The 276,592-nt window shown below is 39.6% G+C and overlaps 33 protein-coding genes, 3 long non-coding RNA genes, 3 other non-coding genes and 1 pseudogene across 59 annotated transcripts; 19 read left to right on the plus strand and 21 right to left on the minus strand.

Moving 5' to 3' along the window:
* Positions 1-7,380: 7,380 nt before the first annotated feature.
* LOC103986263 (peptidyl-prolyl cis-trans isomerase CYP38, chloroplastic) lies at positions 7,381-12,851 on the minus strand. The gene is made up of 7 exons (XM_009404218.3): positions 12,550-12,851; positions 11,784-12,074; positions 10,443-10,642; positions 8,619-8,854; positions 8,222-8,364; positions 7,875-7,946; positions 7,381-7,789 (listed from the first exon to the last, which is right to left on the minus strand). Exons 1-7 carry the CDS (start codon positions 12,709-12,711, stop codon positions 7,562-7,564), a joined length of 1,332 nt encoding a protein of 443 aa, XP_009402493.2. The 5' UTR covers positions 12,712-12,851; the 3' UTR covers positions 7,381-7,561.
* A 1,489-nt stretch (positions 12,852-14,340) lies between these two features.
* On the minus strand, positions 14,341-27,602 carry LOC135629078 (cyclin-A2-1-like). Of its 2 annotated transcripts, none has more exons than XM_065136242.1 (12): positions 27,460-27,602; positions 24,429-24,789; positions 23,882-24,164; positions 23,449-23,597; positions 23,051-23,143; positions 16,550-16,683; positions 15,690-15,765; positions 15,529-15,605; positions 15,388-15,421; positions 15,130-15,279; positions 14,913-15,047; positions 14,341-14,529 (listed from the first exon to the last, which is right to left on the minus strand). In XM_065136242.1, exons 2-12 carry the CDS (start codon positions 24,723-24,725, stop codon positions 14,473-14,475), a joined length of 1,485 nt encoding a protein of 494 aa, XP_064992314.1. In that variant the 5' UTR covers positions 24,726-24,789; positions 27,460-27,602; the 3' UTR covers positions 14,341-14,472. The 2 variants fall into 2 exon arrangements, with proteins under 2 accessions (XP_064992314.1, XP_064992313.1); XM_065136241.1 differs by having other exon boundaries at positions 15,529-15,611.
* Positions 27,603-31,538: 3,936 nt separating this feature from the next.
* On the plus strand, positions 31,539-52,760 carry LOC135628341 (uncharacterized). Its single transcript, XM_065134961.1, has 6 exons — positions 31,539-34,848; positions 43,376-43,556; positions 43,927-47,058; positions 48,426-48,567; positions 48,906-49,020; positions 52,727-52,760. Exons 1-6 carry the CDS (start codon positions 31,688-31,690, stop codon positions 52,758-52,760), a joined length of 6,765 nt encoding a protein of 2,254 aa, XP_064991033.1. The 5' UTR covers positions 31,539-31,687.
* Positions 52,761-53,311: 551 nt separating this feature from the next.
* On the plus strand, positions 53,312-56,285 carry LOC135628605 (uncharacterized). The gene is made up of 4 exons (XM_065135358.1): positions 53,312-53,565; positions 53,648-54,952; positions 55,046-55,250; positions 55,419-56,285. The coding sequence occupies exons 1-4, from the start codon at positions 53,413-53,415 to the stop codon at positions 56,015-56,017; spliced, it is 2,262 nt and encodes a 753-aa protein (XP_064991430.1). The 5' UTR covers positions 53,312-53,412; the 3' UTR covers positions 56,018-56,285.
* A 607-nt stretch (positions 56,286-56,892) lies between these two features.
* LOC103986218 (beta-carotene isomerase D27, chloroplastic-like) lies at positions 56,893-60,743 on the minus strand. Its single transcript, XM_009404156.3, has 7 exons — positions 60,406-60,743; positions 59,431-59,570; positions 58,957-59,049; positions 58,686-58,747; positions 58,428-58,534; positions 57,292-57,381; positions 56,893-57,221 (listed from the first exon to the last, which is right to left on the minus strand). The coding sequence occupies exons 1-7, from the start codon at positions 60,653-60,655 to the stop codon at positions 57,181-57,183; spliced, it is 783 nt and encodes a 260-aa protein (XP_009402431.2). The 5' UTR covers positions 60,656-60,743; the 3' UTR covers positions 56,893-57,180.
* A 1,616-nt stretch (positions 60,744-62,359) lies between these two features.
* Positions 62,360-67,582, plus strand: LOC103986209 (protein LIKE EARLY STARVATION, chloroplastic). Its single transcript, XM_009404145.3, has 4 exons — positions 62,360-62,827; positions 64,459-65,117; positions 65,742-65,938; positions 67,121-67,582. The coding sequence occupies exons 1-4, from the start codon at positions 62,416-62,418 to the stop codon at positions 67,473-67,475; spliced, it is 1,623 nt and encodes a 540-aa protein (XP_009402420.2). The 5' UTR covers positions 62,360-62,415; the 3' UTR covers positions 67,476-67,582.
* A 461-nt stretch (positions 67,583-68,043) lies between these two features.
* On the plus strand, positions 68,044-71,047 carry LOC103986194 (uncharacterized). Of its 2 annotated transcripts, none has more exons than XM_009404133.3 (4): positions 68,044-68,773; positions 69,911-70,068; positions 70,206-70,286; positions 70,778-71,047. In XM_009404133.3, exons 1-4 carry the CDS (start codon positions 68,767-68,769, stop codon positions 70,922-70,924), a joined length of 393 nt encoding a protein of 130 aa, XP_009402408.2. In that variant the 5' UTR covers positions 68,044-68,766; the 3' UTR covers positions 70,925-71,047. The 2 variants fall into 2 exon arrangements, with proteins under 2 accessions (XP_009402408.2, XP_009402401.2); XM_009404126.3 differs by lacking the exon at positions 68,044-68,773 and adding an exon at positions 68,921-69,061.
* A 331-nt stretch (positions 71,048-71,378) lies between these two features.
* On the minus strand, positions 71,379-73,347 carry LOC135628836 (uncharacterized). Its single transcript, XR_010493013.1, has 3 exons — positions 73,124-73,347; positions 72,966-73,033; positions 71,379-71,740 (listed from the first exon to the last, which is right to left on the minus strand). It is a non-coding gene; the product is annotated as an uncharacterized LOC135628836 (long non-coding RNA).
* Positions 73,348-74,139: 792 nt separating this feature from the next.
* Positions 74,140-79,977, minus strand: LOC135629496 (ATP sulfurylase 1, chloroplastic-like). The gene is made up of 5 exons (XM_065136935.1): positions 79,365-79,977; positions 76,234-76,639; positions 75,493-75,753; positions 74,651-74,737; positions 74,140-74,532 (listed from the first exon to the last, which is right to left on the minus strand). The coding sequence occupies exons 1-5, from the start codon at positions 79,952-79,954 to the stop codon at positions 74,395-74,397; spliced, it is 1,482 nt and encodes a 493-aa protein (XP_064993007.1). The 5' UTR covers positions 79,955-79,977; the 3' UTR covers positions 74,140-74,394.
* A 1,039-nt stretch (positions 79,978-81,016) lies between these two features.
* LOC108952914 (uncharacterized) lies at positions 81,017-83,220 on the minus strand. The gene is made up of 2 exons (XR_001978088.2): positions 81,496-83,220; positions 81,017-81,375 (listed from the first exon to the last, which is right to left on the minus strand). It is a non-coding gene; the product is annotated as an uncharacterized LOC108952914 (long non-coding RNA).
* Positions 83,221-84,314: 1,094 nt separating this feature from the next.
* LOC103986170 (uncharacterized) lies at positions 84,315-94,072 on the minus strand. Its single transcript, XM_009404096.3, has 11 exons — positions 93,365-94,072; positions 91,313-91,577; positions 90,311-90,473; positions 89,393-90,206; positions 88,880-89,303; positions 88,596-88,777; positions 86,554-86,713; positions 86,238-86,468; positions 85,802-86,149; positions 85,487-85,588; positions 84,315-84,866 (listed from the first exon to the last, which is right to left on the minus strand). Exons 1-11 carry the CDS (start codon positions 93,850-93,852, stop codon positions 84,615-84,617), a joined length of 3,429 nt encoding a protein of 1,142 aa, XP_009402371.2. The 5' UTR covers positions 93,853-94,072; the 3' UTR covers positions 84,315-84,614.
* Positions 94,073-96,666: 2,594 nt separating this feature from the next.
* Positions 96,667-99,587, minus strand: LOC103986160 (stem-specific protein TSJT1). The gene is made up of 4 exons (XM_009404083.3): positions 99,331-99,587; positions 98,472-98,712; positions 97,201-97,321; positions 96,667-97,114 (listed from the first exon to the last, which is right to left on the minus strand). The coding sequence occupies exons 1-4, from the start codon at positions 99,525-99,527 to the stop codon at positions 96,927-96,929; spliced, it is 747 nt and encodes a 248-aa protein (XP_009402358.2). The 5' UTR covers positions 99,528-99,587; the 3' UTR covers positions 96,667-96,926.
* Positions 99,588-100,710: 1,123 nt separating this feature from the next.
* On the minus strand, positions 100,711-104,665 carry LOC135628477 (acireductone dioxygenase 2). The gene is made up of 7 exons (XM_065135145.1): positions 104,511-104,665; positions 103,317-103,428; positions 103,126-103,220; positions 102,910-103,024; positions 102,685-102,809; positions 101,065-101,135; positions 100,711-100,978 (listed from the first exon to the last, which is right to left on the minus strand). The coding sequence occupies exons 1-7, from the start codon at positions 104,526-104,528 to the stop codon at positions 100,915-100,917; spliced, it is 600 nt and encodes a 199-aa protein (XP_064991217.1). The 5' UTR covers positions 104,529-104,665; the 3' UTR covers positions 100,711-100,914.
* A 660-nt stretch (positions 104,666-105,325) lies between these two features.
* LOC135629589 (protein LIFEGUARD 2-like) lies at positions 105,326-108,088 on the plus strand. The gene is made up of 4 exons (XM_065137164.1): positions 105,326-105,715; positions 105,846-105,959; positions 107,580-107,737; positions 107,830-108,088. The coding sequence occupies exons 1-4, from the start codon at positions 105,460-105,462 to the stop codon at positions 108,034-108,036; spliced, it is 735 nt and encodes a 244-aa protein (XP_064993236.1). The 5' UTR covers positions 105,326-105,459; the 3' UTR covers positions 108,037-108,088.
* Positions 108,089-109,680: 1,592 nt separating this feature from the next.
* LOC103986133 (FCS-Like Zinc finger 8) lies at positions 109,681-112,343 on the minus strand. 2 transcript variants are annotated; one of them, XM_009404038.3, is made up of 4 exons: positions 111,980-112,343; positions 111,677-111,878; positions 110,562-111,458; positions 109,681-110,075 (listed from the first exon to the last, which is right to left on the minus strand). In XM_009404038.3, the coding sequence occupies exons 3-4, from the start codon at positions 111,446-111,448 to the stop codon at positions 110,000-110,002; spliced, it is 963 nt and encodes a 320-aa protein (XP_009402313.2). In that variant the 5' UTR covers positions 111,449-111,458; positions 111,677-111,878; positions 111,980-112,343; the 3' UTR covers positions 109,681-109,999. The 2 variants fall into 2 exon arrangements, with proteins under 2 accessions (XP_009402313.2, XP_018676887.2); XM_018821342.2 differs by having other exon boundaries at positions 110,568-111,458; positions 111,677-112,343.
* A 7,904-nt stretch (positions 112,344-120,247) lies between these two features.
* On the plus strand, positions 120,248-120,625 carry LOC135628342 (uncharacterized). Its single transcript, XM_065134962.1, has one exon. The coding sequence runs from the start codon at positions 120,248-120,250 to the stop codon at positions 120,623-120,625; it is 378 nt and encodes a 125-aa protein (XP_064991034.1).
* Positions 120,626-121,271: 646 nt separating this feature from the next.
* LOC135629120 (serine/threonine-protein kinase EDR1-like) lies at positions 121,272-132,688 on the minus strand. The gene is made up of 13 exons (XM_065136295.1): positions 132,248-132,688; positions 131,432-131,854; positions 130,611-130,711; positions 128,539-129,773; positions 128,262-128,302; positions 127,170-127,238; positions 126,969-127,069; positions 125,080-125,158; positions 124,901-124,999; positions 124,320-124,388; positions 123,954-124,003; positions 122,113-122,289; positions 121,272-121,776 (listed from the first exon to the last, which is right to left on the minus strand). Exons 1-13 carry the CDS (start codon positions 132,644-132,646, stop codon positions 121,641-121,643), a joined length of 2,979 nt encoding a protein of 992 aa, XP_064992367.1. The 5' UTR covers positions 132,647-132,688; the 3' UTR covers positions 121,272-121,640.
* A 968-nt stretch (positions 132,689-133,656) lies between these two features.
* LOC135630085 (U5 spliceosomal RNA) lies at positions 133,657-133,771 on the plus strand. The gene has a single exon (XR_010493611.1). It is a non-coding gene; the product is annotated as a U5 spliceosomal RNA (small nuclear RNA).
* A 5,281-nt stretch (positions 133,772-139,052) lies between these two features.
* Positions 139,053-142,285, minus strand: LOC103986097 (probable NAD(P)H dehydrogenase (quinone) FQR1-like 2). Of its 3 annotated transcripts, none has more exons than XM_009404001.3 (3): positions 142,129-142,285; positions 140,984-141,611; positions 139,053-139,410 (listed from the first exon to the last, which is right to left on the minus strand). In XM_009404001.3, exons 2-3 carry the CDS (start codon positions 141,526-141,528, stop codon positions 139,182-139,184), a joined length of 774 nt encoding a protein of 257 aa, XP_009402276.2. In that variant the 5' UTR covers positions 141,529-141,611; positions 142,129-142,285; the 3' UTR covers positions 139,053-139,181. The 3 variants fall into 3 exon arrangements, with proteins under 3 accessions (XP_009402276.2, XP_009402260.2, XP_009402268.2); XM_009403985.3 differs by having other exon boundaries at positions 140,984-141,733; positions 142,129-142,278; XM_009403993.3 differs by having other exon boundaries at positions 140,984-141,730; positions 142,129-142,276.
* Positions 142,286-146,118: 3,833 nt separating this feature from the next.
* LOC135629532 (protein NUCLEAR FUSION DEFECTIVE 4-like) lies at positions 146,119-148,145 on the plus strand. Its single transcript, XM_065137039.1, has 2 exons — positions 146,119-146,471; positions 146,603-148,145. Exons 1-2 carry the CDS (start codon positions 146,136-146,138, stop codon positions 148,022-148,024), a joined length of 1,758 nt encoding a protein of 585 aa, XP_064993111.1. The 5' UTR covers positions 146,119-146,135; the 3' UTR covers positions 148,025-148,145.
* An 839-nt stretch (positions 148,146-148,984) lies between these two features.
* On the plus strand, positions 148,985-150,582 carry LOC135628343 (ammonium transporter 2 member 5-like). The gene is made up of 3 exons (XM_065134963.1): positions 148,985-149,625; positions 149,703-149,988; positions 150,059-150,582. Exons 1-3 carry the CDS (start codon positions 149,035-149,037, stop codon positions 150,580-150,582), a joined length of 1,401 nt encoding a protein of 466 aa, XP_064991035.1. The 5' UTR covers positions 148,985-149,034.
* A 1,474-nt stretch (positions 150,583-152,056) lies between these two features.
* LOC135629533 (myosin-binding protein 7-like) lies at positions 152,057-156,867 on the plus strand. Of its 2 annotated transcripts, none has more exons than XM_065137040.1 (3): positions 152,057-153,653; positions 156,452-156,498; positions 156,595-156,867. In XM_065137040.1, exons 1-3 carry the CDS (start codon positions 152,367-152,369, stop codon positions 156,692-156,694), a joined length of 1,434 nt encoding a protein of 477 aa, XP_064993112.1. In that variant the 5' UTR covers positions 152,057-152,366; the 3' UTR covers positions 156,695-156,867. The 2 variants fall into 2 exon arrangements, with proteins under 2 accessions (XP_064993112.1, XP_064993113.1); XM_065137041.1 differs by having other exon boundaries at positions 156,598-156,867.
* Positions 156,868-158,492: 1,625 nt separating this feature from the next.
* LOC135586476 (E3 ubiquitin-protein ligase RHF2A-like) lies at positions 158,493-164,022 on the plus strand. Of its 5 annotated transcripts, none has more exons than XM_065137446.1 (11): positions 158,493-158,671; positions 159,079-159,219; positions 159,326-159,372; positions 159,955-160,017; positions 160,109-160,217; positions 160,325-160,686; positions 160,802-160,906; positions 160,980-161,344; positions 161,507-161,558; positions 161,641-161,828; positions 163,772-164,022. In XM_065137446.1, the coding sequence occupies exons 2-8, from the start codon at positions 159,088-159,090 to the stop codon at positions 161,290-161,292; spliced, it is 1,131 nt and encodes a 376-aa protein (XP_064993518.1). In that variant the 5' UTR covers positions 158,493-158,671; positions 159,079-159,087; the 3' UTR covers positions 161,293-161,344; positions 161,507-161,558; positions 161,641-161,828; positions 163,772-164,022. The 5 variants fall into 5 exon arrangements, with proteins under 5 accessions (XP_064993518.1, XP_064993519.1, XP_064993516.1 ...); XM_065137447.1 differs by having other exon boundaries at positions 161,535-161,558; XM_065137444.1 differs by having other exon boundaries at positions 161,507-161,828.
* A 4,931-nt stretch (positions 164,023-168,953) lies between these two features.
* Positions 168,954-178,616, minus strand: LOC135583558 (uncharacterized). Of its 2 annotated transcripts, none has more exons than XM_065134756.1 (17): positions 178,176-178,616; positions 177,233-177,595; positions 176,997-177,137; positions 175,498-175,630; positions 175,307-175,420; positions 175,125-175,198; positions 174,979-175,053; positions 174,777-174,869; positions 174,581-174,641; positions 174,145-174,477; positions 172,498-172,624; positions 172,210-172,309; positions 171,262-171,331; positions 171,031-171,183; positions 170,229-170,324; positions 169,781-170,097; positions 168,954-169,451 (listed from the first exon to the last, which is right to left on the minus strand). In XM_065134756.1, the coding sequence occupies exons 1-17, from the start codon at positions 178,260-178,262 to the stop codon at positions 169,221-169,223; spliced, it is 2,568 nt and encodes an 855-aa protein (XP_064990828.1). In that variant the 5' UTR covers positions 178,263-178,616; the 3' UTR covers positions 168,954-169,220. The 2 variants fall into 2 exon arrangements, with proteins under 2 accessions (XP_064990828.1, XP_064990827.1); XM_065134755.1 differs by having other exon boundaries at positions 175,307-175,438.
* Positions 178,617-184,701: 6,085 nt separating this feature from the next.
* Positions 184,702-190,519, minus strand: LOC135628429 (glycosyltransferase BC10-like). Its single transcript, XM_065135064.1, has 3 exons — positions 190,442-190,519; positions 189,810-190,347; positions 184,702-185,547 (listed from the first exon to the last, which is right to left on the minus strand). Exons 2-3 carry the CDS (start codon positions 190,311-190,313, stop codon positions 184,903-184,905), a joined length of 1,149 nt encoding a protein of 382 aa, XP_064991136.1. The 5' UTR covers positions 190,314-190,347; positions 190,442-190,519; the 3' UTR covers positions 184,702-184,902.
* A 3,268-nt stretch (positions 190,520-193,787) lies between these two features.
* Positions 193,788-198,183, plus strand: LOC135628177 (uncharacterized). Its single transcript, XM_065134715.1, has 3 exons — positions 193,788-194,556; positions 196,327-196,514; positions 197,612-198,183. The coding sequence occupies exons 1-3, from the start codon at positions 193,923-193,925 to the stop codon at positions 198,062-198,064; spliced, it is 1,275 nt and encodes a 424-aa protein (XP_064990787.1). The 5' UTR covers positions 193,788-193,922; the 3' UTR covers positions 198,065-198,183.
* Positions 198,184-199,243: 1,060 nt separating this feature from the next.
* LOC135629469 (thioredoxin-like protein AAED1, chloroplastic) lies at positions 199,244-202,720 on the plus strand. Its single transcript, XM_065136872.1, has 9 exons — positions 199,244-199,613; positions 200,421-200,467; positions 200,553-200,667; positions 201,350-201,394; positions 201,470-201,529; positions 201,606-201,701; positions 201,784-201,939; positions 202,299-202,400; positions 202,504-202,720. The coding sequence occupies exons 1-7, from the start codon at positions 199,335-199,337 to the stop codon at positions 201,901-201,903; spliced, it is 762 nt and encodes a 253-aa protein (XP_064992944.1). The 5' UTR covers positions 199,244-199,334; the 3' UTR covers positions 201,904-201,939; positions 202,299-202,400; positions 202,504-202,720.
* Positions 201,875-205,293, plus strand: LOC135583567 (receptor-like protein 44). 2 transcript variants are annotated; one of them, XM_065136871.1, is made up of 3 exons: positions 201,875-201,939; positions 202,504-202,567; positions 204,042-205,293. In XM_065136871.1, the coding sequence occupies exon 3, from the start codon at positions 204,244-204,246 to the stop codon at positions 205,084-205,086; it is 843 nt and encodes a 280-aa protein (XP_064992943.1). In that variant the 5' UTR covers positions 201,875-201,939; positions 202,504-202,567; positions 204,042-204,243; the 3' UTR covers positions 205,087-205,293. The 2 variants fall into 2 exon arrangements, with proteins under 2 accessions (XP_064992943.1, XP_064992942.1); XM_065136870.1 differs by lacking the exon at positions 201,875-201,939 and adding an exon at positions 202,325-202,400.
* Positions 205,294-210,589: 5,296 nt separating this feature from the next.
* MA-ACS3 (1-aminocyclopropane-1-carboxylate synthase 1) lies at positions 210,590-214,239 on the plus strand. The gene is made up of 5 exons (XM_009403808.3): positions 210,590-210,979; positions 212,358-212,501; positions 212,601-212,732; positions 212,829-212,989; positions 213,070-214,239. Exons 1-5 carry the CDS (start codon positions 210,935-210,937, stop codon positions 213,995-213,997), a joined length of 1,410 nt encoding a protein of 469 aa, XP_009402083.3. The 5' UTR covers positions 210,590-210,934; the 3' UTR covers positions 213,998-214,239.
* A 513-nt stretch (positions 214,240-214,752) lies between these two features.
* On the minus strand, positions 214,753-216,433 carry LOC135628670 (probable xyloglucan endotransglucosylase/hydrolase protein 10). The gene is made up of 4 exons (XM_065135481.1): positions 216,224-216,433; positions 215,663-215,763; positions 215,396-215,589; positions 214,753-215,315 (listed from the first exon to the last, which is right to left on the minus strand). Exons 1-4 carry the CDS (start codon positions 216,414-216,416, stop codon positions 214,913-214,915), a joined length of 891 nt encoding a protein of 296 aa, XP_064991553.1. The 5' UTR covers positions 216,417-216,433; the 3' UTR covers positions 214,753-214,912.
* A 3,686-nt stretch (positions 216,434-220,119) lies between these two features.
* Positions 220,120-223,136, minus strand: LOC103985926 (uncharacterized). Of its 2 annotated transcripts, none has more exons than XM_009403790.3 (2): positions 222,994-223,136; positions 220,120-221,713 (listed from the first exon to the last, which is right to left on the minus strand). In XM_009403790.3, exon 2 carries the CDS (start codon positions 221,619-221,621, stop codon positions 220,347-220,349), a length of 1,275 nt encoding a protein of 424 aa, XP_009402065.2. In that variant the 5' UTR covers positions 221,622-221,713; positions 222,994-223,136; the 3' UTR covers positions 220,120-220,346. The 2 variants fall into 2 exon arrangements, with proteins under 2 accessions (XP_009402065.2, XP_009402056.2); XM_009403781.3 differs by lacking the exon at positions 222,994-223,136 and adding an exon at positions 222,171-222,634.
* A 48-nt stretch (positions 223,137-223,184) lies between these two features.
* On the plus strand, positions 223,185-225,445 carry LOC135628121 (uncharacterized). Of its 2 annotated transcripts, none has more exons than XM_065134585.1 (3): positions 223,185-223,688; positions 223,769-224,034; positions 225,140-225,445. In XM_065134585.1, exons 1-3 carry the CDS (start codon positions 223,352-223,354, stop codon positions 225,251-225,253), a joined length of 717 nt encoding a protein of 238 aa, XP_064990657.1. In that variant the 5' UTR covers positions 223,185-223,351; the 3' UTR covers positions 225,254-225,445. The 2 variants fall into 2 exon arrangements, with proteins under 2 accessions (XP_064990657.1, XP_064990658.1); XM_065134586.1 differs by lacking the exon at positions 225,140-225,445 and adding an exon at positions 224,130-224,270.
* A 181-nt stretch (positions 225,446-225,626) lies between these two features.
* TRNAQ-CUG (transfer RNA glutamine (anticodon CUG)) lies at positions 225,627-225,698 on the minus strand. Its single transcript has one exon. It is a non-coding gene; the product is annotated as a tRNA-Gln (tRNA).
* A 2,359-nt stretch (positions 225,699-228,057) lies between these two features.
* On the minus strand, positions 228,058-230,549 carry LOC135629341 (uncharacterized). Its single transcript, XR_010493203.1, has 2 exons — positions 229,358-230,549; positions 228,058-228,482 (listed from the first exon to the last, which is right to left on the minus strand). It is a non-coding gene; the product is annotated as an uncharacterized LOC135629341 (long non-coding RNA).
* Positions 230,550-231,187: 638 nt separating this feature from the next.
* On the plus strand, positions 231,188-231,261 carry TRNAE-UUC (transfer RNA glutamic acid (anticodon UUC)). Its single transcript has one exon. It is a non-coding gene; the product is annotated as a tRNA-Glu (tRNA).
* A 349-nt stretch (positions 231,262-231,610) lies between these two features.
* LOC103985884 (uncharacterized) lies at positions 231,611-234,035 on the plus strand. Of its 2 annotated transcripts, XR_671764.3 has the most exons (4): positions 231,611-231,920; positions 231,998-232,213; positions 232,980-233,130; positions 233,821-234,035. XR_671764.3 is itself a non-coding variant. In XM_009403748.3 (3 exons), the coding sequence occupies exons 1-3, from the start codon at positions 231,666-231,668 to the stop codon at positions 233,064-233,066; spliced, it is 558 nt and encodes a 185-aa protein (XP_009402023.1). In that variant the 5' UTR covers positions 231,611-231,665; the 3' UTR covers positions 233,067-233,281. The 2 variants fall into 2 exon arrangements, 1 of the variants encoding a protein (XP_009402023.1); XM_009403748.3 differs by lacking the exon at positions 233,821-234,035 and having other exon boundaries at positions 232,980-233,281.
* A 6,059-nt stretch (positions 234,036-240,094) lies between these two features.
* Positions 240,095-247,439, minus strand: LOC135628660 (small ribosomal subunit protein bS6c-like; annotated as a pseudogene).
* A 3,978-nt stretch (positions 247,440-251,417) lies between these two features.
* Positions 251,418-264,252, plus strand: LOC135628658 (uncharacterized). Of its 4 annotated transcripts, XM_065135464.1 has the most exons (11): positions 253,636-253,917; positions 254,120-254,502; positions 254,575-255,263; positions 255,622-255,774; positions 257,233-257,893; positions 258,018-258,150; positions 259,286-259,389; positions 260,607-260,778; positions 260,919-261,059; positions 261,148-261,283; positions 261,406-264,252. In XM_065135464.1, the coding sequence occupies exons 5-11, from the start codon at positions 257,835-257,837 to the stop codon at positions 264,027-264,029; spliced, it is 3,369 nt and encodes a 1,122-aa protein (XP_064991536.1). In that variant the 5' UTR covers positions 253,636-253,917; positions 254,120-254,502; positions 254,575-255,263; positions 255,622-255,774; positions 257,233-257,834; the 3' UTR covers positions 264,030-264,252. The 4 variants fall into 4 exon arrangements, 2 of the variants coding, with proteins under 2 accessions (XP_064991536.1, XP_064991535.1); XM_065135463.1 differs by having other exon boundaries at positions 254,120-255,263; XR_010492920.1 differs by lacking the exons at positions 257,233-257,893; positions 258,018-258,150; positions 259,286-259,389; ... (2 more) ...; positions 261,148-261,283; positions 261,406-264,252 and having other exon boundaries at positions 251,418-253,727; positions 253,828-253,917; positions 254,120-255,263; positions 255,622-255,968.
* A 2,230-nt stretch (positions 264,253-266,482) lies between these two features.
* On the minus strand, positions 266,483-272,444 carry LOC135629135 (protein HEADING DATE 3B-like). Its single transcript, XM_065136314.1, has 4 exons — positions 271,679-272,444; positions 268,672-269,597; positions 267,963-268,014; positions 266,483-267,850 (listed from the first exon to the last, which is right to left on the minus strand). The coding sequence occupies exons 1-4, from the start codon at positions 271,898-271,900 to the stop codon at positions 266,840-266,842; spliced, it is 2,211 nt and encodes a 736-aa protein (XP_064992386.1). The 5' UTR covers positions 271,901-272,444; the 3' UTR covers positions 266,483-266,839.
* Positions 272,445-273,377: 933 nt separating this feature from the next.
* LOC135629136 (transcription factor LATE FLOWERING-like) lies at positions 273,378-275,539 on the minus strand. 3 transcript variants are annotated; one of them, XM_065136318.1, is made up of 3 exons: positions 275,096-275,539; positions 273,702-274,992; positions 273,378-273,614 (listed from the first exon to the last, which is right to left on the minus strand). In XM_065136318.1, the coding sequence occupies exon 2, from the start codon at positions 274,986-274,988 to the stop codon at positions 274,083-274,085; it is 906 nt and encodes a 301-aa protein (XP_064992390.1). In that variant the 5' UTR covers positions 274,989-274,992; positions 275,096-275,539; the 3' UTR covers positions 273,378-273,614; positions 273,702-274,082. The 3 variants fall into 3 exon arrangements, with proteins under 3 accessions (XP_064992390.1, XP_064992389.1, XP_064992388.1); XM_065136317.1 differs by having other exon boundaries at positions 273,702-274,995; positions 275,096-275,537; XM_065136316.1 differs by having other exon boundaries at positions 273,687-275,536.
* Positions 275,540-276,592: the final 1,053 nt, after the last annotated feature.

Here is a 276,592-nt window from a genome sequence, read left to right on the forward strand (position 1 = left end):
GAGGAGTTTTTTTTCCTTCCCTTTTCCTTTCAATCCCTGATGGAGTTTTTATCTAACCTTTTTATCTTCCATTATTCCTTTGATTCCCAAAGCAATAGAATGGGTTTCCCTTTTTTTTCTCCCTTTGTCGCCTCACAAGTCAAAAGTTCATCTTTCAGCGACAGTTGTTTGGAAAATACGAGATCTTTTTAAAATCCACTAGGTGTGAGTATGTTGTATAGTCAGATAAAACCTTCCAAGTCTTGAATTCTAAGATTCGTCTGTAGATTCAATTTGAAAATATATCAAATTCGACATAAAATATCTATTACTAGAAATGCACGTGTTCATCATATTTGATTCTTTGTGGTTGGGAGATATTTCAGATAATCCCATTGGAAGTCAATCTATAAACCAAGAGAGAGAGAGAGATGGTAGCAAGCAAATCATTATTTTTTTTAATTTGTGGACTTTGATCTATATTTTTCATGATTGAACATAACTTTGATTCTAAAATATGATTGATAATCATAAAATAATAAAAATATTTATTCATGTAAACATGAGTTTATAGCAAGAAAGAGAAATAACCTACAACTAAAGGTGGGAGACGACAACGTGCGAGGAAACGAGGCATGATTAAGGGTGATTGAAGGTGGGAGGAGGCAAGATGCGACCAAGGGTGAGATGAGGCATCATGGAGGGCAAGAGGAGACGAGATGCAATCAAGGATGAGAGGAGGTGGGAAATGAGATATGACTAAATGTCAAAGGGGATGAGCCATGATCAAGGGTATCAATGGCGAGGGGTAGCTAAAGGAGGCAAGAGCAGGATGAGATGAGGCATGATGGTAGCTGGAGACAAGGTGTAGCCAAGGGTGAGCGGAGATGAGACATGACTAAGGATGGGAGGAGACAAAGCATAACTAAGGATGGCCGAAAGGCAAGCGTAGAGGGTAGGAGGAGGGAGGAGGGAGGAGATTAAGCATGATGGAGGGAGATGAGGTTACAATCAAGGATGTCAATGGCGAGGTGTAGCTGATGGAGTCAAGAGCAAGATGAGATTATGCATGATAGAGGGTGGTAAGAGACAATGTGCAACCAAGAGCGATAATATATAAGATATGACTAATGATAGGAGATAAGGCATGACCACTGAGACCTAAGTGAGGACAAGACGAAATGAGGCATGGGAGATGAGATACAATCGTGAGGTGAGGTGTGAGGGAGGGTGACAGGAGAGGTCATGATAAGAATGATTTCTTGACATTCTTTATATTCTCAATCAATCTATAATTTAAGGATCAATCACATATTTGAGTGATTGATTTGATTGAATAATTTGAGTGCATGAGGAAAATTCTTTCCTTAAAACTTATGTAAATATGCATCATAATAAAATCGCTCATCTTCGTTCTTTTATTCTACATGATATCAAAGTCATTTTGCTTCAAACAAGAAAGACTTCCCTTATCCCTTCCCCATCGAAGCTTGTTGATCTATCCAACGATAGCGATATCCTTCCCTTCATACGTTGCCACTACTATCCCTACAACAGCAAACCCTTTCCTCGATGATCCAGTATCTGAGTTCCTCAAGGATGCCCACTCCCTCGTCTACCTTAATGCCTTTTGTTCGGTTGTGGACATCATTGTTGCTTGTCCTTTGGTTGTTTTGTTCCCCGATTGTTAATTCCCCATCGGCCAGCCACATACACCTACTCTGTTCTGTTCCACAGCAATTGTCAGAGTCATTTTTCTTTTCTCGGTGCTGCCTTTCCTCAAATCAGACACCCCCCCTCCCATGTCTGTTATTCCGAAGTTGAAGCAAGAACCACAGCAACCCCCTCTCCCAACATTTTTCGTCGGCCACAAACTCACTGTCGATCATTGCTCCTCGAACACCTCCTTTGTCGTTCCTGGAGCCTACTCTTGGACCTTCCCGATGACTCACTCCCAGAGTCAAAGCAAGAGTCACTCCCCTTTTCTAACTGTTGCCTTTCTTTAGATTGAATGTTGCTCGAAGCAGGAGCTGTTAGAGTAAGAGCTCTCGGAGTTGCCTTTTCCTCTATTATCCCCTTTTCCCAAAGCAAGAGCTAAAGTCCTCCCCGATCGCTACTCCCAGAGCCCTCCCCATCTAATGCAATCGAAGAAACAAAGAACAAACAACGGTCGGTGCCACTGTTGCAATTCTTTCCACACCTTTCGATCTATCATCTATCATATCAGATCTTTTTCGTCTATCATTTGCCAGATCATCAATTGGTTCTAGACTTCTCTCAATGGATCATATCATATTCTCAACATGTCTTCTTCAGCTACATCTAATGCCCCAATTATTATTTTCTTAGGAAACAATAGTTCCGCTGGACTTATATTCATCAATACAGAAACTCCAATCCCCTTCAAATTATCTAAAGGCGACAACTATGTATCCTCATGAGCATAATTATCCAATCTCCTCTTTGAATATGATATATTTGGCTACATCAATGACTATCTCAGTTGTCCACTCAATAATAAATCATAATCAATAATAAATCATAATCACAAGTTATGGCTACGATAAGATCGTCTTATTCTATAAGTAATTCAAGCCTCAGTAACTGGCTCCATAGGACTACTAATCTCTTCGTACAACATTACAACGAAAGCATGGTCAAAGTTTCAAACAACCTTCGTCAATCACTATTGTACTTCCATGTCAAGTCTTTTATTTATTTTGATGAAAGCAACATAAGATGAAAGTACTATTATTGATTATATGCAAAATATAAAAAAAAATTATAGATTACTTGGCTTTAATAAGTTATCCAGTGGTGAAAAAGTTATTGTTCATACTCTCAATGGCTTAGGAGAATAATATAAGGAACTGATGATAGTAATTCGGGCATGAGACTCACCAATATTATTAAAGAACTGTATGACAAGTTGATTGATCATAAAACATATCTAAAATGAGAAGAGAGAATGACAAGACCGATAATCACAGTTCAATTCAATCAAAAATCTAAAAGAAATGACAATCAAAGCAACACGAGTCTTTATAAAGGACCGAATAAGATGTCTCTTGGTCACATGGGCAACACACAAAGCCATCATCCTTCATTACACTATCAACCCCCCAACCATGGTGGCAACTACAATCCAAACAACTCTAACTACAACAACCAACGGTTTTGGCATCCCAACAATAATTATCGATCTCGGCCCAAGCCTACTATCACACTCAATTAGCATCAAGAAAATATCATGACTATTCCAACTACTCATCCAAACAACTGGATTGTTGACTTCAATACTTTTAACCATATCACTTCTTCTAATTTCCACAATTATGGAGACAATGAAGACATCATCATTAGTGTCGGATAATCGAATCTTTATTACTCACATTAGTTCCACAACACTTAATTCACACACAAACACTTTCACACTTGATGATGTTTTGTGTGCACCTCACATATGAAGGAATTTTATCTGTCTCTTAATTTTGTAAATAAAATAATTTCTTTATTGAATTCTTTCTTGACTCGTTTCTTGTAAAGTATCTGAGCATAGGGCTATCCTTAGTCTAAGATCAAAATAAAGACATCTATGATGGCCATTAGTGTCATAAATCACCCAACCAATTGCTCTTACTTCGTTTACTGCTTCAATCGATGTGCGACATCGTCGCCTTAGTCATCTATCATTCTCTATTTAATAATAGCTAATATCTCATTGCTCCCTTTTAACTTTCAAATCAAGTAGAATTGGAATCTATTGTGATACTTGTTTTAGTAATAAAAGTCATATAGTACCTCTTGGAACATTTTTCATATCCTACTTTAAATCATTTGAAATTATTTACATTGATGTATGGGCCCTACCCTAACCACTTTCTTTGATAATTTTAAATTTTATATACTTTTTGTATACTTCACAAAATATACATGGCTATATCCTCTTAAACATAAATTTGAAGTCACTAGGATCTTTTCCCATTTTAGAATGGTGGTTGAGAACTTTTTTTAGTCTACCATTAAGACAGTTTACTCTGATAGAGAAGGTGAATATCAAACTCTAACAACTTATCTCTCATCATATGACATATAACATCTCAAGTCAACACCACATACACATCAACTAGTTGGCTCTATCGAACGAAAGCATCGTCATATAGTTGAAACTGGTCTCACCCTTTTACATCAAGCCTTTATGTCACTAACCTTTTGTTCGGTAACATTTCAAACTACAGTCTACCTCATTGACCACATGCTCATCCTAATCTTACAACACCAGTCACTATTTGAAAAATGATTTTATAAAATCTCAAACATTCAAAAACTCAAAGTATTTAGTTGTTTATATTTTCCCTGGCTATGCCCCTACGCTTCATGTAAGTTAAAACCAAAATCCAAGCCTTGCATCTTCATTGGTCTCTTGAACATAAGTCTTGCATCTCAAGTCTCCTGAATATAATGTTTTTTCGGTGCTATAAGCCTCAAACTTAAAAGGTCTTCGTATCACATCATGTTAATTTTATTGAGTCCTCCTTTCCCTTTCAAAATCTTGCTTATTCAGTAATACAAGCCATTACAATAATAATACATCATTGAGTTCATATGAGTACACCTAAAACACACCTCTCACCACATTAACCAATCACTCTCTCCACTAGACCTATACTCCCTTATCACTTTAGTTTAGTAGCATCTCACACCCTCTGCAACTTCACCAATTCACCCTACAATGTCCGATGAAAGAACACCCTTGACACAACAAATGATATCTTTATTCTTTTCTCATCCAAGTGATATCGAAGTGTATTAATCTGATTAGGTACATGTCACTAAATCTCCACCAGTTCTTATGCCTCCAACATAACTCAATAACACCACAGAGCCTGAACATTACATGACCACATGCTCTAAAAATAACATTTTCAAATCACGTTAAATCCTTAACCTTTATGACCACATGTTCTAAAAATAACATTTTCAAATCACGTTAAATCCTTAACCTTCATGCTACCATAAGCTCTCCATCTAGACCTACTGAACTCACAACTATCACCCAAGCTAAAAAAATCTCCACACTAGTACAAAGCCATGAATGGAGAATACGATGTCCTACTCCACAAAACCACATGGACCCTGGTACCATCTCATTACACATAAAATATCATCTAGTATAAATGAATCTTTTGATTTAAATGAAACCCAGATAGATCCATTTCCTGATACAAAACACGTCTAGTAGCCAAAGAGTTTCACCAATGATCAAGTGTTGATTTCACATAAATATTCAACTTGATTATTAAACCAATGATAATCTAACTCATCCTGAATTTGACTATCATTCAAGACTTGCATATACGCTAACTAGATTTTAATAATGCTTTCTTATATGAGACCTTAACTGAAGATGCCTTTATGCAACAGCCTCCTGACTTCATCCACCCTCAATATCCAAGTTATGTTTGTAGATTACGAAAAGTTATTTATGGACTTCGCTAAGCTCCAAGAGCTTAGCATACCAAACTTAACTCATTTCTAAGTTTTGTCAACTTCAAATATGATGCCTTTCTATTTCTACGATAATAAAAGGGAAGTATTATATATCTACTGATTTCTGTGGATGACATTATCATCACAGGCAATAATCCTATAAAGATCAAGCAATTTCTTAAGTAATTGGTTGATCGATTCTCCATCAAAGCTCTAGGAACATTAAGCTATTTTTTGAGAGTAGAAGTAACGTTCACATCTTTCGAACTTTTCTTAACTTAAAAGAAGTACATTCAAGATCTATTATCCAAGATGAATATGTAGAATGCTAAAGAAGTCGCTACTCCACTCTCCACCACTGATTTATTCAAATTATATGATAGCAGTCATACTATGAATCTCATACAGTACTGACAAGTACTTGGTTCCTTATAGTATTTATCTTTCACACATCCAAACATCTCATTCGCAGTTAACAAATTATAATAATTTATGCATCGGCCATCCACTACGTATTGGTCAACACTAAAACGTATCTTGCAGTATCTCAATAAGGCTCTTAATTATGAATTTTTTCTTCGTACTCATCACTTCATATTCATTCCTTTGTTAATGTTGATTGGGCAAGCAACACTGATGATAAAATATCTACGTCAGCTTACATTATCTTCCTTGTAACAAATTTAATCAGTTGGAATTCCAAGAAATATAATACAATCACAAGATCTACCACCGAAGCAGAATGCAAAGCCATCAAATTTAATCAGTTGGAATTCCAAGAAATATAATATAATCACAAGATCTACCACTGAAGCAGAATGCAAAGCCATCACCATTACCATTGCATATTTCAACTAGGTTACCAATCTACTATACGAATTTGGCATCATTTCCCAATTCACTCCTATAATATACTATGCTAATATCGGTGCCACATGCCAATGTACCAATCCAGTATTTCACTCACGCATGAAACATATTATCATTGACTTCCACTTAGAGATTAAGTTGTCAGACATCAACTATGTGTTTCTCACGTTCATACTTCTGACCAACTAGTAGACTCCCTCACAAAGCCTTTCACTCATAGGATATTTCAATTACATCATTTTAAAATTGACATCTTTGACAGAAACTCAATCTTGCAAGGGCATGATAGAAGATCATGATAGAAGAAAACATAAAATGATATCCTAACATTCCTTACATCATCAATCAATCTATGGTTTAAAGATCAATCACAGATTTGAGTAATTGTAATTTGAGTATATGATTCAAGAAAATTCTTTCTTCAAAACCTATATAAATATGCATAATCTCAATGAATAAAATCACTCCCCTTCACAACAAGTTCTTTTATTCCACATAGTCCAGGGTGGGAGGAGGAAGGAGATGAAGCATGTGCAAGGATGTGGATGGTGAGGTGTAATAACCAAGAGTACTTAGAGTATGATGAGAATAGACATATAGTGAATAGAACGACAAGATGAGAATAGACATATAGTGGATACGACGATAAGATGAGTGAGAGGAGGAAGGAGATAAAGCATGTGCAAGGATGTGACGAGTGAGAGGAGGAAGGAGATGAAGCATGTGCAAGGATGTAGATGGTGAGGTGTAATAACCAAGAGTACTTAGAGTATGATGAGAATAGATATATAGTGGATAGGACGACAAGATGAGAATAAACATATAATGGATACGATGATAAGATAGAACAAAGGGCACGAGAAGATGAGATATGACTAACGGCGAGAGAAAACAAAACACAACGAAGGAAAGCTCGTAGAAGATGAAGCTCGTAGAAGAAGAAGATATGTGATTCACAATCAATCTTATCTAGGTTAAATTGTCCAACAATCATCCTTGGGCACTTGAATCAATATAAATATTAGATATACAGCTAAAAAATTTCAGAAAAAATCATACTTCGTCAGTTTGTTTATTGACCATTTAATTTAAGATTCAGATCAACAGCCTGAAAAATTAAGTGGCAACTTCGAAAAAAAATAAGCTCCAAAGTTCATCGTTTATGTGCTCCGGGCTTTACAAATTCTAAAAATCACTGAAGAGGAAAAAAGGACCCTAAATACTATCCTACAATCTTGTAACTTGGGTTGACAAGGTTTTCAAGACCAGATACTACTTGGATTGACTCAATAACATCACCAACCTTGAGATCTGCCAAATAATCTTCATTCTCTGTAACATATCCGAAAACAGCATATCGTCCATCCAATATATTGGCATTACTTGGTGTTAGCTCACTTTCTTTCAAAAGCCAAAACACTTGGCTTGAACCAGAGTTGTTGTCAAACTCCTGTTTTCAGATTAAAATAAACAAACATAAGTCAGTAGCTGATAGATATAATCAACTGGTAGAAGAGGATTTGCGAATAAATTACATCTCTAGCCATTGCCATTGTTCCAAATGCATTAAATGGAAGGCGTGTTTGGGCTTTGTATCTGCCAAGTTCCTGATAAATTGGATGAAGAAAGCGCAGATTAGGCTGTGCACCATTGATTTAGTAAAGCATAAAACACCACGGAAATCATAAAGCAGAACTGCTCATGCTAAAAAAATCATTAAATTGAGGATAAAAGCAATGACTTGCTAATAAGTATTGCATAATGCGGACACCATGTTTTTAGAAGCTAGCACTTGAGGCATTTTTAATGTCGCTAAGCACTTTAATAAGGTACAAAATACGAGCTAATCATTCCACTAACTGAAACAATTTAACCAACTTACCTCTAATGTTTCACCATAAATGGGAGTCTTGTCACCAATAACCATGATTTCTAGAGGTATGGTACGAACTTTTTCTGTACTAGGATCAATGAAACCCTCTGCAGGCCCCTCAGGGTCACCAGTTTGGACAACAAAGCCATCAGCTGCAGCAGAGCCATGACAAATTTTAAAGGCAAACTCAATTCCACAAATGAGATCCTATACACATGCCAGAAAATGGCATGTCCTGTATACAGCATAAATTTGACATTCATGCAAGGAAAGTTTCAGTTCAACACAAAAAATTATTGTCATTATGCAGTAATCTGTATACGATGTGAATAGTTTGATATTCCAACTATGAATCAGATGTAATGTTCAGTTCCGTACAACTCGAAGACAAGATATAAGGAAATACCTCTTTGGATTGCCATGCCGTCATAGAAATGCCTTTCAACTAAATCTAAGAAGTTTCCAGCTGTAACTGGGGCATTGTACCCATCGAGCACAATGCGAAATACACAATCCTGGACATTTGGATTGTCCTTGACTTTAACCTTCATATCCACCGTTGCTCTCCCCTTCAATAGAGGCATATTGCTGTATTCCTCTGGCACCTCGTATGGGAAACCATCCACCATATCCTCTTCAACACTGCAGAAACGCAATGTCGCAGGAAGTCTCAGCTGCAGTAAATGACAAGGTTATATATGAGAATGATGCATTTAAGAAGGCTTTCTGCAAGCTTTTAATGCCAGATGTTGCTAACCATGGGAAGCTAGCAAACTTAAGCATCCACTGTATCATGTATGATCATGTAGAAACCCGAAGTCATCTTGGTGCATTTGAGAAACTATTTTTTTGTTTATTACTTGATAATACGTTCAATATACGCAAGAGGGGAGGTAATACCCATCAACATCAGTTAAAAGAGGGAAAATGCTTTTGGTTCCCAAGAATGGTGTGAATAACTCAGCATGTGAGAGAAGCATGATCCTTGAAAACCTTTTTCGTAATTGGGAGAGCAAAAGACACATTTACCATCCTAACACAAATTCTTGGGACTCTTCCCAGAGACCCAATGCGTCTTACTCAAGGAATCAGGAGATGTGAAATTCCTAGAGAAACAATTAGAAAATATTAATAGTAGATGAATCTATGGTCCTTAACAGCTAAATATATCTCGTTTTGCTTTGATTGCTCTCTTAAAACATTTCCTCAGCTACAGAAAATTAAATGCCTAAGTTTGTGGCGAGAAGACAACAATATTGTAAATAAAAATTTACTATAAGGAAAAAGTTAAAAGAGGAATATTGAGCTAAGCATTCACTTAGAACAAAATGAAATAGTGCTTATGTTTTTGCAGTTTGAAAGAGAAATTATGTTTATTATACACCATAGGCAGAGAAAGGAAGAAGTAATGGTAGATTTGTGGAGTGTTCAAGAGCAGAGAATCAGAATTTGCAGCAGCTAACATACATCTCCAGATGCATAAATAATTGTTTACTTGAGGGTATTTTTTCTATCCTCTTTTGACAAGTAGTTTGCTGCTAGCTTGCTGCATATTACCACAAAAGCCAAAGCTGTAGGCAACAGCTACAAAGGCCCACATCAGGCTTCACATTGAGGAAAAATAATAAGACTGTGTGCATATATAGAGCCAAGGTATTCTAGTTGCTGGTGATGGGTTTCAAAACCCTCTATTTATTTTGTTGTAAAACTAGTGAATTCACCACAAAAAAAGCAGATATTTAATAAACAAACCCCCAGGTTGCATATGAGACTGTATTTGAAAACAGAGACAGAAACCTATTCTCTAATTCCTTTTAGTCTTTAAATCTTAAGAACATGATAGAGATTACAGGTGACAAGAATGGACACCTGAAGAAAATATGCTTTCTACATGGATGATGAGCTTGAGCTATCATTGCATAAGGTAATATATTTATGATTTTCTGAACCCACCAAGCGGAAATTTCAACATTTAGCACTTGATTACTATATCACCAATGTATAGGTAATATATCAGAGCCAATAAATAGGAAAATACACAATAATGACATGCGATTTTTAAGAAAAATCATCACATGTAACCAACTTAAGTTTAATTTCTCTCTCTAAAAGAAATATAACAATAGAATGACTAATGAAAACTTATAACTAGGTGTTGGTCATTAATATTGCTATGTAAAAGAAAAAAAAGAATTGTTCACAATTATAAAAAGTTGAATATAGTTCTCACCCTCCGACATATTGTAAGAGTTCCTTCTGCTTCGGTGCCACTGCATCCCTATCTCTTTGCTCCACAATCTGCTGGAACTCTTGCATCCCAACGGCAAGCTTTTCAATCAATTCCTTTCCATGTTCTTTCTTTGATTCAGCTACACCATTAAGAATCAGAGTCTTCCCTTGTTCGAGAGCACGAGAAGCTTGCCTTATGTTCTACCAATAGAGTAGGGAAAAAACAAAAGGTTCAGCAAGAAATTCACAACAAATCAACAAAAAGATAAGGTGGCATAAGCATCGCCTCGATATTCCAAGTGGACCTTCTATTACGAGTATCATCCAATCTGAAAGGTACCAACTAACTTAACCATATCTTGCAGAATTTCTAAGACACAAGTACTACCAGTGCTGTCATACAATTGTGTTGACAACCTGATGATTCAATGGCAATATTTACATCGACCTGTGCTACTTATGGGATAATCGCCATATAGGTTTTTCTTTTTTTGTGTTTCCCCCTTCTGAGGGGAGTAGGTGGATAGGCACACCTAAGTTTATTAGAATACATCAGGGTTTTGCACCTAGTGGGAGATAAAACAATGACATAACAAAGGAATAGAAGAGAGTGTTGATGGCCTCAAACCAAAGTTTGCATGGACATCTATTGTCACATGAAAATTTAATCCCAGTGGTGGGATAAAAAAAAAACTAATAAGAGTTTCTTTGAAAGTGACATAACAAGGAAACGGAAGAGTGTTGATTGCCCCAAAATCAAGATTTGCATGCACATTTATTGTCCCATGAAAATTCAATCCCAGTGGGATGATAAATAGAAAACATGATAAGAATTTCTTTGAAAGTGTGCATACACACTGAACAGTACGTTGGTTCTCTCACTTCAGATGGATCATTTGCAACCAAAGATGCATGCACATCATAGAATTTCTCATTTGAAATCCACACATGATGGTTCCATCTCATGAAAACCACAAAAAAGCTAACAGGTATCCTAGGTAGAGCAAGGATCAGCCACCCAATCTCATGCCTAGATCAGATGCATGGCATTGGTTAAAAATATGGTGCATTCTGGTTCCTAAAAAGGAAGCACACAAGTGACAGACAGACACTATATTGTGGTTTATTTTCAGTGAGAATGCAGAATGGGTAGCATGCTTTTGTTTATCACACAAACCACAATCAGATGTATAACCCACTGACTACAGTTTATCCAAATATAACAAATTTGAGAAGCACAAATGAGGGTCATTTTTCTCCAGAAACCAGGCGCATGAACATATTAATTTGAAAGTAGCATATCCAACAGGACTAAAGATAAGACTGTGACAAGTCTACTTACTCGCTCAACCAAGTCCAACGCCCTGACTCCAGAAACCTTGAGACTCTCTGTGATATCCTCAAGTGGTCTTTGAACCTCCCTTATGGCTTTGTTATCAATAGGCAATGCATTTCGCAACAAGGCACCAGGATCTTTAATAGGTGGTCCAGAGATGAGCACCGACAAATCAGGCAGCACTAGACTTGCAGGAGATGCATGCACCGGTGAAGTTAATGCGGGCACACCAGTAAACAATCCAATTGCCAGTGCCAAAGATATTGCAGACTCTTTTAGGCCAAACGACTTGTCTTTCTGCATTAAAAAAATCCCAATAAAACGAGCATTATCTCAAATATCTTGCGACGAAACTGAAAAAGAAGAAATAGGCAATCGATTTCCTCTGAGGTAAGATGAAAAAGTAAATTGCCTAAATTGATCATTGATTTCCTCTGGAAAATTTAAAATAAGATGCTACCAGAATAGTAGGAACTCGGGGCATTTAAGAACGAGAAAAAGGGAAAATTAGCACGAATTAAAAGTCTCGACTTTTTTTTAGTAAACGATGCTATTTTGCACGAAATATCATCAAAGAAACATGAGCACATTGGTTTCATCATTCGATTATGACAGATATTACTCGAATCAAGCAACACATCGGACGAACGAAAATTTTCTCTTTCTCCATCACGAAAAAGAATCGAGCTTCCGTTCCAGTGAACCAACCAGATTGCAGCTTAGACAAGGTTGGACAACCATGTAAAGAGAGACTCGCAGAGAGTTGGGGTACCTGTTCGCTGCCTGGGTCAAAGCGGGGAGACCTGGAGGCGGAGCAGCGGAAGCCTAGGCGGAGGGGCCTTCGACGCGCGTCGAAGCAGCCGCCGCGCGAGGGGAGGGGAAATCTCGGGGTGGCGGGGGAAGGCCGGCAAAGGGAAGAGACGAGGGCGGCCATTTAGGGGAAGTGGGTGGGTTTGGGATTGGGAAACTAAGGGGCCTCCTACTACTAATGGCGGAGGAAGAGGAAGAAGTAGATAAACAGGATGATGTAGGGAGACTCGATTGGGCCACCGGAAGGACGACAGCCAGTTATAGCTCGACGTGTAAGATAAGGCTGGGGACGTAATGGTACTGCACGGGAGATAGAACACGAGGGAAGGCTTTTATTTGCCCTTTCGGGTTTTTTAGGGTAGTCAACATGAGTGAGTTTTTATTGGCGAATATTTGAAAAAACTTTTAGTTTTAAAAAAATTTAAATAAAACTATAATTATAAAAATTTTAATTTATCATTATTTTAATCCAACCCATTATTGTCCTATCTCCCCTCTCCTCTACCAAGAACAATGATAAGCTAAGGGGCCACGAGTAAATATAAGCCTCTAGTCATCTATACTTCCACGCGCAAGTTAGATTTTACACCTCTAATCACCTTTGCGGACGAGCTCACTCATGGCTCTCTCCAATCTTTCTCTAGCACTCACAACTCCCTCTTTTCTCGTTTACAATCCTCTCTTTCCTCGACTTTCTCCCTCCTCTCGCAAGCATGGCTAAACAAATAATGCATAGAACGATGAAGACAACTAAGATGAGCATAACTAGCTTACCGACGTGATTGGGTTAGCATGGCCAATGACACAAGTGACAAAAAGTAAAATCATCATTTATGAAAATAATTTTTTATGAAATTTTTTAAAAGTTGGATTACTGTACTGAAAATTTTCAAAACTAAGGTTTTTTTAAAAAACTCATCTTAATTTTAATTAAATATAAAAATATAAAAATATTAAATGCAAACGAGGTTAAGCTATAGTTTCAAACCAGACGCCAGAATTATACTTGGCTGCTTCTGAGTCAAACAGGTTCTGTCAGATTTTATAATATGCAATGTCAAGATGAAGTTTTCAAGATCTTACATGTTTTATTATTTCCAAGTATATTATTAATTTAAATTAACAGCCGATATACTTGAGCAAGGGTAGGGTAAATATGTTATGTTATATAGGGTAAAGATGACAAGGGAACCAGAACAATTATATGCTGTCGGTATGGGCCGGGCTGGGCCGTATCCTAGCCTGAGCTTATACACTATGCTAATCCGAGAAGCGTTAAGAGACTTCTCTACACAAGCTGATATAGAAGTCAAAACTTAAGAGACCCGTCAGACTAACCTTTGATACGCCAATGGCAGTTTCAAAGATGAGATGTTTGCTGGAGAACCTGCAAAGATAAAAACAACTGAAGGTCACATCTGATAGCCACAAACAAAAAAAGAATTTTAGCTATATGTGATTCCAGATCAACTAAATATAGTCAATAATACCCTTTTTTGCGGCGCAGGAAGGGTGAGCACATATGAACAGGTGATGAAGACATGAAACTGCAAACCCTTGGAAGTAACTTAGCTTCAATAGTTATCATCCTTACAATCAATCATTTTGAACACAGAAAATGGTTTTTCACAACGTCAAGCTGTATTGTGCCTACGGCTTTCACTCATCTTACGTAATTATGCTACAAAGATGGGCGTGGAAAGACCACAACAACATCAGTAAAATCACACACAGAAGTATCAATTAACAACTGACTACTTTTTTTTTTTCTCTTTTGGCTTTGCTTGGAAAGAATAAGGGACAAAGAAATAGATTGTTGTAATGTTAGTTCAAATCACCCTCTTTTGAAGTCCCATAAAAGTTGTCAGCAAGAGGCCACATTTCATCAGCTGAAGAGTGATTCTACCAGTGGCAGAGATGCAATGGCAGCCACGCACTCAAACTGTCAAAAGACAACACTGTCACTTTAAAATTTGCCTATAGAAGAATACCATAAGACCTTGACAAAAAACGAGTAGAAAAAAAGTAAATGAATTAAGTAATGTTTGGGAAATTACTCATTACTTAATGGTGGAATTACTAGAACATTTCCAATATTTCTACAGAAGATTATGAAAACCTATCAACTATGAATTTAAAGGGCATCCAGTCATTATTATGCATTTGGTAGTATGTTTTGATGTTTTGTGTTGCAGAAGATTATGAAGCTTGGAAGTGCCCTCTAGCCTCAGGACCAAGGCCAAATAACCTCTTGGCCTTATTTGACTTAATTGTCATAGATTAATTAACTAGGTTCTGATTTATCTGCACTACAAAACCATTTACCTTTTCTTGCCTATACTTCTCACGTATGGCATTGAGTGGACAGCTCTTGCTGTTCATCTGTAGCTCTTGCAATGCAAAAATTGTCACTTTTAGATCCGTTGCCTTGTATGAGGTGTAATATTCAAGAGTCGGATTCTGCATGTCAGATTAAAACATAGTAATCAGGACCTTCATATATTTAGATTTAAGTAAAATAGAGCATAATTTGCATTCATACCCATGGATGGCTTGATTGATCCAATGTCCACCTTGCAAGGAATACAGCAGATGCAGCTATGACTGAAGGAAGAAACTTTATAAAGCTATACTCTAACAAAGTCAACTCCGCCAAATAATTGGCCAAGTACCCCAAAGTTAATGTTGGAGCCTGCAATTCCGGAAAAGTAAAGGTTACAAAGAACTTTTCTGCTTATAAAATGTCAACTAAAAAGCGGATATTGTAATCCTTTGGATCAGATCATTGAACATGAAACACCTTATTAGAAGCATGAGCAGCACGCAAAAATCTCCTGCATATTATCGTCAGAGTTAATTTCATACTGAAGCCATTGCTATAATCAGTAAAAGATTTAAATTTTAAAAAAATCAAAAAAAAATTTACTTGAAGCTCTGCTACCTGAGAAATGTTTTAGTGGTGGGTACCGAAAGTTGAAATCCTAAATAACTGAGCACTTGACTCTCCATTTTGAGCACCTGTTCCTAAGAAATTAGTAAAAGTTGTGGCAAAAACATTTTCCCCTCCTAAATGCATGTACTCCTACTCAGATAATAAATTACCTCTGCCTTTGTGTATGTGTTGTCAGTTATTAAACAGAATTGTTCAACACGTGGAGTGCATATTTCTTCATATTTCCTGTGTACAAATCAAAGTTATGAAGATTTCTATTGACTAAAGAAGCAAAATCAGTATCATTTTCAAACTTCAGTCTTCACCAACTAATTATTCACTCAAATTGCTTTTGTATCAGCTTGACTTTAAAGCTCCAAAACTTGATACCAAGTCCATCGAAATGACAACCATGGAATGAGTAGATGCTACAATTCCAAGTCCAGTCGGTCAGTGCAGTTCATAATACCAGGACCAACAGTTCCCAAAGGAGAAATTATGGGAATGTAGAGAATAGTGGATAATCGTCTTGCATGGAGTGTATAAGGCCAATTGTGATATTATCGATCAGTCAACTTTTGTCCATTCCAAGTAATCAAAGCAACTTTCAGCAAATATAGATGCTAGGGTTTGATAACTTTAATCACTTGAAGCCTTTAACTACAAACGTACATCGGATATTCATGAAGATTAAATGATGCAAGAGTGATTTGCTAATCCTAGTCACTATAACGGCTAAATAACTTAAACTGGTCATGATAAAAATTTTGTAAAAAGTAAAAGTTCATCTACAAGAAAAAATCATAATATACAGTCAAACTTATAACAAAGCAATAGCAATAATTAATGAATACAATATCAACTTGCAAAAAAAATGACAATATAAATTTTAAAATGAAAAATCTCCTTGCAATATCTAAGATTTATTAAAAGGTGAAGAGAAAAGTGTAGTTTAATGTAAACTATACTGTGGACCCCATTCTCAAGTAGAAAAGAAGATATTAAGATGCTAGACTGAAAGCAAGCTTACGAGGCAATTAGCATGCACGTAATGCCAAGTAGCTGCAACCTCTGTCTTTCAATGTAGTTTTGTGAAAGAAACTGGTCAATCATATACACTGTAAGATAAAGCGTATCTGGGACAAGCTTATATTCCTCAGAAACCTGAAGCAGAAAACAATCATTAGCAACTGAATAATTTATGGTATAAAATATAAGTTATACACAATTATCAGGACCTACAATGATTTGATTATTCAAAATGCAAGTTATTAGTTATTACATACTAGTAATATGTTGTAGAACAGCAAAAACAAGATAGCAGTTCATTTATTTTTAAGGATAATGAAAATAATCAGTAACACAGAATCAGCCAAATGGATCTACAAAATGTGCAATGACAACTTCAACTGTGGCCATTTTTCTAATGTGAATTTGTTTATTAACTGCTCAACAGAGACTAAAGAATCTCAAGTTGACCACTTGTAATATATAACATAATTTTTCTCTGTCCTTTTAATTATTTTCCACTATAACAATCCAATAAAAAAGGACATACTCGGTGCACAAGGCTCCCGCCAATGCGAGGTCTAAGGAGAGTCAATGTACTATAAACAATCCAATGTCTCTTTTTTGCTTAAACATTATCAAGATAAATTAGCATAGCATCAAGTTCTAGACAAAGCTTAAAAAACAAGATTGTCTTAACTGACAACTATTTAACCAACTATGCTAGCCAGCCAAGCAATGACATGAAATGGTGTACATTTCTAGAATCTAACCTCAGCAGGCCATTTTACAATATTAAAGCCATAAGAAAAGAATGATATTGTTTCTAGGAGATTCATTCAAGGCTCAGTGTTTATATCCAAAAGAAATTTTAGACATAACCAATCTCTCTGACAACGGCATACACTAGCAATCGTTCCAATCAACCTCGATTATGCTAATTTAATATAATCTGAAAAACAATAATGCACTTCCATTAGGTGCACTTAAAAAGCTTGATAAGTAGCTAGCACCAAGCTAACAACAAGCCACTGTTAAGAGAGAAGAGAAGGGATGTGGGAATATAATGGAGAAGATAAGAAATAATCTTTAATAAGATGTCCTCACACAATTACTTTTTCTCCACACATAAAAAACCACGGATTTCTATCTATTTATAAGGATTGAGAAACACTTCCTAAAAGATCATATTCAATGTCGTGCATCAATTCAAAGGTTCATACATCTTTTCATGCTGTCCCTATTCAACTCAACTTGTGATTTTTTTATACACTTTTTCATGATGTCTATTTTCAATAGAAGATGAATAATTAAATTAAGTTTATTGTTTAACATCCCCTTGGACTTAATTTACTCTCAACATGCATTTTAAGCAAAATATTTAATTTAAAATATAATATTGAAATGAGGAGCTTGTAGAAAAATCAGCATCTTCATTTGATTTAAGGTACCTTGACATGATATAACTCATCTTAAAAATAATATCTTCTCTCATCTCTCTTTTTCTTTATATATCTTGTATTTCTTCAATTCTTTTTTTTCAACTTGACTATATCATCGCTCACATCTGTAATCTTATTTCATAAGATCTCAAAGTCTAGGCAGTCACAATTTTTTCAAAGTTAATTTAATCTAAATCTCCATAAAGAGGATAAATTTCTTCTTTTTCTTCTTCTTATATCTTTTGAGATGTCTCTTTGATATGCCACATAATCATCCTGAAGCTTTTTGTAGCCTTCTTCTACCACCTTAACATATATACAAGAGTTTTATAAAATATCCCATGGTTTTTCAGAAGTGTTAACAACCACAACCTAGTCAATATTAGGAACGAGTCAGCACTAAGAGACGGAGGTGAATTAGTGCAGCGGAAGAAATTACGTCAGTTCAAAAATCTCATTGCGATTAAACTCGTTTTGGAAGATGTTAACTTAAAAGCATAGGAAGAGTGTAGTAGATGTAAAGCAAGTAAAGAAGAACAGTTTGCAATAAATGTAAATTGTAAGAAGTAAATGCAAACCGAGTTATAGTGGTTCGATCATCGTGACCTACATCCACTCTATCGATTCCTCTTCCATCGAGGCCACCGGCATCCACTAATGATCTTCCTTTAATAAGAAAAGATTAACCTCCTTCTTACAACTTTATTCTCCTTTTGCAGGCTCAAGAGAGAACCTTTACACCCCCTTTTTACAAAGCTTCCCTCACACTCTCCCTTAGAATGATTTCTAAACTTTAGGAGGAGGGACTCTATACTTTACAAGAGTTTTCACTCTGGAAACATAAAGTTTTTGTTCACTTTTCTTGATGCTCCATGTAGGAATAACTAGGGTATTTATAGACCCCAAATGACTTCAAAACTTGGAGCCAAAATTCAAATCCCCGAGATTTCGGGGTACGGGTGATACCATCGCCTACAGCCTGACACGGGCGGTACCATCGCCCAATTTGACGGTACTACCACTTGGGAGATTGTGTCTGGGCGGTACCACCACCTGACAGTATCGGAGACCGAGTTTTTTGAGTTTTCCAACTCACAGGCAGTTCCACGGCCTGTTCTGGCGGTGCCACCATCTGACCCAACTTTTGGGTCACTGAATAGGCCTCCCAATGAGCCTAAATCAATCTCAACTAAGACCCAATTGGCTCCTAATTGAGTTAGCATGGTTACACCAAAAGCTAACTCAATTAGCCCCCTAAACTACTTCGATCTTAAATAAATGATTACAAATCAAACATCTTTTGTCCGGCATGTTATTGGTCTATCGCCGCTTTGTCCAATCCTTCGAGGCATCGCCCTCTTTTGTAGTCTTTTGCCCAATCAATATGTTGACCTCCATAACTCCGATCTTCTTGGTGCAATGTCTGCTCCTTCGGCCCGATGCCCGAATTCATGGCACGAAGCCTTCTGTCGACACGTCGATCGATCCTCCAGTTCGACGTCCAATCTTCTGACATGTTCACTCCGGCCGAACATCCGATTCCTCCTGCTTCAATCAATTTGCCTCTCCTTAATCGAAGCTAGTCCTGTGTCACTCAAAACACAAATTAGATCACAAACTCATCAATTGATTTCATCATCAAAATCCGAGATTTAACAATCAAAAGTATCATAATCTGAACCTTGAAAGATAAGGAAGATCTATCTTTTTGTTCTTTCTCAAATCCTTCAAGATATCACTTTAGCATGTCATTTCATCATCATCTTAAAACTCTTTCTTGGTCTCTCTTTATCGCCTCCCATATACCTTAAATCCAAATAAGTCTTTCATATGGATACTTTATTTTTCAAGATAGTCTTTGATGAGACACGAAACTTGAATTTAAACATCATTAATCATTTCAACAATGACTTTGATATGAATTTGATAGGAGAGAAAGATAAAAAAAAGATAGGAGATTGGTGGATGAACATAAAAACTTGAAGATAATGTGGCATGCTAGAGATCTTATATTAAGGGAAGAAAAATTAAAAGATAGTTTTCTTCATGTGTCAAGGTCTAAATGAAGATAATCTCAAAAAAGGTTACGACTGCCAACACTTTTGAACAAGTATAGGAGATCTTAGAAAACACTTATGCATTGGGGTTGTAGAAGAAGGCTATGAGAAATCTCAAGATGATAATGTGGCATGTCAAGGAAATATTTTGAAACATTTTAGCAGGAACAATTAGAAAACACTCTTCCATATCTATCAAGACTTAGATGAAGACAAAATTAAAAAGATTACGACTGTCAAAACCTCCAAACAACTACCAAAAATCATTAAAAACAAGATTATATATAAATTATTGATGACATGGTCAAGAAGAATGAGGTAAAATGACAAAATACAAGATGAACATAAAAGAATTGAGATAAGAAAAAATTTTATCTTAAATATAATGAGATCATATCAAGTTACATCAAATTTAGAATATCAAAATACAGAGAATTTTACAAGCCCCTCGATTCAAAATTATTTTTCAAATTAGGAGTTCACTGCAATTCTGCAAATGCAAGATGCAAGAAAATTAAATTTAAGAAGGGATGTTGGAAGGTAAACTTAATTTGTTTAACTTGATCTTATATTATGAAGAGACACCATGAAAAGCTATATGAAAATGGAGGATTATACTGAATAGGATCACTATGAAAACATGAACCTTTGAATAGGTACATGGCAATGAATGTGATATTTAAAATGTATCTCTTACAACAAATGGATTATACTGTTACTTTTGCTTTATCCTTAGCAGCAAAGCAGCCCCTCCCATTCACTGATTCCACCACCAAACTAAGCTACCATACTTAAGCGCTTGTTCATATTATACTGATATCATACGTACAAGCATATTTTTGGTTCATGGTCAACCCATGAGCGATCCCGTGAAAAACTTCTAAATTCTAGTTACTAAATTTAATCCATCACAAATCAACAAATGTAAGCATACTTATTTTAACTTTCAAATTTTAATGAAACAACAATTTTCTAAAAGCCTTTCTTAGTTACAATCACTTGTTACTCTTATTTTCTTCTTAACAAAACCGTGACAAAAACCTGCAGCCTTGCAACTCAATTAGCCTTATATTTTAGTACCAGTGTTGCAAGAGGCACTGTGGCACGTGCCTACTTGCTTAGGCGAGGCTGAGGACCTTGCACCTCAAGATGCCCAGGGCGAGGTGCCTAACCAATGCCTCGGTTGAGGCGCTAAACATCTCAGGTGCTTGTCTATTCTTTTTGCCTAGGTTGCAGACTGAAATAACCAAAATCCAACACAATAACCAACCCAAGATCTTCTACTTCCTTGCGTCATCAACATCCATGGACAACCCTGTACATGCATTTGCATAAGTGATTCAATGGAGCCATCACCGATTGCCTCGTCTATTCCGTCTCTTTTGCATAAGTGATTCAACGCCCCCGACTTTCTCTACTGTCCCTCTTCCATCCCACTTCTTTATGTCCTCTCAGTTGGTTCTTCGTCGCTGTCCTTTCTCCCTCTTCCACCGCCACGTTCTTCTTGTCTCCTTCTCGTGTCCTCTTTCTGTGGCCAACACCCGCTATTACTTCCCTCTCCTCCCATCTCTCCCTCTCCCTTTTTTCTGTCCGGAGTAACCAATAACCACTATCATCGTTGCCCTTTTCTCATTTCTCTTCCCTCTTTTCTCGTCTGCTCTTTCTGTTGCCCCTACTCCCTACACTGTCATCTTCTTTCTCTCCCGTCACTCCACACCCTCTTCTGATATGTCCTCTCTTCCCCTCTTTCCATGTCCAACCTAATCAATTTAGCATGACAATTTGAATTACAATTTAAGGACGATGGCAAGTTAAGGTACATCAATGAAATCATCATTAAGAAACACTGAAAAGGATCGTTGATATATATATATATATATATATATATATAACACTCTGTTCAGTGATTCATTAACAAATGATTAAGCACACGTAATTTGGTCTTTTGGTAATAATCATCTTGCATGTATAATGATATCAAATTATTTTGATAGAAGTTCTTGTTTTGATGATATCTTTATACTTAAATACATCCACATAATTTTTTTATGATAGCACCTTTGCTTGGACAAGCACCTAACATGCAAGGAGATTCAACCAATACTATGCAATATTATGAAAAGTTGACAATTGCATCAATTGTGACCTATGATAGAATGCCCTGATCAAACATGGGGGGGACACAGGTGATGATGCTGATTGGTACAGGAGAAAGAATTTACATACAAGTGTCACTTAATCTACCATGAATTAAAAATCCTCTCTCAGAAAGCAACAGATTAACAAACTGAAGCAGAGAAAATTACAATGAATGGAAGATTAAATATCACTAAGAACTCAATGAAGATTAAATTATTCTAAGGCTCTATGATGAATCAATTAGAAAGGCAAAGAGAATTATTGGTTGAGGAAACAAAATTCGAGAACACAATAAACATTATAGAAATTCAAGTTGAGTATGCAACTAAAGGTCTAGTATGCAATACAAGATTCATGTGCTAAGACAAACTTCAGTTGATACAAAAAAAGGTCAAATAACAAAAACCATAATTAAAGGTTTCAATAAGATATATTTCCTAAATTGCCATAAAATTTAATCAGACTGAGAAATTGTGGCTTAAGTTTAATTAAAACAATAAATGCTAATATGTTGAACTGCATCCACATTAAGAACTTTCTAGGTTTCTAGAAGACTTCAAAAATTGTTAACAATTTGCTAAAGTTTAGAACCCAGGAACATGATGCTTAGGTTTGAAGTTAAAGTTGCCAAAGGTAACATTAAAAAATTAGGATTTAAACTGCTAAAGTGCACAACATAAGGAAGTATTTCACTTTAAGCAAATTATTAACTTGACCAACTAGTTCAAATGGAGGTCAAAGTCCATAATAATGAAGCCATGAAATTCCTTCCAGATTTTTATATATTTATTAAAGAAAAAGGTATATAACAAACATGTAATTTATATAACAACATTAACAGTAAAGTTTAAAAGCAATCTGGTGGAAATGTTAAAGCTAGGAAACCTCCACAAGCCAATCTATTAGAATGCCCCGCATACTCTCAGTGACATCTCGCTGCAATGTTTCCATGAAATCGGACACTGGCCTCCGGATGAGCTGATAAGACAGTTTTCAGCATAAGTCACTATCAAGAGTACAAGTTAAAATTTCCAGAAATCAGTGCTGGATCAAAAGGCAAGAAAAACGGTAAATGCCATGGATAAGGAATAGAAAGGAAATTCATTTGTTTGCTTTGTAAACATAAGTCCTGTGTTTATGTATTAAAAATATAATATCTTATTCCAGGATCTCAAGGACAACAGCATAAAAAGAAGTTCTGTATGTAAAACCAACTTAAAATTAACAAGCAAAAGGACCCACAGGCCATAGGCTATAGTCGCTGTAAATTCATTAAGCGATACCTCTGCAGCAAGTAGATAGGTATAGATTTCCGGTGCATAAGTGCAACACATTTGAGGATTCCCAAGATCTGTATCAATATCTATGAAGTCCAAGCCATTGAACCCTCCTAAATCATCATCAAGCTTGAACTTCACATTATTGACAAAACCTAACAAGGAAATAATCATAAGCCCGCCAACATCAACTTCCTGATAAAATGAAAATGGCACTAACAAAGTTACAAATGCATGCATTACATACTCTAAAGTTCAATAGAAGAATTTCTTTCCTTAAATATACAAACAAAGTATTAATTCAATTTGTATTATGAGCAACATCAGTGTCATCTAATTCTGTTCTCAGTTGAGAAATTCTAAATGAAATTTCTGGCATAATATCATACTCATCTATCATTTTTTTGAAAAAAAAAAAAAAGGAGCAGAACTGGACTACCATTCTTTGTGTGATTTATATCTTCAAGGCTCTCTCTGAAGTTTTGTTCCTCACCATCCTTGATGCTATCCTTGGTCTGTAATTCTACTGAGTCTCCTATTTTTGCGGACAGTGAACAATCTTTTGGCTCCAGTATCCCCACCTCCTGCACTCCTTCAGAAATTATATTTTGCTCATTATCTTGAGTCAAAGCATTTACAGCTGGGGTCAAGTTTGGAGCTTTGGAGTTGGAACATCTTTTGGTTTTTGAAGGACCAAGTTTACCCCTTTGGACAGCAGACAACTGGAACAAAGAAAAATAACCAACAGATCAAGACATCTTCAGAACAGACCAACTGAAAGGACAGCAAAGTTTAAGAGCATATATTGCTAATAAAACATATGGCACTTACAGACAAATAAATGTTTAAAACTTTAAAGAAAATCAGTGTTCCACTTCTACACCGTCTATTTCTTTTTTTTACATATTAAAAATTGAGCATATCATCAATTAGTTACTTATAACTGTAAAGAAGGTTCTGAAAACACAAGAGGGACATCATCAGACCTGCAATTTCCCCCGTGGAATCCGTTGTCTAGAGGACTTCTGAGAGCATGCATTGGTAACATCCTTAAGCACTACACGCTTCTTGCAATGTGCAGCTGCCAAGTAAGGATCAACATTACTGTTCTCATCAAATGCTGCTCTCTTTGATTTGCCTCGGTGTGTCTGCTTCTTTAGATTTGCAAGTGACGGTATCAAGGGAAGAACTTTATTATTTACACGGCAAGCAGCAGCTCGCGCTCGTGTAATTCTACCACAAGGAACTTCAAAACTAGCTTTTAAAGAATCTTCCTTCTTCATAGGATGATACACGTTAAAAAAGAAAAAAAGCAAGATTCTCAGCAAAAAGAAGTGTTCATAGAACCTGCGAATACAGAAACAAACTAATGTGGTTATTCTGTGGATATTCAAAGGACAGAACATAAAGAAATCAATGGTTTGTTAACCTAGTCAACCTTTACCGAGTCATGTAAAATAACTTAAGCAGACAATTATAGGGCATGAGGGCTAAAATAACTATTTTTAAAGATTAAAAATATCAATGATGATCTTGAAAGACATAACTAGCAATATAATCACCAACATACATTTGAGCAATGGCAACAATTTGGTTTATAGAATGGGAGATATCATGCTTTGTCCATGTTTAGAATCATGGCATCTACTCTAATGGAGTAGCAACCTTAGGGACCATAACACCTGTATATACTCAATTAGTACAATATGTTTTGAATTGCAACATATGTCTCCATAACTTGTAGAGTTGTTGAGAATCTTATGGTGAAGACTTTTAGATTAATGTATAGGGTTGCCAAAAAAATTATTGAACAAGAAAAATGCTCTCATGACTCAAGAAGGTACCAACTGAGGAATAAGTGTTTAAGTTTCTATGGAGAAATCAAACAATACCTGTAAAGACAGTGATTAGGTCAGGGGCATTAATTCTAAATTAGTGGTGCAAGAGAGTTAAAATACCTAAGAAGATAATGCTGGAAAAATTGATGGTCCTTTGTCTAACAAGTAATAAGGTCCTCTGTAATACTAAATGGAAAAAAAGGATCCATGTTTCCATCTCCAAATATTTGGAAACTACTTCTTGAAGATAATAATAAGCAAATCGTGTCATTTTAAAAGATAATTTCAGATATCACATTCAGAAGGAAAACCATGGCATCACAATTAGACTAAGCCTTGTGCTTACACATAGATCTTATATTGCCATGTTTTTTATTTGTTTAGAAATAAAATTAGTTGGTTTCTGAAATATAAAGAATAATTTATAACAAGAATGCCTCAGAACAAGGTGCTTTGAGCATTGACATACTAACAGTATCTGCTTTAGTGTAATTAAACCAAGAAAATGCACCAATAACCAAGGATTAAATAGTCATGTGTATAATCAAGGGACATATTGTGTCATGACAAGTCAAATTGTGAAATGCTAAATTACAAATTTACAACACAAATAAAAAAGGGATACTGTAAGCTCAATGGGTGGCTAGTGTCACTATATAACACATGTTGGGTTAGTAGGCAACAGCATGCAACGAACAATTGCACATACCACACTTAAGGGCAAACAAGCATGTTCAGTTGCAACGTTTGGGGAGGGACAGAAACAAATTGTCCTACCCAACATGAACACAGAATATTTTTACAATCTACACCAACGAAACATGTGCAAGATCAAGCACCCAAACCACTATCCCAAGGCCCACATCAAGTACAGGACAGACCTTGGTAATTGCCTGTAGTTCAATAATGACATGAAGTATACACTCTAGTCAATAAATAAGTCATCCTTAAGGTTGAGTTTCTGTCTGAAAAGGTAACCTATCCGAAACCCAAACCACAATCATCAAAGGTCATATTACTTAAATATCTAGCAGACACACGTTTAGCCTAGCATAAGATCTCATCCTGGCAAACAAGCTTGGATGGAAGCAAATTTATCATAAATCTACTGAGATCATGACCGAAACCTTGAATTCATGTTTAGGTAATAACTAAAAATTAGATGTTGTAGTTAGAACATGTGAAGCAATTGATATTAGTGGTATGAGAAGCAGAGGTAAACCTGAAAGACTTTTTTAAAACTATTTAAATTTTTAAATGTTCTTAATTTAACTTAGGATATTGCATTAGATAAAGCTAAATGGTGAAAAATGATCCACATAACCCACACTAAACTGTAACTGACTAGGAATTCTGCTAGCTGCTATCGATATGTCCCTTCAATACTCCTATTTTCTAACTTTCAAATCAAATAAAAGGCAACTTCTGCATGTTCCTAGAATGCAGAATTTTGTTCTGTTGATCTATCCAAGCTACAAAAATATTAGCATCAGTAGCCTTTTATTATCCATAATCTGTATAAAACAGATCTTCTGTTTATGCAAGCGCCTGTATGAAGTCACAGACATGAGATATCCACAGTTGATGCACTAGTCACCTCTTGATTCATCTAATATTATAGCTGAAGTCATAGTCTATGGGATTCAAGTGAATTTTATGCTTAATTATGTTTCTGAACAGCTAAAACCATATCAAACAATCTTCCCTAGGTAAATATCCAAGCTGCCTCCATCAAACCCTTAAGATTCCAAGACATACTAATCTTTGAAATACACTAATCCAAAATTACAACTGTTGAGGGAAGGAAAAAAAGAAAACAAGAAAATAAAAGTATTGCACGTGCCGAGAAGACAGTAAAATTTATCCTAAAAGTCCAGATAAGAGAAAAAAAAAAGGACGAAGAGGGCAAAAAATCAGAAAATAGGTGTTTCTTGGGGAAACGAAGAATAAAAAACATGAAAAATAGAGTTTCCTCAAGACTCTTCTAGACCCATAAAATCCATGCGTCCCAACCCAAACCCGAGATATATTATCCAACAATTCATGATCACGTAAAGCCTTGATGGGGCACTAGAGAACATGAACCCCATACGATCGAAAAGACGTAGCCTGAGCAAGAAGCGTACGGGGAACGAGAGTAAAAAAGAAATCGCATTGAATCCAAAATAGGAAACCCCACCCAAACCCCAATGCTTATCCACGCAGACTCCCCCACAGGCGCCCGCGGCCTCAGAAACCCCGCTTGTGCCTTCGCATCAAAGGAGAGGGAGATCGAGGTCGAGATCGTGAGATAGCGGGAAGAAGAGAGGGGTCTCGTGAGGCAGCCGCACCACTCGACGACTCTCTCTCTCTCTCTCTCTCTCTGAGGCGGAGATGGAGAGAGGGCGAGCAAACGAGGAGGCGATGGCTCTTCCTTTTTGCGGTTCACTTCCCCTCCTCGAACATTGCCGCCCGAGTTCCATTTCAATTTCAAAGCGGTCGGGTCGGGTTCTCTTCGCGAACCCGTTAAGGTAGACCCCTTACAACCGTCGGATGCGGATCCAAGGGACAGCAGAGGGCCTCAGCTACTGTACTGCGACTTAGGATTAGGGATCGCAATTTCAAGTTGGACTCACGTGGATCAGATCAAGTTTGACCAGTTTTGATCGAATCGATAAAGATCGTGACTCTGTCCATTATTTATGTCCTAATCTATTCTGATTCATTAAATTATTTCGGGAACATAATTTATATTTGTAATATGCAGTTGAAGAAATAAATTTGAATAAATATATAATTGTAAAAAGTCTTGAGTACTTGATAAACATAATAGATGAAATTTATATTTCAAACATGTATTGATGTAAGTATTGTTTGATAAGATTATATTTCAAAAATTCATTGAATATTTATAATAATTTTACCATTCTAATATTTTTAATATTTATTCAAAAATAATATTTTACTTTATTTTATTTTATAAAAGATAAGTGAGAGATTCGAGACTACGAACATGTAATAATCTATTAAAGTGTTTACCAATTAAGCTAATTGAAAATTGATAATGGTTTAAAAATATTTAAAAAAATAAAAGTTAATTATGGTCTAATAAAAAGTTCTTAATGCACATTAGAATTAAACCCAATAACGTTAATGGTGTTAAATTTAATTAGAGGACAAACTAAGAACAAATACTAAAGAAAAAAAAATTTATACAGCAAAACCTCCTTTTATCAAGAAAAGATGGTAAATGATCAACAATGTCTTGATACCCAGTATAGAAATATGTACAAAATATGATAATATAAATTTTAATTTATTATTTCCTTAAATTTTGGTTTTTTTTTTTTACAAATAAGCTCAACTTGAATGAGAGTTATCAATAATAAGTTTACCAAGATTGATTTATATAGATAAAATGAAGAAAACATAAAATAGTTATAGAGAATTTGATAAAATTGATATTATTGATTTTAAAATAAAATAAGAAAATATATATTACATTATATCTTATTATTTTATTTGTTAAAATTGTCTCGACGAGGACAAAATGAGGTCATCCACCGTGAACACATTGTTGCATATGTCTCATGTGTGAACATTTAAATAAAAAAAGTGTTTGATAATTTAGTTAATAAACATTTTGATAGTTTATGAAAGGTCAAATCCTATTTTTTATCACTTAGTATTAAAAAACAAAAACAACTGTAGATTTAAGAAAGAAAATGGTTATAAGAAAACTACTAAGTCATTTCAAATCCATGGATTATAAGAAAAATGAATTCCAATCATAAGTCATTTCAAAAACTACTAAAGATTATGAGAAAAATGAAAGAGCCTTGCTTATTTAATTAATGGACATAACACCACAAAATGAATTCGTCGGAAGATGGAAAGTTGGTGGATTAGCAAGGGGTTAAGTTAAAGAATCCCAAGCAGCTGATCTATTAGACAGCAACTCGATATGATTAATCCAAACAATGATAAATTATACTCCATGGGTGCCGATGGGCTAAATTCGATGGATATAAATTGGCCATTCCATAGTTTAAGGAGCAGTGCATACATTTGATAGTCAACAGTTAGAAGTTTAAGTTTTTTTCGATTTGTTAATCAGCAAGTAGGGATGGTTCGACATGAGTGACGTTGTATTTGGGTGGTGAAGTTTAGTTTGAGGGTTGGACGGTCCCCTCTGATGGGTAGGCTCGTGGCCGCACCTCTAGGTTATATCGATGACTCTACACAACAAGCCTATTCCGAGGGTATTTCGATTTGATCTCTTCGATGCTTAAGTCAGAAAAACAAAGGAGATGAAGAAAACAATATTAGCAATGTAATCAAGAGTATAATGAGACTCTTTTTCTTACTTGCCTCGACTTGGTTCGAGGCTTGGCTTTTATACCTATGCATTAGGCGGAGCCAACGGACCTTAGAGGTGCTAGGATTATCCCTATCAAGTTTAAATAAATTGATATAATGATAGATATTACTTGCTAGAAGGTAAATTAGATTATAATATTTCTATCATGATCCAATTAAGATAACGATTGCTCAGCTAATGAAATGCCAATGGAAAAGAACTATGGAGGTATCTCTTCTAGGAGTAGAAGACATATGAGAGTTAATTATATATTATCATTGTAGTTAGCTACCTTTAATATTTTGATATCTATACTTTAAAAAGTTATATTGATATTACTATAATTATGAAAGTAAAATATCTAAGTCAATTTACTATAACCCTATCGGTTTTATTAATGAAAATATAAAAATAATAGGTAAAAAGATAATTTTAATATTTCAATTAGTGGTGACAGGCAATAACGTCACTAGGGGCAACAGATGATTGTTTGTTGTAGATGAAGATAGCGACGACAATAGGTGAGGGCCACTTTACATCTGTGTCGACGACACAATTGCCGAGTGACCCTTTCAACGCATGGCATCGACATCGACGTAGTTCTCGAACAATAAAAGGGTCGCACGGTATCTACATCGATATCGATGCAGAGGCAGAACGGTCGGTACCTTTCACCTTGCTTTCTTCATCGACAATATCCATGAATTCCAATGGCGTCGTCGTCTGTCATAATCCGTTAGTTATCTTTTTTACATTTCGTTTTCGTGTTTTCGTTAGTAAAACTGACAACATTATGATAAATAGATTTAGATATTTTACTTTTATAATTATATGGATACTAATATAATATTTAAAAATATAAAAAATAGATAATATGTAATTAGCCTGACTTACTCAAGCTTAACATCCAAATATCGTACTTTTGAAGGCACACATCACTGCAACATAGGCAGTCTCGCTCTGCAACCTTCATCAATGCTAGCTTGTTCAATTTGTGTTTTCCCTCGATCTACTTTGTTCTTATGGCTACATCCTCGTGGCTCAAATACTAATAGATAAACTCCTTTCAACTTTAAGAATAAGTTGAAATCATGATACATCATATGGTGGATCAGATGAAACATGTTCATCCCATAGTCTCTGGGCCAACGTGGGCCGGTTCCGATCGTCTTCCAAATGTTCCGGTCGAATCGTTCTCGTCGCTTCCCTCTTATACGATTTCCTTTTCCGCGAGCCTTCGCTTTACGCGTCATGTTTGACAGTGAGCCGCCGGCCATGTTTAGCAATTCTTCTCGGTTGACAAGTCTAAAGTGGAGGCGTTTCCTTGTCAGTGTCTTCAGGTTTGTGGCATCCAACAAGAATAGTGATCGTCACGTCAGTACAGGGGATCGGTTAACGTGTGTATGTGATGAGGATATAAACAGGAATAACCTTTGTATATGAACAAATACTAGAAGACCATACTACATAGCGGAATTAAATGGAATCATAATCAAATAAAACACCAAGATATACGTGAAAAACCCCTCCAATATGAAGAGTAAAAACTACAGGGTAAACTAGAGATAATCCACTATGAGAATAATGAATATACAAATCTCAATCTCTTGCCCTAAACCCTAACAACAATCACAAGAGAACAACTGGGATACAAGGATCACGTCACTGTCTACAATATCTAAAACTTCCCCAAGTAATCACAGCAAGAGTCTATTGTAGATTTGATCTAACATGAGATGAGAACACTGCTAGATGATTGAGAACAACCTCACTACGTTATTCTTGTCTTCTTCTCTTTTTTTCTCTTTATTTTCTATCCTTCTTTTCTTTGAAATCCCGTGACTTATTTTTCTGTCTCCAAAACGTAGCTATCGTATCCTCGTAATACGAGCTGAATTTGTGAGCTGCCAGCCCAACAGGATGCACACGAAAGACGACCAATCCAACCCTCGACGGGCACTCTCACGATGAGTGGCAGCTTGGTCTTCTCTTGAGCCCCCGGTCCTCCTCTCCCACTCACAAAAAGACCTAACAGCACCAGAAGAGCTTATCCACTGATTAAGGGGAAATGGCGATGGTTTTAGATGCTTTTGTGAACACTTTCATCGAGAAGCTGGCAGATCTCATCAAAGACAGGGTTGTGATGATGTCGGAGGTGGATGACGAGCTGCAGAAGCTCAAGGAAAGTCTAGAAACAATTATTTGCCTGCTGAAGGATGCGGAGAGGAAGAAGATCCAAGACTCGGCGATCAATAGGTGGGTGAGGAAGCTGAAAGATGTCATGTACGAAGCTGACGACATTATCGACCTCTGCAAAGCTGAGGATGGCAGACCCGCCGAGGAAGAACCACCGTCGACGTCGTTGGGTCAACGGGTACGCTGTGGCTCCCCTCTTCTCTCATGCTTTGGTAGTGTTCCCTTCCGTTATCAAATTGGTATCAGGATTAGGGACCTGAATGATCGACTCCAACACCTTTCTAATGATCACTTGAGCTTTAAGCTAGCTTCTATTAATCGACAAGCCTCAATAAGTGCCATTACCAGTAAAACTTCTCCGCTTCTGCCGCCGGACACCACCGGAAGTGTCATTTGTAATGCTACAGATAATCTCGTTGACTCGTTGAATGAGGGAAATGGACAATCGCGTCTCCTTTTTGCTATTACGGGCATGGGAGGAATAGGGAAGACCACACTTGCTCAGAATATATTCAATGATTCTAGGATTATCGACAAGTATCAAATCCGATTGTGGGTATGTGTTTCACAAAAATATTCCGAGATCGATCTGTTAAAACAGATGATAAGAGGAGCAGAGATAGATCATGGGCAAGCAACGGAGAGAGCAGAACTAGAACCGATGCTTAGAAGGGCTATTGAAGGAAAGAGCGTCTTTTTGGTGCTCGACGATGTATGGCGAGCGGATGTATGGGTAAACTTACTTCGTACTCCACTGAGCAGTGCAATGGCCATCAGAAGAATTTTGATCACCACCAGAGACAGAAAGATCGCAAACCAGATGGGAGCCGTGCATATCCATAATGTCAAATTGCTGCGTGAGGACGAAGGTTGGGAACTGCTGTGCAGGAGCGCATCGCTACAACGGAAGAAAGATACCCAAGACCTGCGAGATATAGGAATTGGGATTGTTCGGAAATGCCATGGTCTTCCTCTGGCAATCAAGACAATGGGAGGCATTCTAATCACAAAGGAGAAAAGCCGGAGAGAGTGGGAAAAGGTGCTCGACAATGATGCTTGGACTATGAGCAAGCTTCCTGAAGAACTCAAGGGAGCTCTGTATTTAAGTTACGAGGATTTACCGTCTCATCTCAAACAGTGCTTTCTTTACTTTGCTCTTTTCCCTGAGGACTATGAGTTTCTTCAAGAGGATCTTGTTAAGCTGTGGGTAGCAGAGGGATTCGTAGAAAATGAAGGTAGCAAATTCCTCGAAGAGACAGCCAAGGAGTACTTCACAGAGTTTACGAGGAGGAGCATTCTACAGCCAAATCCAGGGTTTGGAAGTACACGAATTAGTAAGGTGCATGATCTGCTGCGATCGCTTGCTCAATTTTTGGCAGAAGATGAATGTGCCTACGGAAATGCGCGTGAAATAAAATTCCCTACCAAGCAAAAGCTTCGTCGTCTATCGATGACAGAGGAAGGGAATGTGGCAACACTACCTGAAGTTGTATCGAGGCAAAACTGCTTGAGGACTGTGATGCTCTTCAGAAGCCCCACAACGGTCCTAAATGAATCCTTGGTAAGACTCCGGTGTCTCCGCTGCTTGTCTCTCAGAGGAACCGCAACCGGAAGCATCCCAAATTCCATCGGGAACTTAATTCACCTGCGATACTTAGATCTATGCTCTACCAGCGTGTCCAGACTGCCAGAAACAATCGGGCAACTAACCAACCTGCAAGTGTTAGACCTCCGCTTTTGCAAGCATCTGTGCACACTTCCTCGGGGCATTACCAGATTGTGCAATTTGAGGTGTCTCAATCTTTTTATGGCACCGCTAGAACATTTACCGGCAGGGATTATGAAACTGAAACAGCTGAATTTTCTTTCAGGATTTGTGATCGGTGAGCGAGACAACGTTGGTAATCGGACGCTGAGTGTTTGTGATTTGGAGGAGTTGAAGTATCTTGATCGGCTCAGACACCTCAGACTAGATAGGCTGGAAAGGTGCTTCTCTAATGGGACTTCTCTGCTGCTGAATAAATCCCTTCTTCAGAGATTACGTCTCTCCTGCACATCCGAACTACAATATTCCGAGGAGGAGACGAATCAGATACAACATGTCTTTGACAATCTAAAGCCTCCACCAGGATTGGATGATCTTATAATCGTTGGGTTTTTCGGCCGAAAAATTCCAAGCTGGATGCAGTCATCGTCTTTGGCAACTTGTTTTCCTTGCTTGACGTGCCTGACTCTGACAAATTTTGCATCGTGCTTGCAGCTTCCACCACTGGGTGAGTTGCTGCATCTGCAATATCTAAAAATTATCGGTGCAAACTCTGTAATAAGCATCGGGCTGGAATTTCTTGGAGACAACGCAGCAACATCAACTGTGTTTTTTCCTGAGCTTAAATCGTTGGTTATAGCAAAGATGCCAAACTGGGAAGAATGGTCTCTGCGCCGAGGAGGAGGAGGAGAAGCGGAAGAAGAAATAGCGGCAGCACCAGAGCGGCCACTCGTATTGCTGCCTAATCTCGAGACATTGATTCTTGGGAAATGCCCCAAGCTCAGATCTCTTCCACAAGGCCTGCTGGATCATGCTACCAAATTGAGGTCTTTGTTTATTGAGGGAGCCAACGAGCTGAAAGCCCTGGAGAACATGCCCTCCCTGAGTGGACTACTGCAAACCAAAGATTGTCCTTCTCTGGAGAGGATCTCAAACTTAGGGGCACTCGGGACTCTGGACATAATTGGCTGCCCGTCACTCGTGTGTGTGGAGAAGGTCGATGCACTGAAACGCCTGCAAATGAGAGATGCTCCCATGGAGCGCCTCCCCGAGTGGTTGCCGGGACTGGTGCATCAGCCCAACAGCAGTTTAGTTGTGGTGGTTGTATGCGACGTTCGTCTGCTGGAACGATGCATTAGAGGAGGCGAAGACTGGCACATCGTCCAGCAGATACCTGCCATCAGCTTATATGCAGACACTGACAGAGGAAGTCGATATGTACACTACAACAAGGAGCCCGTCAGCTACAACACCAACTTCAGCACAGAGTCATAAAATGGTGAATCAGCGAGCGGCCTGTCGTTGAAGAATGGCATTCTTCTGCAAAACAAGAATGCCTTGGAGGAGTCAATCTTTCATCGACCGCATGCTTTGCTTTTCCTACTTATATGCTGTTGTGCTTTGAGAAGAGAAATGACGATAAGATGGTATGAAGAAGTAATGGTCGGTGGTTTCGTGTCCATGGGACCTTATAGCATTTGCGTCACTTGTGCCTGTCTTGTTTCCTCCTGCCAACGTAAATTGAAATGTTTTCGTTTTCCTTTGGGATTGTATTTAATTTGCGTTTCGAATAACATGGTGTTCAAGTATGTTCTCTATGCCTGGCGAGTGTATGTATGTCCTATCATAGCTTTAGATTTTGTCACTTAATTATAACTGAGGGGTGTTTGGGCAATACATCATTTGGATGTCACTAAATTTATAAGAGTAAATTTTTTTTTGTTGCAAGGATAAATATACAACACTATCAAGAATATTAAGTACAAATATAAACGCTAAGTAGGTTACTTGAAGCCAGTATAAGTAATAAGAATATGATTTTTTTACGCATCAAATTTCATAACACAGTCATCCATCAGCTTCGTTGAGCATAATCTATTGACTCAAAATGATGACTCATATGAATATGAGATTCTAGGACTAGATTATTTGATGACCTAATTAATTTTTAAGATTTAAGATTTTTGGTTTATAGAGTAATCCTGTTGAAGCATTATTTTTAGTAATTATGATATATATATATATATATATATATATATATATATATATATTCTTGATGTCGAATATTATTTTTGAAGTCAGGGATTAGAATTGACCTGTATCCATTATATAATTTAAGTTATCATTCTTGACATTAATAATATATATGCTATTATTGTCAATGATATTATTTGTCCAATGCCATGAGATCTAATGAAGATTAAATATAATGTTAATTATTTTGGCACAAGTAATATATGAATTATTTTAGAATTATTAAAAATATGTATATTGAATAGTTTGATGGATTATCTTCTTTTCAACTGTTTGAGTTTGTTGAGTAGTATACATGTAGCTCCAAATTTTATCTTATGTCAACAAACAATATATTTTTGAATTTTAAAAATTATAATAATTTATTGAATATATATTTTATAAAAAATAATTAATTTTTTATATGCTTGTCAATCACCATTTTACTTGTGTTATCAAAATTCAAATTTATTGAATGAGTTTGTTCAAGTTATTTAGACATTATGTAACAAAAAGTGGGAAAAAAAAAACTTAACTAGAGGTAGATCTGCATCTAAATATTTTCTAACTTATTTTTGACTTAGTATTTCAACTATGAACTAAGTTGAATTCATATCATTTTCTTATCAAATTTTCTAGGAGGGGATGAATGCAATCAACGGGAAACTTCTCCCCTTACCATACATCAAATTCACATAGTTAATATTTTCCTTTATTTGAATTTTTATTTCCTTTTTTGTGCATTATAATTAAGGAAATAACTAAAAGTAGTTTCCTTAATAGTGTGGGAAACTAAAAAAGTTAGTCTATCAATTAAATAATTACATAATCTAAATATTATCTATAATCATAAATGATTTTTCTCCCTTAATAGAAATTATTATCATAAATAGTGTGTTACTTTATTTAAATTATTAATTTTCTTGTTTGTGTAGTATGGTTAGGAAAATATTTAAAATTGATTTTTTTAATCATGTGAATAAGTTAAGAATTTTATTAATTAATTTATTTGTTATCGAGTGATTTAATTTTGAAAATTAAATAATTTAAATTTCATTTTAGTGTATGAACCATAATAAATAAATATAATAATTATATATTTATATGTCAAAGTAAAATAAATAATAAAATAAATTATTGCTTACCTTTTGAGGAGAACTCATTTTCTTCTATATAAACGGGGCTCTTCCTCCCTCATTCCTCACCAGCGTAGTGGAAGAATTGAGAAAATGATTCTCCCAATAGAGGATCCTTGAGAAGTGGTATGATCATCTATTTCTTTTTTAATCATTTTTATTTTTTTTAATTTTTTTATATTAAATTTTTTATAATTTATTTGATGCATAATAATATTTAAATTTTATAATCTTATTATTAATAAATGATGATCATTGAATTATGATTTTAGAATAATTAGTCAATTTAATAATATTTTTAATTTATTTAATTAGACATATTTATGCTTTAAGAAATTACTGTGAATTTTTATGATTTAATTAGTTTTAAATTTAAAATTATGAATTTAAATTAATTATTTATGATAAATATATTTGAGATTAAATATTATTTTATAATATTTTAAAAATATTAAATTTTAATTTAATAAGATGTGTAAAATTAGGGTATGACCCAAGCTAAGTTAATTGATCAAAGCAGCAGCCATGTGGCCTAGTACAACCTAGCATATATGGTCATATATAATACAGCTCGTGTTGTTAAATATGATTTAACTCATATAGTTAGGCATGACCCAACCAATGTGATAAGGCATGACCTATCTCACATGGTCTAGCATGACTTAGCTAACATGACTAGATATAACTTAACTCATATGGTCAAACACAACTTAACTTGTAAGACAAAGTATGACCCGGTTTACTGGTAAGGCTCCACCAAACTTGTGAGTGATGCTTAGCCCAATTCGTGAAGCTAAGCCCATTGCACTATGTAACTAGCATTAGACACATTATCATCCCTCTAGTAAGCCTATTGTATATTAATATAACATATTATTTCAAACAAACATGTGTGACACACATGACTCATCTAATACTTGAATCGATTGGTTTGTTCTGGGTTAGTATCATGCGATATAGTCTAATTTTCTCTCCCTTCATTGGTTTGAGCCCGTTAGTTAACAAAATTAGATAGATTTAATTATTCCAAGCTAGTTTAAGGTAATTCTAAACTAACTCGACAAATTCAAGCCTATATAATCTAATTGAAATTAAACAAATCTAAATTAGATAAATCTATGATAATTTGAGGCTGGTTTCGATAGATCCTAATTGAATTATGTTTCGTTCAAGTTAATTGAGTTATTCCAGTTATGATATTAGTTGCATGAGGACTATTGAGAGATATGTCTTTTTTTTTATGATTACATAATCTTAAAATTTTTATCTAAAAGTATTATTTTGAAATAATTATTAATTTTATTTTTAAGATTAAATTCATGATATTATTGTGATTCTATCATATAATACTACATATAATTGTGTTGAGTAGTTTACATTACAAATATAACTTGTGAAAAAAATTACAGGTCATCATGATGCGAAGACACCAATAGAAATAGTCTAGTAAGTCATATATCAAACATAGTACCTTACAATATTTCATCATACTATTTATTGGATATATATATATATATATATACATGTATAAATAAATTATAATGATTGTTAAAAAATATTAATTGATTTATCTCTAATCAGTTATGTGACTTTATTTTGAAATCTATTTTTGTGTAAAAATAAAAAAATAAATTAAATTAAAAATAATTAAATTATTCTTATCTTTTAAGGGTGGACTCATCTTTTTCTTATCCCCTATTTCAGAGGGGTAGCGAGAGAATTAAGGAAAGAATCTCTATAAGGTGATAATATCTAAAGAGAGGTAGGATCCTATATTTTTTCCTTATAAATTTTAATTTATATTTTAAAATATTTAAAATTAGAATCATTATAATTTTATAATGCACAATAATAATTTTGATTTATGATTAGTAAATAATTATCATAGAATTTCATGTCAAGAATGCTTGACTTATAATAAATTTTTTAAGCTTAAATAAATTTTAAGATTGATTTAATTATTAAAAATGTTATTTTAAATAAAATAATAATTTTAATTTATTTAATTAGATATGATTTAATTAGTTTTAAATTTGGGATCATGAATTTATTAAATTATTTAATTCATTAAAAATAGATTTTTAAATTCAATTATTTAGAAGTATTTTTTGATTCTAAAATTCTAAAATTTTTAACGAAATGCTTATCTAGTAATTTGATCACGTTTAATTATTATTCTATAATATTTTAAAGTATTTCTCAAAAGATTAAATCTAATTTCAAGAGTCAAGCTTGAGTTTGGCCCGAGCGAAGTTGATCCGCCAGATCAAGTCGAACAATTTTGAATAGCATCAGGTCCTCAGGCAATTTTGCCTCAAAACAACTTCAGGTATTATTGCCACATTCCCTTCCTCCGTTATCGATAGACGACGAAGCTTTTGCTCGGTAGGAAATTTTATTTCACGAGCATCTCCGTAGGTGCATTAATCTTCTGCCAAAAATAGAGCAAGCGATCGCAGCTGATCATGCGTCTTACTAATTTTTATGCTTCCAAGCCCTGGATTTGGCTGTAGAATGCTCCTCCTTGTAGACTCTGTGTAGTAATCCTTGGCTGTCTCTCCGAGCAATTTGTTACCTTCATTTTCTACGAATCCCTCTGCTATCCACAACCTAACAGCATCCTCTTCACCAAACGCATAGTACTCAGGGAAAACAGCAAAGAAGAAAGCACTGTTTGAGATGAGAACTTCCTTGCTCATCGTCCAAGCATCATCGTGGAGCACCTTTTCCTGTTCTCCTGTGGCAGCAGTGATGCACTCCTGTCTGACAGTTGCCAACCTTCGCCCTCACGCAGTAATTTGACGCTATGGATCTGTTACTGCTACCATCCGACTTGCAATGTTTTGCTGTCTGGTCACAATCAAAATTCTTCTGACAGCAGCTGCTCTGCTTAGTGGAGTGGAGTCCCATGTATGCTTACCCACCCATACATCCGCCGCCACACCATCATCCACCACGAAAACCACACTCTTCCCGTGGATATAGCCCTTCCAAACAAAAATCAGTTTTTCAAGCCCCGGATTCGGCTGCAGAATGCTCCTTCTTACAAAACCCATGATCCTCGGGGAAAAGAGCAAAGGAAAGAAAGTAATGTTTGATGTTGCTGCGTCGTCTCCAAGAAATTCCGGCCCGATGCTTAGTACAGAGTTTGCACCGATAATTTTCACATATTGCAGATGCGGCAACTCGCTCAGTGGTGGAAGCTGCAAGCACGATGCAAGATTTTTCAGAGTCTGGCACGTCAAGCAAGGAAAACAAGTTGCCAAAGACGATGACTGCATCCAGCTTGGAATTTTCGGCCGAAAAACCCATCGATTATAAGATCATCCAATCCTGGTGGAGGCTTTACATTTGCCAAAGACATGTCGTATCTGATTCGCCTCCTCCTCCGAGTATCGTCGTTCGACAGCGGATGCGCAGGAGAGACGTAATCTGTGAGAAGTCCCACTAGAGGAGTACCTTTCCAGCCTATCTAGTCTGAGGTGTCTGAGCCGATCAAGACACTTCAACTCCTCCAAATCACAAACACTCAGCATCTGATGACCAACGTTGCCTCGCGATCACGGACCCTGAGAGAAAATTCAGCTGTTTCAGTTTCATAATCAATCCCTGCCGGTAAATGTTCTAGCGGTGCCATAAAAAGATCGAGACACCTCAAATTGCAAAAGCGGAGGTCTTACCAAGGATTCATTCAGGACGGCTGTAGGACTGTTGTAGGGCTTTTGCAAGCATCTGTGCACACTGCCTCAGGGCAGTACCGGATCGTGCAATCTGAGGTGTCTCGATCTTTTTATGGCACCGCTAGAACATTTACCGGCAGGGATTGACTATGAAACTGAAACAGCTGAATTTTCTCTCAGGGTTCGTGATCGGTGAGCGAGGCAACGTTGGTAATCAGATGATGAGTGTTTGTGATTTGGAGGAGTTGAGATCTCTTAATCGGCCCAGACACCTCAGACTAGATAGGCTGGAAAGGTACACTTCCAATGGGACTTCTCTGCTGCTGAATAATTCCCTTCTTCACAGATTACGTCTCTCCTGCACATCCGCTGTCGAACGACGATACTCGGAGGAGGAGACGACATGTCTTTGGGAATCTAAAGTCTCCACCACGATTGGATGATCTTATAATCGTTGGGGTTTTCGGCCGAAAAAATCCAAGCCGGATGCATTCATCGTCTTTGGCAACTTGTTTTCCTTGCTTGACGTGCCTGAAAAATCTTGCATCGTGCTTGCAGCTCCGACCTCCGGGTGAGTTGCCGCATCTGCAATATCTGAAAATTAGTGGTGCATGTTTAAAAGTTGAAGTATATTTCGGAAGATTATAAATTAATATTTTATTTTTAAAATAAAATTAGTTAGAGTTTTAGGGATAAAAAATTGTTAGTTTAAAAAGTTCAATTATATTTTGAAATATTTCAAATAGATATCTTATTTTTTAAAAAAGAAAATTAGATGGAGTTATAATGATTAGAGACTTGTATTTCATATCTATAAATAAATTACATCCATATGTGTAGATTAATTCAAGTCTCACACATAAAGTCAAAGAATTATTCAACATCATTAAGTCTTTTTCTCTTTAAGAAGTTCAATAAAGTTTTTTGTTTCTTATTGTTCTATTTGGTTTGATCATAGGTTAATAGTACCTTATTACTACTATTTGATAAAGGGTTGCACTTGCATGTGGTCCTCTCTTTTTTTACATGGTTTCATAGCCACAAAGATAATAATCCATATTTCAAAATCTTCTCGGTTAAGAAGATAATCTTTTTCCTGCAAACACAAATTGAAATCTTCTCGTTTTCCTTTGAGATTATGTTTAATTTACGTATACAATAACATTGTATTGAAGTATGTTCTTTTATGCCGTGGACATGTTATACCTAGCTGAGTGTATGTATGTCCCATCGAAGCTTTTGGATTTTTTCACTTAATAATAATTATGTTTGTGTTGAATCTCATATTTTGATGATGATGTCAATTGTAATTTGTTTGATCTAATCTGTATGTTGAGAAAAGTATGCAGGATTAACTACGATGACAGTAAGACTTGAAGCAGGTATTGTGCCGGAGTTAAGATCGAGATCACGTTGGGAATTCGAGAGTTCATCGGAAGTTCTGCGGGAACCAACCGAGAAGTCCAGAAGCTTGCCATAGAAGCTCGTCGGAACTCGCCAAGAAGATCGTTGCAAAGTCTAGGAGCTTGCCGGGAGTCCATCGGAGCATTGCCAAGAGTTCGTCGGATGTTCACTGGAAGTATGCCAGAAGCTCGCCGGAAGTGTGATTGATGCACCGGAACATAAATTACAGTAATCATGTCTTAGTTATCATAGTTAGAGTATAAATTAAGTTAGAATTGGGAGGTAATCCTACTAACTTAATTAGGGGCCAACCGTGCCCTTAATAGGTTGAATTGGGTCGTATTAAACAGCTCATTCAGTACCTAAAAGCTCAACCGACGATGGCACAGCCTGGGAGATCCAGTCTCCCAGGTGGTCTAGGCAGTGGTACCGCCCAGACTGGGCAGTGGTACTGCATAGTATCAGGATGTCAGGTGTTGGTACCGCCCGTACTTGGAAAACCCGGGATGAAATATTTTTAAGCTCCAAGTTTGAATCAACTTGAAGCCTATAAATAACCCTCTCATCCTTGGTTAAGACATAAGTATTGAGAGTAAAAAGGAAAGAAACGCTGCTGTAATCTTGTGTGAATCTTCTCTCAAAGTTCTACGTGTTAGAATAGTTTGAGAGAGGAGTGAGTGGAGGTGTAAGGGTTATCTCCTAAACCCGGTAAAAGGAGAATCGAGTTGTAAAAGGTGATTGGTCTTATCCTATTGAAGGAAGACCGATAATGGATGCCAGTGGCCTCAACAGAAGAGGAATCGGTAGAGTGGATGTAGGTCACGACGACCGAACCACTATTAACTCGGTTTGCATTTACTTTGAGCAATTTACTTTTATAGCAACTTGCATCTTCTCCTTACTATGCTTTTACTACGCCTACGCTCACATAAGCTTTCAAGCTATCTTTACGAAACAGTTTTCGTCGGAAATGATTTTATCGTACGAAGGTTTTTTGAACCAATGTAGTTTTTACCGTTGCACTAATTCACCCCACTTAGTGTCGACTCGTTCCTAACAGTAAGGTCAATACTGGTTTTTCACTTTATGATTCATCTAAAGAGAATTGGCTTGTAGACGTGTTGGAGGACTTGTACGCCATGGCCGATGAGTCAGCACAGCTTGGTCCATGGGTCGACGTCGAGAGTTTACGATATGTTGGAAGAAGTTCTGAAGCCGGCTATCTCAGAAAGTCGGGATGCTGACGCCGTCTAAGGGAAGGCTTCTCTCGGTCGGGGTGGTGACGTCGTTTAAGGGAAGGCGCCTCTAGGTCGGGACGCTGACTCCGTCTTCCAGGGAGGTGTCTCTCGATCGGGGCGATGACGTCATATAAGGGAAGGTGCCTCTAGGTCGGGACGTTGACTCCGTCTTTCAGAGAGATGTCTCTCGGTCAGGGCGGCCGCGCAACAGGGGTGGCCGAGCTCCAGCACAGAAGGCCCTCGTCGGGGGTTTCCCGACAGTGGCCCCTCGTCGATTAAGTTAGTCGTAGCCTTCTCTTCCTCATTTTTTCGTCCCCTGGCCAGATGCCGGTCAAGAGCTTTTATACTATTGCGCGAGGATCGGCTGTACATGGATTTGGCGCAGCGACCGATCCTCGAGTGGCGAGAGGGTACCTTCGTGTCGTCGTCGCCCGGAATGCATGGAACGGCATCATGCGGCGCCGTCCCAAGCTTTTCGGGATGGGACGTACCGAGGGGTGCCTCGGTATGGATTATTGCTTAGTGCGTGGAAGTACTCCTCACGCTAACTTGGCAAGGTTGTGTGTTGTGACGTAACTGGGGTCCCAAATATACCTTATCAAGACGTATATAGAATCGCATTCATCCTTTCGAGACTGAATTGGGCTAAAGTGAGAAACATGGATTTTTTCTTTTTATGGAAGCTGACTCGTCGTTTATTACGGATGAGAAACGTATATATGATTCCCCCCCTCGTAAGAAAAAGGCGTTCCGAAGGAAGAAAACAGCAACAGTGTTTGGCTTCCAGGTCGTCCGACAGAGATACGTCTCATCCACTAAGTTAAGGGGAAATGGCGATGGTTTTAGATGCTTTTGTGAACATTTTCATCGAGAAGCTGGCCGATCTCATCCAAGACAGGGTTGTGATGATGCTGGAGGTGGATGACGAGTTGCAGAAACTCAAGGAAAGTCTGGAAACAATTATTTGCCTGCTGAAGGTTGCGAAGAGGAAGAAGATCCAAGACTCGGCGATCGGTAGCTGGGTGAGCAAGCTGAAAGATGTCATGTACGAAGCTGACGACATTATCGACCTCTGCAAAGCGGAGGGTGGCATACTCGCGGAGGAAGAACCATCATCGGCGTCGTTGGGTCAACGGGTACGCCGTTGCTTCCCTCTTCTCTCATGCTTTGTTGGTGTTCCCTTTCGTTATCAAATTGGTATCAAGATTAGGGACCTGAATGATCGACTCCAGCATCTTTCTAATGATAACTTAAGCTTTAATAAGCTAGCTTCTATCAATCGGCAAGCCTCAATAAGTGTCATTACCATTAAAACTTCTCCGCTTGTGCCGCCGGACATTACCGGAAGTGACATTTATAAGGCTACAGATAATCTCATTGGGTTGTTGAACAAGGGAAATGAACGATCGTGTCGCCTTTTTGCTATTACGGGCATGGGAGGAATAGGGAAGACAACACTCGCACAGAAGATATTCAATGATTCTAGGATTATCGACAATTATGAAATCAGATTATGGGTGTGCGTTTCAAAAGTATATTCCGAGATCGATCTGTTAAAACAGATGATAAGAGGAGCAGAGATAGATTCTGGGCAAGCAACGGAGAGAGCAGAACTAGAACCGATGCTTAGAAGGGCTATTGACGGAAAGAGCGTCTTTTTGGTGCTCGATGATATCTGGCGAGCGGACGCATGGGTAAACTTACTTCGTACTCCACTGAGCAGTGCAACGGCTATCAGAAGAATCTTGGTTACCACCAGAGACGGAAAGATCGCAAACCAGATGGGAGCCGTACATATACATAATGTCAAATTGCTGCGTGAGGACGAAGGTTGGGAACTGCTGTGCACGAGCGCATCGCTACAACGGAAGAAAGATATCCTAAACCTGAGAGATATAGGAATTGGGATCGTTCGGAAATGCCATGGTCTTCCTCTGGCAATCAAGACAATGGGAGGCGTTCTAATGACAAAGGAGAAAAGCCGGGGAGAGTGGGAAAAGGTGCTCGACAATGGTGCTTGGACTATGAGCAAGCTTCCAAAAGAACTCAAGGGAGCCCTGTATTTAAGTTACGAGGATTTACCGTCTCATCTCAAACAGTGCTTTCTCTACTTTGCACTTTTCCCCGAGGACCATGAGTTTCATCAAGAGGATCTTGTTAGACTATGGGTAGCAGAAGAATACATAGAAAAAGAAGGTAGCAGGTTGCCGGAAGAGACAGCCGAGGAGTACTACACAGAGTTTATAAGGAGGAGCATTCTACAGCCAAATCCAGGGCTTGGAAATATAAAAACTACTAAGGTGCATGATCTGCTGCTTTCGCTTGCTCGATATTTGGCAGAAGATGAATGTAGCAACGTAAATGCTCGTGAAATAAAATTCCCAACCAAGCAAAAGATTCGTCGTCTATCGATAACAGAGGAAGGGAATGTGGCAATAATACCTGAAGTTTTTTCCAGGCACAACTGCCTGAGAACCTTGATGCTCTTCAGAAGCCCCACAACCGTCCTAAATGAATCCTTGGTAAGACTCCGGTGTCTCCGCTGCTTGTCTCTCAGAGGAACAGCAACCAGAAGCATCCCAAATTCCATCGGGGACTTAATTCACCTGCGATACTTAGATCTATGCTCTACCAGCGTGTCCAGACTACCGGAATCCATCGGGCAACTTACCAACCTGCAAGTGTTAGACCTCCGCTCTTGCAAGCATCTGTGCACACTGCCTCGGGGCATTACCAGATTGTACAATTTGAGGTGTCTCGATCTTTTTAAGGCACCACTGGAACATTTACCGGCGGGGATTATGAAGTTGAAACAGCTGAATTTTCTCTCAGGGTTTGTGATCGGTGAGCGAGGCAACGTTGGTAATCGGATGCTGAGTGTTTGTGATTTGGAGGAGTTGAGGTCTCTTGATCGGCTCAGACACCTCGGACTAGATAGGCTGGAAAGGTACTCCTCTAATGGGACTTCTCTGCTGCTGAATAAATCCCTTCTTCAGAGATTATGTCTCTCCTGCACATCCGCTGCCGAACGACAATATTCCGAGGAGGAGACGAATCAGATACAACATGTGTTTGACAATCTAAAGCCTCCACCAGGATTGGATGATCTTATAATCGTTGGGTTTTTCGGCCGAAAAAATCCAAGCTGGATGCAGTCATCGTCTTTGGTAACTTGTTTTCCTTGCTTGACGTGCCTGACGCTGAAAAATTTTGCATCGTGCTTGCTGCTTCCACCACTGGGTGAGTTGCCGCATCTGCAATATCTGAAAATTATCGGTGCGAACTCTGTACTAAGCATCGGGCCGGAATTTCTTGGGGACGACGCACCAACATCAACTGCGTTTTTTCCTGAGCTTAAATCGTTGATTATAGCAAAGATGCCAAACTGGGAAGAATGGTCTCTGCACCGAGGAGGAGGAGAAGCGGAAGAAGAAATAGCGGCAGCACCAGAGCGGCCACGCCTATTGCTGCCTAATCTCGAGACACTCATTCTTCGTAACTGCCCCAAGCTCAGATCTCTTCCACAAGGCCTGCTGGATCATGCTACCAAATTGAGCTCTTTGTTTATTGAGGGAGCCAACGAGCTGAAAGCCGTGGAGAACCTGCCATCCCCGAGTGGACTACTACAAACCAAAGATTGTCCTTCTCTGGAAAGGATCTCAAACTTGGGGGCACTCAGGAAGCTGGAGATAATTGGCTGCCCATCACTCGTGTGTGTGGAGAAGGTCGATGCACTGAAACGCCTGCAAATGAGCGATGCTGCCATGGAGCGCCTCCCCGAGTGGTTGTCGGGACTGGTGCAACCCCCCAACAGCAGTTTAGTTGTGGTGGTTGTATGCGACGTCCGTTTGCTGGAACGATGCATTAGAGGAGGAGAAGACTGGCACATCGTCCAGCAGATACCTGCCGTCAGCTTATACGCAGACACCGACAGAGGAAGTCGATATGTACACTACAACAAGGAGCCCGTCAGCTACGAAACCAACTCAGCACAGAGTCATAAAATGGTGAATCGGCGAGCGGCCTGTCGTTGAAGAATGGTATTCTTCTGCAAAACAAGAATGCCTTGGAAGAGTCCATCTTTCATCGAGCGCATGCTTTCCTTTTCCTACTTATATGCTGTGTTTTGGGAAGAGAAATGACGATAAGATGGTGTGAAGAAATAATGGTATTTGGTGTCGTGGCCATGACACCTTATGGCATTTGCGTCACTTGTGCCTAATCTTGTTTCCTGCAAACATATATTAAAAAGTTGCTAGTTTTCCTTTGGGATTATGTTTAATTTGCGTTTACAATAACATGGCGTTGAAGACTGTTCTACTATGCTGTGGACACATTATACATTGCAGTACATGTATGTCCCATCATAGCTTTGGATTTTATCACTTAATTATAACTGAAGCGTGTTTGGACATACATGATTTGAATGTCACTGAATCTATGTTACTAAGTCATGTATGCTAACATAAAATTTATAAGAGTAAGTATTTTTTTAAAAATTTTTGTAAGGATAAATATACAACACTTTCAAGAATATTAAGTACAAATATTCTTATAAATTAAGTACAAATATTTTTTACTTGAAGTTAGTATAAGTAATAAGAATATGATTTTGCCCGTTAGTCTTCAAGATACACATATCATTATTTTACGCATCAAATTTCATAACACAGAGTCATCCATTAGCTTTGTTGAGCATAACTTGCCGACTCAAAATGTTTAAATTAAAGCTAATAATAATATACTCATCAATCTTTTAGCCTACTTTCAAGACTAAACTCATGTGTCACAATTTGAGTGAATAGTGACTTGTATGAATATGAGATTCTAGGATTAGATTATTTGATGACATAATTAATTTCTAAGATTTTAGATTTTTGGTTTATAGAGTAATCCTGTTGAATCATTATTTAATTAGTTTTAAATTTAGAATTATGAATCTAAATTAGTTAATTCATGAAAAAAATAGATTTTATATTAATTATTATTTTTATAATATTTTAAAATATTAAAAATCTAATTTAATAAGATAGGTCAAATTAAAGTTTGACTAAAGCTAAATTGATTGACTAAATTAGCCCTGTATGGCGGGCGGGCTGATGCATGAAGAAACTTACTTCGCACTCCACTAGACAGCGCAGCGGCAACCAGAGACCAAAACTCCAAATTACTACGTGAGGGCTAAGGTTGGGAACTGCTGTGCAGGAGCGCGTCGTGCGGCGACAGGAAGATATGATAAGCTTAACCGCGGGAGGTGTTCTGATCACAAAGGCGAAAAGTTGGACTATGAGCAAGCTTTTTGAAGAACTTTAGTTACAAGAATATATCATCTCATCTCAAACATTACTTTCTTTCCTTTGCTCTTTTCCCCGAGGATCATGGGTTTTGTGAAGAGGATCTTGTTAGGTTCTGGGTGGCAAAGGGATTTGTAGAAAATGATGGTAACAACTTGCTTGAAGAGGTCACCAAAGAGTTTGAAAGAAGGAGCATTCTACAGCCGAATCCGGAGCTTGAAGGTATGAAAATTAGTAGGATGCATGCGATCGCTAGCTCAGTTATTGGAAGGAGATGAATGTACCTATGGAGAAATAAAATTCCCTACCCAGCAAAAGCTTCGTGCGTCGTCTATCGATAACAGAGGAAGGGACTGTGGCAATGATACCTGGAAGTTGTATCACGGCAAAACTGCTCGAGGACTTTGATGCTCTTCAAAGGCTCTACAACCGTCCTAAATGAATCCTTGGTAAGACCTCCGCTTTTGCAATTTGAGGTGTCTCGATCTTTTTATGGCACCGATAGAACATTTACCGGCAGGGATTGATTATGAAACTGAAACAGCTGAATTTTCTCTCAGGGTTCGTGATCGGTGAGCGAGGCAACGTTGGTCATCAGATGCTGTGTGTTTGTGATTTGGAGGAGTTTAAGTGTCTTGATCGGCGCAGACACCTCAGACTAGATAGGCTGGAAAGGTACTCCTCTAGTGGGACTTCTCACAGATTACGTCTCTCCTGCGCATCCGCTGTCGAACGACGATACTCGTAGGAGGAGGCGAATCAGATACGACATGTCTTTGGCAAATGTAAAGCCTCCACCAGGATTGGATGATCTTATAATCGTTGGGTTTTTCGGCCGAAAAAATCCAAGCTGGATGCAGTCATCGTCTTTGGCAACTTGTTTTCGTTGCTTGACGTGCATGACTCTGAAAAATCTTGCATCGTGCTTGCAGCTTCCACCGCTGGGTGAGTTGCCGCATCTGCAATGTCTGAAAATTAGTGGAAGATCATAAATCAATCTCTGTTCATCCAATCTTCTGAACTCTGCTACGGATCCCAACAATTATCAATACAAAGGCGTAAATATGCTACCACCAACTTGCCTTTCGAGTCGGAGTCTTGCAAGGTTAAGGGATTTGGTGGGAAAGGTGATATTGGATTATGGGAGGAAGATCCATCTTCATTAGCCAGAGATGAAGAGGCCATCTTACCACTGGGGAATCTGAGGAGCAAGTGTTAGGTTTCACCGAAAAAAGAATCTCCACAATAATTAGAATGGTTAAGGTGCACGTTGAAGAACTAGAATTGTCATTGATCATGTCGACTGTTGTTGTAGTTCTTATGCATATCTCCCACAACACTGTAGAAGCTATACATATTTGGCACATTACCTGAAAATTTGATTTAATTGTTAGAATTTTAGCAGGAGGGAATTGTTGGTGCTCAGCTGGTGAGGTGCTAATAACCAAAAGAACTCGAGATGTTACCTCTCCTGGGAGTAGGAGACTTCTGCGGCCATCGTGCTCAAGCTAACCTCCAAATCATGAGACTTTTGAAGGTACACATCACTGCAACACATGCAGCCTCGCTCTGCACTCTTCATCAATGCTTGTTCATTTGTGTTTCACCTTGAAGGCCGCAAATTGTCCTGCGTAAATGACTGGCACAACAATCTGAATCCGTCTGGAAAAGCCACTGAAGCCCTTTAAGTGCTGCCTGTGCTATCAATGCTCAGCTCCAATGTCAGCAAATCCAGAGCAAACAGTATCAATGAATTATTGGGAATGTGATGCCAATCGACAATGCCTTGTCAAATATTACCTCAAGAGTTTCAGGTTCTTGGGATCATCATCCCTATCTAGGATCCAATTCAGGGAACTTGAAAGGTCCTTCACCATCCTTCAATGCCCATGTTGGAGTCTGGCAAATGTCCTAATGTCTGTAAAATCGAATTAGTTTCATGAACAGAACAATCCAAGTCCTGATTGACTGCATAGTGGGATGCTAGTAAATCTTACTGAACGGTCAACAGGCTGACAAAAGTATGCAGAGGCTTTCTGATATCAGATCAAAAGTTGGTCCAGTTTAGTTTTGTGACATTGGAAGATTGTCGACTCATATATGAACCTAGCTCATGCTCTTGATGCAGAATCAATCCAATCAGCACAAACCTTGTCTAAACCAGTCAATGCCAGTAGGTACTGGATAGAACAGCTGATCTTGTGGCAGAGTCTTGTGAGCAGTGGCTGCTAGTTTGTCATTAATGCTGCCATCAAACAGAAACCAGTTCTGGCTGTTTGACTGATTGACCTGATGACCTCAATCCTGCTCTGAATCATTGCCCCCCCAGTCAGGCAGAGAGTGATTAATTCACCTGTTAGTTTCCAATTGGATGAATGGGAGAATCCATTCCCCATGCATATCATGACTCCCCATTTGACGGAATCCAAGACACTGGGTCCCGGTGGACAATATCCATTGCTAATGTCCTGCAAGAATAGACAAAAAGCTATGCATATGGGACATCCAGTTAGTTAATAACTGATATTTAGTTAGCTCTGTTACTTGCCTTTCAAAGTATCTATACCAGTGTGCATATCCCATGAATCTACTGAACATGGCACAGAAGGACATGAAATCATAGTGTGGATCTGATATGCTTACCAGAACATGAATCCTGCCTTCATTTGTTGCAGAGTTCATGTCTTACCTAAGAACTTACTCTCTTTGTTTTTTTAACTACAACTTGGGATCAACACTGCAGCATTGTAGAAAGACAGATTAGTTCACAAACAACAATCAAGTGTGTATTTGTATAAGCCACAGATTTAGATTATGCCATTACTGCCAAGACTTGAGCGTGTGCTTATAGTCGGCTTCATAGGCTTCTATTATTATCATCTTCTTACTTCCTCCCAATAAAATGGAACACTTTCCATAGCATCTGTGGGGAGAGTGAGAAGATCACCACTCGATGTCCATTCAATTGGATGACGCAATCATGGGACCTTTTGCTCTTCATATTTGACAAATCCTTTGTTCTCGTTGATCTTCCCAATACAAAAAGCCCTGTGATCACTGTCATCAGGAAAGAGACTGCAGGGTAAGGGGTACATGTCTTGGCCTTACTCCAATTCCAGTCATATGCTGTTGTTTCCTTCTATGCTGCTCTCAAAAGATTCCCTCATTGTAAACCAACAGTGTCACAGTGTGCATCTCTCCAACACATGGTCATCTCTTGAAATGATGGATGAATTCTCTAGCTAGGGTGCCGAGGATGATGCTCCAGGTTGTGCCAACACCAGGGACCGGCAAGTTTGGACTAGTTCAGATGTGACACAGAAAATGCTTTGTTGAGCCTGCAGGTGTTGAATCTGCAACTAATATCATACAAAGTAAGCATTCATGCATGGATATTTATTAACTGAATGAATTAATTGATCAGAGAAAGAATTCCATCAACAAAACTGATCAAACCATGCTAGTTATACAATTAATATTACAAAATAGTCATAGATTTGTGTTTTGCATAATCATAGGTTTGTGTTTTTTAATCCAAATTGCAATAGTCATACAATTGATATTAACCATTCATCAACAATGCAAGCAAGTATATTCATTAGTTACAACAGAAAGACAACTCTTCCTTGTCACTTCATATTATTAAATCTAGAAGCAGAACAAAATTCAAGTCCTAGCTCTGGTCCAATGGTCTCTGATTCTGCAGTATACAAATTGTACAAAACAAATCCATCCGACTTTGGTAGGAGAGATATTTCCTAGGTTTGTGTATCCCAACTACAAGCCCTCAAACCAATAAGAACCAGAGTTTCATGATCATCATGACTGATGCACAAATCTAGATGTCTATATCACATACAATGCCAAAAGACCTATCATAGACTATGGAAAGAGCCCCTTGTGCAAATATAAGTGAGAAACAAACAAATAAGACCACTTCTCTCGCAGAAGTGAAAATATATGCGAAACTTTTCCTGGTGTCGCATTAGTTTATCTCTGTGGTACAATGAAATGTGAGAGTGCAGTGAGAGAGATACAAAGAATGAAGGCAGAAAGGGAGAAAGAAATTGAGTGGGTTGAAATTTCATGGGAGTTGAGGTGGGTGTATCTGCCCTCAAGAGTTATTCTAATGTCCCCAAGACTCACCATTATTCTAGGGTCTGCATGAAGCAGGGATCAATGAAAAGCTGTCAAGCAAAAAGCCATGCATGCTTTCTGAAACCTTCCATGCATCTGGGACTTTTAAAGAGGAAGTGACAAGACAGATTACCAAGTGAGGAGAGGGAACAGAAGAGGAATGTCTGTATGAACAAAAATTAGATATAAAAAAGAAGTAGATTGGTGTTTTATGGTTCCTAAACCTTTTGGTTTGGTTGTGTAGGTGTTGGAACATGAAGGGAAATTGGGGTGGCTGACAGCTCCATGGGAGTTTGGGCTGATAAATGCAAAACCAAAATCTCCAACAAGCTGGACAAACAAGCCACTTGAATTTGATGTAGTCCTCAGCAGAATTTTTTTTTTAACTGTACTGAATTACGTTGCAAGTAGAATGATAGAAACACGAAGAAACATGATGTTGATTTTGGTCATGGGTTAAGAGGGAGTGAGGCTGGTTTTTGGTCACCAGACGAAGGCGCAATCTAGGTCTTTTCTTCGCCCATCGCGACGCTCGTCCTTAGTCCCGTCTCCTCCCCATGTGGTCAAAGTCGCCGCAGCTGGAAAGGGAATTCCGGGCGCTCCTCTCCCCACTCTCTCTGACGCCTTTACACTGCCAGCACAAAATCCTATGCTGCGCCCCAAACAGAACAAAAAGCAAACCAAGAACGGCGACGCGTCCGGCATTTAGGGAATCAGTAGGGGTAACAAAGTCATTTGATATCCCACCCCTGCTTTTAAAGGGTCTTGGCGGGAGCCGCGATGAATGCTGTGCACAGGCATCGCGTGCCCAAGTGAGAAGAACGAGCAGGCGAGTTAAGACGAGGGAGGAGTTGGAGGTAGGACGCGGGAAGGGCCTGATATCTGACCTGAGAGGAGCGGGGGGAGCGTCGACGGAGAGAGCGAAGGGAGATGATGCCCGGCGTTGTCGGCCACGCAGCAGTCGAGGAGCGGCGCATCGAGCGGCAGATGGGGTGCATGGCCGGGTTTCTCCAGCTGTTCGACTGCCACCACATTACCACCGGGAAGCGCCACTTCGCCACCCACCACCTCCATACTACTCCGGTAAAAATCTGAGAAGAAAGTGATGTTATTTTTGTGCGTGTTTTTAACCTGTTTTTTCTGATAATTGGATGGCAAATCTCAGCTTGCTGAATCGACGGCGCCGTCGGAGACATCGGATGCTTCGTCGCCGTCGTTCTTCAAGAAGAGCCATCCGCCCCTGTCGTCGCCGGAGCCTTGCCCTTCGTTGCTCGAGAGCCGCTTCCTGGTGGATACACCAGCGCGTTTGTCGCATCCTCTGCCACTCCCCGTCTTTGAGGTGAAGGACGGGGTGATGAGCTCCTGGAAGCTCCGGGACACTCCAAGGCTCTCTCTCGATAGCCGCGCAGTGGTCGACGCGAAGGGAAAGCTCGGCCTGGGCCCGTTGGAGATCCGGACTGCGGTCCGGGTGGCCTCTGTGAACCAATCTGACTCCTCCGAGGTGGCAGAGCATCGGCGTTCCCCGAGCGTCGTCGCGCGGCTAATTGGGGTTGAAACCCTGCCAAGCACCGGCAGCGTAGCTGAAGCGAAGCCTGAACGGGGTGAGCTCCGGCGATCGGCTTCCGATTCCGGGGTTCCCAGAGATGCACCGTACTACAGTTTTGTGGAGGCGTGCTCGTTCCGGGAGCCATCCCCACAGCCTCTCGAAGCCGTCCCGATCTCTGCCGAGGTGTTCTTTAAAACAGTTAATCTGGATCAGTTCAGGATCAGTGACGCGAAGAAGCTTGTGTCGCCGCCGAGACCTATTCCCCTCACACCGCTCCAGCGAAGGAGCTTCTTCGACTGGGAGGACTTGTTCCCGGAGCCGAAGCGGTCGGGAATGCTCTATGGCGAGATCGAGAAGCGGCTGAGAATGCGAGGGATCGACGAGCCGACGAAGGACTTGGAGACTCTGAAGCAAATCCTCGAGGCGCTCCAGCTGAAGGGGCTCCTCCACTCCAAGCCGTCGGCACATCGCACCAACGGCCGCATTAATCTCATCTACGACTTCCAGACCGGCGCCCCGGTCGTCATGATGAACACGGCCTCCAAGCCCCCGCGGTTTCCGTCGAGCGAGCCGCCGCCGTCCAAATCCAGCGCCGGTTGCCATAGCGCTTCGCCAGTCTGGCGCAAACCGGCGACGGTAAATCGGAGTATTATTATAGCAAACGAGCGGACGGTGCATCGAAGGCCGTTAAACGCAGCGGTCAAGAAGAACCCGCAGCCCCAGCGGTGGATCTCGACCGTTTGTTCACCAACGTCCACCCCGAAGAGGGCAGGGCCGGAACTTCTGGCCACCGGATCACCGAGGAGCCGAACGCCGAGGGTGACTGCGTCTCACAAGGAGCCGGTTCACCCACTGGCGAAGGACAATACCTCCACCACCATCTCCGAGAGCAGCATAAGCGCCTCCTCTCCATCAGGCTTCGAGGTACGCCAACGACTTGTTACTCGCAGTACATATTTTTCTTGATTACAATTTATGGAACTTTTAGTTAAATGGAGGGTGGGTGATACATTGCAGAGATCGAAGGCGGAGAACAGATCAGGCCGAAGTTTGTTGGAGCGATGCGATAAGCTGTTACACAGCATCACGGCGTTTGCGCGAGCGGATCAGGTCGCCGCCGTCGACCAGCAACCGAGCCCCGTATCCGTGCTTGACTCGTTGTCTTACCTCGGCGAGGACGTGTCGCCCTCGCCCCTCGCCAAGCGCTCCATCGATTTCAAAGGTAATAGAACAATATATATATATATATATATATATATATATATATATATATATTATATACCTCATAAAAATATTTTTTTGGATCAAAAGTGTTGATGCGTTAGGATCCAATAGAACACATCTGTCATAAATGAAGACGATTAAGGAGATGACGCGATATGTTCCGCAGATCAAACGGCGGACGAGCGGGAGCAGTGGTCCTTGGCAGCGTGGAGGAATCATGGGGACCGGATCGATGGGCCCGGTGAGGTGGATCACGACTACGCCTACGTGTGCGACGTGCTCCGCGTGTCCGACCGTAACGGGGACGCCTCCGACGCCGTGTACACGATCCTCGAGAGGCGTTGCTGCCGTCACCGCGGCGCCTCCCGTGCCGGCCGCCTTCACCGCCGGCTCCTCTTCGACACCGTGGCCGAGATCCTGGAACGAAGCCGCGGCGTGTGCCCCTGGGAGGCCTTCTCCTGCGCCGGACCTCCGCAGGCGGACGGCGGGGAGGAGGTGGTGCGGCAGGTGTGGACGGAGGTGCGGCGCATCCGGGAACAGGTGGCGGCCGATGGCCAGGACGGCGCCGCGTGCGGGGCCGTGCGGAAGGACATGGCCGCCAGGCACGCCGAAGGGTGGAGCCTGCCCGCTGTCGAGATCTCCGACGCTGTTCTCCTGATCGAGCGGCTGATATTTAAGGATCTCGTCGTCGAGATCATCCTCGCCCTGGCCGACGCCGCCAACGAGTCCCGCCCCCTTCTTTCCCGCCGCAAGCTCCTCTTCTAACAAGACGACCAACGGTTGTGATGTAACGAGTTCCAACGGTGTGTACACGTTTTCTACTTGAAAAGGCATCCTCGAGTGGTGGTGGATTATTTTGAGGTTTATTATGGGTCATTAAGAAGGTCAAAATACATCTATGCATTTTGTACTTGCTTGCATATGTCCAACATGAAAATATCATCCCAATAAAAAAAAAAACCAATCATATCCATTGTGTAAGATTAGAGTGTAAGATTTTGTGTCTCATCCCATTTATTTCAAATTTCATATGTTGAGCATAGGTAGTATGAAGAATATAAATAAATCATGTCTCTTAGCATACCTGAACAAAAGGTTTTGTGGTGCTTTGTCAATAGTTCCATGAAAGGCTTCAGACTTATTAGCATGACTCTTTTCCAATACATTACATAACAAGCTGCCTTAACTGTCAATTAATTGCAATTAATGGCATTAAATTATCATTGCCATTTGACATCACCACTGATCAGAATTTATCATTGCCTTCAGGATGACAGAAACTGCTAGGTGGATTTGCTTCTGTTCTTTTTCATTGGTTGGAGCAGTCAGTTCCAAGTGTAGCAGTGAGTGAGTCAGCACAGTAGGTGTTAACTTCTGCTTCATCCTAATGATTTAATTGTTGAATCCAAGAAATTCTTAATGGAGCAAGTCAGTCATTTTAGATCCCTACCACATGCTTAGTGGCTTCCAACTACACCTATGCCATTGATCCCATTGTGCATCACTAGTGTTCCTATTTCAAGAGATCTGGTACTGTTGTCAGTATGAATTGTTTAGGCTCTTTCAGAGTCCTTCATACTGATCTTGAAATCCCAGTCTGATGGTTCCATATAAATTGCATCAAGATACTTGTCATATCATTTAAATGTAGTTAGGGCAAGTAGAAAGGCATTAGAGATTTCAAGATAAGATAAGAGTGTACTGAAGATCTTTACATCCAAGCATCCAGACCAGGAAATATGTCACTGTTCTACATTTTTTTTAGTAACTGTGGTTAACATTGACAGTAAAATGTATGTAGTACAGTTTAAATCTTTTATTTTTAAGAAAACTTCATGAAATTAAGTTTATATTTGGTGCAATGCAATCTGTTCCCTCAAGGCTTTGACATTCCTTTCATCTGCAGGTTTATTCTCTTTTCCTTTTCATCAACTGGAGCACTTCATACTATGTCTCTGCTTTGCTATACCTGCAAAAATAAGAAAGAATAAGAAAGCAGCTACTTTGCCATATCTACATGCTTGGGTTGATGTCATTACAGGATTTGTGGTAGCATGGTTGCTTTAGTGCAGGATCATCAAGAGGTGGTTGCTGACCAAAGATCATCTCACAGCTCATGTCTTCAAAATCTGGAAGTCAGCATGCATCATAACCATTTGACATAGGTCATATCTGTTTTTGCAGAAATTCAGTAGATAATAATACAAGAATACAAACTATGTCTTCTCCATACAATGGGTGATTCTTTGACCTCCAATATCTTTTCTGTTCTTCCAACCATTTTATTTATTGAATTCGAACAAAGATTTCCTTCAGGAATAAACTAGATTTTTAGACTGTAAATCTTAGTTACTTCTTGCAGTTGTCCAAATCAATATGGTGGTATTTGCATTAACAAACTTTGTGATAATTTTCAAAGTACTTGCACAAGTATTGGAGCACAAAACTTGACTTTCTATTCCAGTGGTTGATACTAGTGTCCAGTTGAGGGGAAGTGATGAAACAAAGAGACATTTCTTCTCAAACACCTTGATGAATGGAAGAATGTGGAGCACAACAATGGCTGATGTGATCCATCTTTACTCATTGCATAAAGGACTGCAGACAGGGGAACTAATCTCCTAGAAAAATCTAATAAAGAAGACGATAAGAAGTGCTTTACACTCCCCTAATCTATGAAAAGATTAGTGTTGTGATATTTTCAATCACTTTCTGTGGAGAATTTTTACATATTTCATTGTCAGATGGAGATGAATTTAATTCTCCATTCTTTGGATGTTGTATTAGCAGTTTAGTATACCATTTGTTCTGGAAAATCCTCCTTTTGTAATTGTTAATTGACATGATGCTTATCCAAATATACAGGGAACCTTCCATCAAAAAAATATAACAAGTTTTGGTGCCAATTTCAATCCAGAAGTATAGTTGTTGAGTTTATAGATTGATGAGTTGGGATATCCTGGAGTATGGAAATATCAACCAGAGGTATTTCATATGGTTCAAATGTCCTACAAATTCTCAAGGAGATAATATCTAATGGTTACATATCTTTGAGCAATCATGTCAACAAGTTATAGGATACTACAAAATATTATCTGGTAAATTAGAATTGCAATATGATAGGCATATATAGGAGGAACAATTCTTTGAGAGTGATCATTTTTAAGGAGCATACTTGGAACCATATAGACAGGCATGCCAAGTGAATCCTGGATGAACTTCTGACTTGGAATCTTGCATAAGTTTGTGCACATCCCAACACAGTTGGTGTTCTCAAGAAACCTACATGGCAGAAAATTTTTCTTCTTGAAAAGATTCAGAATAACAAAATCTTGATTTGTGTCTTGACCAAAATTGACAAATGCTCAATATTGTCCCTAAAAAACCAAAGGATTTATATTTGTCTATGATATGAAAAGGGATTAGAGAGCACCTGCATTTGGGGATGTAAACCACATTTTTCTCTGATTTCCCCTTGATTTCAGATTTCTTGACCTTCCATGACAAGTTTCAGTATCATTTTAGATTTATGCATCCAAGAACTTCCAGTCTAACAGCAGTCAGCTATTAAAACAAGCTACTAAAAGCAGTCCGGGGGTATTTTCATACTCGGTTGTAATTTATATGATTTCCTTCCAAATGCTAGAGATGAAATCTTCATGCATAGACTATTGGCATAAATTATAGAGGATTAGGGTTTGTACCTCGCAGCGGCCAATCAGCCAAGGGAAGAACATGGTAGTGAAAGCTGCAAAGTACTCTCTTGAAAATGTTGAAGGTGGAAGTAAAATCTTTATCTGGAATTTCAGTGTCAAATTGCATTAGCAATCTAGTGCTTCCGAGGACAAACAAAAAACATCATCTATGTATGCTGTGTCGCAAACAATAAACTTGTAGGGAACATTAGATTTCTTCTTTATCCAATGTTTCTTGTCGGCATGTTGTAGCTGAAACTCTAAACTTTTACTGCAGTACAGACTTTTGCAGAATTGAGAATTTACTTGTGATCATACGACTGCAGAGTATGTGAAAGACATGGATCATTGATGAATGATAATCATAATCTAAACCAAATTGTGTGGATGTTGGCTAAGGATGATATGCTTAAAACACATTCAGGCACACTTTGGTTCTCCATATTTGGGATTGATTAATATGGCTATTGGAAGTCAACTTGCCATTGTTAGAATGGCTGATGGAAAGGCCTCCTGGAGAGATCTGATCACCAAGCCCTGCTGTGCTTTGGTATCAAATTTCTTAGAAATCATGATTGCTGCCGCAACTAAGCTCTCATATCCTTCCTTCTTGTTTGTCATGCCTGAGAATCAAATCAGCTGCTTTCAGGTTATTCTGCACAGAAAGTAATTCTGTAGAAGAAATCAGCATCATCATTCATCTCTTCTTTCTCTGTTTTAACTCAACTGTAATAAAATCTCTACCAATATAAGCATTTGCATTTTCTCAAAAAAAAAAAAACCATCTTAAGATGTCTGTGACACCATAACAAGCTTTTACAAGAGCCTAAAAGAATCCACTTATCAACAAATTGAATAATAAATGGTGTTCAAACCACTAGAAAAATTTAGCATATGAAAGAAAAAAGAGTGACACATGATATTTTATTTTTTCTTCCTCTATAAATTCTATTTTTAGTGATGAGAACTCTCCTGTTATCTTTTTCCATAACAGAAGGAGATATAAAGACATAGACAAACATCCTCTCTCATGGCAAGTTTAATTCATAGGGACAGTCCTCCCTTCAAGAAAAGCCACCTATGCTCGAGCAAAATTGACTAACAAGTCAGAGAATAAGTATTCTCGATAGATATGTTTGAACTTTATAATATGAGAAAAACAGCAAGCAGACCAAATATGTCTCTTTTCTTGCTAAAGGCAGGTTTTAGCGCAAAAATAGGCTCGAGACCAAAATAAGCACCATTATAACCTGTAACTCCATTGCTAAGTTTCTTTTGATTGTGTATTGACTCTATGATAAAGACTTGGATTTGGTGACCATTAATTTCAGAGGCACACAAAGAAGAGGTTACCAAAAGAAGAAGAATAGAAAGAAGAACGAAATGCATATCTTTGAATGAAACACGCTTGTGTTCTTCAGAACGATATACTTAAAGAGTAGAAAGCACATGAATAACCTGTGGTGGCTTCAATGGCGCTTGAAAGGTGGTGGATGGCGAGACGCTCGAACCAGTTGTCCTTGTACACAGTCTTGTCCCTCGGTGCCGCCGCCGCCACCACCCTCTCGTCGGTGGTCACCCTCATCACAACCACCGAACGCCGGAGATTTCTACTCGGCGGCCTCTGTTGACCCAACTCCATCCCTTGTGGTCTTCTGCTCCCTGGAAGACTTCGTAGCCCCCCATGATGATGAATAGTAGCTCTCATTATGTGTGTGCGGAAGTGTGCGTCTTTGTGAGTTTATATACTGATATTTCAAGGAAGAAGATTGAGAGAAGAAACAAAGAAACAAAAAGGTTTAAAGAGCATCTTCGGGAGGGATGTGAGAAGAATAATAGATCTTTTGTTGCGTAGAGAAAAGAAAGGGACATTCTTAAGGTGCGAAGCTCATTGGATTCTCTTAAAGATCCTTTAAGGTGTGAGAGGTATAAATGACAGTATCAAGCATGCATGTCTTTTGCTACTATGCTCAATGGAGTCAATCTTGAACTGTTAAGCTTATCATCACATCAATTGGTAGATGTATGACAAAAATAGATCTCCATCATTAACTATTTGGAAATATATATATAAGCTTAGTCATTTATTTCTGAAACAAATATTCAAGATCTGATCAAAATATGGACACATTGTTCTTGAGGTAGCCAAAGGTATCTTAGGAGGTATCGACAGAGATCAAAGAAGACAAGATGTCTCTTCCGATCGATACAAGAAAGGCCGGCAAGGATTTAGCTGAAGAAGATTCGCTACTGGAGAAATAAAATGTAATAAAATAAGATAAAAAAAAATTCTACCATTAACAGCAAATGTAATATCATTTGCTGTAATTGAGGAGTTAATCAAAGTAAATCAAAGCAGAATCCCGCCTGGGCTCGAAGGTGTTAGCTAATTAAATTAAAATAAGATGTCTATAATTGAGGAGTTAATGTTTCAAAGATTTCAACTAGTTTAACTTTGCAGTATATCACAAATTTCTTGAGGAGCCTTAAACTCCGAACAAACATAATTATCCAAAGCAGCTAATTAATTAGTTATTTTTAGTATTTCGGTCCTAACACTTTAAAAAGTTATATTGATATTTCATGAAATATATATATTTATTTACCCTAATGATATTAGTTTTATCGACAGAAATATAAAAATAAAAAATAAAAAAGGATAACTTTAACATTCTAATTGGTGGCGGTGGTGGATGACAGTGTGTCGACACCGACACAATTGTAAAGTTACATTTCCATTGTTCTACATCTGCATTGGCGTTCTGTCGTTGTAGAATCGAAGGTTCCTATCGAAGCCGTCGTGAAAATCCATCACCTATCAAAGTAGGACTTGAAGATGCGTACCCCTCTCGTTGATGCCAGCACCATGCCCCTCCTTATCTCTCATGTCTTCTCCGACGGGGGAGAGGAGGCGAAAGGCGACGACAAAGGCATCGAGGATGTCTAGGGTGCACATGAGCACCTCGCGAGCGGAGATAGAGAGGTTGAGGAAGGCAACGGTGTGATGTTGAGAGCAGTGGTGATGTTTTTTTCTTTGCCTTCGTCATGAACTGAGTGGTAGTGATAGTGGTTGAAAAGACGGGTGGCAAGAAGGGACATGATGTTGACGTCGGCAAGGGGGGCACGTATCTTTGGGTCCTATTTCAATAGGCGATTGATCTTCACAATAATTTCGGTAACGGAGTTCAATTCCACGACGACAGAGCACCAATGTGGGTGCAGAACGATATCACCGTATGTTGTTAGTGAATATAGATATTTTACTTTCGTAAACACAATCATACTAATATAATCTATACCAATATAATCTATAAAGTATATAGATCAAGTGAACTAATCAAATGAAATAATTTATAATTAGCGGAGGAGGGTGGAAAAAGATTTCACTTTTCTTGTTTTATGGTGGTTATCTGCGAGCAGGCGTTTCTATCTTCATTACCCCGCACTCCTCTCTCCCAATTCTTGAAGATGTCGGCGGCGCAGTTTAGCAGCTCGTGCGCATGCGCTGGCCTGCGCAGCCCCCTCCTCCCTCCGCCGCGACGCGGCGGCCGGAGGTCCCGGTGCTCCGCCGTGCCCAGCGGCGACTCGTACCTCGACATGTGGAAGAAGGCCATGGAGCGCAAGCGCCGGCCGCAGCAGTCCCGCGGGACCAGAGACGGCGGCGAGGGCGGGAAGTCACCGTCGCTGGCGGCCAAGACGGAGCGCTTCAATCAGCTCCTCCAGGTGCCCACGGAGGAGCGAGACAGGGTCCAGCGGCTTCAGGTCATCGACCGCGCGGCTGCAGCTTTCGCTGCCGCCCGTGCCATCCTCAACGAGTCTCCCGTGGCTCGCTCAACGCCGGATCTCTCTGACCGCCCGGAAATGTCTCGTGCTAAACTAGGTGCGTCTCCCGCTGCCCAATTTGCTTTATAGTGATTGTTCTGCTGGAAAGATTGGTTCTTGGCATCAAGTAATCTTTTCTTGAAATAATTGATATTCGAGCTACAATTCGTTGTCGAGGAGCTTTTGATTTCAAAAAGGGTATTTGCTTTTTGCCAAAATAGTCTTACTTTCTTTAGCACTGAAATGGTGTTGAAAACTTTAGGAAGCATGTCATCTTGTTCTCCATGTCGGAGTTGAAGACAACAAAACTGTATCAATGCAACTGTGCAGATTAGATGGGTGGATATTGTTCTAAGTGTCATTTAAACCCTGGGAAATTTTTCTGTACGGAGAAGTTGCATGTAAAGAGACATCTATCTCTCTCTACTTGCAATCTCCTGCAATGCCAGTGAAATGCTATTTTAACAGGTATAAAAGCAACACCTGGTTGTTTCTTTAAATCGTATCTCATTGTTCTTTATGCTTTATAAATGTCTTAAATATAATTTAGTCGTTTCGATAGTATGTACCGATGGTATGGCTTCTTTAGGTGTTGCTATAGCTGAGATACTCCTGGATATTTCTTCTACATGAGTCAGACTAGTTTGCGGTCTATGTTTATTTAAGATCAATCAGCCATCAGTCATTCTCTTACCATAGAGTATCTTTTAAAGAAGAAAAGAGAGCAGACAAAATCTTCAAGAAAATGCATGTGAATCCAAGCTAGAATCAACATACTGGGATAACTAGTGCAGATCATCCTGCTGGGTATTATGAACCTTTGGTATCACATAAGAAAGAATGGCATTTGGGAATGCCCAAGGCTAACTGCTGATGTAGCTTGGCCTAGCTTGCTGACTTGTGGGACCATTGCTCATGACATGCTGACATGAGGTTGAGCACAATGCTTTGCTTGGCATCCTCCCATGTCATGCCAATCTGTTGTTATCCAGACTTGTATATTTTGCTAGCGGGGTATTCTGAGTTCATACATTTTACTAATTATTTTTAACTGTGTTCCCAGTAATTCCAAAAACTTAAGCTATTAAAAAAGACTCAAATCTGTGTTAAATTTTAACATTTCCTTTGACATGCATGACAGATTATATTTGGTACATAAAACTAAAACAAAGTGTATGGTGCAAGCCAAGTAGAAAGAAAAATATTGCACAAATACTATGTTAAAGATTTTAATTGGGTTATCAGTAATCCCACAAGGGCTCAATCTATATTAAATTCTCACACATCCTTTGTATTTTTGGCATGTACATAAGTTGGAATCTGACCGAAGCTGATTGGCTACAAAACACTTGTTTTAGTCTTTATTTAAATCTTATGACATCTAGATGAGCTTTGTTGCTGTTGATATATATACTTTCTTAAACTTTATTACATGACTGTTATATCACCTACATTTGAGAAAATGATGACAAAATTTTCATGGTAATATATGTTTCTTAGTTGTTACCGCTAAGTTCTAGTCATAATAAGTACTTGATAATTAGACATTGATGTAGGCTTTTCCTCTTCCTGCCTGCAATAAAGATCATATCTTTTAACATTGTTCATTGTGTTCCACTTTGTCTATATCCAATATAGAGCAGAAACCTGGTAGGTGATTCTTTTTACTAGAATTCATCATTTGTTTAGGATTGCAGCATGAAGATTCATTCCTCTATCAATCAGTTACTCTGCAAAATGGACCTCCTGGCCCAGATTTTTGGTCATGGTCACCTCCTTCAGACACTAAGAGGGAACCAATTGAAACAAGCACTGGCCTGAGATCTGCACCAAAGTTGTTATCACAGACATATCCATCCAATTTGGTGATAGAAAAAGAAAAGACTATTGAGTTTTTAGCCATCCCTATGGAGAGCACACTATTTGGATGCAAACATAATCCTCCTCATCCACCTCTGCAATCTCTTGTAGAGGTTGATAAAGTGGGAAAAAAGACCACTTTAAATGCATCTATTGAAGCAGAGGGGAAAATGTGCGGTCAGCTTTTCTCAGGGCAAGCCGCTGAGGCTGCTGAAGCTCTTAGTAAAAGTAATGGAGCATCAGAATATGGCATGGATCTGGGTGGATCACAATGGTGGAGAGAGACAGGAATAGAGGAAAGACCTGATGGAGTGGTTTGCAAGTGGACATTGACTAGAGGTGTAAGCGCAGATGAAACTGTTGAGTGGGAAGATAAGTTCTGGGAGGCTGCTGATCAATATGATTATAAAGAGTTGGGTTCAGAGAAGTCTGGCCGCGATGCATCTGGAAATGTATGGCGTGAATATTGGAAGGAGTCAATGTGGCAGGTGAATCCTTTTTTTCTCCTTTTGCTCCTGTGGTTTTATTTTTATTGTCTTATAATGAAAACCAATATCCTGGATGTGATTTCAGAATTACCAGCTTGTGGACTTCCCTTTCCTTTTTAGAAATTTCATTTATTTTTAAACTGTTTGTAGACTGCAATTAGTTGTCCTCATGACTGTGGTTAAGAGAAATATAGTGCGTTTATATTTTAAGGTTGTACAAACAACAGTCTTTAAATATCTTTTTTTTTCTTTTTTTCACATTGACAACTTGCCAACTTGGTTCAACAAAACATCAAAAAATATTATGAAAATTAAATAAAGTCCTATTGTTGGACTTCTTACAGGGTGTAGAGTAGTGGCACAAATATAATCTTCCAGCAGTACTGTGTGGTCAATCCCTGACTGCAGTTAACATAGATAATAGCATGTTTACATGTTAAGACTGTACATCCAAGAAAATTTATGGAGCTGAATTTTTTGTATTGACAACTCTATTCAACATAATCTTGACAACCTACTAGTTCTGTTATACTACACAAAGGCTGCAAAATGTGTATATATATAAGATTCATTGAGTACTAAGTGAGGTCAAGCTTTTGACCTTCTTTGTGAATTCTTTCTTAGGACATGAGAAGGGGCATTATCCATATGGAGAATACTGCAGACAAGTGGGGGAAGAATGGCAAGGGTGATGAGTGGCAAGAGAAATGGTGGGAACATTATGATTCTTCTGGGTATGCTGAGAAATGGGCACACAAATGGTGCTCTATAGAACCAAAGACACCATTGGAAGCTGGCCATGCTCATGTTTGGCACGAGAGGTATGAATCAACTCATTGATATCTTGTGAAATTTTTATCTCATGGAAAACTTGGTTGGCTGATACAGTTAGCAAATAGTAATCATTTACAAACACGATCTTATTGTCTAGAGCCAGAATTCTTATTCACTAAGTTTTTTATTGAAAATTGTTTGTGACATGTAGAGCTAACTGTAATGCATCTTCTTTTGATGAGCTTATCTTCCTTTACTTCCATCATTTTTTTACTCCAAGAAGAAAGACAGAAGCCTAAACTTTAGTGTTGAAATAAGAAAATGGAACAAGACCTGCTTCGTTTTCTTGTCTTACCTCTGACTCTTAACTGAGCTGTTATACATCAAAATAACTGTTCTTCCTGGAGAGCATTGATATTTTCCTCTCAGCAAGGTTGAGCAAATTGATATGTAGTTTTTGATAATTTTACCATTCTAAGCCTTTGATGTAAGGTTTCTAGGACTCAGTATGTTGTAATATGAAAGTCTCTGTGGTTCATCATTTTCCATTGCTTTATTCTTGTGGCTTTTCTGTTATACTTGTTTAGTGTGGAATCAAGTTGGTTTCCTTTTCTTTTCAAGGAAACTATGAGGAGTATCCCCAGCTGTCAATTCAAAATTGATGCAATGATACAGAGAGAGGGCAAGTACAGTGGTTAGGATGTTTTCCTCTGCTCCTAATCGATTTTATGGAAGTTACGTGAAGATTAGCTGAAGAAGTGATACATATCTATCCTCTTAATGGATATGTTGAGAATCTCTTATTTACCTTATTCTTTAATTTGTATTCTGACGTTAGTTAACGATCATAGGACCGATCTGTGTGTCTATGACTTGGCAATTGCCCTGTGGAAAAGTGAACTGTCACTTCATGTGATTATACATATAATCTTGTATTTGTTAGGTTCTTGAAGGTATCAATGCACTGTGAAGGTTGCATCATGGTACACTTTCAGACACCATAAGGATATGCTTAAAAAAAAACATCAAGGAAAAAGAAAACCTCCAATTTGGTCTATTTAGCCTTTACAATTGTCAGTTAATTTCTGGTGCTATAGTCTATCAAGCTCCAGACATATAGATAAAGCCATTTTCCTAGTACCATTAAATTGTGATTTAAAAGCTTTTATAAATTGAAATCATCGAACAAGCATTCTTCTTGTTATATTCATCTATAATGTTTCTTACAGATGGGGGGAGAAGTACGATGGTAATGGTGGTAGCATGAAATACACCGACAAGTGGGCAGAGCGGTCAGAAGGTGATGGTTGGTCAAAATGGGGAGACAAGTGGGATGAACACTTTGATTCAAATGGCCATGGAGTAAAGCAGGGCGAAACATGGTGGGAAGGGCAGCATGAGGAACGATGGAATCGCACATGGGGGGAGTGGCACAATGGCTCCGGATGGGTGCACAAGTATGGCAAGAGCAGCAACGGGGAGCACTGGGACACACATGTGCAGCAAGAGACATGGTCCGAGAGGTTCCCGCACTATGGATTCGAGCATTGCTTTGAAAACTCTGTGCAACTCAGAGCAGTTTGAAAGCCACTTGACACATTGTAAGCCAGACCAGAACTTTCTATTCCTTGTGTGTAAACTATACATTTTATTGTATCTTTTCTGGTGATTAAATTGATGTGTGTTTTGGATATAGTGGTTTTAATCATGGCTTTGTCATTACAACTGGTTCCACTTGATTGTTCCAAAGTACTGAATACATGGAATAATAAGGAATGATGCGGGGGAAAAAGGTGTTGTTATAAAAATCAATTTGGTAATATCTTTTGGGTTGACTTACTGTGAAGTGTAATCAGATCTTGCTGATTCTTGTAGTTTTGACTCGTATCCATATCAATATCCAAGAGATTTCAGAATATGGATTTGACATTGTGGATTCTGTGTTCATCTGATTCTTTTATTATTCTTAGCTGAGCCTGCTTTTGTAACAGGAAATGCCAATGTTCTAACGGCTGCCATGCAGGTAGATATTGTTCTGACTGATCATGTTCAACAGCTGAATTATGAACAAAGTGATCATGTTGAGCTCAATAAATTTGGAAGATAATAGATTTTGAATGTTCAGTCACATCATATAAACAATTCTACCGGATTGTGAGGAACGCATTGCTGAATTCATGTGTATGACCAAAAATCTTGATGAAAGTCTACGGAATCATGTTGTCAGCAAAACACACAAGATCCGTTCATGGTGATCAACTCCTCTTCAGGTCATGGCCACAGAATCGAGTTCTGGGAAGACCATCGGCGCAACAACGGCAGGATTGCTTCAAGATTCCTTGGCCTGTTCGTCCAAATTATAATTAGTGGACGAGGAATCCCAGTTATACTGCTGATGCTGAGGGACTAATGGCTTTCTATGATCTACTTGATGCCGCAACCTTACCAAGCAGAGAGTTTACTGGGGATGGACATCTTATGTCAGATTCACCACCAAAACCAGGCTCTCCTCATGAAAGAACGATGAGCTTTCTGAAGTGAAACTTTCTGCAAGTTGTTTGTAGAGTGCGTGAAACAGTAGTGGAATCAGCTCAAGCACTGCATGATGTCTTATCAACTAAACCTCCAGTTTTTTAGCATCAAAACATTCATCAATGGAACTAATGTCTTTGAATCCTCAACCCAGCTGCCCCTCCTCGAAGATCCCATCCACCTTCACCGAAAAATCCAACCTCAGCCGCCCCAAATCCAACTAAAGAAACGGGTTGACTTTTTTGGGTCTCCTGCCAGTTGCTGATGTGGCCATGGTATATGTGGTGGACAGCTTGAAGTACAGAATTGAACTCGGGACGAAGCTCTATTGATCACTTGATAGATGCCAGGTAACTTCTTTTCGACCTCCAGAACCAAGAGATTTCTCCATGGGAGCAACATAACCTTTCTCCGAAGTTTTGCTGTGGCTAAAGAAGAGAGATACGAAAGTACCAAGAAACAAGGCCTTGTCAAAAAGTCATTACTGCTCCCTGAAACCATGTCCTCCCTTCTCTCTCCCGCATTTCTTAGCCTACAAAAGGAGAGTCCGCCTCCCTTTGTTTGCAGTAGTAACGGTTTCATGGACTTCACATCTGAGCTTCAAGAGGCTTTCTCCCTCTTTGACAAAGATGGAGATGGTGTTCTGTCATCAATCCTTTCTGCCCTTTGTCTTAGTTCTCTTATGCTGTTCTCAGATTTTGATAGGAGTTTTTTTTTTATTTTTTTTATCGTAGTTCTCATGTCTGTCAAACTTTTCTCTCTTGTTCCTTTAGGTTGCCCAGTGTTTGTCTTGTTTTGTGTCTTCTACTTAAATTTGCTTCCCTTTTGTTGATTCTAAGAAGATAATGGCTTCTGATAAATTCACTTGTTGGACTAGATATTAAGAAATCTTTTCACCAATTGCCTTTTGTTTTTCATGCTCATGAACTTCTGCAAAGACATCCATAAATTTAACATGTTGCATGATGGAACAATAAGATTATGCTTAATTTAGTCTGCTATTAGGCTTTTGAATTCTCATTTTGCTTGTGTTATCTTCAAATTTTGTCTGTTCATGGAGTTTGCCCTACTTGTTATGCTGAAACTACCAGCCAATTAATCCATTAAACCTTAGGACAAATTTGTCTGATGTGATCACTATATTAATTCCAGTACTCCAACAATTATGAAGCATATCCTGTGCTGCTTGTTACTTATTCTTGTAGAAAAAATATTTTAGGCTGTGCAGGTTTTGGGACATAACAAGTCACAGTTTTGGATCAAAAAGTTGTCCTTCTAATTCAAATTGTCCTGTTTGCTGAATTCTTCTGACAACCATAAAAACAAGTCCTTAGTTATTCTGAACTAATTTGCAGTTTTCTTTTTCTTGGAGCAAGAAGTAGTTTGTAGCTTATTTCTAGTCAGTGAGAATGATACTGCTTTGATGTTTCTCATGTAATTTTTTTCAAGACATAATTTGCTTCTCAGTTCCTGTTTTGACATGACAGGATGCATCACACTTGAAGAACTCGCCAGTGTCATCCGTCCATTAGGCCACAACCCAACAGAACAAGAGCTGCAGGATATGATCAGGGAGGTTGATGTCAATGGCAACGGGACTATTGAGTTCAATGAGTTCTTCAACATAATGGCTTGGAAAATGAAGGTGATCTGCTTGTGCTTCTTCTCCAAATAATTAACTTCAGCTGATGAACTTAAAAGTTCCAATATGAAATAATTAAGATTGAAGAGATTACAGTACATACTCAAAATCTTACAGTTGTGTTCTTCCTGGATTTGTAGGAGGCTGAAGCTGAAGAGGAAATGAGAGAAGCCTTTAAGGTTTTTGACAAAGACCAGGATGGATATATCTCATCTTATGAGGTAATTGTTGGGCAGTGCTATTTTTCTTTTTATACCTCTTTCAGCAAACATCTTTGTATATGATAAATGTTTCGAATGTGTGACCAAAAATCCCAATCAAAACATTTCTCATGGTATCAAATGTTCAAGACTAAACCGGTTTGCAAATGAGAGGGGATGTTAAGACTTAATAGCTTAAGCATTTGAAATTATTGATCATCCCAATCGAAACATTTATCATGGTATCGGAGCATGTGAAAATATATCGAGTCATTTCATAACAGCTTAAACCTTTTGGATTATTGATAACCCAATCAAAATCTTCATCAATATATACCAGTATGAAATGAAATCTACATTCACTGAGAGTAGATCAGGTAGCAGCCCTTTAAAATTTCTGAATACTAAATCTTGACTTTGTACTCTGCTGAATTGATGAATTCTGTCACACTAATATCATCAGTTGGTGCTAATTTATTTGTGTATGAATAGCATTCTTTTATTGGATGCAGCTGATGAGTGTAATGATTAATCTTGGAGAGGAAGTAACATATGATGAGGTTAAGGAGATGATTAGAGAGGCTGACATCAATGGTGATGGCCAAGTAGACTTTTATGAGTTCTCCAAGATGATGATGGCTGTCCAAACTAAGTTCTGAAGACACACCGAAGAATGTTGGATTTCCACTTTTATTTCTTCTAAATTGCAGATGAAATGATATAAGTACATGTTTCATATTTTTCATTTATGGTTGTTGTTTATAATATTTTATGGAGATTCAGTATTGGTGTCCCATGGTCAAAACATTTTAGTCCTTGCCTATGTCAACATATCTCTGTCTCTTGGTAGAGTTGCTTAATCATATTAATATGACGAATATTCTCAACCAATCGGGATTTGATACGCTGAAGTCTAATTAGCTCAAAAATGATAAAATAAGTCAGTGAGGATTGTAATCTGAAAATATTCCCCAACTCATTATTGATTCAATGTTTATTTACCCAATTGTTTATCATTATAATCTCTGAGATATTAATAGGGGCCTCTTAAGTACCATACAAACTCTTTGGACTGTTCGAATTTTGATAGATTATGATTTGAGTATCAAAGGGACCTCACAAGAAACACCCCCGCTACTAGGACTCCTCCAGAGCTGAATCATTCATCAAAATCAAAGGAGCATCCTGAGCGATCACCCCAAGGAGCTCAACTTGATATCCTTGAGCTCACAGCCCATCTTAGGAAGCTAAGTCAGATATCTCATATTGAGATTCATACAAACAAATTTGGGTTTACAACTTGACAAGACTTAGCGGACCAGGTCGGATCAATCTCAGTACATCATCATGCTGATGACCAAACAGTCTGCATGTCAAACCTTTCTTCTGAGAGTAGATGTCTGCATGCACTTGATTGTATCAAAGTAATCATCTTTCCATAGGTTGATGCTTTTTGCAAGCAAACTTTTAGTTAGCTACAAAGTTCAAATAATAAGCAGTAAAGTCAGAACTCTGCACCTGTAAACGTCACTGACCATATGGCCTACTTCAATTCAATCATTTGGATACAAACGTCAAATGACTTATATATTGTTAAAAAAAATACTAAATCAACTTGTATTAAAGAAGATTCCTGCATTATCAACTTGTATAAATTATAAATAAATGACAAGTACATTTCTATGATTCTATGATTATTTTTTAAGGAAAAGGTGATCCAGGAAAGTTTGAAATATTATTTTTGACTGATTACATATTACCCTCTCTAGTTAGATTTCTTTAGTATCTTGGTCTCTAGACTTCAAAAATTTATATTGGAATCTCTATAGTTACGAAAGCACGAAAATAATAGGCAAAAAGATAATTTTAACGTCTCAGTTATATTTTCAATGATTATGGATGGTAACATCACTGGGAGTCATGGGTGACTGTTGTGGATGAAGAGGGAGAGCGATGGCAAGAGATGAGGTGACCAAGTAGATGTTGATGCTCTGCATCTGCATCAATGCTACTCGACAACTATGTTGGCATCGACATAGATACAAAGCGACGAAAGGGTCGTTCAGCATGTGCATCGGCGTCGACGCAGATGCAAATGCAAAGTGCTGCTCAGTATCTACATCGGCGCCGACGCAGATGCAGAGCGATGTCACCCTTCCTCGCATCGTTGTCGGCACTGGCGCAGATGCAAAGCGGTGCCACTCTGCATTTGCATCTGCGTCGGTACCGATGCAAATGCCTAGTGACATTGCTTTGCATCTACGTCGGTATCGATGCAGATGCTAAGTGCCACTTTCGTCACTTGTGTCAGCGCTAATGCAGATACAAAGTATCGACATCCGCATCATCGCCTCACCTCTTACCGTCGCTCTCCCTTCTTATCCACAATGGTCATCCACGACCCCCAATAGTGTCATCGTTAGCCATCACTGAAAACATAATTAGGACGTTGAAATTATCTTTTTGCCTATCGTTTTCATGCTTCCGTTACTAAAACTAATGATGTTAGGATAAATAAAATCAGATATTTTACTTTCATAATTATAGGGATTCTAATATAAATTTTTGAAGCCTAAGAACCGAAATGCTAAAGAGATCTAATTACAGGGTTAATATGTAATTAGTACGTAATCAGATTACAGATTAGATGTTAAACAATTGAACATGTCCATTAAGGTTCAGAACATTTGGAGCACTAACCAGCAATAGCAAAATGATTCATCTGAAGCTTTCCTAGTTTTCAGCAGCAATCAGGTCCACTGTAACTTCTACACCAAATGTGAAAGTCCTGCTTAAGGGATGCAAGGATAGCACTTGAAACATCATAATCTATTATTGAAGATAGCAGCAATCCTCACCTTACACAAACAGCATCTCAAAGCCAAAAATAAAAACCACTGATCTATCATTGAGGATCACCAAACAAGCCAACTTCTGAGGACATGTTCAAGCACACAGATTCTGGGGGCTTTCTCAGTTCTATTTAATGTATATAGTAGTCATATCAGTGTTTTCCTCTTCAATAAGAAATATTATACAGAGCAGTCTCAAATGACATTATTAAACATGCAAGTGAGGGTGTAATGTCCACTAGCAAGTGGAGTAGGTATTTGAAGCACTAACACAACTTTATAACTTGGTGGAATCTGGCTACTATGACATGCTTCTCATGTTATTATTTAGAGCTCTCTAAATCTGTGTTCTAAATAGATAAGCCATGAATTTTTTTGTCATGGTTGTTGCATTAACACATGATGGAAGGTTTCTTTGTGCAGTTAAAGCATCGATTTTTCCAGGATGCTCTAGCAATAAGATTGCAGCAATAATACCACAGTTTCAACCATTCAACTTCTGCAAAACTCTTTATCATTGTTATATCATGGTTGTTGTTGATGTTGGAATCAATCTTCATCCTAATTTTAGGTTTTCTCTGGACTGGTTCAGTTCAGCTAAATGTGAAACTGGAATCACATCGGTTATAGAGGTTCTGATTCCAATTCGAGTTCTGATTAATAAGGAAGGAAACAAATTAAAATACTCTACTAAGATTTGAACACTTAATCATTAGACTTTAAATTTAAAGTGCTAAACACTGCATCATGGAATATATTTATAACTAGCATGGATCTTAAGCTTCAAACCTTGGAAGCAATCATTAATAGCACCTGATTTATTGAATTCTGATAACTCATTGCTTAAATTGGTACTCTTATTATAGACTGATCAATGATTCACATTCTCAATTATTACAATTTTGTTGAGACAGGATAGAAGTTCAAATCAAGGGTTTGTTTATGCTCACTGTCAATTTGAGTCACACAAATATATACCAAAGAGAAATAGTGGAGTTCGAACGAAAAAATACATTGATATGTGAATGTCACAACAGTGTTTGAATGCATTTTATTGCAGTGATTGCTTCAACATTACATGAATCATGCATACAAGTTTGTACAAACATTCTGAACAATTCCCAGTTTAATATAGTTTGTCATTGAAGAGAACCAAACTGCATCACATTTGCACACATAAACAAGTTTGTACACACGCAATGAGTAGTTCAGGTTTTCATCAAGTTTTCTGTCGTCCAAGGAGCCAATCTACTGCTTGATGAGCAATCTTACACAGTTTAAGCTGGAACAGCTTCACGGAATTTGTTGCCTTCCTGTGTTTCCTTGCTATCGTAGTACTCAACTAATACTTTCCATCCACCAGGGCACATGAAACCATCTGGTGGGTTCTCTCTGTTCTTTGCAAGAGTCCGCATCTATATGATGAAGATTATAAGTTAATAAGTACAAGTCCAAGAGTTTTAAGCATTTGAGTAACATTACAAGAGCATTCTATGTGATTTCAATTAGTACATTCGCTATAGAGAGGGTTACCTTTGTACCAGAGATGAACAGAAAATCCTGAGGTCTGGATGGATCAAAGAAAGCCATTTTCTTCTGCTTGGTGTCATAGGCAGCTACCTTTACTCATATTAAGAAAGAGAACACTTATAAGACACATCATGTGGACATATTTTATACATAAATCGCTTACATTGCATTGATTAATCGATAGAGTATGCATTGGAAAAAAAATAACAGCAAAGATGATCATAAAGCTTCAAATTTAGCAAAAGAATTGGGGCCCTCGTAAATATGTATATCCAATAATGGTATTAATTCTGAAAGGCTATACAGAATATTTGACTACAAAAATTCCTACCATGTGATCACTATATGACCTCTTATTGTTCCAAACTCCTATAAAGAAACAAACAATGACAAGCCATATAACATGCTAATATATAATCCATACATACATACACAATGCCACAATAGTTATTGAGAATTCATTTACCATCAAAAAGGAGATATTACATAAAATGAAGATAATGGTGATTGCAAAAGCTATAAATGCCAACAATATAAACAATTTGTAGTAAGATAAAATAATGGCATAATGATGTGAGCTTATTTGACAGCCAAAGCAAAAACTTCAAAAGTTTCTCATCTCTCAAAACATGTCATTTTTCACTATTCCAAATTTAACTACTGTTCCATATGGAGATTGAAACTATTTTTGTTTCACTGATATCCTTAAATCTGATCATTGGCAGGCAAGATGTGAATCTAATCTAGAAAAAAAAAAGTTTATTTAGGAAAAAATTTAAGCTATATAACTATTACATGCAAAGAATGACAGTCATTAACTAAAATTTCTGGAAATGTCACAGTACCTTGAATGGTAGGATATTAAGCCTCTCAAGACCAGGAGCCATGCTGAGCACCTTCTTCCCATGGTCAGCATCATAAAGGTCCCTTTTCTCTATCGGGTGACTCATACCTGCTGGGTCTCTGCCCACAATGTAGAAATTTGCACCAGCATTTATACGAGATTTTGCGTGCCACTGCACCTCAGTTGGGCCAGCATAATGCATGGGAGAGGGGAAGATTGCAACTACTGTGGTCTCTGGGTTAAGAACACCATCCTCAAGAACCTATATACATAGAAAACGTGAAGTTATAAGCATTCTTAGAGTGACGATTGGATTATTGTTAGTCTGATAAAATTCAACCAATCAAGTGACAAATTTAGAAAAGGAAATCAATCACTGGGGATTTAAGTCTATTATGTAAATGCAATGTAATGTTTGCATATATGACCTGGTAAGTACTTTACATGTATGCTTTCTACATATAATACTTTTACACATATAGATGCATACTAATCCATCCATCAACATTCACATGCACCAGCACACTCTGAAGTCCATGAAAGCAAGCCAATAAGAACACAGACAGGCTCGCTGTCAGTGTGTGGGTGTGTATATTTTGTGTCTGAACTTATAAATTTAAAATTATGCTACAGAATTCTAACAGCAATATAAAAATGAAGTTCAAAAGGGATATGTATGGAAAAAAAAAGTTATCAGCAGATTATCATAAGCAGGATTTTTAGTAGTTATATCAGTAATAACCTTCTCATGTTGCTTCATTCTCCAATAAAGTGGTACATCATCGGCTTTTGTGAAACCTCCCAAGGGATGAAGCAAAAGAACTGGGTTTTTATAGCCCATTTCTAGAAGACGCCTACGGGTGTCTGTCATAAGTAAGGCATGACCATTGTGTACGGGATTGCGTAGCTGAAAAGCAAATACCGCATCTGCGTTGCGTCTTGAAAATTCTTCACGAAGTTCAACAGGTGATAAACGATATTGATCAAGACCATCGTTGTACTTAATTCGTTCTATAACCTCTAAGTCTCCACCGATTAGCCAATTTCCAGCCTTTGTTATAGCTTCCTCAACATATGGAAGTCCAGGAGCAGTTGTTCCCCATGTTCTTGCAATTCGTTCTTCTTTGTTATGCTTGTAGATTTCAATGCTAAATTAAAAGACAAACAATAAGGTTTCTTAAAATTTCTAAAACAAAGTGAAATTTACAATAATGGAACTGACACAATAACACATTATAAAAAACTAGGACTGTGAAATGCAGCTTATTACAAGATCCAGAGAATATCAATTGATATGTTCTTTTACTACAGAAACCTTAAGTACAAAGTTTATAAGCAGTGAGTTAACTATGCCATTTTGGGAGTTTAGACTTAAATACACATATGTATTTATCAGCAAATTTCAATGTGCATAGTAAAGAGAAACCACAGTGTTTGATATGCACAACTCTGGAAAGGAGGAACAAGATCTTTAAATGGGTTATAATCTATCCAAAATGGTAAAATATTAACGGTGTTCTTATAACAAATTGATAAAAAATGGCATGCAGGCTTCAGAGTAGTACACTTTGTAGCTTGCAAGATGTGTATTTAAGTTCACTCCTTGTAACTGGTTGCAATGAAGACTTTAAAATGCATAACTTAATAGAATGTACTGTTCACTTTCAAATCAGATCATGTTACAGCAGGTACCAATTGCAAGTATTAGACATCTCAGGTAAATCAAAGATTAATTAAAAGTATAGAGAAAATAAACTGAGGTGAAGAATATGTAAAAGAGTCAGAGCAGACCACAAGCATTTGGAAGAACACGAGGGGAAAGAATCAGGCTATTTTCCATCAGAGTCATTTTAGCATACCCAAATTCTTATGATTTTAGTCACTATGAATTGAACAAAGATACACCTGGCAAAACAAAAAGAAATTTGCTCCCTAAAAGTACAGAGTTGTATAAATGAAAATCTAACTTTCTCAATGATAAAACAAAATGTTTGCTGTTTGCAAAGACAACTCAAGCAAGCATTAGAACCATGAGGAGAATTTTGGTTTATGACAGGAGAATCTCATGTATATTTCATATTTATACCTAAAAACCTTTCATAAAAACACTCAGATAGGCAGTCAAAGTTAACAAGAAAGACACCTCCTGCTGAATACATTTCTAGGATGATTCAAATTTGTTTCTGCTTGTAGAATAAAAAAGTAAGCAGCATCTTCAATATAAAGGAATCACTTCATTATGCGAAAATCAAGGTAACAGGGCAAAGAACGGAGCTAATGCTTCAACAAATGTATCACAACAAGCTACAAAAATATGTATGACAAAAAGAAGTATCTCACAGAAATTGAATTGCAGTCCAGTAAGTCAAACATATATAATCATACTGTTCTATCTTCAGGTTGCATACGTTTCTGGATGGCTATTATGTATGTTGTCTTGTATGAATACCTTCAATGTTCTCTCTAACTCTTCTTTTCATAATTTTGGTAACTTAGAATGCTCATCTTACATTTTGTATGAGATTTGTGGCTAATCATCAGCTTTAGTAATAGAAGTGGAGATCAAGCAAATCTTTCAGCACATCTAACTAAAACCCAACAATTTGATACAACACAAGTAATCCTCACATTCTGCATACCACACAGCTCAAGATGTACAAAGACGCATAATCCGAAGTCTGAATGAAATCTGACTTCAACGGAACTTACGAAGATTATGTTTGTATTCACATGTATTTTTGTATGCACCTTTTTCAATATACATATAAGCAATTTGATCACATTCATGAGTAGTAGCCATTTGGTACATATATATATATATATATATATATATATATATATATATATATATATATATATATATATATATATATATATATATATATATATATATATATATCATGTTGTGAACTGCTACCACGAGATAGGCTGTCATGATTAGCTGGCAATAAGGTCTATTATGCAGAACAGCATCATGTGGAACTTGGTAAGGAAGTTGTTGCATAGCAAGATCTACCTAACTTACCAAAGCTAAAGCTTATACAACTATTGTGGAACACTTGAATCCAACAAAAGTAAGGCAAGAGGAACATACACAACAAGCAAAATCCATCATTAGGCAACATATGCCATTAAGTCAACCTTCTTGATGAGTAGGCCTCCCCAAACATAAGCATGGGTCCAAACCAAGTGGAGTGGACCCATGTGAAAGACTAGGATAGATAGTTTATGTCACCAATTGATTGTGTGCTTCCAAGAGATTCATTAAAATAAAGTGGACCCATTTGAAGTAAAGCTTCGACAGATCTTAGATGTCATGAGATGTTTTAGCTTTGTCAAAAACAAATTTTGACTAACAGTAGAAGTTCAGAAACTTTCATGGAAGCATCCTTGCCCAGATACCAGATTGTGTATTTAACAAGTAATTATTTCTTTAGTCACAGACCGCTATCAACAGGATCTGTCGTTCGTCAACATATCAATATAATAATGACCACCGGCCCAAATAAAGGTAAATAAACGTAATAAACTTAGGCAACAAAACGTACCATATCAGCTAAATTAATGCTGCAAACAAATGGACATATTGTTTTCCCAGCATATCTGGATCTTGTGAAATGATAAAGGCATCAAATCCTTTATCATCATGAGGAATCAAAATTAGGTGCAAACAACATATCAACTTCCTAGTATATGCGATCACACGAAGAACAGGGAGAAGCGCCAATTTCAAAGGAAAAGGCAAACATCTTCATCAAAATTGATTATCTACTTTCAGAATAAAAAGGCTTAGGTTAATAGCGATCATAAAATCAATAAAAAGGAGGATTCTTTTTGCACATAGAAGGTAAAAGAAGCGAATTTTTCACTTACTCGCTCAAGATGGCGACAGGCTTGTCCTGGGCGTCAACAAGCGCGACCCTGCGGAGGTCGCCGATGGCCCGTTTCTGGGCGTCGTCGATCGCCAGAACAATCGGGACCGACATGTTGACGACGGACCCGTCCCCGAGGCGGAGACAGTTGAAATGAAGCGTTTGGAGGAACTCGGCTTCCCTCATGAAGCCGCCGAGCGGGCTTGCCCACCCCTCGCTCAGCACGTGCACCCACTCGAGATCGATCCTCGAGAGCTTGATCTGCGGGCACCCCGCCGCCTCCCGGCGCAAAGCCTCTCTGTCCGGCCCCTCGGGCGCGACGAGGTCGACCAGCCTCCCGCCATCGGGCTCGATCAGGCTGCAGGAGACGCCAGGGCGGCGCGGGGTAGGATTCCGGCCTTTGACGGCGCCTGCGGTAGCTGCGGAGGGGAGGCGGAGGGGCGAGACGAGGCGGAGGCGGGAGGGGAGCTGCGGCTTTAAGGTATTGAGAATCGGATGGGGAGTGCTGGGGGACTTGACGATGAAGGTGGCCATGGAAGCCATTGACGGAGGCAAATTCGGGTCTTTTTGCCCCCCTTCCTTGGCTTGCATCACATGATGCCGCAGCCTTTTAATAGATTTCGTGGTGCGTATTTGGTCTGCCGTGGCCAATTGGGAAGACATTGATGTTTCCATGGAGTGGAAGACGGGGTGGCTTGTGCGACCATGTGAAGAAACGCACCTGACTGGAAATATGGGCAGGTTCATTCAGCGGCAAAAAGGAAATGTTGAGGGGACGCATGCGGGCGGGGAGGCTTGTGTTGTTGTGGAGCCCCGTAGAAATTGGGTGCCACTTTGTGATCGATTTGGACTTGGGTGCTTGTTTTGATACCAGTCTTCGACGTCTTTGAACGAGAGAAAAGGGCGACGGTGGACCTGCTTGGGGACGTGGCATGGGTGGATGTAGTGAAATGTTCGCAAGAAAAGATTTCGATCATAAATAAGTTTGACTAAGTTGGAGACTTTGACGTATATTCTTATTTCTTTTCTTAATGAAAAACTAGAAAGATTATATACTATTAATGATGAGGGTTCTTATTAGCATGACACATTAGGTAGACAACTCGATAAACATATCAATCGATATATGACATTTGCAAGACCATCGAATATTTCAATTGTTTGATATCAAACTTAGATTCTCTGACATGTCATGGATCGAATTGATTAGATAATTAGTATATTAAATACTTAAATCTAAATTAACTATCATAAATTAATCTCAATCTTTATCCACTTACGATGTGTGATTGAATCAAAATATTATAATCTCCCAACTCAAGCACTTAATATCTTTGTTAAAATCAAAATAACTCCCAGTAACATAAGGTACATAGTAATGACTCTACACAATAATATCCTTTAGTTTTATCCATGGATAACTATTTCATACTCGAACCTCTCACTATTATCAAATACTAGATTGATTCTAATATCATTAGTCATGATAATATAATGGGATAACTAATCTATTAATTGTGTTGAACTTAAACAACTTACTCAAAATATTTGAGCTTAAGTTAATAATAACACACCAATCGAACTTTTATAATTCAATCATATTCCTTGCGAGTATTATTAGTTGTGTGGAATAATAAGAATTTAAAGTAACAATTACTTACCAAGGTAACAACTTAATTTAACTCAAAGAAAAATGCGAGGGAAGGAGGCTTATTTTGCATGTCGATGTTTCTCTCTCTCTCTCTCTCTCTCTCTCTCTCTCTCTCTCTCTCCGTGCAAAGTACATGCAACAATCAATCTACTATGGATAATGTGGCAGGTGTCAAAGACCCCACATTTTACAGTTTTGTCTTCAGTTCTTGCAGAGATATCTCTGTAGAATCCTTCAAACACATAGTCGATAAACTTTTCCATGCATTGTAATGTATTAATTGAAATGTGTAAATTCCACAGACGATCCATCTCAACAAATATGGCTTGTGAGGATGAGCAGCCCGACGTCCATAGAGTTTCTGCAATGATGTGGTCAGAACATAAGCATAAACATGAGTGGATGCGATCAGAATGCCAAAAACAAAATGTTAGAGTGAAGGAACCCTAAAGTCCCAAGTTTTCTTAGGGTAAAGTCTCACCTATGGAAATTAAGACTGGACAAAGTCTCGTTGTAGCTCTGAACACCAATATAGAACTCATGTAAAATGTACCAAAACTTTTGTTATTAGCCTCTTCTTCAGACAAAACTAAAACAAGCCATAACGAAGAAAAATGAAGTACTCATAACAGTCGTAAAGTTAAAGCACTTGTATCATATCGATAATTGATTGGTATATTAGTATGGATCGATAAAACGAATCATGCCTAATAATGAGCTTGAAAATATAGAGAATAAATCGGACCACATCATGTGAATAAGATCATCTATGTGCAGCTTAAAGAGAAATTGATGTAGTGTTTATGAGTGGTACAGATGCTATACCGCACATCAAGGATCACAAAAAGCACAGAGGTTAACCTGTTAAATCTCTCATCCAACAAATCACCTCAGGGTCAACTTTTGCCACTTCTGAAGGAAGGATTTCTATCTTGATGTTAAGGTCAGACCACAAGGTATGGGCTCAGGGATTCATGGGAAGAACCCTAAACTGAACAGAGACAAATATTGACAGGGACATGACAGTTCCCATGCGTCTCCTCCAACCATCAATGGCAAAGGGGTGTCAAGGGAGATCGAGATGGTTGATGTTCAAAGCTGATGTGGTTGGGTGGTAACAAGGGCCATATAGAGACTCTTAGACCTTTGGAATTTACACCAAGTCTGCAATGGTGAAACATCTGAGGTACACTAAAAGAGGACTACAGCTCTTACAGAGAGAGAGAGAGAGAGGTGTTGGAAGCTTTTGCATGTTCTTGAGCGAAAGAAACAAAGATGTGAGAGATTACCTTTTCCTGAAGCCTCAGAGTGACTGCTCACTGGCAATGACCACTGAGGCATGTTTGGGAATATTTAGAAACCAGCAAGCCAAATGGGCGAAAGGCTACAAAACAAAACGTAATCTAGTAGACATGATTCCGAATAGGGTTCTCTAAGGATATTCCAAAAGTGTGCCTTTGTTCAGAAGATTTCTTAAAAGGATAGCCCAGTGAGTGTGCCAAAGTAAGAGAGATGGATAAGGTCAAACATTCTGCAAAACAAGTATAGCTAGAGAAAGAATTAGTGACACCGAGCTGCAGTGGGTGTTTATTCTTTCAGGAGATGCAGCAAACTCAAGTCGGGGGTGAAGGAAGCAGTTTTAAAGATCAACAAATTGTTCTCAAAGAGAATTCATATTTTGCCCTAAAACATAAATTGGATTCACAAGCATGCAAGCATGAGTAGGTTATTTACCTGAAATCAGACTCACAGTCACAGATAAATGTTATTTTATTTAGCATGAACCCTAGCAATCCATATTTCTGATCTTACTCCTCTAATTGCACTCCACTTTGGCTAGGCTAAAATTGCTCATCGGATCATAAAACAAGTAAACAGAAGGAAAAGGGCAGCAGAGATAAATCCTGATTAGAAGGCTTCAAATTGCCAAACCTGACCCTTCTTGGCCTGCTCGATGAACCCGTTGTGAATTAGGGTTAGGGTTTTTCTTGTGCTCCCATCAGCAGATGAAGCGGCCACATGATCTGATTCGTTTAGACAGATCTGGGAGATGATCAGATCATGCTGGCAGCTTCAGCCACTTGTGGTGCACAAAGGAATAATCGCAGGAGTACCGAGACCGAAAGAACAATAGAACAGTGACCACATGAGCGAGGAAGAGAGAGAGAGAGAGAGAGAGAGAGAGAGGAGAAAGAGGAGAGAAGAAGGTATCGATGGTTAGCTCTATGGAAAGAGTCTGCGGGAGGAGAGATAAATAGGTGAGACAATGAAAGGAAAGGGATTATTATAATCCTCGTTATAATAATTAGTTTCCATGGACTAAGAGGAGTTAAAAAAAAAGAATAATCACAAGGGGAGTGAGTGGTCCCAAAGAAAAGGAAAGGCCAAATGCATAATAATAATAATGTCTTACTCGCAGGCCAAGCTTTGTATATGTTCCACCTTCTGAGCTTTTAATTGCTTTTTGGAGGTCCCTCTCGTGGATCAACTTCTCTCTTCTCGGGGACCACTCTCGCTACCATCTTTAAACCTAGCAACCTCTCTCGTGACTCTCTCTCTCTCTCTCTCATAGATTTCGTGAGTGATTTATGGAATGTTGAGGATTCCAAATCTCACCCAAAAACTTTTTTTTTTTTCATTGTAAAAAAAAAATTACTTAAGGTAACAGAGAAAACTAAGAAAATAAATCTCCCTCCCCTTCATACACAGTCTGATCTACCAAAGCTGGCATACTTAGCAAGCAAATTAGTACTTTTATTTTTCTCCTTCAAAACATAAGAAACTTTAATGTTTACAAATATATTTAGGAGATGAAATATGTTTCTAGTTGCATTCATGACTCTTTAGAAAGGCTTTCTCCCTATTTAGATTCCACTTGTAGAATTAGATTCTACTTGAATTCTCTCCGACCTCTTGTTAGAGTATCATCATCTTCAATCCTTGTTGGATCTCAAGTAGTGCTTCGCTCGCCCATCCACCACCCACATAATTTTCTCAGTACAACTCGCAACATCCGAACGCTTTCAAATTTTCTTTGCTGGCATACATGTGTATAGGATCACAAATATAATGAATGAATGAATGGGCAGTCACATGGAACGATGATGAGTGGATGATGCTGGAAAAAGAAAAAAAGTCACCAGATTTCATATCAAACTCTTTGCAAACTTTCTACATGGACATCATCTCCACACTCTAGCCTTGAATGATGGGCAATGATGGCTATATGCAAGTCTCATATAGCCCCTGTTCATGAATCTTTGTCGTAGCAATAAGATCATGGGCAAAAAAAAATGGATGTCTACTAATGGCTTTTTGGAGCATAAATTTAAATGTTTGTGAAAGACAAATCACTTCTTATCGGGGCTTGAATTGAACGCTACTACAATGATAATGTTACAAATACATGTATCCCCGGGTGTGAACAGTTAATGTTGCTTGATGCAGGACAAATCTGCGAGAACTGCCAGACCCAAAGGCGGATTAACATAGAACAGACAACAATACTGTGGTCAAGTAGCATTTTCTACTGGAGATCGACAGTTAATGCTTATATCCTCGAAGCAAAGCTACAAAATTTTGCTGTAGCCACGTATAAAATTAGTCGTTGTGTCCGGTGACATGGGCTGCTTCTACTCTGGGGGAAACTACTGAAAGAGAGTCGTAAATATGCTTAGCAGAAGGGCGGTCAGCAGGATTTCCCCTGGTACACTGGTAGAATAGGCCCACCAAAAGCTTCAATATTTCGGCATCTGCATCAGAAAAAATGTTGGCTTGTGATATTGCTGTCTTTTCATCTGGTGATGATGACAATGCTTCCAATTCTGGTGTAAGCCTTGGGCGTTGTTGCATCTGTTAAGCCAATTTTTCAATATTAGACTTCATGATGGAAATGCCGTGAGCCAAGTGATAGCCTGGCGGATGACAAGGATCATATGGATAATCTAATACGAATTATAATAGCGACATTTCCAGACAGTTAGAGCAAATTAATTCTAAGGGAAAAAGCATCAGATAGCCATTAACTTTTGATTAGGATATATCATCCTAAGAAAAGTTCTTTTTTTCTTTCACCATTAGCAAAGTCCATATTTAGCTGCGACAATAGATCTAGAAACAGATTGTTCTCCAGATGGATGCTACAATGTGAATGATCAACAAAAGCAAAAGCTTTGCAATCAGGATCCATGTTGCCAAACCAAAATTTCTGCCGCGCCAAGATTAATAAACAAGGGTTACAAAAATTTCAGTTAACAATGAGGACTATTGACAAAGGATTCCTTAAATTTATAAAAAAATGGAAATTCGAATAAAATAGAACATCATTCATATTAAAAATGCAAAACCTTTATGGTACTTATTTAGTTGAAGGTTAAAAGAAGCCATGTAGTCATGAAAGATGAAAGACAAGCATGGGTACATCATGAGAAAAATTTGAACGCCTATGCTAATCAAAGATTGAACAAACTTACTTGCAACAGATCATATAATTCTGATTCAGATCGTCCTTGGTAAGGTACTTGAAGGGTCAGAAGCTCCAACAAGAGACATCCATATGACCAAATATCCACCTCCTGCAGCCAAATGAAGATGGTTATTTCCATAACCAAGAAACATGCAATATCATGGAAACAACAAGAACCCTCGAAACAAAGTCAAACGTTTTGAAAAGAAACACACACCACAAAAACAAAGGTTACAAAATATGCAAGGATGGCTAGTAAAATTAATGACCAAATATTAGCAGGCAAATAGCACAAAACATGATGGAACAAAAAAGGTCTTACCAGCCCATATGGATTTTTCTTATGCATAGCTTGCACCACTTCAGGAGCCATCCACCGAGGAGTTCCTATACAAACATCAGGTGGATGTATGCCAAAATGAGCAATGCAGCAAGTATGTGCATAGCAGTGGAGAGGCACAGATATGTCGAAATCAGAGAGCTTGACAATAGGCCTTCCATCGGATCCGGTTTCCAAATCAAATAAGATGTTCTCACTTTTTATGTCCCGGTGAATTATTTGCTTAGAATGCACTTCTACCAGGGCATAGGCAACATCTCTAGCAATACATAAGGCAATATCAGCTGGAACATGTTTCTGACCCTCTTTTGTCAACTGGACCAAATAATTCTGTCATAAAGAAAAATAATCAAATAATTATAACAAATCTAGAAGCATATTAACTGTGACATGAGTAAGCATTCCAAAATTTATCTACCTTTAGTGAACCCCCATTCACATACTCCATAATGATCATAGATCGCAACAGCCTATACTCTTTTTTCCCCTCTGTCGCCGGAACCCACTTTCGAGAAAGCTGATGACCATATATTTCCACTATACAGCTGTGATTCCTCAAAGCATTTAGAATTCTAACTTCTCCTAAAAGCCTGTATTCAAAATTCCTAATATCCTCATCTGTTGTTTGATCTGCTTCCAAGTAACGAACCTGCAAAATTAAAGAGTAATAACTCAACATTAATGATTACAAACGATGTACCCAAGTAAAAGATGGACCATGTATGTGTGTTTACCTTTACAGCAGCATCACCAGTTCCAAATTTGCAACGCAAGAGAGAACTGCTTGTTCTACTATTGATGCCATGGTCAAGTGAAGGAGAACGAGATGAGCATGCCGGGATTGGAGAATTCTGGGTTCCAATAGGAGCACAGAGTCGACTAAGAGGAATGTACCTAAACAGAAGGCACCAACAAATAAAGCAGCAGAAAAGTAAGTTGATGGAACACAACATATATTTTCTCTGATCTTGGATTTTTCCATCTTTCATAAATTGAACTGATGATACAATAAATTGCAATTTCAATAAACAATATAGGATGCATGACCAAAAGCACCAAGTGGGTGAAAATACACATCTCAAAATAGAGAGATTCGGACGCCCATGACATGAAATTAAAATATCTAACTTCTTCCAAGAAACAGTTACACCTTGATAGTCCCACATTGCAGGTGGATGTTGTGATGGTTTATAGGGTTACATGAGTCTATAATTATTGATTAAAACATAAGCATTTTGTATTATATGGTCCTATGCTCATCAAATTATTAGCTGATTGGATCAGGACAACTAGATTAGGGTGGATTTAATATTAGATATGACCCAAGTAAAAAAGGACTAACTGCAGATGGGGCTAGAGTCACGTCATGGAGTGAAATCACTATTCGGTTAAGCCTTACAATGTTGCTCACTAGATTATGTGTGTTCCTACACTGAAAGACTATAACACCACAATCAGTCCTACACTGAAAATAGGATAACTTTATGATGGTTTAAAGGGTATATTATCATTAACTATCTTAAATATTTTAGGTCTTATTTATCTAAGCTCATCATGTTATTGAGTCGATGGTCCGTTAGGCTCAGTCATGACAGAAACAATCATCAACTGAAGACTATTACAAAGTATCCCACCAAATGATAACGACACCCAAGGAATGAGAACAAAGACATCTAGGAATACTAGCGAGAAGCAAATAACTCAGTGAGACTGGATCCCAAATGTGATGTGAGACAATTTTAGTTTATTTCTCATTCAAATAAAATTTATCATCTTTGTGGTAATTTACAACATAATTTGTTGAATGACAACATATTTCAACATTACTACTTGGATTTTCCTAAGACAAATCTCAGGTTTGACCTAAGATACTGAAAGGAAAAGGAAGGCTAAAAATTTTAAATTCCATTGAAAATTTAATCTGTATAGAGAAAATTCTTCTTGATTGAAAAATTTATAGAGAATGAAACATATTAATAAACTATTTTATCAAAAGAAAATTTATCTGCTAAAACAAATTTGGAAATATACCTACTCCAATAAACAAAAGATCACAATATTAATATGTCTAAATGTAAGGGATGTTATTGCATTTTTCCCCAATTTTGTATTTCTTTTCTTTTCTTGTAATTATGGTCTATAAAAAGAGAAAAGAAACTGTCACTGAAGATCAATTTATTTTATTAATTGATGGTGTGATTGCGAACATGTGAAGCCTAGGATTACTCCAGAGCTAAATAAGTTTCGTATTTATCATTTTATTTTTACATTTCAATTGATAACTTTTTTTATGTATTCCACAACTACAAATCCCAAAAGGAAAAATTTCCTTGTACCAAAAACCCTTTACATATCTTTTCCTCCACCAGATTTGGTATCAGCGCACCTTGTCCTACATTAAAATGGTTAACCATCTTCATTCTTGTTACTAAATGCTCCATATCTGATCTATAACATAATAGTGAGTAAAATGAGGATCATGGATAATTAAACATTTTATGCAAGAAGTGATTTTCCACAGTTATTAACAATACATAGGTTGATGTATGTCTTTGAGATATGATTTTACAGCAAAAATAATGATAACAGCCACCAGTCCTTTTTCTGCATGTAGTCTAAACTTACAAATTTCATTCTTTTTTAGAAGTTAAAAATTTTATTATGTATTTAAATAAATATAATGAGCAAGAAGAGTGGCTTTGCTCTTTCCCTTGCTTAATTTAAGAAAAAATTAGGATGATACTGACCACAAATAAAAGCAAGCAACAGCAATTACCTGCAAAAGTACTCTATATCTGTTTCTTCCCGAATGTCAGTCGGATAGCATGCATCGACAACCATTCGCATCAATGAATTGCCTCTTCTAACATGTACAACATTCCAAGCATGAGGCATGAAATCTAGATATCCCCTCACAAGCTCACAAGGAATTGGAGGATCTACCCGGTCACAGAGATACTACAGAAAACAAGTATTAATTAACAAATATGTAAATTAAGGACACAGGCAATTTGCAAGTTTACATTCAGAAAGGTATATCAAAGAAATGCTCAGAAGTACCTTCATTAACACAGCTCTGTGTCTACAAATACCAAAACGCAGTGTCCCTATAGGCACAACATTGGACTTTTGTGTTTGCTTGATCAACTGCAGAGAGTTTTCACAATGAAGAGTGAAATTAACATTGGCCACATTGTCATGCACCCTCTTAAATGCATTACTCTTCTCAAAGATGTCTCTAGAAGGACAAGTGCAGACAAAAGGCTGCTGCTTGTGTAAACCAAGAATAGATCTTCGCATCTTCATAACTGAAGCACTTCTTTCACTTCCTCCAAAACAATCTGAAACAAAGAGAGCAAGAACTGATGCCCTGAGGAAGTTGTCCACCAGATTCTCTTCCCTTCCATTTGAATATGATCTTTTAAAGCTAGACATGAGTAGTTGTGCAGAAAAAATAATTGCTTCCAACTCTTCATCTTTGTGTCTGAATGGGCAAAACAAGCCAGGTACCAGTTATTTTCATCCAGGATACAATAAGGTACAATCCAAATTCATCATAAATTGTTAACTTACCTATCCAAGAGAATAACTTCTCGTGAATCTAGGCAGAGGTTCTGTTCAAAATCTTGCAGTGACCTAAAGGGCTGATGACGCCCTGCATCATAGAAACCATCAGGTATGTGGTCATCAACGCTACAATGTGACTGAATGCTATACTTGCAGGAGAGATCTGAGAAGTCTTCAACAGGTTTCCGGAATTTGCTTGGCTTAGGATTGTCAAGATCCTTGTCAGAATGCCTTTTTGATTGTAAAATGAACTTAGACGCCTCGCAGGAGGAGTGTTCATTGGGTACATCTATTGCAGTGACAGGATTGAGCGAGCAATCATTGTCCTCACCCTCACTTTCAAAGTCATAGTCTTTGTTCAAGCTGCTAGAGTTGGAGGTAACAGATGAAGAGAGATCCTCAGATATATTCTTGTTTGAACCAACTTTGTTTCTCTCAGCGGAATCATGTAAAATTTGCGGTGCACTATCTTTGGCAAGGCAGCCTCCATCACTATCAATAACACTTGATAAATCATTATGCAGAACATCCAGTTGTGAGGAATCATCAAGTACACTTGTCCCCTCGACAGAGATCTGCAACCCAGATTGACTATTTTCAAGTTCAAGCAAAGAAGAATTTTCATCTTCTTCAACCATCTTTACAGTCATATTATGATCATGATCTCCTTTCCACTTCCTGCTATGGTTCAAACGCTCTTGACGAATTCTTTGTTGAAGATAAGTATAGCGCTTCCAACCCTTTCTTTTCATTTTGGTAGCATGACATCTAAAGCTTGGTGGGGCCTCAGAATGTAAACATGAAGATGCACCATGGTAACCTGACTTCAAGAAGACAAACAAAAGTCAACCCCCTTGGGATGCATCATAAACCTTGATATGGATTTTACTAACTAGGGAAACAAAAAATGTTGTAAGGCATTACCATTACAGGAATGAATCCAACGTGTCCTGTGAACTGCACCATCATGCATGTCAACAGCAACCGAAGACTTGGATATCTCATCTTTAGCATTGCTTTCCACATTTCCTTCTAAATTGCATTTTATCCAAGATGGAATTTGACAATCATTGGGAAGCTTATTGTACTTCAAAAACACCAAAAGAAGAAAAACAGACCCCAAGAAATCATAAGCACATAGCTAAAAATTTTGAACATACCAACTAAGAAATAATCAATCTTCTGATCACAGACTAAATTCCCAAATCCAAACAAACTGCAATAGATAAGCAATTTATCAGACTGCAAAGCAGCATATTATGCTCAAAACAGCAGCAACAGAAAGAATTAAAATAATACTAATTTCCAAATAAATACAACAACAAACATAAATTGCAAAGCTCATCTTTTAAAATTTAAAAAACAACATGCAAAATTTATTCCACTCATTTTAACATGAAAAGCTGACACAATTGCCTTAAAAGTGAAAATATGGAGTTCCCAACAAATAATAATTAGTATGAGTGACAAAAGAGGGTTCGAATAAGATTACTGATGCAAAAAGAATCAATAGTAAGAGCACCAGCAAGTGCGCTGACCCAAAAGAACCATCACGAAAACTAAAAATTGCTTTGCTTATTTAGAACTTTCTGAACCTATATCCATCTTTTCTTATGCAATTTTTTATTCAAGCTTGCACATGACTACAAAAAAGATATATATCGAAATAGATGGCCAAATTTATTGATTAAATATTGGAACACGCTATGATTTCTAGGCAAAATCAAGATGCATATGCCAAAAAAAGGTGTTATTCCACAAATTTGCAATTTCAAGAAATGAAATAAACAGTGCAATAATTTATAAGAGAACACAAAAATGCAAAATACTGCAGAACACCAAAATAGCATATATAATAAATTGGGAGCTGATCAGAAAAAATTAAGAGTATGATTAACAAAGTGCATTAGCAACACCGTCTAATACCTGAAGATCCAAATCTTGGAGTGCAACCATAGAAGCCAGTCTAAGAGGCGTCAATGAAGTTAGCCTATTATTTGACAGATCCAGCTTTTCCAGGCCACTCATGGAAGATATACGAGATGGAACATCAACCAACTTATTGTTAGCTACTTTCAGTGATTTAAGAGAACCCAGCTTGGCTATATCATCTGGTAAGTTCTTCAACTTATTAAATGAAAGATCCAGCTCCTCGAGCTTTTTGAGATTGCCAATCTCTGGAGGAAGATATCTGCAGAGAAAAAAAAAAGCATCAAAGGAGAGGAAGTTTACATTTAACAAGCATAAGTGATTTTAGATGTATCTAAAAATGCTCATTAATAACAATTCATATAACGATGCAGCGATTTATAAGCTGCTCATTGTAGAAAGAATTTTCTACAAAGGAAATATGATTATCTAGATAAATGCAAATGGTATGTGTAACATCCCTGATTAGTCTCACATCGAAAGTGGGCAAGACTAAGATTGACTTATAAGGGTCTGATGAGTGTACTACTATCAACTTCAGCTTAAGCATTTTTGTCAGTGGTTTAGATTAAACGAAGTTGATAGGTCAGTTAGCCCATCAGGCCCGAGTCATTATATTTGGTATCAGAGCCGACCTAGCATTTGGCATGGTGAGGGGGCTCGAGTAGGAAAGGGCTACCCGTAGACGGAGTCAGAGGACTCGTCACGGCGTGAAGTCACCACTGAGCTGCGCCTCACATGCACTATGCTAGGGCCTGATCTGGGTTATGTTGGGGCTTGACGAGGACATCAAGCCTTTGAGTAGAGGTGATTGTAACATCCCTGATTAGTCCCACATCGAAAGTGGGCAAGACTAAGATTGACTTATAAGGGTCTGATGAGTGTACTACTATCAACTTCAGCTTAAGCATTTTGGCCAGTGGTTTAGACTAAACGAAGTTGATAGGCCAGTTAGCTCATCGGGCCCGAGTCATTATAGTATGCCAAAAATTCAGCATGAATTACAAAGAGGTCAAAATTTTTGACAGAAAGAGAATTAAAGATCACCAATGCATAAACAGCTCAGAAACAACACAGAGAAAGCCACAACAACAATAGCAACAACTGTGGGATTCAATCCTTTTGGCCACTCATAAACTAGAAAAGACTTACGCAACTACTACTATGCTAAGACAAGTTCGAAAGAATAATCTGTATCGACCTACAAAATTCAAGTACACTTGGTACATCATTGTTGAATTTTGCACTATGTCGGGTTTTCTTCTAAATTACCATGTTCAATTTCACGTAACGAACCCATGCTGGCCCATACCAGGACCAATATAAGTACAGTCCGTTCCGGCATACTGACACAGACCGGAATGTACAAGAAGGAAGCACGAACAGAGTATGGAGGGAGAGGAAGGAAGAAGAAGAGGCAATGAAGGAAGAGGGAGAAAAATGAAGAGAAAGGAGGAATCGGAGATAAATTACATACCAAAAGCACTTACAGTCACATGACAGAATACAAGTTTAAGAACCAGTGTCAACAAGCAAGTGCCCATCAGGGATGGAATCGTGCACCCATATGCACTTGTAAGCTTCTTTGTACATTTGTTGTAAATATTTTGCTCATTCTACTCTGCTCGTAGATCTTTTATAGAGATATAGCCCCAACCATCTCAATATAACGGATTCAGAGTAAATGAACATACAGACAATTTGCCCTCTGTTGGAAGTCAAAATCTAACAGTTTCGAAAAAGCCGTTGATCAAACAAGTAGCCAACCTAGCTTTTACCATGGAAAATCAGTGATTGCACAAGAAGCATAAAAGAAGTTCAAGCTGCTCAGTCACTGAATTTTTTCAGTATCATTAAAAGTCTAGCAAGACAGCAAACAAAAAGATAATGATCAAGTAGTTCAAACCAATCTTTAGTGGCTACGTCGTAAAACGTAATAGACAAATGAGAACCTTGCGTAGCCCTTAAGACAGCTAATCACGGTTTCTTTAACCAATTTTGACAACAAAGTGTCCTAACAACAAGGGGAGACGGAGGAGTCCAATCTACCTGATGGAGAAATGGCAGATGGATAGCTTCGTTAGGCACCTAAGGCCAGCAATGTCAGACAGTATAGAGAAAGCCGCCAGCCTCGGAGGCACCTTGCAGAGCTCGAGTTCTCTCAAAGACTTGAGCTTTCGAAACGGGAGACCAGCGATCCCCGGGGAGGAGACCTTCACCTGCAACCGCTCGAGCTCCACCAAATCCCCGGCCTCCGGGGGCAGCACCTCGATCTCATTGGCGAAGAACTTTAGCGTCTTGAGCCTCCCCAGCCGCCCGATCTCCCTCGGGACGAGATGGAACATGTTGTGATACACGTACAAGCCATCAGCCGAGACGTCAGGCGGCCGCTGCTCGAACAGCGACACCTCCCACGTGTTCCCGGAGACGTCGGCCACCGCATCCTCACCTCTGTCTGATCCGGCGTCACTCTCGCCGCCGCGGGAGACTGCCTCCTCGACGGCCAAGAGCGATTCTGGCGATTGGGAGTCTACCATCGGTCCTTGATAGACCAAGAATCAAGCGAACAGAAAGAGACTCGAAGGCCGCGAGACGACAGAGAGGCTACTGGGTCGAGGAGGGATCATACGGAAAAGGAAATTTGAGGTTCTTGGCCGCTAGGGTTACGCACTCGTCGGAGGAAGGGAACGGAGGCGGCGGTCAAAACCCTAGGGCCGAAGGCGGACCAACATAAATAGGGACGGGAAACGAAGGGGTGCACCGAGAAGCAAGTCGGACTCTGAAAGAAATATCTCGTTCGAGAAGGGTATAAAGGTCATTTTATCCCTTCCACGATTCCGAGCCGATGTCGAACACCGATAACGAGAAGGACGGCAGTCGGAATTCTAACGGGAAACGGACTTTGCTGCGACAAACTAATTCTTTTAGTTACTTTAATAAAATTAATACTACGAATTTTCTTCTATTTTTTTAATATGCAGATTTTTATTGTTCATCGTATTATTGTGAATATTATTCTTTTTTACTTTTTTTATTCAAAAAGTTATATTATTTTTTTTTCTTATTGTTTGAATTTGGGTGTAAGCACAAATCAATTGCATAAATATAAAGCAATTTTCATGGAATAATCATAATTAGATTCCTGCTATCGAGTGATTTGCCACGTATTACCTCATTGTAAAAACCATAGAGGTGAGCTTCTTAGGTGTAGAAGCAATTAGAGTCTAGCGAATTGACTATCATAGTCTCGAATCAAGTCAGGTCCTCTTTAAGCCAAATTCAAACCCGTTTGTTAAGTCATTTTCATGCTGTTAGTGAACAAAAGTACGATGACCGATGAGTCAGCACGGTTAGGTCCGCGGCCCGGTGTCGAGAGCTTTTTATGGAGTGAGTAGAATGATGAGGTGGTTGCTCCCTCGGGAAGGAATGCTGGTTGGTATTGGTCGGGCTGGCGAGGTCGGTTGGGCCCTCGCGAGAGAATGTTGATCAGCGTTCCTCGGTCTGTCAACCCGAGTGTCGTTTGTGATGGGTCGCATCCCTCCGACTTCGAGGTGAATGGCAGCTCGTCCTCGCGCACTGGATGGCGATTCCCGGGTTGAGACGCTTGCCGCTCGGGAGTGATCGCCTTTCTACAAAAATGATCTTCGTCGGGTGTTCTCTAATTTCGGCCCCTCCGACGAGCAAGTCAGTAGAGTGTTTTATCTTTAATTTTTCTCCTCCCCTTGGCCGGATGTCGGTCGGGGATTTTTATACTATCGTGCGAGGATTGGTTGTGCCTCGGTTCGATGTGGCCGCTGACTTTTGTGGGATGGGACGACCTCTCTCACGAGGTGTCGTGCATTGCCTCGAGCTCTCGGGATAGTCATGTCGCATAGTGTCTTGGTACATAACCCGACGTGACATGCACCATGGGGTTCTGATAGTGTGCGACGTCGGATTCTGATATTGTTTGGGACGTGACGTGTGACGTGGGTGGTGACTCATCTAGGGGACCAAAATATCCCTTATCACATGCAAAGGTCAGTCGACGACTTAATGGATGCCTCGACGATGAGGAATGAGGGGGTGGAATGTAACATACAACTGTCTTAGGCTGCAACGGATGGCTCCTCAGAAATATAATAGACAAATGTTAAGAAAATATATTTTTTTTAATCATGTAGATAAGTTAAGAATTTTATCGATCAGTTGAATTATTAATTAATTTATTTTCTAATAAATGATATAATTTTAGAAAATAAATAATTTAAAATTTTATTTTTATGTATGAATCATAAAAATTAAATTATTATTTATTTTTCAACGAGAGTTTCGATATGATTATATGTTTTTGTATTATTTATCTCTCTCTCTCTCTCTCGTCTTACAAGAAGAGCCCAAGATTAAACTGGAACATCATCAAAGAATGAATCAGCAATCGAGCTCTTTTCTCGTAGTTATTCATATTTTCATACTTTTATTTCGTCTTCTCTCATTTTATCCTGCACCTTCACACTTACTTTATATAGCAAATAATTAGAGCTCATCCTCCATATAATTGATTGTATAAGAAGAGAAGAAAAAAAGTGTTAAAAGGATTCCATATCCTTGCTAATTTAAATCATACTAAGATAAATCAAGAATTTTGGACTATTTGCAAAATTATATTCTAAAAAATAATAATTTTAAAGATCACCCGTAACAATTTGAATACAAACCATGAAGAGCATACAATAAGATTTGAGTTCCATCATCACTTAGCACCACCGAGATACATGCATGGAAGTTAGGAAGGCTAACAATGATATCACTAAGATAGTCAAAATAAAATCATCTTTCTTCTCTTTGATAGTAAATTGGACCTGATTATGTCACATGATCACTGCTTCAGATGGTATGACATGTTAGGAGATTGTCGATTTACAAAAATAGAACTCATAATTCAAGACAAAATCTATTGGGCCAATATTGAAAGACACAATAAAATATTTTGACAAAATAAAAAAAATATCACAATCTTATAATGGATCAACTCACATATATATCTATAATGTTGCCGAGTTTGATAATTCGATAATCAAAATTTGACATTCTAGAGATTACTCATCAAACCTCCAACAAGTGTAGCTTGTGTTGTGTTGCAAGAGGTAGAAAAGATTAGTAAGTATGCAACAACCCTTTAATGTATAAAGATTTAATGCCATTCACTCCAATCACTACTTAATTTGTCAACAACAGAACACAACCATAGAAGGTCAGTAGAATTCCCTGAGTCCAGGAATATATCCTGCATGCCAATTTTGCAACATACAAAAGTATGCAATGATGCCATATAAAAGTTGAAGTAATCTTCCATCACTGACCAAAAGTAGTTAAAAGAAACCCTTTCTTTTCCACATACAAGTAGGACAATTTTAACTGCTACATAAAAGGTTCAGGGATCCATGCAGGTGGTGGATCCAAAACATCACTATGATGCTTTGTCACAACAAGTTATTTTGGTAAAAGCATATAAGCACTCTCATAAAGATGTGCATAATAACAAAGTGAAACATGCGACTTCCAATGGTAACAACACAGTCCAATATATCAATGCAAAGACAACAAAGGCAGCAAGCAGTTGTCTGCAGTGTCAAAATTGAGAAGACCAATCTGCGGCACTGCCAACTCTGGGCATCCCAGTATCCTTCTTAGACTTGTCGTCGACCTTGTACGTGGCACCACAGACCTGGCCTTGGCTGTCGACCCTTGGCACTGCCTTAAGCTCATTGAGAGGGTGCTCAAAACTCTGCAATCCCCCGGATGTGGTAAAGAAGCAGCCTGTGGAGGATACATGAGAGATCAAGGATGCTGATGCTTGAATTGTAGATAATAGAGTGATGGACGCCATTCTAACAATTTTATACCTTTAGGAAACGGTGCAAATGATTTCCCAGAACCCTTCTTTACACTGTCCACATCATCAGAAAGCACAAGATGATCTTCGGCATCAGCTCCCCAAAAGAAGGGGACACTCCCATCAGCATCCTTGGTCCAAGAAAGAGATACAGTTTCAGCAGATTATGAAAACTAAACCGACCAATGGATAAGACAATTACATCTTACAATTATAAGAATCCATATTTAATTGCATTGCCAATTTTAGTCATGTTCTCACATTTTATCAAGCAGTTGGCAACCAAATTTCTGGGTGCAATAAATGCTCATAACAGTCTTATAGGAAGCATCTTAGATCATACAACATTACCAACATCCAAAGGGCACACGCTATGCACCATACGTATTTCCAGTTAAGAGTTCAACTGCTCTTAACTATAATAACAACCCGACCGTACATCTTCCATGGGTCAAGATAGAACAAAACACAGCAAAATCATGAGCTTTGTTACAGAATATTATGATGAGTGTCAAACAGAAACCTATGAAGCATAACATACATTCCTGAAATACTGATGCACCAGAGTGAGGTACATGGTCTGTCTACACATATATAGAAAGACTGTGTTCTACACATATATAGAAAGACTGTGTCCTAACCTAGACAATGCATCTACAAAACCTTACTATTTGTTTTCGTTTTAGGCTCATATGAGCACAAAGGAATGCTGGTTTTCTGAATTCTTTGTCATTCACCTCATACACAGGAACTTTGTCAACATGAGAATTACTGGAAAATCATTTCACATATAAATGAAGCCCATCTAGCCCCTTTAGAGATTTTCTTGATGCAAGAGAAATAGCAAGCACTTAGAAGCTTAAAAATTACAATAGGTGCAAGTACCTAGTTAGGACATGCACAAAAATTAGAAAAGCATAGGTCAGCATGGAATGTTACTCTACACAACGTCAAAGTCTAGGAGACGCAGAGGAGACTGGATCCAAGAACCAAACAACCTTTTATTTGCTTGAGAAATAATATAACAACACAAGTATGAAAAAATAAAATTCAACCTAAAAAACCATAATTTCCGGAAAGGAAAAGATGAGGAAGTAACCAAAGACAAAGTTCTGGAGAAATTTAAAGCTTTCGAACCAGTTGAAGTTTCTTCGTTGAAATCTGTGCAAGAATCATGCACCTAATCAAAGGATCATGTTGTTTGACGACTATATGAGTTACATACTTGGAAAAACAACCAAATTGCAAAGTGAAAGTAGCCAATCATGATTTAATACTCACACCCGCAATGAAGGCAGTATTTGATGAGCAATCAAACAGAATAAAAGCAAATTTTCCACCAAGATCTCTCAGAACTTGACTTGCAGGAAATGGACCTCTATCTCTCAAAGTTTTATAGGCTTCAATGACAATGATTACTTCATTTGCAGTCTTGCCTAATCCATACTGTTGCTTCAGAGAAGTTATATTCTCGATATGCCCTTGAAATAAGCAAAATATATCATCCACCACAGCAAATAATCTGCAAAAGTACCAACAAAAAGATGACTTCATTCTGGTCAGATCCTGTTTCTTTGAGAACTAACGTAAACTGAATTTATTTTTCTTGACAGAAGAGGTTCTAGATGCAATCCAGGTAAGTGAACATATATTTAATCTGAGAGAAGGTACCATAGGAACAATGATTATTTGGTATCATAATAATGACAAAGACTACAGTACAAGGATTTAAGGAAGTAATATAAAGAAATTATGCTATTAGCATAATGACCACTACTCTTAATGACAGAATTATTAGCAAAAATAAAATCAAAATAGGAGATAATGAAGTTACAAGTGTTTTTTTTGTTTGTTTGACCTTTCTAATCAGAAGGAAAAGAACAAAGATTAACTATTAGCATGAGAAAAAAAAATTAAATTAAACAATTTATGTAGATCAAGTTAATGCTTTTGAGATACAACTTTAATTTGTACTCAGCAGTACTCTCCAAAAAGTAATCAGATTATCTAACGCGAACTAATATCCATATATCAAAGAAAGGAAAGGAATCAAACGACCACAAGGTGTTAGAATCGCAGGCTCGATACTTTTGTTCGAACCTACAGCTCACGAAACTTGGTTCCTCATCGTTCCACCCACCTCGGAAGCAGAGGGTTCTGCTTCTCCGACGCGTAAGCCAAGGCCCCGGCGGAGCCGAGGTTGATGACGACCGCCCCCTCCCGCGCTGCCGCGAAGTGATCAACCAGGCGTCGGCCAGCCGCGTCGCCGCCTCCCGCCTCCGGGTTCCTCAGCCCCTCGGGGCTCTTCGCGACCGTCCGATCGAACACCGCCAACATAACTGCCGTCGACACGATACGCCCCAAACCGATACCTTCAGACCTCTCTCGGTTTGTTCCCTTCACCGATCCATTTAAAGAGCCCGTATACCGAAACTGCCCTTCACCAAAGAAGGGCCACGAAATGTGGCGAATTGAAAAGCTCACGACGAAATCGCACTCACAAATTTAATTTCTCTCTCTAAAATATAAAAATAAAGCACCCACAGATTTGACGCGACGGTGACACCACGACACGTCTATGATGACGGTAACAATGGGTTAGCGATCTGACGTGGGAGAGCGACGGGCCGGGGCGAGACTGGGTAGGCCAAAAGGTGGGGATCACGTTTCGTCGAGATCTGGGAAGGGAGGGGTAGTTTGGTAAACTTGCCACCGCATAAATGTCCGCGCCTAATGTTAGATTAAGGGTGAAAAATAGAAGGGAGATGGTGGAAGGTGAAGATTTACTTGAGTCGTTGGATTGTGACGCTTCCTCGGATATCTACCGTTGAAATATTCACATATAATCTTCGCTTTTAAACAAAAAAAACAAAATAATGCATATTAGAATTGTCAAGTACTAAAAATTAATATACTAACCACAAAAAGGCACCGTCCACTTCATTGAATGGTGGAGATCTTTTAAGATTGGGTTGTACTGTAAGGAGTAAAAGCTCTCACATTGCTTTTGAGCGATTTTTTTATTTTAATTTTTTTTAACATTATGTCTCTTACTTTTATAACGTTGCAAGAGGTCCTCATGACCTTTTGAAATGACGTAATTATTCTTGCCGACATCGTGCCGTCTTTTTATATTCTTGTCGAAATCTAATCGTCCATTCTATTAACAAAAATATCTTCAATTTACCACTGAAATAAACACGAAAAATTAATATTAAATATTCTATTTTTATAAATATAAAAATATTAATATATCTTTTAAAAATATAAAAATTAAAATACTAAAAATAACTAATTAAAAATTTATAATTAACCTCGTACGATTTTATGTGATTGTTAATTATGCTAATTTTATGTGATTGTTAACTATGCTAATGACTATCCGCATGAAGCAATGAACCTGTTGAGTATAAAGAAAGGCTCCGTAAAGTACACTGACTCGAGTTAGATTTCTAAGGCTACAATAATTACTCTCCAGAGCAGATAGAAAACTCTGCTGTCCTAACTATGGCATAGTATATAGCATACAAACATCACCATTCCTTTAGCAAACCACTCCATAACATGAACTACATTAATGACCACAAGCAATTTTTAAATAGGTTGATATTTGCCATCAAATTCAACAACTTCATAGACATAAAAAACAAGTTGTTATTATTATTTAAGCACATTTTCTTCGGGCTTCACATTTAATGTTCCAGGATTTGGTCCTCCGTAGACATCAACGAGCTTCGACAGCCCGGTCACCAGCTTCATTGATAACAAAAGATTTAAGATATTCTTGCCTGCAAAGTGTGTCAATCCTGTAAGAGAGGAAGAATTGGAAGAAAACTGAAGTGCCAACCAGAAAAAGCAATTATATAGTGATAACCTGGCAGGGAGATGATCATGGGGACGGTTATAGGGTGTCCAAACTGGCTCACCGACAAAGAGCCGCATCGCCTGCAGATGCAAATTTAATTACCCCGACGATATTAGCATCAACACAAACAGTAAACTTTGATTTTTTAAATACACATTAAATCCATCATGTAAGAAAAACATTAGCAACACAAGGAAAACATAACATACACCAAAGCAAAGAACTCACATTGGAGATCCTGAGAATGTAAGCATCATCAATTACTAGAATAAAAGGTACTATATCCATTTTTTAGCACCATCATCAATTACTGGTATCAGCTGTAGGGACATAAATATTTTTCCTGTATATTATTCACCACTTCATAGCTTTGAGTACTAGATAACTAGAAACCTAATATATTCTTTCTGGAATTCACATCCAATCATGGTGCACAAAGCATGGTATCCATGATTCATATCCAATTCACGCAAGCAACTATTGTGACTTGGACACAATGAAAACTAGGATTCTTCAAATGCAATTTATAGACCAACTTGTACACAGAAATAAGAAAAAAAGTAATAATTTCTCTCTGACAACAATGATACAAAAAATAAGCAACAATGATAAAAAAATAAGCAACAGATTGGGCATAGAAATATGAGTTCAACTCTCACCCAAAGGCCAACCCTACACCGTTAACCAAAGACAAATATAATATTTCTTCTACTTTCCTCGTTCTTTTCTGCTTCCTGTCGTCTTATTCTTCCCCATGCAGGCACTGAACTCTATAGTTGCCACTGCCACATTGGCCAATGACCATAGTAATACTACCAGCAGTCTCCTTCCAGCAACTAACTGCCAGTTGCCACCAGATGATGCTGTCATGTCAGCCCTTGTGGATGAAAATATCAGCTAATATGGTGTGAAAATCCACTTCACCACCACTGTGGCGGCCTATTGGTCAGCAACTCTTGAAAGGACTACCAAAATGGTCATCCAGTGGTGGCCGCCACCATTCATGACATAGTTGGTAATGCTCAAAAGGTAGGCCCGTGAAGGTACCTCCTCTTTTCTCACCCTCTTAAAATACATCAGACAACACAATTCCACTATCGACCAATAGCAACTCATGGATCATGCAAGAAAGCAAAGGTAGTGGGAACAAGAAGAGGAAATTGGCAGGATTGTCCTGTTCAGAGGAATGTAAAACCCAAGAACCCTGTTCACTATGGTAATCTCAACCTCAACCTTGGACCGTGTCACCTCTCAACCTTCAAAGCTTGCCAATGGCCTTTCTCACAATCACCAGTATTAGTGCAACCATGTTCATGTTCATGTGGATGAACTCCTTTATAGGCTTTGTTTATATCAAATTATCTCTCAAGTTCCTTTTCCTATCTAGATTAGATCCTTTTATCATCTTCTCTGGATTAGAATTCTAACTAATCTGAGTCTCTTCTGATTATTGTAAAATTTCTATCATAATCATCACAGTAAAAAATTCCAAACTACCCAAGTCATTCTTTTCTTAATCCATTTCTTACAAGTCATCTGCCAGAGTAAAGGAGAAAACGAATACAGGTTTGCTTCACTAATGAAGCACAACAATTTAGCACCCAAGGTGAAAAGAACATTATATCATACCTTAATATAGTTGTTCGTATCAAGTGTGAAACGATGATAGATTCCAGCAGGTAAGACGATCATGCCTCCTTTTTTCACTGCTATCCTTATCCAGCATTCATTTTTGTCTCTCACATCAAAATAACCTGAATAATTACAAATAAGACAAACAACAATTTAGAATAAATAAAACAGTAAGGCATCATCTACCAAAATACAACAAAATGCCAGTATTAGTGTCCCTACCACTTCCTTCAAGGCAATAACGTATTTCTTCATCTGTATGCAGGTGCTCTTCAAAGAAACTCTTAAGCTTAGCCTCATAATTTGGCAACTTTTCTGGGCACACATCACATATATCCTGCAAAAGTTTTGTCAACCGCCAAATTCTTGAGGTCCTCATTGAAGAAGGAGATGCACAATTAATCAAAAAACAAAAAAAAAAAAGAGCTCATAACAAACCGTGTAAGAATATCCCCTGGCTTCACGGATCTTTTTCAAATCCTCATCATTCTCATAGTCATCAGGATTCAGGCGCCAGCTGACAATTCCCAGTTCTGTAAATGGAAAAAAGAAGGTGCAAGCTCATAAGTTGAGAGATCTCATCAGGAAAAAATTAATCTAAACAGATTAAAAAGAAGAGTAAAAAAAACCTGCAAGCTTGTCCAATGAAACAAATTCCTTGGGTTCACGGTGATGGGGAAGTCTCTGGTCTTCCTCACTGTCATCCATATACCAAGCTTGGATAACTTCCTCCTTGCCATCCTATAATGAATACAAGAGGGGGCAGTTATTTACATTCTACTGTGATTTGTATTCAGTAAGCAGTTTAAGATAGCAAAGCTACCATGGGGATCGGTTAAAATATATCTATTTTCTAGAGAGAAGTTAAACAAATTAGTCAATGTTTTACCTAATAGAAAAGAAAGTGCTTGTGCTTGGTATTCCTCTCACAAGAAAAGAAAAATAGTGAGAATTCTCGAAAAAAAAAGAAGATATTCGACCATAGTTGTCTAAACCTTAAGACAACATATAGAAGCTATTCTGTCCTGTTGCCTTCTTCTGTTGTGCTTGATCTTTTTTTTTCTCTCTTCATTCATCAATTCTTATTTTTCAATAATTCTATTTTAAATGATCTGGTGCAAGCAAAAAGTTCAATTTTTCTTGCAATAAAATGCTAATCAAGTTACATGACCAAATGCTACTGCTCAACATCCTCGGTGATCACAGCATAAAGAATTCCACAACAGCAAGTTTCTGAGCAGCAAGGACAACGGCTTCATGTCTTTACCTTTCCAGCCATCATATCCCTTAAAAACCTAGCAAAACCTCATAGTTTGATATCCAATCAGTAGTATATTTCTATGACAACCCCTGAATCAATGTCCATCGAGAAGCATTCGAAAACCTCAAACTTTACCTCGTCACCAGTAATAGCCAATTCACTGATGAATGAGAACTTTATCAAAGAAAGGAGCAGATTAACGACCACAACAACTCGGAAAATTCCAGAACTTATAATCATATACAATTTGGAAAACATTTGCACGGGAAAAAAATATCTACGATGAACCTCTTTCTATACAGGAATTGGCAGCAACTAAAAGGAGCCCTAACACCTTGAGAATCAAATACAGGACTTGATCTTGGCTTCCTCTTTCCCGTTCGATTAATCAAACAATAAGATTCCAAACCCGATGTAAAAATCCGCGTTCCATGTCGGGCTCCAAAAAATAATAAATCCACAAAATAAGAATCGGGGCACAAACAATAACAAACAGAGTCAGAGTACTAGAAAATAGAATCACTGGAGAGAAGGAAAACTAGGAAGAAGCATGACCGATTACCTGAAACGCCGTCTCCATCTCGCTTCCTTCCCAGCTTATCGGTTGCGTTTAGGGGACGCCGAGGACGTCGAACCACATAAGAAGTAGCCGGGCCACTCGATTCCGTTGTTCCGACGGATAGCGATAGTTAACGTGAAGCATACTCTTGTCGCCGGCAGATAGTGCCAAGTGGTAATTTTACACGAAGGGAACATGTTTGTTTGATGATCCTTATAATCTGATTCAAACCTTACGGTTGACACCGATGAATCTGTTGATGTATCGGCGGATGAAGGATGAGTTGCTTTTGTTATCGGATCAATTGATGGAGTTTGCACGCTAATTGAATGTTTCTTTCTCCCAAAAGTCAATAACTCTGATATGCTCAATTATATGATATGACACAGTTTTATATGAGTCAATTTATTGGTAAGTTTTATATGAGGAATGCCGTCTGCATAAAAATATCAAAGTCCTCAAAATAATAATTAATAATATTTGGCCAGATTACTTTAAATTAAGCAAATAAGCATCCAAACGAACATATTTCGTAACGTAGTTTACTTTCTTTTCGTATTAACTTAAACATTAATGGTTCGGGTTCAATAAAACAATAACTCTACGACCATTTATGCACATTCTGTCCTTAATTGAGAATCTGTACCCGATCCGATAAGTCATGAAATTGGACCGGGCGCGCTCCGGCCCACCACAGCAGCGTGTCGGTGGCCCGTTACTGGACGCCTCTAGAACATCCACTGCGCTCTTCCGCGCGACACGTGTCCTTCGGCACCAAATTGCCGGTTACCAGCGTCGTCTGGTTCCTTCTTCACGTCTCTCGCCCGCTTGCCTTCCTCTCTTCTTATTAGACACTCCTCTTCCCGCTGACGCCAAGGAACCGAGCGCAGAGTAGAAGATTTCGAATACCAATTGGTAAGTCTCGATCTGGTCCTCGAGGACGCCGGAGAAGATGTGGGCGCGGCCGCCGTATGCGAAGGGCGGGGACGTGGAGTCCGGAGCCCAGCCGCTGTACCCTGCCATGCTGGAGCGGCCGGAGCTACGGTGGGCGTTCATCAGGAAGATCTACTCCATCCTGGTCATTCAGATGCTGCTCACCGTCGCCGTGGCCTCCGTCGTCGTCGCCGTGCGCCCCGTGTCCCAGTTCTTCGTCTCCTCCGGCGCCGGCCTCGGCCTCTACATCTTCCTCATCATCCTCCCCTTCATCGGTAGCCCTTCCTCTTTTTCCCCCTCTTGCCTTCTATCGTCTTGTGGTTCTTGATCGGGATTCTTATGTGCGATTTGACGGTTAAGCTTCACAAGATTTCAATCTATTCTTTGGGTGTTCTTTTGTGACAGTGTTGTGCCCGCTTTACTACTATTACCAGTACCACCCGTGGAACTTTCTACTCCTCGGCGTCTTCACAGTCTCCATAAGCTTCGCAGTTGGATTGACATGTGCCTTCACGAGCGGTAATCTCTTTGAACTTTTCGAGAATATTTGATCCTTTTTCTAGTTTAAAGAGCCGTATTTACTGTCGCCTGTTCTGCAACTGTTGCTTTTATGGATAATGCTCATTCAATTGTTTGATGCGATCGGATTTTAGTGCCCTGCTTGGTCTTAGCAGATATCCCTGTTTTGGGAGAAATGGATAATCGTGGTATTACATTTGGTTCTCATACTTTGTGAGTCTGTATAATCACATGCAATTAAGTAAATGTGACATATCATGTGAAACTATGCCCTTATTTTGGGGAATTTCTTCGGATGATGGATGATATACTAGTTGTTGGTATTAGTGGAGGTGGAGAAGTGGCAAGTTAGATGAGAGTATACATTGTCGGCAGTAGTACGTTGGGCACCTATTGAGTAAGCCTAATCGACCAATCAATTTTGTTCGGTTTAAGTCACCGGTCAAAATATTTAAGCTAAAATTGATCAATGATGTTACAATATTTCCCACTTAAGGGTTTGATGTTCTCATCAAGGCCCAGCATGGCACAAATCAAACCCAAGCATGGTGCATGTGAGTCATAGCACAATGGTAGCCTCACGTCGTGATAAGTCGATTATAATACTATTTGTCATAATCACGACCCGAGCTTGATGGGTTAACTGATCTATGAAAATGTTTAAGCTGAAGTTGACAGTAATATATTCATTAGATCTTTATAAATTAATCTTAATCTTATCGATTTTCGATGTGAGATTAATTGGGGGTATTACAATCCAAGTAGGAAAGATCAGACGATTGGTATCAAAGTGGAGACCTTGTCACAAGCCCCATAGAGTTAATAAGATTAAATGAATCAAATATTAATAACTTGGGCTTACATATTCTTGGGCCACATGGTATTGGTTCGATAGATTTATTTGACTAGATTGTGAGCTTGTGACAGATGATGCTTGTCGGCAGATGTGGTAGCGACACTTGTTGGGTTTCGGAGTTAGAATTGAGGTTTCTCATGTTATTAGAGGGGGTAGAAGGAAAATTTTCCTTCTTTTTCTCTTATTCAAGACATTAAGTTCATGTTGCCTAATCAGTCGGTTGGTAGCATGAAATGATTAATATTTCAATCATGCTAGTGTTTCCTTGGAGGCAAGGTCTGAAATGCATACTCATTTAGCATTATCACTATCCTTTTCCTGTCATCTAACAATTGTTATACTTTATCTGTGTTTCTTACTAATCTAACCAGCTTATTTTATCAGATAATTCATGTTCTTGAGTTATTTACTCTTAAGAATTACAAACAAGCGAAGTATTTCTTTTGAATTCATCATGATCAGTATGCTCTTTTTAATATGACTTTTGCATTGGAACATACATGATTTCAGTCAGGCTTCAACTACACTTGAGTAGCGTGACAAGTGAGAAAATATACTTGTAAGGGCTGGGTATATGTGTGTTTTTGATCTGGAACTGGATAAAAGAGTATAGTTTGTTGTAGCTTTGTCTTATCCCATACATGGTTTCCATACGTCCTTCGTACTGTCTTGGTTACATTAACCTCTTGTGATCTGCTATAATTATTGATCTTTTCAGTAAATTCTATGATATAACTGTGATGAGCCTCTGCTATATGAAACAGGGAAGGTGATCCTTGAATCTGCTATTCTCACAACTGTGGTGGTGGTGAGCCTCACCCTCTATACCTTCTGGGCTGCTTCAAGAGGGCATGACTTCAACTTCCTTGGTCCTTTCCTCTTTTCTGCAATGTTAGCTCTAATGGTGTTTGCCTTCATCCAGGTAAACTAGATTGATTCATGTCATTGACACTAGTATGACCGTTTTCTGAATCTTTTAACCGTACCCTTATGTTCATGTTTCGCTGGTTTCAGCTCCTCTTTCCCATGGGAAGGATCTCTGTCATGATCTATGGGGTCTTGGCTGCAATCATTTTCTGTGGTTACATCATCTACGACACCGATAACCTGATAAAGCGTTATGCATACGATGAATATATCTGGGCTGCTGTGGCACTCTACTTGGATGTTATTAACCTTTTCCTCTCTTTGCTCACTGTCTTTAGAGCTTCAGATAGTTGAAATACTTGTAGTAGAGGATCGCACATGAAAGAAATGTGTTGCATTGCTTGAATATTGTTGTTTCTACTGTTAGGATGCTTTATCAGTCGCATACTGACTTCAGAAGAATGTTGAATTGGCTCTGTGGCTTATGTACCCCCTCCTCACTTTTGGTGGTTTAATTGCATGCTCAGGAAATCTCTCTCCAAATTCTCAAGAAAGAGGAGGAAAAGGAGTTGCAGTATTGAATGTAATGTGGCACTTCCTTTTGCAAGCACAGGACACCACTTTGCTTATATTAAAATATAAGATATATAATAAATATTATTAAAAAAATTAAGGATGAAAAAGTAGCAAATTTAGTAATAGAATTTTTAATCTATAAATAAAAAAATGTTAAATAACCTCGATAGCCAAAAAAGGGCTGAAACTATTTCAATCTTTTTCGAGGCTTAGCTCAAGTGAATTGTACCTGTCGAGGATCTAATTTTCATTGTTTTTATTCACTTGGTCGGTCCGATTTGGATTTTTTAACTGCACGAAAGCATTCCGGTTATGCTGAGATGCTGAAACAAGAAAAATGAACGGCTGAGATTGGAGAACCCCTCATCACCAATGTAGTATTCCAAGAAGTGGACGGTCGATATCTGTAATGACTGTATCTTACCTCTGCAAGCTTGTGTCTCTAACTACTCCCTCTCTCTTTGTCGCCTTCATCCTCTTCTTTTGTCATTTGGAAGGAACACTTCCAACTGTCTCCAAATGAAAACACCGAGGTCTCTCTCTCCTGCTATAAAAGCAACACCAAGAAAGGACATAATGGCATGACAAGAAACAATATCTAACTGTAATATTAAGCATGCACACATCTATCCATCACATACCATATAAGCCAATAAGGTTCTAAGTATTCTGAATATGTACAGCTGAAGAATGATGAAGGCCTTGACTGCTCCATTTTAGATACACATCCGGCAGAAGAAGATCAAAGGTGTTCGAATAGCTTAACAATTGATGTCTGGCTACCAATGTCAGTCACTTGTAACAGCAGCTTAACATAGAACAAAGCTATGGAGGATATGTAGAATAATGACATCACACAGGTTCACTTGTTATAGACAACTCACTATTCATTCTTCTTATGATCCTACATGAGCAGACGGCTACTACGCTCATATTTTTGCATGTAGAGCAGTTTCTATGTACCATCCATGAGATTTTCCTGGTCATATATAGCCTTTCAAAGGGTAATAAGCATGAAACAAACAAATATGATATGATGTAGTCTTGAAAACAGTAATTATTGTTATCTTTGTCATGAAAAAAATAAACTACAACAGTTTTTGTGGTTAGACAGATCTGTCAAGCACACTGTTCAAGTTGTCTATCATGGAAGATGCTCACACTGATGAACAGCTAAACTATCTCAGCATCATTTGATTCAACAACTCCATGCTCAACATCACCATAAAGATGCATGCGAATAGATGGATAACTCACCTTCTCATACAAAACAATAGGAAGGGACATAGGATTCACTGTTTATGACACCTCAGACAATGTTGACTGTGTCCATATGTTGATACCAAAAAATAATGCAGTGTGCAGTGTAGTTATCATTCCTCCATACACCCAAGTCTGCTGGCAGCATCATACCAACATGAGTGACCACAGGCAAACTCCTTAACTACATCTTTCCATCTTTAACATAGAGTGCAAATACAACATTAAAATGAAGTTTATACATCAGAGAGGATCGACAGCAATCTAAGAAATCAACTCTACAGAAAATCATCTTATCCTCCTTTAAGAAGGAGAAGGAAAAGAACAAGAAAATGATACTAGCGGTACATAAATAATCGCTTCTCGTGCTCGTGCAACCACTTTCATAACTCGCTCAATTTAGCAAACGATCACGACCGAGGAGTCAACCATGTAAGTATGCTTAGAGGACTTTTTTGTGATTCCAGCCTGAGATGTTTAGTCAGTGCTCCTCCTTTCCTTCATTACTCAACATCTCTTGGTCGCGACATTCGTGACTACAGAATGCTTTCTCTCCTCTGAAAGAAAAAAGAAGTAATTGTTTTAACTTGATTTTAATTCTTTACTTTTACTAGCCGAGACGAAAAATCTATCGACGAACCAGAAACTAAAATATTTCAATTGCAAAATCAAAAGCTACTTAACCCACAAACCTCTGTTGGATTTACAGATAAAAAGGATGAGCAATTGAACATAGAAAACAGGGTCAAAACAATCACAACACAAAAAAAGGAAAATTTTCTTGACAGTAAAAGCAATATAGAACCTAGTCAATTTCTACAACAAATTCAGTGAGACCGAGAATTGTGGGTCAATTCCCATTACATAGTAAGAGATCTAAGATAGATATATCATAACCCGACGATCGACCAAATCGAGGAAGCCATTAACATATCTTCTAAAAATAAAAACCCTCATGGTTTGCTTATTGATATAAAGACAACTAAATTTGAAGTCTGCAGCACAAAGTCAATGACTATGTAAAGCAAGATCAGGTAACAAACCTATACATGTAAATATCGTCCCCCGGGCCAATTTTCTTCTTGCAGCCATAGCAGAAGCTCAAGAAACCATCTGCCGTGTAGCCTGGCTGATCATGAGAAGCCCCTTTCTCGTTCCATCCATTACCGCAGCTCTCTATGATGCAGTTATCATAGATATGAGTGGTCCTGGGGTTTGGCCCATGTAAGATCACACGAGTATAGTCCTCCGACAGCTCCATCTCCGACTGTGGAAGGCACCCCGTGAAAACCCGAGGTGAAGAATTCAGCATATCAAAACCCACATAGCCAGTCTGGAGAGGAGATTTCTGGGGAGAGTACAAAGCCAACTTTGAATTCCTAGTTTTGATGCCGAATTCTATAGGTGAATGGAGAGACTCGGTAGAGCCTGTAGTCGAAATTGAGCTGAACTGGGTAGGAGCAGTGGGAGGAGGAGGTATTTGAATCTTAAGCCGAGACCCAAACACCACCATCCTCTTCTCCGGCTTGGAAGTGCTCTTAACCGAGTCCTCATTGTTGAGAACATCAAGAAGGCCAAGTCCGATGGCTCTTGGGTCCCCATTCTCCTGAGGGAGTGGTCTGCTCACGTTCGGGATGGTGGGAGTGACAGATGATGACAAGATGGCTCGTTTTGGGTTCCCATCGAAGAAGGAGGGATTCCTAATGGCAGAGAAGGGCCTGGTTTCCAGTATGGAAGTCGGGCTCGCACCTGCTTCAGGTTCTGCAGTGCCCTTCTGAGAGAAGCCACTAAAGGGTCTTGGAGAGGTGAAGAAGGACGCAGCGGTGGGAGATAAGAGGGAGGCAGTATCAGACATCAGGCCTTGCTTGTTGCTGACTGATCTGGTCCTCTTCCTCAACATAATATCTTGAATCTTTGATCTCAGAAACATGGAAAGGCAACTGCACATGGAAGGAGGGAGAAGATCTATCACTACCAGCAGAGCAGAAAAAGGCACAAGACAGAGAAAGAGAACAAGAGGGTGGTGCGTCTTTCCCCACTCCTTTTCTCTCTTCCCATCTCCAAGAGATGAATCGAGACGAGTACAACACGGATGACATTAAGAATAAGAAAGAAAGAATAGATGCTTGAAAGAGAGAGAATAAAACCGTCAACTTACCAATCCTGTTTCGATTGCTATTATCTGGTCATCTGAGGAACAACAACCAATTGACGAGAAACGAAAGTGCCCCAAAGGTCTCCCCCCTTTAGCTTCATTTACAGTGCTCTCATTGTTCGGAACTATATTCTTCTTGGAGAGCCATTTTTCCTTTCCAAACTCTTGTAATAAATCTTGTACTTCAAATCAAAAATCACTCTCCCTGTCGACAAGTGACATTGATGCAGGGAAGGAAGTACAAAAATAAACTCAAAGACAGATTTTTTCTTGTGCGTGTGTGTTGGAGATTAGCCAAAAATAAACCTTAAAGATCTCATCTTTCTCCCAATCCATCAACGCCAAACAAACAAAGTTATCATCTTTCATGCGGAAAACTTGCAATTCGTCACCGAAAACCCAAAGTCTCCTCCCTGCGTCTCCGTACGAATACGGCAACGCCAGAGTCCCGATCAAGATCGCTCCTTTGTTCCTCCTTCCTTCTCTTCTATCAATTATGTGCTGAGACACGGACACTCCGTCTCTCACTCACATTACTCGGCCCCGTCCTATTCGACTGGGCTCGCAGAGACAGAGGAGCTAATGCAACTAATTTAAAGAGCAGATCAGAGAGAGAGAGAGAAAGGAGATTGGGTGTCGTTCAAAGCGATTGGGCGTCGTTCAAAGCGGCCATTCCTCTCGGAACGGCCAGTTATAGTAGGAAAGCAGCATGATTCCGAGGATCCAGGTACTCTAGGTGAGATTACCCCGTTAAAATTGTAGGTCACAGTTCCCGAGGAGAGAGTGAAGAGGTGACGGAACGCGAGGTTGTTACTTCCAGGTCTGTACGGATCTCCACCGGTTACCAGTGAGCCAAATTAGAGGAACGGCGGCTCGGCTCGGAAGCCGGCTTTAAGGGCATGAATAGGAGTAGTAATTGGTAGGGAGATATTATTTATATGTTATCTGAACATTATCCTTATAATTTGGATTCTGACTTTTTTCCATGTCAATTGCCGATAAATTGGACGCCGATTTGGGAGCGAGCCACGAGAGTCGAAACCCAGCTCGGCTCGGCTCGGCTCGGCTCGGTTACTGCAAGCGTCACGGACTCCGTCATAGATTTCGTACTCCGCAAGAAGGGGCTACTCTTACTCATGTGACAGAACTACCCCTATCTTTTCAGATATTTGCACCACTCCCCTCTCCCCCAATCCGACCAGCTTTTTATCCTCTCGAGGCGTTCGACGTCGTTTAGTTTATGCGAGATTACGAATCTAACCCTATCCCCTCTGACTTAGCCCGTGCGCGTGCCAGCCGCTGCCCATCTCGCGACACGTGTTCTCATCCATGCACTCGAAAGAGGGGAAATGCTGCCCGTCTTTGAGACAGAGGACTAATTAAATGCTACCGCTGTCATTATTTTAAGTTCCACCTTTTGTTTCATCAATTATTGCGGACCCTAAACAAAGCTAAATCATGATTCTTAACACAGATCAAATCAAAATAGGGGCCATCGACTTATATATGTGGAGGTGGTGTGGAACAGGTCAATTTGGTGGCACTGTGAGTGTGAGACGGGCTAATTAGATTATGTAATTAGTTACTTCTATTATTTTTTTATTTTTTTATTTTAAAAAATTATATTAAGATTTTTATATTTATAAAAATTATATTAAGATTTTTATATTTATAAAAATAAAACATGTAATCTTGTTTCTCCTATCATCAATTTTATTTGTGTAAATATCGCACGTACTATCACGTGTCAAAAATAATGTTAAAATAAGATTAAAAAATAATTTTATAAAATTAAAAATGAGAAAAATAAAAAAGTTTTATTAACAAAAAAAAAATAAAAACAGTGTTATTCAATTATTTCACTTTTTCTCCTTGTATCTTTAAAGGTTTTATTAAAAAACGAAATGAGTTACAAAGAATCTCTCTTGATCCTATCTCCTCCTCATCCGTCAAAGTCTAAGGAGAGGACAGAGCTAAAGAAGGAAAGCGTTTTCACGAAAATTATAAAATTATAAAATAAGAAATTAATTTCGATGAGAATAGTACTATAATTTTTTTTAATTTTAATTTAATATTACTTTTTTACATGTGATTGCATGTGTAGTATTTTCATCAACAAATCAATGACGAGAAATAGGATTATATATTTTATTTTTGTAAGTACGAAGATTCTAATATAATTTTTGAAAGTTTAATGATCGAGATATTAAAAATAATTAATTGTAAACATCACATATAATTAGCAGCCCGTGTGAGACATATGATTGAATTCGAGCTGCATGTTATCAGGGAAGGCAGGCAGGCCAGAATCATTAGCTAGATTTCGAGTCAGCATGAAGCCCTTTTGGGACTCCATGGTGACTTCGATTCGAGTGCTCGGGTCAGTGAACTCTCATTGCAGTGGAGTGTGTTCGGAGCCTGCATGATCTCTTACGTCAATTATGATCCCCAATTAATCAGTGGGTCCGTTCATTATAATGAAGGAGGCCATCAATCACCGAGTGGACCACCCAATCGAATTATGATGGTTCACTGTGCGATGGAGAGTGTATCCATGCGCACTTCAGTAGTTCCTGTGATTAAAGAGAAGGAATCGCATAATCTACATATGGAAGATGCACAGTTTTAGATGAGTTGGAGATGAATATGGTAGTAGCAGAGAAGGCATATGCTGGCTGTGGCAAACTGTTCACGTAAAGGGCTTCAACAAGATGAGAAAGGCAAAGTTGTCACCTGTTGCTACTTTCTTTTTCTTTTTGTTCACTTCTGATGGGGGGGGGGGGTGGGGGGGCCAACGCTTTCTTGTGCAAAGTGGGTCAATAACTGGTTGGATTTGATGGTTCATATAAAACCAAATAGTGGTAAGAGATGAGAGATGAGAGAGAGAGAGAGAGATTATTACATTTGGTGTAGTCATTGGGTTCACCACAAATGTGTTTGATGAATGACAATACTGGGAGTAACAAGAAGAAGAAGAAGAAGAAGAAGAAGAAGAAGAAGAAGAGCACATGTTGCAGGAGAGTCTTCCAGTTTGGGTTCCCTCCTCACGGTGGTGTCCTTCGATAGGCTTTGTGCTTTCGAGGAGAGATGGGTGCAGTAGGTGGAGGGGCTTGTCGAGCATTCCCCAGGTGAGAGCCCCACTGCGGCACATACAACATCACTGTGATTGATGGATGGCCTTGGTGGGGTCCCGACATTGGTAGAGATCATATGAGAACGTTGGGTAGAAGGCAAATCTTGGAGATCAGCACCACAGCGAAAAGCTCACTCACCTCTGTGTGTGCTTGCCACAAGGAAAGCTTTGGACTCCCACCAATGGAGTTCCAGTGGGGAAATCTTCACCAGTTCTGTTTACTAATTCAAGTTGCTGCACATTGTGGTTCTCTTTGACTATCTGATATCCTATTCCAACTCACCTTATTGAATTAGTCGTAAGGATTTATGTAACATCCCTGATTAGTCCCACATCAAAATGGACAAGATTAAAATTGACTTATAAGGATCTGATGAGTATATTATTATTAACTTCAGCTTAAGTATTTTGATCAGTGGTTTAGATCAAACGAAATTGATAGACCAATTAACCCATCAGGCTCGGGTCATGATAATTTGCTTGCTATGTGAGAGTAGAATTGTTTTTTCAGCAAACAGTGAGATCTATTCTTAATATATCAATAGAGAGAGAGAGAGAGCTCGCAGCCAGTAAAGATCCAACTTGGATCACTGAAGAAGCAAAACCTCTGATGTGGTGTAAGATTTTGTCTGTTCCACACACACACACACTAAAGCTTATCCAATTGCATAAGCTTATGCACACACATAAAGATCAAATTGCCCAGTCTTACCCCACTTGTCTTGTTAGAAGAAAGAGAAGGCTTACCACCTCTTCCCCAATCTCTCCAAGGTCAGGGGGCAGATCAACATGCTGCAATGCATTGATGAACATTACTGCTCAGAGAATTCACTCAAGGGCAATGTGCACATTCCCTCACAGCAAAGTTGTTTCTTGTATGTGCTTTATCAATAGATTGGTGGATCCAACCATGATTCTTTGTCCCTAAAATCACACCAATTCCCTCTGAGCAGTGACTCCCCCAACCCTAAAGTCATCTTCATCAGAATCCTTTCCTTTTACTCTTTTTCAGTCATGTCCAAGCCACTTCAAAAATTACTCTCAACTTTATCCTGTTCAGATGGTTTGATACAAGTAGCTTAACCCTTGTTGCATGTTACTACTCAATGAATTTTTTTTTCTCCATTTTCTTGTCATAATATCTTGAAGGTTCTCCTTCTAATGCTGATATGATACGATCAAATTTGATCATCAATTCGACTTGATAAAAAAAAGATATCGTATCTCGTATCCGAGTTCTTGCGATCATGGTTTAATAAAAAAATATTTTTGTTAAATACTCTGTCGATACGATTAGTTCAGCATGTTATTTGTCATCTCTGGTATTTGACATAGCATATTTAGTATATACTGATTGGATTTTTTACATTTCTGAGTTTGATTGACCGAAAATAATAGCTATATCACTTATTAGCGAATTGACTGAGAATGTCATTGCCTTACAAAAGAGTCACTTACTGTATCTCCATCATTAGTTTGGTGGATCCAACCATGGCTCCTTGTCCTTCTTAATCAGCTTCTTCAGAGCCCCTCCCCTTCCCCTCATTCAGTCATGTCCAAGCCACTCCAAAACCTCTTTCAACTTCATCCTATTCAACCAGACCCCTTTTGATGTTTTGATGCAAGCCTTTTACTTAATTTGGTATGATGTTATGTGGGGTTAGGTTCACAGCTGCTCTCATCACCATTTGACCATGACAGCTCCTTCAATTATTATTCCATGTTTTGACCTAAAGGGTTCATAGGCACATATTCATTGCCAAAATGGATGTCTCTTTCAAAGTTGTGATGGTACATGTCATGACAATTGGTTAGGTTTCATCCTTATGATCTGTAGTCTTGTCAATGCCATTATTTCAGAATTCAATTAACTTAATAGAAGGCTCCAATGCAGCCACTTTCTCTACCTTTTTTTTCTTTCTGTAATTTGTTATAAAAAATAAATTTTGTCACAAACCATTTTGTTATAAAAATAATGAGTCTACTATCTAGGAAGGTATATTCATCCGAGAAGGCAAAGATAAGTCGAAAATAAAATTTCGATAGTCTTTGATGGATAATTATGAAGAGATAATAGTGAAATGAAAAAATTTTCGACAACTTCTTTAGCATCGTAAAGAAACAAAATATTTGAGAATAGCTCATCTCCGCAGATGAAATTCTAATAATTTGGACCAGGAATCAGATCAATTCAGCCATGCAGCTTACTATTGGCTAAAAAGACACAACAGCCACTCAACTGAAACTGATATTTAAGCTTTGATGTTTACTTGCTTGTTTGGATCAAAAGCATTGACAGTGACATGCACTTGAAGTTATTAGAATTCTTAAACATTGTCAACAATCACACACCTTTTGTGATGCTTAAGCTTGAATTATTGAATCTTTTTTAACTTGATGTAATTCATATGTCTACACTGAAATCAAACAATGATCATGTTCTGCACATAGATTAAACTATGGATGGAAGAACACTATGTGCAATTCAAGAAGGTGGACCATGGAACCAGTGGTGCCCCCATGATTAAGATAACCATCAGAGCAGAACAGCTCCACAGAGATGATGACACAGCACCAGGACAAGTGGATAAATGCAACCATTAGGTATAAGAACTTTACAAGGGTGTTTACAATATGCTGATCTTACTTTTCTATGACTTTAAGGCTTGACATGGAGCCCCTGTTATCCTCTTGTCAAGAAACAAGAGAGAGATGGTGATCACTGCAACATTACATGAAGGTGACAGGCACTTTCAACTCAGCAAAATGCCACCAGACTTTTGCCACTGTCAACCTGCCTCAATCAACCTCTGCATTCTCTTTTCTTAGGTGCATAGCAAATCTAGAATTGGCACTGCCTCCGATCATCCTTTAATGCACAAAAGATATTTTATATGGATTCTGTAATGAGTTGAATCACAAAAATATTGAGAGATTTGCACTTGCTATCAGAACTTCAACAAAATTTATTGCCTTGGTTCTATTGTATCAAACTCCAAATGAGCTTAGTAAAGAAATGAGAAACAGTATTCTGTATCAAATCCATGGATTTCATCCACAATCAGAAATTTAAGACCTTAAAAATTAAAACAAAAAAATCATCATAATATTGTCTCAAACCAATCATTCTTGGAGGTTCAACATCACATAAAAAAACAAGACATGGATGGAAGTCTGCCTGCAGAACCTATATGGATAAGAAAAGAATTACTCTGAAGACGATGGAAATCGAATCGATGATCATTTCGTCTGGTGCACTTTGAACTGATCTTTATCCTTCGATCTTCTGGCAGTAATAGTCAGGCATGATTGTAGTGCTGACAAATTTGTCTATTTCATATATATCATATAAGTATCGCTCCAGTTCTATAACTTTTTGGCTTGGAAACAGGTATTAGTACATATCTCATTAGATCAGTTTATGAGAAGCTGCAAAAGGATTAAGATCATATGTGGTCAAAACAGCTTCTTTTTTTTTTTGTGACTAGTAATCATGAAAAATCAAGGCCAAAATTATCAGACTAAATGGATAACATGATTGATACCCACTACCTATAGGATAGATGTAGTTCCAGATATTTATACATTCTTTTGACAGATAATGCATTTGCAAAAATTATAAATTGCCAAAATTCAAGCAAATAAAAGGTGATCATTGTGATAAGCAATATTTCAAAACCAGTAGTAGCCCTGAAAGCAATTATTCCGAGAGGGATCAGAGGAGAGGCCTACTGGTCATCGACAGTAATGAATAGGAGCTACGAAGGAAGAACTGACTGATAGGCTTCATTTCAACAACAGATAATACATGATCGATATGAATCTTCCTAAGTTTTTGCTTGCTTAAATGCCAGGGGAAAGTTACACATGATAATTTAGCATTGCAAGTCAACCAAAGTTCATGCACGCCATTGTTTCTGACAGAGCTAGTCACGTTGACTGCGGCGAGGTTGACCTCATCTTCCTCCTTACTCCTGGTCATACTAAAGGAGTGCCGAAAGAGCAAAGAAAAAGTAGTGTAAAGAAAGATTCGAGGGGGCACAGATATTGTACATTCACCTGGTTGTGTCTATCAAGTTCTGATAATAACATATTACACAATTACTTGAGGGGAAAGCTGCAAGAACACTTACCTGCAGTATAATTGATCCAAGAACAATTGGATACTGCAAACTGCAGCATCAATGAGCAGGCAAGACACTGCTTCTCAGCAAAAATATTCTCCAAGTTGAGATGATGCTTGCAAGTGCTTGGTAATAATGATGATAGTTAATTTTCTATCAACCGAGCTCTGATCATGGAGAGTGGGTGTCAGAAGACAGACAAATTTAGTGTCGTTCATGGCCACAAGGATATAGATGTGGTCAAATTGTAGTCCTGAAAAGATGAGATGCAGGGTGCTCGGTGCTCCTTTTGCATGATCAAGGGGATATGCCTGCAGAAAGCATCCAATTGTTGTAGTTTAGTATACGATGATGCGGTCAGCAATGTGGAATCATGCATTTAAAGAACAATCACCCAAGAAGGTTCGAACTGGAACATGTCATACTTGCTAGGGGGTCAACAGCATGTCATATTTCTCTGATAACAGTGATAAATATATGTTATGTTTTGTTTGTGCTGCTTTCATTTCCTTCTCTTGGAAATTTTAGTTATCAAATGAATAATGATATTGATCCAACTCAATTCAATTTTCGAGTTTTCATACATGAAAAAAGTAAAGAAATCTTTTAGTAGATGGGATTACAACTCGAGATAAGAATTTGTTTGTATTCTATTTCATGTAAAGATTGCGTTAGGATTGCATATGACAAAATCCTTCTAACAATCAAATTAATATATGTTAGTTTGTTGTAGGCATCAAAAGCTAATATGACATATCTATTAGACATTAATTGTACTTCATATGTTGAATCTCGATCGATAAAAAATAATGATCATATTATTAACCTCTTGTAGAAATCATCTCTGGACTTTTGTTCAGTGAATGCTCTTAAACTAATAAGGAACTAAATATTATCGTACCATCAACCGTGATCTTTAGACTTGGTAATCTTCCTAATGCTGAATCTTGGTACAGGAACCATTCTCTCTGGTAGCTTCATTTTGTGGTTGAGTTCAATCCAGAGTCATTGCGACTTTACTTGCAAGGTTGGTTCGAGGAGTCCTCAGTTGAGATGCAAATTTTCGTGGAATAGCTGAAGGTCCTGTCAAAGTACATTTATGTACAAAAGAATTTTATATTAGCAATGTGTTAGCTCCATATTTTGTAAGAAGATGAATGCATGAAAAGGCCAACAGGTCTTGTCTTGTTTCCACCTTCACTCACTGTGCCTAAGAACAAGGAGTAATTTAAGGCTGGTGGCTGTCATGGAGTCTCTCATCAGTATATAGCAGTTGTCTCCACCTCCATCGCTTCCACCAATCCAGTTCACATGATCATGGAAACGGAGTCTGCCAAGTGCGAGTGCTGCGGGCTGGAGGAGGACTGCACTGAGGAGTACATCAGCAGGGTGAAGGCCGACTTCGGTGGGAAGTGGCTGTGTGGGCTGTGTTCAGAGGCGGTGAGAGATGAGGCGGGGAAGGGGAATGGGAGGAGGAAGAAGGGTTATGGAGGATTGGAGGAGGCTGTGATGGCGCATGCGTCGTTCCGTAGGAGGCCTCACTCCAACCCAGCAATAGACGTAGTTGACGGGATGAGGCGGATGCTGTGGCGGCGGCGGAGGTCGGTGGACAAGCCATCGGCCTCGTCGCCTGGGAACCCGGTGAGCCCGTCGCAGGCGGCCGACGAAGCGACCAGAGTTGCAGTCCTCCGGTAGCCGACGGTCGAGGATTCTCTTCCCTGCACGGAAGATGTAGTCTGACCGAAGCTTTAGGATTTTGGTTTCAAATGATATCGGCAATTTCTCTATCTTTTCCTTAAGATTAGTTTCTTTTCCGTAAATTAGTCTCGACTCGAACTGAATCATTTCATGAGCTCAACGCAAGCGAAAACAGAAAAGTAATTGTTTTACAAAAAATCATCTACAAATTCTTCAGAGATGTACGAAAGTAATTCTACAAAATGATTCTGTAATACTATTCTCATCAAACAGTAAATGCCAATGAAACAAGAAAATTGGATCCGAGGTATAATGTGTAATCATCCGATAAAAAGAGAAGTAGTCGTTCATTTTCACGATTGGTGGAAAAGAACTCTTTGGCTAATCTTTTCTTGTTCAACATCATACATGATATGAACAATTTGTCTTTACATTGCTACACATCAACAAGTCTCACAAAAGCAAAATTCATTAAGCAGCGGAAACACAACATATTTCCTTCAGCATCGAATCATCACACTTTTACACTTGGTAATATGGAAACGGATTCCAAGTAAGAACTGAAAAGTATGATCTTTTTTCCTCTGTATGTGATGTCAACATACTTCAGTAGTCTGTTTAAAATCAATGCTAACTAATACAGTAAGCAATGCAAGAAAGCACAAAGTTTGCATTGTAAATGATGTCACAGTTTTATCGTAAAAAGAGTACGGATATGATTACATTCCAACCAAGGGCGCTATTGAATAAAGTATCCGTTGTTTGGTGTTTCCTTCTACGGCTGGCCGGTTTCCGGCTAGGCGGACATGGGAACAGAGGAAAAAAAAGAAAGAAAAATAGATGGTAGTTCCATTTACAAAACACAGGGTTTTCGACTTGGCATTGCTATAAACATGATCCACTTTACAATGATTGCCAAAAAAATGGAAAAGAAGCTTTGGACTGGCTGCCGATTATGGCCAAATCCAACTCTTGAGGTTACGCAATATACTTATGCACAGTTCTTAAGAGCTCAAGGTGTCAGGTTTACAGATATCTCTTGTGCCACCGGAGGGCTGTGTGTTTCCTGGTATGAGGGGATGACAAGCCGCTGTAAGGACCTCAGAGCAGTTGTCAGTTGCGCAAATGAAGGGCGCAGGTTTGGGTCCCTGGCAAGAGAAACCATTCAGACCAAGCTTGAAATTTATGTGGTTAAACTATATGGGACAGAAGGGTTAAATCCCTGGCAAGAAAAACCATTCAGTTTGCAGTGTTTTGAAGTAGCTAAGATAAATGGGACAGAATGGATTACAAAATCCATACCACAGCATTATGGATACATCTTATAATAGGATCATATCAATCCACTCAAAGAAAAATAGTTCTAGGCTACTGGTAGTAATATAAAGATAAGCATTAAAATTAACGCATGGTTTCATGATCTTCAAGAACATTAGTGGTCAACAAAATAAGGTTGGAATATGATTTTCAAGTTTGATGCTTACGTTTGGCAGCATTCCCAAATGATGCTTGCAACCAGGGGATCAACTTCTTTTGGAATGTCAAGTCGTCGTTCCTGAAACCCAACAGCACCAACCACTTGCATTGGGTTCATTCCACTCCATGGCATCCTCAACGTTGCAAGTTCCCATAGGATTACTCCAAAACTATAGACATCGCATCTACAAAATTCCACATTGATTACATGATTGAGGTGGATGGTTGGAGAACCAATACAAGAATCATTTCCTACAATATATCTGCTACACCAAAACTGACACAGAACTTGATTAAGTACCACATGGTTTATTTTATCATTAAGTCAAAAGAACTACATGCATCAATTAGAAGAGGCAAATTTTTTATATTAATTAAAGGTATAGAAAGCTTTATAAGAAACATTAAGTGATTTGATGGCTCTTAGTATGACTACTTTAATAGACCATCATGTATCCACTTAATACTTGGGATTTAGATTTAGGCTTATTCTGTGATTATGTCAACATATTTTATAAAAGTTGTTAAACTTTATGTCTCCACCTTTGAATTACACTAGGAACAGATTACTCTGAAAATCTTCCATAAGAAGAAAAGGAATATTCTCCATTCCCATATTTGCTGTAAGGGTTAAAGAACTACCACCTGAAAGAATGATCACCAATAGTCCACCATGGTAAGACTAGCATATACTCCAACAGCCTGCAGGCACCCACACCACCTATTTAAAGTTCAAAAGCTTCACACATACAGTGATGATCCATCAAGATGTTCAATCACCTACCATGACATTGCAACAATGTCACACTCAGGAACTGCAATTTTGGGTATTAGTCCATGGCCGAACCGAGATGAATCCTTATGCCAAAACGTACCACACCAATGTGCCAGAAAGGAGGAAGAAGGGGAGGAGACAAAGGAAGAAGAGGAGGCAAAGGAAGAGAAGTACTTGAAAAGAGGCAACAAGCACATGGCAAGTGGATGAGCAGTAGATAGCGGTGGTGGGGACGGCGATGGAATCATGGAGGAGGAGAGGGCTCGCAGGCTCATGAATAGAGGGCTTACATTCACGAGCCCTAAAGTATTAAGGGTTTATTAAGATTAAACAAAAAAAATAGACTTTTTAATCTAATCGAACTGGATTGCTCAAAATTGGTTGTCGATGTACCAACCAAATGAAAATTTCATGGTTATGCAAGAATTTGTAAATGAAAAAAAATATATATGTACCAACCGATATAGACATGAAATGATACACAGAGCCAACCAATTTCAAATGGTCCAATCGATCTCTCTGTCTCTCTCTCTGAGATCTACTTACCCTCAAGCTATGATTCCATGAATCATAATGGTCGTTTGATTGGAATATGTCCAAAATCTAATAAGAAGATGGATTACAACTTTGCTTGATCCCACACTTGTCATGGGATACATATATGTTGCTTTGTCATTGATTTAAGCTACTTTTGACAAAGCCTTGATACCACTTCCTTGGCAGATCTTGCATCTTGACCCAAGAGAATAGGTACTTTAGGTCAGGCTACAAACTAATTGTGTCCACATAATCATACTTGCCAAGAATTAAAAACGGGATCGTATGGCCAAAATTTAATTTCATCTCTTCTTTAGACCAGTGCAGATGGAATTGATCTATATGCATTTGCAATGCACTGGTTATTCAAGAGCAAATGATGAACTGGTTATTCAAAAGCAAAAGATCACTGAGTTGTGGCTCAAGATATGGGAAAGTAATTTTTATTACATAATGCTTCTTGCAGAATCTGTGATAAAGGTACCAACTAAAGCTGCAGCATGTATTAATTTGACAATATTAGACAAGGAAACTCACTTTTCATTGGAATTTTCATTGCGCAACACCTCTGGTGCCATCCACTCAGGCTATCAGATCAAAACAACAAAAAAGTAAGGAAACAGAGGTAATAATAGTAATTAATAACGAATTGTTAAGTAAAAGAGCATCTACAAGTGCCTCCTTAGTTACTTTTGCCTCTTATCATGATATGATATCCAACTGCTGTCAATCACAGGTATATCTCATTTGTTTCACAGAGAAATGCAGCACGTGGTGAACTGTGTCCTTCACTTATGCATATTTATCTTATGACATTCTACTGTTGGAGATTGTTTGGATATGATAATTCAAATATTAGTTTTAAAAGTCATAAGCAAAGCAACAAAGATAAAAGTTTCTTACAGTTCCAGCTGTGGATTTCGATGATAGAAATGTACTATGCTTCAAGCGTGACAGCCCAAAATCACAAACCTGAAATTTTGAGATTCAAATGCTGTTATTCCATGTCATGTGGCTGAACTAATTTCTACAAGCAACATATTTTTCACATGAGAAAGATACTCATTTAGCTATGGTATTTAAAGCCCCATCTGTGGTTTAAAGGTTCTTATTTATCTAATTTATTTAGAATTCTGTCTAGGATTTTGATGATATCTAAGCTTGCATTAAGGTGGACAAAGTTAATAACAAGATTTAAGGTGGACTAAGTTATGACAATAAATAATCTGCCAATGAAGGTAACAAATGCAACAAGCAATATTTCAGAATAAAAACATGGAAGAGTAAACATAACCACCACAGTTTGTGATGACCAAGTTGCTCATGAATATTTGTCGACAAAGAACATGAACAGAGCAACAGTTTTAGTTTTTTGAACCCATTCATTTGGTGATACACTTGAGCCATTTAAATTAGTGAAAATTAGCCACCATAATTTTGTAGATAATTACAAATGAGAATATGGTTATAAGACTATTGCATACCTTAACAGTCCAATTCTTGTCGACCAATAAATTAGGCGATTTAAGATCCCGGTGGACAATGGTAGGTACACTAGTGTGCAAGCAATTCATTCCCCTAGCCTAAGGGGCAAAAATCATTAAAAGAACTACAGAATTTATGCAAACAAGACAATTGAAATGCAAATATTCAGCAGTTGTACCACATCAAGGGCCATTTTTATCCTTCGTTTCTCGTCAATTTGACAATTAGGACGATGAAGAATCCTGTACAAGCTGCCTCTGAAATTTCAATTTCAAAAGTCATATTATTGTTTAAACAAAAAAATCAAGGAAAACATATGCAAGAGTAAATCTCAACTAAAGCTGATAAAGTGATGTTTTAAAGAAAATGAACTTCCAGCACCGAATTTGCTTTACCTGAAAAGAAATAATCTTAAAACTAACTAGAAGAAATATTAGCTGCACTGAGAATATGTAGCATTAAAAGAAACAAGCATGTACAATTTCAAAACAATTCATTTGTCAAGAAAATTGCTTCATCCAAACTCTCCTAACTGTCCTCATCTTTTCTAGCTTGGTGTTCACTCAATGAAACAGAGATGTCTCTACAAGAGTTTAGCAAGACATTTTTGAGATATTGATTTGTTTGATGCAAAGAATAAGAACATCTGAAATAATCAAAAAGGAAAATTTCACCAGAACAAGTTGCATATGACAATATTTAAGAATAGATCTAAGAAATAGTCAAAACAACAATTCTAAGCAGGATTTTGAGTTTTTGAGAATTTTGGCCATCTTGTGTAGATGTACCATGATGTTCTGGTACCAACATGAGATGGCTTGCCATGTTTATTTTCTGACAACACTTATGCACAATGTTGACTTATGCTAAGATCAGCACAGATACCATAACCAGTAGTGATAGCAATGTTGCTGTCAACTCAATACCCAGGATCCGATCCATTTGATATGACCGATGGGATGATGGCTTGGGTCCAATTTAAGAAACTTTCAGCTGCTGTCAGGTCAAGTCAGGTTCACATTAAGCATATGTTTTCTTCATAGAAAGGCTCAATAGTTTCCTTCATAGAAAGGAAACTCACAATGAATTTTTTCCAAAAAAGCGATTCACAACTTGGCTAGCCCAAGTTATTCCGAATGGAACCAACTTTGACCCATCAGTAAAACAACTTGGCCACATTAAAAAATCTTAGTTAGCTAGAATGCCAGTTTGAGTTTGTATTTCACAGATATAGTTGAGGGCATACATGTGCCAAGAAAAACTTAAACCATGGTGTGCCAAAATAAAATCACCAAACAATATGAAATAGTTGTGTTCGTGCCTAGCATAGCACCACATCTACATCACAAAGATTTTTCAACCCTCGCCGAGAAGATTTCAATCACTGAACCTATAAGCAAATAAATGAACAAAAGCACATGATAAAAAAAAGCATAGTTACTGGAGTCCTAAATAAATTGTGAAAATATTAAGTTGCCTATGGAGATCAAGCACACTAGTGTAGGATTAACATGAGTAAATAAGCGATAATAAAACCAACTGAACAACGCAAAAACAAAGGACAATTGCATCAAGTGCAAGGTGGCAAACTTAGCAACCAATTGAAATGACAAGCATTTTAGCAATTAAATTTGAAGACTAAGTATAACATAAATAGGAATTATATAATTGATCAGCAGAAGTAAAAAACACAGTATGATCACCACATGTCTTGTAAAATGCTTTCATTCAACATATGTAGAAAAGGAACATGTATAGTTCTACTATGCATCGCAGTCCACTTGCTTAAGATAAGCAAAGTGAACCAAATTGATCTTATATAACATCTAAAACAAAACAAGGTCATTCCAATTGGAGGGATCATCATAACATTCAAGCTACAGGCCAGATGTGTAACATTCACTTAATGAGCATTTCTCATTAAGAAAATAAAAAAAGAGATCAAACATTAAATGGATATCAGTTGTAAATTTCAATGACCAATCAAAACAATTTAGCCATATAAAGTTAAATTATTCAATACAAGTTCCTGTCCTACACATAAAAAAGAAAGAACCTATGTATTACCTTGGAAGAAACTCTGAAACAATAGACAGGTTAGGAGGACGAGTTACAGCACCCATGAAAAGGACAACGTTTGGATGACGCAACCTGCGCATTATCCGAACCTAGACAACAAATTAGTAAAGTTACCCATTTCCATTTTAGGTTCAAAATTCAGCAAGCAAGCATGAGAAACAATGAGTTTCAGAATTCTTTTTCACATACTTCACTTCGGAATTCATCCAAAGCATCCCCATAAAAGTCCTGGTCTAGGAACTTCTTCACAGCTACTTCCTGTATTAAAAACCAACCACATGCATGTTATTTAATACACCAAACTCAATAATCTAAGCAACATTTGCTTGTTTCTGTGCTTGGAGTATACACAACTAAACACAATAACAAATAAATGTCAACTGACACATTTATAAGCATGACTTAAGCCATAGTGTTCACATCCCTATTAAAAATCTCAACTAACTGTTCGCAAATGATAGACTGCTAAAAGGTACCAGTCTTTTCAAAACTTCTCTCTATCCCTATCTCATAAAAGCCTTATTTACCAACTAAACTAAATCTGACCATAACCCATATTGAATGCTTCCTATTTGAAGGAAAAGAGAACATGCTTTCACTAGTGAGTCTTCCCTGCCTGGGGTGTGAATGGGTTCCAGAAAAAAAATCTCTATCATATGTCCATTTTTTAGCAGGTTGCAGTGAAGCAACTCACCAATGTCCTAATTGTTCATCATAGCTCCAGCCCATCTCCTTCTTCCTCTCCCCCTTCCCCTTCCCCCTCCTTGTCTCCACTGAAACCTGACTCCCTCAGACTCCCAAAACTCCTGAATCTACTACAAAGAGACAACCAGGCTACTGGGCAGGTCTGTTTCGTCAGGCTCATGAATTAACTTTTTGAAAACTTAATGCAGCTTTGGAGGAGAAGATCCGCCTTATACAGGTTAATTCTCATCTTGCACATGAGTTGGATATTGATGAAGTTCGTGGTGCCAGAGAAGTTTGGATGCTTAGCCTTTATGATAAATTTTTTTTTGTAGAACACCTTATGCAGTGTTTGATTAGGTCCAGTTTTTGCCAATACTAAGAAAAAATTCTTCAAAAGCCCAGATTAACAATAGCAAAATTGATAAAAATAACAAAAATAAAGTAAAACAAACTGATTAACACAATGAAAGTTCCCATCTTTCCAAACAAAATTTGATATGATTGGTTTTTAGACTTCACTCGAAATTTTTTATCTGCTTTAAGCACAGGCTATTTGTGAAAATTAGTACTGTTGTGCCACAAAAAACAACTCACCGTTCCATTCCAATCTGCACGATATACTTCTCCGTATGAACCTATTCATGAGGGAGGAAAAAATCAAAAGTTACAAGTCATTAATTCTTAAAACATGAACTACGGAGAAAAGCTTTTACCAAAAGCTAAATTAGTAAGAAAACAAAATGTACATTGCTAAACCAACTGGAAAAGAGAGCCCACAAATGTTCTGTAGAAGCTTTCCATTTAAAAACTATGCATGAGTTTTTTTGAGAACAGAATAAGTTCAAATTTTTGCAAAAGGTTCAAGAAGTACCTAATCCAATCCTCTCTCCAATTACTAGGTCTTCCCATGGGATTTCGCATTCAGCCACATCATCTAGCATTGGATCAAACTGACTTGGCCTGGCTTGTGAACTTGAAGATCCTTGCTCAATTGAGCTTATACTTGTTTCCATATATCTATCACGAGAGCAATTTTTTGGATCATGTTTCTCCTTAAGATGTTTCCCATGTCCCTTCAGTTCATGTGACTGGCGGTTTTTCAAAACTAGTTGACACGCATGGTCATCTATTAGATATTTTTCGGAGACAAGTGAATGATCTTTTTGAACATCAAGACGGTGTCTGTGTACTTCATGATTAAGGTTCTTCCCTGAAGCGATACCTGATTTAATATAGTCCGAGGAAGAATGGCCCATATTTAGAGAAGCATCACTAGTTTGATTTTCAGAAGAAACTGCCCCGCTAGAGTTTGAAATAACAGAAGAACCAGAAATTAAACCTCCAGAATATACTTTTGCAGCTAAGTTGGGCATTTTTGGAGATGGTGACTTCAGTACAAAATTCCTCTGCGGAATTGACTCCTCCACAAAATTATTATGCTTCGTATTAGGAACTTCATTGCATGCAGAACGTCCTTTCCAAACCAATGGAACTTGCGACCTTCCAGGACCCAGAGCAACTTTTTCCCTGCACCTTTGATATCCACTATTTGTAATGTCGGTAGTTTTGAAATGTGGAGCACCTTTGTCAACTCCAATTACCTGGAAAGGATTCAGCTCAGCAAAAAGATTTGTTGAGCCTACAGAATCTTGTGGATTAAATGCTGTATTGACCTTTCCTTTTCCCATATTATCACCATCCGTTTCAGCAACAACAATCGCTTTTTGCTTTGAGCAAGTTGCACTGGTAGAAGATGTAAACTGATCAGCTTGGTCTTGCATACACAAACTCGTATTTCCCATAGAAGTACATCCACTAGTTGTAGATGATTCTCCATTATGATCACTTTGAACTGAAGGAATCACAATTGATTTTTCATATCTTAATCTTTTATCATGCACCTTATTCATATCCAAGAGTGGAATTTCATTTCCATTGTTATGCACCTCACGTAATCGCTCAACTTTGAAAAGGTCATCCTCTGGTTTGCTTGTCGAAGGGCTCACATTCCTACTTGCTTTTGGCTTGTAAGAAGTGTCCTTTAAACTAAGTACATCTGCTGGAATTAAAGTGCCCGGAGCAGCCATAAGATCAACCAAGAATTCCCTAATAAAGAAGATTAGCATTACAATTAGCACTGTAACACATCTATAAGTTAATGACTGAAATGGCAATTTTAATAGAAAATATATATAGACTACATGTAGCAGCCATATTTCCAGTCAATTCATTTAAGATTACCAGAATAAATCTAAGAAAGCAAAATAGTACCATTTAGATCCCTAATACATCAAGGAATGAAATGCCAAGGTGGAAAATATCCGTGCCGCAATGTGGTGGCTGTAGTTTACGACATACAGGCCTGTTTGGCCAATTATTTATAAAAATGGAAACAAGTAAAAGATTTTCTTATGATCAAGGACCAAAACTGCATCATCAGCAAAGTTTTTACAAAATGAAACCAAATAATATTATCATGTAGAAATTTTCAAACTGCAGCTTAAGTTTAAACTAGAACCAAGAAAAGGACTTCTTCCAGACCCAAGAGAATTCAGCTCTACTCTTATGTCCCTTAGTTATTGCCTCTGTTTATGAGCATATATGAAGTGTCTAGAAATGCATGGTCTGCTCCCATAGCTTCAAGACAAAAGATATGATTGTGTATGTAAACAACAATGCTAGCAATATAAACATGGGTATGAGTCTATGAGAAACAGGCACGAGCAGTGAAAAAGTTCAAGAAAAGTTTGCATGGGCCAAACAGAAAATCAAGTCAAAATTTAGATACTGTAAGCGAAAGGTTATACTTCTCAATAGCTTCATTCTTAAAGTAAATACCAATCTAGTTTTTCAAGTACAAAGATTATAGAAGTTATAGGCAATATATGCCTCCACCTTGTTACTTAATGAATAGAAAGATCAATAAATGTAAGTAATATAAACCTTGCATCAAACTTTATTATGTTGACAGCATCGTCATCCACACCAGTGTAGTGACTCCCTTTAACCAGCCTGCAAGGAATGCCAACATTATCTGCAAGAACCTGCATTGTGATGTTGTGGTAACCAGATAGGATTGAGGATCAATAAGGCAATAAGTCTTACCAATATATCCTAAAGCCAAAACGGGACTTTCTTTTTAGACACCATCCCATATGATTATTGAAAAAATATATATATAAATAGAGCGCCACTGACCACATCAGGAAAAAGTTCCCTTACTGACAAGTTCATCGAACAATAGTTTTTATACTCTAGTGCTACAATAATGCCTATCTAACAAAACTTAGCTCATTTTTTTTCTTGAAAATTGAAGGCATGACACACACCTTTTCTTCACAAGGTGATGCATCCATACAACTCTAGGAACCCAGCAAAAACAATCATCCATTAAGGAACCTTAAGATAACTTTCTCCTGAACTAAATTCCAGTTGCATGCTTACATGCTACAATGATTTTGGCATGCAATGGTATTTCTATCCAGTTCCAGAAACTCTTTTTAAGCTTACAAGTTACATGTCAATGTGCAGAAATCCACTAAGGTTATACCTTTGTTGGTAATTATGATATTGCCCATCTATAATACTGCCACAATAACATCAACTCCTTCAAAGGCCTTTGCCAATACAAAGCAATAATTTTTATGTGATGTATACTGGGTTCCAGAATGCACATTCATCCCAGAAGCAGCTATAAAGTAACTCATGACAGGGAAAAACAATACCACCAAGAGTTGCCAAAAGCGAAGAACAGATAAACTAACCTTAAACAGTAGAGCCCGATGCCGAGACAACCCTACTCTTATGCAACCAATTGGTAACAAACTTGTCTGTTGTGTGGTTCGTAAGTCGGTGCTTTTCTCCATCCATTTTGTTAGCATGTCGTTTGCATCCCTCACAGGACCGCCCATATGCTCCATAACCAATTCAGATATTCTTTGCACCAACAGCCCCATTTCAGCAGTAGGGCAGCCTAAACAAATGCATTGTGCGACTTGCTCCAACTCTACTAATGCAGGGTCAATTGGACGGTTGACTACAATAACCTCAAAACCTAAATCCCCAATGCTAGTTTGGAGTTCGATTAGTGATGGCATCCTTCCGTGATTTGCAGCATTGCCTGAGAGCCCATAAATGTCATAGAACCCATCCACAACTTTCTCATCATAGTCAAGCACGTTATAGTCCTGGATACGGCACACAGTCAATATCTCCAAAAGTGAACCAATGGAGGAAAAGAATAAAAAGGAATCCTAGAAGCCACGATGTCCCCTTCCCCCTTTCCATAAGGGAAGATACCACCGTTAGTTATATAGATTTAAGAACAAGACAACAAACGAAGATGGGCAGACGAATATGATGACATCGAAGAATTTGGAGTTTGCCCTTTACTAAAAATAGGATGATAAACCCTAATGTCTTTTAAGAACCAGAGTCCAAGTTCCATCCTCAATCTCCCAGCTCTCACTAGCTTAGGAGAAATCCTTGGTTGATGAACCACAAAAGTCAACCCTAATTCGAGATAATAAACTAAGGTTCGACCCCAAATCCAAAATCAAAATCAAAAGACAAGAACTCACCCAGTACCTCCGCGACAGCGACTCCGCCGTTCCCTCCTCCCGATCCTGGTCGATCCGGTCCCTCCCCAGGCTCAACAGCTTCGCGGCGCGGATCTGATCGCCATCCAGATCGCCCGTGAACTCCGTATTCGAAGCACTGATCGCAAGCGCCAGCTGCACCTGGAACTCCTCCTCGGACGAGAAGTAGTCCTGCCGGTCGTCCCCGGCGGCGGCCGACCGAGGGGGCTCGGCTGGGGAGGGTGGCGCGGGCGCCGCCGCGGCACGGTGGTCGGAGGCACAGGAGGGGGAGACGGCCGTGGCAGGGGGCGCCGATGTCGCCCCCGCACCGCCGGCGGGGGATGGGGAGGGGATCTCGTTGGATCGGTGAGGGTGCCGCTTGATCTTAAATATGTGCTTCATCGGGCTTTCTCTTCGCTCCCTTGGGGACGACGACAGGACTTCGGAAGACTGAGCACTTCCTCGCGTAATTATAGACCCAGACAAGTGTGCACATTAATTAAAGCGGCTCGGGTTTGGGCGTTAATTACAAGGACTACCACTATCATCCACATAATTTCGCACGTGCGGGATTACTTGCACTGATCATTTCGCTTTCTGCCTCCTCAGCGAACGGCAATTGTTGATGCCACCTCATTGAGTGACATCATCAAGTTGGAGATATCAGCCTCAGCCGAGCGCACTTAAACAGCACGCAGGTAAACGCCAATCCCCATTGGCCACGCAGGTGGGACCCACACTAAACACACCAATGGCTGAACGAGGGTACTGTGGATCGTCTGTCGAGGTCGTGGGCTCCAGGTGTCAGATCGGTGGGGGACGCGAGCAGCGTGGAATCTATTCGGGGGTTGATTCAGCCAGTCAAAGTAGCTTTGGGGTCTCCTCGGCATCCAATTAGAATAGAGATAAGGGTAGCTAATTAATTAGATTGGATTATGTGGTTCGGGTCCGGGTGTTAGTTGGGACGCACTTATCCGGGGGTTCGTCGAGACCGCGTGGTTGGATGAGTTTAACGTGGTGAGAAGGACACGCGTCAGTGCGCGATTGCTTGCGTCGCGTGTCGGGTGGGCGGTAATATCTTTATGTTGTTGGACGTGGATAATAGCAGGAAGGGGGTTCTCAACACCGTGCGTCATAATATGTTTCCAAGTGTTCGCGTCTTTTGCGACAACAAATAACATCATCTAAAGGCCAAATTGACACCACAGAGGGGTAATCCGAGTTTAGAGGCCGGTAGTGCTCCAAACACGGGTTCATGCAATACCATTGATCCATATTAATTGCAAATCCTACCGTATAACCAGTGAGAGACTTGGTGTAGTGGGAAGAATAGTCCCACATCGACTGATTGCCGGTGATTTCGCTTTCGCTAGTGGTTCATATGAGGGGCTTCGGGGAGTTGGAGATCACGCAGCTGCGTGGCGAGCACAGAGCGAACTATTCTTTCGCCTTTTACTAAAGAATACCGTGTGCCCGCCACTTATAGCAGCATACGCTAATTTTTGTAGGGTTTCCTTATCGTAAGAGGGGACCCACCAAATCTAATAAAGATATCTTTTACATCCAAGAAGTAAAAGATAAAATGTATGATTAAAAGTTCATTCATTTTGGATAAAATGTATAAAAGTGTAGGTATCATTATAGTTCTCAACATAAATTGTTCTACTAATAAAAGATGATATCGGTCAACTGTTACTCTGTTGACCATTGGCATGTTCTCTCAAACTTTCAGGTGGCATGATCACTACCACCTCTAGCAGCAGCTTGTTGCCAATTCCTTGCAATTACCAACTTCATGACTATGACAATTACTATACCAATTACTATACCAATAGGATGATTACTTTCATCGGATCAACAACTACTAGAACCATAGAGGATGAAATATATTAGGTGTTTATATTACATATATTTTAACATACCCTTTAGGATGCACAAATGATCCAACTAGGCTATGTCTGGCTTTGAATCATAAAAGAAATGAACAGTGAATCCCACCACAATATGGTTTAGTGTAATCTTCCAAGTCAAACAAAAAGTATCTATTAAGACCTGGATCTGATGAGCTAATTGACCTATTAACTTCGTTTGGTCTAAACCACTGACCAAAATGTTTAAGCTGAAGTTGATAATAGTACACTCATCAGACCTTTATAAGTCAATCTTAATCTTGCCCGCTTTCGATGTGGGACTAATCATGGGTGTTACAGTATCAGTCGACTTGTTTGGGAACATCAAGGTATCCAACAAATTTTATAGTCTTACGGATGTTGATTTTTCAAACACACTTGTATTATACCAAAAACGATAATTTGGATAAGATTAACAAATACAAACTTCTGTACATGTGCTATTACGCAATTACTAATAATGCATAACAACTACAAAGTGTAAAAACTCCGTATAGGAAGCTAATTGTCATCAGCAATGTCAAATTGCATAAGGAGCTACCTCGAGAATGCTGGCCCATCTTTGATCTCTAAACTCCTCATAGCAAATTTAAAAGTAGAGTCAATCACTATTCGACATAATGGTACCTATAAAATCGATAACAACACTGAAAAGAGAAACATATATATACGTCGACAAATTTCACACATACACTATTGCAACTATTACAAATCACTCAATCTACCTTCACACCACCGGTACCTAATGTCTGCATATATTTCCGAAATGATCTTTGTCCCCCAACCCATGATTTGATTCAATGCACTGGAGCCAGCGGCTTTGGATGTCTTGACAATTGCTATCTGATTCCTACTATCAGAGCAGAGCTGATAGTGATAGTCAAATAATAAATATGAGATTATATGAACAGAGCAGCTAGTGAAGTAATAAATATGATTATATGACCAGAGCTGATAGTGAAGTAATAAATATGATTATATGAACGAGCAACTCTATTACTAAGAAATTGGAAATAGAAGTACTAAACACTAAGTAGGTAAATGGGATGATCATCATCATTGGAAAGATCGGGGCGATTGGATAAATCACAAGCCTATTCCACTTACTGATGAGATTCCTTATGGATCTGTTCTGGATGAGAAGAGGAGTATCGTACAGTGTCGAGTGCTTGTACTGGCACTGGCTAGATCATTCGAGTCAACGCGACGACTCACCTTCCTGCTCCCAAAAGAAGGTCCGGCATCCTCTTCCTTTTCTTAAGCTAGACCGAATCAGGATGGGGCGAACATAAGAACCAAGTGAAGTTCCCTCATAAAACTTTCTTCAGTTTCTACTCATTTCAACGCCTCACCTCATTACTTGCAACTCTTTCTCAAACAGGAAACTTGTTCTGTAACTTTGTGTCTTTAAATGTGGATACAAGTCAAGAAACATTAGGTTTCTTCACAAAAGATCACTCGACACACCTGCACTCTCTTCACGGTGAACACATGGGGAAAAATCAAAGTGGTATATGAAAACAACAACAAAAAAATCACCTAACCGCCCTGATGACAGAAGGATGTCAGTCCAGCTAATTATGTAGGAAGGGAAGCATGCTTTGGCATGCTAAACAATAAAATAAAATTCAATGTTTAATTCATGAAATGCAGCATACCATGAAATCATTGCAACATTATCATGCTGAGATAACAAAGTGGTGGTCAGTAAGCAACAAAAGGAGAAAAGAGAAGAGTTGTCATACATTGGCTTTGGGAGAAAACGTGTCAATGGCAACAGCTTTGCAGAGTCGATATATAACTTGTCGCCGGGTAAGTACCAAGTCGCAATTATCCCCTCCAACATTTTGATCCAAAAATACTGAACAATAGAGAAGTGACTATCAAACTGAAGAAGCAAAATGCAGAACTAACAAAATGACCCGTCGAATTGCACAAAAGGGCTTACAGCTTCGTTTATGGGACCAAAGATCTCATCGACCTTCCCAATCTGAGTCTAGTTCTGCAAGTATATCGGGGCATTTAAGTAAGGTATCTTCCATTCGCGAGCTTCGTTCCCTTTGTTGAATCTCGGATTTTGATGATGAAACCAATTGATAAGTGTTTATGATTTGATCTGCGTATTTAGTGACGCGGGATGCTTCGATCAAGATGAGACAATTAAAGCAAGAAGAATCATGTTGGGCCAGAGGAACATGTCAGAAGATTGAACATCGGGCCGTAGGATCGGTCGACGTATCGACAGAAGGCTTCGGGCCATGGATTTAGGCATCGGGCCAAGAAGAGCGGATATTGTGCCAAGGATATCGGAGTTGCGGAGTCAACTGGCCGATTAGGCAATAGGCCGCAAGAGAGGACGATGCGTGGAAGAATCGGACGAAGCGTCGATGGACCAATGACATACCGAACAACATGATTCAAGCTTAGTAATAATTGTCTAGGTCGAAGTGTGTTTTACATGTGCATGATTAACTACGATAGCAAGACATAAAGCAAAATGAAGTCCCGGAGTCAAGAACGCGATTTTGTTGGGAGTTCGAGAGTTCGTCGGAAGTCCAGATGTTCATCGGAAGTTCTGCAGGAACCAGCCGAGAATTCTCGGAGCTTGCCAGAAAAGCTCGTCGGAACTCACCAAGAAGATCGTCATAAAGTCCAGGAGCTTGCCGGGAGTCCACTGGAACATTACCGAGAGATCGTCAGAAGTTCGCCGGAAGATCACGAGAAGAAACTAGGCTTACATACTTGTTTAGCTTAGGAAATGTCTTAGATTTCATAGTTAGCACGTAATTGGGATTGGAATTGGGCCAACCCAATTATGGGTCAGTTGGGCCCATGTAAGGATTGTGTTAGACCCAATGAAAGGCTCAAACAATGACCTAAGAAGTGGCACCGTCGTGACACAGTCTTCAAGACTGTGTCAGGCGATGGTACCGCCCAGTGGCCCAATGCCAAGCGATGGTACCGCCCAGTGCAGTATCAGTGTCAGACTGACACTGGCGGTGGTACCGCTTGAACCCAAGAAAGCCAGGATGAGATGTTTTTAGGCTCCAAGTTTGAATCAACTTGAGGCCTATAAATACTTCTCTCATCCCTAGTTAAGATACATAAGCACGGAGAATTTAAAAAGGAAAAAACGCTGTTGTAATCTCTTGTGAGAATCCTCCTCTTCAAAATTCTAAGTGTTAGAATAGTTTAAAAGAGGAGTGAGTGCTTGTCATAGTTGTCTCCTAAACCGGGTAAAAGGATAAAAGGGGTGTAAGAAGGAGGTTGATCTTCGTCTATTAAAGGAAGATCGATAGTGGATGCCAGTGGCCTCGACGGAAGAGGAATTGACGAAATGTATATAGGTCACAATAACCAAACCACTATAAAATTGGCATGTTCTCTGGTTTACATTTCTATTTGTGCAATTAATCTTTACTGTAAACCTCCTTACTTGTTTTACTATGTCTACTCTCTTCCCTACACTTTCAAAGTTATTATTTTTATGAAACGATTTTTTGTCGGAAACGGATTTAATCGAAACGAAGTTTTTGGAAGTTATTATTTTTATGAAACGATTTTTCGTTGGAAACGGATTTAATCGAAACGAAGTTTTTGGAACCGACGTAAGCTTTCCGCTGTAATAATTCACACCCCCCCCCCCCCCCCTTCTTAGTGCCGATTCTTTTCACAACCGTGCCTACAACTTCGACGGGAAAGCCTTCGTCGTAACCACCTCCCCGTTGCCTGCCACCGCTGCCACTCGGAGGCCGCATTCCCGCCGCTGAGGTACGCTGCCTGCGAACTGGGCGGAGATCCCTCTCTGCCGGCCATCGGGCTTTAGGGGATCGAACGCGGGAGTGCGAGCATAGGGTTTAAGAAAAATGTCTGCTGCATTCGCTGTGTGTTTGTAAGGGGGCTTTAGTCAATTGAGGCAAAAAAGTACAAAGATTCGATTGCGGGACACGGATCTGTTCGGTCGATCTGACCCGTCCATAGACCATATACATATCTCACTTTATACATGCAATTCAACTTATGACAATGTGTTAAAATGTAACATTTCTGTCGCACTTGCAAGCTAAATTGCAAATCACAATTAGATCATCGTATCCTTCCCATCCTAACTCGTCCCTCTCTCAGGCATTGCCTCCTCGCACGCTTCCCTCTTTCATCCTCTTCATTCATATAACACGCCTCCTTTTCCTTCTCCAAATTCTAATCCTCGTTTCCTGTCTTTACTACAATAAGGCATCTAAAAACTACACTTACTATCTCAATAAATATTGACTTAACTTGATTCCAAAATTCTAGAATGTTTTTGTATGACAGAGATGATTTGGAAATAGAAACACGACTATATTTCTCCAAATAACTAAATTATTGCGACAGAAGAAAATTGGCTTGTTTCAATAATTTGCCTACCAATTCCAACAAAACCTAATCAGAGAAAATTGGCAACATGTGGATCTGACACTCTCCTCAAATTATTACGAAAAAGAAAAGACTACAAATGAATGGAATGATCGAATTAATTCCATGATTCAACTACTTTTTCTGCATTCAAGACTCTCTCAATCAATACAATATGTGATGAGGATAATGACAGGCAAATAGGAAGCAAATGTTTTTTGCTACTCCAATTTTGACTTTAAGCTGTTTTAGCACTTGAGAACTACTTGCATAGCATATGAAATAATAACATGCCCCAAGAAAATAATATCTTGTGTCATGGGACATACTGGAGAACGTTAACATCTTAATATATTTCTTTTATTGCAAAAAAAACATGCCCCAAGAAAACATGCATATGGAAAGGAAAGATGTCAGAAGCTTATTATGTCAAATATATGACATTTTTTGGGACACAAACAATAATCGCATACAGAACAGAAGCAAACAATTGACACCAGAAGAAAAAACAAAGTAGCAGAGTTTATTTTATGAATAAAAAGAAATAGCAGAAAAATATAGCACAACAAAGGTCTTAGAATGGGACAATGAGGAAATATGCAATCAGGTAATAGAAACTATGAGCACATAAATCATGTATGCACCAGCTTCTTGACTATCGAAGCCATATATTTGCCCTGGTACTCAGCAAGAGAAAGCTCAGCTTCACTAGGCTGTCTCGTTCCGTCTCCAGCAAAAACACCAGCACCATATGGAGATCCACCTCTAATTTCATCCATCTTGAACATTCCAGCTCCAAAGGTATATCCGATAGGAACGAAGAGCATGCCATGATGGGTTAATTGGGTGAGTGCAGTCCAACTACAGAAGTAAAATAATAGACATTAATCTAACCAAGCTTCTAGAAAAGAGAAGAAAGTAGTAAGTTCATTTAAAAGCCGCTGTGAGGGCCAGAGCAGATTAAGCTTCTGCATTAAGTTCCTTGTCAATGAAGATTTAAACTGTATGTGATTTAAACTTTTGTCTTGTTGAAATATTAAGTTCCTTGTAACAATGAAGATATATAACATGTAGAAAAAAAGAGAAATCTTTTGGTTTACATCCTTCCTGGTCATTTGCATTATATATGTAAAGATGACAAGAACTTATTAACCATTGACACAAAATAATTTTCAAGATTAACTAGTGAAAGAAATCAGATAGAAATATCTAGTCGATACAACAAAGAATTTTAGGTGCAGGTACCAAAAGGAAAAATGACATCTAGAATCATATTGCCATATCAACCTTTTGTGCAGTAATTAAGAACTATTTATCACCAAAGCTTCCTGAAGCAAGTAAAAAAGCTGCACAAGACTGAAATTAATATACGAAAGGAATTGGGAAAATCCAGATACAAAGAATATTTCTCAGCATATCTCATTAAAGGAAAATATTGAGCATGCATAGTTAAAAAGAACATTTCTTGGTTACTGAAATCATGCTATTATTTGTTTAAATATATAGTTAGTTTCAACCAAAAAACAACTCTTTTAATTGTTAAATGGGCTCGCCAAATTCAATACTATCTTTTTCTAAGTCGGTCTTACCAAGTGTAGTGTATTTCTTTTCTTGGCAGTCTGCAACTACAAACAAAAATGTGACTGCTTTATCTGCTAGATGAAGCTTGACATTTTAAAATTTATAGAAACAGCTACCTACAACCACTAGTAAGTAGGTTGAACAGTCGAAAGCTCATGCACTCTTTTCTCCCTCTTTGTGGTGTCAGTGACGTAAGAGAATAATCTTGGATTTGAAGATAGTAGACAAAAAGAAGATTAAAAAAGTGACCCTATATACAACAAATCACAGGATAAAATACCTTCTTCATTCAACAGGTTATATAGCAATTCATAAACAGTGCATTGATGAACCTGAATGCACAAAAGATTAAGATGGTTAACTTTCAAATCACTATATTTCCTCATAGGTGAAGGTAGGCATTTCTAATAAAAATAAATAATTATGTATGAACAATGCCAGAAGAACAGAGATTGCAGTGATCTCACCAAGTAACAGTCCTAACCTACAACACCACCAACACAACCACAAAGAACCCTTGATCCAACTATTTCGGTGTAAAAGTACTTTCCCTCAAGTTAGTAAAAGTCCTATAATTCTCGAAATCGTATTTCTCCTGTTTATAGGGAATTCTTTGCTCCAGTCCTTTTCTCGCACCTCTACTTGAAAACATTTATCTTTCAGCCAATAACAGCAAATGAAAAAATAAAGAAAATAGATTCATGCTGAGTTATCCATCATAAAATACCAGCATAGAATTAATTCAACATAGGCCAAGTAAACTGCAAGCATCCATTCGATGAAGAAGATAGGTTATCACATATTGAATAACATTAAGGTGAAACAGAAAGAAAAATGGCAGAGATGGTCTTACGCGGTAGTTTCTTGCCCTCCACCTTGAGTCCCAGTGCTCACAAAGAACCCGGCAGGTTTCCCTGCAAGCTTCTGTTCTCTCCATAACTGCCCTGTAGAATCAAAGAATGCCTTCATCTGAGCCGCCATGCACCCATACCTCGTCGGAAACCCGAACAGTATCCCGTCCGCTTCAACCAGCTCCGCAGCCGATATCTCTGGAATTGACGGATCCTTCGGTGGAGCGTACATCTTCTCCAAGACGTCCGATGGGAGTGTCTCTGCAACACGATACAGGACACCCTCTACACCATCAGTGCCGTCGACGCCCTTCTTCATCTGCTTTGCTAGGGCCTCGACGTGGCCGTACATGGAGTAGAATACGATGAAGATCTTGACCTTGGTCTCGACCACCGGTGGCCCGGCAGGTTCCACGACCTCTTCGCTGCCTTCAATCTTCTCCTCGGTGGGAAGGGGAGCATTCCTCTCCGCAATGGTGACGGCCTGATCAGAGGCAACCGTTGGCTGCTTCTTCTTGCTCGGAAAGCAACCTCCTCCTTTCCCCATTTATTCCCAATCTCTTGTTAGTAGCAGCAGAACTCCACTTCCTTCGTACGATTACTTCTTCCGAACACCCAAATTAGTCCAAACTGGGGAGAAATCCTTCAAAGAATAAGAATTCTCTTCCTCGCCAAAGGTATTGATCAAAACCCTAACTTTCTAAAATGTTTTACGGATTTCGATCCGTAGCAATCAATTTGCTTCAGCACTGCTAAAAAAGGGTAATCTACAGATCAATAACCCAACAAAGAATCTCAAATCTTCACAGGAAAGGAAAAAAGCTCGCAAATCTTTCCGATTGAGACAAATATTCCGTGAATCAATTCAATTCAGCTCTCGACGGGGAAAGAGAACCCCACCTCGAGCGACAGCGGAAACCGATTCCTCCGAAATCTTCGTAAAAGGAGATTTTTTTTCTTAGGAGACCTTCAGCTTCGTGGAACCCAATCGAATCAAATCCTTCTTAATCGGGACGAGAAATAAATTGAGAAAAAGAGCATTCAAATCGTTCGAAAACGGCATCAAATCACACTGATACCGACCACAATTGATTTGGAAAACGACGAGAACAATAAAGATGGCACGGCGTCGTGGTAAGATTCTTACCCTAAGATTTCCATGGAGAGGAGTTCCCGCGATCTCCTGCGGCGTTCCGAGATCCGACTCGCGTTGGACTCCCGTCGGCCTTCGAACGGGGACAAGTAAAACTAGTAGGATGTTCGAGCTCCTCGCATCGCTGCGCTGTCATGTGGACCTTCCAGAAGATTCGACAACGAGATACTGTGCCACTTACCACCGTCGAAGGATCGCTACTACAAAACGCGTACGAAACAGGGTAATTGGCCACTTAATAGATGACACGTTAGCCTAATCTTCAATCTTTCCGGCTGCAGTAATTGCTGATCGCGTCGAATTCGGAATTTTTAGATTTTTTGTATAAATTAAAATTCTAAAAATCTTAGTTTTTACAGGTAATTATTATAAAATCTTAGATTCAAATCTCATCTTAATTATTTATCCTTTGCAATATATATTATTTACGGTAATACGCATAGCATAAATAGAAGAACCCTATACTTATCCTAAATCGTGTTTTCAACACTCAAATCGGGAAAATGACACAACATATTATGTTTTCTATAAGAATGCAAAGCCAAAACAAAAAAAAAATAATTTCCATAAAATAATTATTATATAAATCAATTCATAATTAATTTACATATATATTAATTCATAATCAACTCACATGACAAATATTACATATTCCAAACCATAATTATGACGTTCAATAAATTTAATAACTCCTTAAAAATTCATTATATTATAATTTAAATAATATACACAAAATAATATCAATATATAATAATCTTAATAGATTAATTATATAATTCAATCAATAATCAATCTTTCGTATTTTGGCTATGTAACTTTGAAATATTTAAATATAATCATATGAACAAAACATAACTCATATACTAGTAAAATTTATCATAAATAATTATTTGAAAAAAATTAACTGATTATTGGTCGGTCCAAATAATTAAGATAACTTAAGTTTTATTTCTGACAAATATAAGTTATCACAAAGCGAGCGATGAACTCATCAAATCAGCTTAACAAGAACTAAACAACATTGCAAATTAACATTCACATTCATGTTTAACCCAAAAAAAAAAAAAGTCTAAAAGCATACCAACTGATATTGCTAGTGATTTTCTACTAAGAAATATGATCTGAAACACATGAAACGGTGAGAATTATCATCGGACAAACTGACCTCGAATACACCAAGTTGAATAATATATATCCCTTGAAATCTTAGTATTTATACTCCTTTATAATTATGTTTTCTTGAATACCTTTTCATATAATCTTTACACAAATGCCTCTCCCTCTTATTTCTCATTCTAAAACATTAGAATTTGCATTTGTCGATGAATCTTTATGTCGTGGTCGAGATGTCAAGATAGTTTGGTCCACCCCAGATGTACAAGATTGCCCACATAAATGCTTGGGTGGTGAAAGCATGCGGTAGGAGGTCAAGTTGAGTTTGAGTCTCATCTCTCAAGCGCAATCTTCTCCCTTCGCATGTGACTTACTTCTTTGTCTCAAAGCTCCTACATACATTGAGGTCGAGAGAAAAAATTTTTGACTTAACCATTTTGAAACTTAAGTTAGTGTTGAGTGAAATAAGAAAAAATTGAGTACCTCTTGGTATCGGTTAAGGGGTCGGTTTTTTATACCTGCGAGCGAGGGTCGATCATACACGATCGACTTCTGGAGCGATCAACCTATGCTTCCCACATGAGCACCGATCGAGCAACATGGATTTGTGTCGCGCAACATAGCTCTAAGCTTTTTGAAGTGGTTCTGTGCTATACGACGCTATCTTGCATGACTCAGGTCAGCACGGGATAGGTGATCATCTTGTTTGACCCCGAGGTGGCACGTCGACGCTGTGTGCCGTGTCAACCTCGATCCTCCGTAGTCACGTCGGTGATGCCAGAATACTGCTCACATCCCACTGTGGACCTTTAATGCTCCAACCAATTAGATAACAGCTTTTAGTGTGGCACCCAATTAGTCTATAAGAGAAAAATAGACTCTTTTCCAACAAGGTGTAATAGCAACAGTGATCATTAGCAGAAGAACTATGTTTCATTAGACTCATCACACAATGATCATTAGAGCAGCAAACTCTCCATAGAATTTCATTTCTTGATACAGTATCTAAGAGTATCCACCATTCCACCTATGTTTCATTCTCTCTCTATAATTTCCACATAAAACCATAAAAAAATGGCCTTGATGGCATTGTTGTGCTAATGATGAAATGGAAGTATCTTGAAATTATCTAAAGAAGCAATTTTTTACAAACCCATGATTTAATAACCAAATTACTAAATTCACAAAAGAAAAGTAGAACTAGGTAATGAAAAATGTAAAAAAAAAAAACTGATTTTATCACCACAATTATTTGTACTTCAAAAAATTAAACTAATTTTTATAATTTCATATATCAGGTTTGTATTATCCTGACTAATACCGAGTTTGAGTCAAATTAGCATGCATCAGTATTTATCAAGTTTTCAAAAAAAAAAAATACAAGTCCGTATGCCATATTCCATGTATGCAAAGATTAAATATCGTCGGTATCGAATCGTATGTATTTCGAACCTTTGAATATCATGAATAAGTTTATGAAATTAAAATTGATAATAAAAAATAGGATAAGCTGCAGAAAATGTAGAGCAGCATCAATAATCTCATAAGATATTTCAAAAACAGGCTCTTGAATCATCTGAGGGCAGGCAAGTAAACATGAAGAAGAAACAATGCAAAAGAACATGTTAGAAGTAGACAAACTGTATCACTTGGACTTGTGCAAGTTCATCTGGACATTGGACCTTACATTGCTTTACCTATTCCAGTGTCAGTTCCTCTCTCTTTACAAATATTTCATTCCCATGTTTAACTACACTTGACACAAATGCCTTGGCAGTTTCATTAAAGGTAGCAGAAAACAAAAGAACCTAAAGAGAAGAAAGAAGCCATTAGAATTCACAGGAAACTTGAAGGTCAAACCTTATATAGACACAATGACAAATGCTAGCCATCGCAATTACTTTGTAAATATAAACGACTGACGAATGAGTCAAACATAAACATGGTAATTGAGCTTAGAGGTAAGCAAAAGGATGGCCATTGCCTAAAGGAGCTCACATGAGCTGAGCTTGGCATTTGTGTCCTTGACAAAGAACAACAAGAGAAATGCATATGAGGATGGGAAAACTATTTGTCTCGATTCTTCCTATCCATAAGCTTCCAAAGAATTACCCATTTCTATTCTTTCGAGCCTCAAAAAAAAACCATTAAGGGTAAGGATGACCCTACGGACACATAGATTTCCTGTTCTCCTACTCTTCAACCAACGTGAGACTAAATGTCCTAATCAATGTTCCACCTGTAGAAGAGTCAATAGCTCATGACTATCCTTATAGCATCATTAGTGCGACCTCGTAGGATAAGAGTGAATTGTCCATATGATAAGATTAAAAACCTTTGTTTAATCTTATTTTTTATGAATAAAAAAATTTGAGATTGACTATCATATGATAGAATTACTATGATAATTCATTTGTATACTATTCAATAACACAATAATACGTGACGATATCAAGAAATATTGTATCAAATCTAAATATTTATTACCATTTTCAGAATATACCAAGAATGATGATCATATCAATAATTTACCACCACCCTCAGAATGACATGTTAAGAAAGAACTAATATTTTTTTGAATTTTTGCAAATATAAAATGCAATTATAACTTGTAGAAATGTTATTGCCTCCTTCCTTGTATAAATGTGAGAGAATGACATCAACATCGAGCTTTTAAATTTCATTCATTTACCTTTTCATTCCACTTTTTGTTTTCTCAAAATCCGATTAAAATCGCGCCTATTTGGTGTTTTCTTTTGGTTTCTCGAATCAAGATTTCATCTTCTTCCGGCGTAAAGGAAGCACAAGAGGTCCTTAGATTTCATTCCTAGTGGAGCTCCCAAGAAGTTGGCAGAACCAGATAGAGGTCTTGACTCGGTCCGGAAGAGATGAGTGGGTTACGAGGGAGACTCCGGTCCTTGCTGCACAACAGATGGCTGGTTTTCGTGGCCGCAATGTGGGTGCAGGCGGTCGCAGGGACCGGGTACCTCTTCGGCAGCCTGTCGCCGGTCATCAAGAGTTCCTTGGGCTACAACCAGCGCCAGATCGCGAGGCTCGGAGTCGCCAAAGATCTGGGCGATAGCATCGGCTTCCTCGCCGGAACCCTCTGCGAGATCCTCCCGCTCTGGGCGGCGCTGTTGGTCGGAGTGCTGCAGAATTTCGTGGGATACGGCTGGGTTTGGCTCGTCGTGACGGGAAGAACCCCACGGATGCCGCTGTGGGTGGTGAGTGGACTTCCTATGGATCGATCGTTTGGAATTAGCCGTATGGTTTTAAGTTCGTGATATCAATTCTAATCACGACTTTTACTGTTCTACAAGTGACCTTCTTTGATCTTTCTCTGCCTCGTGCGCAGATGTGTGTTCTTATATTTGTGGCGACGAATGGAGAGACCTACTTCAACACAGCTGCGCTGGTTTCCTGCGTGCAGAACTTCCCCAAGAGCAGAGGCCCTGTCGTGGGCATCTTGAAAGGCTTTGCTGGTCTCAGTGGTGCGATCTTGACCCAGATCTTTGCAATGATACATACGCCCGACCATGCCGCTTTGCTCTTCGTGGTCGCCGTCGGGCCATCCATGGTGGTCATCGCCTTGTTGTTTATCGTCAGGCCCGTCGGCGGCCACCGGCAAGTGAGGCCCTCGGATCAATCCAGCTTCATGTTCGTCTACAGCGTTTGCTTGCTCCTGGCCGCGTACTTGATGGGCGTCATGCTCCTGGAAGACCTGGTTGACCTCGGCCACACCGTCATCGTCGTGCTCACGCTGCTGCTTCTATTGCTCTTGTTGGCTCCGGTCGTCCTTCCCTTGCTGCTCACCTTCCATCTCGATGTGGTTTCTCCTGTTCAAGAGCCTCTGTTGCCCGAACCTTCACAGGCAGAAGAGACGAGTCAATCTGCAGAACAGAGTGAGGTCATTCTCAGTGAGGTGGAGGATGAGAAGCCCACGGACGTTGACCTGCTCCCTGCATCAGAAAGGCAGAAGCGGATCGCTCACCTGCAAGCGAAGCTGCTCCAAGCCGCTGCAGACGGAGCAGTCAGGGTGAAGAAGAGGAGAGGCCCTCGCAGGGGGGAGGACTTCACCCTGATGCAGGCGCTGATAAAGGCAGACTTTTGGCTCATGTTCCTCTCTCTTCTCCTCGGATCGGGCTCTGGGTTGACGGTCATCGACAACCTTGGTCAGATGAGCGAGTCTTTGGGCTATGACGAGGCTCACATTTTTGTCTCCATGATCAGCATTTGGAACTTTCTTGGTCGAGTAGGCGGAGGCTATTTATCCGAGCTCATCGTGAGGGACCGTGCGTATCCAAGGCCGGTGGCGTTGGCTTGCTTCCAGGCTGTGATGGCGATCGGGCACCTGTTCTTCGCCATGGCCTGGCCTGGAACGATGTACGTTGGAACCTTGTTGATCGGACTTGGATATGGAGCTCACTGGGCCATAGTTCCTGCTGCTGCATCAGAGCTGTTCGGGTTGAAGAACTTTGGAGCCCTCTACAATTTCCTGACGGTGGCTAATCCTGCAGGTTCATTGATCTTCTCTGGCCTCATTACCAGCGTAATTTACGACGACGAAGCAGCGAAACAAGCTCAAGGAAACATCAACTCGTTGCGAGGTGCTCTGCTCGGCGTGGATGAACCATTAAAATGCACAGGGACCATCTGTTTCTTCCTCAGTTCACTGATCATGTCGGGGCTTTGCGTCATAGCAGTCATCTTGAGCCTCGTCCTCGTTTACAGGACCACAAGTGTGTACCTCAACCTTTACGGGCGCGCTCGCACATAGCCATCTCCCAGAAGAGAGATCGATGAAAGCCACTACTGTGGTTCTTCTTCCTACTTCTTCTGTGAAGTAAACATGATGTATCTTAATCCGAGATATGATCATGTTTGGGATCTTATGGTGATTCGATATGATCTTTACCGGTTAAGCTTAGCATCTTCTAATATTTTACTTAGCCTTTAATATATCTTTTTTTGATGGGGAATTATAGGAGGGTAGTAACATAACCGACTAGCTGGCAATTCATAATGTGACTACTAAAACTGGTCGGTTGTTTCCTTTTCAAGCCACATTAAAAGAACAAAAATATATCTCCAATTACGACGAATCGAATCTCGGAGGATTCCAAAAGGAATCTCCTCTAACGTCCTTCTCCGATTAGATACAGCCGACTCATACTCATCGTACTAACAGGAAAAGGAAATTTGACAGCATTGCAAGGTCAACGCTTGACTCAATGTTAAGTTTGCGAATCTCCCGTTCTGCAGCAGACCGATTCTTCAGAATTTCCAGTGAAGAATCTTAAGATTCGGTTTCTCTCATTGCAATTTTTCACTCTGTTAATTTTCAATAAAAATATTCGTAGAATTTTAATTAGATCTTTTCAAACAGACGATGGAGATCAGAAGTCACAGCTGATGAACGGCTAGAAACCCTCCTTATCATATATATATTCCGTGCTGCTTCTTCCTACGCCCACCCAAAAATTGCCGGTTCTCCTCGAATTCCGCGATACCGTATATAGGCTGGAGTTGCGGTTGCGAAACCAAATCACGTAGGATTCAATGTATTTTTAATTTCAAACTAATCATGCAATTGCCGTTATCACCCTTGATTCTTCGAATCATGCGTGTATCTGTGGACTTGATGCCGGGAGTTGTGGGCGGAGGATCCAACCCAGCATTGTATCTGATCCTATAAATGCTGATTCTGTGTGGTTTCGCCGTGGGGCTCGCTGCGGTTATCTCCTCTGTCGTCGTAAGGAAGAGCTTACAGAGGGAGGGGAGATCGAGATGTCGCTCCCATCGAGCCTTCTGCCGAGCGAGGGCGCGCCGGAGTGGCTCAACAAGGGGGACAACTCGTGGCAGCTGACCGCCGCCACGCTCGTCGGGCTTCAGAGCGTTCCGGGCCTGGTGATCCTCTATGGCAGCATCGTGAAGAAGAAGTGGGCGGTCAACTCGGCCTTCATGGCGCTCTACGCCTTCGCCGCCGTCTTAATCTGCTGGTGCATCTGGGGCTTCCGCATGGCCTTCGGGGAGCCGCTCCTCCCCTTCTGGGGCCGTCCCGACGCCAACGTCCTCGAGCAGAAGTTCCTCCTGGCCCAGGGCTTCGCCGGGCTCTACCCCAACGCCACGCTGGTCTACTTTCAGTTCGTCTTCGCCGCCATCACGCCCATACTGATCGCCGGCTCGCTGCTCGGCCGGATGAACTTTAAAGCGTGGATGCTGTTCGTGCCGCTGTGGCTCACCTTCTCGTACACGATCGGCGCGTTCAGCCTCTGGAGCCCGAACGGGTTCCTGTTCAAGGCCGGCGTCATGGACTTTGCCGGCGGCTACGTCATCCATCTCTCCTCCGGGATCGCCGGACTCACCGCCGCTTATTGGGTATGAACAGAGAGCATATCTAATTGATGTGCCGTCGTCGTTGTAGTATGTGCACCAACGTTCTTCATCTGTTGCAGGTCGGGCCGAGAGTGGCGAAGGACAGGGAGAGGTTTCCGCCCAACAACATCCTGCTAACGCTGACCGGAGCGGGACTGCTCTGGCTGGGGTGGACTGGTTTCAACGGTGGCGCTCCCTACGCGGCCAACCTCGCCGCATCTATCGCCATCGTCAACACTCATCTCTGCACCGCCACCAGCCTCCTCGTCTGGCTCTTCCTCGACATGTTCTACTTCTCGAAGCCGTCAGTCATCGGCGCCGTCCAGGGAATGATCACCGGCCTCGTTTGCATCACTCCTGCCGCAGGTAAATCCAGATTCATACCATCGAACTACAAACATTGTGCCTACCATCGACGTATTTGTTTGGAGAACAGGGCTGGTGCAGCCTTGGGCAGCCATCATCATGGGCGTCCTGTCAGGAAGCATTCCCTGGTTTACCATGATGGTGCTCCACAGGAAGATCCAATTCCTGAAGAAGGTCGACGACACGCTCGCCGTCTTCCACACCCACGGCATTGCCGGCAGCTTGGGCGGCATCCTCACCGGAATCTTGGCCGACCCAAGACTGAACCGCCTCTTCTTCGGCGACAATCCCAGTTACGTCGGCCTCGCCTACGCCATCAAAATGGGCCGCGCCACCGCAGGACTGCGTCAAATTGGCATGCAATTCGCCGGCATTGGATTCATCATTGCGCTCAACGTCGTCATCACCAGCGTCATATGCTTGCTGATCAAGGTGGTCGTCCCGCTTCGACTTAGCGAGGAGGAGTTGCAGGTGGGAGACGACGCCATCCACGGCGAGGACGCCTACGCGGTGTGGGGCGACGGCGAGACGTACGAGAAGTCGATTCATGGGTACGAGAACTTCGCCTCTGCGAAGGCAGAGGAGATGGCATGAGGAGCAAAACACGGTGCACGGCTCTACATATTGTACACATTATGTAATTGGAGCGATTCGATCAGGTTTAAGCACAGACCCATAATTGCCGTATGAATCTCCCTTAATAATTTTGCTTGGGGACTGTAACAGATTTTATATTTCTTCATGAATTATTTGATTCCTCTCATGCCATCAGTAAATTCTTCTTGTGAGAGAGTAAATAACAAGTTTTATTGTTTACTCTGACATGCCATTCTAAATTTTTTCCATATGGAATAAGATTTTTTGACCCACGAATAATCACGAGAATCAATAATAAAGGGTAGATTTATATTTATATTTTATAATTAAAAATATAGTTTATTATATGAAAATACAATAAATATAGGAAACAAAATTCTCTTTTTAATTAACTCAAATCCAGTTGCTTTAGATTTTCTCTAGTATGAAAAGTGTGTTTATTCAATCACTAAGATATTTACGGAGATTTATTAGATGAAATATATCCCCTAAAACATTTATTGGATTTCAATAGGTTTATTATAAATTATTCTATATAATTAGTTATTTTTAGTATTTTATTATCTATATTTTCAAAAAATATATTAGGATATTTATATTTATATTTATAAAAATATTTAATTTTATTTTTTCTCACATTATTGACTTTATTTTTGAAAATATCATAGGATTTATCACTAAGTATACACTCACTCTACTTCACTTCAATTTATCACTAAGTACATATAAACTTTTTATTAGTAGAGTTGACAGCGTGGAAAAACATAGTTAAATATTTCGTAAGTATAGAGATTCTTATAATTTTTTTTAAATTATATAAATTAAAAAATATTAATAATAATTAATTATAAAAAAAATAATTAGTCCGATTTTAATGAAACTTTATGGTCAATGTTATAGATAGGTATAACTTTATGACAATGAAAGAATAATTCTATATTGATAAATATCAAGAGAATCAATGATATATATTATAATTTATTAATTATTTTTTTAAAAAATTATATGAACAATAAATAAAGAAAAATAAAATATAAGGATTTTTTTTGAGAAATCGTTCATTTGTTTATAAAATATAAAGTATTATTGTGTAATCAAATTTCGTGATCCCAAACGAATGACGTCAGCGAGAAGGGTGTGTTGGGCCCACCAGTCAGAGCTCCTAATCATATTTGGCAATAATTTAACTAGATAAATTAATTAGACCAAACCAACGTTAAATGAGGCTGCCGCGTCAAGTTTGAAGACAAAAATCTCCCCTATCCCACCTACCCCTTTCACACCGTTCAATTTTGCTCGTGGGACCCACGGTTTTTGTCCCACTTCGATAGCACGTGCTGAGCGGGTGAGCGTTTGAGTAGATTCTTCGCAGATTAATTAGCCGAACGGGTTCGTCGGAATTGAGAAAGAAATTAATTGCAATTTAATTTATTATATATGATAAAATATACATCCTATAAAGAAGAAGAAGAAAGAAACGAAGGATTTGGCGATTTGTTTGGGGTCTCGAAAGCTTCTTCGAAGCCCCTCTTTTCTCATCTCGTCTGGCGCGGCGCTCAATTCGACAGCAAACCCTACCTTTCCGGACCGAGAAGCACTTCGATTCCGCATCCCCCGCTTGCATTCCTCACCTTTCGCCTCGTCTCCTCCCCGGCCGCCGCCGTAGCTGATCAGAATCGGAGGTGGGGAAGGAGGGGGGCGTTCGGTGGGGCCCGTGAATTCCAAGGGGAGGCGCGGGAGATACCCATTTGTGTGCTCGCCTCAATGGTCTGTCGGAATCCATGGATTCCGAGGAACCTACGGCATCGGCCTTCTCGTGCGGAGGCGGAGGAGGAGGCGAGGACACCGTGGGTGGAACATTCGCCTGCTCTTGCCTCTACTGCGGTCATGCTTCCGTTCGCTCCGCCTCCTGGCGCCGGTCTGTGAGGCGGAAGCTGGACAGCAGGGCAGCTGGGGCCCGCTCGATCTCGCGCGTCACGGAGGAGATTGGCGCCGTGGCCCGCGTCGCACGCGTGGAGATCGAGAACGAAGCGGCCGCCCTCCGCGAGACCCTCGTCAGCCACCAGCAGTCGATCCAGAAGCTCCAAGCGGAGCTGGAGGAGGAGCGGAGTGCCGCGGCCTCCGCTGCCACGGAGACCATGTCGATGATCCTCCGGCTCCAGCACGAGAAGGCCGAGGCCCAGATGGAGGTTCGCCAGTTCAAGCGCTTCGCGGAGGAGAAGATGACCCACGACCAGCAGGAAATCGCCGTCCTCGAGGACCTCCTCTTCAAGCGCGATCAGGCCGTGCAAGCCCTCTCCTTCGAGGTCCAGGCATATCGTCACCGTCTCCTCAGCTACGGCATTGACATCCACGGCGATGCACCCCCTTCCGAGCCGCAGACCCCTGATACCGCCACGACCGCCTGTGCCGTTCCCCATTTCGACCTCCTACCTGACGACTATCCCCCATTGAGGTGCCGTGGTGATGCTGGTGTTGAACTCGATAACTATCCTTCCGGGGAGACCCCACGCGAGCACCTGCAGAAGCTTGAGCAGCGCATCTTTCAGCTTGAGCGGATGCCAAGCAGCAGCTTTTCCAATGTCATGGATAAGGGAGTCGTGGTAGGGCAGTCACCACGCAGTGGTTCAAGGGATCTCAGGAGTTTCTCCTATGGCAGCTGCTGTTCAGGTCTGAATTTCAATAACGGGGAGGAGTTTCCAGCGGTGATGGATGGTGCATCGGATTATGGTGGAAGGGATGATATGTGTGACAGAATATACACTGTGGATGCAGTGCATGGGGCAAGCGAGGATTATGTTAGCACCCCAAGGGAACTTCAGAACAGGAGAAATTTGGGGGGTGAGGCTAGGGAAACAGAGATAAGGAAGCTTCATACAAGGCTACAAGCACTTGAGGCTGATAGGGAGTCAATGAGGCAGACATTAATTTCTGTGGGTACCGATAAGGCTCAGATGGTGCTGTTGAAAGAGATTGCTCAACAAATGCAGAAGGAAGCGACACAAGAAAGGAGCTTCATCAAGAAACCATCTCCTCCCAAGAGGATTTCAATCATGTCGATGATCAAGGTAAAGATTTATCTGCCAATTACTTCATGATGATAATTTTAGTCACTTGTATAACTTCAAGTCAATGATAAGTACCTGGTAGATAAGATTCTTGTGTTGTGCACTCGTCAGGCTTCGTTTAATGTGTGTTAATTTGCAGACACCCTATATGTGTAAGTTTGCAAAACCCTCAAGAGAGATGCATCTCAACATGCAAGTATTGAGCCACTAGTAGCATAAGTGATAAATTCTCCATCATTGATTTGATAAAATACTTTTGATCGGGAGAAGGTCTTTAAACCTACAAGGGTAGTTGCTTGTAGGAAGCTTTAATTTGTTTGTCTCTGTCCAGTTAGAGGTTCATTGAACAATGAAGCAATTTCAAAATTTTCTTGAAAATTGGAAGAAATCTAAACTTAAGTGGACTTACATGTTTTGTCATACAAAATTCTGAAGTTCAAGGGTTTGTTTTGTCCATAATGCAGCCCAATGCAGGTTTTGCAATACTCTTTAGTTAATTGTAAGTAGTTCGATCAGTTAGTTAATTTTGCATGATATTTGCATTCTTTGATAATGGGATGTTTACTTTGTGTTATTTTTCCTTCGTCAAGTGTAGTATATTTAAGAAATGAAAATTCATTTGATATCACTCTTCTTATGTAATACTGAAGCTATTGCTATCTGTCATTGACCTGAGAACAATTTGGAAAGTCATTGGAGTTTAATGCTATTTTTAGATTAGAAGAAGTAAATTTTGAAGTAATGGAGGAAAACAAAAATATAATAATGCTTTGTGTATCTTTCCTGAATGAATGTTACAATCACACTAATATATAGAATAGCCATGGAAATAATTGTAGTCTTATTTTGATTTGAACAGCTAAATGATATATGTTATTAAATCTTTGTTGATGATAACTGATAAGTTGTTTGCAATTAAGGGGTATAATAGTTCTTTGGAAGCATTTCTTGACTCCAGGTGCATTCATTATGTTTGACCTTCTTTTGTTTCAGTTATGTTCTATATATGAAGTGTCTAGTGTATCTGAAAGATCCAGAATCATGAAAGTGAACAAAGCTTTTGTAATGTTTCTAGGGACCTAATAGCTCCTCAAGCAAGTAGTTGTAGCATAAGCCTTCAGATAGCAAGTATGGTGAATCACCTAATAGAATTTTTTTCATTTTTCACTATTCTTTCTCTCTAAAATATCACTTAGTGGAAGTTCGTGTATGCTCAGAAATATATCAAATATATCATATCATTTGTACATGAGTCTTTTTGGTATGACAAGAATCGTTATATTTGTCTCTTCATCCAACTAGCTGAAGGCCCATTTCATAGCCAAAAGAATCTCTATCACTTCCAATGGTGATTATTGATGTGATTCTTCTAAGATTTTATGCCAAGTTTTTTGTATTATGACTCGACTTGATGGAATAATTGTCTCATTAATTTGATGAGCTTGAATGGTGGGCTTAAGTTGTTTATGCTCGAGTTAATAATAGTAAACCTATTTAGTTCTATAAACCAACTCAATCCTTCTCTCACTTCCAATGTAGGACTAAACTAGGATATCACAATTTCCTCCTCTTTTAAGGCTTAATGTTCTTGTCATGAATATAACATAACCCATAATCAAACTTTAGTATGATGCACATAGGGCCTGGTAGCTCTACCTGGTGGTTGTTTCATCTGCAGGTTGTCCATGTCCAATACTAAGTCTATTTTGGTATGTTTTGTTATGATATGATTTGATGTGATAATTTAATCCATTAACTTCATGAGCCCGAACTATAACTATTAGTTCAAAAACCTTAAGGCCAAGGTAGCAATAATAGACTCATCTAGTTCTGTAGACCAACTCAAGCATTCTTCCACTGTCAATGTGAAACTTAATTGGATACCACATGTATGGACTTTTTGGACTGTATGGTGCTATCACAAAATAGACTCATCTAGCTTAGGAGATTTGGTGCCAACCTTCTATTGTTGTTTTCTTTAACATGTTTTATAATCAACCTCTTTCATGAATCATGATGTACTGATGAACAAGCAAAGTTTTGATCTCTTTTTGTCTAGGCCAATTTGTTGTTTATGCTTCGAGTTGGAATATGAATATCTTGGGCATTATGTAGTACCAAAGGCGTACTTGATCAACTTTCACTGGCAATGGTGGACATTAATCCCCCACGTCGTCTTGTTATCTCTTTGTGTGATGAATGTCCACCTTTATCATCATTCACCGTGCAAATTGGCCCTCTGAATAGCCACTAATTTTGATGTAGCAAGGTTTCTTTTTTCTCTAATGTTGTCATTGTGGACCTCAAACTGTGCAACTATTTTATCTTTGTCCTAAGAAGGAAGGTAACACTATGACACTTTGCAGAATCTTCTCTCGTTACTGACTCTTTAATGGACATGCTATTTGACTAGGCGACTAGGTTGCATAGTGCTATCCTGAGGGCAATATCTCTTATGACATGATTGCTGTGTTTATGCCTTCTATTATTAAGCTAAGTCTCTTGTTAGCATTCACTGAAGAAGTCTGGAAATATATTTTTTTCAAATATGCATGTATGACCTTACTATTGGGGGACATTGTTTGTAAAGTTGATAATCTAATATTAGTTCCATATTCTAATTTCACATACTCTTTTTATTCAAAACCCTAGATGTCTCAATATGTGTAAGCCATCATTAAGGTAAAGGAAGTCACTGTATCACTGACTTATTTAATATTTACTATGCCATTTCTATCAATATAATCTACTGTTTCTTTTTTCTTATATTTTCTTCCTGATTTTTGTTTTTTCCCCAGAGTGTCGTCTCATTTGTTTTCTGGAGAAAGAAATCATCTCGGGTCAAGTAAGTCTTTACTTTTCAGTTTAATGTAGTGATTTTTTCCTTTTCTTTTTTATTTATGTAACATGTATCATGGCAAAGTGTTGCTTGTTATCTTAGCAGGTATACTTTTGGGTTGTCGGCAAGCAATGTTGGCTTGTTGTTGCTTCTGGACAAGTCGCCCCGTGTGAGGCACCGGAGGTTTCTCACAAGAACATAGGAGTCACATCATCTAATTCTGACGCCAAGCAGTTTTTCTAGAGCATAATGAGCTAAATGTGTGATTCCCATATGGATTTGGATCTTGGGTTTCTATTCCCAAATCTATTCTTTCATCTACTTTAATGTAATATTGGCTTAAAATCTCATTTTATTCTTTGTTGTTTTTCTGCATGTCTTCAGATTGTTTGCAGTTTTACTGGGTTAGTTGTGTGTCTTTGATTTAGTATTCTGTTGAGAGTGATATACTGAATTGTATATCCGCATTGTCTCTTAATTATTTGTCTGCTAATGCCCTCCTTTGTGGTTGAAACAATTAGACCCTGGTAATATAGCAATGCAGGAAGGCCGTAAAATGAGAATATTGTTATCCTCCACAACCCTGGCATGGTCGATTGTTCGCTTTGAATATTTCTTGAGGACTTGTTACAGAGTTAAGGAAGATGATGAAAGCCTAAAACAAGTATTTGGTGTCCAAATGAACTCTTTAAAGTTTCCTGTAAACTTCCTACTTCTATATGGATTGCTATAATCTTTCACGGGCAAATTGAGACTTGCTTTGTGTGCAAAATGCATGTTGGATTTATCTGGTTCTTATAAATTCGTTCAAGTATTTTTCTTTGTCAAATATTTGAGCATTGTTGTATTATTATCACTGTTCTTGTATTAGAAATACACCAAGTTCATGCTATAGCACTGGCTGGCTATAGAACAGTCTTAGTTCAAGGGAATCATGATAAATATGCCATGTTTCTTTTTTTCTTGTAGTACAATGGGTTGATGACACAGATCTTTAACAAGGCTATGCATCAGTTGGAATTCCATCTGTAATCATCAATGGTTTGCAAGTTTGAATGAAAGTTCTTGACTTGCTTGATTTATAACTCGTAATTTGGAAACATTATATTTTCTTATTTCTGTCTTGCTTTGGTTCTTCTTATCACACTCATGAATTCTGCCATCCATTGGATGTAACAATATGGTATATCCTCCAAGACTTTACTATTTAAGAGCTATCTTTAAATTACATGGTATTGTTTTGCATTCATTTGGAAGCATCAAAATCATGAAATATGGGTTTATCTCAACTCATATATAGGATTTAATAATAAAAAAAGAGGAGTTTACAATATGATCTCTCAGGACTAAATATGATGTGGGGAAGATCGTAACACTCTTGATTGTAACAATCTTAACTGGTTTAAGACTTAAATTGATTGATAAGATATGAATATACTACCACTAATTTAAATTTAAATATTTGAAAATTAATATTAATAATTTAGACATGACAAAGAAGTAAACTTACATGGGATAGACATATATAGTAACTCGTTCTCATTTGTGTATATTTCCTTTTTAACCAATAAAAATTCCTTTTTCAAATAATAAATTTATGATTCCACACAACTGATCCATTCAACTGTTGATCGGATTAATATCCGGTATAATGTTATGGTAACTATACTTTCAACTTGGCTTAGTAGTATCCACTGGATGGACCTACGATTCGGCCCTCTTCCTCTTGCTACCTTTCCTTGGTCAAAAGGTGGACCGCCTCCTCTGCGCCACATTCGTCCATAAGGCGAAAGATAAAACACACAAACGTTGAACTCACCCCTCGATAGTTTACCCGGACCCAAATCAAGCCAGTGGGTCGAACTGGCCCAGCCGCTAACTGCTCCGTCCCGTCACAATCGACCCAATTCCGAGGTGGTAAACCACCGGGTAAGTTATGGTCAGGGCGTGGCCAGTAAAGCTCAAATATAAAGCCCCTATCATCCCCGTCCCCTTCATTATCGCAAAAGAAATAGTAATAGCGAGCGAAAGAGGGAAAGGAATGACCGACACGCGGTTTCCTTCCACCCCTCCCTCTCTCTCTCTAGGGTTTCTTGATAAGCATCCAACGAATCGCATCGCGAGGTCCCGTAATCCGCAGTAGCGGGTTTCGATCGCTGTCACGGTCTCCAATATCGAGGTATTGGTCCGATCGCTTGTCTGTTTCTGATTCTATTCTTTTCTGGAGCCTCGTTCGTCTCGATTCCGCTTTTGATTTTACTCTACCGGGGCTAGATTCATTGCCTCGTGCTCGATCGATCTCTTGTTTGGCGTCATTTGTTTCCCTTGTTCCCTGGTTTCAGTTTAGGTATAATAACCATGGGGATTTGTCGGTATAATCTGTGGCGTCTCGTTGATTTGGATGGACCATCTGCATCGGTCGTAGTCGAATTTGGCGTATTCGGTTTTGGATAGAAGTTTCAGATATAACCGTTCTTGGGGATTCTTTTATCTGAGACTTTCATTAGGTTGTTACAAGTTTTCTGGCTTTTCTTGATTGATTCGTCGTCTTGGCTCTGTCTCTAATTAAATAAGGTACTGGTACAGGGCTCAACAATGGAAGATACCGCAAACATGGAGAGCCATTTATCATCAGCTGCGGCTTTCGTGGAAGGAGGTATTCAGGATGCTTGTGATGATGCATGCAGCATCTGTCTTGAAGTCTTCTGTGAAAGTGATCCTTCAACGGTATGTCGTCTTATGGATATATGTACTTATATGATTAGTGCTACTAACTTTTTTGCTCCCTTTGTTGCAAAGTAGACGTCTTCTTATATCCGTTGTTGTTCTTCAGGTTACTAGTTGCAAGCATGAGTTTCATCTACAATGTATTCTTGAATGGTACTGTCTTTCTTGCCTCTCTGTTATTTCTGTACTACCTGAGTCTGAAGATGTTAACCGTGTACTTCTAAGCGCATGGATAGTACTTGCATAAAGTTCTTAGTCAAATGAAACAACTTTTATACAATTCTTAAAAAGGGTAAACCCAGAGTATGAGGCTACCATTTATGCTGTCTCTGGAGTGATGATCAATTTATGTTATCTTGTCTAGCTAGGCTATTTTAGCGACTCAAATAGTCCAGGTTGTAAAGGAGCAACGTTACCATTGTACTAAGGTTCACCTACAACCTTCGTATATTACACTATTACATTATTCAAGGGAACTATTTCCCATCTTTGGGTTGTTGCTGTGATTGGTCAAACTTGTCTAGGGTGCATATTTCTGATAGTATTTAAATCAGTTTGGTTATTATTTTTTGCCTTTCTTAATTGGATATTGGTTCATGTTAGGTATCATTAATGCCGGAAGCTTGTTTATCTTTTCAGTATTCTATATTATTTATTTCCCCCCTTGAAATATATTCATTGTTTCAGGCACTTTCACTATAACTTCAAGTTACCATAATTTTTTTTCATTATTAGGTGCCAGAGGAGCTCTCAGTGTCCTATGTGCTGGCAGTCCATCAGTTTGAAGGATCCTACCAGGTTCATATGAATTAAAGTAAAATTGCAGTTTGTGCTTGGACTATTGTTACAGCTAGAAGCTTATGATTTTTTCTGCTGTTGGTTGTCTCAGCCAAGAATTATTGGATGGTGTAGAGCGCGAAAGGAACGTCAGACTTAACAATACACGGACTACCACAATTTTTCATCATCCTGCTCTTGGTGATTTCGAATTGCAGCATGTGGGTAGTTCTGTTATTTGGTTTTGATCTTTCTCATCGTTTGTTGGGTTTATGATGGGAAAAGTTCCATGAAAATAATGGTCATATCTTTCAACTATTGATCGTAGTTGCCAGTTGGTGGAAGTGATGCTGAACTCGAAGAGCGTATTATTCAGCACTTAGCTGCTGCTGCTGCCATGGGAAGAGCACACCATCTTGCTAGAAGAGAAGCACAGGGTAGATCAGGATCTCATGGCCACCCACAATATTTGGTTTTCTCTACAAATTCAAACACACCTTCTGTGGGATCCCTGTCTGCCTCCTCTGTCACAAGAGTAGAAAATGAGTCAGCTCCTGAAACAGTTGCTGCTAACCCATCGGCCTCTGTAACTACTCCAGTAGGAGAATCTGCTGAAGTAACAAGTGTTACCCCAACTCATGCTAGCCAGATTGCTTTGTTGACATCTGGGACCAGCAGTGATCGATTCAGGTACAGCATTTCAAGTCCCAGGTGCTCTTTAGGATATACTTATTACATGCTTATATACATATGTATTATTTCTCAATCACTCTGTTATAAAGTTGCTCTGATGACTTTTATTCAGGGCACCAGCCGGCCAATCCTCTCCGGTTAGCCATGAACCAGGACCATCAGACCTACAATCCTTCTCAGAATCTCTGAAATCTCGCTTGAATTCTGTCTCAATGAGGTATTTTGATGTTTATGTGCTGTTTTCAGTATCATTGTAGATGCTGATTGTGTCCTTTACATCTTGCAATTAGGTACAAGGAGTCCATCGTTAAGAGCACTCGAGGGTGGAGGGAACGGCTGTTTTCACGAAATAGTTCTGTGGCAGATATTGGTTCTGAAGTTAGGAGAGAAGTTAATGCTGGTATTGCCACTGTGTCACGGATGATGGAGCGCTTGGACACTAGAGATAGTAGAAGAACATCCAGTTCTTCTGCCTCGCCTAGTGCCGAAGTGCACTCAGTTATGGAACCGAGAAATGAGGGTGTTATTTCCAATCATGCCAGTACTCATCCAAACAATAGTACTACATCATCTTCTTGCATTGCAACTTCAGGTCTCGATTAAGTTACTCTACAAGTTCTAAAGGTTGAACATGCAGCAGTGTTCAACATTGAAGGTATTTTAATTTCTGCTACCCTGTTGCATTGATTATTTTTATTGTAAAAATCAGATAAATAAGTTTATACTTTGTACTTCCAATATTATGTTCCCTATTTTATTCAGATCAACAAGACTTAGCCCCTAAAGTTGCTAATGGCCTGAGTTGACTCTATATCAGGCTTAATTGTGGTCTTGCTTGCTTGAAGGTGGCCAGGCCTGATTTGACTGAGGTGACGAACATCCTTTAATCAGCTACTTTGGTTTGGTGACTCCCAAATTGGTGGATGATGTTCGATCTGTCTCATGTAATAGAGGTTAGCTGGTGCTTCGTGTGCTAATATAGCAAAAATGGAGAGATCAAGGACACGAGGTTGGGTGATAGGGATTGCTAAAGTTAGCAGATCTGACTGAGATGGAGTATTGGAGGTCAATGAAGGTGGATGGCTGGCCTTATCAAGGGCAGTAGTGGCTGTCAAGACCGTTGAGTGGAGAGGGAGAAGGTAGGGTGATAGATAATTAGATGACTAATTAATTAAAATTCAAGCAGATGAGGATGTTTTGCATTTTTGTCAAACCCAAAATCAATATTGGAAGAAAGCACTCACTAAAATCTGATCTGAAAAATTACATTATGAATCCATACCATTTTTCGTGATCTAAATCATGTTAGTTGCATGTGGACCAAATTCGCATGTCAACAAGTCTTCACATAAACAGCAATTTTGCATGAACGATATATCTGTGTGAATTTGATGCTGCCATCCAAAAGCTAGTAATTTTTTATGTGGAACAAATGTAGATTATTGTAATGTTTTCTATTTCCAGTTTAATGTTTTTTGTTATTTTCTATTCCATGCATAACTTGGCTTTTAGAAAATGATATCTTTTTGTTTCAGAATGTTGAAAAGTATTTCTAATGAAGATGAGCACTGTTTTAGAGTTCATGTGCGTGATTTTGAATCAGCAGCATTGATGTCTCAATCTTGTTGACAGGATCTTAGCCACAATCTCCTCTGTCTCTCTCTCACAGACACACATAGTCATGCTCATTCAGAGCAAAAGAGAAACAGAAAAGGATATTATTTCTTTCACTTGAGGAATAGAAGATTTATTCTTTTTTTTTTTTAATTTTCTCTTCTTTGCAGATCATCCTTTAAAGATGGATAAAATTGTGAAAATGATGAAAAATTTAGAAGATATATAAAATCTAAGAATAGAAGATAATTTTTATATAATATAAGGTTTATGATAATTTTTATAGTAAGTTGTGTACTAAGGGTAATAAAAGACAATATACTTTGAATTGCTAAAGTTAGAGAAATAAAAAAAAAGATTTGGATAGTACTTTCTATTGAAAGAGTTTAAGAAAATGTGGAAAATATTTATAAAAAATATGAAAATATGTAGGAGTTTGAGATATGATGGCATTCATATTTTGGTATGAAAAAGTTAAGGTGATCAAGGAATAAATAGTTTGATTAGTTTATTTACAAAATCTTGAGAATTAGAAGATGTCCGATGAATGAAGAGTTTTTTAGTATCAATTTATAAGAATAAATGGGATATCCAAAATTGTAGTAATTATAAAGGAATTAATATTATAGCTACACTATGAATAGTACAAATATACTTTAAAAGGAACTCATGAAATAGTAATTGAAAGTCAAATAAGTTGTGAAACAAAAACTTCCTAAAATCAATTTGGTCTATCAACTGTTCAAGATAATAGAAAATCAAAGGGAAAAGAAAGATTTCATATGTTTTTTATTTGATTTAGATAAAGTATATGATAAAATTCCTAGAGATATATTATGGTGGGTTTTAGAGAAGAAAGATGGATCCACTACTTATATTGATGTTATGAGAGATATCTATGGTAGTATTTTCACTAGTGTTTAGGGGTTACCTTTTATCTTTTTTATGCTTCTTTGTTTTATGTAGATGAATTCATGTACAAAAACTATTCTTCTCCATTTGTTGGAACACTAATTTGTAGTTTTGGAAGTTAAGGATTTTCACAATGCCATGCATTTTGTTATGCTTCTGAAAAGGAAAAGAAAAGGATGAATCGTGGGCCAGTTGAGTGAGTATATGCCTGAGCTCTGGAACTTGATAGATATCCTAGTGAAATACCACCCAAACTGTATATCAAAATTTTGCGGGCTTTGATTTTTATTCAGACAAACAGAGGTTCAGTTTTTTTTATGAAATCTCTGCTCCTACATTACATGCTCTGACTATCTAATTTCTGTCTTGTTTCTTGAATTGATAATACTACTTGTCAAGTTTATACCCCTTCAAAATTTTCCACAGATTGCTACGCTTGTGAACTATTCTCCCTTGTTTATCCATGAATATTGTTCTTATGTCATCGGTCGGTCAGTCATCGGTACATATTTGTGCAGAAATTTCTAACTTTGGTTTCTTTCGTATCGTCGGGCAGTGAAAATTACATGCCGCCAAGATTGTGAGGTGGAAGTTACAGTTGCTACGCGTGCTGCTTAGTATTTGTAACAAAGGAGGAAAATGCTTCAAGGGAACTACTTTGTTTTTTTTTTTTTTGGTTTAGATTTAATATGTTTGCTTTCAGGCGTTGATAGAGAAACTTGTTGGCAGTAATAACGGTTACAATCCTCTGGAACAAAGGTTATGATATGCTTTATGTTGATTATATGAAATGGCCTCGTTGCTTAATCGAATCATGCTGCATATCCATCTCCAAGCCTCTTGGATCATTTGCCCCCATTTGTCTTCTAATATTATTGTTTTGGATCATATGCATGTTTGATGGATTCATTGTGATCATAGATTGTCATCGTAACTCGATCAATCCTAACTCCATTAATCTATCTACGATGGACAATCTAAATCGGTGCTTACATGATACTAGATCGAGCACATTATTTTTCGAGTTAAAGCATTACGAATGGTAAGGCTTGTCAAACTAGTTTATCCATCAGCCGATTCGTGAGATGATTGTGATATCGACAGGGACCCATGCCTAGATTTGAGTTGAAGCCATTAAATACTATGCTGGTCCTTCACATGGAATCCATATGCTGTTGTTGTTCATGTGGTCGTCACAATGGTAAAATTTACGTCACACGGCATCGGCAGTTTCCGGCTGCGCCGATCCATCACAAGCAAAGCAAGCCTTGCGTGGTGTAATCTTCGATGGATAATAAAAGCTGATACTTTGTCAAATGAACAAGACAACTGACTTTGCGGTTTTGTCCCAACTTTCCATGTGATTTCGGATGGCGATACTTCTCCCATAAGTAGCCGGACGTACCCCAGCAATGATCGAGCCTCCGAAGTGACATTGGGTTGAATGTGGCTCGCAGGGCACATCAGGATCACATACAGCGAACTCATACAGTACGGGTAGCTGTAGATGTCAATGATGTATTTTTTTCAGATAGTTGATGAAAAATAATTCTTATTTTGATATTTTCGTTTTTTTTTTTTAATTTTTTTCTTTACCACTGTCCTCATATTTCCCGTTACCCCAAAATGTAAAAAAAAAAATCGTCCTTTGAATTGGAACAATTGAATTGATTCAAGTATATTATTTTTTATATAATAAAAGTGTTTCAATCTTTTTATAATATTATAATAATATATAAAAATATTGTAACCGAGGAACAAAGACTTACACTTAATATCTATTATAATATTTTTATTTAACCAAGGGATAGTTTTCTCATCTGTTAGTCATCGTAATATCTTGGTATATGTTAAGTCAACTTTCTCATTCATTAAGTAATCATGAAGTTGATTCAAAATCAATTGAGGTCTTCTTCGATATTTTGTCTACGTTTGATCTCGATCTATCATTAGTTCCTCTGTGTTTTAGGATGTCGAATCCTGCAAAATTGGTTTAGGGGTGTTCTTGACAAATATTTATTTGATATTTAAGTTAGTCCGAGATATTTAGAAAGAGCACTAAAGTAATGTTAACACATTTGGAGAGTTTTGAGTCGAGCCTAACAGTGCGATGACCCGTTCAGCTAATTCGACCACATAACGTCAAGATATCACCTTATGTGGCCCTAAGATATTTGATATACATCGTTCATGTTGATTTGAGATGAGGACATGCATCATCCATATGGCTCTAGGGTGTAAATACACATCTTCTATGTGGGTTCAAATTGTTGGTTATGTGGTGCTGTTATATTGGGCACGTGATATTGAGATCTTGACCATATCCTTTTACCCATATTGACTTCTTCGCTTGCCAAGTGCTGTGAAAGTCGAGAAGTGACTTAAGTTATTTTATCGACATTGTAGCAAATCATCAAAATTATCGATGGATGTGTATTCCGACGACAAACGACTAAATTGACAAAAAGATCATTCCCATGATGTATAATCGATTTGGCTCTATATTATCGAATGAGGACATGGGCGACACCTTAGAGTCACGTGCCAATATGACAGTAACATACGATTGACACCTCAGACCCATACGAATCATGTATGCCTAACATCCTAGGGCCATGTGGACAACGTACGTCCATCACTTTGGACCCATATGGACGATATATGTTTGAAACTTTAGGACCACCTACGATAATATCTCGATGTCACGTGATCGAATTAGCTGAATTATCACTATGCTATTGTGCTTGATATGAAACGACCACAATTGAGGTCGAGAGAAATATCTTATAGCTCTTTTTCAATTATTTGAAACTTGAATTAATTTAAATATTATAGGGGTATTTGTTAGGAATACTCTCGACCCAGTTTTATAGGTTTTAACATCTTCGTAATCGAACGAACTAATTACATATTAAAATTATACTGAGACAACTATGCAAGTGGACATTGAATTACTCCATGTTGATTTCCAATTCCAACAATCAAAATCGACATAATAATATCAATTTCCGATTGTATCTAGTAGATATCACTTTCAACCTTCTATACCTACTTAATTTGTTGGGAAATGGTCCCATAGAACGTAATTATGACGAGTATATATGGATTTACCAATTTTCTGTGCTTTATATCACGAATTTTAGTCTTCATTTACATTTATTTGGAACTTTAGTTATCCCAAGTGGAACATGTAATGCTGCCAAGAGATCATTTCATCTCTAGTCATATGATTTTCCATGACAAGAAGAAGATGACAGAGTTGATAGTATCTGAACAGATGATATGCCTATCTCCTCAAATAGATTGCCGACAGCACTCGTGGATTAAGACGTTAGAACGAGAGAACAAGACTCCGATATCAAAAAATAATAATTCATTAAATCAATAAGATAATGATAATACATTAAATGAAAAAAATAATTTGATATTCTTATTATCTTCTATATTATCTTCAAACTCAATTTATCGCTAGGAGTTATGATCTCGCTCGAAGAACTTGAGGTCGCTCGAGTTGGTACATACTTACATGAAGGCCAATATCATATGAGTTTTTTTTAATAAGGTTTGTTCTACTCAAGTGATTGAGAGAAAGAAATATCATATCTCAATATTTATACTTGTGATCATCGTTTATAGTATATATATATATCATTGTGAACTCTAAATTAGACTCTGCCAAGCACAGTTTTCCTAATTGAAATAGAAAGCCTAGTTCAGTATATCAAAGACTTCTATAAGCGTGTGAATAAAGCAATTGTGTCTCAACCTTTCTATGCAATCGATGGTTAACGCATTTGTCTCTTCCGGGTTAATTATATATTCTCCTATGTAGTTAAACCTCTTTAGTATTATGATTCTTATATTTAAAAAATTTATATTGAAAAATAAAATATCTAGTTCCATGTACTTTAATATCGTCGATTTATCGACCGAAGCATAAAACGATGGACAAAAAGATAATTTTAATATCTTAATTATATTTTTGGTAGTGGTGGATAATGGTGTCACTAGGGGCCATGTATGACTGCTGTGGATGAGGAAAGAAAGTAACGACGAGAAGTGAATTAAGAGAGAGGAGGAAGAAGATAATACATATGTCGACGATCTACTTCTGCGTTGGCATTGCTCGACAACTGTATCGGTGCAGATCTATGTTGGTGTTGACATAATTATTAAGCGATGCCGACGCAAAAGATGCAAAGCATCGACATCCGTATCAACATCTTTCTCCTCTTCCTTTATCTCATATCTCGTCATCACTCTTTTTCTTCAACCATAATAATCACTTATAACCCTCAGCAGTACCATCGTCTGTCACCATCGAAAATATAACTGAGATATTTAAATTATTATTTTTATTTATTATTTTTATGCTTTCAACGATAAAATCAACGATATTAGAATAAATAGAACTATATGTTTCACTGCTATAACTATATAATTATACATGGATATTTTAATATAAATTTTAAAATTTTAAAATTATGATGCTAAAAAGATTTAAGAGGTAATTTCGTCTCTTTCTCTCTTGATCTACTCCTCTCATAGTGTTTCCTCTCTCTCTCTCTCTCTCTCTCTCTATATATATATATATATATATATAGTTACCTGAGGTCGATATGGCCCCTGTCCAGTGACATGGGTATCTGCAAGTCGTGCGACGCGGCCGCGGTGGCGGAGCCGGCGACCGTCAAGCTGGTGCTGCAGGACGGGCAGCTATAGGAGTTCGCGAGGCCCGCGAAGGTGTCCCACCTGCTGCAGCAGGACCCGACGTGCTTCGTGTGCGACTCCGACGACATGGAGTTCGACGGTTTCGTGCACGCCGTAAGCGCCGACGACGAGCTGCGGCCCGGGCAGCTCTACTTCCTCCTGCCGATCTCCATGCTGCAGCGGCCGCTCAGTAAGGAGGAGGTGGCGGCCCTTGCCGTCAGAGCCAGCGCCGCCCTCGTCGTAGCCCGGCGTGGTGCCCGGGAGAGGTGCGTGCCGCCGCTGGTGTTCCACCCGGCACTGCGCACCGTGGCCGCCGCCGTTGGCGCAAGCGGTAGTTGGCGGATGATGGGAGGAGGGAAGAAAAGAGTTAATTCAAAGGGGAAGCGACAAAGGTCGGGAGCTTGCGTCCGAGTTTTCTGTGTGTGTGTGTGTGTGTATATATATATATATATATATATATATATATATATATATATATATATATATATATATATATATATATATATATATATATATATATATATAAAGGTTATTTCCTAATAGCTTGAATTTCTAGGATTATTTGTCATCTAATTGAACATATTTATAAAAAAAGAAAAAAAAAAGCTTAAGTTTAATTAATATTTGTATATAGCCCTCGTTTTTTAGTTGACTTGTATAGTACATTTGGATTCACTCGTACATTAAATTATATATTAGGTTCTTTACTAACAGCTTTAGTTTCTTGAATTATTTATTGGTCTCTTAATCAAGAATATTTATCATAAAGGAATCTGAGTTTAAATTTATACGTTTCTCTTTATTTTGTATAATTGATTAATGTCAAGCCTAATACGACATATTTTGTAACATATCTTCTCGTGGATATCATGTCATCGATGAAACATCAATCCAAAGTTATATGGACTCTCTCTCTCTCTCTCTCACACACACAAATTAACAACTCAGGCAAAATCTACATTGCTTAATATCACAATCCAGTAATGCTCAGGAGATGAAGGCAGATAGCCTGACACCCCCATCAAAGATGAGCAAAAGGCATCATTTGTAAAGGACAGGAATAGTGTGACATGGTAAGTACATTCAACAGATTCCTCCCATTTTCTCTATCCTCAATCACATTTTTACTATTGTTCAAGCTAATAATTCTCTAAAAAACCCATCCATCCTTCTTCAAGGATTCTCTTGGCCTGGGTGAAATCAAAACCTAACCTTTTGGCACACAAAATGCAGGCTTGAGGAGAGGAAAACAATGGCTAAAAGGAAATACAAACATAAAAATTAGAACTACAACTTTACAATTTCCGTTCGTATTGCGAGTAGAGATTCCCAAAGCATCTTAGCCACCACGGTCTCGTCTCACCGTAGCCCGTGCACTGCCCCTCCCCTTCCTCCTCGCTGCTGAAAAGGGTCTGGTCAGAGCAGTCAAGGCCTGCCCCACACGCTGCGTTGTAAGACCGGCATGCAGAGTGGCACACCCGAAGCCTATTGTCTCCATCCTTGTCGTCGCAACGTTGCATTGAGATCTGAGGCAAGAAAGAAGCAAATATTAGAACAGGTGCATGTCTTTTAACACACCTATGTGGCTGTTTAGTTGAAATATATCAGAGATCGATATTAAAGAGCAAAGTATGACACTAATTGCATCAAAATTTAAACCAAAGTGTTCATTTGAAATTGTAGTTTTGGTGATCACTTCTTATTTCTCATAGAAACAGTTCATATCTAACTCAACATTCAAGTAAAATCTGTTTATGAATCCAATGTTGGTTAAAATCCTTGTACCAAAGTGCTATAGAACTAACAGAAAGAATACCCATGAGAACTTTAAAGTCGATAGACATAAATAGCATACCCAGCAGGCAAGCCGCTTTGCTGCAGCTGCACAGTAGCCATTGTCAAGGATGCCAAACAACGTCCGCCCACCTGGTACTAATCGGTTGTAGTTAGGCATTACTACAGCTGCTTCAAGCTGCTGTAGTATGCTGGGTTCACTCGGTGCACAGTGCTGTCCAAGTAAATCCTGAGCTAGCACATCACCACAAATTGAGAGGCTAGCAAGCAACGATGAGCTGTTTTGACAAGCATAACCCGCATAGTCAGAACAGCGGAACTCACAAACACCATTGTCGCAGACTCCTCCATGCAAACTACACTGCTCATCGCATATAGCTGCAAAATATAAATCAATATATCAGTTCTTACACTTTCTTTGTCTAAAAGCATGAGCAACCAACGCTAATGTAATTTGCATCACAAAATGTGCAAGAAATACAGGTTCTAAACAGAATGGGGAACAGTACCAGTAGAGCAGTCGACACCTGTCCAACCAATTTGGCATTCACAGATACCGTTTGGATGGCATATGCCATGTCTGCTACAGTTTCCTGTACATGATCCTGCAAATGAAACATAATTTATAAACATGAAAAGTATGAACAAGAGCACTGAGCACCACAACCGAGTTGTAAATATTCAAAAGCAAAGAACCAGCTAGGTGGAAGAACATGATTTTATTGCCACCACAATATTTTATAATTAAAGGATCAGCAGGTACATTATCAGGCAGCATAATACATTTAGATTTTACTTTGTATCTGGATAGGAAGTCCAAAAGGGCATATGACTTCAATTATTCGATGGATCACTCCGATGCATGATACTGTAATATACGATTCTCGAGCCTACATTCTCCACAGGACAGTAATGCCAATGGTACGATTGGCATTCGCCAAAAAATTTTGAAGGGATGAAGAAGCAATAGCCACATATTTTGAAGTATCTTAGGAAGCCCTTTTATAGTTTGAAAATGAGAACCAACAACAGAAAGCACATAAAATGCACACAATTTTTATCAGTCATTCTGGCTCCTCCAGCTTAATTAAGAATTCGAAAATTCACTCTTTGCTTAGAGTATATGAAAAATATCCTCTGGCTGACATGGATAACAATTATCTTCAAAGAAAAGGAGGTTGGATTTTGCAATGTGGATTGTGGCTTTTACAAAGAATGTAAAAAACATGGAGAGCATCATCATTTGGTTGACATGGATGGAGTCAAAATGCAATAAACTATGCAATAGGTGTTGTAATCTTGTAAACTCACTTTTGCTGCAGTCATTGCCATGGAAGCTAAGAAAGCAACGGCACTTCCCATCAATGCAGTCACCATTGAAGCTACAAGAGCCAGGGCACTGGCCAGTGACAGACATAGGCACACTGCTGCACAACTCCTGATATGCTGGGCAGATCAGCTCACCTGCAACATCAAGGTCAATCATATTGATGAGTCTATGAAGCTCTCATATGACATGTTTTAGCACAATGAGAAACTCACCATGGAATCCACGAAACTGAACAGGACCACCAGCTTCCGGACACACTTTCCAGATACCATCCACGGCAACCTAGATGAATTAATCAGATCTACCACAGGTCATATGTGGGCATAAATCTACAGATATCATAAGCTGTATACATTTGTGAAGAAACCCATAAATCAAAGACCATTATAGGCTATACCCTGGTGCTAATAAAATAAAACAATAATGGGAACTGTTAGAGCCAGGTGCCATAAGAAATCAACTTATGCCATCCATGGAAATAACCATAACCATGCACTCAAAGTAGGGGTGTATGCCTTGTACACGAAATAAGAGACAAAAGGCTGGTAGCCAAAGCAAACTTCAAATAGCATGTAAAGAGAATTTTAGTTTCTTCAGGGATTGACAGATGGAATGAGCTTTCTAAGGGCTAGATGTTAAATTTCCAACAGAAATCTCAGCAGGTACTGATAGAGCTAAAGATACTTAAAGGTTTCAATAAGAGCAGAAATTTTATGGCAGAAAAGAAAAGAAAATTACATTACTCCAATGAGTTAGAAGAAATGACTACTATGATTTATCTTCAAGTTAAATAATGATTTCAATTTTGTCTGCATCAGACAGGAATTTCTGCAAAATTCAGAATAGTTTTTGCCTAGAGAAGCAAAATGGTTAAACATATGCATAACCAATTTGCATCAATCGGATCCATTTATATTTACTGAAAAGGCTTTCTTCCAAAAATTTAAGATAACATCAAATGCCAAAATATACTATAGTAAACCTCCTACTAACAACAAAGGCTAGATTGAGGTGCCAGACATATCAAGTTTATGTAGAGTGCAATAAGCTATTTTACATTCTCATCCACATATCTGGATAGTTGCAGTGCGATATGCTATCTTACAAAAAAATGTAGAAAGATAAACAGTAAGAATATGCAAAATAAAATAGTTCTCTACCTCTAATGTGTTGTTTCTACACCTATGTTGATAACATCCATTTCCCTGGGTCATAGAACCCCTAATAAAGCCTGTGCGCACCAATGATGAAGCCATACACCTGACAAGCATGTAGCACATTAGAAGGTGATCAAGAAAGAATTCAATTTTAGTATAAGTTCATCTTAGTGCTGGTATAAAATAAATAAATAAATTTCCCATTTTGTTTGACATTTTGTCATTAAGCCTCTTTCTTGTAAGCAAAGAATGTTATCCAATTAAAACAAATGTTAAAATTGATCATCTCACCTGGAGTTAATTCCTCGGGCCTCACCCAACATTCTGTCAGGTGATCGTGCACTTTTCGTGTCCATGCATGAACCATCAGAATAAGCAACAAAATATGTACAATAGTCTGCCAATGATGATTGCCCACCTGCATTGACAAAGTAGTTTTTAACATCTATAACAAATAAATGCATCATATTGAAAATTTTCTAATTTAAACTATAAGAGCTACCAAAGGTACAAATTCTTTTACAATGTTAAAATGAAAACTAACTTCATTCAAAGAGGGCAAATTGGACCAAACTGCACTTCACATTGGAACAAATAACAGGGTTGTCATGTTGTAACTTCTTTCAAAGTTACAGATTATGCAGGATGTCCTTAGGATTAGTGGATTACAAGGGAATATGTTGATGGTTCTCTATACTAAAATTTTAACAAAACAAAATTCATCCAACACAAAAATCACATTGCCACACCAGACTTTCAACAATAAACAAAAGAGGAAAAAAGGAAAGGACAGAATGATTAGACTTATAAATTTGAAAAACATTAGTATCAATACAAACACCAGTTTACTAAAATTAACTAAACAGCTTAGTTCAACTACTAAGAAGAACATCAACAACAAAAACAAAGAGAATCTTAGCTTGTGACACAACATACCTTGTCCTACACTTGCCAAGCTCAAGAAAAAATAATAATTTAATGAAAAATTATTATGATATGGTCAATCATTCTGATGATGGAACAACAAGAGGGCAACCAACACATACGGCTCACATCATTCAAATCTAGAGAGGATAATACACAACATTACACCACCACATGCAGCAATGTTCATTTTGAAATTTTGAACCCAAGAATGAGGGAATCATAGAGAGTGAGAACTTCAACATCCAAAGCTGTTTTATCACAAACTAGGCAGGCTAATAATTTCACTTGTTTTTGCTAGTGAGATTGAACCACCATCAAATAGTTTGTCTTTTTTTCTCCTTTAAATTGTTCACTATTGTCAATCACATATATGTATCGTAAACCCACTTTGTGGATCCCCAATCTGGCTTGGCTAGGTCTCGCTCACTTCATTTTCCTATAGTACCTATTCAGCTTCATCCATCACGGGACTTCTTATGACTTTGTGGATTTGAAATTCACTCAGTTATTTGCCTCGAAATTAAAAATAAAAAACAAACCAGAAAACTAGAAAAAGAGAGAAAAATGGTTCTGGCTCAAAAATGATATGCAGAATGGGGAACCTTTTTGGTGCCCCACCCTCTTAAAGACAAACTGAGACACAATGTGAGAGGTTTAAATACAATTTACAGTACCAATATGGATAATGCCTTGAACCACCTGAAGATGTTCAAAATGCCAAATGCAGCTGATCTTGGTAAAGTTTACCAATGAATGATAATGACCCATAAGTAGATAGAACAATTTTTTTACCATTTCTGACAGGTAATCATAATTTTTTTAGTACAAGTAGCTACAGGTTTTGCAATGGTTTGCAATGGTTTTCAACTACTTCAATACATAATGATTAAGGCCAAGATCCAGGTCACCGTGGAACAACTTTACTACAGTAAAAAAAGATGAACAGAAAACAGGAGATTAAAATTTCAATTAAAATTTCAATTTGAAATGCTAACTAGAATTGAGGCGTGCCTTTATTAGCCTGTGGAAAATATTGAGCCCATTGTGGCAAGTCCCCATTATAACTCACAATAGGGCAGTACCCTTCTGCCTCCCTGTTGTATGTACAACCTGACAACTGAGTAGTGTTGCAACGGTATGCCCCTTTCCAGTGATTGCAAGGAGACGTAACAAATTCTGTTCCTTGATTCCAACCCCAATCAAGGTGGTCTGCCATGCTATAATTAGCCTGGTACCATCCACTATCCTCTAATAAAGCCAAAGTCATTTTCGAAACTACAGATTTTGTATCCACAGATCCTGTCATGATTTCATTCATTAGAAGTCTTTTCTCCCAGTGAGAACCTGCCATAGATAGTACATCATTTAGAGATGACCAAATGGAATTCGATGGTGTATTTGATCAGGCATATTGGTTAAATACCACTTTTTATGCAAAAGAAAGTACCTGATGTACCACGACCTCCTCCATCTTCCAACTCTAAGCCAGTAAAATTTTCAGAATATGCCTGACAAAAAGAATAATTATCAAGATCAAATGACAGCATGATCTTAATTTCCAGAACAATTAAACTAATTTGTATGCTCCAACAACAGAATGAAGAAAGAATCTCCTTGTTCCTATATGACTGGCTCCAACTTACCCCATAGTGATATCTAGCATGCATAACAACTCGGGGTAGGACCACACGTGTGACCATACGTCCAAGCTTCTCATCCATAAGTTGCATAGTAACCTGAAAACATGGGTGGTTAATTCAAGATTATGTTTATAATGAATAGTGACTTGTTCAAAGAGCTCAGAGTAAAAAAAGAAAGTACTAAAGACAGACTGCAAACAGATACCTGGCTACGCCTTCTTTTTCTCTCATCACGGAAGTGTGCGAAGGCATGAGGATCAAAACCTAAAACATGTATGACCTACAAAGCGAATTCCCATCAATTACCGAAGCATAGTTGAGAGACCTCATTACAAAAAGAAATTGGCCAACCTCATGTATCAAAGTAGCCGAAAGCAGGGCTTCTGCCTCTGCTGTTAAATGACGAGGAGCGACATTTACATGTCCTACAATTTTTGTAAGGTAAAGGTTAACTAGAATAGACATCAAAGTCAAAAAAAAAATCACATACAAAGTTTGCCAATAATTGGCAACGATTATTATATCTAAAACACCTGCAATTGCACGACCCCATTGATCCCGCTCACATGCAACTGCCCATGCAAGAGTGTTGCCAGTTGTGGGTCTAGCGGTTACCAACAGAACAAGGTCAGCATCAGCCACTCCATCTGCATGGTATAAAGGCACTGAAGCTAAAGTACATTAGAAGAAACTGAGCCGCATCCAGAACATCTAGAGAAGGTACCTTCAACATATTCATGGGGAAGTTGCACCCCACCATCCTGCCCACACGCAGAATATCCACTTAACCGCAAGTTTCCCTTAACAGGTTCAATGGCTAAAGCCCTTCTAAACCACTCTGCTGTTTGCCCAAGTGCCTGCTCAAGAATATTTGATGAACAAAACTAGTTAAAGAGAGCTCTCATAAATACAAGTGACTAATCAAACCATCATTGTTTAAATAAGCTGATTTTGGAATCTCAGTGAGTTTCTAAAGGAGAACAACGACTAATTTTAGTTAGGTTTCAGTAGGTCTCACCAGTTTCATTGATTCATTCAGTATAAGGAAGTTTCAAATTGAAGTGAACAAAAAACATCGAAATTTGATCAATCCAGTTTTAGAAAGTGCTTCCATTCCTTAAGATTTACTCTCACCCCTTTCTCTCCAAATTTCAGCTTTTTCTTCGAATGCACTCAATCATACCTTCCTATAGCTAGAAATATCCAATTCAAACTATTAAGCTTTAAAAATAATCTCACTACAAAATTAAAGCATTTGGTAGTTTTTTTGTCATTTAAATTAGTTTTTAGTGGACTGCCTCCCAAATTTCTCTCAGAAGTTGAACTGATGTAGCGTAAACATTATAATTTTAAAACAAATTCCATTTTGTTCACATATGAAACCTGGTTGAAATATCAACAATCTAATTCAATATGGCTTGTCAATACTACCTCCATGGCAGCCACCATGGCGATGAAAGATAACAGCATCTAGAATGCATACTAAGTACATAGTAGTAAAGATTTCCCTCAAAAGAATGATAAGAAAGAAGTCGGCACTATGTCATATTGTGACTTGACTGTTTTAAGAGGATGGCCCTTGGTGTTGCTCCTTTATAACCTGATGACCAGAATTGTCATGAAAACCAATGAGGACGTATTAAGTGTAACTAGTCTAAAGTCTAAACATAAATGATATGGGTATTAATTGTTAGCATACCATGCCTCCCATAGAGTTTAATATGTTTTATATTGGCTTAGTAAATTAATCGTTAGAATGCTTCTTGAATTTTTAGATTACAACGCAACCATTATTATAACAAAATTTCATCTGAAAGCCACAAGTCATTGGGACTATCTAAATGACTATATTAAACAACACAAGGTATTAGTTTATAATAGCACCTAATATTCTCTTCTAATTTTTCTGAGGTGTTTCCAAAATCTTCTAGGATAGGACTTGAAGCATAACAGTAAAAAATGAGACTTCACAGACCAAACTGAAACTGAATGGTTGAACACATCATTTGTACTTTATTCAAAACATCACTTACAAACCAACAAGTTGGGAAATCAAAACTTGGGTAAGAAGCAACAGGCAGCTACACTAGTAACTCAAACTTTGCTCGTAAAATCTTGGTAAAAGACAGACTATATGGTAGACACATAACATGAACATAAACGATTATAATCCATGTGAAGTTAATTCCATTGCAGCTGAAGCAGCAATAGCTAAAATGATACCTTCCGAAGACGTTGCTTTTTATCCTCTCCTGAAATATCTTCCAGGGTGCACTCATACCAACAATCGGCAAAAACTGGTCGATCTCCGTGAGCATTGCACACAGGTGTTCTTGGTATTGATGTTGCAGGAGGTTCACCAAGCTGAAATATGAGCATAATAGAAGACCAATTCACAGTTACAGAATGCACGACTCCGAATGCATAGAGGGAGGAAATATCTACTTGCAACAAATTACCTTCACGAGATCTCCAACATTTTGACAATCTCTATCGGAAGTGTGCCCAACAGCATCATAATTTAGAAATATCCGTATAGGCTGCTTTGCATCAATTTGCAGTGGAAAAGCTGGAGACAATTCAAGCAAAGTTCTCCCTCCACGATGATGTGGCCTTGACAAACTAGACCCATGATAAACTTGAGGAGTGACGGAGTACTCTTTTCGGCCAGGGCGCCGCCTTTGATGGAGTATCTCATCATGGATGCACGAGTGCGTGAGATAAACATTTTTCTCCCCAGATTCAGTATTTTGCCAAAGCAGAGGCTTACTGTCTTGAGGTTTGGCACAAGTTGCTCCAAAACTCACAAAGAACAATGCAATCTACAAAGCAAAAGAATAAATATAATTGTCAAAGTCTGGCATTCGGCACAAGTTCTACTGAAGGGGCTTGAGATAAGAAAAACAAATCACCACGCATTAAGTCTGTAAAAGGAACGGTAGCAAAGAGCACAAAAATTGCCTACCTAACTTAAAATAGCGATCAGTCCGACACTAAAAGATCATTCTAAGGGCTAAAATTTCGAGGAACTCATAGTAATAGAAGAAGCCTTGTTCTACACAGGACAACAACCACCTCAAAGCTCTGAACAAAGACTCATGAACATCGAGAACCCCCATACGCAGAAAGAAAGATACCAGAACAACTGGAAAGACCAATCACCGACCCCAAAACCACAACCAGAACAGGAATAGTAAACCCTAAACCACAACCAACCTAGATTGGTCTACCCCCTTCCCCAGATCACAAGTAGACGCCACAATCCAATGCAAACTCAAACAACCAAACCCAAATCCGTCAAAGCCAACAAGTTCCATTCGATTCTTCCCACCCACGGCAAAAAGATGTCCTCCCCACCCCAAAAAAAATCACAAGCCAGATCGAGTGGCAAAACCGCCCTACCTCAAGCGCGACGACCGCGAGAAGAACCGACACGGGAAATGCTGCCCCCAATGACACCGCACGAGGAAGCGAGGGCTTCACCTCCATATATCGACCCGAAAGCCGCGGGAGCCGCTTCCATCAACCCACCGGGGGACCGATCATCCGCATCACCAACCAGGCCGGGCCCTGCTTCCCCGCCTTCGCTGCGAGGAGCTCGCTTTCTCCGCCCGACGACGCCTCCCTACGCATGCACAGTCGCCGGAATCGAGAGGTCCCGTCAAGTAGCCTTCCGCAGGCGGATCAGAGCGCCATTAGAGGTCGCGACGGTCGCCGAGAGTCGATGGGGGCCGAAGTGGAGATCTGCTGGGTCTCGTAATTCCCGGAAGTCGGAAGCAACGACGGAAGAAGGATCGGCGACCTCTAAGAGAGAGAGAGTGACGACGTAGCTCTGATATTTCTAAAGACAATAATAAAAGTAAAGATAATCCACTATATAACTAAACGTTACGTAAATGCTACTATTTTCTTGATTTATAACGAAAGTGCCATTACCCGCCTCGACGTATTCCTGCTATATAAAAGCTAAAACGGTTTGACCAACGAAAGCATTGAAAGAACCTTTTTGCCCTTCACAATCATAAATAAGACATATATGTCACTTCAAATTAATTAATACATCCTAACAAATAATATATCAACTATTTATTTTATGATCGATTACATTAATCCTTTTATAACTATCAAACTCTATTAAGGTTATATTACTATTTAAATTAAAAATGTTTTAATTTTTATTATGATCCTTCTAGATATATTTTCCTAAAAGTAATACATAGCATCTTCTAACAATGGTTTACTATTCAAGGTTAAATGTTCAAAAAATTTATTTATTAATAAATATACACCTAAAATACTAGTCTAGTGACAAACTTAGCTCACTTAATAAATTATTCTACTAAACTCATTAAGGGTTAAAGGTACATTGACCTTTGGTAAATTTTATATTAAAAACAATTAATTTGATGGTTGATGGACAAAATTTACTTATTTAAATGTTGGAAATCCAAAATGAATCTTGAACTATTGTAAGTGAATTCATTAAAATATATTATATGAGGTATCAATTTTTTAATATTTGATAAGTGAGCTTGATACATCATCATCAATCTAGTATTTTAGAAATGAAATATATTGGATGAGGTATCAAATTTGATAAGTGAATCTCATCTTCGCATCTCATGTTTATAAACAAAATAATGGATCATTTCATTATTCATAATTTACAGAAGATTTATTTTTATTCTTGAATTCAAATCTCTATCTTTAAAACATTAAATATCATATTAAGGCCAAGTAATGAAAAAGTTTCTCTACTCAAATCTCTTATCTATTAGAAATTAATAAGTTACTCTAAGAATAAATATATGATAAAAATACATAAACAACTACACATAAAACCTCCAAATATATATATAATTAATCTTAAATACTCATGAAACATATATAAATACCAACAACTTAATATAAAATGATAATATATCAATTTATTATGAAACTTATATGTTAGAAAAATAATAATAATTTTTATTCAATAAATAAAATCATATATTAGTTATATGCAACATATCTCGATCATATACATAATAGTCAAATAACAAATATATATATCACATACTTTCTAATAGTGGATGAAGAGTTTTATTTTTCAGATAGTGGATGGAAAAACTCATATTACACTTCTAATAGTAAATGAAGTGGTGTTCTTCATCTATCAAAATGGGGACATATTCTTTTTAATAATTTATGAAAGAATTATCTAATTGCCACGTTTGACAAATTACTAATTTCTAAAGGGAATCATCTTATTTGTCTTCTATTGTCCTCAGTACCATACGAATATAGTCATGATCATTCGTTTATTAATATATGCATCAATTAAGTAGTATATTAAAATACTATAAAAAATAATGCTTAATATAATAGATCCATAGCACATTTCATAAGTTTTACTTCAAATATGGACCATTCAACATAGTAACATATAATACATGATAATAATTATATTAATATAATCAATTTAATCTATAAAAAAAGGAGAAAATTAATAATTATTTTTAAATAACTCATCCTGATGAAATTATTAGTTTTATCAAATCATAAAAATGTGAGGCATCAATCTCTTAATAGTTCTTAATCAGGAATCCTAATTGAATAGTTTTACCTAGCTACATGGGTTGATTTACTCAATCAACTTAACTCAAGTTAGATATTAATTTGACACAATTAAATTATATTTTAATATTTTCAAAAGTGCTTTAAAATATTATAAAATAATAATTAATCTCAAATTTATTTTTGTTCATAAATTAACTAATTAGATTCATGATTCTAAATTTAAAACTAATTAAATCATAAAAAAATTACACATAATTTTTTGAAACATAAATATGTCTAATTAAATAAATTATAACTATTATTAAATTAACTAATCATTCTAATATCATATTTAATGATCGTTATTTATTAATCATAAAATTTTAAATTTTAAATATTATTATGCATCATATAAATTATAATAATTCTAATGTTAAAAACTTTAAAATATGAATTAAAAACTGATAACAAAAAAAAAAATCCAACCTCTCCTCAAGATCCTCTCTGCATGGAATTTTTTCCTCAATCTTCCAGGCTGAACGAGGAATAAGAGAGGAGTCCTTTACAAAGTAAAAGATTGAGCTCTCCCCTTTATATTTTAAATTTGCTTTATAATAAACTCTCAAAGATAGAATTATAATATTTATTTCTTATGGTTCACATATAAAAATAGAATTTTAATTATTTACCTTCTAAAAATAAAATCACTCATTAGAAAATAAATAAATTAATAATTTAGTTAATTTATTTTTTTTTAAATTTATGGACATGATTAAAAAATCAATTTTAATCATTTTCTTAGCCATACTATAGATAAAAGGGAGTTAATAATTTAAATAAAATAATACAATATTTATGTTAAGAAAAAAAATCATGATTACAACTTTCCAAAAAAACTGTGCAGATATATATATATATATATATATATATATATATCTGCAAATTTTGTTTTTGTGCATCTTTCAACACCTTTTCATTTCTCATCTCCATCTTGGAGGATTTGGGAATGAGAATCTACGATTTGAAGAGTGAATAAAATAGCATGAAATAAATGTAAGATTCCTGGAGTTCCAAAGCAAGATGAATTAAATGAAGAATATCTCCACTCCAGAAAACTGATGTTTAAGCAACTCAGGCACATTTTAATTTTATACTCTTTTTTCAGTTCCATGACTCTTAGATACATTTATCATCTCAGAATTCCAATGTATAGCACCCAACTTGAGAGAGAGAGAGAGAGAGAGAGAGAGAGAGAGAGAGAGAAGCTGAATTGATTTGAAAGAGACATTTTGATATAAATATTTTAGGGGAAGAAGAACTTCTAGTTGTTTGTGTGGCACAAGAAAGGAGTGGGTGGGGTTTGGTAGTATTGCTCCAAGCTCATCCCTCTTTTTTCTCTTTCCATGTCTTGAAATAATCATGTATTCATTGCCTACTAGTGTTTCCAAGGTCAGTTGGATTATAGTCATGTTGTCGAACAAATCTAACTTAAGGTCATGTATATTTGTTTTATTTTTAAGGCATGTTTGAGAGTAAAGAAGGTGCTTTTATAGATTCCAAGAAATCCCTTATATTATAGTCTTAAAGATAAATAACCAATGGAGAAGAATATTCAATACAAGTGTGAGGTGTGTAATGAGGGGAAATATTCCTCATCTGCAGATGCATTTAACTCATGACAATGCATATTAATGAACTGAGAACATTAAAAGAATGAGGTGGCCCAGCAAGATGGTCATGAATCTCCCAGATTGATGACAAGGAAGTCATTAATCAGTCCTTTCTCCAACTATGCTTAAGAAGTCCTAATTTCTTCACCTAAAAACTAAAAAAAAAAGGGGCAACACCAGTGGTTCTTCTTTCATTTATTTCTTCACCTAAAAGTCAGCACCAAACTTATGATTTCTTCCAGTTAATTTCCTATTGCTGGAAGTTATCTAAGTAAATCAAATTTTTTGCTTGGCTATGGAGTTTGTGAGATTTAAAAGCACTTGGTTGACTTATTGAAGAATGAGGACTAACTTTCCTTGAATTTGTACTTGCAACTAAAAATGTTCAATCCAAAATTCTGGTCTAAAATAGGAGTTAGGGTCAGTTATCAGAAATGAGAAAATGACAATTGTGATGCTATTTCTTTTGGATGCAAGTCCATTGAAGACAAGTGTATCCTTTTTTGTGAAGCTGATGCAGTGCTGCAGGGGTTACAAACCAAAAGGCAGCTGGAAATAGAGCTTGTGTGTAAGTGGAGAATGACAATAGAATTTTGCAGGAAATTATTCAGTGGAAGAGCTCTCCACCTGAAACATTTTGACTGCTTCTCTTGAACACACATGTAGAGAAGCTAATCAAGCTGTTAACCAGGTTTCTGGGAGGAGATTGTCCCTCTCAATTTATGGATGTATTGATTTTTTATGCCTCTGACATTTAGAGTTTGTGTTTCATTAAGTAATACAAGTTTCTTTTATTTGGAAAAAATAAAATATGGAGTTCAGATTTGAGTACCTGACCTTCTTGGAGATTAAAGGCTTCACATTTATTGCATAAGCTTTTTCTACAGAACATTGCATAAGGGTTTGACTATTTCAAGCCTTTGTAATTGCAAGAAACTGTGACAGGCATTAATGTCACATCCTTATCTTCAGGGACATGAGTTTCTCTACAAAGTTCTCCACATGGACACATACACAATACAGTACTCTGTGAAGGGCATTGTAGGATTGCTGAAACACCCAAGTGACCTTTTTGTCAGCAACACCAACTTTGCCAATATGGATATATCGACAGATGTCCCACTTCAGCTCTGAGATTGACAGAGGGCAGAGGAGATGAAAAATCAGGATGGTTCCAACTCAAGAAATCAGGCCACCTGAAGAAAATTTCAAGCAGAAAGCAGAGAGAATTGACACCTTTGGATCAGTCTGGTTGGTAGTAGCAGCAGGTGATATACTTTTTTATTTGAGCAGTTGATGATGAAGGACCACACTATGGACAAGGACAATCCAAAAGTCATAGCCACCATGTTCTTCCAATAGAAATAACATGATGTATCACTCATTCAAATCCAGCAAGATAGGAGATCACATGGTGGTGGAGGTCAATAATCTTTGTATAATAATATTACGTTTCCAAAGCCAGCATGAAAAATGACAGGTGAAGAAAATGACATGCTTTTATGAGGAGATGAACCTCCAACCCCATGCCTGCTTCCAGTCCAAGGTGGGATTTCCTTTGTGTGTTACTGAACATCACCACCACCTTGCCATTTGCTTGATTGCAAAGGAAGACTTCCTCAACTTGCTGTTTAAAATTAACCCTCTGTGATCTTGTGGCAACTCCACAACTGGGTGAATAATCCTTGTATGTTGGTGTCATGTTTCCAAAGCCATGAAATATGATGACAAGTGAAGAAAATGACATTCTTTTACGGGGAGATGTTACTGCCACCACCAACCGGCTATTTGCTTGAATGCAAAGAAAGACCTCCCTCTTGCTTCTTTCATCTCTCTTGGATCTTGTATGATGGCTAAGTGAAGAAAATGACATAGTATTAGAAGGTTATAAGCCCATGACTCCTTCCAGTCCAAGCTGCTGCTTTTATCCCTCTGTGACATCATTGGCAACTCACACAACCGGGATGGGAAAGTAGAGTGTTGAGAACAGTTACGGCTTGGGTTCCAACTCCACTGTGCAGACATATAATGCTTGTTTTATGAGCAGCGCAGTGAGTGGGGTGTGCATTGATGAGACTGCATGATGCTGTTTCTTCTTCGCCAAGGATCCTCTTTGACGGAATAGGGTGAAGCCAAATGGATACATGTCCTTGGCCAGCTTTTGCCCTAATAATTCGCCACTGAGGAGGAAGACGGGGGCAGGTGAGCAACGGAAGTGGGAGCTACGACAGTTCCACTCTATGGGGCACCTTTTTATTCTTTTCTATTCCAAAATAAATATGCTAATTAAAGATAATTAATTTGATAGTTCTTCAGTAATCTACCGAACAGTGACTAGCCTTATTCTTCCATATGTATACACATTAAATTGTATTGTAAGATCTCAGAAGAATAATGTTTTCCAATTGAATTGGACAGCAATAATTAAAAGTGAGAATAAGACAGCTGAGAGTACCAAATGTGTTGCAGCAGATGATCCCAATGGAGAAGGGTCTATGTTCATGAAATGACTCAGAAAAGCTGTAACACTCCTATGTTGTGAAGTATTGGTAGGTTACTCCAATAAAAGGATGATAAGCTGCAAAACTTTGACAGATAATTTTGGAGAGAATACAAATCACATTTGGAAAAATAAGATTTTAACTAAATAATTTGGACATCAAATAATAAGCTCAGAATGATAACGTGCTGCAGCAATAAATAGCACAGCAACCCAACTCTTTCATGCGAACCAAGACCGGTCACTTGTATAGAGTAATGAATAATTGTAAATTTGCTATACAGAAAATTTGTGAGGCTATGTTGAGAATAGGTTTACATAATTTGACTACTAAAACAGATTAGTTTTTAGTAGATCCCCTGAAATCCGAGAAAGCAACCATTAGTAGAACTTCAATGTGCTGTTACCTTCATATTCTCTGCTACGAACCAAAGCCAAGCAAAGTGGGTGCCAATTGTAAGAGAGGCTCCAGTGTGCTTGGAGCAAACTTCCTTGCGAAAAGGTGACAGAGAGATGAAGGTTGGTTATTGTATGAACAATTTTGGCCCCCAAGGATTTTCTTGAGAAATGCTTCTGTTACATCGACCCCGCCGAAGGTTGCTGGGTGAGCACCACCTCTTGACCAGTCTACCCATGTAATGCTTCTGTTGGCCAAAAGATTGGCTGATTCTATGAAGAGCATCGTAGGGAAGTAATGTTCATCCACATAACAATGTGGCTTGCAGAACCTTTCGAATTTTGGATAGTAAGTAGCATCTTTGACTATGCTAAGAGCCAGTTTCCTATTCACCTCAAACCACTGAGATGCCTTACGCCATTGGTCGATGTTCACTTCTGGTGCCATGTTCGGGTTATATCTTCCCCTTCCATATGGACCTGGATCATCAATCAGCCCGACAAAGCTATACCTTGATCTTATCAAGTATTGGTAGGTGATGTTGAAATTTGATAATGGAATGCACGACTCAGACAACAGCACGAACCGTTCATTCGACAGATCAAGTAATGCATTTGCAAGGAGCCGTCTTTCAGCATCACACATACTCATCTGCCCCCACTCAGACACCTATGCATTAGATGTTTAAATCAATTGAGAGTCCAATAAAACCATTTGTCTAATGAATTAGATATAAATAAAAGACAATGCAATTCCCAGTATTTTAAAAGTTCATACTGGCAACATTATCACAAATGAGTAATTAACAAAACTGCTCCCACCGTGTCATTTTGAGAAGACTAACCATAACAACATTCTATAAATTGATTACCCCATGATTCCTCGAGTCAAAAGATAAACAAACCAAACTAATTTATGACAAGAAAAGCATATTCTTAATCGAATCAATCTATGATATGAAAAAATACATCATGGTTGTCCTTGCACCATAAAATAATTCTCGAGTGTTGCTTGATCAGGTTCTGGAGGCTTGTTGACCTCAATGTTGCAGAAATCTGATGCCGCTGTAAAGTATAACATGTATTTATTGGGAAGTGTTGTAACTCCTAGGCTAGTTATCCTACAGCTGAACCAAGCACTCTTTTTGGTCCAACCTCTTCTAAACACTCATAAACTGATTATCATCTTCAAGAATCAACAGTATGCATTATATCTAAATAGGTCGCTCAAAAGCATGGTTTTACAATACCAATCAATGTTCGAATCAATCCCAGGATTTTTTGTCTAGACTAATTTGATTTTAGACCATACAACACTCAACCTTACCAAAAATTAAGAGTCAAATGCATTTGCACTAAATTCATCAAGCTCCTTTCATAAAAGTCGCCTATGATGATGTGATTGTGTCACGACCCGAGCTTATAAGCTAATTGGTCCATCAATTTCGTTTAACCTAAACCACGATCAAAATGCTTAAGCTGAAGTTGATAGTAGTACACTCATCATATCCTCATAAGTCAATCTTAATTTTGCCCCCTTCTAATGTAGGACTAATCGAGGTGTTACAATTTTTCCCACTCAAGGGCTTGTCGTCCTCGTCAAGGCTCAACGTAGCTCAAATTAAATCCTAACATTGTGTATGTAAAACGTAGCCTAGTAGTGGCTCTACGTCATGACGAGTCCTCTGACTCCATCCACAGGTAGTCATTTCATACTCGAGCCCCCCATCATACCCAAACACTAGGTCAACTCTAATATTAAATGTCACGACTCGGGCCTGATAAGCTAATTGGCTATCAACTTCCTTTGACCCAAACAACTGGCCAAAATGCTTAAGTTGAAGTTGATAATAGTACACTCATCAGACCCTTATAAGCCAATCTTAATTTTGCTCACTTTCGATGTAGGACTAATCAGAGTGTTACAATTTCTCCCACTCAAGACTAAAATTGGCTTATAGAGGTCTGATAAATATACTACTATCAACTTCAGCTTAAGCATTTTGACCAATAGTCTAGGTCAAACGAAGTTGATGTGCTAATTAGCCCATTAGGCCCAAGTCGTGACAATTGGTATTTAGGCATGGTGAGAGGGTTCAAATAAGAAAGGGCTACTCGTGGATGGAGTCAGATGAGTCGTCACGGTGTGGTACCACTACTGGGCTATGTCTTACATGCACCATACTAGGGTTTGATCTGGGCTATGCTGGGACTTAACAAGAACGCCAAGCCCTTAAGTGGGGAAAACTATAACACCTCGATTAGTCCCACATCAGAAATGAAAAAGACTAAGATTGACTTATAAAGGTCTGATGAGTATACTACTATCAACTTCAGCTTAAGCATTTTGATTAGTGGTTTAGATCAAATAAAGTTGATGGGCTAGTTAGCCCATCAAGCTTGAGTCGTGACAGATTGTCTTTATATCTTTGTTGTATCTCACACAATATATGAATCAACCTTTGTTCTATGAGGCATTTATATCATCAATCGAATATGCATATTAAGCACAATAAAAGTCCATTAAAGTTCATAATGGACCAACTTGAAAACTTATCAATTGCATCAATGTACATTACAATAGTAGTTTTGAATGCACAAAACAAGACAAGCAAACCCAAGGCACCTTGATTGCATCAAAATAAAACCAATCCATCAAAGTGCACCTCATTTGGACATAAGCACCAGGCATGAAAACTAAAATAATATTGATTAAACCTACACACGAATTTGTATATTGATTCTGATGCCAAATTCTAGAATTCCCTAACCTGCGGCAAGAAATGACTGGCAACAACATGTGCTACTGCAGTGTTGTGCACTGCTCTGTAGCTTGTGCCAAGTCCATGCTGGACCAGGGGCAGTGATTTCAATAGGTGCTTGGGCGAGACAAGACGAGGCCCAAACGCCTCGCTTCATTTCCAGGCGGCACACTTCAAAGAGGCGCCGCCTGGGCGCTCGCCCAAGCCCAGGCGCCTGGAGCTTCGGGCGAGCGCCCAGGTTAAACCAGGCGATCGAACCAACGTTTTAGGTCTGGTTCGGTCTCCAGTGCTTTAGTTGGTTCGATCGAACCAACTAAAGCACTGATATCAGCCTTCCTCTCGCGACTTCCCAACCCTAAAACCCTGCTCGTCGCTGCTGCTGCTCATTGCTCCCGCTGCTCGCTGCTACCACTGCCACTATCGCCGCTCTCGCTCCCGTTGTCGCTGCCATTGCTCACCGCTACCGTTGCCACTATCACCGCTCATCGCTCCTGCTCCCGCTACCGCTGTCACTGTCGTTGCTCGTCGCTTCCGCTCTCGCTACTAATTCTTCTCACATCGACTCGATAGTATACTGTTAACAGTATATTAACAATATACTAATAACAATATTTTTTTATTTATTAGATAAATAATATATTATTTTGATTTTAATACTATTAATTTATTTATTTAAAATTATTGTTATTGTTTTGAATTTTGAGATTTTTTGTTAATATGATATTGTGATTTTGTAAGATTTTTTCAATTTAATATCATATTTTTATTTAAATAATTATATTTATTAATTATATTATATATTTTTATATTTTAGCACCTTGCTTCGCTCAGGCGAGCACCTAGCGCCTCGGGCGTTTTTGGACCTTAGCGCTTTTTGACGGCTAGCGCTTTTTAAATCACGGACCAGGGATCAACAGGCTAAGACCAAGTTGGCATGGCATGATTGCAGGGATGTCTTGGCTCAAGCATGAACTGGCCTATCCTGACATATGGCTTGGCACATGGGCTGACCTATCCCGGCCTCACACTTAGTTTCCCCGTCTTGCAATATCATCTAGCTCGTTACCATCTTCTTCTACTCCAATCTTCCCCTAATCCTGACTTCCCCCTCCTCTGCAGCCCTTCCCTGTTCCTCCTTTCGATCTCCCTTACCTCCAGAAGGGGAGATCATGACAAGGCTCAATTTCTATTCCTCTCGAAGTTATCTGTAAGAGTCCTTAGTAATTGAGAAAAGAACTCTATCGCAAGTAAGATAGAGAAGGTGTGATATACTGCATATCGAATATCTACATTAGATTCTACAATAAACAAAATTTTCACCAATTTAATATCCCAAACATTACATTTTTTTCCTATCTCCTCTGAGACTTTTACTTTTCCTATCTTTGTTGCCATTGAGTCCTTCAGAAAATTCGATCAACAATAGGCTACTAACATGATCCAATTAAAATTAGCAACTTACAATAGAGTATGATACCACTCTTTTGGTAGCTGATGAAGCCACATGAACAAGGCCAGACCAACTGATTGCATACACTTCGAACGAAGGACGTTGATAGCCTGTGGCTAATCCTTCTTAACGTCTATCTAAGCAGTAACCTAACATAAGTACACCCTAAAATTAGTACAACCAACCCTGGATAACTTTTTATTAATTCAAGCGAAGAAGATAGCTATAAATTTAATATTTAAATTTGACAAGTTAGGATTCTCGGTTTCCATGGGAGAAGGAAGTTAATTTTGATTTAACATTATTCTTTACAAGACACTTTGTCATTTTTTTAACTGTCAATCCATAGATGCTCTGCAAAGCAAAGAATATTGACTTGTCATATAAATGGCACAAACTAATCACAAGTATGACAGTGTCAGAAACATCCATTCTCAGAAAATCTGCATTAGCACAGGGTTGGATAAACCACATGGACAACTCGGCCTCGAGTAACATCTAACCCAAGGCAGCCTTGTGCGCGATATCTCTGCTAAAAGCCAACTGACTGAAAGCTGAGACACTCAAGCAAACTTAAGAAATGTCCATCAGACATTTTATTTAAGCTATTCCCAAGATGCAATTTTATAGATTTGGTACGTTATCAAGGACGATCCACAATACAAAGCAGCAAAAATGTTAAAAGCTTCAGTTTTTTGAGTGGGATGATGGATAGAATACCTTACTAGGGATCTGCCTCTTGAAGAAAACGGAGTCCGAAGTGAAGTTAATCTTGTAAGACGGATGCGTATGGACGTAGATCGAGTAACGGCCTTCGTTCCCTCTGAAGAACCTCTCCCAGAGAGGGGAGAGCGGGAGAGGCCCCCTGGTCAAGAACATGAACGCGACTTTGGGAACCCACTTGAACGGGTACTTCTTCACCAGCGGCACCCAGGACGCCCGCCAGAAGAGCTCTTCGTCGCTCATCGAGTGCATCAAATCGGACGGCGGCTGGATCCATCGCTCCAGGTCGGCCGGCTTCTCGACGCAGGGCCGGAAGGCAGCGACAACAGGGGCGGCGACCTGCAGCCGCGTCAGGTACATGCCGAAGACCGAGAATCCGACGCCTAGGGCGAGGAGAGGCAGCAGGACCTTAAGCAGGAGCCGCCGGGAGGCGCGGGGCTGGGCGGCCCTCGCCTGAGCCGACTCCTTCACGTCCTCGTACGAGGAAACCCTCAACTGCATCCTCGCGAGATCAGGGTTTCACCATCTACCAAGACTACAGACGCAAGAAGTCTCCTACTTGATCAGCAACGGGAGAGGACAAGATCCAGATAGGAAATGGAAATCCCGGGAGATTTGGTAGGAGATACCAGTCTGTTTGGGCGTTGCCAGGGATGCAAGGTGCGGAGTCTTCGCGAACGGGACGGCGCGGCGGCTGAGGTTGTGAGCCCAAACGTATCAAGTGAGGGCTGATATGGGGCTGGGCCGAGATAATGTGGGCCGGGCTAAAACCACGCCACACTAATTAAGATGGGATAGGCATTAATTAATCAAATTAATGCGCATAACACACATTAAATATTAAATACTGATATAACCATAGTTTTCGATCAATGAGGGCACAACACGTGGAATCTTATACTGCACCTATAGGAGACTATAAACTTATTGGATATGTCGCATCAATAAAATATTTAAATGATATATTCTTTCATTGAATTATCTTACAAGATTAATGATATATAAAGTAATTTTTCATATATATTTTTATTTAAAATAAATTGAATTAGTATTTATAGTTTTAATGACTATGAATATGTACTAATTCGATCGTCAAAAGGATTTTATTGGATAAATCATCGATATAATCATTCACGTAAGTCACTCACTAAGCCGAATTATCTTTGTTTCGTTTTGTTTCGAAAAATTATTTTATCAAGTTATCAATTTTGTTAGATTTTGTTTCGTTTCGTTTCGAAAAATATATATTTTCTTCGTGCGTCAGTAAAAAAAAATATTTTTTTTTTAGAGAAAAACTGTTTTTCTATTTCAATAAGATCTAATCTTTTTTTTTTTTGAATAAACAGCCTAGATAGGACTAAGGTCTTCTATAGGTTCAAATCCTATTGGACGTAATTTATTTATCAATACATAAATGTATAACTCCTCGGGAATTTCAATTGCGCTTATATCCATCACTATAGGAATTAGGTTCGAGTTTTTCCCGGAAAGTTGGATAAGTTAGCCGTTGGCCCCTACTTAAGGACTAACGTAATTTACCAAAGTAATTTTATAAGGATAAGACGTTTACCACCAAGATAAAAAAAAAATATCATACAAAAGAATTACCTTTTTACTATATCCTTTGTTGACTTGGATATATATTGTTGGATATAGTTGATGCCTTGATGCATCTATCCAAAGGCATTGTGTCCAATAGAAGGTTCCAAATGACCTTTAATCGATTGGTCGACTTGGATGTATCTTTGACTTGTATCACTGCAAAGTGACTTTGGAAATGATTGACAAATAGAACCTTTGATCAATTTAAATAAGGATTTTTTTGCTCCAAAAGAAGGTTGATTGTGACTCTGACCTTTATCCCTTGAGAAAACAATTGCCCTTGGAAGAGATGAACTTGATACCACCATCCTAGTGATAGTTCGAAGTCCTTCATCACCAATTCACTTCTTAGATTGATCCCCATGCCGCCACTGAACTGAATGATACTTTTAAGGAGGATGTTACTCCTCATAGTTCTTAGGTCTTTTCCCTAGAGGTGCAATGTAGAGAGCACAAATGTATGTCATTTATGCACAATGAGTTTGTTTATCGAGGGCACAATAAAAAAATAATAAATCCATTTGTATATAATATATTTTCTCGTAAAAAAAATATATGTAAGGAGCTCGATGTATCAGTTTAGGATTATTAAACTTGTAAAATATTTGATGTTGATGAGGGTGATAATTACGATAAGACTTGCGTGACGGTCACTGACGCCCGACACCCATGTCGGATTGACAGCGCATAGCTGACACGGGTCGTAACGCCAACCGAGGCCCATTAACGATCGCTCAAGTTCGATCCCGCACGTCACGCCAACAATGATGTCAGACGTCATCAGAAGGTACGATCCTACCCCATGCGAGCAGGCACATCAGGTAACACCGAACTCCCCTATAAAGATCCTTGCATTCTAAACGGGAAAAGGGGGGGACTTCCACGATCATCGTCTAACTTAACCATCAAAGGGGTCGGGTCGAGCACCCCGACCCGACCTGCGCGTCGGCAAGGAGCCCCTTCCTGAAGGAAACGACGACCCGTCATTCAAACCCGACCTGCGTGCAGGGACGAAGGCGAAGCGCCCCTCTCCGAGCGCGTCGGCAAGGAGCCCCTTCCTGAAGGAAACAGCAACCCGTCATCCGGACCCGAACCGAGCCGCGTCGACTCCGAGGTCACGACTAAGAAGTTGTTTACACCAACAGATGTATCTCAAAATATATATCTCATTTATAACTAATATGTCTATCTAGTGTAAAGAAGCTATGAATCACCTGGCATAATCCAAAGCAATCCTTTTCTATCTGATGTATTCGTGAAAGACGAAATATTTGAAGAGCTTGATGTATCAGAAAAATTATCTTTGTTCATAATATATCCTTCGTTTATGATATGAAAATAACTAAAGTATAATTTAGTCATCGTCCAATAAAATTGAGAACAAGTAAAAAAGAAATATATAGGTGATAATGATTAAAGATAATATTTAATCTAAAGATCTAAACATTAACTTTCAAATACTTAATCCTTGATCAGTGAGTAAGTATCATACATTATTATAGCATATATAGACCAATACTATTCAATACAAATTTATTATTAGAAACCACTTTCACTGTTAATTAAAGCATGCTAACACAATAATCATCATCTTTTAGTGAATTTTTGGTGACACAATCGCTTCAATCTTTTTATTTTACTTACCTGATAACTGAATTAATTAATTTGATTAGTCTAAACCATGGCTTAAAGATATTTAAACCATAGTTAAAATTAGTGGATTCATTTAATTTTATAAATTAATCCATGCTTTTCCTATATGAGATGGTGTTGTATTTTTATCTTTCTTTTAGGAAATAATAATTGATTAACTAATTATGTAGTTAATTTATCTTAATAATTTGATTGCCACTAATATATGATGTATTGGATCGAAATATCATGATTACCTATGCGAGATTTCAATGGAGTCATTCAAATTTATATTTTTATTAATCCTAATGGCATTATCTTGAACAAATTAACATCAATTTAGTCATCATATAATAAATTTGATTCTTTCTTGTATCATTAATTTAAAAGTTAATTATATATTATCTTTTGTAATTAACTATTTTTAGTATCTCGATCTTTATATTTTAAAAAGTTACATTGAATATTTAATCCGTTGCTCCGATAAAATCTTTTTCTCTTGATTTTTAATCTTATAAAATTATTTTTATAATCTTATATAAGAATCTTAATATTTTTTTAATATAATTTTTAAAAATATAAAGATCAAAATATTAAAAATAATTAATTATAAGAGATAATGTATAATTAGAAGAAGCCTTTGGACCGATACCTTTCATGGGCTTCCATCTAAGCCCATAAAGCACCGGCCTGCTTACTTTATTCGGCTATGTAAGCCATATCTCTAACCATCCCGCAGCATTTGCATGATGACTGAATGCGATGCGGTGGGGGTCTTCGAAACCGAACCCCGTCGGCGCTGCAAATTGACCGCTTTGTTCCCATTGGAAGCAACACCATCAACACGGACGACGACGAAGAAGAATAACCACCGCCATGTCATGGCTGGCGAGGTCTCTGGCCGACTCCCTCATCCCCGATCACCGCAGCGATAGCGGAGCCGACGAGATCGCTGCCCGGGCTGCAACGGCCGAGTCCAGACCCCTCGGATCGGATGACGGAAGCGGCGAGGAGGAGGTCGATCCGAGCCGTGGCGTCAAGGAGGACCTCTCCGAGCTCTCCAAAACCCTAGCCCGCCAATTCTGGGGCGTTGCCTCCTTCCTCGCCCCTCCTTCCCAATCCTCCGACGGCGATTCCGGCCGCCGCCACGATCCCCCGTCCCCCAGCGACAACGGCCAGGCGGAGGCCTCCGATTCCGCGGCGATGACTGGGATCCGGCACGATTTCGCGGAGATCGGTGGGAGATTCAGGTCTGGGTTCTCCAAGATTTCTGGCAATATGGGCGTCTCGGAGATATCCAAGATTGCCTCCAATTTTCTTCCGCTTCAAGCCGAAGAAGAGGACGAAGAGGAGGAGCAGGAGGAGGAGGAGGAGGAAGAAGACGATGATAGCTTTAGTGGCGGCGCTATTGGCATCACGGAAGAGGTCATGGCGTTTGTCCGGAACATCTCGATGCATCCGGAGACATGGTTGGATTTCCCACTGCTATCAGATGACGAAGATTCTGATGGTAATCTGTCTTCTTCTGTTCACATTGATCTGATGTAGATATCTTCCGTTGTCTATTTGCCTAATACAAATAGGTTAGGAGGCATGGTAACTTCACTATATTGTTTGCTAAATTGATGTTAGTTGCATAATACTCATTCTCCTTTTTTTAGGTTTAATCCACGAGTAAATTGTTGGTGGAATGATGGAATGCCTGCAGTACTTCAATAATGATTACTCCTCAGAATTGATTTTTGGTCAATTTTGATACTTAATTATGATGGAATGCCTGCAGTACTTCACTAAAGCTTCCTTGGAAGTTTATCTTCCACAGAGTTAGGTTGGCGTGACATGGTTTTTGTTGCTATGCAGCTACATAATGTTTTCGGGAACTTGTCAGCAGTGTTAGTTTTGCTAAAAGGAGCTGTGTTCCTAGTCCATAGTTCTGAAGGCCAGTGTTGCCAGTCCATGTTCTACTAAATATCACTACTTCCACTCTTATTGAAATCAGAGCAATTTATTTGCTAGATTGTCATGCTGCCTGACCTTAAGTAAAGACATGCTACATATTTGTGTAAATTTTATAAGGTGATTTATTGTCAAAATTAGGACAAAATTATCAGATTATGTGTTGGGTGGTTGATTACTAATTTTATATAATGGATATACTTTAGGAGAAACATGGCATCAGAAGAAATTGAGGGGACCTTCTCTATCTCTAATGGCAACAATTTAATTGTTGTTGTTGAATTTGTAATACAAATATAGTCACAAGGGAAAACAAAATCAGGTTCCCCTGTCATCCTTTTGAGCATTGTTTCATGGTGTTGAATGTTGTGTGCAGCTCAAAGTTGAGGAGGTACAACGTTGATTTAGATAAAATTTCATGATTAACTCTAAACCTGATGTTAATCGTTTGAATCTGTAACAAGTTCTAATTCAAGAACTAGACCGATGAGGGACTATCATAAACTCCATTAGTAGTTGGTTTATACGTAAGTGTATCTTTGTGTTTCATTGATTTGTACGAAGATTTAACCTTTTCTGTTTGCAATTTTAGTATTAAAATGAAATCCTGACAAGGGACAAGATAACTTGAGAATGCCCCAAAATAATAAATCCTTTGTTTTGTTTCTCCTAAGAACAAACCTTGAGTTTTCAGTGAGAGGCAAAGTTCAAATCTGAATCTGCTCCGAAGATGGAAGTTATCGATTTGTTGTGAAGATCATGTTGTTTTATAAAGGATTTATTAACCCAACCTGAGTTAGTTTGAAATATTGTGGTTCATGGTGGTATTGTTTTCTGGAACAGATGGTACCTGATCATTGGTCTTGGAACATCTAGGATATGGAATACTGTTCAATTGTTGCTATTAGACTTCATAATACTATTTAAATTCTTATTTGTTCCAACAATGAGATCTTTCCTATCTTACAGATAACTGATAGATTATCACTATTTGTATATCTTACAGATATCTGATAAATTATCACTATCTTTCCTATCTTACAGATAACTGATAGATTATCACTATTTGTGTATCTTGCAGATTCATTTGTGTGCCAACTACTGTATACATTTTATTGCTGAAACAGGGAGAAGTTTTTTTGTGGTTGCTTCTCTTGATATATTTAAGCATGGATGCCTAACATATTTTAACTAGGTTCAAGAATTTTATTAATAGATTTTGTTTTCAATTTTTGTCTGTTCTTCAGAGTGCTGGATGTTTGTAGCTTATTTAAATACTTCTGTTTTCTTTTAACAACCGCTTTTTTCTTCTTTCATCTTTTAGATTTTGAAATGTCTGATGCGCAATTAGAACATGCACTGACCGTTGAACGCCTTTCGCCAAGATTGATTGCTTTAAGAATTGAACTTTGTCCAACCCACATGAGCGAAGGGTACTTTTGGAAAACCTATTTTGTGCTTTTGCATCCTAGACTCAATAAGCATGATGCCGAACTTCTCTCAACACCCCAGGTAGGTTGCTTATTCTTAACAAGATATTCTCTGGTATCTGAAATGCTTTGACTAATTTCTCTTTAGATATGACATATTGCTTGAAATTTCTTAATGAGAAAGCACCTTGACATATAAACTTCACTGGAAATGAGAAAATGGACTGTTCTGAAAGAAGTTTTAAAAGTCATTAATTTGGTGGAAAATCAATACTTACAATCATATAACATGGTGATGGCTATATAGACTTGGTTATAAATCTTAATAAAGGGTAGCACCATTATGTGCGGTTAACTATTTTGGGTGAAGTAACAAGCTTTTAGTACTCGAGCTTTACATTCTATGCTTAAGCTGATGGACATTAGGAAATGATGGCTACAGTAATAATGCTGGTGATATTGAAAAAGACCATGTGATCAAGGGGCTTGATGAAAGCCTAGTGGACATGGCAAATAAAAAGGAAGAAGAGAAAAAGGGTAAAAAAAAGTTAATTTTTAGCTGACTCAGATAACCAGTTCAGATATGATTTGATGGTCAGCTTTAGAGACTTAGCCATGGTGATATCTTTGGTTTTCAGCCACCCAGTGTTATAGAACTAAGATCATTTCCGAATTTCTAACAGCCAACTCGAGCTTATTTTCTTTGTCTCTTGGAATTTTAATCTTTAATATTGATCTAATTACTTTTAGAAATGTTTTGATAAAACAAATTCACATATTCCAGAAAATCTGGATGCATTTCTTTCAATTCAAAATTGTCCTGTGTCACTTATTGACATGCTTCCAACATATCATATAAGAAGATGCTATATGCTTCTGATTAGAATATAGCATAGGATAGGCTTTTCTGATAGGATGAAAGGCAAGAAAATTGATTCCAAGTGGTCTAGTATACTTTTATTTTAATTGGCATCTCAAAACATAGTATCTAGTGTTTTCAATGTCATGCATACCGTAAATTAAGATAACTGATAAGAGGAGTCTTCATTTTTCAAAATTTTGGATCTCATAAAATCTTATCTGAAACACATCTAGATCTCTGTATCTAAAGGCACATCTAAAATATTTTTTTTTCATTCTTTTAAAAATCGCTCATTTGAAGATTATCCATATCTGCAGGTCGTGGAAGCCAGAGCCTTGTTGCTACAGAAACTGCAGAATCAGAATAAATCGGATTCACAGAGGCTAGTTGATGTCTACAGGAAGTCGGAGGAAACCTCATTTCCACCTTTAAAGCAGGTCACAGCATCAACAGATGCTTATGAAACCTCATCAACCGAGAGTCAGCAAATCATTTACACTGAGAAGCACCCAGTTCAAGCAGCACATATAGAATTCATTGACAAATCCGTTGTTGAAGAAGGGCCACCAACATCACGCCTTGTGGAACTCAGCATTGTGTCTAACGCATCCATCGAAAGGTCGGATGATGATGATGATGACGACTGGCTGAAAGATGAAACAGGAGATATTGATTGTTCAGGGAGTCTCACCATTGCTATGTACAACGAGGACGTGTCTTTTAGTGATCTTGAGGAAGATGAACCTGATGCACCTAAAGCTCTGAAATGATTGTTCAGATGATCCCATAGTTTTGAGTCTTTTGACGTCACATGTATGGTATTGTTTTCTTCATATTGTGAACTGTTGCTTATCGAATGGGGAAGACCTTTGTGTATTATTCTTTTTCATTGGTAACTTGCTGTCTTGTATATATTGCCCACTGTTTAGATTGTTTTATTTGTAGATTCTGAATACCTCTCATCCTGTTTCGTTAGATGTGCTTTGTTATTAGAAGCAAAAGATTCTCTTGTGCCCTGTACATGCTTATGAAGTGATCAACCTGACTCAATTTCTATATGTAGTGCATCATAAATCCTGAGAAAATTTTGCTGAAATGCATTGAGATGTTGCTTCGTCAAATGAACTCGTTGAGCGGGAAAAAAATAATTGTGCTCTACGCCTCTTTAGTATTTTAATTTTTAAATATAAAAAAATGTACATTACAATCCCTAAAGTTGTGTGAGAGTCAAATAGTTTTGTTTATCATAATGTCGTCGGTCGTCTATTTTATTGATGGAAACATAAAAATAAAAAATATAAATATAATTTTAATGTTCTAGTTGATAGTGTTGGACGGTGTTGATGATAGCGGATGATGACACTACTGGGGGCCATGGGTGGCTTTATAAGAATAGTGACAAGAGATGAAGGTTGTTTTGTATTTATGTTGATACATTTATTACAATTATTTTTATTTTTATCTTATAAAATTGAATAAATAAAATATAGTTAGATGTTTCAATTTCATAATTTTAAAAAATTTAATATAATTTTTTAAATCTAAAAAATCGAAATGCTAAGGAGGTCCATCAAACATACTTTGTCATTTTATTACAAGAGGTGATTGACGGTCCTAAGTGTGTCCACTATCCACAAGTTAGTAACTCACAACTTTGTAATTTCAACTAAAACTTAGATTGATTCACTCATCATGTCGAATAACGTTATCAGTCAAGCTCCACTGCGATCCTTTAAAATCTGTGCAATGCTGATAGTTTTGATGGCTTATATTTGTGCTTAGAAAATACTTTCGGTTTTCATTACTAAATTGTCTCAAGTAAATAACAGAGAGCGAGGCGCGTTCACAGAGGTTCCGGGTGCAGCAGCTTTTGCCACGTGTGTAAGTTCATAGCCGTTAAGTAACGCCTTTCCGGTTGCTGGAAAGATTTGCTGAGGTGTCTTCCTCACCACCACTACAAAGCTGACAGCGGGCCGCGTGTGGTGCTCTCCGAATTAGGGCTTCTCCTTCTCCTCCACTTCCTCCTCGAGGTGATCAGTTATGGCGATCCTCTCGCCCCGATCGCTCGCGTTGTCTCTGCCTCGCTTATCGCCCCGCTCCTCGCCGCCGCTGCGGAGGCCCTCCGTCTCTTTGACCGATCTCTCCGCTCCGTCCCTCCCCCGTCGCCTGCCGCTTACGGTCCGCCGAGCTGCATCAGCGAATCCCTCTCCCTTGGCCGCCGCCAATGCGAGCACCTGGGAGGTTCTTGGCGGCGTCAGTGTCTTGGCGGCGTCCACCGGTGAGCCCGTGTTGTTTAAGGATCTGTGGGACCAAAACGAGGTGTGAGGTTGCTTCTGTTCTTTCTCTAATCTTATAGCAAATACGCAAAATTGATTGCTTGTTGCTCCTTCTAAATCGGGTAACCTGTTGTGGTTGAGCTCCTTTTTATATAAATCGGTAAGAATTAATTCCTCTTGGGGTAGTGTTAGGGTGAAGTCCGACCCTGCTTCTCGCAAAATTTGTACCTTTTTCTCGAAATCTATGTAAAGTATGTTCCGAATTTTAAGCTTCATGCCATAGACAGTATCTGCCAATAGAGCATCTCTAAGGGAAAGAGAGCAACTAGCTTCTTGTGGGTACTAATCGTCGTATAATCTATCAAGGAGATCTGTTGTTGGATGCATTATTGGTTGGGGTCGTGATTTAGTGGATAGTATTTCTATAAAACTAAAAATCCTCTCCTGTTCTCCTTAAGCATAAACTACGACACATCATATCCTGACTAATATCAAGATGAGATGAGAGGATATGCTTGTTCAGAGCTTCTTGTCTTAGCAGAATATTTAAATCATTTAAAATTCTAGAGTGGATATTGTGTTACAAGGTTTTAGCAAATGAGTCTGTTTGTGACTAATATTCTTGATTTTTAATTATGTGTATAAAACTTTCAAAGAGTTTTTCACCACAGTCTACTGAAATTTGTTAGATTTTTTTTGTTGTGTCTTTTGTAAGAAATAAATGTTGGTTCTAAGTTTGAGATTGTCTAAAACTTAATGTGAAGAAAAGAAAAGTCTAGGTTTCAAGTTTTGACAAGCATTTCTCTTGTGTCATCCCTGAATAATAGGAATTTTCTTTTTGTCTTATCAGGGAGTAGCTGTGGTTGCACTTTTAAGGCATTTTGGATGTATTTGCTGGTAAGAGAGAATCCTTTGAAGTCAACTAGTTGTAGGACACACAATTGGCTGATAATATATCTTCTTTCCTCTCTTCATCAATTAGTTGGGAACTTGCTTCAGTTTTGAAAGACTCAATGCCAAGACTTGATTCGGCTGGAGTTAAGCTAATTGCAGTTGGTGTTGGTACTCCTGACAGAGCTCGCATTCTTGCTGAACGGGTGATGATCTTACTGGTTTGGTATTTCTTTTTTAACAAATAGAATTTAATAAAGCATGGATTCTTTACTTGCATAAATATAATTACATGAATTGTCATGCAAGTGAAATCCTAGTTGTTGATTTCAGTTTAGTTGAAGTTACATTATTACTCATTGTTTATTCTTATAAATTAGACTGGTTTTCAACTAAATCTCCAGTTCTTGTTCAACATGCTGCAATTTTACTGCCGTCTAGTGACTCTAATCTAGTCTCAGTTACAAGCCTTGTCCAGAAGTTGAGTTGTTGGAAACATTTAATAAGTTTTGCAAGAAAGTGAAGTTACTAAATTTTAGTTCTTTTCCCTTTGATTGGAAAGCACTTTGGAATTGGTGAAATGGTTTTCTTGTTTTAGGGAACTTTCATCAACTGTGCAGTCAATGTTGGTAATTATTGGGAAAACTAAATAAATTATAGACATAGCTTGTATGTTGGAGAAGTTGCTTATGCGGCATGAAATGCTTATATGCATCGTCAATTACATTCAACATTCAAGAGACATGGTGCTTTTATCTTAAGTTCCTCAAAGTTCACATCCTAGTTTGCTTTTTGATATGTTCTGTAAAATATATCTAATTGTTATTGCTAATAAAATTGTTATGCCATCTTTAACCACTAAATTATGCTAATTTTGTTGTTGGACAGCTGCCCTTTCCCCTAGATTGCCTATATGCAGACCCAGATAGGAAGGTAATGGACCATGTGACATGTTCCTGTTTCACTTGCAATTCGCGAGAATAAATTCTCTTGATTTTATGTCTCCAGGCTTATGAAGTCTTGGGCTTGTATTACGGTTTGGGCCGCACTTTTTTCAATCCTGCCAGTGTATGTTCCTTGTTTGTTCTACAATAGTTAAAATTGGGTATCTGTCTACTTGAGTGAAGCTGCTAATTCTCAACAGGCAAAGGTGTTTTCAAGATGGGATTCTATCAAAAAGGTAGGCAAGAACTATACCATTGCAGCCACTCCAGATGATAAGGCCAGTGTCCTGCAGCAGGTTGTTCCTTTCTTCACTTACTCTATCCAGAGCTCAGATCACTTGCATCTGGACTTTCTTACAATATTTTATCTTCTTTCAGGGTGGTATGCTTGTATTCAGAGGGAAGCAGTTGTTGTATGCAAGAAAAGATGAAGGGACGGGTGATCATGCACCTTTAGATGAAATCTTTGACATATGCTGCAAAGTCCCAGTTGCATAAACTTGGACAACTGTCATGCATAATTAACTTAAATAGGTGAGTTCTATCATGAGCTCTATTTTAAACTTGTTTCAAGGTTAAGTGGTATCTTCTCATAGATTGCTGATAATGCTTTTATGCATCTTGTTTTAAATTGCACTTTTTAAGCTGTTACCAATTCCATTGGATTATAAGTAGTTTTTTAGCCAACACATTATACATGTTCTTTAATTTCAGCTACTGTATCTGCCCATGTAAATTTGTTTGTGTTCATATGATAATTCAATACTTTCCTTTTCTAGAATATTATCAATCTACAATTTAATATATGTTGTTAAAACATTTACTTCAACATTCAACATTCCCTTTTTAACCTTCTCATCTTTGATTACCCCAAACTTGATTAATTATGTAAGGTAAAGCAGTAACCTGATGATAAAGTTATGAGAAGATGCTAATACTGTCAAGACTTGCTCTTTTCTACCACCAACAAGTTATTACACTTTATATTATACAAGGTAGATCCGTTCATCTTTCTCCCGCAACTCTCTCTTTTGATAAAGTTAAATATTCAAGATCTTCGAACAAGGCTTAAAGTTTTATCTTGTATGTTCCATGCAGTTGCTCAAGTTTGTGTTGCAGAGGTGGTGATCTCGGACCTGTCCTGTTCGCTATGCTCAATAAGGTAATTATTATGGCATGTATTCATCAAGTGAAAATTAATTTAATAAGATAGATTATGTTTTTTAGTTGTGTTTTCAATTTCTCATCGCAGATAAAATGTCGTGTTTATCATCTTAACACTTGCCTACTGAATCTATCATGTTAGTCACCCTCACCAACATTCTTCTCTTGTGTGATTTGCTTTCAGAGGTCTTTTTTATATCTTTGCTTGTGCAATGGATTAATGGCATAGAACTCCATGAATGATGGAGTATTCTGACCTTTAGAATCATGATCTTAATGATAAATTCATTTTTAATAGAAAATAAAGATATTAGAAGCATGAAAAGGTCATAACATAACATGGTGTGTTCCCAACAACTCAAACAACTCATAACATGTTATGTCATAACATAAAATGCTACTTCCTCAATTATTCTTAGTTTATATTAATGTAATTATGTATAATTTGTTATATTAATTTGAAAATCATGTGTAATATTATAGACTGTCGATATCAAATAATTAGGATTTTCGACCTTTATTGTTGTCCTCGTGTCGTCGTCGTCATCCTCTAATAATGTAGATTAAGATAGGCCTGATGAAGACATGACATGAAGTAATTGTGATCACATATTAGTTCGGCAATGCAGACTTACATGTGTATGATAACACAGGGACTATGCAATCTAGTTTAATCTATCAAATTAATGTGTCATTTATCTCACTCCCAAAGCCCTTCGTCCCTGGGAGCCTTTTCTCAGTTGTGTTTGGTTTGTTGATCGATCAAATTATTGTGTCATTCATCCCACCCCCAAAGCCTTTCGTCCCCGGCGACAACCGAGCCTTTTCTCACCGGTGTTCAACTCTTGGTCAGTTGATCGAACTCTTTGAGGTGCAAAGAGACCTTTTACAACGTCCCCCGTCTCTTTCTCCTGTGGCGGTGGTGGTTTCCATAGCCAGCCTTCCGAGTCTGCTCCTGTTACGTATGCAAGCATCTAAGGTGGCAGTGGTAAGAGTGGACGCGACGCAAGAGCGGAGCAGCCGTAGAAAAAATGTGCCATCTGTGTGTCCTTGTTGTTATAGTGGGGCGGTCACCCACCTACGATTAGGACACTTTCCACTCCCAACTTAACACCCCCGCCAGAAGACGAAACACAAGTGACGATACCACTTGATTGTTTGTGGTATCAGAGAAGGGAGAAAAAGAGGTGTTTACAGTGGTAGTTATAAGAGTTGAAAGCAGTGGAATGGCCGAATGTGTTTTGAGTTTGACATGTTAGGCTCATTTCTGAACAAGACGTGTCACTATAGTTCATCGAACTTGTCAAGATTACGTCTGCTCATCGATCAAGAATTCACCGTATCTGATGTTTATTTGGTACTAACATAACTATTATGTTTCGATGGATTTGATTTAGGATCTACGTTTCATCCTACAATTGGTGCAGAAATATTCGCAATACCAAGGAACGAATAACATCATATCTTTGCAGTGACAAGGTGTCTTCGATTTGGCCAAATCCATCACCATCTAACGTTTTAGATATGGATCAGAATCCAGGTCGGAGTTGGGTCCTCGTTCGGTAAGATGATACCTTCAACAAAGATCCCCTCCTCTCTCTCCCTCGACCTCTCTCCCGCAAACGTCTCATTTTTGTCTCTTCCCACTCCGTTGCTTCTTCTTGCTTTGCTCTAATGGCGCCGCCGTCGCCTACGCTTTGGTGGGTGGGGATTCTCCTTCTTGTCGAGCTCCTCCTGCTTCCCCGGGGCCTCGCAAAGAACGACGACGAGGCGTGCCTCTCCGACCTCCGGCGGTCCCTGACGGACCCCAGCGGCAGTCTCCGGAACTGGACCCGGGCCAACTTCGCCGCCCCCTGCAACGGCTTCACCTCCTACCTCCACGGCGTCACCTGCAACAACGGGCGGATCTACAAGCTCTCCCTCGCCGGCCTCGCCCTCGGCGGCGCCATCTCCCCCTACGTCTCCAACTGCACCAACCTCCAGTCCCTCGACCTCTCCTCCAACCAGCTCGCCGGCCCCATCCCGCCGGAGCTCTCCGCCCTCCTCAACCTCGCCGTCCTCAACCTCTCCTCCAACCGCCTCAGCGGCCCCATCCCTCCGCAGCTCGCTCTCTGCGCCTACCTCAACGTCATCGACCTCCACTCCAACCTTCTCTCCGGCCCCATCCCCGACCAGCTTGGCCTCCTCGTCCGCCTCTCCACCTTCGACGTCTCCTACAACCGCCTCGAGGGCCCCATCCCTGTCCTGCTCGCCAACCGGTCGGGCATCTCGCCGGGGCTGCCGCGGTTCAACGCCAGCTCCTTCATCGGCAACCGGGACCTTTACGGGTATCCCCTGCCGCCCATAAAGGGGAGGGGTCTCTCGGTGCTCGCCATTGTCGGGATTGGTCTCGGGAGCGGGCTTCTCAGCTTGGTGCTCAGTTTCACCGCGGTTTGCATCTGGCTTCGGGTCACGGAGCAGGCAGCCATGATGGCCGCTGACGAGGGGAAGATCTCCCATCTCATGCCCGAGTACTGATTAATTCGTCTTCTTCGGGCCTCTTCCGCCATGAATTCAGCATCAAAGACCCATCTTGTAACTCTTCTCATTCTTCTAGGAGTAAAGTTTGATCCTTTTTCTCCTCTTCTTCTTTTTCTTCCCTTCTCTTTTGATTTTGCTTAACCGTTTGATAGGGAAGATGTATACCAAAGTGACCAAGAAACTAATTCACCACTGTTCTGTTCACTTCTGTTCCTTGTTTGATCCATAGATCCTCTGAATTGTTTCAAGCTTTGTGAAGCAAGACAGGATTTTTCCGACAAATAAACGTAATCTACACCTTCTTATAAGTTAATTTGTTTTGGAGTGCGTCAACAGTTCGATGGATGGAGAGGACACTCCAAATAGATCTTTTTCTGGTTCTGCTCAATCTCAATCTTGTGAGCTGGGAGGCTGCAGAGAAAATGGATCTGAGCTGATGATCTGTGAGGCATCAGGATTAGCCATAACAATGCCTGAGGTCTTGTGTCCTTAGCAGCTAAGTATCCTGTCTTGGCCTCATTACATATTTATATCTCCAAAAATCCTACCTCCATTCTTTATGGTTCTCTTCTTTGTCTGTGGAGTAAAGACGCATTTGTAATTGGATCTTTCAGGCTAAACTGCTCAAGTTGTAATATTAAACCATATGTTTGTCTGAGACAAGTTTAGCTGTAATAAATGCTGTCCCACTTTAAAGGCCTAACATGAGTACCATGAACTTGGCGCAGCTGCATCTCACAAAGCCAAGCCAGACAACACTGCAACAGCTGAGCATCATAGCATGAGCTCCACCATCTCTGTGAGGTATGGAAATGAAGGGGAAAGGGGACCATGAGTGGGTGGCAGAATTGCGGTTCATGTCTCGTGATCTTCCATCTTTGTCAGAAGCAAAGACTGTGCCCAAATCTGGTTCTGCAACCAGCAGCCTTTGGACTCGCACAGTTACGCATTGGGATGAGCAGAGATTTCAAACGCAAGATAATGAATGCTGTCTCGCAGATTGTTGTTCCAATATATAACGAATGTTGTTTGACCCCACTGAATATATAGGAGTAGAAACATATATTTATATCCAATTATTACTTATGTAAATTAGGATAGAATGAGATAGAGAAATGAAGGGTGAAGTTAGAGTAAGAAGAGTCCCAGCAGATCTCTGTTCATCATGTCTTTGTTGTGGTGGCTGCATGCCGAAAGCAAATTTTGCTCCTCAAGTTGCAAGGGATTGGAGCGAAGAGGCCATTCCAAAAGGCTTGGGACGAGGGGAGAGAGGAAACATGAAGTGTGCATCCACATGGAAGCTCGATGGATCATAGGAGGAGAAATGATGGTTGTCTGTGGTTTCTTCTATCATTACCAGGACTGTATACTCATCATCCTCCCACAGTATCAGCACCAAATTCTTGTGGGTTCTGTTGGACTCTGCTACAGGTATTTCGGTGGATCGAGATATTTAGACGGCAAAATTGATAAGTAAAAAATTTAAATAGAAGATAATTAAAAGGTATTTGCTGAATGAAAATAAAAGTTAATTATTTTTTTTTATTTTTTGAGTTTATATATTTTAAAAATTATAAAAATATTTTAATAAATAATAATAATAATAATAATAATAATGATAATAATAAATAATAATAAATATTTTTATTATAAGTCTCAACTATTTGAAGTTGATCAGTCATTGAGATTTTAAACAATTATATACTTAATTAAGTTTATAATAATAATAATAATAATATTATTATTATTATTATTTACCTTCTGCCCTGTTGTCATGCAAGCAACAAGTGTTAAATACTTGGAGAAGACGAGTGCAGATGATCTCCACCTCTTGTTGTTGCAGAAGGCTTGTGCTCATCAGGATAACGTCGCGTCCGCAAGTTACACTTCGCGCCCGCCGCCATCCGCGCCATGATCGCCGTTTCCGCCCCGTCGAGTAGAGTCCGCCAGGAGACCGCCGACGAATTTGTATGGCCGTTTGCGGCCGCTCGTATGGTCGCCAAGGCCTTCGAGGTGCTCGATGAAATGCCCGAGAACGGCTGTGAGCCCGACGAAAACTCCGTTCCCGCTAACGTTAACCACCTCACATATGTCCTCTACAGCTGGTGCAATCTGGGGAAAGCTCATGGACGCAAAATTTGTATTCTTGCCGATGAAAGGTGTCATATTTTTGCCTGATGTCGTTTTTAACACTTTGCTTGATGATTTTGCTGCTCCAAGGAAGATGGAGAATGGACATGGGCTCCTAAAAGAGATGCAGCAGAAGGGATGTGAACCTCATGCAGTTTTGTACACCGCTCTGATCCAGGCACTCTGTTCAAGGGAGAGAATGGACTAGGTTATGCAGGTGTTTCTGGAAATGAAGCATAATGTATCGCAGCTGATGCCATGACATACACGCCATTCTCATTAGTGGGTCTTGTAAGTCAGGGAAGACTCCTAGAGGGCATGAGTTCCTCGATGCAATGATGAAAGCAAGGATTGAGGCCAGACTCATGTGCTTACTTTTACATGTTAGCTGGTCACGTGATGAAGGAACAATTGGAGGAGTCGTTGGAGCTCATGAGTACGATATCCAAAGCTGGCTGTCTAATATTGGGGAGCTTCAACGGTCACTATATGGAATGAGATGGAAGGCTTAGTCTGAAACATGTTTGGATGTGCTCGATGCTTGGCTAATGACTCAGCCTGATACATTTGAAAGCTCATGAAGGGTTTGAATAAGCCGGATGACTGGCAAATTGCAGCTTAAATATTGGAGAAGATGAGGAAGATGGCATAGGAGAGGCACAGTGCTTTCAAAATGTATGAAAGGTGAAGGGTGACAGACCTTAGTGAAGGGTGACAGACCTTATTGAAGGCAAAAACAAAGGCCAGGACAAAGAGGAAGAGAAAGAAGGAAAAGCGTCATAGACAACAATGTTGCCTCCATCAGGGTTGGGATCCTTCTAATTAATTTGATGCTCATCCTGAAGGATCCTATATGACTTAATGTGAGAATTGTCCAAAATGTAGCAGTTTTGTGATCCCATTTTACTCATCTGACCACTTTCTTTTTCTTGCGGATTTGTGATGCTAGCTTCTCTTTTGACTCTCCACAATGATCCTTCTAGTTCCATTCCCATTGCCTCTTTCTTCGTGACAAGTTCAATACAATTCTCTACCTCATCTCTTCCACCATCACCAGAGCATGGTTCTTGTGGTCTTTCCTCAGAACAAGTACAAAATGACTGAGTTCAGGTTTCTCTTCAAAAACTGTCAGTGGCTTTATTACACTTCAAGTTTGCATTGTCGTTGCCAACCATGTGTTGTGGGTCATGAGTTCTTACTTTGAATAAACAATGAGACCCTCCAATGTGAAAATACCATATCATTTTTTGGTTTTGATTTGTCCAAGTGATAGTTCAGCTTTACATCTGATTTTGGCGTATCTCATTAGATGGTTTTGGTCACTTTGATGGAAGGCATTGGTTACTTGGAAGTCGGGTTTAATGCAAAAGAGCTTCTCAAAGGAGTTCCGTTTTGCATATTATTTTTTTCCAAACCAGTTGAGCAAATGGAATAGCTACAACTAAAGGACGATATTCTCAGGTAGCATTCTTGGTGAATGAGCACTACGAGGATTATGATTTTGGTCATGCTTACATCCACAACCTCTTCATCCCTATAAATTTGTTGATCCTCCAGCATGGTTGCCCACAAGTAAGAAACTGAGCACTTCTGAAAAGTATTAGGGATGATTTCACAGGATTTTGGTAGCTTGTCATTCTTTCCCATAATTCCTGCTTAGTGGAGCACTTTCTACATTGCATACTAACAGAAATTATTTATCTAATGCATATTTGTGGTATTATTCTTGTCCAAAACTATGTTGGTTTAGATTATATGCAGTTTACTGCACTTAGAGACCTCAGTCAAGGACTAATTATATACCAATCAAATAGATCCTGTGTGATTTATGTGTTTGATTCTGGATAGGATAAAGAGTTGATCTTGATTTGAATCACTTAAGAAGAAAATTAAAATATTAATTTATAAAATTATTGATTAGTAATCAATCTATTTGAGTTAGAATTAGATTCAAGTCTAGTCAAATTAGATCCGATTGATTGGGTATTGCATTATGTATCACACCACTCATGAGCACAACATTGGGCTCTTAGTGAGTGATGATTTATGAATATGGTGTTTTGCTTGATTTATCTTTGAGGCAAAGACAAAAAGGGAAGGGGCAAGGTGGAAATCAGTGCTGTGATACATGTCAAACATCATGAGTGGCCTCACCATTTATGTGCCATGCTGCCAGCTTGCTATGCTGTGCAAATTCTGTTATGAGTGCTTTAAGATCATGCCATGAGGGATGCTCGATGGAAGGCCTGTAAAAACAAGTGAATAGTGGGAAATAAGGGCAGTAGCATAGGTCAAAAGGAGAGAGAGATTGAGAGGAAAAAAATGTTATCCTCTCAGTAAGGAACTGGCAACGTGCAAATATGTGTTGCTTTTAAAGAGATCTTATGGTTTGCTGTATATCTTTAACTTATTCAATTTATCCATGTTTATAGTTCAATTGTAGAGAGAGTTAAGGGTTTGGACTCTTGGATAGGTTCCTCTTTGGTAAAGCAAATCTGCAATGGAAGTTGCAATAACATGATATTTTCATTGGCTTTTCTCTGTGCCTTCTGATCATCTTCAATCCTGGCTACTATCTTGGATCTAGTTCACAGATGAATCTTCGCAAACTCAATTTCTTTGTGAAGGAACTCATCATTTATTTCATGAATCTATAAAACCATGATCTGTCGAGAACATGTATTGGCTTCCAAAGATTGCACCAGTGAGGGTTAGGTTCTTGTGGGCACACGAGGATGTCGATTCAGTGCACTGGCTTGTGTAGCCTGTAGTGGGCACCCATGAGTTTTCAGACTCTGAATCAAGTCAGGTATGTGATTCAAAATGCTGAATAAACATCTGTCAGACATTTCAATTGGAGTATAATCTTTTCAATACCTATCTCATTGATGGTTTGGAATTTCTGATGTCGTCTCTTTTTAGTCAATGAGTTGGATTGGGCACATCATGATATATGATATAAATCAAGATTTTATTCTGTTCTATTAAACAAGTTAACTGGGAGGAAAAACTAAATCATGGATGCACTTTGATTTAGTTTTCAGGATTATCATTCTTTGTAATGAGAGAAACTTGCTGGATTCTCGTGTTCAGTTAAATGTAATTTGTTTGACTTTATGCAACCATGCATCTGTTTAATATGGATACTGCTTTGCAGTTGTATCCAATCAGTAGCTACATTACCTTATATCATTTGATGTCAAGCTTTCTGGCAATAAATTAGTAACAATCACTTCCATCTAAGTTGTTGTTAAGTTTGCCTCTGCTTTCAGTTCAAGTGGATGCCTTGTTCAAATTAATAGATGCCTTGATGTGTGAGATTTACTCATTATTACATGCATTTATATCCATAACCAAACAGACTGCTTCTTGATCTTCTTTCACATGATAGATTCACTTGAATTCTCTGCATATCTCTGCTGTGTGATTAAGTAATTGGTGATTAGAAAGGACCCAATTTATTGCCATGGCTTGAATCATGCTCATTTTGGTCACAAAATAATAATTCTACCATTTCCCAAGTTCTCTCTCTTATTATTACATGTGTTTTCCGCAACAAATTTAACAATACAATCAATTTGTTTGTTTCATATCAAATCATGGCAGGTCACATTGGATCCATCAGAAAAATACTTGTGTTGAGAAATTTGATCCGTTATTTTGGATTTGTTGATCTTTAAACATCCAAACATCTTCTTCCTGCACCTGCCGGCAAATGTTCTTCATGTCGAACAAGTTGGAACTTGGACAGGCCTCTGAGGTACGGTACCACAACACAATTTTGATTGATGGCTTACGTAATGCTTGAATTGTGTTTCAGGTTTAGTCTCAAAGTAAATTTTTCAGGAGTAGAATTAGTTTACTAATATTTATTTGGACTTTACTATTTTGAAGTATATCAAGTTAATGAGTCAATTATTTCATTGGCTGAATTATGACAAATTATATCTACTGATAGATAGATGAGACCAAGACACATCTTTGCATATAATCACTATTGGATTAGATCTCATATTACATTTGCGTATTCTGCTATTGGATTAGATCTCATGTACACCATAGTATGAGTTACAGACTCATCATAGTATGAGTTCACCGTCGAACTAAGGCTTCACTTGTCATGTGCACCGACTTGATTCTAGACCTTGATGAGGTCTATATCCATATGTCATCTTGGTACCTTGCCAACAATATATTACTGATATCTCTGCATCATGTCGCCGGGCAGATAGAGCTAATACTTGCTTGACATATAATAATTAATGTCAACTGCCTTGTAAACAATATAGAGGAGAGAAAGAAAGAAACTAAAACCATGAGCATTAGCCTTTCTGGCTCTGAGTTAATGCAGAAAAGGACCGCAGAGCAATAGGATGCCGTGTGGGGGAGCCAATGGCTACTGCTCAAGGCTGGTCACTTGGACTCACCTGGAGCAAGTCGAGGAACCAAAGGCCACAGGAAGTTGCCTGGGAAGAGCACTCTGATGGGTGATGCTTAGAAGAGTCAGACCCATCAGCTTCCGGACTTCATCACCATGATTATTGTATTGGTTATCCAGGCTATCCTCACCCACCTCCGACAACACCAGTCTCCTCAGCCTCTCTGCTTGACCACGCCATGGAGCACCGGACGAACACGGCCGGCCCATGTGTCGGCGCGAGCGGAGATGGGTGCTAACTCGGGTGGGTCTCATGTGCTTCACATCATCTGTGCAGGACAAAACCACAGAGAGATCGATCGCTGCATAGATTAATATATGTATGATCGACCTCATGCACACGGTTGGCTTCGATTGTGTGTCCTTGGTGACTGACTTCGCTGTATCCTCCGGGCGTGAAAGGGAGTGGGTGAGTCTAAGTGTTCATCCTTCTCTGTGCTGGGTGTTGGTCTTTCTTCCGACGCCAGGGTCCCAATAGATTCTGTCGGCAGCTTTATATTATCCACACTGATTCCGCAATTCTTCCGCATGTCGCAAACGATGTGGCATTAAGTTTATGCAAAGATTTCGCTATAAATAGCTGCTACTCTTCCAGATTCGGATCATCATCGCAGCTCTCTCCCTTTCTTTGCAATCTCTCTGTTGTGTTCTTTAGGTATAACTTCTCTTGATCTCTTCTTGGCATACCACGATGGAGCAGAAGCTGCTGTCGAGAAAGGCTGCATGCAACAGCCACGGGCAGGACTCGTCCTACTTCTTGGGGTGGCAGGAGTACGAGAGGAACCCCTACGATCCGATCGCCAACACAGGAGGGATCATTCAGATGGGTCTTGCAGAAAACCAGGTTGGTTCTCCCCTCTCATAGCTTCTCCTCATTCGTCATTCCTGAAACCCTAGTGTTTGATTGATCCCTTACCGTCTTGTTCATCGTGCATGCCTGCAGCTCTCATTCGATCTCATCGAGTCATGGCTTGAAGACCACCCTGACCTCACCGGATTCAAGAAAGATGGTGGTTTGGTGTTCCGGGAGCTTGCTCTGTTCCAGGACTATCATGGCTTGCCAGCTTTCAAGAATGTAAGCCCATATTATAGCCTCAGCTAATCGATCCAGGGGAAGATTCGCATCCATTCTTGATGTCTCTACTGACCTCTGCAACACATACATTTGCAGGCATTGGCTAGATATATGGGAGAAGTCAGAGGAAACAAAGTAAGTTTCGAGCCCAGCAAGCTCGTCCTCACGGCTGGTGCCACTTCTGCCAACGAGACTCTCATGTTCTGTCTTGCCGACCCTGGAGAAGCGTTCCTTCTCCCAACTCCGTACTATCCAGGGTACTGCACTGACCTCGTCGATACCTGAGCTATGTTGTTGGGTCGCCGTGGTGACACTCCTTTGGATGCGCGTGTGACAGGTTCGACAGGGACCTCAAATGGCGAACCGGCGTGGAGATCGTTCCCATCCACTGCTCGAGCTCGAATGGCTTCCGAATCACCCGAGCGGCACTGGAGGCGGCACTCCGACGTGCGCAGAAGCGTAGACTGAGAGTGAAAGGAGTGCTGGTGACCAACCCGTCCAACCCACTGGGGACGACGCTGACCCGACAAGAACTGGACACCCTCGTCGACTTCGCCGTCGCCAATGACATCCACCTCATCAGCGACGAGATCTACTCCGGCACCACCTTCGGCTCGCCGGGGTTCGTCAGCATCGCTGAGGCCACCAAGGGCAGGGACGACGTCTCCCATCGCATTCACATCGTGTGCAGTCTCTCCAAGGATCTCGGCCTCCCTGGCTTCCGCGTCGGCGCAATCTATTCGGACAACGAGGCCGTCGTGTCCGCCGCCACCAAGATGTCGAGCTTCGGGCTGATCTCTTCGCAGACGCAGTACCTCCTGGCGGCGCTGCTATCGGACAAGGAATTCACCGAGACGTACGTCCGCGAGAGCCAGAAGCGGCTCAAAGAACGCCACGACATGCTCGTGGAAGGGCTCCGGCGAATCGGGATCGGTTGCTTGGAGGGCAACGCAGGGTTGTTCTGCTGGGTGGACATGAGGCACCTGCTGAGGTCGAACACCTTCGAAGGGGAGATGGAACTGTGGAAGAAGATCGTGTATCGAGTAGGACTCAACATCTCGCCGGGTTCTTCCTGCCACTGCGACGAACCAGGGTGGTTTCGCGTCTGCTTCGCCAACATGTCCGAGGACACCCTGGAGCTCGCCATGAGGCGGCTCGAGAGCTTCGTGGATTCCTGCCATCGGCGCCGCCCAAGACGGCAATTCTTGGCCAAATGGGTGCTCGGCTCTGCCTCATCGTCTGCCGATCGCAAGTCCGAGCGATAACGCCTGCTAAGCTGCCAATGACTGCATGCATGATTACTCCTACTACGATTCTTTAAATTCGTTCATCGATCATACTGCATTCTTTTGTTTTTTCTTGATTCTTTTTTCCTCGAAGCCCTCGATCTGCTTGGGTTTTAAGGTGACCAATGTTTCATTCATTGCTACTATTCCTTTGTTTTTGAGTTCGCAATAATGTATCGTACTACTACTATTCATTGGATACGATTCGATGTAATACTCAATGGAAAGAAATTAGTAGAGAAAATATAGAATGGATCATGATTTATGTCCACCTGTTTTCTTGAAATAAATATTCCTCATGAAAAGATCCATTAGATCATTTAAATCAATTTAGGTCACTTATACATCATCATGAATGATATCTTATACATCACATCATAAGACTATAATCCAAAATCAGCATGACAAAGTGGACTTGAATGGGATGTAAACTTAACCAGATGTTGACATTGTGAGTAAACAAAGAGCTACTTGAACCTATGTTGAATATGACAACCATTAATTAATCTTAATGCTATCAAAAATTGCTGTGCAAGTTAGTCCGGACAATATCAACTTCTTTGTCCATGAAAAGGATGGGGAAGAAAAGGAGGCATTGATGAGATGAGGTCATCTGGTAGAATCATGTTTACCTCAGTTCTTATCTCTGCTTTTCCAAACTCATTTTGTCTGTAATGTGATGAGGAAGAAACTATTTCTATCAGTAAATAATTAGATGTAGTTTCAGGAAAAGATAAAATAATAATATATATTTAAATTAATATAAACTTATATGTAATATTTCGATTTAGTCTTACATCCAAAATGAAAGAAAACTGGAATAAACATATATGGATCGGACAGGTCTGCTATCATCAAATATTATCTTGGATGAGCCTATTAATTAGCTCCATCTCAGTACTTGGGTAGTGAGCACTCTGTTGGCAGCTGACCATGGAATCTCTTGGGGTCTTGGCAGTAGTCATAGATGAGGTGGTACTTCCTCACCCATTTCAGCAGCCTCCTCTGCCGCCCTGTGAGGCTCCTCAGCCTTGGCTTGTTCCACCAGTTGCTGTTGCTCCCTGCCCTGCAAAACCTGGGGTTGCCCTTCCAAACGCAGGCGTCGATCTTGTAGTCCCCCAGCGTGGCCACGAAGGGCCCCTTGGACCAATCCACCTTGTCCTCCCCTCCCCGTGTCGCCCAGCTGTCGCCGTTCCACAGGCTCGCCTTGAGAGTCATCGGCTGCCATCTTGGGAAGGCCACACCCTCGTCTGCGTGGTTCCTGTAAACCCTAACTGGCACCCAGTCCACCATCAGCCTGCACGAAAGCCAACACCACCTCAAGCTTAATCATCGGCTACCACTGCCATGCCTGCATGTCGCTATGCTTTGGCTTACACGATCTGGTACAGGTTCCAGAAGATGGAGTAGGTGTGGAAGTCTTTGGTGGGATCGAACCACAGATAGATCCTCTCCTCCCGGTTACCCGACCCGTCGGCGTAGATATTTGTCTGCAGAATGTAAGGTTGCCCGGTCACGTTTCCGAGGAACTCGAAGTCGATCTCGTCCCTGTTAGGTCGATCAGAAGTGAGCTGCAAGGCCGGCAAACAGTCACAGACCAGTTCATCATGCACGCAGAAAGACACAACAGGGAGGGATACGGACGTAATAGGCGAGCACTGTGCCAGCCGAGTACCCAGGTATCAGCTTGATCCTCATGTCGATCTCGCCGAACAAGAACATGTTGTTGGATGCAAAGGATGATCCTGCAACAAACTCCAAGCAAATTTATGTTAGAATATGGACGATTCAGGCGTAATGGACTAATTGGTCTATCAATTTTATTTGATCTAAAATTATTGATCAAAATATTTAAACTGAAATTGATAGTAATACATTAATCAGATCTTTATAAGTTAATCTTAATCTTATTCGTTTTCGATGTGAGACTAATCAAGATGTTTCACATTCTCTCCTATATAACGATAAGACTGTTGATTTCTTATGTTTGTACGGTAATACCTTTGAATAATTCCTACGAGGTTGGAAGTGGGGGGAGTAGGGTTGATCTTACGATGTCGGAGATAAGTGACTCGATAATATTTATTTTATTTTCGATCTATGATATTTTAGATTTTAATCCTTACTGATCCTATTTTTATATGATAGTTTAATCTAATAATTTAGGATTTCTAAGGTAGTTTGAAGAAGGTGATGGCTGCGTACCCGATTCCTGGTCCAGCATGAGGGTCCTTAAATGGCCATCGGCCGAGGTGTTGACATGGCTGGGAGACCAGGTGATGTGGAAATCTGTGTTGAAGTCCCCGGTGGAGACGACGGAGGCAAGTCCAGACCTGACAATGGAGATGGATAAAAGGCTGATTAATAGAGTGGCTTTGTTGCAGACGCAATAAACCATGGTGGCGTAGGCTTCTTGTGGATTGCAGGCTGTGAGAGAAAGAAGAGGAGCTCGATCGATATATAGTTCGTAGAATATGTGAGGGGAGAGAGAGCGAGAGAGAGAGAGAGAGAGAGAGAGTGGTTTCGATGTGAAGTAAGAATGCCTTGAGAGAAAAGCAAAGAGGACGACTCCCCACAAACAGTAGGCATCTGAAAGCCTATGAGCATTCTCTAATACCACTCGATCAGTCTTTTTAAGGTGCATTAATATTAATTAATAAATCTTGTGAATAGATAAAGATTAAAGAAAACGATTGAAGGACAAACATTTCTCTTTCTCGACCTGTTTGAGAGGACAACTCGGAACTTTTGTGCTACTTCAACTATAGATTCTTTTCTTCCATCGCTTGTTAGGCCAGCCATGTAAACTGATATCAAGATCTTGCGCTTTATGGTATTCCATGTAAAGTGATATCTAGATCTTACGCTTTATGGTATTTCCAGCATTTTTATGCTATTTGTTAGTGATAGTGATTTTGTAGGTGGTGTAGATTAGTTCGATTAGATTCCCCCTTTTATAGTGAGTTAACTAAGAAATATTCGACAATATAGGTGAAATATTTTTTGTATGTTGTTTTCGAAACATTTTTAGATCATTATTTTGAATTGATATCCAAGGGTCCTAACTGTTGATCGGCACCTATCTTCTCACGATTGACCTCATATTGTTATGGACAAAGTTAAAAATAGGATGTTCGAAATAATACTGGTGTATGCTCTTTTTTTTTTTTTTTTTGTTCATGTTTTATATATCATATAGAGAGTTTATAGTAGGCTTGATAGTGTTATTTTAGTTAGCTTTTATAGTTATTATAAGTTATGTATAGTCATCACATAAAAGTAAAACTATCTTGAAATAGACCATCTAAGTAATTATTTTAAGAGTTTTCTAGCTTTGTAAAATGGTGTAGAGTGTCAACCAACCCAATAGCTAGGAGCTACCCTTATGGCAAATGGTTAGATAGGGATTTAGGATAGTGTTTAGGGCTGATTTACTGTCTCGTTCTACATTATAATATGGGCATTTGTGAGAATTTTTAGTCATGTTAGACTACATTGGGCCTTTCGTCGTATGACCATTCAGAGCTTGCGAAATTTATGTTTATAATTTACATTATCTATTAAGTGTTAATTGAAATGACTACTTGTGATATCTTGAGTTAAACGCTTCTTCTAATTCGTATTCTATTTTGTAGGTCTTTAAGGGACCATAAGAGTTTTCAGGGAAGCTGACCCTTTGTAGACAGATATACAAGGGTATCGCACAAATTAGGTAAAATCAACTAAGTCCATAATAGATAGTATTAGAGCAGGGTAACACAGTTAGAAATATTTGGCATGCAAACGTATGGTACCTAGCATGGTTGCATTAAAGGCAACAAGCACGCGTGAGTATAAGGGAGAAACTAACATAGAAATATAAGAAACAGAGTCACTCAAAGAAGTAGGCATCCAAGATTAGCATTTAGATAAATGGTAAACCTTTCATGTAAGAAAAATCATGAGGACAAGCAAGTTACGAAGAACGTATAGCACACAAATGTTGAGATTGATGAGTTTGAGCTATGGCTTGACATTGGCAATCAAATTTGACGATGCTCAAGACAAACGGTGTGCTTCGCAAAGGATGAGATCGTGTAAGAAGAGATGGGTTGCTTGACGACTAAAAGAGTTATGCAAAGCTCATAGAGGTGAAGGGAATTGCTAACTCAAAGAATTTTATACTTATGCAAGGGATTATATGTGGACTTTGTGACCATCCTAAGGTGACCAAAATTCGATGTCATAAAGCATTGAAACTTTCTCTTCGGTATGAGAAGGATACGTTCATAGGAGGCTGAAGTGTGTAGCAAGTTTAGTATATTGCTAGGAAAGTTCAATATGTTACTAGACCTTGAGGGGCACAATAGGGGCTGTATTGGCGAAGAGTCATAGTAGTCACAATAGGGGCTGTATTGCTAGGAAAGTTAAATAATAATAAGAAGATGAATCATAGTAGTTAACTCAATACAAGGAGTGTAAATACTTTAGGTACTTTGGAAGTGTGAGTAAAAAATAATTGAAAATTACCGAGAGTGATTATCTACTTCATTTCTCAACAGAATGTTAATAAAAAATAAAAATGATATGAACCTACTTGGAGGTGACAACTAAGTAGAAGAGGAATCAATGAGTAAATCTTATGGAGAAAAGACCAAAAACTTCAAAGTCAACGAGACAATATTCATTAAGGCTCCAATATGCATCTACCTAGTATAACAACATGAGACATTTGAGGGATTAAGGCACAACAAAGAAGGTCTTTTCCTTCATTTAAAGGAATCACAAGAATCAACAAAAATCAGTATAACTTAATCAACCCCACACTAGAGTCAAAGTCATTCGAGTTGAAGTAGTATAGTGGATTTAAGTTCGACTACTCAACAATAGCAATGGAGAGCAGTTAGGAGCCAAGAGGTGCATTGCAACTGGAGTAGAAGATTGAAGATTCAGTAATGATGAGAAGATGCAGTGTCCACAAAGGCTTTGACAAGAAGGTCGAAGGAATAAATGAGAGAGAATGTCATATACAAAACTGTAAACAAGATATTCGATGTAATGCTCATGTATATTTGTGTCTTTCGATTTTATTTATGCTTTGCACAATATGTAGAAGGCTTATTGTAGGCTTGGTAACCCCATTTTAGTTGGCTTTTGTAGCTATTTCAAGCTTATAAATATAAGTTATGTGCAATCGTTGTATAGAGGCCAAATTGCTCAAAAAAATAAGTCATCCAAGCAATCATTTTAGAGGTTTTCTAACTTCATAGAGCGGTATGGAGTGTCAATCAACACAACACCCAAGAGCTACTCAGGTGGTATATGGTTAGATGAGCCTTTAGGTAGTGTTTAGGATTAGTTCACTACCTTGTTCCTCGATAGTATCATATGAGCACTTGCGGAGACTTTTGACCATAGTAGACCATCTTGGATTCTTTGTAGTACAACCGTTCAGAGTTTACAAAGTCTATATTTATAATTTATATTGTCTATCGAGTGTCTGCTGAAATGATTGCTTGTGAGATCCTGAGTCAAATACTTCCTTTAATCCATCTTCTTTTTGTAGGTCCTTAAGGGACCATAAAATATTTTGGAGAGATTGATCCTTTATAAATAGATACGTAAAAATATCGCATCACTTAGGCAAAACTAAGTTCATAACAATATATCAAGAAATATTTTACATAGCTAATAATTTATTAATTATAACAGGGAGATATCATCCGATGTCACCGGTGCCAACTATGAACTCTTGCATCTCTTATCGAGTCTACGTTGGATATAAAGTTTAATTTCATTTGTTTTCTAACCGGGAGACTGCCCAAGGAAAGAGATCGCTAGTCTCCTCTTGTTTCTACTGCTTGGAGAGCTGTTATTGCCATCGTTCTTTGGATGATCTGGAAAGGCAGCAATAAGGGGCTGTTTAGACACTTAAATCTACATAGATTTGTGTTGTTTCTAATTCCAATTCGATCTCTTTCCTCAACTGTTTGACATGTAAATCCGCATAGGTTTACCCTAATCAATTCAAAGACCCATAGGCATGCATTAGATGATTACCTCTAGCTTGATAAATCTGCATAGGTTTACCCTAATCAATTCAAAAACCCATAGGCATGCCATGACAGTATTTAACCACGGGAGATATTCATTCACCTCAATAATCAGATCATACATACATTAAAAATGAAGTAAAAGATGTAGCCCACACAAATCATTGTTGTGCTGCTAAGAATGTTGGCAGGTGTCACTAAACATGACTTATGCAAACCAAACTGTGATCATTCCCAAGCATTACCAATTAGCATTTACATACTGGCAAAATTTGCACCAACCTAAACCATATTATTTACGCTGCTGCATCCTGATTTCCACTCTTTGCCTTCTCTTGTTCCTGCATGATCATACCAAGCAATGTGTCAGCTGATTCTACTGAAACTGTTTTTGCCATGCCATCTGGAGTTGAGAATGTTTTAGAGCTCCTTTCTTGTTCCTCTGGTCCGTTGGTAGTCTTGGATTTCTCGGATTCGTTTGTCTGCCCATACTCAAAGCTGGATTTTTCCCATATGTTTCCTGTCTCAGTTGTAGCATTTTGGCCTTGAACTGAATGCAACCAGTTGGTAGCTCCATTCACCTCTTTCGGGTCAGCCTGAGTAAGATCACTTTTGTTGTGTGATACTGATGCAGATTTTGTGGTTGTTAAATTCATCTGATTATTCGAACTCGGTCTCAGTTCTGCTTGATCATCGATGGCACTTGCAGTTGTTAGAACAGGGTGCTGCCCGATGTGAGTACTGGGTTCCTCATCTCTCGTCGTATTTTCTTGAAACCTGTTCTCAGGTGTAGGAATTCTGACCTCTGATTCTAAAGGCCAAGTCTGATTTACATTTAGACTAGCATCTGGATTGTTTGCTTCAGAAAAATCCAGCTGTTCTGAAGCACCTGAATCAGAGCCTTCTAAATCTCGTTCAAGTGATTCACTAGCCTCATTTTTAGGCTCTTCATCCTTTTTCTTTACACTCTCCATAAGATTCTCATCCAAATTTCTGATACCAACATCTTCAGATTCGGTAACATGATCTACAGAGCTGGAGACAACATCATCTTTGAGACTTCCTTTTTCTGCCGCATGAGAAGCCACTTGGTTTTCTACTTCAGGGGTAGTGGGGACTACCTCACTGGACGCATCATCCCCTGTGAAACTCTTTTCTCGAGCCTTATGAGATGCATCTTCATACGTTTGGTTATCAACAACCCTCAGCTCTTCGATTCGACCATTCGTTTCATCTCCATTTCCAACTTGTTTGTGCTTCAATTCTTGAGTTATGTCTTCATCTCCATCTTTTGTACCACCCTCGATCTTGGTCTGAGTTACAGCATCAGAACTGCCCGTGTAAGGCAGCTCCTTCCTGTGAAAATTAGCATTGCTCTCTGGGTGTCTCATGTATGAGACCTTCGAGCCCCTCTCATCGTATCCCTTCTTCTTATCATGAGAATGCTTGATCTGGTAGAGAATCCAGGCACAAACAACGACCAGCAGGCACACTTGAAGAGCATTTTTCATGGTGAACCCTTTGGATCTCTGGTTCCTACTTGTTACCTGCCTCAACATGGTGATCCTCATATAAAAAAGCTAGTATCTTCCTCAGGGATTAACAATTGTCAATCCAATGTAGCCTTAAACTTCTTTTGCAAAAGAACTAGTAGCTTCGATGCCTGTCCATAAAGAAGAAGACATTTCAAAGAATCTCAAGATCAATAACACCACATCTATAATAATGAAAAGGGAGGTTGAATGATTAAAGGATGAGAAAGCAGATGCTCTTGTTAGGATTTGACCCTTGCTTTTGGCAAAAAAAAAAGAAGAAGAAAGAAAACAACTGATGATATTGCTAATATCATCTCAACATGGTTGGAGAAGGAAGGAATAATCAATATTAACCTAGACATATTCCTGCCTCAAAAAAGAAAGAAGATATGCTTTCAGGCAGGGACTGTGAAGTTTTCATAGCCAAGAAGTTGGCAAGATTATTAGTACAAGACAATGGGCTGCAAGTAGAAGAACCTGTTTCTACACCATTCACATTCCAAAATAAAATAAAATCTAAGGGCTGAGCATCAACTTATCAACAAAATTTTGAAACCGACGCAGAGAGCAAAACTGGAAACATACCTGAGGAAGCAGTGATCTCCTCCCTTTTTGCTAATGTTGAAGGAACAGTGAGAAGAGCAGGAAGAAAGAGGACAGGAGGGATTTAATGAGAACTTATCAAGTCCATAATTGGGGAAGCTACATTCAAATAAGAAACTGTGCAGGAAGCCTGTCCTATTACCCACATTACTGCATATATGATCTGAAGAAGGAAGATAGAAAAGGAATTCTCTTTTCTTTTTTTTTCTTTTTTTCGGTGGGGTGGAGTGTGGGGTGTTGGAAAAGGAAATCTAATTCAGATAAAACAATCTACATCTCATTCTAGTGCTAGCTAGCAAGAAATATGATTGAGATACGGATACCCTGCACTCTGGTTGCCAGCTCATAAGGTAGATAACCTTTTAATAGCATCATTTAAGCAGAGATAATCATAATTTATTTTCATTTTAAAAAGATATTAAGTTAAACAAATAGCCGCCACCAACAAATAAATTGTTGGATTCTAATATGAACTATTGACTGTGTGATTTTTAAATGAATATTCATCTATAAAACAAAAACCAATTTTTTAATAGGTTTATATGATGATTCTAAATAAAATGGATTGTATCCTCAGGTTATCTTTCTAACATAATTTTCTTTAGGAAAATGGTACCTCCAGAGGATGCCAAATTAACATCAAAGAGGAGGGACAGAAAGCAAAAGGACAACCCTTTGAGCAATGAGAGGGATGCGACAGGCTACCTCTCGATTGGGTGACGGGCGTTCAAGCTTTGGTGGAGACAGATTAGAGATGGGAGGTGAACAACGGGAAATAAACCAAAACCAGTTGAGAAAAATTTACCGAGTCACCAGAGAAGTAGGAAGGATAATACATCAATTTCTTCCCCATCGATATCGATAGTTGTTGGCCGTCGCTTGTGCGGTTGGATCATCCCGTCCCAACGCCCGTCGCTCAGTGCGGAGTTACATCGAGCACCTTACGGTCGAACACTCGAGCCATCACGCCTTCCATTCGCGACTCGGTGATCGATCTCCTCACACGACAACAACCACGTGTGAGATGGCGTTTTGAGAGCTATGGAATAGGAGAGACGCGGGTCCCACGTGGGTCCCGCCGCCTACTTCCGACGCGCAGCCGCAGCGCGAGCCTCAATTACCGGACCAAACTCCGGTACCCGATCTTCCTATACCCGCCGTCCATGGCAGCTTTATGCCCTCCATGGACGGTCGATCGTTTAGTTTGCACGCGCTGTACATCGCTTGAGGAGTACGATTATTATTGCTGTGTTCGCGGTCACCGTCACCACCGGCGGTGTCCTCTCCTCGCCTCCTCCCTCCTCTCTTGTCCCTCTCCTATCTCAAATCCCCGTGCCCCAAACTTGCCCCTTTTTGTGTGCCCTACACTAGCGAGTATGGCCGCTTTCCAACTCGCGAGATCCGGCTTCTCGCCGCCCGCCCTGCGGTGGCCCTCGGGTCTGCTTGGCCCCGTCCGCATACTCTGCCGCCTCCCGGAGGACAACGGCGGCGAACCCGACGGTAGATGCCCGCCTTCTTGAACTCGATTCGTTATGGTTTTCTCGTTTCTTGATTCTTCGTGTGGTTCTCGTGCGTGTTAGGTTCAGGGTGGGAGGAGCCGCCGGAGTCGCTGTTCATGAAGGAGCTGAGGCGGCGGGGGATGACCCCGACGTCCCTATTGGAGGACAGCGAAAGGGGGGCGCGTGGACGGGGCCAGAGGGAGATGGAAGCCAAGGAAGATAGCGGCAACGGCGGCGGTGGCCGCAGGGAGCGGGGGAGCAGGAACGGGGTGGCCTCGGTGGAGCTCGAGAAGGGGATGACGAGGCCGAAGGAGCTGTTCATGTCGGTGAACAGTGAGGGATTGGAGGTCGGTATCCGTCGTCACCTCTTCCTCTGCTCTGCAAATCCAAATTGCATTGTCATCAAACTGTTGCTATTTGATCGTTCTCTTGCAATCACCAGCTTTCACTTTGATCACTCTTTCGGATTCAGTGAGGATCAATCACCGATTTCCGACGGTGCAGTGTCGGAATCCCGAGGGACATGTAGAGAAGAAACCTGTAAATAAGCTTTATCCTTAAATTGAGCAAAATCCTTGGCCGAGTTGCTCTGATACAGAATTAGCAAGATGTGCAATCATGGATTCATCACTTGTATTTGAAGAAAAAAGACTATTGCACATTAAAGAGTGTTCTTGCAAGTCCATCTGATGCCATGATCACTAAAATCATTGAACAAGAAAGATTACTATGTTCTTGAGTTGCTAAGCCACTTACTGCTCTCTTGATCATTGAGAATCCTTTTCTTATGGATTCAACTCTTCTACATCAGGAGAAGGGTGAACCAGTGAAAGGCAGCTAACTGTATAATTAAACATCTACAATAAGTTTTTGTATCAAAAGATGCATCGAGGTGAAGTATTTATATATACTAGCAGGAACGCTCACTCTAGTTACTCTAGGTATGGTTGAATGACTGATGGAACACTTGAGATCTAAGGAGGTAATCTAACATGCAGAATCAATCCTCAGGCATGTGGACAATCTTGACATCAAGTTATCAAAGACTGCTGTTATGATGACAACATACAAGCATTCATGCTCTGCTAATCCATATGGCTTTCCTATCTTATCGTTATCTCTCTCTCTCTCTCTCTTAGAAAGGGTTTACTTCCACGGGCAAAACTGCTCCTCACAATTGGTGGAACATTCTTTCCGGGGTTTCGGCCTTTGAACCTGGTTACTGCTGGTGTTTTCGCATCTCTGCATACAGAAAGCTTCAACTTTTCCCTGCTCTCCTCTGGTTTATGACTTAGAAGAAGGCCTAGTAAATGGAAATTGTGTCTCTTTTTTCTCTTTTGTGGCATCATAAACAACATTTGCCACATTGCTTTACCTGCAACCAAGATTCCGAGTGAATGAGCTTTTGATAAGTGTCTTTTAACTTGTGTGTTTTATTGGCATGCTTTTCAGTGTTCTGGCCCGAGTTTTATGCATGATGCAAGCAAGTTGGCAGCTTCACCGCCTCCATATATCGATCCGTATTCATTCCTCGAAGATGAGAAACTTCCGCACGCAGCAAACTAAGTGATCCGATGTTGAAGTCGTATGCCAAAAACGAGTTTGTCTGCTATGCCTGTAAACTTGTACTCAATATCTTGCCATGGCAATTCGTAGTATGTTGCCTATATAACATAGCCAAGATCTGGTCCTGCGCGCGCGCGCGTGTATATATTGAGTACAAGTATACATTTAGCATATGTTGAGTACAAGTGTGTATATATATACCGAGCATATGTTGAGATAAAATCGCATTTAGCATTTCTGTCGAACAATTCGACAGCAACGGGCACAAAAAAGGATTTACTTTGTTTTATATTGTGACAAATAAAAACATGTGATTTATGAGGGCCTCTCCTAAATGAACAAAATTTCTTTCGCGTGAAAACATTAATTTATAAGGTCCCACCGAGATTTGAACTCGGGTTACTGGATTCAGAGTCCAATGTCCTGACCACTAGACCATGGGACCAAGGTACTACTTAAAGAGTTGTTAAAATTATTTATTTGTTAAAGATAACTGTCATAACAGGCGTTTTAGTAAAGAGAAGTAGCATCGAGTTACCAGGGAAATACGTAGACAACGGGAAACAAGTAACAAAAGCCTAAGACTCATCATGTGGCTTGGTTGGGAGCCTTCTCCTTTTCCTTGACCTCGCTCCCCTGCGCCTTGTCGTATTCTTTTTTTTTTTTTAAGAGAGAGAGAGAGAGAAAAAAGAGAATCAAGTGACACTTTCTTATTTGAGGATGAGAAATCTATGATTTAGTTCAGGGGAAAAAACAAACATACCGGGATGAGTTATTTCCGAAGGATTTCGGCCGTAGATGCCTCCAAAACCTTCCCAGTCTGAGCGCGTCGCGTACGCTTCCCCAAAGGAGTGACTCATCGCATCCCTGCCATACAACACGGCCCTCTTTACACCTCAACAACAAAGGAAACCAAAGTTATGGGACTCGTGTTTTATACGATCACCCTTGATAGGTGTTAACGGAATCAGTATGCTGCTCTTCGTCTTCGTCCATCTTCCTCTCCTCCTTCTCAGGTGTCGCGCCAGAGACGAAGCAGACTGCGCCGCCTCTACGTCCCACGGGGGTCAGGAGTGCGATTGGGCTGGGATTCAGGCGAATTACTCCCGCTACGCTGTGGCCTAAACGGAGCATGATGTCAACCTGCCCTCCCATGTCCTTTCACTTCGATCTTTCCCGTTCTCAGAACCCACCAATTTTGTTCGCTGCCGTCTTTAAATGGATCACCGACTGGAAGGACGCTCAAAGAAAAGAACACGTGGAACTTTTTCACAAACCTCGTGCCACATGTTGGACACGAGGCTCGCATGGTGGGGATTTGCCTACCACGCTTCCCTGGGCTTTGTCGCGCTCTCGTCCAGTTTACAACCATAAGACCATGTGTATCGGGAACCCGGGCATCATACCATCGGGTCTAATTGATTTAACATAACACATCAAAGCAATTATGAACTTCTCCGGTATGTTTGCACTTTAAACGCCACTTCTTCAACGTCTGGACTTCCCCCGTCTGGTTCTAAAAGAAGATCGTAGAGGAGACGTTCTCGTATCAATAGACCTGCCATGGCTGAAGCTCCTGCTTAGCTGGATAGGCTCGAAAGAACTAACGAGCTTAAGCTTTATATTCTCTTTTTTTAGAGAAGCTGAAGGTGGTCCAAGCTTATCCTTTCCCATAAAACTCTGTTTCACAAGTTTAATTTAGTACGTTCACATAAAAAAGACGTGAAGAGATCACACCATCCTCAAAATATGTAAGCAATAAAAGAACTAATTGTCGAAAACCATTTTAATCAGAAAAACTTCTGTTCAGACATCAATACAAAGATTAAAAAAAAAAACATACGGCCGCTGACAAACATGAAAGGATCTCGGTGGGCTCGAACCACCAGCCTCTCAAGGCATTCAAAAGTACCCGATATTCACTTTCAAATGATTTGAGCGCTCTTGCCATTTTGAGCTTAAAGATCCAACAAGACAACCTGCTGCGAGCCTCACCTACGGATTTTTATCCACCGGTTGAATAGAAATTATTTTTCTATTCCGAGAAAAATAATTTTTCACTTTCACCCCTTCCTCCGATTCACAAAATGACTTCCAACGAACTTGCTCATAATCAAATGCAACAAGAGAAGAATTTAAGTGCAGCTAAACAGCGATTCTTGATTTCATTCTCTTTAAGACACCAACTTTTTGATTTCCAATATTGTTGGCAAATAGATAAAAAAAAAAAAAAAAAGAGTGCCATAACAGAACCAAATAAAAACAGAATAATTCGACTTTAAAAACAATCAAATCATACATTTACATTCATAACAAGTATTTTACTACTGCTTCAAAACAAGCAGCTACCATCATGAACTAATGCATAAAGAATTCACGACAAAAATAGAACTACTTTGGTCTCAAACTAAATTGGTGAAAGCCATCAGTTCATACCAGTCAAACTAAATTATATTAACAGTTAATACCAGTCGATCTCCAGTATCTTCCGGAGAAAGCCATCAAATGACTTGGTCCGGCTTAAAAAGTCAAATTAGCAGAATGGACGTTACATTTGTGACTCCATTTCGCCATTATAACAACATTGCACATACCAATCAGAAGACGCATCAAAAGAAGACCAAATAAAACAACAGCAGCTTCATAAAAAAAACGACACCAAAACTACTGAAAAACAATCTTAAGACAACAATATCTAACCCTCAACAAAGGATAAAACAATTAGTAGACATTTCAACCCACATAAGATTAAAAAGAGTTCATGGTGGTGACCTTTTTCACCACATCAAATTGGCTATAAACAGTGAAAGATAAACGAAGATCATGTTTGCAACAATTCAAGATCATTGACATATTCCTATTCAATGTAACATGAGTCAATGTTGAGAGTTATGTCTGTGCAAAGAGTGGTATATACCTCCCATGGAAGTAAAATCCAAAACACCTAAAAAATTTAGATTAACCAGAAAGCAAATAACCTCGTAAGAGAAAGAGCAACTGGAGAGTAAGAGCAAGGAATCAAGAAACGTCCCATGAGATCACCACCAGAAGCACACAGGGAACCTCTGATAGCCCAATTTATCCATACCGCTAGTTCCTCCGATGCTTAATAACAGCTGGTCACCAAATTCCTTGGAACACTAATAGCCTTCTTCGTCAAGCTCCATGGATCTGAAATAAGCTTCTTTTTCCTCGTACATGCTCCCTAAATGGAAGAAATCTCCAGCTCCTGCAACACAAGAGGCCCAATACAAAAGTACATCGATGTATGGTCATGTTCTTCTGAAAACGAAGATTATTGTCTCTGCTGCAGGTCATTCAAAATCCAGATGACCGAAATCTCAAGTACCAGTGATATTGAAACTACTTCGAAAACAAGAACAGAAAAACGAAATTTCAATTCTCAAACCATAACAACCAGCAATTGGCGATTGACCCTCATCGACTATTCAGGGTTGACGATCTTATACTGAAACGAATACATGAGGATGCAACAATATGGAACCTTACATGGTCCAGTCACAATGTATGAAAGTGTAAATAAGATGCAGCACAATCTTAGTGACACTGACCATTGAAGTAGTATCGACATATCAAATTACCATTGCATGTGGCTACAAATTTGGCTGGAAGCTAATCGCAAAAGGAGAAGGAATGTTGTAATTAAATAAATAATAGAATAACTTAATGTGCTAATCATTAAAGCGGTTGTTTTAAAGTAACTGAGTATACTCAATCTCTCTGGAAAGAGCTGCATAATGTGTCAATGGCTGTTTTAAATGCATGACAGTATCTATGGAAACCCAAAAACAAAATAGACCTCATCACTCCGAAAATGATTTCGTACCAACCCAAATAATGAAGTCTTAAGATATTTAGTGGGGCGACATAACGATATGCGCATGCAAATATGCAGGGGCAAAAAGGAACCGATGACGCAACACCACAAAGTGGAGGAGAACCCAGGGATAAATAACAATACCCCGTGCGATCTCCCCACAAGCACACCCAAAAAAATAAAATTTTATTAAGGATAGGTGACCTGCCATGCGAGCGCACCCAACATGGCAAAGGCCCATATAACAAAGTTCAGTTCCAAATTACCTTCCCTCAATCAATACCCGCTTGTTCCCAGCCACAGGGAATATCATAATTTTACACCTTTAATACGACTTTGGAGAACATAGTCTGACAATCATAAACCGCCCCATGGTTCGAGCTCCTATGTACTTGTAAAAGAGACGTACGATCAACAAAATCCATGGAACACGAACAGTCATCTACCGAACTCCTGATCCAAGAAACATGATCATAGGGCGCCTGAGAAAGAATCTAAGCTAACCTGCAATACGATCCCAAATAGAAAAAAAAAAAAAGACAATCATAATAAATAGTTCGAAGGCTCAGAACAATCATTAAATTGAAAGAAAAAAATTTCCGACAGTGAATATTTGTAATGAAACAAGAAGATGCAAATAAACTGATGAAACTGATAATACTGAAAGAAACCATGTTGGATCTCATGATAACGAAACAAGCCAAAAGATGAATGAACTATGAAAAGGCACAAGTTAGATATATATAAAACAAACCAAAGTTGACCGAGAAATAGCTAGGATCCGTAGATCTAGGCGACGCGATCGTGTGGTGGATGAAACTCTATCTTATGTTTTCAGCCATGGAACTGCTTAACAAGCAGAAAAGAAATCATCCCCTGCCCTGCATACAAGAGTTATGACACGAAATAGCAGCCTCCCATAAAGGATCCGCGCCTCAGATCGATAATCGATGCTTTTGTTGCAGCATACCCATCCAAGTGACAGCAATATAGGAGGAAAGAAATTCACTAACGAATCGACGAGAAACCAGGAGAATCTCAAGGAAAAGCAGATCGGATGAGAGAAATAGTATGGGGATATGATAAAAAGAACCAAAATACAAGACAGAACAAGGGAAGACCTAATCGATACCATCAGGAACACCACGAACTCGAAGATCTGCCAGAAGAAAACAGGTAACACCGGAACGCAGCTTCGCCATGGGAGATCAGCGCGGCCTGCAGAGATGGTGGAGAACGACAACAAACCCTAAGCCAGGTAGCTTCACCATGATAAGAACAGCGCCGACTGCAGCGACGGCGTAAAACGACATCAAACCCTGAGCCTCGTGGTTTCGCCATGGCAGAGCTCCGCCGATTGAAGGGCCGGCGGACAATAACCACAAACCCTGAGACGGAAAAACGCCGCTGGCGGGGGTTCGGATATATAGAGACCGCGGGCAGGAGACCAACGGCTCGATGAACGTGGTGCCATGGGAACGGACTAGATGCATCCACGCGTACTCATATTTATTGGCTCTGACAGCATGGCGGTTCTCGGCTGCGTTGCGTTCACGACAGGACCGAGTTCATTGCGTGACCACACGGAACAACAACGAAAACTAACTGCACCAGCTTTCATTTCACCCGAAATCATACCCGTGTGATGACGGGTGATTCAAGTAGGTCCCACTAAAGAGTCGTTCAACAGTGCCTATGCCTTCCATTGAAGTCAGTTCGCCGAAACCCGAGATTGAACGCCTTTTTAACTTGGAAGAATAAAATTACGCATGCTTGCCATCTAATTTCAACCAAATCATCAAAGCAGGGAAACGTTAGTTGGGTTTGAGTCGATTTATTTATTGCTTTGAGTCGGGTTGTATGAAAGTGAAACTTTAATTGACAGATGCATCACATGAAAGAGGGATATATAATCTCGTCAAGCTTTTTTTTGTCATAAGAAGTATAACATAATTGTGCTTCGTTTGACTATATCTCTATAACATTTGCTCAATTAATCTTATCGTAAAGTATCTTTGGAATAAGACGTTGGTGTATAAAAAATGTTCTATGATAGCCTCTAATTAAATAAAATTTAATGTGAACTCTAATCACATTCCATTGTCGTCTAGTCCGGTTAGGATACCTGGCTTTCACCCAGGCGACCCGGGTTCAAATCCCGGCAATGGAACATGTTTTTATTCAATAGATAAATTATAACTGTATATATTTATTTTGAACCTTATTAATTTAATTATCTCGCTACTCATATATATTATATGTTGAGAATCCAATTAATTGCAAGAAACGTATTGGTCACATGTCAATATCCAGGCTTTTATTCATAAATGTTTCTAATTCATTTTATTTAATGAGAAAAGAATTTATGTAATTGCTTTACAATGTTATATTGTTGGCTTTTACTTTCTTCAGTGAGTTTTTCATCCAATTTGCAGATCATTATCTTGGTTTCTTAATTCACGTGCATTGCACGTGTCAAATGGCTAGTTATAATTAATGGAGCTGCAGGACCGAAACAACTGAGCGCACGCAGCTCTCGCTCCGGCCATCACGGGAAATTACGTCACCCGTGAGATGAAGGACGGCGACGATCTGCTCCCTTCATTTGAGGCCACCGGCGGAGTCGCCTCCGCGATCAGGGTCTCCTCCGCCGCGGACGCTGGCCTCTTCGGTAAGGGCCGCTACAAGTTCTGGGCACTTACGGCCATCCTCCTCCTCGCCTTCTGGTCCATGGTCACCGGCACCGTCACTCTCCGGTGGTCCGCCGGCGACCTCAACCGCCTCGACCGCGACCTCAACGCCCCCATCCACTCCGATCTCGACGCTCTGGTTCGTCCCTGATCTGTCCGGATCTTTGATCTCTTCCTTGAACGTTCTCCTCTTTGACCCTTGGGGTTGCTCGACAGGAGATGGAGGAGAGGGAGAAGGTGGTGAGGCATATGTGGGACGTGTACGCCCACAACCACCGGATCCGGCTGCCGAGGTTCTGGCAGGAGGCGTTCGAGGCAGCCTACGAGGAGCTCGCCGGAGACGATCCCGCCGCCAGGGACGGCGCCATCGCCGAGATCGCTCGAATGTCGGTGCGGATGGTCGATCTGGAGGACCCTGCCCGAAATACCAAGGTAGATACGGGGCAGACCTAGGGTTCCTACCTCTCACCTCTATAGTTCATTTCTCCCCTCTTTCGTGAAATTTCATAAGCAACATGTTTCAAGGACGCTAAAAAGGTTAAATTGTGGTAAATTTAAAGGAATTAGGCTAATCTTTCTCCTCCATCAGCAATAATCTTCTTTCTTCTGTCGAATTTTCCTAAAGATTAACTGTCGGTGGCAAGATTAGGTTAACCTGTAGCTGAGGTCTGAAAAGTTTTCGTCTTTTTTTGCTTCTTTCTTTGATTATTGGCCATGGGGCAAAGATTGGAGGTAATCCGGGTAGGAAGAACTAAATATTAGTTTTGGACTTGGTATAATATACAGTTCTAATGCTGATACAGACATGAGATGATAAGGTTTGTTGTCTTTATATTGAGGGACACCATGATCTATTAGTGCTTACTTTACTCTCATAGGTTAGGTTAATTGTTGATAGGTTAGTGATGTTGCTTTGATCTGGTGGCAACTTGTAAAGGTTTAATTTTTTTTGTCGAGTCCAGTCATTTGCTCTCAATTCCTAGTTACTTTTTTCTCCATTCCTGGAGTGCAAACCAGTAGAAATTTATGAGTTTGATGGTTCTTCTACATATCCTATCATGTGATTTATTACCATTTGCCCAATGGTTGAGTGGATTATTTCTCAATTGTGAAGCAGCTGCTTGTTTGGGTTGTTTGATATGATTCCTTTTTTATAATCTTTTCCTGTATGCTTACTGGAAGACTTGCATTCTTCCAGGCTGCTGAAACAAATAGGAATCAAGGGGTTGGAGGTGCTGAGCTTTCTATGAGGTCGACATCGTTGCCGTCTGTAGAAGCTCGATGATGATCCTACTGCATGTAGCAAACAACAATCTCTAATGACAATTGTTGCTTTGTCAACAACACATGTAAGCAAACTCTCCCAATATTGTTCCTTGCTTTCCAGTAAAAGCTTAGTTTTTTCCCGTCATTTTGTCATAGTGGTTCATGCTCAAGGCAAGGTTTACAAGACATCAAAACTATGTGCCGGTACTAACTAAGCATTATGTTTACTTTTAACTCCTTTTCGTGGTTAGTTTAGCTGCAACTGCTTTGTTCGGAAAAAAAAAATGTCGTGGTACCATTATATCAATGCTTCCATTAATATTTAAAATCCATTGGATGTGAGAGATATTGATGGAAGATGTGTGTCCGGTATCGATAATAATGTCTCAGTTCAGGACTTGTTCTCTTTATCATTAGGTTAATTTTACTGAATATATTGTCTCCGTAGTTCAACATTTTATAGAATTCTCAATTTGGTATTTCAGAACTCTTCCCATCTCAGGCATTAAGATGTCCTTTTTTATATCATATTCTTTCTTTTCTTTCCTGTTGACGACAAGATTTGTTACAATCGGTAAAGAAAACATGTATAAGATTTGTATCTCCCTGTAAATAATTATGTGTATAAATTCCGTCACACATCACCTTGACCTACCATTCCATTAGCTACAAACGGCATGTAATTTAAGCGTTCCTATTTCAGTGGTACAGAGGGGCTGAGTTTGTTATTTGAACTGAGACTATATAATGCATGATGTTGCCCATTGGTGCAGGCCTACTACAATCTTCAACAGCTGCTTGCCCAAGATACAATATTGAAAAGCTTCCAGCTTCTCATCCTTTTGTCTCATCTGTTCTGCCAATGGTTTTGAAGCCATTGTTGTGATTGTTTGAAGTCATCCTCAGGTATTATCCTCAGGTATTTCTAAAACGAAAGACTTTACTTACAGAATAATGAAATGAGATCAAACAAACCACCATTCTCTTCCATCATGCTTTTACCTCATTATTCGGAATTGTTACTCTTGATATCGTTGAGAATCACTTGAAAGAGAAGTATGTCAACTTCTCTTCAAATGCATCTCCATTAATGTGGTGGCTTTACGGATCCAAAGTTCCATCTTTCTGAGTGGTCTTGTGCTGCTTGTTCTTTTCTTCTGTTTCTTCTGCTCCTCCTCGACTCTGTCCTCAAACTATGGAGGATGATGCTGAGACAACCTTGTCGTCGGCCTTTGCGTCTTGGGTCAATCTTTGGCTTCTCCTTCTCCTGTGGAAGACAGACATGTCGTCATTGACATGAGATAAGAGTAAATACAATGGATAGCTCCCATCATCCACCTTCTCATGTGGAAATAGACATCCCTTACCCATAATTGGTGTAAAATTTTCTGCTTCCTTCTTGGATAGATGGTAGAAGGAAAGGGAGGTAACTTAATTGTTATGATAAATATTGAATATTTGATGTGTCGGTGATTCGGAGCTGATGTAACTCATCACAAGCTTTGGTGTTGGAGAGTAGTCAAGTTCAATTGAGTTCGTTCAAAATTATGATAGGGATATGTTCTATAAAGATTTTTTTGATATTTAAATTAATAAATAAATTCGAGGAATTAAGGTTGAGAATAGTATAAGAGAAGTATCGATATGGTTGAGAATAGTATAAGAGAAATGATCAAATAAAATGCTCAAACCCTTGTTCGAGAGTTGATGTAGAGTCAAACGTTTGTCCCATAATTGATTTGCATGAAAACTGAGGTCGGGTGAGAGTATCGATATGGTCCCTCCGATGCTTAAGTCAGTAGCCAACAAGGGTAAAGTAATTTTAATAAATAGTAATTGACCTTGGGTATTTTTTTGGCTCGGTGGGCTTTTTATAGTCGGTTTAACTAGAGAGAAATTCTAGGTGGAATACCCGCTCGGTAACTGTCCCTTGTCCTTCTCGTGCTGATTGGGTTGCCATATGCCGAGCTCTTATTGGGGCAAATATTTTTCTTACGACACATCGAGGGTGGACAACTCAGTTCTTACGACACATCGACGGTGGACAACTCAGTCATCGGTTGATGAAGTAATTCGGTCGATTCCGTCGCTTTGAATGGTGAAGGGTGGACAGCTCGGTTGTTTGGTGGTGGAGTAGCTCAGTCAATCTGTTTTGCTTCGGATAATAGAGGGTGGATAGCTCGGTCATTAGGTGGTGTAACTCAGCGGGATGGCAAAGGTTGGATAGCTCGATCATCAAGAGGTAGAGTAGTTTGTTAGGTCAACCATTGTGCCCTTGTGATCGATGGCCATGGATGGCACAAGGTCACAACTACTCGAGCAACCCAAAGTCACGAATCATAATGCCCGTAGAATCAAGGTGGGGACCCACATCAATCAGTATTGATCGAGTCAAGCATCAAGGTGACCACCGGGCACAAGATTTGCCCACCTTGGAGACAGTCATCCTGCGTCGGTCAAGCCCTCCGCAAGATGATGAGCATCTTGGACTGCATGTTGCCACCCACGACGGTGAAGTGGTTGTAGAGGAAGGACTTGAGGCGGTTCTAGGGTCGTTGGAGGCTGGTGCCATGGAGGAAGCCAGCCAAGGGCAAGCTGGGCATGCAGGAGGCCAGTGGAGGTTGTCGCAGCCTCGATCCTGACAACAGCACTTTCCACAGGAGTAGGGAGTCTCGCCTCTCGAGTTGCATGTCCAGGTGCCATGTGGTTCAAAGGAGGAGTCGACGAAAGAGGGAGGAGAGGAGGCAGACTTGATGATGGGAAGCCATGAGTCGTGGGGCCACTAGAGGACCCACGTCAGGTGATGGTTCTATTGTGGGACAACCGGGGAACCTATGTTGAGCGATGGGTCTGTCGTCAATTCTCCCTCAATCACGATGATTTCACCATGCTCGATAGGGTGTCATCTTCTTTGCCCAATCTGAAACGGGAATGCTCGAGTCCCTCGATCGATCTAGCCATTGTCGATCTACAATGGGGATGCTACGAGGCCCTCTTCGTCGCCCAATCTGCCTTAGACATGCCGAGATGCCATATCGGACGGTGAAAACTTGCCGTCGTTTGCCTTGGACATGCCAAGATGCCAACGTCGGGAAAGATTTTAATCCACTCGTATCAGACATTGGTAGTCATCTATGCCCGACCCGTTGTAGTGGGGCCGAGGGACCCACATTAAGCTATATAAACTTATCTCGAGTCATGGGACCCATTATTGGGCGATGAGATCCTATCTCGTCCGAGTTGCCACTATATCTCCTGATCTGCTCATATTGGGTGGATTACTTTGCTGGATTGTTCAGCCACAAAAACTCGTGATCTGCTCACATTGGACAGATTTGTTGGATCGATCAATCACAAAACTCCTGATCTGCTCACATCGAGTGAATTGGTTTGTTGGACCGATTTGCCCACATTGGGTAACTTGGCTATGGGTTAGCCATTTTGCCCACATCAGGCAGCCTATTGTGGGTCGACTAATCTACTGACCATTGGTAGAATCTTATCTGAATGTTGACCTACCTACAACAAGCAAGTTGGCTTCGTGTTAGAGACGCTTGTGTCCGCAAAGGATGTGTCAGTCATTGAGATGCTTTTAATTTGCGGAGGAGGACACATCGAATGCTCTCACCCACAAAGGATACATTACGTATTAAAGATACGTATGTCCGTAAAAGATGTTGTATTATCGGGATGCTTTTGTCTATAGAAGACACATCAAATGTTTCTTATACTTTCATTGCGAAAGATGCATCAAGACTTAAAGACACTTGTCCACGAAGGACATGTTGACCTTTAGGTAACTTTTTATCTATGGAGGATACATCACATGTCGAAGACACTTATCTCCACAAAGGACACATTGAACATTGGGATGCTTTAAGCCATTTTGGTTGTATTAGTATCAAAGGGAGCACCTCGAGCCATTTCAATTGTATTGTCATTGAAAGGAGTGCTTCAAGCTGTATCGATCGTGCTCTCATCATAGAGAGCCCTTTAAGCTATGTCAATCGCACTATCATCGTAGAGAGCGTTCTAGGCCATGTTAGGCATGCTATCATCATAGTGAGCACCTCGAGTTGTTTTGGTCACACTATTATCGTGGAAAGTACTTCAGACCATGTCGATTGTGCTATTGCATGGAGAGTACTTCAAGTTATGTTACCATACTATTGTTATAGAGAGCACTTTCGATCATGTTAACCATATTGATGTTGTAGAGAGCACTTCGGGCTATGTCAGCCATGCTGTCGTTGTAGAGAATGCTTTGAGTCATGTTGACGTTATAGAGAACACCTTGGGCTATGTCAGTTATGCTATTATCATAGAGAGCACTTTAGTCTGTGTTGACTATGTTGATATTGTAGAGAGTACTTTGGGTCATGTTAGTCGTGTTGTCATCATATAGAGCATCACAAGTTATGCCAATCGTGTTGTCATCATGGAGAGCACTTTGGGTCATGTTGATCACATTATCATCGTAGAGAGCATTTCGGGCCATGTCAGACACGTTGTCATTGTAGAGTGCATTTTGGATCGTGATGACCATATTGTCATCATAGAGAGCATTTTAGGCCATGTCAGTTATAGTGTCTTGGTAGAGAGCATTTCAAGCCACATCGGTTGCACTGTTCTTATAAAGAATGCTTTGATCTATGTCAATCACATTATCACGGGTAGAGTCGAGAGACCCACATTAGGCGATGGGATCCCGTCTCATCCAAGTTGCCACTGTATCTCTCGATTTGCCCAACCAACCAACTACTAGATCTCCTAATAGGCCCACATCAGGTAGGTAATCTACCCACATCGGGTGGATTACTTTGATAGATTGATCAGCCATAAATAATCATGATCTACCCACATCAGATAGATTTGCTAGATGGATTAGTCACGAAACTCCTGATCTACCTACATTCAGTGAATTAGTTTGTTGGGTCAATCTACCCATTTTGAGTAGCCTAGTTCTGGATTGGTCAATTTGCTCACATCAGGCAGCCTACTATGGGTTGACTGATCTACCCACCTCGGGCAAAATCTTATCCGAATGTTGTCCTACCTATATCGGGCAAGTTGGCTTCATGTTAGAGATGCTTGTCTTTGTAAAGGATGTGTCGATCGTTGGGATGCTTTTAGTTTGTAGAGGACGTATTGGATACTCTCACCCACCCACAGAGGACACATCATATATTAAAGATGCCTGTGTCCTGAAAGATGCATTACCAATGGGATGTCTTTTGTCTATGAGGACATATCAGACATTTCATATGCTTTCATTCGCAAAGGATGCATCGAGCATTAAAGACATATGTCAACGAAAGACACATCGATCGTCAGGATGCTTTTTATCTATGGAGGATACATCGCATGTCAGAGACATTTATATCCACGAATAATGCATCGAACGTTGGGATGCTTTGGGTCACTTTACCTGTGTTATCGTTGAAGGGAGCACCTCAGGCCATTTCAACCACATTATCATTAAAAGGAGTGTTTTGGGTCGTATTGATCGTGATGTTGTCATAGCTTTGAGTCATGTTGGTTGTACTATCATCGTGGAGAGTGCTTTTGGGTCATGTCAGTTATGCTATCATCATAATGAGCACCTCGGGTCATAGTGATCATGCTATTATCATGGAAAGCACTTTAAACTATGTTAGTCATGCTATTACATGGAGAGCACTTTGGGCTATGTTGTCGTGTTGCCACTATAGAGAGTGCTTTGAGTCATGGTTATCATGTTGACATCGTAGACCGTCTTGGGTCATATCGGTTGTGTTGTTATTATAAAGAGCACTTCAAGCTATGTTAATTGTATTGATGTCATGGATAGTACTTCAGGTCATGTCAATCATATTGTCACCATAGAGAACATCACGGGTCATGTCGATCGTGTTGTCATCGTGAAGAGAACTTTGAGTCGTGTCGACCATGTTATCATCGTAGAGAGCGTTTTGGGTCATGTCGACTGCACTATTCTCATGGGGAGCACTTCGAGCCATGTTAATCATGTTATCATTGTAGAGAACACTTCGGGTAATTTCAATTGTGCGATTTTATAAAATGCATCAGGTCGTGTCGACCATGCTATGCGTCAAGGGCAATGATATTCTTACAACATAGGCCCTCCCAAAATGATAATGTGAATATCAATGATGCTTGGATCAGGCTAACTCGATTCGAACTCGAGTGCACAAAAAGTTCGATATGACCAAGGGAAAGGCTTAGATGCTTACTCAGTGGCTGATATGAACTTAGACGTACATTCTGCGATCGACATGCACGAAGATCAAGGTCGAGTATAATCCTCGACATGATCTCTTCGACACTCAGGTCATTAACCGAAAAAGGTAAAATAATTTTAGTAAACAATAACTCATCTTGATTTCTATGATCTGATAAATTTTTATTGTTAATTTAACTAGAATATTTACTTAACAATTATCCTATTATCCTCATAATGATTGGGCTGCCATGTGTCGAGCTCTGAATATTTTTCCAATCAGGTAAATAACGATTAAAAAAAAAAACCATATCATCACCCGGTTTTCAATGAAAAAGGCCGGCCTGTTGTCCGCCTTCTTCCATCCTCCACATGCGAACAGTCTAGAAATGAAAGAGGAAAAGAAGGTCAAGAAAGCAATCAAGAGAGCGATGCATCGGATCCGACTCTTCTGCGAAAAGCAAACGAGCCATGGACGCACGCTGAAGCAGTGAATCGAGTCCATAAACAAAAGCAAGGAATGGTGGACATGTCGCACGCACCATCTCGTGATCTTTCCGGTCCACATTTGCATTTACGGTGATCATGTGGTGCTTCGATAGCAGCAGCAGCCCGCCCTTCGCACCATTATGGTGATCGTGTGTGTGGTGGTGCTTCGATAGCAACATCAAGCCTTTGCGCTCATGGTGGAAGGCTTCAGCCTGTTCCGTGCTGCTGCTGTTGTGAGCATTTCGAAGTCCGCCTCCCATCATGCAACATGTTGGATTCTCATCCTCTTCCCAATCGGTAGTTTGACTCTACCTGTAATTTGAAAGGCACAACTACTAATCATGTTACAAGATGGTGGAAAACAAGTGATAATATAGAATTTTAACATCAATTTGATTCAAACTCATTGCATTTTTCTTGAGTCATCAGCAAGAGAGGGACCATTTACGAAGACGAAAAATATCTGCAGCTCATGTCCCACTGTCCCTTTTCTAGCTTTGGTTTGTTTGAGCACAAAAGATGTTCATATCTCGATAAAACCTTCCCATATCAAGCTAATATATATCCATAGACATTTAAAACTCTAAATGTTTGTTTAGTAAGTTATGAATAGAAACATACCTAAAATGACCATTTTATATAACATAATTTTTATACAATGTTTGATGAAAAAATATTCTCTTTAAATAATCTACCGATGCCCAATAAGCATTGAACATAACATGTCTCACAAACTTTTTTGTCATTTCCGAAGTTGACATAACATGCCCAATAAGCGTTAAACGAATTTTGTATATCAAGTACCGATTGATAAAAAATGATAACCGTATCAACAAGAAAGAAAGCTCGATCCCAGTTTTTTATATGTTGTTGGCGGATTGAATAAGCCAAGAAACCAATTAACACCAAGGCCAAGACACGATCTACATGTTGGGAAGAGATCGCTAAAGCAAAGGCACAGTTGGAAAATCATAAGGGACAATCTCACAAAACAGAAGAAGAATTCATCAACCAATTCCTATGTTAACAAGGTGATCAGTGTCAAGGATGATAAGCATGTCATACGACAAAGCCTGATGAGATGAGATTCTAATACTTCCGCTTACGTATCTTAAAGCTCGCTGACCTGATAACATCATCGTCTGTCTTGAGCCTCGACTCGAGAAGAGCCATGGATTCAGGTTTGGTGAAATAGGTGACGAGAAGGTATATGCCATCCAAGTATGTGTTGCTCTCCCCTGCCTTGTTCTTTTTCATTATGCTGTATGCAAGTGGGATCACTCCTCGGTTAAACACTTCCACATACAAACCACCACCTGCGACGAGCAACTGCAGCATGTACCATGATAGAAATTAGCTTAATAACAAAGATCATGTGATGCTAATAGAAAAATCACATGGTTTCGTCATGTTATCATAACTTAAGCAAGCATGCAATGAAGATGACTATCATTTAATAAAAAAAATCCAATTTCAACAGAGACAACCTGAACTTCTCTTAAAACAGGGTTTTATTGAACTCCTCCCTCGAACGTATTTGCAGTTATGTCTAACCAAATAGTCACAGATCAACACATACCAAGACCAGCAATACAAAACAAGTGAGATGGGCGACATGAGTGCAGAATCAACCACAAAATGTTTTCTTGAATAATAAAGGACTGATAAGATACATGCAGAGGACGCAGAGTGGTTGAGACTCCTGGTTTGTTCTTGTTATAAATAGGACCAAGTAGCAAGAAGATGAAATGATGATAATATGAACCAAGTAACATTAGAAAAGCTTTATACCTCCAGTCAGCACATAAAAGAAATAAAATCAGCTATAAATATGATCAGCTGGTAGGATTAGTGATCTTGTTTACAGTCAAGGATGAAAAATAGGCAGCAGGTGTACCCATAGGCGAAGCAATTGATCTTGTTTAGCATGTCAACCATAAAAAAATTCTGAATTGGATGGATTCCATTATATTATTTCACTGTTTCGGACTGTTCCAGAAAACTATTATTTTACCAATGGAACACTTTCGAAAACAAGAAACTCACTTTTATACATGAGCTTAAATGTGAGCAAAAACAGTGTGTGGTGAAATGTAGTCTGTGTAGCTTCCACCACCTTCCAGAAAGGCTTTGTAATGCTGGCAAATGAATAATAATATTTTCATTTCGTAGGTCTTTTCTCAAGGTTTATTTATACAAGAAAAACAATGTGTATCTGAGGAATATATACAGAAAGTTATCTTGAAAAGAAAAGAAGGACAAAGAAGGTCCTACAGTGAAAGGAAAACCACCTTTTTGGAAACTAAATCTATTGTCTGCTGCTTCTCCTTCCCGAAATATTTTACTGAACAAACAAGTAATTAGGATCCATAACATAAAGACATGACAGAGACGAAATATACCAGAGAAATGTGCCTTTCTATTACTTGAGCTTAAAAAGAACAAGAAAACCCCCAAAGAATAGTTAAGCATGTTTTTTTGTCTATCTTAGCATAAACACCATGTTCACACCTAGGCAAATTTTTTGTAACAATGAACTCGAGGATTCTCAATGTGCTCCAAATGTAGATTTCAAAGGATGGCAGCTAAAATGACAATTTACATGAAAGGGAATGCATTTTATTCAACAACTTATTTTCTCTGATTCTGCAATTGGATATTGGGAGGATCTTTAAAAATGAGTATGCCAAGATGATTAGTTCCTGTGTTTTACCTTATTAAGATCATAGTTCGATTTCACACTAAAGTGAAATGTGATGGTCTAGCAAAGGGCACTTTCCTAGAGACACTTATGGCTAAAATAATTATCCTTAATATGTGACAGCACAACCTTTTGTTATAGGACAATAACATGAAGAGTTAAAAGTGATAATGTTTTCTTGATTCCTTAGAACTATCAATGGTTATGAAGGCCAAGAAGAAGGATCTGGCAAAGTATAATCATACGGGTAGTGAAGTTACCAACATGTTGGATATGTTTTACATAAGACCACACACTGGATTGTGAACTGATGTGCACCAAGAAAGCCTATGCTTCCAACGGTCAAATCCACCTTTCATGTGTATGATTTCGTATTATATAGCATTTATACATAACACCATCCAGAGCTAACCTATCTGCTCAGTGCAAAATAGATCGACAGGATCTTTCCACGTGCTCACTTTAGCTTTCATGTGATCAATTATGCACACAATTATTTAATTTTCTAAAGGTAGATAAGAAGACAGATGCTTTAGCAAGGCTCAGCTGAGCTTAATTCTCAAGGGATGTCAACATTTTGTATCTTGTTTAACATATAGCACAAAGCATTTGATAAGTAGTCATTCTCTATTACAACTACAAGGGTTTTTAATACCGTTCCGTACCACCCGGTACGCCAGCTGATCGGCACACGGACCCTCGCTACCAGGCAATATCAGCCTGGCTGCGACAAGGCGAGACGAGGAAGAAGAAGGCGTTCGAAGAAGAGGGAGAAGTGTCGAGAAAGGGTATCGTGAAGTCACCGATGCACCGTCATCAGCGTCTCGATGAACCTGAGCATGTCGAACCTCGGCTCGAACTCGTCTTCCACGCCCTTTCTCAATCCCAATCTAACGTCGAGGAAGTGGGAAAGCTAAAGTTGGACAACAGGGCCGATGTCCCTAAACAAGTCTCTGATCTACTGCTCATTGGCTAAGTAGGGCATCCAGCTCACCACCACCTTGTTGGGATCATACGACTCGCTGTCGCCCGGCACCGCCTCCTCGTCCTCCTGTTCTTCGGCATCTCGCTACAACGGGTTTTCTTCTCGTCCTTGTTCAATGTCCTCCACGAGCGCGACCACTAGCTGCCCCCACTTATCCTTCTTCTTCTTCTTCTTCTTCTTGGTTCTTCGCTTCTTCGCTGCAGCGCCCACTGCCATCGTTCCCTCGATGTCGCAGCTCTTCGCTCCCTCTTCTACAACTATTGATAGGGTTTGGCCCAATATATAAAGGCCAGCGCAAAACACACAAATGTGGCCTTAATGGAAATTTTATATTGCTGTGGTTTTTATATTTAATATAGCTTTGTACTAAAATTAATTTTTATAATTTTTTTAAGCGTACCATTCGGTATGCCGTATCATATCATACCGAGCAAAGCTTGGTACACTAGTACACTGGTACTGTACCATACAATATGGTACGGCATGGTACAACTACAATTTCCATCAAAAGCATATTCTCCTTATGCTTTCTGCATTTAGTCTCTGTTCATAACTTTAATTGCCTCCCTGCAAATTCAATCCACTCTATGAACAATTAGAATCAACCAAATATTATGGTTGAATAGTATTTGTTAAAGACCTCAAACCTTGGTCCTCTATCTAGCTTTTCAAAAATTGCCAACATAGCTACACTACCACACCAACAACTTTTTCCATGGTGTTGTGGGAAACAACTTTGAGCCGTGGCCTCGGGGCCGACGCGGCTCGGTACGGGTCCGGACGACGGGGATCTCCCTGGAGCGTTCCTCGAGCCCGCCGAGGTGGTCGGATGCGGCGGTCCGATTCGGGACGGGGTCAGCCGTCTCCGCTGGAGGAGCCTCCTCGGCTGGGGACGCGCCCCGTCTTCTTTCCTGCACACAGGTCGGGTCAGGAGGCTCGACCCGACCCCTCCGACGATCGAGTGAGTAGATGGTGGAGGGGGTAGGAAGGAGAAGAGTTTGAGGTGTCTCCCTGGTGTGTTATCCCCTTTGTCCTCCACCCGCTCGTTCAAAGTGCGAAGGTATTTATAGGGAGGCTTACTATTTCCTGATGTGCCCGCTTGCAGGGGGCAGGCTGGTTGCGTCTGACATTGGTTTGGCGTGGCGTGAAGAAATGCGCCTTGGCCTGTGTTCCGGTCCGTTTGACCAGGTCTCGTCGCGTCGTCCGAGGAGTGAGGCATCATCTGACGTCAGCCGGGTCTTATCATAATTACTATCCTCATCATATTCCGCCCCGGAAAGAAGCTATGCGTCGGACGTTATAACGGGAGTCTGAGGCATGGCTTCAGCTTTTAGGCGGGCTGGCCGCGAGGGCGCGGTCTGGGGGAGCATGGAGCCGAGGAGCACGACGCATGCGGGCTGGCCGCACAGGCATGTCTCGGGTAGTATAGGGCCGGGGGCGTGAGCCGAGGAGCACGACGTAGGCGGACTGGCCGCACAGGTGTGTCTCGGGGGCATGAAGCCGAGGAGCCGAGGGGCGGACGGCCGAGTAGCCGAGGAGCCGAGTAACATGAGGGCCGAGTAGCACGACGCAGGCGGGCAAGCCGTGCAGGTGTGGTCTCGGGGGCATGAAGCCGAGGAGCACGACGCAGGCGGGCTGGCCGCGTAGGTGTGTCTCGGGAGCATAAGGCCGAGGAACACGACGCAGGCGGGCTGGCCGCGCAGGTGTGTCTCGGGGGCATAAAGCCGAGGAACACGACGCAGGCAGGTTGGCCGTGCAGGTGTGTCTCGGGAGCATGAGCCGAGGAGCATGACGCAGGCGGGCAGGCCGCGCAGGTGTGATCTCGGGCATCATGCGGCCGAGTAGCACGACGCAGGCGGGCGGGCCGCGCAGGTGTGGTCTTGGGGGCATGAAGCCGAGGAACACGACGCAGGCGGGCTGGCCGCGCAGGTGTGTCTCGGGAGCATGAGGCCGAGGAACACGACGCAGGCGGGCTGGCCGCGCAAGTGTGTCTCGGGGGCATGAAGCCGAGGAACACGACGCAGGCGGGCTAGCCGCGCAGGTGTGTCTCGGGAGCATGAGCCGAGGAGCACGACGTAGGCAGGCAGGCCGCGCAGGTGTGGTCTCGAGCATCATGCGGCCGAGTAGCACGACGCAAGTGGGCGGGCCGCGCAGGTGTGTCTCAGGCATCATGCAGCCGAGTAGCACGATGCAGGCGGGCGGGCCACGCAGATGTATCTCGGGGCATGGAGCCGAGGAGTCGATGAGCCGAGTAGCACGACGCAGGCGGGCAGGCCGCGCAGGTGTGGTCTTGGGGGCATGAAGTCGAGGAACACGACGCAGGCGGGCTAGCCGCGCTGAGGTGGACTCGGTAGTCTATAGCCGAGGGACGTGGCTCAGGTCGGGAGGCCGCCCTGAGGGGGGCTCGGCATTCTGCGGCCGAGGGACACGGCTCAAGCGGGAGGTCGCGCTGAGGTGGCCTCGGGTGACACGGGCGTCGAGTCGGCAGGGGCGCCGTCGGGCGGTGACAAACCCGGGTCGTTGAATATTTGCCAATATCGTTCTGAGGTCGTAGCGGGGTATTCGTCACGATGGTCTCCGTACGGGGGATGTTCCCCTAAGGCTTCAGTCGGTTGCGACTTGTCAGCCGTGGGCTCGTCTGAGCCGTGCGGGTGATCACCCGACATTCCGGGCCCTCCTTCTAGCGCCAATCTGTTGTGGGAAACAACTTTGAGCCGTGGCCTCAGGGCCGACGCGGCTCGGTTCGGGTCCGGACGATGGGGATCTCCCTGGGGCGTTCCTCGAGCCCGCTGAGGTGGTCGGATGCGGCGGTCCGATTCGGGACGAGGTCAACCGTCTCCGTTGGAGGGGCCTCCTCGGCTAGGGACGCGCCCCGTCTTCTTTCCTGCACACAAGTCGGGTCGGGAGGCTCGACCCGACCCCTCCGACGATCGAGTGAGTAGATGGTGAAGGGGGTAGGAAGGAGAAGAGTTTGAGGTGTCTCCCCGGTGTGTTCTCCCATCTGTCCTCCACCCGCTCGTTCTGAGTGCGAGGGTATTTATAGGGAGGCTTTCTATTTCCTAATGTGCCCACTTGCAGGGGGCAAGCTGGTTGCATCTGACATTGGTTTGGCGTGGCATGAAGAAATGCGCCTCGGCTTGTGTTTCGATCCGTTTGACCAGGTGACGTCGCGTCGTCCGAGGCGTGAGGCGTCATCTGACGTCAACCGTGTCTTATCATAATTACTATCCTCATCACGTGGAAACACATTTTCCTAGTGCTTTATGCACTTAGTCACTGTTCATTACTTTTTCATTAGTCTAATGTACTTCCTGCAAATGCAATCCACTGTACGAACAATTAAAATCAACCAAAACTTACTGTTAAATGATATCTTCCTAAAAAGCAAAACTCAAATGTTGGCACATCTAGCGAGCTTGTCGAAGATTGTCAATCTAAAACCTTGAAATTTCTTCGTTCAAGTCCTGGTGTTAACATAAATTAGCATTTTACTCTATTCCACTTTATCAACGGCAAATGATGACAGAATACAAATCAAAAGGAAATCGTATCAATTAATAAAGAATAATTAGCATTTCCACGAATTCGAGAACGAAAAGGAAAAAAAGGGAAGAAAAGAATGATCACCTCTTCGTATCGTTGAATAAGGGCAAGGCGTTCGTCCTCGGTCATGTCGGGGCGCAGCACGGCCATAGTCTCATACAGGCGAAGACCCGGAGGGCATTGCGGCTCCTCCTTGTCCCCAAGAGGAGCAGCGGCGGAGAACGCCGAGGGGCCACCACCCTCCTCATCCCCTCCTCCCTCGAAAAAAGAACCCAAGAAATCCAGCGTCAGCGCTCGAATCGAGAGCGTCCGCCGGGAGATCCGGGCCCTGGGAGATGGCTGGAAGTATCGGCATGCGGAGATCGCAACGGAGGAGAGGAACCCTAGAGAAGGAAGAGGAGGACGGAGTTTAGCCGGCGATGGAGAGCGCGAGAGACGAGGCTAAAGAAGCCATGGGAGTGGAAGAAGCGGAGCGGACGAGAGAGGAGGGAGTCGCTTAACACCGAAGTCTTTGATGGGCCTAATTGGTCTCTAAAATACTGATCCGGCCCAAATGTGGATTGGGTTTCACTCTCCTGAACCGGATTATGGATCCAAATTAGTGTTGGGTCATTAAGATTGGATTCAAGTGTTTAACGTTAGTGATTAAAGGACAAACTCTTTTTCTTTCTTTTTCTTCATTATCATACAACTAAATAGCATTTGATAAAGATGAGATAAGCTTCGAAGACTATAGAATTATGTCATGTTTTGATTAGGTTGTATGACATTATTGCGATACCGAGATGATAAAAGGAAATATTTGTCTCAATCATGTGATCTAACATGTGGTAGCTTGATCACCATTAGAAAAGGGATAGGGATTAGTTATTGAGCTATGTCGACATCAATCCAAATAAAATATCGAAGGAATATTTTGCTCGTATCATATAATATTTTTTCTATTTAAATCCTTTGGGTCAGTTAATGTTTACATCAACCTTTACTTTCTATAGCTAATTACATATTATTCTTTATATTTAGACTCTATTAGTATTACGATTTATTTATCTAAAAAATTTACACTGAGATTCATATAATTCTGAAAATGAAACAAAAGATCTAATTTGTCATAACATCATCAACTGTATTGATGGAAAACATAACATTTTTTTATCCATCACTTTATAACATTTTTTTATCCATCACTTTTGTATTGATCGATGTCACATGTTATATTTTTCATAAATATAACTGATAATATTATGATAAATAAAATTATTTATTTTACTTTCAGAACTATACGAATTATAATATAATTATATCAAATATAAGAACCACAACGATTTAAATATACGAAGTAATATGTAATTAGTCCAACTTTCTATTCTGAACTAAGTAAAGCGTCAAAATATTCATATCGAAAACCCCACCTAACCTCGGTTTTCATACATTGATCACCGACGATCACCCGAACAGTTTTCATATTTGAGACTCTCTCTGACCCCATCAGATTTTTTGACGTATCTAAATATGAACTGAGTCGAACTGATCTTGTCGTGATTGACATCCACCATATCACCACAGCAGCAAAAGTCGACCACAGTGGCGGCGACTTGGACTTCCATGTCTGTCAACTTTTTCTTCCTCCTCTTGTATTTTTGCCGAAGGATTGAATCTCGTTAACACAACGAAATAATTAGCTCGTCTCTCTGGAGATAGACAGCGGTGCATCTCCTTTTCTGATTCACGCTTTGTTCCCCGCAATGGAACAGCTTCGTGACTCATACAACTAAAGCCATCAAAGGCGAGGGAGGACTATTTCTGCACTCACTCCATTTTTCCTGTGTGAATTGATCCACATCTGCAATCAATAATTTCACGTCACCTTCCTTCATTCTTCCAGCCTCGTGTCTTCTTTAACTTGCTTGCCATCTTCCATCCTTTTGTTTTATCTGAAGCATTCCGGATGACAAGGATGTTTCCTATGCTCTTCTTCTTCCTTTTTCTTCTTCTTCTTCTTCTTCTCCTCCTCGTCACCCAGGAAGCAATCAACGCATAACATATAAGAAGAAACATGATCAGCTGGTTTCCACCATCACGACGTTGAACCTGAAAAGATCACCTCAAATGCTCTCTCGTGAATCACGTTTGTTCTTCCTTTTGAAACGTGTGTAACCTTGGGGAACTCTGCAAGCTTCATGGATGGTGTGTATCGTATCTCTCCTTTTATCTTGCCCAAGCCACAAGATAACTCAAACATCAACAGGCTAAAGCTTTTGCCTTGGTTTGGATTCGGTTCATTCTGTCGGTAACAAGATAATGATCAACATACATACTAGAAAACCTTACTTAATAGCAGAAGCTGTGCTCGGTCTCTTACTCTCGACGCTTTCAACTTTGTGTTAATCTTCTCAACAACGTTGCACACATGGCATGGCATGGCGCTCAAAGTCAATGCCAAGTCTAAAAAGTAAGAGATGCTAATATCCTGTGGTTGAAAAACTTGAAAGACATCTTCCAAGTGAATAATTATTTTCTGACTTGTCATTTTCCTTGAGATCTCTTAGATTGTGGTTTGACAAATGTTTCCTCTTCCTTACTATATTCCATCATTTATCTGATTTTTTTATGTTTTATTTTTTTCATTATCTTCTCTTGCAAATCTTCCTAGATTTTCTTTCATTAATAATCTTTATTTGCCATATTTTCAAAACCCTCAATCTATATATGTCAACTAGTTTGATAAAGATTTAATTAAATCTCATCTTTATTAGACCAGCTCATGAGGTAGGAAGTTTTTTTCTTTGTATTATAGAAGATAGGTTAATTGAAAGGAGTTGCTTCATAAAACCCTATTTCAACTCCTAATTTGTTTTCGATTGATTACGACCATTCTGCAGTATTGCATGTTGCATTTGACTTGCACCTAAAATATTCTGACAACAATTTAAGTCTTAAATGACTGCTCACCAATCTGAATGCATCTAAAACGTCTCTGATTCTTTTTCTGTCCAATAAAAACACAATATATAGAATAGGTCAACTCAAGAATCTTTTAAGGTATTGACTCCTGATGGAAAGAAACATTATGTGGTTTCCTACGTGCCACCACCATGCGGCACACCATATAATGTCGCGTTAAACTCATGTTTCCGGTCAACTCAGCGTTGCATTGACATTGAAGCATTCCAAACATCAAGCGACGGCACGGATCACGATGCAAATCTCCGCCTTGATTGATTTCACTCTTTCTGCCAAGAATTTTAATATTGGAGCACGAAAATTATTTATAGGATTGATTAAGAATATATTTATATATATCCCCCGATCCTATTTGGATGCTGGTACCCATGTTCATAATCACAAAATAATTAGATCATGGAATGCATGGATTGCAATAGAATAGATTCCAGTATCCTTCCATCAACATTACTCTGCCTAACTGGTAAGTATAACGTGAAGAATTAATGCCTGCCTGTTTTGAAACTTGCCGATGATTGATTCATTGTTGCCTAACTGATAACTGATATATATATATATATATATATATATATATATATATATATATATATATACGGTCAACCGACGGATCGGAGACGGAGAGGTGATGAGTACGTGACTTGCCATCCACTCCAACGCCGCCTACGGTCAACCGGGATGACGCTTGCGTTACGCCTGTCGACACGTGGCCCCCTAACCCTCTCACGTGTCTCTGATGACTGCGAGAGATTGGACGGTCCAGATACAGCCTCGCCTCGGCTCGCCCCGCCCCGCTGGGCTGTGGCTCTACGAGGTGGGAGCACAGATTTCACGTGAAAGAAGGCAAAGCATCTCGTGATTCGTGCCGCGGATGATTCCGCCGTCCGATCTCTAGTACGAAAAAACAACGCAGAATTAGTGGGAGGCCAGTGGCGCGTTGTACCCAATCTGTGCACCATCCGTGGCCACGGGTCCCACCAGACGACCCGTGATGCTTGCCGGTGCCGGACGGGTAGGACGACGGCCTCAGACGAATAACTTGTTTCACGTGGTCAAGGGAGAGGAAAAGATGAACACGACGTCGCTTTCACCGTACAAAACGGTGCAGAGTGATCGGTTCCACGTATGCGTAGATGGATGTGTGTTCAGAGACGGATGTGTTGACGCCAACATCTGTTGAAGAAGGACGAGTCCTTGGCTTACCTCACCCGGCAAAATTGGCATGTGATTCCAAGTTGAGCTGGCTTATTAGATCGGCTCCATTGGAGTGCACCAAACCAACACATGTCGTCTAGTCTTCCTGCCCACCTTGATGTCGACCGCAGGTCCTTCTGTTTAGTTTCTACCCCCACCACGTGACTCATCTGTCGGTCCACGCTCCACTGGACCCAACTCTTTCCTTGTAACGATCATTCTCTAGCCGGTGAGTTGGCTTCGGCTCGGCGCGGCTCGGCTTCGGTGATCCCACGTTTATATAACCTCTGGGGGACAAACTTGCATCACGAATCGCAAGGTAACTGGCTTCACCACGTGTACTTTAACGAGTCCGCCCCCTGGGGCGTCCCTGTATTCGCCTTCCGAAGAGGGTAGGGCTCGTTTTCCCATCACATCTACCTCTTTCCTCTCTCCCCATCTTCGTCGTGACTCCACTTGCAGGCTCCCCTCTTTTGCTTTCGGTGATTGGAATCGGCGAGTTGCGGGATGAATCCCTTGTTGGTAGTTGTGTTCGCACGATCTCAATTGCGGTGTTGAGGACGAGGCCTGGATGAGGAATGGTGCATGAGATCTTGCGAGATTTCTGAATCCGTGGGAGTGGGCGCGAGTTGAGTCGCAGGGGATTGGCACGGGGATGGGCTCGTTTTGGTCCGACGAGGACCGGCAGGTGGCGGTGGCTGTGCTTGGCCACCAGGCCTTCGACTACCTCAACGCTCTGCATACGTCCTTGTCCGACGGCCACCTCACCGCCGTTGGGGGCGGGGACGCCGACCTCCAGACGAAGCTCCAGGACCTCGTCGAGGGCACTTCCTCATCCTGCTCTTCCGTCTCCGCCTGGGCCTACGCCATCTTCTGGCAGATCTCCCGGTCCGGGTCCGGTGACCTTGTCCTCGGCTGGGGCGATGGCCACTGCCGCGAACTCAGTGACGGAGAGGAGGAGGGCGGCATCCAGCGCCTCCCCCTCGACGGCGCCAACCAGAAGATGCGGAAGCGGGTGCTCGAGAAGCTCCACACGCTCGCCGGCGGCTCCGCCGACGAGAACTATGCGCTCCGGCTCGACCGCATCACCGACGCGGAGATGTACTTCCTGGCGTCCATGTACTTCTCGTTCCCCAAAGGGGAGGACGCCCCGGGGAAGGCGCTTGCGTCGGGAAAGCACATATGGATCTCGGAGGCGGGGCTGAACTCGCCGGTGTGCTCCAGTTACTGCGTCCGGACGTTTCTTGCGAGGTCGGCGGGGTTCCGGACGATCCTCTTCGTGCCGTTCGACACCGGAGTGCTTGAACTGGGTTCGATGGATCCGGTGCCGGAGAGCTTCGAAGCGCTGCACACGATTAGGTCGGTGTTCGGTCAAGGCCGTAATAAGGCGGCGGCGGCGCTGGCGGCCGGGGAGAAGATAGGTGAGAACCACGGCGCTGTTTCGGCTTCCCGTTTCGGGGTCGGCGGCCACGTCGCGGAGTATCCAAAGATCTTTGGGAGGGACTTGCGCCTTGGGCACGCTCAGCTCAACGAGAGGGCCAGGGCTTTGATCGTGAAGCCGGAACAGAGGCCATCGGAGTTGATCACGAAGCATGGAGATCACCATCAAAATATCCCGCCCACCAATGGTGCGACGGTGCTCCAATGGAATCAGAGTCGCATCGCGACCTCTCACCAGCAGAAGCTTGGCAATGGCGCACCACCACATGGTCGGCATATTAGCGGGGTTGTCGGTCAAGACCTCCTCCGGAAGAACCAATCCCAGCCTCAGAAGCCGCCGCCGCCTGCGCCGCAACCGCGTCGCCAGCAACCAATGCCGCATCCGCTGCCACAGTCGGGGCAAATCGATTTCAGCACAGGGGAGGCTAATTCTGCTTCTGTTGGCGTCTCGGTCGGTCGTTTGGGAGCGGTGGACACGGAGCTCTCGGATGTCGAAGCCCCATGCAAAGAGGATAAACCAGGCACGATGGAGGAGCGGAAGCCAAGGAAGAGGGGCCGGAAGCCCGCAAACGGCCGGGAAGAGCCTCTCAACCATGTGGAAGCCGAGCGCCAGAGGAGGGAGAAGCTCAACCAGAGGTTCTACGCCCTACGCTCGGTGGTGCCCAATATCTCCAAGATGGACAAGGCCTCCCTGCTCGGCGATGCCATATCCTACATCACCGAGCTCCAGAACAAGCTCAAGGAGATGGAGGCGGAGAGGGAGATGTGGGGCGACCCGTCATTCATGGACCGCAAGCGCCGGGCTTACATGCATCCTGAGATCGATGTCGAGGCAGCACAGGACGAGGTTATCGTTCGCATGAGCTGCCCGCTCGACGTGCACCCCGTCTCCAAAGTCATCCAAGCTCTCGAGGACCTGCAGATCGATGTGGTGGACTCGAAGGTTGTTGCAAACAGCGACAGTGTCCTGCACACGTTTGTAGTGAAATCGCCGGGCGCAGAGCAGCTCACCAAGGAGAAGCTAATTGCCGCTCTTACGCAGGAGTTGAACGCCACATAACCGCCGACAGCCACAGTGGAAGACGTTGCAGCAATGGAACATTGTGGATGTTTATACTTGTACCAGTATTCAACAAAGCTATAATCTGTAAGCGCACTCACCATATTTGCCAAGAGTTGCATAAGCTAGTAATCAAGCATAGCCATCTTTAACTTGCATTCATCGATCTCTTCTTTTCCTCCCCCAGTCATAGTCAGTCAGATCACATCTTCGATTGCTTGACTCCTTATGTTCTCTAGCCGCCGCTTGCAGCAGTTCTAAAGAGGAGTTGAACTTGGTATCCTCCATGACCTTTCTATGTCTGCGGAAGAGCAGCTCTGAAGTAAAATTTTATTGACCTATGTGGATACACTCCTCTACTTGTTGTGGCCTCGGTCTTCTTCTTGGCTGTTGCAAACCGAGCTTTTTAGGATTCTAAATTCTCTATCCAAGTTCATTTAATTTTCGAATTACACTGAATTATTTTCTGATGCCTGCAGCCGCCTTCTTGGAGTAGGTGTTTGATTTACTGCAAGATAGGATGGATGGCATAGAGCTTCACACTTTTGGTTGAAACTTTGTTCCATCATCTATCTATGCAAAACCCTGATGTCAAATTGGCATTCTATTCCTGTGACTTTATATTTTATGCCAAGGGATCTAGCTGCAATGCTGATGGAAAAGGAGTGCCCAAGTATCTTATCAAGAAAAAGCAGTGGATAATATAGGCCTGTTAAATTTCTGCATGGTGTCCATGGTTGTGGCCTTCTTTTCAGAGGTAACTTCTGGTGCTAGATGACGATTCTTGAGAAAGAGAATATATTCACTTGGTATTGGTGGATATGTTGGTGACACTCGACCACTTTAGAACAATTAAAAAAAGGTAACACAAGCTTTTGTTTCAGGTTCAGAATCATTAAAAAAGAAAACACCTGGCTAATCTTTGACGTTGCAGGTTTTCTGAGCTGAATATGATGCTACCATCTCATTAGAAGGCTGGTTATTGATTCCATTTGAGAACAAAATTTCCCCTGTTCTGGAAATTTATATTTTATGTTTTCTACTGAAGCCATATGCACTAATTCCTTGTTTTTTTTTGCTTCACAATGGATTTTTTCATGTGATTCAGAACTTTGATGCTGTTTTTAGTGGATAGCTTTTGGTGGCTGATCCTCATCTATGTTGTTAAAAAGCAGCTGCCCATGTTTTTCTTGTGTCACAGCATCACTTGCTTTTTGTTGAGGTTTTGTTTGTTGTGAATTGGGTTTGGCTGTGATCATGACATTGGACCAATGCTTGCACTGCTTGAAGTCATATGTGGCTTCCTTTTGATGTCAGATTAAGTTGAAGATTTGCACCAATGACACTTCAGATGCAAAAATATCTTTTAGTCATCATGAACTTGTGGAATTCATTCAATAAGCATTATTTTTTCTGGATTCCATTTCAATTGATATGTTTGGCATGTGACAATAGAACAGGACAGACAAGCTTCTTGGTGGCCCACTGTGTTTTCATCATGTTGACTGTGTGGATGAGCCTGGGCCTCCCAACCAAGCTTCTAATACAACATAAGAAGCACATGGTTCCTGTTTCTTTGCCATTACAGGAGTGCTGCTGTTTCAGGGCAACAAGAAGCTGTGGGTATGAGATCATTTACTTGGCTCATCTTTTCTTTCACATGCAAATAGAAATAATAATCTTTTGTGGTCTCCAAACATATATGTGAGCTAACATAGAACTGATGGGATAGCAGAACTTTGGCATAATTGGGTACTCGATTTGCAAGAAAGAGAAACCCTTTAACATGAAATAAGGATTAAGAGGGTACTCCCAGTTTGGTGGTATAGCTGTATATTTGGGTCACTTTTTATAGATCAAGTATCTGAATTCTCATTGTGACATGTTGTGCTTTCATTGTCCTTTTCCCTTTCTCAGATTGAGTTTGCTGCATCTGTGTGGTCCTTCAAAATCATAAAAGTATCTTCTAATGCTTTGATAGGTTTGCGGTTGATCGATGACCCACGTTTCCTGTATTGAAACGACAAGAACAGACACTACGCTTGATCTTATCATCCCCAAGGCTTTTTGACATCATCAGCATCTCTGAATCGGACAGTACAGACCTCTGTGGTGAATGCAAATAAGCATAAAGGTAGGTATTATTAAGCATGGAATGAATCAGAAGAATTAAATGGAGATGATGAATATTAGATGAACATATGAATTATCCTTTCATGATTTTTGTACTTGATTTTCTCAATTTTAGTTTCTCATGTATGTATACTTATAACACATTGAAATTTTAATCAACATTAACAGTGTTGAAAATTATTACTACTCTTCCTACTTATCTCTTTTCATTTGATTTGAATTTAATGAATGAGAAATAATATGCTTTGTTAAATTAAAAGGAATATTTGAGGCTACTAAATATTTATTTTTTTTCACTCACTGTAACCATGATAAAATATTTTAATAAATATATAGGATGATTTTTCTATTAAAAACATTCATATTTTAGGTATTTCTCAAAATATTTTTTTTTATTTTTTCTCAAACAATACTTTTTAATTTAAAAATACTCAAAATACCCCTCAAAAGTATTTTTTGGTCAACTTTTTATCATTGTGAATGATGTCATATTGTATCTTTTAGATTGTCATTTCTTATAGACTATTACAATGTAATGTTTTTAGTCTCATCGTTAGTTCAGTTGAGATTAGAAGTCATTTATAATATTTTTAAATAGATTTTATAGTGTTTTTACTGCGGTAGTCAAAACATTATAACAGACTAAAATAAATATATTTTGGTATTTTTTAAATTAAATATATTATTTTAAAAAAATAAAATAAGAGATACTGATTAACAAATATCCAGAATATAATTTTTTAAACCAAAAAATCGCCCATATATATATATATATATATATATATATATATATATATATATATATATATATATATATATATATATATATATATATATATATATATATATATATATTCTATGAAGAATTAGGAAAGCAAAAGGCAACTGTCAAAGCCTTCAATCGTGGACCAATTAATACATGGAAATAAATCAGATTGGGCCGGATCGGATCGGTCAAAATTGGCAGCAGATCCTTTGACCGGAAGCCTTATTCAGCAAAATCAACCATATAGTATACATAATATTCTAGTACTTGTTGCATTAACTTATATCTATTCCTGTTACAAAAATCTCATATAAAATTAATCACTCTTCTTGGAAAATACTTAAATATTTAAGATAATATTTATATATATTTTTGGATGTAATTGATATAGTTGATGAAAGTCCAGTATTGGTTTCTTTCTGCAAGCTATGAAAACTCTACCATAGCAAGTTATTGAATGCATACTATAAATATCTAACGCTACATTTGTTGACCACAAGATGAAATCATTTATTATTATAGTTACAGTTCAGTGGTAAACCAATCTATTCCTATGACTATTACTCATATGGTAAAATTATTTATTACTGTAGAATAAAACAGTCTTTTACTTTGATTACTCTTCCAACATAAAATATCTGTCGACATGTTAAGATATTTACGATGTGATTTTTCTGAATGCTTACGTCACAGAGTCTAATGTTTCCTCCCTAAAGAAAACAAGCGGAAGATTCAATGAGCATCTTCCACAAGCGGCAACAATCGAACCTTCCGCCCCATCGACGTTGTGGAGCCCATCATTACTTGGTCACCACCCGCCCATCGGACCTCGTTGACCCGGAATCCACTACCCCAATAGTCGTCGCCCGTACCTTCCTCAACTCTTCGACGAACCCGCCAAACACGATGGGGAAGAACGCGTCACTTCCACTCCCAATCTTGCAATGGATTTGTATCCGTCGGATCCAGATCCGACGGCTTATTCGCGTCGCGTAGATAAGAACACGGTTGGTCTCTTCATTCCCAGGAATACCCCGTCCAACAACAAGAAGACGCGCCTCCCCTTTTTGTGCGTCGAGGGACAGTTACGTCACACCGAATAGAAATCGGAGGAAGATTTGCTCGTCCGGTATTATCTTCCCCTATCGGGCACGCGAGGGGTGAAGTCGTCAGAGCGAGGGAGGTTGCATCCGATCGCCCCTCCACGTTGCGATAGATCGATTAGGTTTTCGATCCGTATCGGCCTGCCGGATAATCCTCGATCTCTGCGCCAAATCGAATTCGGCGGGTGGAGGATGCACGCCAAGTCGAAGATCTCGGAGCTGCTCCCCAGGAGCTTCAAGCCGGTGAAATGGTGAGCTCCGCATGTGGATCCTTGGTTGAAGCGCTATTGTTGTTCGGTTTCTCTGATCTTGGATATTCGGCTGACGATGGGGGTTGATCGGTTTCGTTTTGTTATGGTTTGGATCGGGCGGCAGCAAGACGTCGCTGAAGCTCGCGGTGTCTCGGATGAAGCTGCTCAAGAACAAGAGGGAGGCCTCGGTGAGGCAGATGCGGCGGGATTTGGCTCAGCTCCTGGAGAGCGGCCAGGAACAAACCGCTCGGATTCGGGTTCGATTTTGTTTACTTTTTGCCTAATTTACGCTGGTATAGAAACAAAATAGCAAATATATTAATATTTGAGAAAAACAATCAAGAGCCTTGATCGAATTGTATGTATTTTGTTGTTACTTTTTTAAAGCATATATCACGATGACGACGACAACAACAAAACCGTAAATTCTAAATCATTTTTCATTGTAAGATTGACTTCTAAAGGCGAGAATAAAATTTTAAGTTCTTTTGATTTAATTTAATGTTTTCTGTCATGCTGGATAAATGACATATCATCATAATTGACAACGAATGGAGTCACCAAATTGGTTCTAGTAGTTTAACTAAAGAAAAGAAATAGGTTAATTAACCCAAATATCTGAAATGCTTAACGAAGCCCCTTCAAATCAATTTGATCTGAATGAGTAACCAGCTCATTTTCTTATATTGTGCAAAAAGAAAAACCTGTCTCAAATACTTCTATGTGGTTTGCTTTGAAATTCGGTGCTTGATCAAATACCAATCATATCCAAATCCATCTTGTATTGAAGCCAGCCTTTGTTCTTCAGAAGTGTCCAGTTTTTCACACTGGATGTCAACCTTGCATATTATGCTTGTATTACATTCTTATCTTTGGTTTATTTGTGAGTGTGCTGTTCTGAGTGCCAAGTTATTTAAGCAGCTGTTTGATTAACTGGTTTAGTATGAATTTACTGTCTTTGAACATGTAGTCTCCATGGTCATATAATAACTGGTAAAATATTAGCATACTTTAAACATAGAGATAGATACATCAAATCATCATCTTATGTTCTGTATCTGAACTGGTTACTGTTTTGATACCTGTCTATTGGACAGTAGTAAATGGTAATATGCTAATTAACTGGACTTTTGTATCTCACATGTAGCAGGTTCTAATAACTATGCTATGCTTGTCTATTATTCTATGTATAAATGGTGCTTAGCAAAGCGTAAACTGGTAACTCTTAGATCAGTGTTCATGACTTCTAAATTGAATGTCGTTGATGCTGATACCAGTAATATCACTTGTTGATATTGGAATATTGAGCTACATTTAAGTTCTCTGATAAAAACTCAAATAGTTTTTCCACAATTGCTACATTTGAACAATTGTTTAATGTTTTGCTTGCAGGTAGAACATGTTATCAGGGAAGAGAAAACTATGTCAGCATATGATCTCATTCAGATATACTGTGAACTTATCGAATCACGTTTGCCTATAATTGAGTCACAAAAGTATGTAACTTAGCATCTACATCGCTTTGCTTTTCATTCTATACATTCTTAATTTGTGTCTCTCCTCACCAACCTCTTAACTTATCTTCTTTTGTTCTTTCCACTCCCTTTTTAGCCCCTCCAGAGAAGGAAGAAAACTACATGTTTGTGTTTATATCTATCTCTCCATGTAGATGTTTGATTGTCATATAAGATTAAATAATTCATTGGACATATTTTTCTTGTTATTAAATAAATTAAAAGGCAGTGTTGCGTGTTTTTTTTAAATGAAAGGCCTTAGGAAAAGTTTCTCCTCCTAATTGCATGATCACCTACTACACAAAAATGTAACGAGCTTTGTGATAACCAGCACCTGCTTCCTACTGTTGCCATTATTTCCTGTGTACTTTCAGTGGCCACATACATGTTGATCTTGATTTTCCCTTCTTTTCTTCCTGCTTCCCACCTGAAACTTTCTGGTTGGAACAAAGGCTGCTTTCATCTTGGAGACTTGTTCTGTTTTTCTTTGTTTTTTAAGGATTTGGCCTTGCAAAACAGATGGACTATATTGGACACTGAATACATCTCTAGATCACATAATCATTAACTATTGTTATCTCATTCTTCTTAAGAAAACACTTTTGTTATGTTGAACCATACTTTTATTTTTTTTGGAATGATTGTGGCAAAGACGGAAAGGTTAAGTGTCAATGTTTTTACCAACTAAGCTAGCTGACATCTTTTAGATACTAACAAGATTATAAAATATTTGGCATTCCAACCCTAGCTGGTCTTTTCCAATTTGAGTATGCCAGGATAATATGACTGATTTGAGATCTTTTTAAAAGTGATGTTCCAGCGAAATTCTGCTGCCTCAACTTATAAGTTCCTGTTGTAAATTGCTTAACCATTGATCCTTAACTGAGCAGAATTTTGATCAACAGGCACGTAATCAATGTCTCAAACATCATATTAATGACATGAAATTACAGTTTTTGGTTCCAAAGTGAAATCTGAATGGATATAATCCATCGTGGTACGATAAATATTAGTGCCTTTGCCACTTTTTCAGGGAGTCCAATTCTCTGTTATTTTCTTTTATCAGTTATATGGGTGCTGATATTGTCCTTCACTTTTCACTTAAGATGATGTGATCAAGATTTTTTAATGTAATTTTTGTTTTGTCCATGAGATCATTCCTAGCATTGTTCAAATGTTGCAAGACTCTCTTCTTGTAGGAACTGCCCCATAGATCTGAAGGAAGCAATATCTAGTGTGATATTTGCATCCCCAAGATGTGCAGACATTCCAGAACTTATGGATATTCGCAAACAATTTCAAGCAAAGTACGGTAAAGATTTCGTTACTGCTGCTATTGAAGTTCGACCAGAATGTGGAGTTAGCCGCATGGTGAGTTCCTGTAGTGTCTGTCCTCTGCCGATATGGAATAGCATAATGAAATGAACTTTCCTTGTTTGTTATTGCTTCCTTTTCTTTGTGACCCATGTGACTTGCTTCTTACTGTTGCCTTTTAATCTCCTATGGTTTAGATAGTTGAGAAATTGTCAGCAAAAGCTCCTGATGTTCAGATTAAAATCAAAGTCTTGAATGAAGTTGCCAAAGAACATGATGTCAAATGGGATTCAAAATCATTTGAAGAGCAAGTCCAGAAGCCTAAAGATGACCTTCTGGTAATCAGATGACATCAAATATTATTGTGTGGCTATAAGCCCCAGGATGCAGTTATGTCTAAAGCTTATTGAATTTGGATTTGAGCAGGACGGCCCATCCTCTTTCGTTGCCGCTGAGAAGATGACAGTCAAATCCTCTGATGTCAAGCCATCATCCGTTAATAGTTGGGACAATGAATCAACCATCAAGGTGTCTCACAGTAGAAAGGCGAGCGAACCAAAAGGTGGTGTTATATGTTAACTAGTGTAAAAATTGGATAGCACTTTGTATGATGAACTTTCTTATTATACGAATTTTATTAATTATCTTATCATGTTCTGTTTTCCCTTTTGATCTAATAAGCAGAGACTATGCCTGATCTGCAAGAGGTCAAATCAGCATATGTGAAGGGGGAGAGAGCTTCGGTGCATCGCTCAAATTGGAAAATGGAATTTAAGGATGCAACTTCTGCTGCTGAGGCAGCTGCTGAATCTGCTGAAAGGGCTAGCATGGCAGCTAGAGCTGCTGCTGAACTAGCAAGTCGTGGGAGTATTTCTCGACAACCTTCTAGTGGATCATATAAGTCATCTGCACATGTCATCAAAAGTGAAGGGCCTGGGTCAGGAAAAAGTTCATATCTAGGGAGTAATTACATTGTAGGCGGATCAGTAACCGAGGAGGATGATAAAAGTGAAAGGCTTCAGTTTGTGAAACCAAAGGTGCAAACTCCGCAGAAAGATGACATGGTACGAACCAGCACGTTTACTGAAGATAAAACCTTAAACAGTAATCATATTGCTGGAGATGATTTAGTGTCAGAAAAGTCTCAATTTAGTGGTTCGTCATTCAGAGATGTGGTGTCAGAAATTGATGGTCGAGAATCTAATGCCAAGTCATATGATAATTCTGAGAAAAGCTTCTCTGATCCAGAATCTGAATCTAAGAATTTAAAGAATGATGATAATGAGAATTATGATCCAAGACACAACATATTAGCTTCTTCTGTTTATTCTAGTAACTTTGATGATTATACAACTACGGATGACCACGAGAATAACACCAGAGGTGATATTTCTGATGTAGTTTATGACAACTATGATTATGATACTGATCATCACTCCTTCCTTAAGAGGCACAGTGAAGAAAATATGTTGGATTCATTTTTTCAACAACCAAGAGAAGAATCTTCTAGTTTCTCGTTGAACATGGACTCTTTTAGCAATAAGGAACACACTAGTGGATCTCTAAATAATGAAAGCAGATCACAGCTGCATTCTTGGAGAGAATCTGATAGAACCGATTATTCAGAATCAACCAGAAAGGTTAACCTCCATTCAGATTCCGATGACTATCTACCTCCAAAGTTTGACTCCCCAAAATATGACTCTGAAGGTCCTGGTTCTGAGAGTGAAGATGAGTTAGAGAAATCGAAGCATGTGACAGATATGAGACCAAGCAGTTTTCTGCACACCGACACCAGCTCCGGGAAAGGCTCAATAACATCACAGCCTGGTAACAGAACATATCTCATGGATGATACTGTGGAAGTTGATGAAGGTAACGGGAGTTCTCCACCAGCTGTCCTTCCTAGTGCCGAGAAATTTGAAGTGGAACCCAGCCCTAATGAGGAAAGTTGGAGATCTGGCCTTAGTGTGCATAAAAACCAGCAAACACAAAGAGATAGTAGATCTCCTAACTATAATCATATAGGAACAGAAGAAGAGCTGGATGAAAGATACGGAAGTGGGGTCTTGAACTTTGGAAAATTAACTGGTGGATTGAGAAATAGAGGCTACACTCGTACACCCTATTTAAGAAACACCAGTACTGATGCTTCGCCCAGGTTGAAAACAAATTCAGATGATACTTCTCTCACGAATGAGGAAGAAATTTCTTTTGGTATGTCCAGGTTCTCAAGTATTGAAGTTACAAATGAAGAAAAACCTAGTAAAGATGTACATGCAAATGCTTTCAGGCCTAAGATGAGAGCTTCAAAAGCTAATACGGACACAGATCTTGAAGATGGAGGACAAGTTGCAAATTATGATGTTGGGCATAAAGGATCAATGTCTGGAGGTTCATTAACCTCTTTGAACAGAACAATAGATGATACATCTGAAGATTTTGAAGATCCAGTTCATGAGTCATATGTCCGACTACAACAAAGGAAAGAGTACAGGGAATCGATCTTAAGATCCTCATACGTAAACCCAAGTGTGGATAGCAAGGAAGAGCAAATTTCTACTGCTGGGAATAGACAGCGGAGAGACAGTAGCATTTCAACTCCTAAAAGCCAGAAGTTGAATATTGTCACTTCCATGGAGAAGTCAACTGTAAACCACCCAAACAAGACACTGCTGAGCTCTGAAGTTCTGGATCAGGGACTCGATAATCAGAAATCACGTGTCAAAGCATATACTGAGGCAAGCTCCAGAATGCCAATCAATTACTCTAGCATAGATGACAATGAGGCAGAGGAACTAGCACCACGAACCACTTATGTGCGAGGAGGCAGTAATGATGTTAAGCTTTCTCGAAGAACAAGGCCTACATCACCAGTTGTTAAAGAAGATAAAGTTCCTAGAACCTCTGACCAGTCTGCTACGAGCATGGTAAAGGAATCCAAGTCTTCTCGGCTAAGTTCTGCAACTGAATCTTTTTCTGGCACAACAAAGCACACCAGAGATTTGGATCACAGAGAGAATTCCAAGCCTCGGCTACCGCACTCATTGGCTGAAGAAACTTCACCAAAACACTTACTGGCCGAATCATCTACAGGTAAGAGAAATCCAAACGTATCACAAGATGAGCGGAGACAGTCTTCTGTTAAAGAAAACAATGAGAAACCTATGTCATCAAGCTCAAGCGAGAAGCCAACTTCACGGGAAAGTTCTTTCAAAAATGCTTCTCATGTTCATCCGAAACTTCCTGATTATGACTCTATAGCTGCTCATTTTCAGTCGCTTCGAGCCAACGTACGCCAAAAGTAGTTAAAACTGTTCTTTTTTGTTCCTCTTTTTGATTGCACATACATATAGTGTTGTCAAAAATAAGTAGGCAGTTCATGCTACTGTTTATGTGGTGCAGTGGTTTATTGACTACAAGTTTATTTGATTGTTTTCTGTATCTGTCGTTGATTAAGATTCTGTAAGTTACCAAACAAAAGTGATGTAATTAATATATGAGAGGGATAGGACTGGGTTCGATGTTCTATGACGCGGCACCTCTTCATTGTTTGGTTGCAGTAGGAAACTTCCATAGTCTCTGGAATGGACCTGTCATTTTCTTTCAAGGATGCTGTCCGTACCTTCCATACATGTCATATTCATGCATCTTTTCCTTGGTAATCCAAGCGGTCCTTTTCGTGTCACTATTTTACCGCACACTAATCTCATCCTTGTTATTCTATAGGCAGAACTGTTGGTATCTGAAGCATGCATGTCTGAAGGTAACTAACTATATGGTTAATCTATAATTAGTCCGATCTCGACTATACGGCTCCCCTAAATGCATCCTTCCCATTCGTTGAATCTTGGGCATCACTGGCTCTTCATCGAGATAGCAGTCGTGCATTCACCATTGCAACTCCATCTTTGCTTCTTCTCTATCAATCGACCTCTTCCTCTCTGTCGCTACGATCGTTCGTTGCCCTCGCTACCCCTCTGCTCTCCATCTGCTAGCCCTATGTCATCCTCCTCATCCCTCCCTCCTGTCCCCCAACTCCGCTCACTTTTCCATTGTCTCCCTTGCTGTCATGTCCCTTAGCATCACTCTAATAGTAGGAGAGCCTGTAGCAAGGCTGCTCCTATTGTGATGGAGGAGACGCGACTATCAATTCGATGGAGAGCCGGTGGTGTCGAGATCCGACAACATGGCTCCATTGATGGACGGACAAGGGGAGGGCGACGAACGAGGGCACAATCGACAGTTGAGGGCAAAGGTGATAGGACCTCACGGCGGAGATGGCGATCGATAGGGTAGAGATCAAAGGTATATTCGTCTTTTAGAAAATACAGAGTATTATGGGGAAAAACAAAAAAAAAAAGTAAAAGAGATGCTCGAGGGAAGAAGTGAAAACTGTTTTCGTTTCGCCGTTTTCGTTTCTGTTCGCAGTCATCTGAATACGAATTTATTCGATCTTCGTGTTTGTTTCCATCCATTTAAAATAAACTCATCTGTTTGGTTGTTTTTATTTTTTACTTTATTTACCTCGCAATCTATGATCGTTTTGTTTAGTATGGTTTTGAATCGTGTGCAAAGGATATGGATACATATTGCGCTTCACATAATCTATTTTTTTTCATTCATCATTTTGATACCCATACTTTTGTAGTTAGCTATCTTTAGCATTTCGATATCTATATTCATATTCTTACAATTATGAAAGTAAAATATCTGAGTTTATTTATCCTAATGATGTCGGTTTTTTTTAACGGAAACATAAAAATAAAAGTTAAAAAGATAATTTTAACGTTCCGGTTAATGATGACGAATGGTGTCTGTGGTGACGAACGACAGTGTCACTGGAGGCCAAAGGTGACTATTGTGGATGAAAAGAACAATAGCGAGATGTGAGGATCAGTCTACATCTATGTCGATATAGACGTAGTTGTCGACGCTAATGCAAAGTGGCCCTCACCTTTCACTGTTACTTTTCTCATTCATAACAATCACTCGTGATCCCCAATAATGCTATCATTCATCATCATCAACTGAAAAGATAAAATTATATTTATTTTTATATTTTTATTAATAAATGGACAACATATAGATGATCAATATAATTTTTTAAAATATAAGGATAAAAATACTAAAAGTAGCTAATTAGTCATACCTATTCAAGTCCATCTAAAATTTATCGTGGTGGAGAAACAAGATTTAGTTGTTGAATCCGATTATATCCAAACATTTCTTAGTTATGTAAAATATTTTAATGTATGATGATGCATCATTGATTTCAAATATAGTGTTGCAGCTTCTTCCTCGCATGTTTCAACATCCCATTTTGATCTAGTTTTATTCTTTTAGGGGCAACTCTGTGCTTTCCAACGAAGAAGAGAGAGCCTGCCACAATTGCACCATGAGACACCCGGAGGCGGCTGGCTGTTGTCTTCCTGTGACTCGCTTCTTCTCGGGCTACCACCTCTCAACTCTCGCCAACATTTTTGTTGTGCTGGAGGCGCCTCAATAGCCTGCCCTTCTTCTCGAGGCTCTCTCTACAGCATGAACAAAGATCACCTAAACCAATTAAACATGCCACCACAAGGCGACTCCACAGTCCAATTCACGATCTTACATGAAACAAATGAACAGAATGCAAAGACGAGACTTTGTAGTAAAAGCCTGCCAATTTGAATCAAGAAAGAGACAGCAGATTGATTCCTGAGGATTTTAGGGGCTGCAATGGTTACACTATGAGCAAAAGAGTTGCATCAAAACATCCTTGTATGAGCTTCAGAAAAAGAGAACTACTTGCATTGACTTGCCACTAGTAAGTACAAAACAATGTTTACAGAAGATTACCAGTAATATTTAGTTCCACACTATCAGCTTAACCGGGGAAAGAGCAAGAGTATGGCTTTTATTTTTACATTCGGAAACGAAATCTTGTACTCAGATAAATACCCTTCTGGTCAGCGGCAAATATGGGGAGAGAGCCATAGGGCACCTGTTTCATTTTCATATTTACATTAACTAGAAGAGAGGTAAGACGCTTGGACTGCCCAAGGGAAGGTTACTTCAGGAGCCCATGAACAGAGCCATGAATAGTCAGGAGCATCTGTTCCTACAAACACAATCATCAGTCATGTTGCAGCCTCTCTTCTTGTATTGACTGGAAAATCCTCGCCGCTGACTCGATAGCTGACCTCGCATTATGAGGCACAACCTTGATGGCTTGAGCTTGACTATCCCTACCGCTTGACCGCGATGGACAGACAAGGTTCTCTTTCTTCGGAGCCATGGGGAAGAAGGGTAATACATCTGATGCCTCTGTTTGTGCCTTTTCACAAGGACTGCTTGCTGAACTTGCTTGTAGCTCCGTGTCTTTTGATGCTTGAAACTTCAGAAAACAGCCACTGATTGCTTCGCTCCTTGAATGAGACATGTTGCATGAGATCATGGAGTGTTGATCAATGTGTCCATTAGGTCGAGAACAAGCCAAATTGGAAACCTGTTCGACTGCAGAGGTCGATACAATTGGATTCATGGATGGAATGCCATATGCTGGGAAGTAATTGGTTGCAACTGCCGAAGCACCAGCAAGAACACCCGTATCCGGCGGCCTATGAGATGCTGGAACTCCATACGCAGTATTCATGAAATTTCCTGCCAGAGATGGTACACCGAGAGGCATACATCCTCCATAAACAGGGGCCAGGAAACCACTACTCGGTGCGCAAGACCCTGTATAAGGCTTGTAAATGAGTCCCTCTGAAGGCGACATAACCGGAACTAACCACTGATTTGCCGGTGGATGTAAACACCAAGGACTTGGATTGTTGTCTGGGGGAGTGGAATGTGATGGGGGAACTGCAGAGCGAGGCCCACTTTCTAAAACCTGACGATGGGAACCTCCATCAATTCTTTCCCCACAAGTAGGGGGAGGTGCTCTAGCAATGTTCTCCGTCTGTAGCTCTTTTTTCTGTTCTGATTTCTGGCATTCAGCATCTTTCTGTTTAACTGCCTCTTGTTGAGAATTCATATTACAATCAAGCAGTGGAACCTTTGAGGATGCTTTCACCGGAGACTTGCTCAAGTATGGGTTGCCTTCGAGAAGCAGATGAGGTGATGCAGCTATCGACTTTTGAACCTATTTCAGACATACAATAAAAATGGTTAATCTCATAATAACTAAAGTTGACATGACATTTGATGCACATGCTGAATTCTTTATTCTACAACTGATTTTAAAACCATCTAACCTTTATTAGTCTATGCAGTTCAAACACTTGTATCGCAAAGACCCTCTGTTGACTGCAAGATCAAGACAGGTACTATCAGATGATCAGAATGAAGCATACAAATGCAGCAAATAAACCACCATCCATGATTAGAGAATAACAATATTGCTGCTCCCACCGGTGAGAGCTTTTACAAGTATTTGTGTGATAAGATCGTATGATAAAGCAACAGGAATGCACGTAACACTCACAAAGATCATGTCTGAGTGCTTCAGTCAAGTAAGAACTTCTAACTTTGATTGGGTTGTTGCACAATTCTTGAACTAGTGATATCTCTTCTACTGATATATAAAGAAAAAACCTATAGAAAATGTATCTGTGTCTGCAGAGTCATCCTCAAATAGTACTAGAACATTTCCAGCTTGTCCCACTTCATCTTAACTTTTATGGAAACCACAATAAGTTGCTTCTAAATTTATAAATTACACATAGGCTCGACAGCAGAACTCAGCAGTGTTTTTCAACCTTTAACTTCTCAATCTTAACTGTGATTCAGATTTCAGCTTGAGCTATTTGGTAGATCATGATTTGCCATCAATATTATAATAATAAATACGACAAATGAACTATCAAGAAATATAAATCAGCCAGCAGTGCAACAAGAGAAGTTTTTAAATTATTAAGCAACAAATAGTTGAACAGAAAAACAATAAAAGAGTATTGTATTTACTTCATGAAAGCTCTTCTAGCTTTCCAGAAATGCTTTGGACCAATTACACCAACAACATCATCTGGAGATATCTCCAAGCCAGATATAGAGTCATCTATTGAGGCCTCAGAAGCTTCATCTTTTCTTTCTGCAATGTGTTCTCCCGATGACACATTTTCCTTTACATTGTTTTCCAAATTACCATTGTCTACCATATTTGTAGTTCTCTGTCTTTTCTGTGAACCATCCCCATTTTCAACAACATTAACCTTGTTCATTGTCCTGGGTCCGATTAGATCACCATTCTGAGAAGATTCTTGGCATGAACTCACACCTCCACAGCGTGATTTCTCAGTAACATCTCTAGCTCCATTTGAAACTTTGGCCACAGTTGGTCGTTCTTCAACTCTAGCGGAAGGAGGAGACTTTTCCCTGTGTTCTGCAATTACTAAGCTTTCTTCAGGTTGTCTCTCCTTCTCAGATCCACCAAATTTTCGTGATTGCATATTAGAAACATCTGTTTGTTCAAAGTGCTTGAAATAAGAAGTTGAGTATCGAATTGAAGAATTAAGTGTAGCATTGGGACTTTTCTGTTGACTCTTGGTGTTAAAGGAAGTTAGCTTCACTGACCCCATCACAGATGTATCCTTGTTGGAGCACAGAGCAGGTTCTGATTTGTCAAATGTAGGAACCCTAAAATCATCCACATCATCCATCTTCTTCTCATGAGAAGATTTAGATTTTGGATGTCGTAGCAAACTACAATGAGCAGCTGATCTCATCAAATTCAAATTTCTAGAATTCACATGCTTTAATGATCTCTCCTCCAACCTTGAGTTGGGATCTATTCCATCAGATAACTGACAATCAACTTTCTCTGGTGAATAAGCAGGTGTGTTGCGAGGCATAAAAAATGGAGAAAGAACATTTCTCTCTTGGCCGCATCCCTACAGCAAGATTACAATCATTAGCAATAACTAATGTACTGCAAACTAATAAAGAAACTGATCTTTCCTAATGTAAACAAGATGTGTTTATTTCATAGAGCTTCGGATCACCAAAACCTTCTCGAAACTCATATTGTGGATAACCCACAAGCATCTCATACTTGGAATAATTTGTCTCCAAAAGAGTTGATAAAAAATGCTAGTGTCATGGACCCTAAAATGATTGGAGATATGGGTATAAAGTATAAACATTATATGAAGAGTGACAGGTTAGAACTTTGTTTGTTGGAAGAACTCCAAGTCAACCATGTTTTATTTGCAAAATACAAACTGATCTTTTCACATCCAATGACCGGCAGGTGTCATTTTTTATCAAGAATTTGATATCCTGAACATGTCATTCCAAGTCTCCAATTCCAGACTTGACGCAGCACATTAAATTTGCTATATGTTTGAAGCCTCAATATATCTGCCCTTGGGCTCCAGAGTGACGCAAAAGAAAGAGGGACAGTGCAATAGTTCTGAAAGAATGAAGAATAGGAAAGGGCAAGAAAGAGGATATTTGATGTGCTAGTATTTGTAGCAAGGCTTTCAATGGGATACAAAAGCTGCAGGTTATCTCTAACAGCACATAAGAATTAGATCATGGACACTCTTTGCATTTATGCTTCTTAGACATTCACCAGTTTGCCAGTACATTTTTTATCTTTGTCTTTTTATTCTATAGAAGAATATCCAATGGGGGATTTCTGTATCGGAAAACTGCTCTTGTTTCTTTCAAAATTATCAGGCATGTGATACTAACCAGTGTCATCTAACCGTTTCTCATGTCCTCATAGTTTTATCCTGAAGTTACCTTTTCGCTGGTTGCTGAATCCTGAACTTCCAATGCAAAATCTTTGCTATGAATGGCATAACCCATGATTTTTTGATATAAAAAGTTATCAAAACAACTTTAAGATACCAACCAAACTTTCAAATGCTAGACTTAATAAGAAAACTGTGTTATTTTTCATCTGTGAAACTGGCTCTCGCTCTTAAATTGGCTTATGTTCAGTTAGTCCATCTTAAACATAATTTGTTAGACTTCCAGATTATCAAGTCCATATAACAATATAAAGTGAAATTCAAGATAATTCATAAAACAATAATAGCCAGATGTTGCTTGGTCATGAGGTCTTTAATCTAGTGGCTTATTTCATCCTGTGGATGAAGAATTAAATCATTAAATATCCCACAAATAATTTGAATAAGCTTCTTTTCACATCATCCTCACTAGCTACATAAACCATTTGAGATAACATCACTAGAGAGTCCAAAAATCATATTATTCATTTTATTTCTCGCACTTATACTGCCTCTTCCAACAACTGAATCTTAATGTCTAGCATTACTGATGCATCGATAGTTATCTGTTGAAGACTGAAGAATCGAGCATAATCAAAACAAATATCAGGAATTTTTTCCTTCATTATACTCTCGACTGTACACACCTACTTTTTCACTGGTAGAACCATTTTTAACTCTTATCTTTGCATATTAACACCGGGCATCAATTTTTATATCCATATCTGAGTTGCATCAACTTCTGGATTTACAAGTCCCGCATAATCCTTAAAGGTAAATTTCTGTACTTACATCCAACAAGCGATGCAATCCTTATCCTTTCAGGTCACAAGATCAATTTTGTAAAAGATATAATTCCACAAGAAAAGGAAAGCTTCAGAACTAAGCAAAAGTTGCAACATCAATAAATGTCTTTGGCAAAAGGGACAACAGGTTAAATTTATCAGCCCTTTATTTAATAAGTTTGTTTATCCTTACAGACTGTTTAACTAATTGAAGAACTGTGGTTTGTAAGATTTTTCCTCTCGAGAAATAGATGCATAGATATTCGTCAACCTCTAGAGCTACGCAGTAAAGTAAGAAACTGCACTCTGGGGTGTATTCTACAGCAGTAAGCTTCACGAAAGAGAATGAAAAAACAGGTTCTCTTGTAGGTTTTCTCCCCTGGCATTCTCTGAAAACCCATGAGAAATAGCTAGACAACAAAATTAAATTGTTCTGGATAATGAACTAACCTGGCTCAAAGGATTAGAAGGGACCAACAAGCAGGCATTCTGATGAGGCAACGGTAGAGCAGAAGATGACCGGTTTAACCTCTGAGAAGGAACGCTGTGCTGCTCATACAGGGCCATCTTGTTCCTGGGAGGTGCTCTCGGACCACCTTTATCAGCATCATTTACATGGAGCCTGGGAAACATTGGCCCCATGATCTTACCCTCCTCCTTTCCCCCTTTCATAGCTTCGACTTTACCACAAGACCGAACCTAGAAAAACCCCAATGGGTGGAAAAAGGTCAAGGAAACACGAGACAATATCCATATCCGCCTCCTCAACCCACTTCTCCTAATCTTTATATCGATATCGAACCCTCCTCTTTCCAGTAAAAGAAGATCCCATCTTTTTACCCAAATCACAGAACAAAACGGGAGCTGGAACTTTACAGCTGTTCTCAAATGTAAAGATCCAACCTTCAAGCACAAAATTCTACGAGGACGAAATCCAGCAGGGAAAACCCGATCTTTCTGCAAGAAAGAGCGGCCAGCCACAAGCAATGATCTCGAACCAGAGCCCCCGTCAAGGACCGGGAAGAGGAAAGATCCAATCTTAGCTGAAGAAATCACGAACCATGCGACGTCGGGAGGCGAAGAGAGGAGCGACGCGGAGAGGGAAGAAGGGGGAAGGGTAGTGGATCGGAAGAAAAAGCGGCCACTGATGAGAGGAGGTCCGAGAGAAAGGAGATTGTTTCGCGAGACAGACGTAGTGGTTGGCTTTGGGATCCTTATCTCGAAGCGGAGGAGCGAATCCAAAACAAACAAGTATCGAAACAAGCGCAAAAGGAATGTGGGGCCCGGGCAATGCGTACGGTCTCGTGCTAGGGTTTGTCGATGGGGAAAAGTAATGTGTCGGACAAGCTTTGTTGCCTTAAAAAAGGATTACCGAGATGGGATCCTCTCCTACTTTGGTATGGATCGATCGCTGGTCCGACGCACCTCCATCATCACCGTCCATCTGTAACGAGGCTTCCTCCACTTGGCTCACGCCTCGTGGATGGACGACCGAGATGCGATAGCAAGAATGGATGGACGGCCGATGAGGGTCTCATGTGAGGATAGCACGCCAACCAATGAGAACGAAAGAAAGATCCGAGTCCGACGGTACAGTCGCGTGACTGATACGCACAACGTTAATGCAATACACGTTCGTAATGGATGAAATTTCGAGAAAGGTCTTTTTCCTCCGATGATGCTTGTTCTCGAGCAATGGAAAGAGAAACAGTTGCAAAGCATGGCGTGATCATACAAGGTTTTGTTTCCATCAAAGAGTGAGGAACAATGCCAGAGGCTGTGAACTATGAAACCTTAAGCTTCAGTTATAGCTTTTGAGTCTGCCCATTCTGATAGCTCAAAATGAACACCAGCAGCAAGCCTCGACTTCCTCGTTCCATTGGCAACAACCAGCCCAAGCTCATGATGTCCCAGGCCAATCCACATAAACGCACACCAAAGAGCTTGCTGGTTAGATTGAAAGTTGTCTCGGAGAAGAAGAATCCCACATTTAAGATCAGGTAGTAAGAGCAGTTAAACAGGATGCATAGGGGATCTCAAAATTCAATGCTTGGATGCACAAGTCCAGTAGCAGCAGCTGTGGGTTATTAGGCCGCACAAGAGGATCTACGAGTGGAGTTTGCAGCTTTCCTACCGCACGGACAACACGAGAAGAAAAGAGTCGGTGTTTAAGATCTTTGCACGGACATCACAGAAGGCACTTTTGTATGACATCATAATCAGTACACAGTTCAGCGAAGAGAATAGTAGAGAAAGGTAATTGGAGCAGAGCGATTGCGTAGACTGGCAACCTCTGTCTCTCTGTCTCCAACGTGCTCACCTATTGTGCAGGTGGTCTTCGCAAAGGTACTCCGGCTTAACCAAGACAGCATCGTGCTCTGCGACACTGCAGGTCCAAAGAGAAGGAGTGAGATTGGCAGGGGAGGAGAGCTGAACTACTTGTCACTTCGATACATACCATCGGAAGCAGTACCTGTAAAATTCGCGCTTCAGGTCGATCGGATGACAGAGAACAGATCGACCGCTTACAACTTTGTGATCGAGAAGTCAGACTTCAGGGTGACAGATTAAATGTGACCGTGAAGCTCTGATATGTGCAGTTGACAGGAACTAATTCACAGGTATCTGAAGGGTGAAAGTCAAAAGTGTTGCACTGCTGCTATCTATTCCTTAGAGGTAAAAAGGCTATGGATAGACAAGAGGTTTAATCTATAGCTGAAACTATTGGTGGGGAAAAGCTAATAGCCAATGGTTTCTTATGGTTGGGTGTTGTGGATTTGGGAAAGTTATCTCTGAATGAGAAAAGGGAATGACCTGTGCCCCATAGTCGCAGAGATGACTCGTGCCTCATCTCTCATCTTTGCATTCTAAAAGCTTGGTTCAGAGCTAGTGGAAAGGGGTGGATGGCACTGTTGGTTGCATGGCCATGCCTTTCACCGAGGGTTTCCAAGGCCCTGACCTGAGACTTGAGGAACTTAAGATAGTTGGCGGCCTCATCGAGCATGGTTGCAGTGTCCATTTTGCTCCCGCCGGGGACCAGCCTTTGCAGCACCCTCAGCCTCTCACTGATCCTTTCCCTCCTGCGCCTCGCTGCCACCGTCTGTGGGTCACTTGATATCTTCACATTCTTTCTCTTTGGCTTCTCGGCTGCCGCCGCCTCCTCCATTCCCAGAGTCAGCGGCCTCAGCGCTGCAGCCCTGTAGATCATCTCCTTCGCCTCTGCTATAGTTTCGATGGCCACAGAGCTTGAATGCTTCTCCGATCTCGGGTTCTTCCGAAGACCTTCCTCGGGCGAAGAATTCGGCTTTCTCTTGGCAGTGGGAAGAAGTGGATCAGGGGAGACTCGGGAGGCCATCTCATCTCTGTTCCACTTAAGGTCATCGAACGAGCCATGGTTCTCGGACTCCCCGGAAGAAACATTACCGGTGCAGCTCAAGTTGCAGAAGTTTTCGCCGTCAGGGAAGATGGCAGAGATAACATCTTCGTCGTGACTGATATTGCTGATGACAGGTAGGTCATCGGATAATCCAAAATCCTGAGTTAGACTGCAGCACCGGTCGACGATCTCCGGCCTGCTAATAGCTCGAAAAGAAGCAGCAGCCGCTTCACAAGGGGCACCCGACCTCATCACCGCTTGGCGATCCAAGAGAGCACCGAGCGTCTCCTCCATGTCACCGGTCCCTCGGAGCTGAACGCTTGGGCTAAGGAAACAAGCCTCAAGGTCGAGCTTCCGGGAGAGGTCGGAGTCTAAACTCTCCATTTCGCTGCTGCGCAACAAGTCTAAGAATCAGAAAGCAGCGTTCTTCCGATGAAGCAGTACTACCGCATGCAGCTCAATGATCCGAAGCAACAAACAAGCCGGAGAACCTGATGATGATGATGATGATGATCTTAGCTTCCTGTTGCAGCAGCTTCGGCTTCTCACTGGGTGTCACAAGCGCGGAAAACTAAGCCAATGAATGCACGCCAATGGAGTTCCGGTCCAGTCCGGTAACAACCATGGCCGTCGTCATCGTTCGCAGCCGAAGCTTGGCCGACTATATAAGCTAGCGGACAAGGCATTCAATTCCTGTAACCTCCCAATAATGCACAGCAGAGTCACAAGTCACTCGGCAGAAGTAAGAGGAGAGAGAGAGAGACGAAGGTCGCATGAGCATGCTGTTCCCTCCACCTATAGAGCATGACTCTTTGAGGAGGTAGAAGAAGGTGAATTCACTCACTCTAATTTTACGTCGATCATGTAAATCCAACCTCTTCTACTCGTAGTCTCATCGCCAAATTAAATCCTCCCCCTCCCAACACTTTGACAGTGACTTAATGAAGGTATGATTCATCAAATCAATGCCAACTGTCCATATTTAAGAGAGATCAAAACCTTCGATGTCGTTACAATGTCAAAATCGTGCGTATTTTCTTTTGGAATTACTCGTACGACATCAGAATAAGATGATGATTTTTCTACTGTCGTAATGCGATTGGGAAATAGGATTATTGTTTTGAATAATGATAAAGAGTCGTGTAAGCCGCCTCTTTGATTGCAGTGACAGTCCCACGGCACGGTGGTGGTACCGTGGACCACCGTACGGCGTGGGCCCGGCAACCGGATCCGATCATCAGATGCGATCCCTGGACCCACCAATGATGTTCTTCCACATTCTTCGACTGTACCACTGACGGACGACCGGCATCACCGATTTGATCTTCATTTTATGGTTCGAGATAAATGTGATGTGTTTATATATATATATATATATATATAATTTTCTTAAGTTATATCTGAATACTATTTTAATCTGATTAAAAATTGGTTGATATAATAAATAAATTTTTTTTTTTGACAGAAAAAAGGTATCCTTAGGAGTACTTCAAAGATGGAATGGAATTGTCCATTCATACAGAAAAAGCCAGTGGTCCCCCTCCAACATGTTGTTTATCTCTATTCATCGATAAAATTTACCGATCAATAGATACTTTTATTTCCCTCTTTGTAAATAATTTCCATGAAGATGCTATCTTTTTTTTTTTTCAAAAATGCTCTTAGTTTTTAATTTTTTAAATTAAGATTTTTTTTTCTAAAATCGCTTTCCTTTCGAGATAGGTATTATCGATCATCTTAACGTGACCATCTCTATCCCGTCATCCTGTCATGCTAGCTTCTATCATTTTTTTCTTATAATTTTCTTAGCTTATTTTCGTACATACTTTTATTACCATCGAATAGGATATGTTTGAGAATAAGAGATTTAAGATTTTCCTACGTGCTACCGGTGGTCATGTTGTCCATTTCAAAATAACGATATCGAAAACCTATTGGAGGGTGTCACGAAAAAGATGGCATGCTAATATATTTTAAAAAAACACTTT

Source organism: Musa acuminata, chromosome BXJ3-1, assembly GCF_036884655.1.
Source record: "Musa acuminata AAA Group cultivar baxijiao chromosome BXJ3-1, Cavendish_Baxijiao_AAA, whole genome shotgun sequence".
NCBI classification, from domain to species: domain Eukaryota; kingdom Viridiplantae; phylum Streptophyta; class Magnoliopsida; order Zingiberales; family Musaceae; genus Musa; species Musa acuminata.

Excerpts from the sequence above, each read along its gene's own strand:
- LOC103986263 (XM_009404218.3), bottom strand. The coding sequence starts at position 12,711 with ATGGCCGCCCTCGTCTCTTCCCTTTGCCGGCCTTCCCCCGCCACCCCG. Across the intron at positions 12,075-12,549 it reads TTGACCCAGGCAGCGAACAG|AAAGACAAGTCGTTTGGCCT; the intron begins GTACCCCAACTC and ends TTTTTAATGCAG. Across the intron at positions 8,365-8,618 it reads CGGCATGGCAATCCAAAGAG|CTGATGGCTTTGTTGTCCAA; the intron begins GTATTTCCTTAT and ends GCTCTGCTGCAG.
- LOC135629078 (XM_065136241.1), bottom strand. The coding sequence starts at position 24,725 with ATGAAGAAGGAAGATTCTTTAAAAGCTAGTTTTGAAGTTCCTTGTGGT. Across the intron at positions 24,165-24,428 it reads TTCCACGGGGGAAATTGCAG|TTGTCTGCTGTCCAAAGGGG; the intron begins GTCTGATGATGT and ends TCTTTGTTCCAG. Across the intron at positions 16,684-23,050 it reads TAATAGATTGGCTTGTGGAG|GTTTCTGAGGAATATAAGCT; the intron begins GTTTCCTAGCTT and ends TTTCTGCTTCAG.
- LOC135628341 (XM_065134961.1), top strand. The coding sequence starts at position 31,688 with ATGGCGATGGTTTTAGATGCTTTTGTGAACACTTTCATCGAGAAGCTG. Across the intron at positions 34,849-43,375 it reads AACACCAACTTCAGCACAGA|ATGCCGGTCAAGAGCTTTTA; the intron begins GTCATAAAATGG and ends TCCCCTGGCCAG. Across the intron at positions 49,021-52,726 it reads AGACTAGATAGGCTGGAAAG|GTGTTGGAACATGAAGGGAA; the intron begins GTACTCCTCTAG and ends TTGGTTGTGTAG.
- LOC135628605 (XM_065135358.1), top strand. The coding sequence starts at position 53,413 with ATGATGCCCGGCGTTGTCGGCCACGCAGCAGTCGAGGAGCGGCGCATC. Across the intron at positions 54,953-55,045 it reads CCTCTCCATCAGGCTTCGAG|AGATCGAAGGCGGAGAACAG; the intron begins GTACGCCAACGA and ends GATACATTGCAG. Across the intron at positions 55,251-55,418 it reads GCGCTCCATCGATTTCAAAG|ATCAAACGGCGGACGAGCGG; the intron begins GTAATAGAACAA and ends TATGTTCCGCAG.
- LOC103986218 (XM_009404156.3), bottom strand. The coding sequence starts at position 60,655 with ATGAGAGCTACTATTCATCATCATGGGGGGCTACGAAGTCTTCCAGGG. Across the intron at positions 57,382-58,427 it reads GCCTGTCTATATGGTTCCAA|ATTTTGAAGACATGAGCTGT; the intron begins GTATGCTCCTTA and ends GCTGACTTCCAG. Across the intron at positions 57,222-57,291 it reads ACCATGCTACCACAAATCCT|GTATAGCAAAGCAGAGACAT; the intron begins GTAATGACATCA and ends TTATTTTTGCAG.
- LOC103986209 (XM_009404145.3), top strand. The coding sequence starts at position 62,416 with ATGTCGGCGGCGCAGTTTAGCAGCTCGTGCGCATGCGCTGGCCTGCGC. Across the intron at positions 62,828-64,458 it reads AATGTCTCGTGCTAAACTAG|GATTGCAGCATGAAGATTCA; the intron begins GTGCGTCTCCCG and ends TCATTTGTTTAG. Across the intron at positions 65,939-67,120 it reads GCTCATGTTTGGCACGAGAG|ATGGGGGGAGAAGTACGATG; the intron begins GTATGAATCAAC and ends TGTTTCTTACAG.
- LOC103986194 (XM_009404126.3), top strand. The coding sequence starts at position 68,923 with ATGTCCTCCCTTCTCTCTCCCGCATTTCTTAGCCTACAAAAGGAGAGT. Across the intron at positions 70,069-70,205 it reads TAATGGCTTGGAAAATGAAG|GAGGCTGAAGCTGAAGAGGA; the intron begins GTGATCTGCTTG and ends CTGGATTTGTAG. Across the intron at positions 70,287-70,777 it reads GATATATCTCATCTTATGAG|CTGATGAGTGTAATGATTAA; the intron begins GTAATTGTTGGG and ends TATTGGATGCAG.
- LOC135629496 (XM_065136935.1), bottom strand. The coding sequence starts at position 79,954 with ATGCAAGCCAAGGAAGGGGGGCAAAAAGACCCGAATTTGCCTCCGTCA. Across the intron at positions 74,738-75,492 it reads TTAATATCCTACCATTCAAG|GTAGCTGCCTATGACACCAA; the intron begins GTACTGTGACAT and ends ATATGAGTAAAG. Across the intron at positions 74,533-74,650 it reads TGTTCATCTCTGGTACAAAG|ATGCGGACTCTTGCAAAGAA; the intron begins GTAACCCTCTCT and ends TTCATCATATAG.
- LOC103986170 (XM_009404096.3), bottom strand. The coding sequence starts at position 93,852 with ATGGTAGACTCCCAATCGCCAGAATCGCTCTTGGCCGTCGAGGAGGCA. Across the intron at positions 90,474-91,312 it reads TCCAAGATTTGGATCTTCAG|TACAATAAGCTTCCCAATGA; the intron begins GTATTAGACGGT and ends GTGTTTTTGAAG. Across the intron at positions 86,469-86,553 it reads CTGGTGATGCTGCTGTAAAG|GTTCGTTACTTGGAAGCAGA; the intron begins GTAAACACACAT and ends TTAATTTTGCAG.
- LOC103986160 (XM_009404083.3), bottom strand. The coding sequence starts at position 99,527 with ATGTTGGCGGTGTTCGATCGGACGGTCGCGAAGAGCCCCGAGGGGCTG. Across the intron at positions 98,713-99,330 it reads CAGAACCCTCTGCTTCCGAG|ATTATTTGCTGTGGTGGATG; the intron begins GTGGGTGGAACG and ends GTACTTTTGCAG. Across the intron at positions 97,322-98,471 it reads ATACTGCCTTCATTGCGGGT|GATGCTGATGGGAGTGTCCC; the intron begins GTGAGTATTAAA and ends TCTTGGACCAAG.
- LOC135628477 (XM_065135145.1), bottom strand. Across the intron at positions 103,221-103,316 it reads TTCATTGGACAAGCTTGCAG|AACTGGGAATTGTCAGCTGG; the intron begins GTTTTTTTTACT and ends TTCCATTTACAG. Across the intron at positions 100,979-101,064 it reads CATGATCATCTCCCTGCCAG|GCAAGAATATCTTAAATCTT; the intron begins GTTATCACTATA and ends CACACTTTGCAG.
- LOC135629589 (XM_065137164.1), top strand. The coding sequence starts at position 105,460 with ATGTGGGCGCGGCCGCCGTATGCGAAGGGCGGGGACGTGGAGTCCGGA. Across the intron at positions 105,716-105,845 it reads CATCATCCTCCCCTTCATCG|TGTTGTGCCCGCTTTACTAC; the intron begins GTAGCCCTTCCT and ends CTTTTGTGACAG. Across the intron at positions 105,960-107,579 it reads GACATGTGCCTTCACGAGCG|GGAAGGTGATCCTTGAATCT; the intron begins GTAATCTCTTTG and ends TATATGAAACAG.
- LOC103986133 (XM_009404038.3), bottom strand. The coding sequence starts at position 111,448 with ATGTTTCTGAGATCAAAGATTCAAGATATTATGTTGAGGAAGAGGACC. Across the intron at positions 110,076-110,561 it reads GACGATATTTACATGTATAG|AGGAGAGAAAGCATTCTGTA; the intron begins GTTTGTTACCTG and ends TTTTTCTTTCAG.
- LOC135628342 (XM_065134962.1), top strand. The coding sequence starts at position 120,248 with ATGGAAACGGAGTCTGCCAAGTGCGAGTGCTGCGGGCTGGAGGAGGAC.
- LOC135629120 (XM_065136295.1), bottom strand. The coding sequence starts at position 132,646 with ATGAAGCACATATTTAAGATCAAGCGGCACCCTCACCGATCCAACGAG. Across the intron at positions 129,774-130,610 it reads ATAATAAAGTTTGATGCAAG|GGAATTCTTGGTTGATCTTA; the intron begins GTTTATATTACT and ends CTTCTTTATTAG. Across the intron at positions 124,389-124,900 it reads ACAAGAATTGGACTGTTAAG|GTTTGTGATTTTGGGCTGTC; the intron begins GTATGCAATAGT and ends TCAAAATTTCAG.
- LOC103986097 (XM_009404001.3), bottom strand. The coding sequence starts at position 141,528 with ATGGGGAAAGGAGGAGGTTGCTTTCCGAGCAAGAAGAAGCAGCCAACG. Across the intron at positions 139,411-140,983 it reads GGAGGGCAAGAAACTACCGC|TTGGACTGCACTCACCCAAT; the intron begins GTAAGACCATCT and ends TTACTTCTGTAG.
- LOC135629532 (XM_065137039.1), top strand. The coding sequence starts at position 146,136 with ATGAGTGGGTTACGAGGGAGACTCCGGTCCTTGCTGCACAACAGATGG. Across the intron at positions 146,472-146,602 it reads CACGGATGCCGCTGTGGGTG|ATGTGTGTTCTTATATTTGT; the intron begins GTGAGTGGACTT and ends CCTCGTGCGCAG.
- LOC135628343 (XM_065134963.1), top strand. The coding sequence starts at position 149,035 with ATGTCGCTCCCATCGAGCCTTCTGCCGAGCGAGGGCGCGCCGGAGTGG. Across the intron at positions 149,626-149,702 it reads GACTCACCGCCGCTTATTGG|GTCGGGCCGAGAGTGGCGAA; the intron begins GTATGAACAGAG and ends CATCTGTTGCAG. Across the intron at positions 149,989-150,058 it reads TTGCATCACTCCTGCCGCAG|GGCTGGTGCAGCCTTGGGCA; the intron begins GTAAATCCAGAT and ends TTTGGAGAACAG.
- LOC135629533 (XM_065137040.1), top strand. The coding sequence starts at position 152,367 with ATGGATTCCGAGGAACCTACGGCATCGGCCTTCTCGTGCGGAGGCGGA. Across the intron at positions 153,654-156,451 it reads CAATCATGTCGATGATCAAG|AGTGTCGTCTCATTTGTTTT; the intron begins GTAAAGATTTAT and ends TTTTTTCCCCAG. Across the intron at positions 156,499-156,594 it reads AAGAAATCATCTCGGGTCAA|CAGGTATACTTTTGGGTTGT; the intron begins GTAAGTCTTTAC and ends TTGTTATCTTAG.
- LOC135586476 (XM_065137444.1), top strand. The coding sequence starts at position 159,088 with ATGGAAGATACCGCAAACATGGAGAGCCATTTATCATCAGCTGCGGCT. Across the intron at positions 160,218-160,324 it reads GTGATTTCGAATTGCAGCAT|TTGCCAGTTGGTGGAAGTGA; the intron begins GTGGGTAGTTCT and ends TATTGATCGTAG. Across the intron at positions 160,907-160,979 it reads TTGAATTCTGTCTCAATGAG|GTACAAGGAGTCCATCGTTA; the intron begins GTATTTTGATGT and ends TCTTGCAATTAG.
- LOC135583558 (XM_065134755.1), bottom strand. The coding sequence starts at position 178,262 with ATGGAGGTGAAGCCCTCGCTTCCTCGTGCGGTGTCATTGGGGGCAGCA. Across the intron at positions 177,138-177,232 it reads ATGTTGGAGATCTCGTGAAG|CTTGGTGAACCTCCTGCAAC; the intron begins GTAATTTGTTGC and ends CTCATATTTCAG. Across the intron at positions 175,631-176,996 it reads AAAAGCAACGTCTTCGGAAG|GCACTTGGGCAAACAGCAGA; the intron begins GTATCATTTTAG and ends ATTCTTGAGCAG.
- LOC135628429 (XM_065135064.1), bottom strand. The coding sequence starts at position 190,313 with ATGCAGTTGAGGGTTTCCTCGTACGAGGACGTGAAGGAGTCGGCTCAG. Across the intron at positions 185,548-189,809 it reads AGAGGCAGATCCCTAGTAAG|GTGTCTGAGTGGGGGCAGAT; the intron begins GTATTCTATCCA and ends TCTAATGCATAG.
- LOC135628177 (XM_065134715.1), top strand. The coding sequence starts at position 193,923 with ATGTCATGGCTGGCGAGGTCTCTGGCCGACTCCCTCATCCCCGATCAC. Across the intron at positions 194,557-196,326 it reads AGATGACGAAGATTCTGATG|ATTTTGAAATGTCTGATGCG; the intron begins GTAATCTGTCTT and ends TTCATCTTTTAG. Across the intron at positions 196,515-197,611 it reads AACTTCTCTCAACACCCCAG|GTCGTGGAAGCCAGAGCCTT; the intron begins GTAGGTTGCTTA and ends CCATATCTGCAG.
- LOC135629469 (XM_065136872.1), top strand. The coding sequence starts at position 199,335 with ATGGCGATCCTCTCGCCCCGATCGCTCGCGTTGTCTCTGCCTCGCTTA. Across the intron at positions 200,668-201,349 it reads CTCGCATTCTTGCTGAACGG|CTGCCCTTTCCCCTAGATTG; the intron begins GTGATGATCTTA and ends GTTGTTGGACAG. Across the intron at positions 201,395-201,469 it reads ATGCAGACCCAGATAGGAAG|GCTTATGAAGTCTTGGGCTT; the intron begins GTAATGGACCAT and ends TTATGTCTCCAG.
- LOC135583567 (XM_065136871.1), top strand. The coding sequence starts at position 204,244 with ATGGCGCCGCCGTCGCCTACGCTTTGGTGGGTGGGGATTCTCCTTCTT.
- MA-ACS3 (XM_009403808.3), top strand. The coding sequence starts at position 210,935 with ATGTTCTTCATGTCGAACAAGTTGGAACTTGGACAGGCCTCTGAG. Across the intron at positions 212,733-212,828 it reads GCTTGCCAGCTTTCAAGAAT|GCATTGGCTAGATATATGGG; the intron begins GTAAGCCCATAT and ends ATACATTTGCAG. Across the intron at positions 212,990-213,069 it reads CCAACTCCGTACTATCCAGG|GTTCGACAGGGACCTCAAAT; the intron begins GTACTGCACTGA and ends CGCGTGTGACAG.
- LOC135628670 (XM_065135481.1), bottom strand. The coding sequence starts at position 216,416 with ATGGTTTATTGCGTCTGCAACAAAGCCACTCTATTAATCAGCCTTTTA. Across the intron at positions 215,590-215,662 it reads GCACAGTGCTCGCCTATTAC|CTCACTTCTGATCGACCTAA; the intron begins GTCCGTATCCCT and ends CCGGCCTTGCAG. Across the intron at positions 215,316-215,395 it reads TGGAACCTGTACCAGATCGT|GCTGATGGTGGACTGGGTGC; the intron begins GTAAGCCAAAGC and ends GCTTTCGTGCAG.
- LOC103985926 (XM_009403790.3), bottom strand. The coding sequence starts at position 221,621 with ATGAGGATCACCATGTTGAGGCAGGTAACAAGTAGGAACCAGAGATCC.
- LOC135628121 (XM_065134585.1), top strand. The coding sequence starts at position 223,352 with ATGGCAGCTTTATGCCCTCCATGGACGGTCGATCGTTTAGTTTGCACG. Across the intron at positions 223,689-223,768 it reads CAACGGCGGCGAACCCGACG|GTTCAGGGTGGGAGGAGCCG; the intron begins GTAGATGCCCGC and ends CGTGCGTGTTAG. Across the intron at positions 224,035-225,139 it reads TGAACAGTGAGGGATTGGAG|TGTTCTGGCCCGAGTTTTAT; the intron begins GTCGGTATCCGT and ends CATGCTTTTCAG.
- LOC103985884 (XM_009403748.3), top strand. The coding sequence starts at position 231,666 with ATGAAGGACGGCGACGATCTGCTCCCTTCATTTGAGGCCACCGGCGGA. Across the intron at positions 231,921-231,997 it reads ACTCCGATCTCGACGCTCTG|GAGATGGAGGAGAGGGAGAA; the intron begins GTTCGTCCCTGA and ends GTTGCTCGACAG. Across the intron at positions 232,214-232,979 it reads ACCCTGCCCGAAATACCAAG|GCTGCTGAAACAAATAGGAA; the intron begins GTAGATACGGGG and ends GCATTCTTCCAG.
- LOC135628658 (XM_065135463.1), top strand. The coding sequence starts at position 257,835 with ATGCACGCCAAGTCGAAGATCTCGGAGCTGCTCCCCAGGAGCTTCAAG. Across the intron at positions 258,151-259,285 it reads AACAAACCGCTCGGATTCGG|GTAGAACATGTTATCAGGGA; the intron begins GTTCGATTTTGT and ends TTTTGCTTGCAG. Across the intron at positions 259,390-260,606 it reads CCTATAATTGAGTCACAAAA|GAACTGCCCCATAGATCTGA; the intron begins GTATGTAACTTA and ends CTCTTCTTGTAG.
- LOC135629135 (XM_065136314.1), bottom strand. The coding sequence starts at position 271,900 with ATGAAAGGGGGAAAGGAGGAGGGTAAGATCATGGGGCCAATGTTTCCC. Across the intron at positions 268,015-268,671 it reads GCTAGAAGAGCTTTCATGAA|TCAACAGAGGGTCTTTGCGA; the intron begins GTAAATACAATA and ends TTGATCTTGCAG. Across the intron at positions 267,851-267,962 it reads AACTGCATAGACTAATAAAG|GTTCAAAAGTCGATAGCTGC; the intron begins GTTAGATGGTTT and ends TGTCTGAAATAG.
- LOC135629136 (XM_065136318.1), bottom strand. The coding sequence starts at position 274,988 with ATGGAGAGTTTAGACTCCGACCTCTCCCGGAAGCTCGACCTTGAGGCT.